The sequence below is a fragment of the Melospiza georgiana genome, chromosome 6 (assembly GCF_028018845.1).
Source record: "Melospiza georgiana isolate bMelGeo1 chromosome 6, bMelGeo1.pri, whole genome shotgun sequence".
Taxonomy (NCBI): Eukaryota; Metazoa; Chordata; class Aves; order Passeriformes; family Passerellidae; genus Melospiza; species Melospiza georgiana.
In genome coordinates, this window is record NC_080435.1 from 17,459,245 (window position 1) to 17,747,602 (window position 288,358).

The window sequence follows — 288,358 nt, forward strand, 5'->3', positions numbered from 1 at the left end:
CCCTGTGTTATTCCGAGTGGGAAGAAGGTGACTGGTGTTTTGAACTGTAGAAGCTGTTGACTGACTGGGTGAAGAAACCAGTGACAGCCATTAAAAATTAATCAGGTTAAATGAACTTGGGAAAGATCTGAATCTAAGGGGAGCAGTTCTGATGGCGAAGGCATTTGAGATTTGCAAGGAAGGGGATGGAAATCTCTTTCAGTACAGTATATTTTAGTGGACATGGGGGCACATTGAAAGCTGTTGTGAAATACAGGCTATAAAAGAACTTGTTTCCTCATAAGGTCTTTTTTCCTGCTGCTTTGTTGTTACAGAAAAACATATAGCATCTGCCCTTTTTTTTCTTCTTTTTTTTGTAAGTCCATCCCATCTTGCTCAGCTCTGCTGGCCTTGGCAAAACTAGGACTATAAATTGATAAATTCTCAGAAACTGCTGATGGAGCAATATCTATCTCTTATATTGGGTATTCCACTTACACCTCAAACTCATGCTACAGATTACTCCTAACACATCACTTAGGTAGTTGTTCCTGATAACTTTCTTCAGCAGAAGATTCAGGTCTGGATTCTCTTTTGGTTTAGTATTCTGTTATTTTCAATACTGTATCTAACAAGCAATACAAGAATAATATTTTTAAATGGTATTTAGGTAGCCTCAATCAAGCTGGGATCTCAAATCCATATATGATTAATAAATAAAGCCCGTACTAATGAATAACATTTCTGTAATGTGCAAGGAGGTGACGGTTTCAGTGGTCCCAAATTCTTTGTGTGTTGGGCAATGACCTGGGAATAGTCAGTTTCTGGAGAGTGTTTAGTTTTCTGGAATTCACCAAATGTGAGTGTTGCAAATGTGATGCTGCAGAAACACCCTTTCACTGATTTCCAGCTCTTATGTAGTAGTTTTAACCCATAAATTCAGTGGTTTGTGTGAAAACAGAGTAGACATCCCCCTCTTTGCAGGGTGGCAGAGGCACAAAGCAGTGAAAGGGCTTGCTTGGGGCAGCAGGAGAGCTTGGCACCAGCTCTGAGGTCCTGGGTCCCAGCCTGGTGTCCTGCCAGTGATAGCTGCACTTTAACCAGAGCTGGGTGTTTATATGTAAATGGCCTGTGAGGGCAGTGGTGCAGAGCAGAGCACGGAGGCAACTCACAGAGGCTTTTGGGACACAGACCATGGCTCTAACTCCTGGCACAGGATCCCAGAGTGTGGCTCTGGGTGGGCAGCAGTGGGCAGTTACAATAATCCCTCTTTGCACTGATGGATGTACAAGGCTTAGAGTGGAGGGAACCATTCCCCAACCTCTTCCTGCCCAGGGTGGGGAGTGGGCTGGACCTTCCTCCCTTAAAGGAGCACCAGGGAAATGGAGCCAGCTTTGTCTCTGAGATTTGTCTACCTGATTGTGCTCTTGGGCACATAACTCAATTCTTCTGTCAGCTCAAAGCAGATGGCGATCTGTTCTCCTGTTGTTAGTTTGCGTTTCTGTGTCTGGAAAATTTGGATGTAGGGAAGCAGGACGTAAAAAGCAGGAAAATTAAGGAGCTTGGCCCTGTTGCACAGTTGAGACACTGTCACTTCTCAGATTTGAAACTTCTTCACTTATGAGTTCTGTGGTAAATTCCTGCGCAATATTCACCTCAATTAGGCTGCCAAATATACAGGATTTTCCTTACAGTACAGGTAAATTCTATGTTTCAGTGATCTCTGGAAACTCTGTCTCCTCTTCTTAACAAAGATCAGTCCCTTCGGCAGCTGTTTAATAAAACTCAGAGAGCTGCAAATCAGCCAAGTAAAAAATTCTGTTTCATGGAATGATTCCCGTCAGCCTTGTTTCTGATTCAGAGATCCAACTAATAGGGTTAAATCGGAGCAGTTTAATGGAACAATGTTATTTAAGCAAAGCAATCATGTCCTGCTGCAGCATTGTTTGATATTAAACAGCAATTAGATTTGTCTGCCCAACAGAATTGCAAAGCTCCTGTGAAAGCAGCTGTAATCGGAAATGTCACACTGCAGATACCAGTGATAGATATGGTCTAACAAAACACAGGCTTTGGCTGCAGCTCCTCACATTGATGGGTAATCCCATGGCATGCAGCAGTTTAGGACTGTTTATGTAGCTTGCAGTTTGGGTTGGGATTATTCCTTCCACTGTGCTCTCCAAGCTTGTGTTTTTCTCTCCAGTGTGCCACCGACAGCCAGGTTAAACTGGAGGGTTCTGCCCCCTCACTTGCTCTGTAGTGAAGGTCAAGTGAAATGGCATTTGGGATGGGGAACCTGAGGTTTACCCAGCAGTGCTGGATATAACAGCACATGCACTGGACTCCACTCTGATGTCTTTGCTCACTGTGGAAGCACAAGGAACTGAGCAGCAGTTTTGGAAAGCAGCAGAGGTGGGTCATGCAAGAGCCAGCACCGACAGGAAAACAGATGTGCTGATTTAGAGGGGTGTTCCACAGACACTTCACTGGATTTGGTTCAGCAGCCTGCATGGGAACTTCCACAAGGGACTCTTTGTGGATTGCACAAATCTCCATCTGTGCAATGCCAATCTGTGAGAATTTTTGCTTAGAAACACCCCTAGAACAGGTTGAATGTGTGTCAGCCAGTGTTAAAAAGCAGAACTTTTACTAGGCACAATACCCTAAGTAATAATCCTTCCTCTAAGCATCCTGACTTTTAATCCTTAAACATTTGTGTTAGAATGTGTCAGAAGTGAAAGAAAGCTGTTTTAGCATCAGACTACAGAGTAGGTACAAGCACATGATGTGGGTAAAAGAGCTGGTCATGGGTGTATTTTTAGTCTTTGTATTTGCTCTCCTGTGAGCTGAGATAGTAGGAAATTGCCTCTTGCTCTGTGTTTTCCTGGGAAGAAACAGATGCTGTGAATGTTAAGGTGTGGTTGTCCTGGAGGTCTGCAGCAGTGGCATTGCTACGTGTTTTTATGGCCACAAAAACCAGCAATAGACCATGCATTAGATTGTGCTGGGTATTTATTTCAAACAGTGAGGTTTTTTTCTGCTCCCTAATCCCTGTGTACTCCTGCACTTATCAAAGCACTAAAACTCATCAGGGAGTGTGTTCAAATGCCTGGAGCCCTGATGTGTGTTATTTGTAACTTTCTCTGATCAGTGACATTTAGATGTAGCTGGGGTTGTCTGAATGCTGTCTCTTCTATCACTTCCACTCCAAAATGGTGTATCCTGGTGATCTGCTAGAGATTCCCCACTTCCATGGCAGGAAAAGTGCCAAGCCTCATTTGTGTTCATTCAGGCTTCAACTTGCTTTAGGGATGAGGATCTCAGGCAGAACAATGACTCTGTATCTGTGGAAATATTCCCTGTTCATCAGGTGTGTGGCTGTTTCCTGTTATCTGATTCTCTTTCCCTCTCCTGCCACAGGCACTTTTGCCATCACTGTTTGCCACCACCCAGCGAAGGGGACCCAGAAGTTCTCTCAGTGGCAGTGGAGGGTGCAGTTCACCCTTGCAGAAATGTTGGTGTAGCAGCCTGCTGCTGCTGGAATTGCAATCCAGTCTGGAGCTGCAGGTGCAGCTCGGTGTGCAGGCAGTAGATGTGACCCAAGGATGGAGGTGGAGCAGGAAGGGGAGGCAGAAGAGGATGCCAGCAGCACGTGTGTCTGTTAAACGCTGCCTGCAGCGTCAGCTCTGCCTGGCAGCTGGCTCAGGGCAGCACAGCAGTGAGTGGGTGTGTGGGTGACACAGCTCACACCGTGCTGGGGGAGGCTTGGCACTTGAGCAGCTTGGTGCCACCAACCCAGCAAATCTGGGAAACTGCGTGAGAGATGGGTTGGTGTGGCCCTGGTAGCAGGAGGCTGCTGCCACCAGTGCTTTTTCTGGGAGACTCTCTTCCCCTCCCTGTTCTGTGACCCACATAGGTTTGGATAAAAAGGGGGACAGCCAAGAGAAAGAAGCTTTGGCACAGAGATATTGCCCAGCATGGATACATGGATACAGCCCAAGCAGCCAGTGAGGGGCAAGTCAAACAGAAAATTAGGATAATTAGTTTTATATGTGGCAGTGTTGTAGTTCCTCGCAGAGGGACCCCAAACTTCTTAGTAGAGTAGTTTTTTCCCTTTTAATTATTGTTCACATGTTTCTTCCCTCAGTCTTGAGTTAATCTGAGTGCTTTTCATAGGTTAATCTGCCTCTTTACCCTTGAGGGTAATTGAGCAGTCACTGGGTTTGCATTTTTTTTTCTCTTTATCTTTCAAATGTCTGTAAGCCGTTGTCTTTTTTTTAATTAATTAAACCCCCCCTATAGTTCTTTTACTGTTCAAATTTGCCACAAAAGCAAGATTCAAATTGCACCGTTCTCTGTGGAGAACGATGAATGTGTTATGTAGGGGTGCAGTTCCTGTTCTTGATGTAATAACTCTGGTAACAAAGACACCTTTCTTCAGGGTACCTTCCTTCAATTACCCTTTTATTTTTCTTTCCTTGCTAATGTTAATAATTCAGTATGTGGAAGCCAAGTCTTAAAGGGAGATCAATGCTTTGTGTCCTGACATTTTGAATTTCAGTTCCTTTGGTAAATGCAGTCCCTGGTGTCTGTTTGGGCTCTAACCCTGGAGCATTAAGCCAGGAGAGGACAGTACTGTGAGTCAAGGCCTCAGAGCAGTTTGTCTTCACCTTTTAGGATTGTTTATCCCATCCCCTGGGCAAGCCTTTTACTACTGCACTGTATTTTATCGTGCCTGCTTTTCCTGTTAAGTAAGGACTACTTAGGGAAGGCAAGGGAAGCACTGGGTTTTGCACAACAGTAATTACTTCAGGCTTCAATACCAGGGACCTTTTGACCTAATGCCACTCAGGCTGATTCTGTCATGTTTAATCCCTCATGCCCCATGTCCCTGAGAGCCTGCAGAGGTGTCCTGTTCTTTGCCCTGAGCCAAAGGGCTTCTGATACACATAAACAATGACTTAAAGGTAAAATTCATGTGCTGTTTCACTTCAAATTATGCACTGGAGCCTTCAGGAATTTCTCTCAATCTTTGAGGAGAAGCTATGCTTTTGTTGGGAGGCTGTGATGGCTGGTGGTTAAAGCCTGAGAAAGGCTGAGATTATGGATTGTTTCTCTTCTGTTCCTGCCCTGCAGATTTACCCAGAGCTGGTTGCTAATTGCTGAGCCTTTGGAATCAGTTTAACATTTTGGCTACATGTTTTTGTTTCCTCAGGGCTGGCTCTGCCCAAATAGCACAATTTAGTCATTGTTTAATTTTCAGAGTGAATGCTCCGTGCAGGTGTGGGTAGCCAGTGGCTTCTTTTCTGGTTGTTAAAATCAGGCAGTTTTGTTAGCCACTGTTTTTTGTTTCTTCATAAATTCTGGGTGTAGAAGTACAGGCACAAACAAGCAGAGTGTTAATTAAGAGTCTTTTTGGCCTTATTACTTAGTTTGTCCTTGGATTGGCCCACTCTTAATTACTACCCGGTTACTATTGCTATTATTCTTGTTTAATGAGATAATCCAAATAATCTCATTTCAGTTTCACAGATCATTAGATCCAACACACTTATTAATAAGGCATTTGTGAGCTCTTTATGTCCACTCAGCTGTTTTCAGTCCTTCTCTTATCCTCTATGATGGAAGGAAGGGATGTGCTGAACATTTTGTAGCTGGATATGTTTCCTCAAAGTATTAGCACTTGCCTCTATACTTGTTTGAACAGCTGCTTCTTTTTGTTAACTGCAGTAATAAAACCGTGGAACATCTTGGACAGAGGTGTGACTGTGCCAGCGAGGAGTGGCTCTGGCAAAGAGGGAGCTGCTGCCAGGAAGGGTCACCTTTCCCAGCCAGGCAGGAAGGGGCAGCAGGTGTGGGGCTGCTCCGCTCTGCTGGCACAGGGTGACAGCGAGCAGGGCTGGTCCGTGCCAGTTTCCCAGTGACAGCCAAAGGCCAGGAGGCACTGGGGGGATGGACCATCTAGCTCATTGCTGCCCATTCTTTCCAGCAGCACACTCACCCTGCAGCCAATTACATGTTCTTCAGGGGTCCCCAGGGTACAGTGCCAGCCACAGAAGCGTGTCCCCAGCCACAGAGGCGCATCCCCAGCCCCGCTGGCTGTTTGTGAGCCCCTCTTTTGTGACATGTGCCCCGGAGCAGGGCATGTGGGTCAGGTGTGCCTGCTGGGATGGCAGGGTAGGTGTGCCCTGGGCTGAAGCAATGGAGGTGTCCTGTTACCCTGTGCATCTCTCACTGACACTGATACCCACACTGGCCCTCTAAGGCTGTGCCTCAAATGGAGCCTTTGCTTAGGGCTCAGAGAGGGGATATCTGTGCTTGGATATCTGTTTGCTTGCCAGGACCATGGTATTTACAACAGTGACAATTCAAAAAAGAATTGAAATGAACAGGTGTGTGTGGCTGTGCTTTTGTGCCAACAAAGGAAAAACCCCCAGTTTTTGCACACATACTTGACTAAAATGCACACTTCAGTGCTTTGGGTAGAGTGAACCTCTGGCTCTGGAGAATGTGAGCTCTCCTGGTCATGTCAGTGACTTTGTCTCAGGGATTCAGAATCAGGCACACATTGCTGACTCAGAACAGTGATCCAGCAGAGAAATAGCAAAAGGAAAAGGGTTAAAATAATCAACCTTGTTTCGTTGTTGCTGTCTGAGCAGTTGAAATTCCACCTATTCTGTGAGACTCTTCTCCCCGCTGTGTCACCCACGTGTGCCTGTGCCAGAGATGGAAGGAGAGCTGCTAGAAAGGACTGGGGCTGGAGGGTGGCACAGGCCATGGCCCATGGTTCTGTAAGCCTGGAATTTGCTGTAAAGGCAAGCTCTAAAGGCTGCTGCTCTGAGCAGTTGATGATTTCTCAGTGCCCAGTGAAGCTGTTCTTTGCAGGAGGGAGGGTTCCACCTGCTCCACTCACAGTCACCGTGGGCCTGCCAACACCCCTGCACAGCTGGGAAGTCCAGCCAGGCCACTGCCTTAGCCTGTGCTCACATGCAGAAGTCTTTAGCCTGATTAAGCATTAACCCTTTGTAAGGAAATGTGCCTTGAGGCTGCAGTGGGGATAACCCAGGCTGTGGATTTCTCATGTGATCCCAGCCCTGCTTAAGCAGGATTTAGCAGTCTCCTCCTCAAAGCCCTCTTCCTACCCCTCTGTCCTTCTCTGGGTATCAGCAGGGTGCTGAGCTGGACTGAGAGACAATAGAGTTTGAGAAGGAAAAAAACCCCAAATCATAAAGCAGGTGTGTGTGGGGGGGATATTTGGTTGATTTTTAAAAATAAATTCAAAGTCTTTTCTCTGATCTGTTTTCCCATGTTGCTGCACAAACAGCTCTGCCAGGAAGCGGAGCGAAGGCAGGAGCAGCTTCTGCCTCAAAAGTGACAGGGATTGCATAAGGATTGTTTGTGTGTCTGGTGGCAGGGCCAGCCACAACGCTGAGCTAATGCCATCTGTGTGGGTGCTGCGGGGCTGTCACCAGGGCTGTGCCAGGGCCTCTGGCTGCGGGGCTGTCACTGGGGCCCTGTGAGGCTGTCACCGGGGCCGTGCCAGGGCCGCTGGCTGTGGGGCTGTCACCGGGGCCGTGCCAGGGCCGCTGGCTGTGGGGCTGTCACCGGGGCTGTGCCAGGGCCGCTGGCTGTGGGGCTGTCACCGGGGCTGTGCCAGGGCCGCTGGCTGTGGGGCTGTCACCGGGGCCGTGCCAGGGTGGCTGGTTCTGGGGCTGTCACCAGGGCCATGTGGGGCTGTCACCAGGGTTGCGCCAGGGCAGCTGGCTGTGGGGCTGTGCCAGGACCATGCCAGGGCAGCTGGCTGTGGGGGTGTCACCAGGGCCCTGTGGGGCTGTCACCAGGGCCGTGCCAGGGCCGCTGGCTGTGGGGCTGTGCCAGGGCTGTCACCAGGGCCCTGCCAGGCTGGCTGGCTGTGGGGCTGTCACCAGGGCCATGCCAAGGCTGCTGGCTGCAGGGCTGCTGCCAGGGCCCTGTGGAGCTATCACCATGGCCATGCTAGGCAGCTGGCTGCAGTGCTGTCAGCAGGGCAATGCCAGGCCGGCTGGTACAGGGCTGTCATCGGGGCTGTCTCCAGGGCTGTGCCAGGGCTGTCACCAGGGCCATGCCGGGCCGGTTGGCTGCAGGGCTGTCACCAGGGCCATGCCAGGGTCACCCAGTGCCACTGCCAGCACAACAGTGCTGTGTGCCAGCGCTGCTGAGCGCTCCGGGCCAGCCGCCTGTTCTCGCTGCAGTCTGAGCAGAGCTGCTGGCTCTCCTTACGTACCCTTGGAGAGCGGGGAATGAGCTTAGGGATGGATAATCCAGGCTAACTCTACAGTGAAAACAAGTGCCTTACCTCACATATCACCCAAGTCTCTCCTGCCTTCCCAAACCTCTGGCTCCCCGTCCTTCAGCAGCAGTCGATATTCTCCTGGCACAGACTAGAGCAGGGAAAATTAGTTGTGCTGTAATGACAACTCGCCTCTCAGAACCTGGCCTTCTGCTCAGTGTAAATGCAGGGCAATCTGTGGCCTATCAACAGACTGTTTCCTTTGGGGAAACAGCCTCACACTTCTCAGATTTTCCTTTACACTCCTGACTGTTGGCATCTTTTCCTACCTCAAGATCTGCTACATTGCTGCAAACGATTTTTTTCTCTTTAATTAATTTCTTTCAGCTCTGTCAGGATAGAGGGTAATTAAATGCTTCAGTATCTTGTCATAAAAATGCCACTTTTCAGAGGAATTGTCTTAATGAGCCTGTTTTTCAGTATAGCAGAGGCTCATCTATTAGTCCAGTGTATATTTTTAGAGCGTGGCATTAGCCAGAAAAGCCCATTAGATCATTATACAAGTGGCTGAATCAGCAAACTGTATCTGCTGCTATTCTGTCAAAGCAATAACGTTAACATTATCAAAGTGATTAAAAGCCATTCATTCATTTTGCATCTGGGTTGACAAGTTCATTCCTGCAGAGGCGCACAGTGAGAAGCTGGGAGAAAGGAAAACTAAAAGCTCATCATCTCCCTCAACCTGAAGATCTACCAGTGTGTGACAGATGCAATCAAAACATGACAATTGAGTGGAACACCGGACGCCTGTGTTCTGTCACACGGTGGGTTGTCACTGACAAAGCAAAATCAGCCTTAGCCTGGGACCCTTTTTAAGGATTTGCATCTTTCTGTGGCAAAAAAAAAAGCTCTGTGTGCAGGAACAGGGCAGGGCTTCCACCACAGAAACTCTTGTCCTTCAGCTTGGGTCATCCTCCTGGAGTTTCAGAGCAATAGGATGCTGCTGGCCGTTCCTCTGGGCTTGTTGCAGGTGTGTTGGGCTTCCCTGGATCCTCCCCCTCAGGAGCCAGGAGGGCTGGCTACTCCAGCTGCAGTTCTTGGCCTTGGCAGGGCTGTTTGTCCAGTGTTTATACAGAGAGCAGAAGCAATGGGAGGATGAACAAGTGTTGGCATCACTGTCATGACCTTTCTGCTAAAGCTGAGTAGACAGAAAGCTTTGATTCCTGGGGACTGCCTGGGGAAGCTGCTCAATTAACTTGCTTGCAAAGGGTGTAGCATATCCAAATCCTTCCCATGGAGAGGGCACAATCCAGTGGTAAAGGGCATGGGAGCTGCAAGACCAGACCCTGAGGCTGAATTGAGCTTTTGGCCTGAGAGATTTGCATGTAAAGGCCTCTGGTTTCTGCTAACAAATATAAAGCAGCTTTGAGTTCTGCAGGTCAAATGGTGCATCAAGGAAGGAAAAGGCATAGGAGAAGAAGGGTAAACTGTCACTTGGTAAAAATCCACCACCTGCTTCCATTAATGATCCCTACTCAGCTCTGGTCAGTACCTGAATGTGCTGCACTGCATTAAAAAGCAAACCAGTGAGTTATCACACTGGGGTACATACATGCTTTTTCCCACGTTGTGGATTGTCTAAATTCTGCTGATGTCAGTGTGACCCTTTATTAGGGATTCTTTGTAATGCCACAAGCCTGTTGTGGCAAAGTGTCACTAACACTGTCTGTTTGAAAAGAGTGTTTTGTGATTGCACCTGGATCACTATGAGTGTCAGACTTGTGTGCTCTGTGTGCTGTTGCATGCCTGTCCAGGGGATATTTGCCTTTTTGATGGTTGGTGTCCATGCTACACACAAATTAGTCTTTCCTACCATTGTGAAGAAAACTAACTTTTTTTTTCATTTTTTAATCTGCAAATAATAAAAAAGTAGCAAATCTCATGGTTGATGCTCACCCAGGGGAGAATTCCTCCAGTATCAGTGATATTCCTCCAGTATCAGTGATTCCCCCAGGGCATCTGTGATATTCTCAGAGCCATGAAAATGAAAAAAATCCATTAGTACTCTGGATGATTTAGGCACTTCAGTTATCAAATCGAACTGCAGTTTTGGTTTCCCTTTCCCATTTCTAGGTAACTTTGTAGTCACTTGGTCTCCTGCTCATTGAATTTCTGCCTTCATTGTACTCTTCAATTCAAGAAAATGAAAGTATTTAGCAGTTTGTCTGCATAGCCTGCTAAGATGAACATGCCTGGAAACAGTAACTTTTTTATAAATGGTGAATTCAAATTGTCAGGTAACTGTGAGAGTTGATAGAGAGAAACAGTGGTGTTTCATTTTGAGGAGTGGGTTTGAACTTCTGAAAGGCATTTAAAACTGCACAGAATTGTTATTAGGTTCAGTCTGATAAAGGTACCTCAGTAGAAAAGTTCAGAAAAGAGAATTGCAGAAGCAGAGCTTTCTGTGCAATCCTGGCAATGACAGAGACATGAGGATGAACGCCTGAATACTTCATATCCAGTAAGACAAACTTAATGATCTGCTGTTGCTTTTTGTCTGTTTTATCTATCGAAAGTGTGGGCATCCATTTTTATCGGTGGATGCTTTGTAAATAGCCTTATCTCACTGGATTGTATTGGCTAAATTGTGTGTGGAGCATTCCCTTGAAGGGTCTGCCACAAGAGAGCAGTGTTGGTGTGATAAGCTGGCAGAGCGTGCCTCGGGTAGTGGAACTCTTCCATCAAAATACTGCACGCTGAAATGCTGCAAGAGAAATTCAAATGCAGCACAACAAATCTTCTGGGTGCTCAGCAGGATTAAGGGATAAAAATAATGAATGGGGCCTAATTTCTGGTATTGAGATTTGAGTTTCTTAAAGGCATCATTGATATGACTGTGGGCTCTGGAAAATTTCAAGGAGTTGAAAATTTCATCATACTGCTGATAATCTAAATATGTTTTTTCCTTTTTTTTCCCCTCCAGTGCGACTCCATTGAAAACAGTTCTGTTTAGTTGGTCTCTCTGAGAGATTAATCTGGTCATGTGTGTGTATTTGGGTAGGGTGGCCTACAGGAAAGATGGAGAGGGACTATTTACAAGGGCGTCCAGTGACAGGACAGCAGGGAATGGCTTCAAACTGAAAGAGTAGGTTTAAATTATATGTTAAGAAAAAAATCTTTACTGTGAGGGTGGTGAGGCAGTGGCACAGGTTGCCCAGAGCAGCTATGGATGGCCCATCCCTGGTAGTGTCCAAGGCCAGGTTGGATGGGGCTCTGACCATCCTGGGATAGTGGGAGGTGTCCCTGCCCTTGTCAGGGGGCTGGAACGGGATAATCTTTAAGGTCCCTTCCAACCCAGGTCATTCTATGATTTCCAGAGCTGACTCCAAGCTCTGTGGAGCCACAGATTGGGAATTCTGTGTGGATAATGAATGCTGGGTAAGGCTCCATAGCACCCAGATTCATTTTTAAACACATAACCAAGTCTGCTGAGCTCTGTGCTTCTTGGGGAATCTACTGCTCTGCTGCAGATGCCAAAATCCCAGTCATATGAAACAATTATTAGATTCACTGCACCTATACTTTCCTGGTTGGAGACCAGAGCTGCAGCAGTACTTGAAACATGAGACTGCCAATTTCTCCTCAAAAAAAGAAAAAAAAATTAAAGGTTTTTGTTGAGAAGCTGGTATGGATTAGTCTGGAAATAATTAACCTTAATTTGTGTGCAGCTTGGTTATGAAAATCTGTCTCAATATTATAAATTATAACTGCTTTTAGCCTTGATCAAATTACTGATCTTCACTGAAATGTATTAAAAACATTTTTCTGTCAATAAAAGCCAATACTAAGGTTTTTAAAGTATGTGCCTGATAGCTCTTGACTTGAAAGCCTGGACTCTGATCTTAAAACTGCCACTTCACTCTGTGGCTGTCAATGATCTGCTTCCATGTGATGGAGAGCTTGCTATCTAAAAATGACATGGCAAGTATGTGTCAAATTGAGATCCTACAGAAGCCAGGTTCAGGCTTAAGAAAGCAGGATGGATTACTCTGAGGACAAGATGTGTTTAAAGGAGAGAAGGATGTAAATGGGGAGAAGCTGCTAGGGGGTTTTAAAAAGAGGTGAAAAATGATCCAGTCATGGAGCAACATTTTAAGCCTGAAGTAAGTGGAAGAGTGATAGTGGACTGCACTGTCTTTTGGTGCAATAAAATGCTGAACTTAGCAGAAATGGATCAGCAGATAATTTGTTCCATTTGGAGGAGACCAACAACATCAGTTGGGTGAGAGGAGAGCATGGCTGTACTACATCAGTGTAGTTGTCTAGACAGGTTGCTGGCCTTTCTCCAAGTGTCTGCCACTGGATGCTTAGGAAGGGGTAGCAGAAATGCATGTGACAAGTTTATGATTACTTTTCTCCTGCTTTACCCATTATTTTTTAAAAGACAAATAGAGAGAAGGGGTCACAGTGTGCATGCAGTACCTTTGAGGTGAGAATGAGAGCTGGGATAAAGTCTATCTGAACTGATTAGCCAAATTAGTGCACTTGCTAAAGTAGCCAAAACTGAGCTTCATTTTGACTAAAAATAGTTCTCTTATCTAAATATGTCATGTACCCACTATGCCTTCCACTTCCGAAATGCTATCGCAGCTGCAGTGTCCTGCATCCTAAATTTAGAACCATTCATGCCACTGAATTTTCCAGTAGATGGATGCAGCAGCTTTTTAGAAACTGAAAAATAAGAAAGGTTAAGAATAACATAATGCAGAGCCAACATAGTGAAATATCTGTGCTTCGTCTTTGGTAGCCATTAGTGTCTTCAGTTCTTTAAGTAATGATGTTACAAAATGCATGGGGATTTTAGTGCCTGAATTATCAGAGATGGTTCTGTTTTTTTCTAGAATGCTGATGAGTGTCCTTGACACCCCTTTTGTGAAACAGTGTATTTGACTACAATCTGTGAGTCACACAGGGCATGAACTGTACTGGCTGCTTACTGCTGTAAGTCAAATCTGAATGTGAAATATATCCCTAATATGCAGCAAGATGAGACAAAGGACTGCAGAGCTTTATGGATCTATAGCTTTTCATGAGCCCTCACAAATAGAGGTTGTTTGGGATTTGTTTGGTTTTTGTTGTTGGGGTTTTTTTCACAGGTACATGCAGAAACAAGGTCACAAAACCTTTTTTTTCTCCTGCTCATATACAGTTGTCAGCACAATAGCCCACATTATATCTGATAGCCAGTGTATTTTCATACTTTAGGACTTTCCAGAATACCTTTCACTAAATCCAGGTTTGAATGAAAAGTGTATGCTATTTAATAGTTTCTGTTATTAAATGGTTGGAAACTCTTTCTTTATGTTTTGTCTAATCAAAATTTCTTTGGGAGATACAAAACCCCCCTTTGTTGACAGAGTAGGTGGGTGAGCTTTTATGTTTAGATTAAGCCTTTGTGTTTAGATTAGTTATAAGGTTGCTCATCAGCTGACAAACTGAGCAGAGTTCTTGAAACAGCCTGAATTGATGTTAGATCTAGTAAAATGCATATGCAATATTGTGTTTGTTTGTTTCTGTTTTGCCAGTTCTTGCCAGTTACCACCTTAAAAATTTGGCAGTGTTATGCTTGAGTGTAAATTATGACTTGACAAAAGAAAGTTGCTTTTTTGTGTCTGGCCAAAGATGCAGAAATCTTGAGAGACTAGTAGATTAACAGTAAATCTCCTGATTTCCTGTAATCCTTACAGCTCTCTCCCTTTTGGAAACTCTATAAATTCTAGATACTGAGAATCAAGTTCTTAAGATGGATTCCTAAAGTGACTTAGAACATAAAAATACAATGAATGGTAGAGGAGGGGGTGAGAAAAAAGGTGTTTTCTGACAGTGTGAACACCAAAATGCAGCTCCTCATGGTGGCCAGGCCAGAGCAGTCTTTAGACTCGACTCTGTGAGCAGTGCTCAAAGTGGATTTCATGCTCACACGTCCTCCTTTGTGTTGGTGAAAAGAGAGGCTCCTGCCCAATGCGGGCCGGCGGGGCTGGGATGCCATTCCCAAAGTGGGCTGGCTGCGAGTCTGCTGCTGTCCCTGCACTGCCTGCTCTCTGAGACAGACAATTTTGTTGTCATCTGCAATTCCAGTGCTTTTCAGAGAGCTGCAATTCCCTCGTAGGGAAGTTGTTGCCATAAAAGTAATCCTTACAGGGAGTGAGAGTAAGAGCTTGCAGGTGGGTTGGTGTTTCAGTCACCTGGGATTGTGTGGGGCTCCTGGAACAGCTGGATTGTTTGAGGGCTTTTTAAAAATTCAGACTTCTCTTTTTTTTTTACTATCTCTTCTAATTCTTCGCTTAAGAAGGGAGAGCTGGAGTGAGCATCCTTAAGAAGTAATGAATTTTGCATCTTAAGCCAAGTTGCTCTTTTCAGAATTGGACTTCATGACAATTTGCTTTTGGAGGGACCAGATGGGTTTGATGCCTGTCTGAACTCTGTCATTATCTTCTAAATCTCCAGGTGTAACCTCTGACCCTTCTCTGAGGCATCTCTTTGCTGACAAACCTGAAATCCCAGTTGTTAGCTACCTCACCCGGCTTGTTTTCAATTCTAATTCCTCAACTTTTGGGTGAGCCAGTAAAACCTAGGTCCCTTTGGCTGCTTTCTGTTGAGGAGGGCACACTGCCATTTTCCAGCAAGTTGGCATTCCCAGCAAGTTCTGTTTTGTAATCACCCAGGCTAGCACTCTGGAAAACAGATTTGACCATTTCTTTCTTAGCAAACAACTCAATTTCTCACCACAATTACCTCAAACAGTTCTGTGGCAGTTTCACAGCTATGGCAATCATTAGGAATGTTCATTATTGCCTTCTTTATTGTGCCTGCCTTTAGTCACACATTAAATACACGTTGCTCTCTGAAACTCTGCAGCTCTCTTTGTGCATTGTGTGACCCCATACCTGGACCTTTAATCAGGCTGTGGGAGTGCTCCTGTATCACACTTCCTGAGGTGAAGAATAGGGCTCTGTAAGAGAAAGTGACTCAGGATCAAAGATTAATAATCACCCTTTCATTGTTGCTTTTGCCATTTTTCCATTTCAGAATAAAAGGCATTAAATTTGAGGGGAGGGAAAGTAGAATTTTAGGCAGCGTGATTTATGTCACACTGTATTTTTAGATTCTTTAAGTATTTTAGTCAAAAAGCTAAAGGTTGCTAGAGTATGAACTGTGGGATATCTGCTCACAATTGGCTCAGAGGCTGTTTACAGCAGAATGTTCCTGCTCCTAAAGGCAGATCCAGAGCTGAACTTTTTGCAAAGGTTTGAGGTGGGATTTGGTTCAGAATATGATTTGCTGTTAGAGCAGCTACAGGCCCCTGCTGAAATCAGAGCTTCCTTTTGCTAAGTGGCTCATGTCAATTAAGAGGCAGATTCACAATATGAAGAAAAAGGACAGAACAAGAGTGCAGGAAAGGAAACATTATTTTCCTTTGTATATTTGTAAGATGACAACTGAGTCTGAAACTTTATGAAATATTTGGGAACTGAACTCAGATGTTCCAGGCCAGTGTTCAATCACAAGATATCCTTCCTCTGGTTTGTTGCATGGCTGGGATGAGAGCAGAGTGAAATAAATCCTGGAGCTTATGTTTGGCAGCTCTTCCATGAGCTTCTGTCTGTATGTGCTTCCCTTTGCCCTTGCTTCCCATTCCCATGCACTGAAATTTCACTGCTGCAAAATTTCGGTCCTTCAGTAACAAAGATGTTCCAAAAAAAGGTCAAGTGACAGTTTAAGTAAAGGTCTCTGCCTGGCCTTTCACCCTGCCAGAAAGTTTGCAAGTAAAATGCAAACCTAAGAGATTTTATTAAGCTTTGCTTTCTGCTGTGTTAGAATAGTTCTTAGAAATAGAATAATTTTGGCTGCTACCTTTGTAGTATTCAATTCTGAGTTGGATATTGGTAGCTTTCATGCTTTATTATGTATTTAATACTCTTCTCCTTGACCCCACCCCCTTTTTCTTTCAGCAGCCTTGAGTCATGGGATTAGGCCAGGCTGCCAGATTCAGATTTTGTCTGAAAATGAAATGCCTACAGTTCTCCTGAGGGTGATTAGGGTCTCAGGAGTGTGAACCTAAGGCTGTAAAACACCAAGGATCAGAAAACAAAGACTTTTTAAAAATCTAAATATTTCTAAGCTGCTACTGTTAGTTGTAGGGACTGACCCAGGTCTGAAGATGCAGGTTGGTAATACTGTATTGTATGTTCCATCTCAAAACAATGCCCAAAATGCAGGGATGTGTGCTGGGCTGTGACTCCTTTTATTCATAACACCAGAGGCTTGAAGCAGGCATTGGGCTTTGCTGGCAAATGCCTTCAGCACAGAGCTCTCTGTGCTGAGCCTGCCCTGGCTGCTTGTCCTTTGTGCAGCAGCTCCTGCAGGGTGGGAGGAGGAGCAGGAGAGGTGCAAGGAGCAGCCTGGGTGTGGTGTCTTTGCTTTCCTATGCACAGCTGATAAAGCCAAATTGCAAATTGTGTCAGCCACAAGGGGAGAGACTTTGGCTAGATCAGCCCCTGGTGTTTGTATAAAAATGAGCGTGTTCAGGGAGCAAATGCAGGCTGTGCCTCGTGCCAAAGCAGTGGAAATACCTTTTTCCTAGATATCTTTTTCCTGGATATCTTTTTAGTTGAGTAATAAAGGCAACCTCAGATGAATGGTTTCTGTGTCCATTCATCTAACATACATATTTGAAGATTTACTCTTGTGGGAAGTTTTACCTGCTTTAATAATGTCCCTTTTGTTGTTGTCTTCTGTCATTTGTCCCTGAGAGCAGTGTGCCAGGATAATGGGAATTGGGGCTTGGGTTGTATTGTAGATATCAGTGGGAATTATGAGCGTGCATCAGAGGGAAAACTTCAAAATGTTGGAAACAAAGGTATTCTTGATCTCCAGTGCATAAAAATTGCATTGTGTTTAATTTAGGCAGTCATCTCACACTGTCCTCACATCGTCACTGTATCAGTGAGGGACAAACTTTTCTTTCAAATTTCCCAGCCTAAACCCACGGTAGCCGTGCTGGAAGTGTGTGAAACTTGACCTAGAATCTCTGCTAGTGTTGCATCTCCATTAGCACAGTATGTGCTGTATATGACAGGAGCTATAGGGTAACAACCTTGCTACAGGGGAGCTTTGCTTAGAAAGGTTTTAGAAGGTATTAGTCTTATCTCCTGCTGCTGATTTTCCCAGAGACTAGTGTCATGGATTGTTGAGGAATACCCTGAATGCATTTCATAAAGGTCAGCAGGTAAACTAACTTAATTTCAATAAATTAGCTTAGATAAGCAAGAACAGAAGGCAGTATTCTTTGCTGACCTTGGGGCTGATTAGTATGGAAACTATGTATTCATTGTAACCCAGAATGAATTACCACCATCACCATTAAGGAAAAGTAAGATCTTGGAAAGACATTTTGGGGTAGTCAGAGATAGGCATAGTGATAGACACGGTTGCCCATGTCAGGTGTCCCTATAGATTTATATACACACCCCAAAACCAGGCTTTGTGTTACATGTCCCCTTGAGTTGGTGACAGCCTCTTCACTTTGAGAGCATGACAAGCACATCTTCTCCCCAGGACCCCTCAGTAAGTAACCCCTGTTCCTTTTGCCAGGGGTTCCAAGGAGATGCAAGGAGTGAAGGTGTTGGTAGGACACTCAGCACTGCATGGGTTTCCTCATAGCAGAGGGGCAGCTGGGGGCTTTGAGCCTTAGGACAGCTACACCAGGGCAGTCTCCTCCCAAACCCAGGTGCCAGGACTCTTGACTTCTACGGGAAGCAGACAAATCAGAGGTTTGCAATGAGATTTGATGGTGTTCTCATGTTCTGCTGAGAAGAGGGTGAACTCCAGACTCCTGAAGCCGTGGTAGAGACCCACACGTGAAACAGGTGCCATAGGTGCCATGGCTGTTATCCTGTCAGCCTGTCTCACCAAGAGGGAGGGTGTTTTCCTGATGGCTCAATGAGCCCTGTTTTGCCAGTCAATCTGCATATCCACTAGAAGTGTTTTGCTGTGGCAGTTTCCTGGAAGAGTGAAGTGCTTCTGTTGCACAGAAATCCTTGAACCTCCTTGTCTCACAGCATGCAGTACTTTATTTTTCCAGGAACTTCTTTACGAGTGTGTCTGCACTGCAGCTATCAATCAGCTGCTTGGCTCTGATCTCACCTCTCCCTCCCTCACTCAGGGCGGGTGCTTGGAGTTTAAAATTTGCTTCACAAAGGCAAAATCACTGCTGGCCATGGCAAGGAGTTTGCAGACTGAAAACATTGTTGAGATTTTCACTGTGCCCAGCTCCTGCATAGCTGCTCAGAGCCCATGGTAAAGAGCTGTTTGCCAGTGTTGGTCCATGTGAGTGAGACTGGACCATGAGCTGCAGCTCCATGGAATACTGCTGCTTTATTCTCTCTCTGTAAGGCCTGGTGGTGTGATCAAACCACATTCCTTAGTCATCAGATTTGCATGCCAAATTTTTTCACATTAAGGCTGTTTTCTGTTGGCTCATTAGAAGCTGTGCTTCAGAACCTACTTGTTTTAGGAAAAGAGGATATAAAAATTAAAACTAGTAGCAAATCAGGCTTCCTGGGCTCTTCTCTATAAGGGTCAGTGTGTTCCTTTGAAAACAGACATTGTGAACTTTGGGCATAGGAAACTGGGAAAGATGCCAGTACAGGATAGAATGAAGATTAATGCAGGCAGCTCCGAGGCAAGTTTCCATATTTCCTTTCCAGGATGTCAATATACTAAGATTATTTATGAATTTATATAGGATATTGTTATAAAGGCTGCCAACAAAGACTCTGCCTCCTAACCTAAACTGTAGCAGTTCTAATGTTTCAGTGTGAGGCTTCTCCTGCACAGAGCTGCTACTGTGCTGAGCAGTGTTCCTGTGAAGAGAATACATTTCTGAAGGGATTACGCTGAAATTGCCCAACTTGTTTCCCTTTAGGCTTAAGTGAGATTTAAATTTTGGCTTGTGGATGTGAAAAACAAACACATTGATTCGCTGAATTTCTTCCTGTTCCCAGGAAGCACTTTCAAATAAAGATAAAATTCTTTTAAGGCTCTTTTGCTCACACACCTCAGTGCATAGGGGTGAGCTCCTATGAACTGAGACAAAGCTGCCAAATTAGGATAAATATTAGCACCTCACACGTACCATGGCCCAGTTTTCTACAGATGCTCCAGTTTTTGCCATTGTAGCCAATTATGTTTGAAACTAGCAGTTTGTCCCAGTTTCACTAAAATAACACCTGACGTTTATGAAGTGCCTATTATCACGAGTTTCCCCAGCATTTTACAAATGACAAAAATATCCCTTAATACCTGGGCAAGCCAGTGGGGGAGGGAGGTGGCAATTGGAAATGAAATTACAGAGCCAATAATAGCGATAAGAAAAGACAAAGTGTGGCACTTTGCATTGCTAGAATTAATAAGTTTGAATCTGCTTGCATTTTACTCTGCCTGAGATCAAATATTGAGTCAAAATCTAGAAAAGCAGAAAATGTAAAGATTTGTTCTTTTTTCTGTCAGAAATACCTTTGATTTCAGGAGAAAAAACCCAGTGAGCATTGCCAGGATTCCCTGTGGATTACTATTACATCTCCTAGTAAAAACACATTGTTCCAATGCCTTTTGACTAGGGGATTTCTTCACTTTTGGTCGATTTTATCAGCTTAATAAGAAAGCTACTGTTCTGTCTTTATTTGGCAGACTGTGTCTGCCAAATGAAAGTTCCTCACAAATTAATTAAAGATTATTTCCTGCTTTGCCTGGCATTCCTCAGTAATAATGCCATTTTTTTCAGAATTCATGCATGACCTTCTCTGTGAAGCTCTGTAGTACACAAAAAACATGGAAAGCTTGTCATAAGTGTATCTTAGTGCTATTCAACACTACACAGTCCCATTTCTTATTTTCTTTATCCGTTGGTGAGACAGGATAATTTTCTTTATTCATTGGTGGGACAGGATAATGCTTAATCCTATCAACAGCCTCATATTTGTGATGTGCTGGCATCTTTTCTAGGTATTGTGCTCTGTCAATTATTACAGAGGCTATTAGAGAGATGTGTATGGGACATTTCAAACTGTTGAGCTGGCAAATGTTTACTCCAAGTGGCTTTTGATTCCTAAAGAAATCCCAAGGGGATTTGAATTGGTCTTTTGCTCTTTGCCTTGCATGTTAATTTTCTGTTGTGTTTTTTTTGGCAGGGGTATACTAAACACTTATGCCAATAATATTCTTTAAAAATGCCACCAAATGTAAATCAGACTGTTTTGCAAAGCAATGTTAGTAAAGAACAAACAAACTTCACAAATAATCCACAGTGTATTTATTCTTTTACAGCTAAATTTCTCTCCTACACACAGGGGAATTGTGTTACCCCACTTCAGAGATACTAGCAATTGTAGGTGGTCTTAATTCAGCTATAAAAGTTGCATATCATTCTTTTCAGCCTGAGATTTGAAATATCATTCAGTGGAAATGTTAAGCAGGTTGCAGAAGGCCATCAAGCAGGTGAGTTCCATTTCCAGGAGAAACAGCAGAGATATTGCTTCTTTCAAAGCAAGAAGCTCCTCCCCACTTCACAGAATTTCCCAAATCTGCAAGCAGGTTTTTAGGATGTGGAAGACTGTTACTTAGAATGAATCCATTTTTCTCTTCCCTTTCCCACCAGCAGGCCTGTGAAATCCTTTGCTGTGCAACTCCTGGCTGGGGATATGTGAGCCCACCCTTCCTAGAAAGGCTGGTTGATGTTACACCCTGTGCAGAATGAGCCATGCGTTGCTCCTTGGCTCAGAGGCTCTGTGTTGTTCTGTATCTACCCCTAGGTCCTGAGACCCACCAAAACCTGCTGAAGTGGGCTGCCTCTGGACAGTTTTTGTTTGAAGAGCTAGAGGTGAAAGGCAGTGAAGCCAGACAGAAAGGTTCCCAGGCAGGAAGGACAGGGCATTGGCCTTAGGCACACTCAGGAGGCTGCTTTTGCTCTGAATGTTGACTCACCCTTTGGACAAGTTACTATCTCTTTCCTTGCTTTTTGTCTCTCCTGTCTTTTTATACTCTTCCAAATAGGACTGATCTCCCAGCACGTGTTTTCATGGCACACTGCCAGTAGCACCTTGGGTGCAATTCAGGTCTCTGTGGTCACTCTAGCCTGCTCAGTTTGCCTGCTGCTAGGAATTGTGGATGCACTGCCAACCCTGAAAATATTTTTCTCCCTCTTTCTCAGAGATTTCTGGGTGTCTGGGAAACAGAGTGGGGATGGAGAAAGGCTGCTTTTAAACATCATTTTTCCTTTCTTGCTTTGTAATATTTTTTTATTCTGTGTGGCAAAGGAGCTCTGACGTGTCAGTGGCCGCCGCAGCCCTGCTGGCTCATGCTCTCCTCAGGCATGGAAGCCACACAGGATCACATGTGCTGGCTAATGTGTAACTACTTTTGTTCTGCTGTTGTTCTTTTTGAGGCTTGCCTCTTTTTTTTCTAGGACTTCAGTTGGTTGGGTTTTTTTACTTTGAAATGTGGGGCCTGTTGGATCATTGCATCCAGCCTCCTGCTGTCGCAGGTGCAATGGCGTTCAGTCTCACCCCCAAATCTGACAAGTTCTGTCCTAAAACTGCTTACAATGACTCCCACTGGAATGCTGTTATGAAACCTGCACATCTCACACTTGGAAGTATTATTGGTTTGCCTGGTGCTGGTGCACCAGGATAGCAGAGGGGCCATATGGAAAGTACAGCATGTCACACAGGGAAGTTTTTCAAGTGCGCTTATTTCCCTGCTTCCCTGAAAGCCACCAAGTAAGGCAACAAAATATTCTGTCATTTTGCCAATGTAGCCACGTAAGATATGGATTTCTTTTCACATTCTTATCTGGCAAACTATGTTATCAAAGCTTTAGAGAATAGACTGCAGATAGCAATTGTACACTTTGCAACTGCATTGTTTTTGGAAGATGCTTCAAAGTATGGGTCAGGTCTGGAGCCGGGGTTTACTTATGTCAGGTTAGGGGAGGAAGGAAGGGGATAGAAGGTGGGAAGAGAGAAATGTTTGAGTGCTTCATGTTACCTGCAAGGACTGAGAAAAGCCAAACTAGAGGCTTGGGGAAAGAACAGCAACTTTTTTTTTTTTTGCTTGCAGATAAAGAGGAGATGCTGTTTAGCTCCTCAAATCTTTTCACTGTTGCTGTGCTGCTGGCAAGGGCACTTTGGCCATGTGGGACTGGTAACAAGCTGGAGCTGTGCCCTCAGCTTGCCTCAGCTGCAGATTGCACAGCTCCTCCTCAGTCCTGTGCCCTTGCTGCTGGTAAAAACATCACATCTGGGTTTTCAGACTGTCTGAATAAACTGACATGCTCTCACAGCAAGAGTACAGCCCTTCACCAAGCAAGTTGCTAAATGAATTTAGTTACATTGAGATTTCTCTATGTGAACAAAACCTTAGTAGATGCTCAAGCTTCAAATTTTCTAGAAAACATTGCCGGTGACTGTTGGTATGCAACAGTTTTCCTTGTTCCTTGAAGAAGCCTTTCAGAACTCATTTATTAAGGGAACAGGAATGCAGGAAGTTGTTCAACAAGTTTTCTGACACTGATCTGCTGCTTCTTCAGATGACAGCTACTCTCTCTGAGAGACTTTCCTGCAGGAGTCAAAAGCAGGTACTGGAAATTATGTTCTTGCTTAGGCAAATGTCAAAACAAGAGAATTTTTACATTGTAGAACAAATTCAGGACATGTAAAACTGGCAAAATCCAAAGAATGCTGGAGATCTGTCCTGATCCTTATTTGTTATGGAGGAGCTGCATTTCTCCTGGTCTCCCTTACCTGTCTGAAAGCCCTTTCCTCAGTTTTCACACTGTACCTGCTCTTTGATCATCAGGCACCCCAGGTGAGACATGATTACAGGTATTTGCACTTCTTGTGCCAATATATTTCATTAATCACCAGGGACAGCTGAGCTTGTGTTTGAAGACGAGGAGGCTGCATCTTTAAAAGCACCCACAAGAATGAACTGTGGACACAGAACCACAGCATGTGTCAGATCCACAAGATGCTTTCAATTACCATATTCAATCATGGGCTCACATTGCCCAAAATTCAGAGGAATTGAACTGAGTAATCTTCAGGGTGTGCAGAATAGGTGTGAAGTTCCAAAATTCCTGCCCCATTTTCCACAGCACTGACCACTCGTGTTTAATAGGTTAACTGACCTCTGTAAACTCAGGTCAGTAATGTGATTAATTAACACTACTTAGAAGGGTTTGAGACTTATATTACTTAGAAGGGTGGAATGTGCTGTGTGTTGTGTGCTAGTGCTCCTAGTGATGTTAGACACTGGTGTATTCTGAACAGATTCAGGACAAACCAAACTGCCTTTTATTGGAGCAGACAAATATGTCGCATTTCTTTGTGCCTCTGCCTGCCCATCTAACCACTCTGATGTTCTTTCTAGAGTTTCTGCATGCTTACAAAATGCTTTAAAAGACGTGATTTCAATACACCCTTTTGACAGTGGTCAAGGTGTTCCCACTCCCCAAGGCATTGAAGTGAAGGAAGTGGTTATTGTTTAATTGATATCTCATTCATCAGGAGAACTTTGCATACATGATTTTCTGTAATATGTCATGAATACTTTAATTGACAGTGTAATCCAACATTACACATATTCACAAGGAATTGTATATTTGTGCCAGCTGTAAAGCACAATTGCAATTGTGCATTGAATGCAGTGATAATGCAATTGAGAACAGTATTGGTCTGTTACAGAAATTTATCCTGGGTATTTGGAATGCTGGAGTATCCTGGTTATCTGAACACATGGCTTTTATTCTGGACTGATGCAAAATTAATTACAATTCCTGATGTTGTATGTGCAGCTGTTTTCCCTCAAGAAGAAGAAAATCCCACTGGGGCAAAAACTTAAAAAGAACACCAAAAGGTAAGGGAATTGGCACTTGTATTGGCAAGAATCTGAGTAATTTCACAAGTAGAACAAGAATCAAAATCTTTAATGGTCTGATTGCTAAAACCAGTAACTCCAAGAGGAAATCATTAGACATGACCTTCTTGCAAACAGGAATTAATAAAATGTAATCTTGGGCTACAACACATTTTAATTAACGTAATGCCTATTTCTGAGAGATGCTGGTTTCTATAAATACTATCTGCATATACAGTACTGCTAAGGAAATTGGTATTAATCTGGGATTTCAGTCATGTTTCTTCTGGACAATTTTTTTTGATTTTAATTTTTTTCATTCAGTCCCCCCACTGACCCCTTATTAGATTATATTTCAGCCAAACTAGTCACTATGCCTGGCTAATGAGGAAAACTGACATTAAACTTCCAAGCTGGCTAATTTAATAAAAAGAATGTAACAATAATGTGGGTTCTTCTCTGTCCAGGAGGCTGCCATGAACCATTGACAGCTTGATTTTTTGTTTGTACATTGGCATTGAAGTATATAAACATAAAATATCCTCTCCCGTGTCCTAAGATGCAGTAGAGGCTGTGTATGAGGAAAGTAAGAAGGTAGAAATGACCACCACTAACCAGGTGGATGAGAGATGAACTAGTGGGCAGAAAGGTGTGACATACTAAAAGCCAAGGTTTTGCCTTTCCTGACTTCTCATTTATTGTGCACAGCAGGATGTAGAATTAAAGTGTCTGGGCAACAGTTAGTTAATGTGGAAAGAAGGATTACTTAATCCCAGGATCTTTATTTTGCCTGATCTTTCTCTTTTCCTACTAAGATCTGGTTTTATGAAGTCTTGGATTTCCTTTAGAATTACTGGGACTACTCTTTATCATCATTAGAGCTCCATGAGATTTAACTAATAGTGATAAAGCAACTATCACAGTGTACAAAGAAGAAAAAAATACAGTTTAAGAAAATTAACATTTGAATTTTTTTTATAGACATTTATCTAGTTTAAAGAGGATACAGCATCTGTAACAGGTGGAATGGCACTGCAACAATGGGCAAGAGAATCACATCAACCAGCAGACAGCACATGAAAGCATGAGGTCATCCTGTTTGCTATGTGTGCTCATAGAATCTGCTGTGCCAGAGACTGTCAGAAACCTCTGAGAAATTCCTGAATTTCTGATTCAGAATGCTTATCTTCCAGGAAGAAACAGGACCGCACAAGGAACTAGAGGTGACTTCAGCTCTTCCCAGTGAGGGTGGTGAGGCACTGGAACAGGGAAGCTGTGGGTGTCCCATCCCTGGAAGCGTTCAAGGTCAGGTTGGATGGGACTTGCAGCTATCTGGTCTAGTGGGAGGTGTCCCTGCACATGGTGGGAGGGTTACAATGAGATCTTTAAGGTCCCTTCCAACCCAGACCATTCAATTGCTACTTCATCTTGTTTATTCTCCAAGTAGCTCTTTGAGATGGGATGTGAGATTGCCTCATATGGGGAAAAAATGGGTGACATGGGGTGAAACAGGAGAAGAGAGAAAGTTCCTCAACTTTTCCTTTGTCCCTGGCCATCAGAATGGATTCAGTGGGCAGGAAGCACACTTAGCCTTTCAACTGCACAGGACTGTGAACAGGGGCCTGGTGAAGTAAAACACCCTTTAAATGCACATGTTGATGAGCTGCAGTGGCTTTTCTGAACCAGTAATCTACACTACTTCATTCTTTGTAAATGGTCTAATGTTTTGCATTTTGAGAGTGCATTTCAGTCAGAGCTTTACAAATACTCATTAAGCCCTGAAACACTGCTCTGGAATAGATGAATAAATTATATGGGGAAAGTAATCATTAGAAACCTTGTTGTTTTGTTGAATGGTGTACAGTTTTCATGTAACCCAGGACTTAAGTGCAGCAAGTCCTTGACACCTATTTTCACTTTCCTATATGAATATTCATTTGGCTTAAGTTAGCATTTCATCCCCACATTTTATCAGAATTAAAATTCATCCTCTTCTAATGAAAACTGTGTTGTTTCCCTGCCACAGACAATAGTTGGCATCAAATAAAATTGTTCTTTGTTCCCAAACTATGGTTAGAATTCAGTGGTTAATCAGATGCTGATAGCAAACACTCCGGGTTTCCTTTACATCCATGTGACAATACAAAAGACAATTGATATGTGGCTAGTGTAAGATTCGCTCTGGACATTCCAGGCACACAGGGCTTTGTTAATACTCCAATTTACAACTTGACAATATGTGTTGCCTTAGTCATGTTTCTTTCCCCTAGTGTAAAAACTGTTCTATTCTTTGAATTGTATCATAGATTTGTCTTAAATACACGTATCTATGGATTTTACATTTTGTTAGTGCTACATTTTGTTCTTAAAATCCATTTAGAGTGTTAAAATGAAAAGAAATTATGCTCCCAGGGACATATGGTGGGTTATTAAATGGTTCCTTCTAAAAATCCAGCCTGAATCTGGTCCACTTTGTTAATCCCCAGATGTTTCCCATTGCATTAGTATCAACTTAAATGAAACAAGTTTAGTCGGGGTGCTCATAATAGGAAAAAAAAATAACCATAATGGTATCATTTTTGCTACTTTTCTCAGTGAAGCTGATATTTGAAAGGCTGGAGTCGTATGTGCACTTGATCCTGCCATCAGGTCTTATTACATCAGAGCTTAGATGTTCACAGAGCCAAGGGTAAGACCTGCAATATCCTAATTCAAATTGTAACTGCTTTGTGAAGTGTCTGTGCAATATCTATTCTTCTTGGTTCACAAGCTGTAAAATAATCTTAGAAAAGTAAATATTCTCAAAACAGTTAAAACTGAAAATTGCAAAGCTGATTTCCCATGCACCAAAATAACCATGTACCAGAGTTTATATGACAAAATCATCAATACCACCAGCTGTTTTTTCAACACTCCAGACAGATGTAATTCTGATAAAATGTGGAATTTTAGCGTGATTTTTTCTGGTTTGCCTTAACCCCAAAGGCAGGGTTAAGTGGAATCATGCCCTTGGCTGAGGTGCTCCTTGTGAAATTCACCGAGGGTGGAGAGAATGGCCCGAAGTGCAAATGCAGGCTTGCTGTCAGTCTGGAAATGCCTCGGGCCACTCCTGCCGCTGCTACAGCAGAGCTGCCACTCGGGAATTAGCACATTCCCTACAGATCTGCATATAATAGGAGTAGTTGTGATAGTTTCTCAAAAAAGTCTTTGTTTTCACCGTGCCTCGGCCAAACCTGAGCCAGAAATGTGTCATCAAAGCAGTCATTTATGTGTTTAAAAACCGAGCGCTGTTTTCACGCTGTTGCCATGGGACAGCTACGGCAGGAAATGAGCAGAACACCCACATAATTATTGTTGACAGAATACAGCTTCAATTTTATCAACTGTAGCCCCTATGTGATATGTTGTTAAGGCAGCCTTCAACATCTCAGTGAGTGAGATGCTGATTTGAGGAGTCTGCAGTGCCCAAAAGAAACGTACAATTGTTATGCTTGAAAACCAGAACATGTTAAAGACGTCTGCCTCACTGATATGATATGGGAGTAATTACTGCAAAGTCCCCGAGGAGCAATTAGAGTTGTTTTTTATTAAATTTTTCATGTCTTGATTGACATTGAAGCTGATTGAATCAATATGTAAATCCAGATTACAGTGATCTAATAAGATATTGAGAAAGATGATACTTTATAAAACATTCTGTGGCAAAACTCTACAACACTGAGAGAAAAACCTCATAAATTTATCATTTTGCAAACTGCCTCGCTGTTGTTCTTGCCTTTGAATTTAATCTGCTTAGCTACTATTTAAATTAGATTTCAGAGGATGCTGTAATTAAGAAGGGGGATATAATTCATCATTTGTAGAGATCACATCCATTATGTATCTAAATAATATAAGTTATTTATAACAGTGTTGTATAACAACCTTAGAGAGCTTTAACCATTAATCAATAACAATGGAGAGATGTCAATGTGTAAAATTGAATGAGGTATAATAATATTCCAGTTTGACAAGTATCAGGCTATTCCTTATTGAAATACATAATTGTCTGTCTTGATTTGCTTGGCTGCTTACTTCACTGATTAAAAGGAAATATATTTTAGGTGGGTTTTATTGAGAAGAGCAACACATTTGTATGTATTTAAAGGATATATGGAATAGTCCTACTCCTTCATGGAAAGAAATAAAAATAAGAAAGAATAACTTTTTGGAAGATAATGCTGCACTAAATGAAGATAGTTTACTTTCTTTTAATCTATATAAAATAATGAAGTTTTTTTCAGTATGAATTAACTCTGTATTGTTTATCTATTTTGACATGCACATTCTAACACAGGAATGAAAAGGTGTGACACAGGTGTAAGTGTGTTGAATTACTGACCAATGTTTTGCTGACCTTGCTGACCTTTTGAGTGGTCAAGTGAGCTGAGGCCCTGACTCTCTTTTGGTCTTTTCTGTGGAAGTTCACCTACACAAGTTCTAGGGAATGAAAAATATATGACATTTAGGAGAAAAAAAAGCATTTTCTTTATTACCTTGACTCAGCCCAGTTAGATTCAAGAGCTCTGCTCAAGAACCTGCACAAAGTTCTTTTCCTTGTACATACCTGTGCTGTTCTGCACTGTCAGAAATGGATCTCCAGCTCTGTGTGACTGCAAGATGGGTCACAGGTGTCAATAGGGTCTTACTGCTGGGATAGTGACAATTCTGCCTGTCTTGGGTTTGCAATTTAAACTCCAAACTCCAAAACTCTGTATTTTTTTTCTTTTTCTTTCAGGGAAAGAGACAACCTTTTCCTAGTTTTGTTGTGGGTGATTATTTATTTATTTTTCCTCCTTAAGCCAAGCAAAATAAAGTTTTATTTTTATCTCACTGTGTTTTGGGCTAGGTGGAGATACAATCAGGCAAAGGAACACAGGAGGACATTTATGGAACTGTGCAATATTTGGGGATAGAGGAACAGTTAAGTGATATCCCTCAGATTTTTTCTTTTTTCTCAGTTTTGTTTAAAGCCTTCCTGTTACTATAGCTACTGTTTTTGTCATGCTCACATATAGATGGATTGTCACATTGCCTTTGGAAACTGATTGCTGCTGTAAATCATTGAAGCAAGAAGTGGAAGGGGTACAGGTGTGTAGCAGGAGACTATTCAATGAAAACCACTGAAGGACCTGAGCCCAAGCATAGAAAGAAACAAAAATAGATGTGGAGGATTGTCAAAAAGGATTGTAAGAAAAAGCAGGACGAAACTGGAGAGAAGTGGGATATTGGAAAGCTGTGATGAGGTATGTACACTCCATGTTGCCAGAAAAATGAAGGAGAATGTTTAACCCTCAGCTACCTCCTTCTGGAGCCAAGCAGATAATCAATATCTTAGATCCTTTTGCAAAGGTGTCTTTGAAAAAGGATTTGGGAGACCAAGGATTTTGGGAGATTGTTCTAGCTGGCAAAAGCTTATTCAGGAAGAGGACTGAGACCTTGGCAAGTTCCAAGCCTGCTGAGAAATTACCATCTCTGGAAAGGTAGGGCAGAAGATGCTAAAATGGAATCTTGTCTGGAGTCTTGTGTGGGGATTGCTGCTAGCATGCAGAGAGGTTTGGTAACTGATCTACAGAGTAGCAGCAAGCTATTCATGGGTGTATTAAGGAAAATGAGGTGAAAATCTGTTTTATCTTTGACATACTCAAATTTGAAAACATCCTGTCGAACAGGTTAGTTCTATTACTACTGTTGGGGACTCCAAGGTGAAGTTTTGGGTCTTCCAAAGCAAATGGAGAGCAAACTTAGGGAGAAGCCAGGAAAGTGAATTCAGAGGTCTTAAATTTCATTAGAAAAAATGTCCTAGTGAATAGTCCTAGTGGGAATGTGTGACACTCTCCTTGCCCTAACTATGATATGTAGTTGCAAAAAATGGCAGTTGCCAAAAGGGCTGGAAAAAGGGTAATAGCAGTCATGTAATGGTGGACTCAAAACTGGGGAAAAAAAGCTTTGATGGGAATAAAGTGAGGTATCTCATACTGGGGAAAGAAATCAAATGCGCAATTCCTGAAGAAACATTAGAAAATTGAAAAGTTTGATTTAAAATTTTGAAGATTTCAATCTTAAGGATCAGTGATGTTTATCTTTGCATTTGTCCCTTTTCTTAGAAAAGGATCTCTTCATATTCAGATGTCATGGGATGACAGCAAGTCTGTGTTCATAAATATGGAATTGATTCCAAGTGTTCACTGTAAAACAAACCAAATGTTGATAGTCACAGGTACATCAGTATTGAAGAAGTGAGGGCTTCTCAGTGCTGCCAGGCTTACAGTGTCCTTTGCCAAGGAAAAAAAAAATAAAAAAGAAAAATACCCTCAAGCGTTCATTATACAATGTAAGTTAAATTTCTGGAAATGATCCCATGACTTTGGCACATAATTGTTCTTTTGTACTTCTCCCTTCTACAGATAACTTGAGCACTGTCCAGACATTTAACTATTGCCACCACTGTATAGAATGATAAGACTTGTCATGACAAAATTATGAGTATTTGTTATTTAGTTTAATTTTTGATTACCAAATCAAAATCCTAGTGTGTGGATTCTAGGTGCTGGGTATGTAAATCATTGAGACTTTGTGAAATGCAAAAGAGAGAAAATGAAGAGATGGGACTATGTTAAATATAGTAATCATAAAGCTTGTGTGACAGGAAATTGTAAATTGACAGTAATTAGGGAAAGCATTCATTCATTTTTGCTTTTGTGTGCATTTTTGTGCATTTCAGGGGACGTGCATAACTTGATTCTATGAATATACTTCTTTTGGGCAAATGGATATTCAGGTGAGAGAGATGTAATTAGATAGACTCAGATGTTTGCATCTAGAAGGTAAATCAGTAGGATGTCTTTAAACACGAAGGACATTTGTAAGGAAAACAGAATTATTTTGAAGATACCTTCTGGATTTCACAAAGGGTACTTTCAGTGTGAACATATTTTTGAAAACTGACGGTGGTTTGGAAAAGAAAACCTTTTAACCAAAGATAATTGCCCTTTTTTAACTCGTAGCAGAGTTCAGCATGTTTAGGAAGGAGAAGTTTGGATTTGTTATGCAGCACCAGTGTTGCCTTCTCAATGTCATTTTCCCATCTGTCTTGCTCAGCAGTGTCACGGTCTGGGCTGGTGCCTGTGTGCAGTCTCCAGTCAGATCCTGCTGCACAGGGACACAGCGAGCCTCCAAACTATTCTTGTACAATGTCATGCTCCACATCTTCCTCAAAGGAACTGTGGATACAATTTGAACTTGTTTATATTCTTTCCAGTGGCCAGGAAAATGAATAATTCCTTTTCCCGTATTTGGAGTTCCTTCAACAATAGATTTACCATTATTTAATCTTTCTTATTTTATCAGCTATATTTATCTTTTGGTGCTCTTAGAATTCTGTTGCCTGACACAAGTCTCATGGAAATTTAGGGAAACTTAAGTCCATTGCAAGGAAAATAGGCTCCAAAAATCTTACTTTGTCTAAAATTTGCCATCACTTTCTCCACAGCACAAACTGCCCTGTATTTAAAGTGTAAAAGATGTTTCATTTAATGTCAGCACTTATAAAAAGGTAAAACACAATCTATTGGCAACAATACCTTTTCTGTTCTGCTCAAGAGTTATTTGGCATTGTACTAAGATATATATTAATTGTGTCCTGGAAAGTGCTTAGGCTGGAAATGGGTGATGCTTTGCAGATGGTGTGCCAAATTTTTGTACATTTCTTGTGCCTCTTCCTTCTGTTTAGCTCTCCTGGCTTCTGTAGGTTGTGTGGTTCAACAGAAAACACTCCAGATCAGGAACAAGTATGTGCTCTATATTTAGTCATGTCACCAGTAGTACCATTGTGCAAGTTGCTTATCTTCCTTAACTGTATCAGGGATTGTCCTTCCTCTCCTTGTAAATGACAGAACTCTTTAAATTCAAGAGGTTGCCATGAATTCTTCCTGTCAACTAGATGGGCACTCAATAAAGGTGCTCTTTGGTACCTATCAGCTGATGACAATTTTTGATGTCCATCTAATTCTAAAAATTATTTCTAAAATTTTGAACTAGCATTTCTTTTCATAGAAATATAGACTAAAATGGATCCTGTGAGATCATCCTTTCATAGCTCCTGACCTGAGACAAAATAAGTATACTTCGAATTTCCCTGACCGAAGTTTTGTCTGAGCCAGCCTTTAGAAATTGGTGATAAGGGAAATACCATGATATTCCTACTTAGGCTGTTTTACTGCTCATTACATTTGGGAAAATTTCTATGTATCATCTATCTTTAAATTTCTTGGCATAAAACAAGCTGTTTTCTACTCACTCTGACATGGATGAACAAGAAATAAAATTGATTGGTATGTATTAAATCTCATCAACTACATTTTAGTTTCAAAATAATACAATAGTGATCTTTTTGTTATCTTGTTTGCTTTCCCTACCCACTAAGGTAATGTTTGGTCTTGGATTTGAATCTTTTTAATTTGTCCTCTTCATGTTTTAAACAATCTTAAGAATTCAGACTGGGAAAAATCTTTCTGCATGTTCAATCTATTTCATTAAGTGCTCCTTCATCCTACAGCCTGATGCTGGGTCTAACTGTATGTTGTCATTTTTTTCAAACTGATGAGTTCTGTTGTTACTGTTCTCCTGAGATGGCATTTCCCCATGGTGTCTGAGAATCCAGCAGCTGAAGTTGTTTTCTAATTTGAACAAATATACCACAGTGATTCCTTAGTGTAGTTCTTCCATAACCTGAAAAAGTGTTGCAGTTTTAGAGTAACAGCACTGGAAATTTTCCAGAAATGTGGATTTGCCTAAAGTCTCCAAGATCTCTTCCCTATTTCCTCTACTGTGTGATTAATGCATTCTTCTACCTCTAAGAATCAATGTATTAATTTCTGGTGTCTTGAGCACTTACCACTGCTAAAAGGGAATCACACTGCACAATCCTGAAGAACAATGTGGTTGCACAACCTATATTTCAGTATAATCAGACAATGAACTGCTCTGAAATTGTCTTGCAAATTAATCCGTCTCACCATGAAACCTTTCATGATTTTAATTCTCAGCTGTTCTAAGTAGAGCTGGAAAATCATGCTAAAAGGCATAATACATGTTTTGCAGCTAAAGGGCTGAATACATGGTTTGCATTATGGCTTATAAACTTTCTTAACCAGGATTTAATAATTCAGATTCATTACTCTTCAAATGATTTGCCTCTGTCTGGCCTCACACCTTTTATAAGTTGTGCTTATGCTTTATAAAATATACAGGTCAGGATGAAAAAGTCATAACTAGCAGGCTTTTCTATGCATTGTAGCTCATTTAAGCTTCCTGAAATAGCAGCAGCTTTTGCCCTCTACGATCATCAAATTCAATTGTATTGAATTCTCTGAAAAATAAGAAATAGATCATTAGAGTACACACCATGCTGAAATCCAGCTGTGATTCTCTAACCTTTTAGACACTGGATCTAATTGTGACTGAAGGAAATGATACCTTTTTTTTTGTGGTCCTCATATAGTGTCTCCAGCATTATTTGCAGGTTCCTACTCCATGTTTTGTTGAAAAGTTATAGCTTATGAAAGGTTGAAAAAGTGCAGGGAAACGTGCAGACCTAAATGGTGCAAGGAGTGGGGGTGTGTGTAATGGAAGTGGAAAAAAGAGGAAATGAGAGTATTGGGATATTGCCACTGCCAGGGTGAAGCTGGGTTGTCAGGGCAAGGGCTGAAAAGAAAGGGATGAGGTAGAAAAGATGTTCATATTAATGGAGTTTATTCTGGAAACAGCAAGGGCATGGAGTGGTAGGAAAAGGGTAATAGTTTTATACTGAAAGAGAACAGGTCTGGAATATATATTAGGATTAAATTCTTTACTGTGAGGGTGGTGAGGCAGTGGCACAGGGTGCCCAGGGAAGCTGTGGATGCCACATCCCTGGCAGTGTTCAAGGCCAGGTTGGATGAGGCCCTGAGTAACCTGGGATAGTGAAAGGTGTCCCTGTCCCCCAGGGGGACTGGAATGAGGTGATCTTTAAGATCCCTTCCACCCCAAACCATTCTGTGATTCTCTGTTTCAATGAAAGTGCAGATTTTGGCATACTTTAATGAAGTCATCAAAAAAAGTGTTCCCAGAGGATGCAGACAGAGCAAGGAACATTAGTGACACATTCCTACAAAGCTGTCAAAAGTGAGTTCAAACTTGCAGTGTTCATGACGTCTCCCTGAATTACCCAGTTATCAACAAAGGGAGCCTCAAATATCCTAGCTTTTATTAGACCCTTGTTGAAGACCATATTTCACTTCCTTTAGCTGAGTTCCTGATATTGTGGCCTTAAAGTCCTAATTTTACCCCAAATAGCTTCTTCCAGACAGTGCCTCTAGAGTGCAATGAATGATGGGTAATAGAAAAATGTCTGGTATCAGCCAGGGAGGACTAGAACCAGAGCCTGAAAAAAAAAAAAAGAACAGAAAAACCAGAAGAATCTGGTAATCTTATTAATGAATGATGCCTGGAGGCATTCTTCCTCCAGGGCTCGAAATCACAAACCCACCTCCTGATGAGGCAACACAAATCAGCTTGTGAACTTTTATGAATCTAGACTAAGTTTTCATCTTGATCTTAATTTTGGAATAGAGCTCTGCAAGTCACAGTAAGAAAATGTGCTTTTTCAGTAATGCATTTCTCTGTAATTTGCAGGAGTGTGTGATAATGTGCTAATGCCTCAGGCACCATGATGCATCAGCTCAAGATCTGGTCATATGACAACGGTGACAAATTGAAACAGGGAGTTCCTAACCCGATATAATGGAAGTATTTTCACCACAGGCATATGGGAACTAGTTGCTAAGAGAGGCTGTTGCATTTCTGTCCTTGGAGTATTTTCACATCCTTACCTGGACAAAGGCCTGGGCCACTGGTCTAAAATCAATGCTGGCACTGCAGGAGGCTGCACTGGTGACCCCAGTGTCTTTCATTGCAAGAACTGAAGGAAATAATGAAATGGGATCTGGGTTCACAACAAACAAAAGAAAGTGATTCTTCAGACACAGCTCAGGTAAGAGGAGCATTAGGAGCACTTTGCTGCTGCTGGGTGATAGAAGCTATGTGGGCTCTAGTCTGGACAGGTTCAGAGAAAAGATCCATGAGGAGTTCGAGATGGAAACAGCACCTTGAGCAAGAGCTTTCTGAGCCTCCAGGTTCTGCGGGCAAGCACTGGATGCAGGTGCTGGAGCTAAGGAAAAAGCTGGGGAGCTACCCATGACTGCCTGGCTCCTGAGCTCTTTCCTGGCACCTGCTCCTGTAGGGACATGAGACAGAATATCAGGCTAAACAGACATTTCGTTTTACCCAGCACAGACACTTTTAGGAGCCACAGTCCTAAATAATGTTTATTCAATGAAGTTACTATTCATTTGAGGTGGGTAAGCCTGTTTTGTCATGGTGGAGTTAGAAGCTAAATGCAATGAGTTCTTGCAGCTGATGGAGCATGGAAGACTTGGTCCAGAGCATCATGGCAGTGAGTGACTCCAGAGTAAGAGCTGGGCTTAATCTCTTCTCACTGACCTAAACATGCAACAACACTAAGTAACTTGTATTTGATTGACTTTGGAATTGCACTGGGACTGACTTTATTGCAAGTTCTGTGATAACTCACACCCGACCAGAATGACTCAGAATTATTAGGGCTTCTGTGGTGGGTTGACACCGGCTGGACATCAGGTGCCCACCAAAGCTGCTCTGTGATTCCCTCTCATCAAATGGTCAGGGGAGAGAAAATATAATGACAGGCTTGTGAGAGAGATCCCTCACCAGTTCCTGTCATTCTCTGGTCCCAATCCCTCCTTTGTGCTAACTTTTCTCCCTTTTAAAATCCCTTATCCAACACATTGGCCAGCATTGAGTCCATCGTGGATGGCATTGCCTCTGTTGGATGTAAGGGAAGCTTCTGGCAGCTTCTGATAGAAGCCACTCCTGCAGCCCCAACTTTGCCATGGAAACCCAGTAAGGTTAAGAAAAAAAAAGAAAAAAGGCAGCACGGGAGTTTTGGTATTAGAAGTTTTAACCAAAATTCTGACTTGGGATAAAGGGCTACAAGATACTCTCTACTGCTTTATAACGGGATAAACTGTAATTCAGTGGATTGTTAATGACCATTCCTGGCTGTTAGATGACTCTAGTGTAGTGTGTATATATATATATAGTATATACTGTGTATATATACAGTATCTTCTCCAAAAGAGGTCAAAAAAGCTATCAAACCTATCCTGATGCACCAGACCTGCAATGTTGCCTGAAACTGACAGTGAAATAAAGCAAAGTCCTCTCTCTACTGTCTGATGCTGCTTTTCTTGCCTCGTGCTTTCTGATGATTTATTTTGGTTATTTAGAAGGAAAAGCAAACGTTGTCATTTTCCCTGTACTGCAGCACTCTGCCCTCTTACACTCTCCTACTGCATGCTGGCGTTCTCCCTGTCCCCCACAGCCCTGTCCTCAGTTGGTCTCCTCTGTTTTTCTTCACTAACCCGACCCCAGTCAGACCCACCTACCCTTTCCCACTTCTCTTTACAGCCTGTCTTTCCCGTTTAACACTCTCCTTTCATGCCAAGCCTGCCGATGTCCCATTTCCTGCCTTTAGGATCCCTCTGTCTTCCCCAGGATCAGAACGGCACGAACCCCACAGAGCCGTGCCTGGCTCCGCCGCTGCTGCCCTCATGGAAAGAGGAATTTCTGCACCCTGAGCCCCTGAATTGGCTCTGCCAATCCTGCTGCAACTCGCACTGGGGCCAAGCCAAGGCGCTGGCCAGGACTGCTCACCTGGCAGCCATCCCTGCTCTGCTGGCTGGCGCTAGGATGAGAGTGAGAAACCTACGGGCTCTGCTGCAGGGCACACCGCTCCTTGCTCGTCCCATCCACTCTGTCCCAAAACCACATTCTGAGTGACTGGAGCACTTCAGCCGGAGCATCCCCACACAGCACAGCAGCACCAGGAAGGGTTTTGGGTTTTGTTCTGACGGACAGCCGGCCCAGCCCCACTGAAGGGCACGGAGCGGGCTCCCTCACGTTACCCTCCTGCCTGCCCTAGGTCATGGATGAGCACAGGGGCTGGCACAGCTCCCTCCCGGTGCCGGGGACAGCTCTGCTTTGTCGGCCGGCTGCTGCTGCTGCGTGTGTGCCATGTTTTCACCTCGGTACCCCCGTGCCCTGTGCCCGAGGTTCAAAGTCCCCGCGGCCTGTCCGTCCCTCCTCACCTGGCGCCGCGGGGAGCGCGTCCCCGGGGCACGGCGGCAGCCAGGTGCGCTCACACCTGTACATCCCCCGGGCTCCGGGAGCGGGCCGGGACAATCCCGGTCCCTCCGCCGGGCGGAGAGCGCCTGCGGGGATGGATGTGCGGCTCCCGGGTGCCGGCCGGCGGGGGTGCCCGCGGGGGCCGCAGCGCCGCGCCGGGGCCGGCAGCCCAGGCGGGGCCGGGGGGCGGGCGCGGGGCAGCGGCGGACAAAGCCGGGCGGCAGCACCGCGGGCTCCCGCTCCCGCCGCCGTGGCCTCCCGAGGGGCGGGAGGTGTCGCCCCCCGCCCGCGCCGCGGTGGCGCTGCCGAGCAGGGCCGGGCGCCGGGCGCCGAGCAGCGCCGGCCGCCCGCCCGCCCGCACCCCCGCCCCGGCCGGCGGCGCGCACGGCGAACATGGCGGCGGCGGTGGGGCGGGACACTCTACCTGAGCACTGGTCCTACGGCGTCTGCAGGGACGGGCGCGTCTTCTTCATCGAGTAAGGGGCAGCCGCGGGAGGGGCGCGGGGGCAGTGCGGCCCCGCCGCCGCCGCCCTGCTCGCTAACAGGTGCATGTTTTCCGCTTCTCCCTCGCAGCGACCTGACCCGCCGCACCACTTGGCTGCATCCGCGCACCGGCGAGCCCGTCAACTCCGGCCACATGATCCGCTCAGGTGGGTGCCCGCGGCCGGCGCCCCCTCCTCCGGGGCCGGGAGGCTCCGCGGGCGAAGTTCTCACCCCTCCTTCCCGCTCTCTCTCTCTCTGTTTCCCCGTCCCCCGTGCCTTGCAGACCTGCCCCGCGGATGGGAGGAGGGGTTCTCGGAGGAGGGCGCCAGCTACTTCATCGAGTGAGTACCGGCTCCCGGCCCCGCGCCGACCGCCCAGGGCCGGGGGGCGCTGCCGGCGCGGCCCCGGCCCGGCTCGGCTCAGCCCGGCCGCCCCCGCAGCGAGCCCGCACGTCCGCCGCGCTCATCGGTGACCCGCACCGGGATGCGCCCTGCCAGCGGGAAAGTTGGCTCCGGGCGCGGCGGGATGCGCGATCCCCCCAGCCGCGCTCCGGCGGTGGTCAGCAACAGGTTTCCTTGGAGGCGGCACTTGAGTTTTCCCTGTTTGTTTGGGGTTTTTGTGTGTGCGTTTGTTTGCGAGCCGGCTGCTCCCCCCCTCGCCGCTATTGACGGTGAGGTTTGCGGCAGGTGGAGCGTTGCCGGGCTGAGCGCCGGCCGAGGTGGAAGGTGAATGGTGGTTTTGTTATTTTAAATGGCTCGTGGCTGTGGACGCAGCCCCGGGAAGTTTTGCAAGTGAAAGGATTCCAGTGTCTCTTCCCGGAGACGGGGCTGAGCGGATGAAGTTGCCTTGCCAGGGCTGATGGTGGCTGTCGGGATCTTTCATGTGGCGTTTCTTGTTCGGAGAGCAATTACCGGCAGGGATGTGCTGCTTATTGAGGTGCTTTTATTCTATGAGATGCAAGCGTGTTGCAGTAAAGTAGGATGACTGAGAGAGCTTCTTTCAAACATCGCAGATATAAGGTTTTTACAAAGACAAACACCGATGTAAAAGTAGAGATTTAATCAAATGAGTAAAACTCTGGTACATCTTGGATCTAGAGTCACGTGTCACGTGTGATGCCTTTGCGTTTTCCCTTGCAAATCGGCATGCCTGACAAATTTAATGGAACCACCAGAAAAGGACTGGAAAATGCTCAGACTATCTCGTTGCTCCAGTGCAGAACTCCCAGGTTGTTGAGTACTGCCCCAATAACTGCTGACAGCAGTGTCACAGTTGTCCCGTATTGAAATGCCTGCAGTCTACCCCAAAATCTTTGGGTAACTTGAGGTTTTAGTGAATATCAAACTTCCAAACCATACTGGGCTGGGTGAAGGAGCAATTGACTGAAAGTATAACAAATGTCTCACATGTAGGATGTTTGTTAAATAAAATTCCAGATGATCCTAAAATGTCTCTTTTTCACCTAAAGTGGAGGAAAAAAGGGCATTCAATCTTCATTTGTCTGAGCCAGAGAATTCCTAACAGTGCTGGGCTGAGCAGATAGTTTTGCCCTTGACTCTTGAGGAGGCAGTAGCAAAGCATTGGAGAGCAGCTCAATAACACCTAGAGCTGCCACCCTTTATCTGTGGCCAGTGTGTTGAAAGGAAGGAATAAAAGTTCTGCTGGTTGCACAGGCCAGAGATGGAACTCTAAAATGTCCAGTCTGTTAAAGGTACTGCAAACAGATCCTTTACATGGGTACATAAACTTTTAAGTGTAGGAATACATCTGTTTGTTTTGCTGTCTTTTCCAGAAAGTTACTAGTGCAACTTTGCAACAGCTTAAATTCCTCTTCCCAACTGCTCTGTTTGGAAGACCACCTCTTATCTTCTTTGTCAGGCAGCTGCAAAACTTTTGATTTCTGATCCATTGAATTAGAGTTCTGTGCAGTGCATTTTCATAACTTGTGCTAATAGTGCTCTTTACCTTGGGCTGGAACAGCTGCAGGAAATGAAATGAGGAATGGAGTGTGCTCATTTTACTGAGCAGTTTAATAAACTCAGTCATCTTTAGCCAAGCAAGGTTTTGTGAGGAGACAAAGCAACGTTTTAACATAAATCTGTTCAGTTGAACTGCTTGAGAGCAAAGATCCTCCTGATATGGAATACAATATTTAACTCCTCAGCAGCGATACTTCCCCCAGCACTGCTCTAACCTCTCTGATTTCAGCTCAGAGGCTCCCTGAGCCTAGTGGAATTTCTCAGTTTTTCTTCCATGAGCATACTGAGCTCTTGTTGGGCTCGTGTAAACATCCGTATCCTTAGATGATGATTTCCATACCTCACTGCTCTGTTCATTCCTCCTGTGTTGCTTCCATGTGATGAGCTCTCTCAGCTTACAGAAAAGGTTACTGGTCCCTAAACGCATGATTTCACATGATGTACTCTTAAATTGCATTTTCTGGCATTCCATCTCTCAAAAGCCATGAACCTTCCTGGATAACTACCCAGTTATCTCTGTACTGGTGACAGTCCCAGTATGGTGTTGTCTACAGAAATTTCTCAAACACATTGTTACTCCTTGGATGCTAATTTACTGAAGGGTGTCAGGAGGAACATTCCAAGTAATCCCTCTCCCTTGTGGTAATTTCCACAATTAATACAACCTATTGTAGTTTAACCACATGGGCCATTTAATGGATCTTGTAAATCTTATTTCTCTAATGAAATTAAAAGTATTACGAAGTATTACTGCTGTTTTAAATAACTTCAATCAAGCATTTTATTTAAACATATACAGGCTAACTCCACTTACATAACTGATTTCTGGTACAGACATCATGAAAATATTAGATAAAATATTGGATGTGCATTGTCTTTGACGTAAAAAACTTATGAAACCTTATATCCATTTACTTCCATTTATTGCTTCTTTCGATACTGTGGACAAACTTGAGACATCATATAGTAAAACAAAGGTTTGAAACCTTAAAGTCATCATGAAGTCATCACATTTCACTCATCATAAAGTGAAACAAAGGTGGTCAAGCTTCATATCAAAACCAGGTAAGTTTTTCTCCCCTTTCCACCTAACAGGAGTTTAGAAATTTCCTAAACTCCACTTCTGTTGGGTAGAAGCTTTCCAAATGAACGTGTTGTGGTTTAGAATGTTTGTTGGAATGTTTTGGTTTAGAATGTTCTGTGGTTGGGCAGCTGTCCTGTAGTGGAAGGGGTGCTGTTTTCCCTTTGGTTATTTACATGAGGTGCTTGTCTGAAATCACATTCACTCTTTGCCTTGTTTTGCTTGACTAAGCAAGCCAAGTTCTTTGTGCATCCCTTTAAGAAGGGCTCTCCATCTGTTTGGTTCTCCTGTGGTTCTCTGCACCTCTTGCAGTATGAAGTCATCTTTGTTGCATGTGAGTGAACAGAGTCCTCTGCTTTTGTGAGGCTCTCAAACAACAAAAGTGCTTTCTTGGCTTCAAAAATTTCTCAGTTTTCTGCACTTTAGGTTGTTTACCTGTTTAGGGAAGACACCCACACTGACAGCACATGTGAATGCTGCCAATTGGCTGAAACATGCAGGTCTTTCTTTTTCTTTACTGTTTTAAATTTAAAAACTGTAATTTAAGTTAGGAGACTATGTTCCACTTCTTCCCATTTATGCTCATACATATCTTTGCAAATGATTTTCTCTGTTCTAAATGTTCCTCAGGTTTTCTTGATAGTGGCAAACCCTGTTAGGGCAGTGCTGTCTCTTATCCTAAAATCAGTAAATAAAACATTAAATAAGTGATGTATAAACTGATTCTTCCGGATCTCCATGTAGTAGTCTTTGAAAGTATCATGGTTGCCACATTTTTCGAGTGCTGAACACAGCTTGCACTACACTTTTCCATCTCTGTTTTTGTTTGTTTACTGATGTTTTTCAAATACTTTGTGTTTGTGGGGCAAGTGCTTTATGGGAGAGTCCCTGCAGAAAGCTTGTTGCTGAGCATACGTGGAGCTGAATGAGCACTGGACAGCACTGGCTCTGGTTTGTTTCTGGTGCTTGGGTTGCTGATGTGAAATGGTAATTGTGGTTGGCAAACTCTTTGTGGGGAAGGAGATGGGACATGCAGGGAGGGCAGTGATGATGGTAAAGCAGTGCATGTGTGCATTACAGTGCAGGTTTTCCTTTCCATTTGCTTCTCTTTTCCGGGTCGTCCAAAAGACTTGGGGAAGTTGGAAAGCTTGAGAAGTGTAGAATGCTTTTTTACTACCCTCTTACAAAGATTGAGGTGGCTGTTGGTGTGAGAGGATCTGTTCTTGCAGGGTTAGATACCTAATTGGCTTGTATTTAAATATGTTAAAATGTGTACTGCTGCTACAGAGGTTCTTTTTGAAAGCTGTAATGGTATTGCACATCTGAAAGGTAATCATGCATTCAAATTGTAGCCTAAAATTAGGAACAAAAAAGTAGAAATCAGCACTTAAATATCTCAAGTTAACATTTTATTTGTTTCTGAAGTCAGTTTCCAGTTCGACTTGGCCTCTTCTTTGAGTAACAAAGTTGATGTGCAAGAAACAAACCCATGAAATTGGCATAGCAATAGTCAGTAACTGTTTTTAACTGTTATTCTTTAATTCTTGCATTTAGCCTGTACTGTGTGTAGGAAATATGCATGGTATGTGTTTCAAGTGTTTGGAAATAGCAAGAGAGCAAAGCACACTAAACAAAGTCTGCCTTTTTAACTTTGGTTCTGCTGTGCCAGGCATGTACATTCACTGAAAACCATACAGGAGCTCAGATTCACCCACGGTGGGCTACAGGTGATACCCAATGATTGTTTAATCACAGAGCCCAAAGGGGAAGAGACCATCTGGATTATTGAGTTCAGTCCTTTTGATTACCTCAGAAGATTGTTTATAATCTCATTAATAAATTTAATCAACAGGTTTCTTCTGCCCTGCAGAAATTCCTGTCTTTTCCACTCTTAGTAAGATGTTGAAAACAGAATCATTTTTTGTGGCTGTTTAGGTGGGCTAAAACACTGTGTACTGTAGGTGTTCCTTGACCTGCTGTAAACAAATTATTTCTTGCTCTGTTCTCCATGATGGTTATTCCTGCAGAAGTAAAAGATACTGGAGCACTTAGCTGCTGTAAGGAATAGTGATGACCCTCATGATGAGGTCCTCATCTGTGTAGATGATGTTCCTTGTGTGGTTCATGACCCTGTGTTTAGATAAAAGGTAATGTATAAGCAAGTACATGAACTGACATGAAACCCACCTGTGAGGTTGGGTTCACCTCACTGTGTCACTGCTGTGCATGGCCAGTTTGAGTTCCTGGAGTGGAATAAAAATTGGGTAGCTGGAACGACGTGTGAACTTCACCAAAAGTGATATGTTCACACCATCTCTAGAAAATGTGAGGATAGTCTCTGGTGAAATGAATGGGTTTTGTGTGAATGGGTTTTGTGCGGGTTTTGTGGAGTTTTTGTGGGTTTTGTCGGGGGGTAACTTTTAGGGAAAGAAGCCTGGAGTGGTTCCTGAGCAAGGGGCAGCGGATCTAGTTTGGTTAAGCCTGGGAGCACCAAGTGCAGCAATGTGCATTCTGGCCACCAGCGGTAGCCCACGGGGAGGAGTTGTCCTTGAGTGGGATTGAGTGGGACTGGACTTCCCGGAGGTAATCTGTACGGATGGAAAAGCGGGTGTTGAATGGAGAAGTGGAAGAAAAATGCCAGAAGTGGCTGATGGGGTGAGAGGCGAGGGTCGGGAAGTTGCTGTCCTGTCCCGCAGTTCTGCGGGAGCGATCCATGGTCTTCAGCGGCCTCTGCTGGCTCCTGGCAGCAGGAGGAAAGCTGGGGAAAAACCCTGCTGTTCTTCCTCTTCTCATCTCAAATTTTCGTGGCAGAAAGTTTGAGCTGTGAGAAAGCAGAACTATACACAGTGAAAGTAACTCTCGCTGCTTCTACGGATTTCTCTCTGTCTCTCTTTCTTGTCCTTCGTTCTCCCGCGTTAGGTTTGCTCAGACAGCCTGTTTATTACATTTTGTTGTCCTGGATTGTGAGCAGAATTGAGCTGGGAATATAGGATCTGCTGGTTGGGTGCAGTAGCTGCGTTTCATTCCAGCTAGTGGAAACAATTCCGTGTCCTTTTTGATGGCGGTAAAAATGGGAGATCACTCATTAATGAGTGGAATAAATGCTGATGGATTTGTGCTAGTGCAGGGATGGCCAGCAATTGCAGAGAGCAAAGGAAGGGCTTTGTAGTCCAGCTCCCAGAATGTGGGAAAAGGATACTTTGTGCATGGTGCCTGAATTTCAGAGTGCCCTCTAGAAGGGCAGGCTTGGAACCGTGCCTAAGGAAAATGCCGTGTGTGGTTTGGTTCAGCAAGGTATGTGAATGAAGAGGGATATGGTGTGCATTCCTTAGGGGAGGGAGGAGCGCCTAAGGGAAGGTGCTGGAGTTTGTTTGTTTTTAAAGCAAGACTGCGCCACAAAGTACTTAGCTTGGTTCATTAATCTGTGTTTGCCTTTATTCCAAGATACACACGTGTTAGAAAACTAAATTTGGACTTCTTGAAGAGGCCAGCAAGGATAACACACACTTAGAGTGAGATGCTTTTTTAGGTGTTGAATGCTTCTGGAAATCCAAGTTTTCTGGGAGATGGAGCAACATTCTTTTGTTCTGATTGGGATTATGTGGCTTCCTTGTGTTGTAGCTCAGAAACAAAGGCATCAACTGGTTATTCAAAGCTGCCAGCCTCCACATTTTGTTTACTACACATTCCAGCTTTTTGAACATTAATGTGTAAGAAAAGCTTCATTCATTCAGCCTCTTTCCTAAAGCACTGTCCAGTTCTGCATTCCTTGGATCTGTGCAGGAGAATGTCTGTGCCTTTTTAAAGAAGGTATATATGGCAGTGAGGGTTTCAATATTTCTGAAAGTCTGTCTAAAGATTAAGCATAAATACAGTCATACAGCTGTGCTGGGCAGGTGTTGCTGAAGTCTTAAAAGTAGTTTTCATAACCTTGAGTTACATTTCAGACTCCTGTTACACCTGTGCAATATGCCTGTCACATCAGATGAGAAAACAATTTATTCAACACTTTTAATTTTATTTTATTAATTACCCATTATCTGCCAGAAAAGAGAGAATCTCAAATATTTGGGACAGCAGAATCTTGATATTAATGCTTCGTGTTTTGTTTGAAGAAGGTTGCTTCTTCATTCTATCAGTAGTAAACTAGCTACTGGACCTAGTTAGAAGGACTGCCTGTCTGCAGGCAAATACATTGTGCAGGATGTTCTTGTGTTTTATAATGGAGGAAACACAAAGGTACCTTTTCTCAGGAGGTCTGGCAATCCTGAGCAATCTTAGCAAGTGCTTCAGAGAAAAGAGAAGCCTTATGTAGCTGTGAAATACATGGGTTCTATACCCTGCATTTTCCCATCATTCCACTTGCTGCAGATGGATTATACTAAAATGAGTTTTAACCTCACTGCTGATCCAAGTTTGCTGTCATCTCAAATATTTACATTTCTTTGCTACAGATTAAATGTACTGCTCCAGTACTGCAGTGCTGGATCTCTGCAAAGACTGGCTTGAATAAGTGTGGGATCGCATTTATTTAATATCACATCCAATTCTAGTCAGTATGACTGTAGACTCTGGTTTGCTGCTAAATCTAATTTGTTTCATCTTTGCCTTCTAGATGTGCTTTTTAAACTTCTAAATTTTTTTATTATGGCCTTGGTTTGGATAACAGTGATAGATGGGGCATTTTATTTATAGCTTAATTGTCTTTTCCTACAGCATTATTAGACTGTTTTACAAGGTCTGCTCTATGTCCTTAGAAGCAGAACTTTTAATTTAAAAGCAGATTTGTAATTAAAGATGTTAAAATCCAAGAAGAATCTGATTAAGCACCCAACCCTTCTCTTTTTGATTGCCTGCCACGGAGTACTTGGCAAGAATGTCACTGACTTGTCTAGACAGGTAAAAAAATCTTGTTACCAATACATAGTAGGTATGTGCTTTTCTGCCAGAAGTTTTGTGTTTAAACCCTTGTTTTCCTTATTGCTTATCTGTACCTTTAAAGATTTTATCTTTAGTTTAATAAAAAGTACAACCGAAACCACCAAAACTTTTAAAATGAGATTGGGATGCACTGCTGAAATGAAGTGTTTGAGTAATACTGGATTTTATTTGCAGTTCTTTGTCAAGTGAGGACTTTTATTATATTTTTATTTACTTACCAGAGACCAAATATCCTGAATTAAAAGCTGACTGAAGCATTTGAAAATACACGTTAATTCTGCAACATGCAGGCGACTTTTTTGAGGAGCTCTGTATAGACTCTGTAAAATATGAGTGAGCAGGAAAGCTGTTGTTAATTTTCTGTTTTATTTATTCTAAAAATATGTAGTTATTGCCTTTTGCAAGTTGCATATTTGTTTCAAAATGTCGTAGTTTCACATTCATCTTCAAAGTGGCAAAGTGCTTGAGCAGCAATTTTCACTCAACTTTCACATTTATTGTTCTTTGCTTTTTGCAGTTACTTTTTTGTTCTTTTTCTAGGGAGAAGGAAGATTTGCTTTGATTAGCTTAGGAAATTGATACCAGTGTAAAGGAGAGCAATGAGAAGATAAAGGCAGTGTTTGTCTATCAAGCAGCATAAATCAGAGGCCAAAAGCTAAAGTAATTATTTTTTAAAATGTGTGTCTTTTTAAGCAAATTTTTGGATGTTTTAAATGTGTGCTCTGCCTGTTAACCTCTGAGTGCTTGAGTCAATGCCTGCTTTGAATCAAAGAAAATAACTTGGCCTTATCCTAATACCTGCAATAATAGATCTGTTTGATCTTTTGCAGCAAAATCTTTAAACACATCTGGAGACAGAACTGTGCTAATGGGTGTGATTCATTTTATATAATTTTCACTGGCTGGTAAAGCAGTCACATTTTCTGTACCTTTTGCTGAAGATCGGGAGTTATAACATTAGCTGTCTGCAGGGTGAGATAACACTGACAAAATCTGGGTGTAGGCAGTTGTTCCACAGAGGACATGGTGAATCTCCTGGACAAAATTAAAATTAAATTAATAAAAATTAGCTGCAAGATGTTGAAATCAATTTTTCTTAGATGACAGTTATCAAACACTTGATATTTATTGTTGCCATCTCAGAATATTAGCCTTATTTTTAAATTATTTTACTGGAAGAGTGAACATGCATTATTTTACTGGAATTCATGAACATGCAATTTTTTAAATGTAAAGTCTTTGCTGGCTTTCCAATTAAGGCAATTATATTGTCAAGTGGCTTTTGAGCAGATGTTTTAATTTCTGTCCTTGGAAATCATGGATTAATGCTGTTGTTTAAATGCTACTTTTGTGCTTTACTTTTTCAGCACATAAATACTTGACTGCCTAAAACTATTTCACTTAGTGATCAAATTTATTCCTTCAACACTGCATTTTATTATTCCCAGTATTCAATTTTAAATAGCCTAACCACTTTACTTTTGCTCTTCCAGTTGGCTTTGTAGTGAGGTGCAGTTTGAACTCATAAAAAAAAAAAAAAAGTCAATGACTTATTTCTCATGTGAAATCATTACATGAAATTCTTCAAATGAAGAGATTACAGGTAAAAGTTGGGCTTTGATATACTCATTTCACAGGATATTTAGTCCTTTCAGTTGAAATGTGGAATGATAAATCTTGACTTCAGTGGAGGGTATCAGTGTAATAGATATTTTCCAGTGTCTGGTTTTTCTCCCCTTATTGCTAACTTGCCTAAGAAGGTGGCCAGTTAAATCTCTGGATCAGGAGTCCTTCTTGAGAGTTGCATTTCCCTGCCTTCCCTGTAGAATACTGACTTGTCAATTCAATTGTCACTTTCAGTATTCCCTGGAGAATATTGAATTGTTTCTGGAAATACTGAGACACCAGAATGGTGGAAGGGAAATTGAAATTATTGAGGTCTGTCTATGACAGCATCCTCTGGGAAAGAAGTAAAACAGCATTCACTTTTATGACTTTAGGTATGTTTCCTTGGTGTGGCATGTGATTGTTGGGCATGAAATTCGGGTTTTGCTTCTGCATTCTCCTTGGAGTTGAAGGATTAAAAACTATTTCAGGTAGAAGCAGAAGTCACAATTAACATTACTAACCCAGAGCATCTGGTGTCAAGGTTAAACACAAGTTATTAAAATACCTGATTAAGGCATTTAAATATAATACCCAGTATTTGCTGAGCAGGAGCTGCTGTACTGATGCAGAGTAGTTCTTGCTGAGAGATTTACAAATAATATGAATTTTTAAAGTCTGGTGGTTTCTCTTTCACTGGGCAGTTTGAAGTGTTGCAACGATATTGCTGATTTTCCAGGTGATCCAGAGGTTTTTAGGAGAATTGTCTTCAAATTTTACATGAGGTTGAAATTTTAAATAACTCTTGTGCTGGGTGGACTTCTGCACAAGGAAAACATCTGAAAACTCTATTACCAGCAAAGGATCTTTTTTTGAAGTGTCCCATTGAAATATGGGACTGTACAATTGCATGTTTTCTCCTAGCTCTGCAAGAAAAGAGTAGTGACATTGCACAATGGTGTGTTTGTCTTTGCTGGAGAGCTTCAACAACAATTCTGCACTAAAGGAAACATCTGCTCCTTTTAGTGACTACAGCAAGGAATCATTTAGATTGGAAACAAAACTTCAGATCATCAAATCCATCCATTAACCTGGCCCATCATTAAATCATGTCCCAAGTGCCAATGAATTTAAATATGCCCAGGAATGGTGACTCAACTGCTTCCCTGGGCAGCCTGTTCCAATGCTGGATGACCCTTTTGGTGAAGTAGTTTTTTCTAATATCCAATCTAAATCTCCCCTAATTCATCTTGAGGCCATTTCCTCTTGTCCTGTTGCCTGTTTCTAGGAGAAGAGGCTGACCCTCACCTGGCTACAGCCTCCTCTCAGGTGGTTAAAGAGAGCACTAAGGTGTCCCATAAGCCTCTTTTTTTCCAGGCTAAACACCCTCAGCTACTTCTCATAAGACTTGTGCTGCAGACCCTTCCCCAGCTGTGTTGCATTTCTTTAAATGGGGAAGGTGGGATGGATCTCAGCTGTGACTTTCCTGTGGGGTGGCTGCAGAGTCAGAGGGCAGCAGAGCAGCAGTGCCTGAGCTGATGGTTCAGTGTTTTAACTAATAATGGTAGTTAAATGTCCCGAGTATTGCAAGTTTGTGCAAATGCTATTTAAACTGATTTTGTGTAAAGGAGAGAACCAAAGTTAGCAAAAGAGGAGGAAGGATGTGAAATACTTCTGGAAATGTAGGTGAGCAGTGAACTGAATGCCTTTCAGTGTGGACTTCTGGATGTGTTGTGTGTTCAGAAATTAAAAAAGAGATGCAGCATTTTGGACAGCAAGCAGTGTGGGCTTGGAAAGGCCAGAAACAGCATTCATGTTGGATAATATGGATGGTTTCAAATGCAGTTTCTGCCCCCCTCTCCCCATCTATGTTCTCTTTCTGCACCATTTGCTGTGTCAGCATTGCCTATAAGGAGGGTCCCAGGGTTTTATTTTTTCCATTCATCAGATGCAGCAGTCAGCAAATAAGCTGTTTAATGGTATTGATAAATAACATGGGCTAAAAACAGAAACCCAGGAGGAAAATCAAAGTTCCTGTGTATGGATGATGTGACTTTCCCCTCACCAGAAAAGCAGCAGTCAGAGAGAAGGGAGCTGTAGGAGTCCAGTTTTTTATAGAGCTCATCTTCCTCAATAGGTGCAGTAGAGGAATTACAGTCAGCGATTTGGGGAGTGCCTCTGGTTGCCAGCCTGCTGCTCTGGTGTCACTGAGCTGGGCAGACAGCAGGAGCTCGAGGAAACTGCGGTTTGTGGAAATCAGATTGAGTGTTGCCTGAAATCTTGAAAGGAAGTAGTTGTAAACTGTGTTTTTAAGCAATGTGAGTAGTCTTTGAATTATTGATGAGCAGAAGAGCCTTGTTTGTGTGTGGGAATGAAAACACTTGTAAATTTGTGTTTAGACTGTTACACAGCTGTTTCCTGAGTAGTTCCCATCACTTAGGATGAGGTAGATTGTAAACAGCCCAGTTGCTTTTTCTTTGTGGGCAGGGGGAGTATAGAAAAAAACCTTAATTTTTATATATAATGGACTGCTAGTGAATAATATATCTATTTTCTTTAGAAAGAAAATTCCAGATTGTTTTTTCCTCATGTTTTTTTAGGATTTCTGTGATTAGTTTCAGAATAAGAGATTCTGTTAATGCACTGGATAAACTGTGATAATTCCAAATGAGCTAATGCAAATGGAATCAGTTTAAAAGTACCATTCAGCATCAAGAATTTTGTTTTTCCCAGAATGTTAATGATATATTAACTTTCTGTTCTTTTCAGCTAATTTTTCAGGAACTCCATGAATGATAATGAACGTGGTTTACTTGTTTTTGGGTCTGTGTAACAGTTTTGGGTGAAACTGAGTGAGAGGAATGCACTGGAAGTGCTGTTCCCTGTGAATTTTGGTGTTTGTAAATGTTGTAGGTGAAAATACAAATTAAGCATGATTATATGTTTGATTGATTTAATAGAGTTCTTAAGCATTCTGTCACAGGGTTTCTTGGTTCTGCAGTAATACAGAAATTGAGAGATTGCTGACTTCTGCAAATATATTAAAAATTCTAGTGCATTATTTATTTTTGTGCTTAATTTGACTCAGCAGCTCTTCCATGCCAATTAACTTGACATTCCATTTATTTTGGCTACTGATGTTTGCAGTGGAAATGTTAAATTGCCAGTGTAAGAATTCTCTGCCAGGGAGGTGAGTAGAAATATGGAGAAGGTATGAATTGGTGTGCTGTGGTTTGGGAGGATTGCCCACACATGAAGAATTGGAGTGTCCTGCTGATCTAAGGAGAGTGTGCTTCCCTCGCAGCTGACTGTGGTTTTCTTTCTTAGGTTGAGCTTTAGTTAAGAAGTTTAGGGTACAGCTGAACCTGCCACTTAGGAATGGATTATTTTAAGAAAACCCAACCTTCTGGAAGCTTTTAACTGTTTGTGAGGTAGACAAAATAACTTCTCTGTAACAATCAGAAATTACAGTTGTCAGCAGTTGAACAGCTGTCTTCATGAACAAGAATTACTTCTGATTATCAACTGTACCCTGCTTAACCATTTAAACACTTTTGTTTACTTGTAGGTTTTTTGTAATGTTCTGAGCTGTTCTGAATTTGATATATGAAATCTTTCAGTGGATATTTCATAATGCACCATGTGTTTCCAGAAATGAATGTTTGGTGATCTGGGGTGGAAGTGACAAAACAATTTAAATGGTGATAGTTAATACATGGGTCCCACTGGAATTTCACTTCTGATATGAGCTAAAATAAAATCTCCTAATTGTCTGTGATACAAATGGATTTTTAAAATCTTAAAGTACTTTTTTCTTGAGTGCTTCAGATAATTTTGATTAGTAAATTGTGATTTCCTTTTCTGTTTTTCAAGCTGGTTTTAATCTAAAGCCATGTAAATTTGTTCTCCCATTCCTAGTGGGTCATAAATTGTAAAAAGAAAAAGTGGTTTAAGTGTGTTCCTGGTAGTTTTTCTTCACTTCTGACATACTTGTTAAGTGAATTCACTGAATGAGAGAAGGAAATATTTTTGTTATACTTGCCCATAAGCTAAAACATTAAACAAAATTTTTGAAAGTAGTTAAGAAGTACATTAATTACTTTACCACCTTATGTTATGGGCAAATTAAATTAACAAGGATGATGTTAAAGTGCAAAGTTTCCAAAAATATCATGGGAAAGGCCTTTGTAGTATTGTGTTGAAATAATTATGTGTGCATGCATTTCGAAAAGCTCCTGAGATGATTTGGCATCAAGGTCTTAAAGCAAGCCTTTAGACTTCACCTACTGGGAAAAACCAAACATACTCCTCTGGACTTGGGAATACTGTATGTAAAAAAAAAAACAACAAAAAACAAAAATAATTTTTTTCTGTGTGTCATTCCCTCTAAAGTAACAATTGATTTTGTCGTGGCTTCCATTCTTTAAGGAAGCTGTAGAACTCTAATCTTGGAAGATTTTGACAGTGAAGTTATTCCCTCTTCCTAATCAGTTTGTGTCAAAACGTGTTTATGTTAAAATACATTTGTAATTACATAGCTAGCAGCTTCTCCCCTCCCCCTGCAGTGAGTATTCCTGAAGCTCAAGCAGGTCAAAGTCTCTCTAGTGGAAGCTCTTTGGTATCTGATGCTGGATAAATAAATCTGAGAGGTGAGCATTGCCATCTTCATAAAAACATGATAAATACTGTACTTACTGATACAAATTCCTTTGGGGAAATATTTCTGTATTGGGTAATTTTTTTTAAGCTAGGGAAAAATAGTTGCATCTCTTTCAAAAGCTTTATAAAATGGTAAGAGCTATTCTGTCCGAAGTCTTTTCTGGAGTTCATGCTGCTTCAGTTGGGTCAGTCAAAAATTTGCAGTAAATTTTATAGATGTTTTTATGTTCATTTTCCTTCAGTTTCAATATGTGGATCTTTACCATTGTTTGGCATAAAGGCTCCTTTCACTAAATCAGTTTTCAAGTAGACCATGGTAACTCTAACTGTCAAGTTTTTAATGTTTTTTTGTTATTATTTTTAAAAGTGGTTAATCATGAGGAGAGCTACTTGCTTGTCAACAGGTCTGACAAGTAGAGGAAGGAGTTTGTACTTAGTCTGAAATGCAGGAGGGGAGGAATGCCCTTCAAAGCTTTCCAGCTCTTGGGTTGATATCCCCCTCCCCCACCAGTGCTGAAAACAGTTTCTGCAGGGCATGAAAAACAGGTTTTTATTTACATAATGTTTCTCTGAAAATAAACTTTAAAAATACTGAAAGAATGACAGATTTTAGAGATTATTAGTTTTGAAAAGCAGTAATTTGAATGCTTGGAGGAAAGGCACACCAGCCCACTGAAATGGGCTGCTGCTTAGTATGTTCTTAATAATAATAATGTGGGTTGGTTTTTTATATAGGCTTCTTAGATTGCCTGCTAAAGAAGCTTATCTTAAATGTCACAACTGCCTTTTCAAAGTTGCCTGGTATAAGGATATCCTGTATCATTTGTTACCTTAACTACTTGGAGTGGCTGTAAACTGAGGGACCCACAATTGTCACCTGAATTCTTGCCTTGGAGCTGATGGAGAAGTGCTCCTTGTTTGAAGGAAAGTGAAATACCTGTGACCTGTGCAATCGATAGCATTTGTTGAAACATGCATCACTAAGTGATGTTGTAAATGACAGACCTTCCTTGCTGCTCAGGGATTATGGGGAGTTATTTCCTGCAGGGATTGGGAAATTGTGCTCTCTGCCTGAATGGGTAGGCTGGTGCTCTGGAGAGGAGACCTGCTGAGTCGAGATGGGTGGTACAGAGACTGAGAATTTCCTTCCAGAATCAGGAGAGAGGGACTAAGAGAGCTGCAGACGTCCTGGAACAGCACTCAGGTGAGTGATCTGGGATGGATTATGGACTTTTTTGTTATGATATGCCTGAGGAAGGCTGGTTGAGTGGGAAGTCTGCTACTGATTGGAGACTTAATCTCTTCCAGTCTTAGGTGTGGCCTAACAACCATTCTGAGGTAATAAGGACACTTGTGATTGCTTTTTCTCTCCTTCCCCAACCCATCTTACTCCTTTTATGTGGGTGTGCACACACATACATCTATTACTTATATTCTGTAAGCACTGCAGGAGAACTACATACAGCTGTGTGAAAATGGCAGCTTTTATTAGGTTGGGATCTTGACCAGGTAAGTGGTTTGTAGATCTTCCTATGGCTTGGTTTTATTCAGTGGCTGATAGTAAACCTTAGCAAGACCAGGGTGTAGAAAGTAGAAACAAGAAAGGATAACTCTGGAAGGAAAAATTGATTTATTGGTTTCAGAAGTGATGAAAAGCTCAGTTGTATTTAAGAAGAAAAGGGCTGTTGAACTGTTCCACCTGGAAGAATGCAGCCTAATGACTTTTGATTTGAGAATCATTACTGCAAGTGATGGGTGAGCAAAATGTTGAAAAATATCTCAATCCTGCTGGTTCTCCCTGTTGTCATGTTGGTTGCTTATCTCTGTCACCATAATCTTGCCTGGTTTCTGAACTGCCTGAGTGATTTTGCAGCATGGCTGGCAGGGCTTTGTCCAGGGGAATCTGTTCTGGTGTTCATTGCCAGCCATGGGTGTGTTTCCATGACCATTTTATTTGCGTTCTGTTGTCTGGGGGGCCCAGACCACTACAAATACAGTGTGTGCATCCTGCTCTTCATGGGGAGACTCCCATCTCAGCTACAGACAAGCCAAGTATTGAGAAAAAGCTCACGAGCTTGTGTCAAAAAAGATTTAACTCTTTTGTGTTTGCATCTGTGCCCTTAGAGATTAAGTAACCTAGTGATTTCACTGAGTATTAAACAGTAACTTAATTTTAAAATGCTTTAGTTTTATAAAAAGTATTTTTAAAAAGTTCTCAGAGCTTCAACTGAAAATTTCTAAAATGCCTTTGTAAAAACCAAACATGGATAGCTTTTGTCTGAAAAGATAAAGTGTGAGATGGTCAAATAGTTAAATACCTTGTGTTCTAAAGTCGTCTTAATATCTTAACTAAAATTTTGTGCTTGACTGAGGGTTTGTAGTAGAGTGGGTAATTGTAAATATGGTTTTGGAATAGATTGTAAAATGGTTTTGTGGTGGGTTTTTTCCTTGTTTTCTTTTTAATTATTGCACTGAGGCAGAAGACCAAAATGCATTTTTTTTTCTGTCTCAGACATAACACTTCCAAACCTGCCTGTTCTCTGTGCTGCGGGTGCTGCTGCCAGCTCCATCTGAGCACTTGGAAGGAGCTCACCTTGGTGAGTGTGACCTTGCTGCAGGTGAGCTGGCAGCTGCAATAAGATATCCCCGTGCCTCCACAGAACTCCTTCCCACCTGAGCTGTGCTTTGGGAAAAACAGAGCAGCTCCTCTCGCTGCAGACTGCTCAGAGAGGAGCAGCAAGGGGGACCCAAGCTGGTGGGGATTGTCTCAGGAATAAAAGGAATAATTTGGGAGGCTGCCAGAACTGCCATTGGTTGAGCAGATGCAGCCAAGAGAGGGATGTGTTAAAGAATGTGCTCTGTGCTCTATTGTAGGATCAGGAGAGGCCCCTCCTCATCTCTGAGCATCAGGGATTCAGTGCTTGTGGAGGATTGACTGCAGTTTAAAGGGTTTCTTAATAGCTTTTTTCCTTTTTTTTTGTTTGCTTTTAATATCATTTTGTCAGGCTGAGAGCTAGAGAAGCTGCAAAAATAATACCTGTGTGAAAGATGCTGCTTCCAAGTAAGGGAATGGAAGCTGTTGCAGCCACATTTCTATTAACAGAAAAATGTGTACTTTGCTAGCTCTGCTCCATGAGAGAAAAATCTGTTCATTGCAGTGGTCTGTCAGTTGTTCCCCTCACAGTCAGGGCTACATCTGAGAATTAATGGTGGGGGAAAGTGAGGCAGTCTTGGAAATTGTTGCCTATTGTTGAAGGCGTTGAAATTGTTGTTACACATATTCCTTAATAAAGAGTTTCAAGCAGCACAAAACCTCCCCTTTTGGGAATCTGCTAAAGTGACAGTGCAGAGAGCAGCTTTCCCCAGGAATTGGATTATGCTCGGGTTTATAGGAGGGCCAGATGTACTCACTGCTCAGATTAACACTGAGAAAAAAAAATAAATAAAGAGCCACAAAGAGAAACTGGGCTCAAGCATTCATTCAAGCTCTGAATGATACCTGCAATTTTAGTTTACTTTATTACCTGTTTTCCTTATCTCATTTGAGTTTCGAAACAAGCCCTGAGTCACACATTCTTGTGCTAAAAGCTAAGTTGGAAGACCCGGGGGCAGGCTCTGCAGGGTTCTGCTGTGCCACAAGAGGGCATTTTTTGTGCCAACTTTTTGCAACTGTTAAAGAATAAATCTGCTTTTTAAATGTCTCACTTCGGATTACTCAGTCTTGGAAAGCAGTTGAAATGATGCATCTTTTTTTCTAAGCTCCTTAGTTTCATAACTAAGAGCAGCTTTAGATCCTTGTTTTCCTAGATAATGTGGGATTTTTGTATGATTCCTGTAATTACATAAAGAATGAGAATACAGAGTACAATTGTGCTACATTTAGAGTTTTGTGTCTGGTGAAGTTTATTTGAATGATCTGTCTAGTATTGATTGCAAGAAATTAAGTTGGACATTGAAGAAAATAACGATGCCAGAACTGTTTTTAGGACCAGTAACTTAAAATAATGTGGTTTGGTGTGGGAGATTGTGATAATAGCAGTGTATCCTTTTCTTCTTATATCGAATGTGAGACCAATATAAACAGGGGCAGTGCACTATGAACACAACAACCTCCAGTACTTTGAATATTGCAAGGTGTCATTATGCAAACATTTCACAGAGTTTGCATTTAATCACCAGAGATCAGCACTATTGTAAGGGCAGAAAAAACCTTCAGTTGCCTGTGCATTATTAATTGCAAAGATAATATCTGATCTCTGTCTATAACAGCTGAAGTTAGGGAAAGACCTTTAGCTTTATTTACTTCAGTCACTTGGTATTTGTTTCTCCAGTTCATAAATCAAATTTTTACTGAAATTGTGCCTTTAAAGGTTAGTGAGTGCTGTGCTCTGCCTCAGGATAACAGACAGCTGTGCCTTTGTCATTTGGTTCTGCAGCATTTCTGCATGATTATTTGGGTGATGTCTGAAGCCTTCTGAGTACTTCATGTGGAGGGCACCAGTTGGCACCAGTGATCAGTTAAATAACTTACTTGTAATAATGCTATCCACTTAGATCTGACATGGTTGATTATGAAAACTAGGAATTATTCTACTGATGTAGTTTTCTATGGGGGATTTTTTAAATTGTCCTGCATGTTTTTTCCTGCTTTTGTATGTGATGTTCCTGGTTTTGTGGCTTGCTTGCTAATAATTGGATTACTCCATTGCTTGGTCTGCCTTTATTTGTTTTGGGGCTTTTTTCTTCTTTAAAAGAAAATGTACTTTATTTGCTTTAAAAAAGAAGTTTGTGAAAACTTTTTTGTAATGTGCTTTGAAAGAGTAGGTGGCAAACTAAATATGTGCTGACAGAAAGGATAATCTTAATATTGCATTTTAAAAACCCCAAGCAGCTCGGTTCTATGGTGCTCCTGTGTCTTCTAACAACTTCCTTTTGAGGCTGTTACAGAATTTGAATATTTTTGCAATGAGAAGGTGCATGTGTTGGTAACTCCTATTGTTTACTGCTAAGGAATAGTGTTTCAGTCATTTAAAAGAGTTTATTAGGACTAGAATGGCAATTAAAAACCTCTAATGTATGTCTCTTTAAAAGTCTTTTTTAGTGTTTCTGTATAGAAATGCAAAAATAACAAGTTCCAAACTAAAGACCTATTCTTTTCACAGTGCTGAGGGTTACAATAAAAAATCCAGACAGCTGCTGGAGATTTGGGTTTATAGATGCTTTTAGAGAGATTCTGTTGAATGAATAAAGGCTAATAAAGTGTTTGCAGTCTTTGGCTAGCCCTGCTTGGATTCTTAAAGCCTGCTCATATAAGAAGTGCTGGCATAATTGACACCAAGTAATTATTGTTTTGAAAGTCTTAATTGGGCTTGGCATGGATTGCTCATGGAATCTTTGTTGTTTTCCTCTATAAATTCTGCTATAAATTGGTGTTGGACTGCAGGGGAAGCTGATGGAAGTCCAAAGGTAGACCCCTATGCAACAAATGTGCTTGTCTGCAGATACATACATGACTTGAATCCCATACACACAGCCAATAAAACACCTTTCTAAAACCTTTTTCTTATCATCCAGAGTCTGGGAAGTATGACAAGTTATGCTAGCTGTATTTAAAAACAATCATACCCTCCCTCTTCCCACACATGCACGTGTGGAAATGACAGGACTTTACATTTGCATCAGCACACAACTGTAGAACTGGTGGTCAAGCAGAAGTGAGGTAAAAATCAGACTGGATTTGTGGAAAATAAGCATTAAATGTCTTGTCAGAGGGCATGCTTTGGATGGGAAGTTTTGCAGAGATGCTGCTAGTATGGTAAATATTCTAGTGGAGAATTATCCAGAAAAGCAAGGAGGACATTCCAGGCAAGTTCCAGTAAAACCTTATTGTTACTTTAAATTGTCAAAGTTCTTGGATTTTATGATAAAGAGTCTGTTGTAGTGTAATGTATTTGTAGTCAGCCTTATTCAAACACAACAACAATTGCTTTTGTTCATACATGTGATGTAAATGGCAGTTTTCAAATTTTTTATGACTTCTGGTGCCTTCAAAATGGCTTTGGTAAATAAGTATCTTCAGTTAAGATGATTGGTTATTGAATAGGCTGGATTCTTTTGTAATAGTTTTCTATTTATACCACTAGAATAATGAATGCTTGTTTGAAATATCTTATACTGTGAATGCTTTGTTTGTTTTTGAACAAACAAAACAAACATTAGAACAGTGGAGGTCATGTTTATGGTCTGCCCAAAAATTTTTTGCTTTTTGCTGTTTATAACAGGAGAGGCAAAGAGTTATTGGAGGGATGTGTACAGAATGTGAGCAGCTGTGTATATATATATATATATATAAAAATAATGTTTGGGCATGAGCTTTTCCAAGGATGGTTAGGAGATTGCTCAGTTGTATACTGGTCAGCAAATGAGGAAACTCAGTCCCTACTTCTGTGATTGCTGAATTACTTGGTGTGGAAAAAATACAGTAGTTACCAAAACAAACAGTGTATCATTACGGGATATAACTAGAGCATGTCTGCTTGGTGGTTTAAAGCCAGGGCCAGATCCTGGGAATGTTAATTTGGCCAAGATGCACATGTGCATACTTGCAGTGCTGTTCAGTATGTCACGTGCTGCCATTCTGTTGCAGACAAAATTGTTTGGTGTGGAGAATACAGTACCCCAGCACAGGCATCTGTACTTTTGTAAAATCCTCTGTGTGTGACATTCCAGGAATTTGAAAAGGACAAAGGAAGGGGGAGAACACTTTTAGTGTAGCAGGAGAGAATATGTGTTTGACTGGAACTATCTGTGGATGTATTCCTGTAAATGTATGAATGGTTTGCAATTTCTGTGCATAAAGTACTAGAACAAAACCAGAACAATAGCACCACACATACCAAAGGTTTGCTTGTTTATAAAGTCTCTCCTGCAACTATTTAATAAGTAGGAGAATAATGAAGTTATTAAAACAAATAGGAGTTGTTTTTCCTATCACTCAGCACATGTAATTGGTTGTTTTCTACTTCATCTCTGCATCACTTTTTATAATTGGTATGAAATCAGGTGTCTGTTCTGTCTCTGTGCTGGTTATATTCACTGTTATAGGTGTGGGCAGATGCATTTAATGCTTGTTACACTCATGGTTTTTATGGGAGGGGGAATCCTGAAATATAACAGATGTCTGACTTGATTAATGAATGTAAAGGTTATTTAGTGATGATGCAGCTGGTGGCCTTGAAGATTGTCTTTTTAGAAAATGAAATTTCTTCAGCAGTTAATGTTCAAACTTGTCATCCATTTTAAGGCATTTGTTGAGGGTTTTTGTTTTTAAGCTACATGATGAAATTAAATGATAGATTATGTTCACGGTTTTGAATCTTACTAGAGCCGGTCTTCTGTCAGTACTTAAAAAGATCAAAATTATGTAGCTAAAGTACCCAAAGTAAGAAAATAGTTGTTGCTGTTTATTTCTAAACAATCTAATAACCATATATGTTTCTTAGGTGGTTAAATTCTAGCCTAAAACTTTGTAGGTATGCATGCATTTAATTTTGTGAGGAAGATTTAGGTAAACCATCCTGCTGTGGTTTGGGTTAGTGCACCTGGGCATGTTTGTCCTGTCTTACCTCTCCTGAAGTCAGTGCAGTGCACTTGTTGCCTTGAGCACGGGGATTTGCTAGGTCTGTGTGATTGTCAGAGTGGCTGAGGTTTTGTGTGACCATAAATTCAGTTGCATCATGTGAACATAATTAACTCTCATTATGTGTGCCTCATAAGTTCCATTCAGTTATCTGAGTTGTCATCAGCTGAAGAAGTGGTGGAGGTCCTGTGCTCCCCAGCCAGGCAGAAGAAATGCAGGAATGTGTAAACAGTGCTGGGCAGGGCTGGAGCTCGGGGGCCAGCCTGGAGTGGCACTTCAGGACAAGGGAGCCGAGAGCCCAGCAAGGACACAGCGAGGATCAGCAAGGCAGAGCAGCGTGGGCTGAAACTGCACTCAGGATGAGGGACACGAGAAATGTCGTGGTGTAAAGGAGTAGGATGGTGTAGGGCAGTTTTTCCTCAGCTGTGGATGTGCCCCTTGCTCTCCCAAAATGATTGGTGTGCTCCTGTTTAACTAGAAGGTCAAGCTGGCACTTTGAGAGCCTCACGTCTTGCTTGTAGCCGAGCTCCCGAATTTGGAACTGCACTCCTGAGATGCCATGACCCTCCCCTCCAGCGAGTCCTCCTTGCTTGTGGTGTTCTGCCAGAATGTGCATCATCCTTACTGATGGGTTTTCTACCAAAGCAGCTATTAATAGTGAGTATTAGCAAATATATGAAAAGACAGGAGACAAAAATTGTGTGTGAAATAGAGGATAAAGTTGAGGGATGAGTGGTACTTGCACACTATTAAGTTAGCTTACTTAGATTTGCTGGTTGATAATAATAAAAGGCTTGATTCTGTCAGCTTTAAATCTCATGCCTTGACTTCTTCCAGAAACTTTCGGTTCTCTGAGGTAAATTCACTGTATCTGTCTTTATTGTTTCCTTTTATATGAGCTTTTAACAATAGCCTTTCAAGTAAGCTGAGTGTGCTGACAGGTGTGAGAAGTACTCATAAGTGAAATTTAATGGATGGAAAATGAGGAATGTTAAATAATGGGTCACTCAAATAAGTTTAAGGAAAATCTAAATGTCTTGAAAATTAATGTAGTTACAATCTCATAAACCTCAGTCTTGTCACAGATCATTTTTGCATGCTGTTAACATTCCTGACGTGCATTTCTCCTGTCCTGCAGTTTAACTTTTTCTGAAGTATGCTAGGGAATGTATTAAAAGTGAGGAAACTGTCAGAGTTCTGCATTTTAAAACAGGTACTTTGATTCAAGAAGCAGGATTACTGTCTATATAGAAAATATTGTACTTTGACATAGCCGACATTTTGATAAAGAGTTAAGTTTTCAGGCTGTGTAGAAATTATAGCAAAGGCTGTGGTTACTGGTATAGTTCTGGAAGTGGAAAAAGGGACAGAAAGGTCAAAAAGGAGAAGTGTCTTAAAAGCAATGTTTTCCTGTTTTTAACTGAGCTTTGGGCAGTTTTCATTCTTTTATTCCTGTGTTTATATGGATCTTTTATTTGAAAAATAAAGTGGAAGTGGGAGGTATACAGGATAAGATTTATTTATCCTGTAGAACATTTGTTACTCTCTAATTTGTTTCTAATTTGTTTCTTGTTTGGTTTTTTTCCCCCTGCCCTGTTGTTCTGTTTCTGCTTGGCTTATTCCCCATCTCGCTACCTTCAGATTCCTTGTCTGCTTCTCACCCAGATTTTTTGATTAATGGTGTTTTAAACAATGTCATTCCAAACTGGTTACATTTCTTCATCTTTTCTTTCAGTGTGATGACTAAATTTTGTGAGTTGGGGTGTTTTTGTTGTAGTTTTTTTGTCTGAACTTTAAAGTTTAAATTAACTCCTCTAAGTACTCTGGGCGACTTTGTTATAGTCAGAATCAAATGTCCAAATTATAATTCTGTGTGCTCTCCCCATGTGTGTTTGGAAGTTGCACAGTGTGCAGTGCCTTCCTTTTAAAAATAATTTCCAAATTGGAGTCCTGCTGCACATGATTCCTGTGCTCCCTGTTGATCCAGGACAAGCTGCAGTCTTGCCTTAGAAAATGGATAAAGGCTCCTTGGCTAGACTTTCTTGTGATACCAATTCAGCCATGAATTTAAATGTGCTTTCAGCTTTGGCATGGATTGCTTCTAATGGTGTTCAACTCCTTTATGTTCTTGGCTATTCCTAATGTAATCTGATCCTGAAGGCTCCAATCTAAAAGTTACTCTTTTCAGCATCTCTGTATTCCTATTTCTACAAACTTCTTTCGTGGCACAACTGTGCTTGCAAAGAATGTTGTGATAGCACTTGCTGAACAGCATTTAAAAAATATATATATATTTATTTCAATAAATAAATAAATATATTTTTTTATTTCAATAAATATATTTCATTTTAATTTTTTGTATTATATATGCGAGTTTTATGAGAGAGAAACTTCCAGGTATTCCGTAAAAGTTGCACAATTCTATGTGTATCTCAATAAATACTGTGTGACTTGAGGGTATTCAGCAGTATGCTGCTCTTGGCTGAAGAACAATAGCTATTCATTTAATAAATTACTTTGGTAGTTAATATTTTAGCTTATAAATCTTTTCAGTACAGTCTTAGAATAAACAGAAGTATTGGCAGAATACTCTATATCAAAATATATAATATGTATATAAACACAAGTATATGTGTGTACTTGTATATAAAGCCATATGGTGCAGTTATATTTAAAAATGTAATCTATACAAAATTATTTTCTGTCCTGTCCATTAAAAAGTTTTACATTTAGAAACATTTTTACAGTAGCGTTCATAAATACAGGTGCAAATAATTTAAATATTTTTTAATTGCCCTGTAGTTTATTTAATGTCAAGAAGCAAAGTATTCATAAAAATTAAGTGGGATTAGTTTTAAGTGTGCTTTTACACTGTTGACTGTTCCTTCAGTAGAAGTGTTGTTTTGGTTCTGCCTTTTACCAGCTGTCATTCCTTGTGCTATTTTTTTCACTAATATTATGTTTAAAGACATTTTTATGTGGGTTATTTTCTAGAATCGTCTTTACTAAGAATGCTGAAATCACGTTTTTAGTAGAATTATGGGTTTTCGTACCCCATGAGAGGGATGGCACTGGGGGTGTCTGGGAGCCTTGTGTCCTGATATGACTGTGTGATGTCAGCTGCCAAAGGATAAGTGTGCAAAACAAAGTGTTCTAAAATCTGTGCCATTGTCAAACCTCAGTCTTGTGGGCACTCAGTTATTTTGTGGTTGCCCAGCTGTCAAGTGTGATGCTCACCCATGGCTCTTGTTTGAGGCCATCAGCTAGAAATCACACACAGATTTATTTACTTCTTGTCTAGCTGTGGAGATGGCACATGGAGATGGCACCTGAGAAAGTCACTTTTGGGTTCAGATGCCATTTCCAGGGCTACTTCACTGATCTTGACACCTAAAATAGATCAGGTGTCTTCTTCCCCCAAATTTCCTTCTTTTCCACTGTGAAATGCAGGGACTGCAATGCAGTGACTGGCTCAGCAATTGATGCCTAGAGATACAAGAGAGTGTCTTCTTTGGAAGCTTAATGTGCAGCTGCTTTCTACCAATTCACTGTGCAGCTGGTTGATGCTGGGTCTTTGGGAGCAGGGCTAGAAAAGTCACTTACTTGGGTAAGGAACTTTCCTTAAATGCTTTCAATAAAGATCCTGAAGTTAATACCTATGTGTTAATTGCTGTCCTTGTTGATTTGGGTCCAGAGAGGAGAGCTCTCTCCTTGCTATGCAGTATTTTCAGCTTTCTACTAGCTCTGGGACTGATGAAATAGCAAGTATTTATAAAAGAAAACAGTAATGCTGTCTTTCTTGAAACTCATTATTTCAGAATGGATACTTGCTTCTGTGGTGTAACATTTCATGGGTTTTTCTTATTTAGCCTAGATGCTCTGGGATTAAACAAAGGTTTGATTTTAAATAGAGTCTGAACACAGACTCAGATATCTTGCTATTTTTCTGTGTTCAGTTTGGCCCTCAAATGTTTTCTGCCTGCCTGTAATTAAGCTGTTCAACAAAAGATGTAGTTTTGCTTCTCATTTGTTACAATAGCTGTTGTGAGCTTTCAGATTTCTAACAGCTAACAAAATACTGTCAGCAGGAGTATCTAAATGAAAGACAAAGGACTGGAGTTGTCTAAGTCAGGAAATCCATGAATAAATCATTAAGGGTACTGCAGCACCTATTTTGAAGGTTATACTATTTTAAAAAGTATTCATTTTTCCCCTTCATTTCATTAGATGTTCACCTTTTTTAGGTTATAGAATGTGTGGGGAGAAGAGCCAAGACTTTTTTAAAAAAAAAACTAGTGACTTTGGGTAGTTTAGTACTTTTGTTTTCTGTATGGCACCGTTTCTCAAATCCCCTCACTCCATCATATGCCTTGTGTATTCTGAGAGGCTTTAAATGGTGCCCTGGAAGGTTTGTTGTTGCTTCCTGGGACTTGGAATTTCTTTCTTGGGTTGCTGTTTTGGTTAGGGGGCTGTTGTGTGCTTGGTTGAAGTAGCTTTTGCCACCAGACAGAGGCTGCTTACAGCTGTTGTGTGGGAGAGGCAAAGGAATTAACATGTGCCTGTTTCTGAGCATTTCTGGGAAACAAAGGACAAGGAAAGCAAATTGTGTCCTTTCACCACTCTAGGTCATTAAAGGTCTAATCTGAAGCTTGCTGATTTCAGTGAGCTTTGGATTACTGCATGGCTGAGTTAGAGGCAAATTAATTCAACAGCTTCCATTTCATTAGAAGGGAAAGGTGTGGAGTCCTTTCCTCACAGCTGTGGATGAGCACACCACAAACTGGCTGGCTAATAAATTTCAGTGGGGCTTAAATTAATCCAAGAGTGAGCTGTCAATGAAAGGGATGCTGACATTTCCACGATATCTTTCCTTTGCAGTCCTCTCCTGACCAGTCCTGGAACACTAGTTTGGCAGCCTGATGCTCCAGCTCACTTCTTTGCTCCAGCTGTAAACACATCCCATGGGAAACTGCTTTCAGCTGAATCCCTGGCCCTCTGCTCTGCTGCTGGGCTGCACAGGCACCAGCACCAGTGCAGGGGAAGCACTGGGAAGGCAGGACGTGGGACTGCTCCTTTCAGCAGTAGTGGGATCTTTGTTGGACATTTTAGCTTTTTGGAAAATGATACGTTCAGTGGAGCTGCATGGCAGATGAGAATTAAGTAGAGCACATCTTAGAGATTTTCATCTCTCAGGAGAGCAGACATTTCTTGAGATTTGGCAGGTGTCCTTGAAGTTTGGTTTATATGCTTGCTATCTGCAGTAATTTTATCTTACTTTTTATTACATTAATCTTTTTAGATCCCTCTTTGCTTTTTATGTCTGTCAGTTCCCTGAGCAGAACTAAAATCGCTCCAGTTAAATAAAAACAATGGATAACTAAAATTAAGTAGTTTTACCTATGAAAGCTTACCTTGGATTTCATGTGAGCTTTAAAATGAAGTTACTATGCCAAAAATCCTTTGACAGAGAAAGGAAAAAGTAGCAATTTGCTAACAATGCCTTTGTTAAAGTTTTATTGGAAGAGCATTCAACTTTTGTTTTAAAAAATGGGCAATTTACCAATGCTTATAGACAATGAATGTCTTGTGAAGTTTAGAATACAGATACGAATTCTTTTAACATAGTTTAGGCTTTAGTGTGCTATTTGTGGGAACTGAATATAAGGATATGCAGACACCCAGGTCAGATCACTGATATATTCTGATATGTTCTTTAGGTTTGTAGAATTTCCTGGGGATGGGGCACTTTGTTTTGCTTTATTGAGATGGACAAACATAACTTTTTCAAGAGCTTTGGAAAAGCTATTGTTTTGGTACATGGAGAGTTACTACTGTAAAAAACTTGATATTTTTGTCCTTTTTTTAAACAAGGAATACAAAGAATCATTCAAGTCTACAGCAGTGGTGGGAGGATGTGCTTTCTGCGGGGACACCCTGGTACATTCCATCTCATGGAATGCACTTGGTGTGGCATTTAGCAAAATGTGCTTCTTGACAGCTTCAGGAAAGGGCAGCTAAATGGTAAAGATGAGTGCAATGAGAGCCTTTCCTGTAAGATGGCATGCCTTCCTTACACTCCTGCAGGAGGCATTTTTGGCCATGTAGGGAATGGGACTCTGCTGCTGGACAGCGTTCTTGAAGCATTTGTGGATTAAACCAAATTACAGGCGGCACACTTCTGTGTGTCCCAGGAAGCAGAAGGATTACCTGTCCATATATAGTTCCTGGTGAGCAAATGGAAGTGATTCATTTGAGTAAATAGGATAAATTGTTTATTGTTCTTCAGATGTTTATGTAGTCATGTTGGAAACTGCAGCTAATCTGCAATCTTCGGCTGTCTGCTTTTTATGCTAATATGGAGTTATTTTGCAAGGGTTTGGGAAGGAAATCCATTATAGGGTTTATTGATCTTTGTGGTATTGACTGCCTGCAAAATAGTTTCCACAGATGGCAAAACAAAATCATATTTTTAACTTGAGGTGGTGAAATTGAATGTTGTCCTACGTCTGTTTCATAATGAAATCCAACAAAGAGCGTAGGAATTGTGAGTTGGGTTTTCGTGTTTTCTTTCGTTGCTTTGTTTTTTAACAAAGCTTACTAGAATATTTCTTAAGCCCTAAGAGTTTTATTAGAGCAAGTGTGGCTATTTCTGTGCTTTTCAGTGGGGGAGAGTTGGGAACAGCAACTTTTTATCTACAGAATGAAATTATATTGGTAGAATATAGTGGTGATTATGGCAAAATATCAGTGAGAAATAATTCCAAAATTAAGCTCCTGTGTGTCAGTTGTGAGAATTTCTAAATTCTCTAATTAGAATTGTCTAATTCTAAAACAGAATCCTATTAAATGTAAAAAGAAAAAAGAATTGTAGGAATGAGGCATTTTCTATAAAATGGGCTTGTTACACATTTGCTTCTCTACATTTCTTCTTCACAGGAAATACCAGATTGCAGTTAATGCAAGATGGCAATTATTTTAGGTGTCTCTGTTTTGATGAGGGACTAGAGTTTTCAGAATTATAAATATAGTTCAGAAAGAATTCCGCGAGATTGCAGAAGGAAACCAACTGGTCAGATTTAGACAAAATCTTCCTTCTGAGTTGGCAGGTAGGAAGAGTATGAAATTTTATGTTTAAATGTGCACTTTAAAGAAGAGAGGTTTAAGCCAAGAAATTTGATTTAAAGAAGACAGATTTAAGCCAAAAATACAATGGTGTATGGTTATATCTTCATATCTGAGTATTCCTGAGACAGTCGGAAAAAAGAAATACTGGAATAAAATGTAATTTGAAAACATTCTTATCAAACCCTGTTTTATGAGAATGTCATATATTTTAAAAATAGAAATAAGTTGTACTCTTCTTTCAAAAATCTCAGTGTTTGTATCTCTCTCAGATAGACAATGAGCATCCATGGTGTAGTTTTCCATTTCTATCTTTGTTAAAGCTTCATCTTTATTCAGAGTGGGAACACTGAGATAGATGAAAATAATGGAAGTGTTCTAGTCTTCTGGAGAGTGCACCCAGAGGACCAAAGGAGCTCTGTGTGTGAGGAGGGTCTTTTTGAATTTTGTTGAAACTGATTTTTGTCAGATCTGTTTCCAGGTGATGGGGACAAGGAACTTGCAGTTGGCAAAGTATGTCGAGGCTTCCATAATTCTTTTTGTCAGCCTGTACTGTTCTGCAGGAGCCCGTCAGTCCTCATTAGAGAGCCAGCTTACTGTGATGTGCTGGTTCTTGGGCTTGAGACAAGGACTATCTGTTCCTGACCCTGCCTTCCTGCTACTGCTTGTTCTGGGAAACCTGCAGGTGTGTAATACTCTCTTGGTATGGAGTCTTTTGTTGTTTGTTTTCTGCATTTATCTGCTCTAACATAGTGAAGAGGACAAGATGTGGAAGGAAAATAGTGTCATAAATAAATAAATCGCATTCAACTTCTTCACAAAGACCCAGAGGAGCCCTTAGTAAAAAGCTGTTTTGTAGCCAGTTGGTCTCCAGCCTTTGCTGTATGGGCTTATTCCATCCCACGAGCCTACATTTGTCTTTCTTGGATGTCATGAAGTTTCTGTCAGCATTTCTTCACCCTCCAAATGGCAGCTCTGCATAGCCTCTAGTTTAGTGTTGTTTCAAACTGTCTTAGTAAGTTTAAAAGGTTCATTAAGCTTGGCTTTTGGTTGAATTTTGCGTTGGTTTCCTTTTCAGCTCTATGCTGTGAAAAGTGGCTGTATATGGCAAAACACCTTTAAGGCAAGCCTGAGTTTTAGCATCTTGTTTTAGCATCTTATGAGCACACAAAGTGCTTATCTATTCTGGTTCAGTTTGCTTAAATAACATAATACAGCCATGAAACTTCATAAATCTGGCAAACCCAGAGGAGGAGTGCCTGTTGTATTGGATTTTTTTTTTTCAAAGAATGATAGAGAGCTCTGTAAGAGAAATGTTTGTTCAAATCTTCTTTGTTTATTGGGATTTTCAGTGTATGAGCTAAAATATTTGCGAGTAAATATTTGTTTTTAAAAGCCTTTTTTTGTTTTCAGTCAAACCACTGCTACTGAAGAACTCCATTACTGTCAGTGACGCTACAGCAAAACCTCAAGCTAGTTACAGTCAACTTAAAAAAAATGTCAGTGCAGGCATCTGTGATTGTCTTGCCCTAATTCTTCTGTAAGACTTTGCTGTGCTTGGCTCAAATGGTTCCGTTTCCATCTGTGTAACTTGGATCTTCATTGTGAGGGACTACAACAGCTTTATCAGAAAATGACCAAATTGCCTTTGCTTCTTTGTGGAATTTACTTGAATGGAACTTTTTAAAGGGTATGTAGAAATGAGGGATAGATGGGGCAGCTGAGAAATAGTAAAGCTGAAGAATTATACTTGGTTTTGCTTTATTTAAATTCATTTCGAGCTGCTATCTCTATGGGGTCAAATAATGATTTTTTTTTTTTTTTTTTTTTTTTTTTTTTTTTTTTGTTGTTGTTGTTGTTGTAGGGGAAAGGGAAAAGAACATACAAGAGAAATTGTTAGGGTTTAGAAGTTAGGAGCAACTTCGGAGTAAATTGAAAAAAACCCAGCATAATTGTGCCCCTTATTATAATGTATCTGTGGAGTTCAATAGAATGTCTGGAATCTGTACTTCTTTAGGATTGCTTAACATTTTCTAGATTTATTGACCTTTTACTCCTTACTTATACCCACATATTTATCTCCCTTTTTTTTTCTGAGCCTATTCAGGGTCTATTTTTTTCCTCTTAAAATGTGAATATTAGGATCATGCTTAAAAGATGATAGCATGCATTCTCAAGTCATTACATGATTCCAGGAGCTGGGTTCTGAGCAAAGATGCCAAACACCACCTCTGTTTGCAAATGGCAGCTCTTAGCTGCCTGCCAGAAGCTTTTTGTTGGCTTGAAGGCCAGGCTGGCTCAGAGTATTGGAAATGTGTATTTCCCTGACTAATGCCACTCTGCGTGACTCTTCTTGCTGAAGCACTAATGAGCAAGTGCCTCTCAGCCAAATTTATTCCAGTGTGGTTGTTCTTGTCAGCTGTTCCATGGCCAAGTCTAGTACTTAAGGTGCATTGATTAAAAATGTTTCATTTAACATAATATTTATTTCTAGCATAAGAGTTTAGCAAATCCATCCTCTTTTCCCCCTCTCCCCCCACGCTTTTGAAAAAAGCACACCTAAGAAAAGCTGTGTGACAAGGATTAGGCTTACATTCTTTGGGGCTTGAAGAGGCTGTGAAAGCACTCCACTCTTCCATCAAGTACAGCATTCCAAACCTTCACTGTCATCCCTGATCAGTCAGGAAAGGTGATTCTTCATTTTGGGAAGAGTTAAATATTGCAGTAGGTTGATGAGAGGAGGAGTGGAATTTCCCTTGCTGGAAGCAGTCAGGATTCAGTTTGGATGACTCTGGATCATCTGAAGTCTCATTTTCAGCAAAAGATTGGACAGGATGATTGCCTAAATCCTCTTCTTGTCCAAGCTTTTCTGTTTCCCTGTGATTCTTCACTGGGAAAGGGTGAGGCTTCCCCAGATTAATCTGGGGCAAGATTTTGGGTATTGCTGTTTCTCCTTTAGGGATGAAGCAGGAATATCTTTTCTCTAGATTTAGTTAGATCATTTGATGCTTTTAACATCTGTGCTTTGGTAGATTGGACATCCTGGCTGCACAGGTTGAACAGCAACAAAGTGGGTTTATCATTCTGGGACAATCTAATTAATCTAGAGCAGGCTGGCATTCCTGATATGATGGACCTAGGATCATATCAGAAGAAGGTGAATTCCTAATGAAATTTTGTATGATAATTCAGCTCCTACTTTGCCAGCAAGAAGAAAATGCCCTTGTCATTCATTTGGTTGGTGGGAGAGTAAGGAAGAGATTCCAGTCCTGTTTAAGGACACAAGAAAAGAAGAGTTAAATCTACTTTGCACAGTAGCTTAGCAAGGTAAACTCATAACAGGTTATCTTCTAATATGTTACAGATAAAAGACTTCTATTGAGAATTCTTGGTTTTGAAGTTTGAAACAAGTAGATGTTTGCACAATTGGAGAAGTTTTGTGGTTTTAGAGGTGTAGCAGAATCCAAACTATTTATTGATATTTACAAACAGCAACAAGTTCTTAGCATGAGCAGTGTTATGAAATACTGGTGAATTGCCTTTTGTTTCTCATGTCTGCAAGCAGGTATTGTCTCAGTTGTATCTTCTGTTTTTCACCACGTTGTTATGTCATGGACTGATAAATTGCATCTGGGGTTTTTTTTTGTTTGTTTGAAGGCTTTTTTCTTTCTTTTTCCTGTATGTACCAGATTGTGCTAGAAATAAATGTAGGGAACTCAAGGTTCTGACTTGCATTAACTAGTGGCAGTCTGGTATCTGCTGGTCTCCTGCCATTCCTGTTTTTAGTGAAGGTACTTGTTTTCTCTGGTATTGGTATTCCTGGTTGGTTGGTTTGTTTTTAAGCAGAGCAGTCCTACACCCCACAGAACAGAGGGCTATCAGATGTCACAGTGTCTCATCTTCTGTTGTTCTGCCTCAAACACCAGCTTGGCTTTGCTTCAGCTCATGTGTTCCCTGCTTGTGCTGTGTTCTACCAAACCCATGAGCTTGTTCAAATGTCAGTGCTTGGTGTGTCCTGATCTCTTCCCCAGGTACACAAAGCCCTTTTTGCACCCAACTATTTGATGGTTTCTAAGTGTGGATCACCTAGAATGTAGCATGATATTCTTGATAAAGACTTACTGAAGCACAGTTAAAGGCTGCTTAAACTATTTCCTTGTCTCTTCTGGAAATAGCTGTCATGGTGAATGCTGGCATTGAATTTTGTCTTTTTCACTGCCATGTTACAGAGGTCACTTATGCTGGGTGCCTCCTGCTTGCTGCTCAGTTTACTGCTGGGCATTCATTATGCATTATCTCTGCATTTCTCTGCTTTCAGCTGTTAGGTCATGCTTTGGATCTAGTTTTGAATGTTCTGTTTCTCTTGCCTTTTAAACTTTCAGGCTTTTTCTTCCTTAAATTTGTCTTCAACTAATTATCTTGTATATATGAAAACTTTCATCCCATAATTGAAAAAAAAATTGTTCATGCAGTACTTATCACATTACATCCGTGTAAAAATTAGTGTTTTCTGATAGTCTTGTCTCTCATTGTTAGAAACTAAAGTAAAACAAAATTGGGAGGGAAAGCTTGTCTTGCCAAATACACATTTTCATTATTTTTTTTCTTTTTTTATTGACAGGCTGTTGTGCAATTCCTCTTGCTTCTTTTAAGCTGGTTGTAGGCTCTCATGTCACAATATGGCCATGAATATTTCATTGTATTTTTGAAGTGCCTTGCTGAAACTGGTAGAAGTGGTGGTTTCTAATTGCATCTAGGTAGCTCCTTCACATAACTCAATTGCCATAATGTTTCTCAAACTAAACTAATGTTTCATAAAGGAACAAAAAGCTGTAAATTCATATAGGACTGCTATTGTGATGTTGTTTTTATATAGTAATGCACACAGATGTACATACCAGCAACAGAATCTTGATTTTAGGCTGTGATTTTTAAGCCTAGTAACTGTCCTTTCAGATGGAGAACTTGGCTTTTTGCTCTGCTTCATCTATTCTGCTTCTTGCTGCTGATAATGAGGCAATCCTCCTCTGAAGCTCCAGCTGCTCCCAGGCTTTGCTGCTCATTTGAAAAATCCTGTTAAGCAGAGGAAATGTGATAAAACCCTGCTGCTGTCTTGGCCAAAATAGCTGTACTGTAAAGGTGTATGGAGAAGAAAATGGGAGGTTTCTGGAGGAATGATAATTCTCTTAGAAACCATAAATGTTTGGAAGATGGGGTGTAATGACAACTGCTTTTTCTCTGATGTGGTACTTGCTTGCTGCTCAGTGTGTGTAGTGCTTAAAAACAAGGATGCTGCTGGTTTGTTTAAATCTTCTTATGGTAAACCCTCAAATTAAGATATGGCCAGTCTTTTCAATCAGTGTAATCTGAGTCAGATTTGAGAAAATTAGTGCTAACCACCCTTCTTACCATAGTGCAGATAAAACTGCCAAACAGGAAAAGAGATAGGGAAAGCTTCACTACAGCCAAAAAGCCTTTGCTGCTGCTTTTGGGTGTTACAGCAATGTTTGCTCTGTCCAGGAATGCCAAGCCAAAACATCTATCCTGTATTTCATGGGTTAAAAACATGTTTTATTTGTGACTTTCCTATCCTCTGTTCTATCTATACCAGACTCGCAATTTTTGCATTTTTCCATTCCTTACGGATTCTTTCAGTGTTTGTTAACACTTAGAAGTAGGGTGAGTGGCAGTTTATCTTCATTTTGATTGAGTCTCCAGATTGCTTCCTTTAAGCAGTTGGAAAGTAATCAGAGAGAGTGCAAACCTGCAAATTGGTAAGGTTTTTAGGTATATTTAAGCAGAAGTAGTCAGTAACATGAAGATGAAATAGAGACACATTTCTGGTCTTTAAACTGTGTAGGCATTCTAAGAAATGAGTGAGGGCTTAGTGTGCTTTTAAAGGCTTTAGACAGATATGAAACTTGTAATTGAGCAGGAGACTGGGGACATCACTCATTCTTACTGGTCAGTCTTTTCCCCTTCATGAGCTTACTGTGCCCTTGGATCAGCTAAACAAAACTTTATGTTGTCTGTCCATCAGCTGCTGTCTGAGGGATCTGGGTTCCTTTATACTCCACTGTAAGGTTTGAAAAAGTCAGATTATTTTGATAGAACTTGGTTGAAGAACAACTTGTGGGGACTGATCTGAGGGGAGCATTGGCTGACCTTTTCAATGGGAAGCAATGAGATTTTGGAAGTTGGAGCCTCAGCAAACACATGCTTCCAGCACAGTCTGAAATGAGTGATTTGCACTAGTAATAGCTTTTAAACAAAGTCTTTCCAAGCATGGTGATGATCTTTTTAATCTCAAACCTATTCTTAATCAACACAGACTTAATTGTTGTAATTTGTTCATAAGCTGTGCAGATTTTGAACTCAGTGAATTTCATGCCTTATAAAAGCATACAGCTGCCTGTAAATCTTAGTGATTTGTACACTGGGGAGGGTCAGTAAGACAAAGTGCCAGATTTTCAGAATCCTTCTGGCAATGGGATCTTGCAAGTCATGGTCTTGTCCTTTTTGTAGTGCAGAAACACTAAAAGCAAACAGAACTGCATGGAAGGTCATTCTTCAGAAGAACTTCATAGATCTTGATTGAAGCATTAACTTAGTAATTCACACAGATGTGCAGACTGTGCAGTTGTCAGAGACTTGCCAAAGTAGAATATACAAATGAGACCAAATCCAGTGGAATGTATGGGGAAGCTGCATGAAACTATCCCTTGTCAAAATACTCTGTACGGTAGCACCTTATCTTTCTTCATAAATTGCAGGTGTGAAGTAGAATGGTACTCCTGTGGAATTCTAAAGACTCTGAAGTAGTGTAGAAATGGCATTGTGAAGAGGAGGGAAAAGGTAGTGAACACAATTTCTGGAGCAGCTGGGGTCTCACTTTTGTGTGAGTAGGAATGTGCATTGTCGTTTAGCACTTCATCAGAATGGTTAATGCTGCCATCATGAGGAAATTTTATTACGAGTAGCTGTTCCTGCAGTGTGGTACTTGTTCTTCATATAAAAATTCTCAGTTAAGATTATTGAAGCACCTTTGAAATGTTTTCCAGCATGCTTACAGAATTAATAGCATACTTTAGGTAATTAAATTGGTTTAAAAAATATTTAGCAATCTTTTGAGCTTGAGCATTTGGAAATAAGATGAGGTTTAAAAGTGAATCTGGAGAGGTCTGGTGTTTCTATGCTTTTGATAATTAATTTTTAAAAAAGAAATCTGGTGAAGCCTGCAGTGTACTTCTCACATTTTGAATTAAAACCCATAGAACGTCTTCTGTAGTCTTCTAGATCATTATTATGCTGTTTTTAGCCTGCAATGCAGAAGGAAAAGTCTTCTATAATAACACATCACTTATAATGTGAGGCTTGTGGTGTGTCTTTAGGCTGAACAAACACTTGAAAGCTTCTGTAGTAGAATTGCAGTGCTTTTCTCTGTCTTAAATGGCAAAACTAATCTGTTGGAGCACAAGGAACATGGGAATGGCTTTGACATTTTGGGATGTTAGATGGAAATAAATCAGAATTTGAAGTATCTAAAGTCTAGAGGGTAATAGTTTCAGAGTCTCTGGTATTCCAGCTCCAATTTCTTTATAGTACCAAACATGTCATGCTTGAGGGGATATGTTTTCTTGGTTTAGAGAAATCCATTGAAGAGATTTTTTTTTTTTTTTTGTAGAGCCATAATGATTTTAATTAGAGCTTCTTACAGAATTATGTTTTCTATGCCAAAAGCTTAGACCTAATGAAAACTGTTCAGACACCTTTACAGCGCTTCAGAGTGTTTCTCTGTGCAGAAAAGCTGTTTAGCATGTTGATGCATCCTGTGTCCATTCTGTTTTAGATGATGTCCCAGAGCTGGAAGACAGGTCCACAAATCATCAGGCATCTTATGTGCAATCCTGTTCTCTTCTCTTCAAAGGCCAGCAGTAACACAGATCCCTTAGTTCAATTTCCCATCTGTTAACTTAGTATAGTGATCCTTTGGAAGTACAAATATTGTCTCTTTTTATGCTTAATACTTCCTTTTTCATCATTAAGACTAATCTGTCTCCCATCCCTGTTTTTTGAGTGAGAAAACTTAGATGTGCTCAAGTAACCATGAAGTAAGGTTGTGATCTTCAGCTTTTTTAATCTAAATGATGTGGGGAAAGAGGTGGTCTTGCTTCATTTTTTAAATGAATGGGGTATCAATTTTAAAAAAAATTATATTCATCAACTATTCCCTTTTAGAATTTAAAATTAGCAAGTAAAAAGTTGTGTACTTCTTGGTAATGAGACAGTTCTGATTTTCGAGGGGTGGTGAAAATATGAAACAGTTTTTTCCCCAAAGCCAAAATAAAACCAAAAACAGGCTAAGAAGTAATAGTTCCAGAATATCCTAGTCTTCTATGAAAAAAAAAATCTGGCTTGCAGATGCCTGGATATGACCACAAGGTTTTCTACTACAAACAGTTCCTAAATTCAGAAGGTGTTAGGGACAAGGGATGCAACAGGAGTCTTGGAAAATGGAGGAGAAAAAGAGTGAGTCATCAACAGGGTGAAGACTGGAGGAATCTGAGGAGGGGTTGGATAGTAACCAAAATAATTGGATAGAACAGTCTAATCAACTCAACTGCTAAGCAATGCTTTTTAAACATCCCTACAAGCAAAAACCCCCTTTCAGCCAGGGGTTGTATTGATTTTACTGGTGGCTCAGTGTGGAAAAGGCATTTTTGGCTGGTCCTGAGAAGGATGGGAGGCACATTGGGGTTTCAGCAATTCTGCATTAATCCCCTTCTGCCCCGTGTAGTCTGTGGGAATGAACAATGTGGGAACTGGTGCCAGGCTAAGTGAGTAATTACTGCTACATTTGTATAAAGCTGAAGAGTGAAAGTTTGTCAGCTCAGCTGAGAGGCAACAGCTTCTTCCTGATGTTGCTTTTTTTCTGGTCTAATGCACCCCTAGGAAAAGCTGTCTGGGACCTGTTTGCTGCTGCACCATTATGTAAATATTATTTCAAAGCAAAAGTAACCTACTGTCTAAGTGGCTGTCTAATATTATGGTTCCAGATTAAAATGTTCTGCAGGGAGAAGAGATCAATATTATCTTTTTCAAATTTTGTGAGCACCTGCAATTAAATGTAAATTAATTGAAAACAAATGTTGAGTTTGGATAGATTGATACTTACTTGCTAGATCTCACCTCTTGGTATATTCTAATGGAGGTACTTGTATAACATTTACTCCTAGAACCACTTCTTTGCATGTATTTTCATATCTCATTTATAAGGTAAGTAAGGAGTAATTGGATTATTTCCAAACTTTTGAAGTTTTTGATCCTGTGGTGATGAGGAAAATATAGGCTGAGGTAAAGATTTAATTTCTCACACATATATTTGGTGAACAGAGAAGGAAACAAGGCTTGCAGTTCCACAGATTTTTTTATTTATTTTATCAGATTTTTAGAATTCTATCCCTTAGTAAAACGGGTTTGGTAGTTTTGCCTTTTACTGTTTGTGTTGCATTCAGCAATGAGAGTAAAGTCACAGCAACTTGGTGATAAATGACACCCTCCCCTCAGCCCCTTCTGCTCCCAAATGCAGGAAGAATTTCTGTCATGCATTTGTAACTGATGGTGTTTTGACAAAGGCGTCTCTGTGTATTTGCAGCAAAACAAAACTCATATAAAATACAAATGCTTTGATGTAAGTGGCATTGGGTTGCCTAATATTTAATTTCAAATTAACAACTTTTTAAGAGAAATTAAGGCAAGCACGTCTTTTGCAACTAGATTTATTAGGGAGAGCTTTAAGGCAGATCTAATTGAAACAATGTGACCTACTTATATTAGCATAATATACTGGGTAATTGTTTTAACACAGTGTATTGTTGAGACAAAATTTAGTTACCAAGAGCACTAACAGTGAGTTTTCTGATTGGTTTGCATGGAAGTTGGTAACAGGAAATTTTTAAACTTACTGAAGCTCTTAGACCAGAAGAAATTTTGTATTTTGAAGGCAATTTTAAAATAGAACATAATGATTCCTGATAATTTAGTTGCTCTGAAGTAGTAGTCATGGAACGTGTCAATGCTCCTCTAATAAATTTCATATCTCACCAAAGTGCAGAGATTTTTAATTCATACATCTGAGGAGAAATTTACCCATCCATAAAGTGCTCCAATTTTACAAGAATTTTCATTAAAATCATGTGTGCCATAACTGTTTGTGCTTTGCTTCAAATAAGCAATCAGAGTAGAGATAATTACCTGAAAGAATATATTTGGCTTTACAGATCATCTATGTTAACTTTTTCTAGATGGAAACCCAGAAGGTTGTTGTCTGTCCACTTAACTCTGCAAAGCTGCTGTGATCTCCACCACAGAAGTTGCGTGGCCAGGGAGAAATGCTGAGAGCCAATTAAAATGATGCATCATTTAAACACCTGTTTTCTGGTGTTAGGAATTACCTGGGATATAATATCATAATTGTGGTTTCTTGATAGGTCTTGATGTAAATTTATTGCCTTTATCTCAAAACGCGTGAGAGAATGATGGCACTGAGTGAATGTGGTTGTGGTAGGGCCACATGTAACTCACATGAGCTAGATAAATCAAGTTAATTCTGGTTTGTTTCTCTTAAGCCAGTCTGAAGCCTGTACGGGGACCAGTTTTGGTCCTTTTCCCTGTGAGGCTGACCTGTTGGAGGAAATGATGGCAGTGTGGGCGGCGTTCTGCTCCAGTCTTCCCTCCCCTTTCTTTCTTCCCCTGGGCAGAGAGAGAGCAGTGGAGGCATTAATGAATTTTTTCCCAGCTAATAGGGAGAGCACAAGCATGGTCCTTTTCCATGGCTGTGCTTCACTTTTGAGTGCTTATGAATGCTTCAGGCTGAATGACGAGAACTCTTGAAGGCTGGCTGGAGCTGACTGGGTCTGCAAACAGTGTTATGAAAAGGTAAAAAGGTTCTGTCTTAGGTATGGAGCAGTGCTCAGTCTTTGCCAAAGGAAAAGGGGAAAAAAGCTTGTAATGTTGCATTTGAAACTGTATTTTTTCCTGTGTGCTAAATGCCTGAGGTAATATGAGGATTTTGTACTGTTGGCTTGCTAACCTTGTTGAGTTTTCCATCCTGGAACTCTAAGTGTGCACTGTTTACTTAATGACGTGCTTTGCACAGTTTGCTTTGTGATTAGAATACCTGTCTGAAAGTTGAGTGCTGTTATCTTCCATCATTAGGGCGGTGAATGTCAGATATTGCTGCCTTTCTCTCAGTATTTACATTCCAGATTTTTGAAAAATCCTGGTTGCTTCTTGGTCTCCCTAGACTTAGCCTTCAAACTGATGATTAATTCTTACCAACGAAAATAAGTATTTGAATGGTTTCCAAAGCATTTAAACAGATTTTATTATAAAGGAGAAAGAATGGAAGTATTTCTAATATCTTCTGAAGTAATGAAGTTGCTGTAGCAACCCAGAGCTTAGTTGCAAATCAAATCGTGCCTTACCTTGGCTTTTTCTTACAATGCTGAGTCATAGGTTTCATTGTCCAAGTTTGAGTCTGTACCCTTCACTTTGTTATCCTTGTTGTTCTTTGGGGGAGGAAAAGAGAAAATCCCTTCTCTTTTGACAAAGCACCTGATATTAGGTGGTCAGATGTTGTAAACATGAATAATTTCATAGGCTTCAGATTATGAAGATTAATTCAAATATAATTAGTGATTTCTGTGTGAGTCAGTGTACATTGTAAGGGATGCCCTGTTTGTCAGCTCTGTTTTGCATAGAGATGCATCCTCTGCCCTTGAAAGCACATGGCCCCTGCTACCTTGTGTGTTGCCATTCCTGGTACTTTTAGGTATTTCTTTTTTTTGTTTGTTTGTTTTTTGCAAATATATAAGTTCTTTTGGAATTCTCTGCAGTCTGTTCAGTTCTCAACAGTGTGACTGTGGGTCAGATGTGCATTGTATAATGTCATGGTTAAGTTTAATTTCTTCCACTTCATGATTGGGTATAATATGGCAATAATAAGCATGTAGCAGATTCCTGTGTAAGGGATGTGAAGAATTCTTGATAATTTTTTTTCTGAAATCAATGTAGATTAATATAGAAGAAAATACCAAAATTAATTCAAGTTTGCACACAAACACAGAATGAAGAGTTTCAGGGTTCACTGCTTAAAAATACTTGTATGAAATATTTACATTTCAGAGAATAGATTTAACAATACTTTAGTTTGTAGTCCTGGATTGTCATTTAGTGGCACGTGAATTGACCTAGAAAATAAAAATTTTGCTATGCAAATTAAATTTATTAAGTGCAAATACAAGTATAATAAAAAGTGCCATCTGTCTAATTAAGCAAATTAAGTATTTCTTCAGGGAGGCAGGGAAGACATAAAATTCATTAAAACTATGTATGCAATAGTTTTAATCAATTTCTGTCTTGTAGCAAAAGAAAACTCACCCTTTTGAGTAGTCCAGGTGTGCCTGTGGGGACGAATAAGTAAAATCCTGTAGATGTAATCCAAGAATGGATGGACATGTTGTTTCTTTTTTTGAATGCACAGATTCTAATACATGAAGTTGATAACTATAAAAAAAAAAATTAACTGATTCAAGTAGGGAGTTTTCACAACACTACTGTGTAGTTTTAGGAATGAATTTGATATTTTCCTGAGTGTGAACTTTTATTTGTTTCATCCTTATGACCTTCAACTGGTTTTAATACACTGGTGTTGATGCTAAAAATATTTTATCAAGAATATTTCAGATTGCTTGTAACAGTGGTAATAACTGAATGCAAGCCAGCTCTGGTTTAGAAGCCTTAATTAGGAAAGCTTATTTGGGAAGTGGTTTCATTTATCACCATGACCCAGGAGTTTGTACACCCAACAGTTTGTTTTTACCTTTGTTCTTTGGAGGCACATTGAGTTACACAAAATGCCAGCTTAGAAGTGAGGTGACAGAGCTACACTTGCCCCTGCTTGTAACACTTTTCTGTCACCTGACAGGTGATTTGCACCATTTGCAAGGCGTTGTGGTTGCAGCTTATTTGCTAGTTTGAATTTTGAATAAGTTATTATTAGAGACAAGGATTTGTCATGGCTGGTAACCCAAAATATGTCTTGATTAAAAAAGCACACTCACTGTGTGGTGGCCCTCTTGTGCAGAAGACTTTGAGTTATCCTGAACCTCAGTAACAGACTCCTGTCTGGATTTGCAATCCTACAAGACGTGTATTACTTACTCTGGGACTTCATCAAGGGACAGCAAGCTGAGTGCCATTAAATAGGCATCTCTTTAGTTTGTATTAATAAACTCTGGCTGTGGAGAGAAAAATTTGCTACGTTCTGGTAGCTCACACAAGTCAATATTTGTGTCATGACAGTAAGTAACCTTGCTTTCTAAATTCAAAGTAATTTTAAAAATTGCTTATAATAGCAGCGTTCTGACTTCTGCATTTGTTTGAGGTGTCTCTTCCAATTAAGTCACTTCAGTCCAATTTACTTGCATGCATGCTCAGTAATTGTGCAATACTAGATTTCCTGTTTGTTTTTAGCAAAAGGTAGTTCCTTTAAAGTTTACGTGGCTGTCTCAGGGTTTTGGTGTGTGGTATTTGGTAATTTTTTTCCTTTTTTTTTTTTTTTTTCGAACTCAATAATTTTAGTTAGCTTTCTGTTCAATATTTTCATATCACTTGACAGGAAGTATTTGTCTCCATCCTGTATAACTCATTTTTAAGTAGGATAAAGTAGCTTAATCCCATTTCTGGCTCTGCATATTTATTTTTTTTCTCTCTGTATATAGTAATGTAAGGTACATGAATGCTATTTTTCTGGTTTTTATAGAAGTCATTTCAGATTTAAGAATATGTAGTTATTTCATACAGTGAGAGACTGTAATTTGAATCTCACATTATCTTTGAGCTGAAATGTGTAATACCTGCCGATTCTACAGTGCATGAGATTTATACTCTTGTGTTTACACATGCAGTGAGCAGAAAATAGAACTGTCACTCTGAAATGGCCTCTGTGGAAGGTACAGTCCCTAAAAAACCTTTGCTCTGTGAAATGAACCTCCTGCTTTCCTGGAAGAGCAGTTTCCCCCTTGCTGGTAATGCCTGTGTGCCCAGGTGCTGTTTGCTCTGTTTCCTGGGTAAAGGTTGTGGGGATGTTAAAGAGTGAATGTGGTGGTTGAGGTAACATTTCCTTCTTGTGTTAAAGGTGAAATCATCCCCTAAATTCACCTAGATTAGAATTTAGGGATGTGCGGTGCAGGCTGTTCCATGAGCACAGGTGCAGAATAACTGGTGTCTGTGGGCCTCAGACTGTCCCCAGCGATCAGGAGAATCCTGTGAGTTAATTTCCAGTTGCAGGTTCTTGGGGCTAATTGTTTCAGCTGGAATTGGAGCTGGAGAGGAGGGCAAGGCTGTAAGCAGGGTCCCTCACCCTTCTTGTCTCGGTCATGGCCAATGCCTTTATGTCTGTGTTGTTTCACGACTTGCAGGAGGTTAATTTACAGCTCAGGTGTTCCTCCCTGCCCCAGAAGACACCCTGATGTTTTACTGCTGACAGGAATGTTTCTTGTTCCTCCTGCAGAATGTTCCAGGCTGGTTCAGACAGCTGCAGGGCGGAATGGCCTGGCTGGGAGCACAGCACTGGTTACGCAGCAGCCTCCCTGTGCCTGTGGGTGTGCAGGCAGGAGGATTCACTGCTCCAGTTCAACAGGACAGGGTTATCTCTGCCAGGCACGGTGCCAGCCCTGCTCAGTTACTCATGAATCCATTGGGAACCTTTGGCCACAATGAACAGTTGTTTAGCTTCTACCTGAGCACTTGCTGAACAGCAAAGAAACATGCACTGGCTATCTGACATCTAGATGCAGATTGCAGTGTATTAATCTCAGTTCCAGTGCATGATTTTTACCCATGTTTGATATCACACAACATGTGTGAGAGCCATTGAGAATTTTGAGAATTCATGGCTGGCTGCTGAAACATCTGATGGTAAAAGTTACCTGAGCTGCGGAGTAGCTGAAGTCAGTGATGATGGCTGTGTTAATGTGCAAAGCCTGAAGAAGGGTGCAGTCTCTTGAGCAGCCAGAGGAGAGTGAAAGGGATGGAACCTTCAGCTACCTGTAAATGTGGAGTGCCAACTTGCAGGAAGAGTGAAAAAGGAAAGGGAGGGAGGTGTGTCACCTCTGGTTTGGGCACAAAGGCTGGGATGGTGTGCTTTGAGTATTCATGGCAATGTTTGAACAGTGCTTGAACAGTGATTTTGACTTTTTGATGTGTTACTGGAATGTGCCAGGTCAGTGGAGGCTGTGCAGGCTGTCCTGTAACTCCTGGTACCTTTTGGGTAATGCTGGTTAGGTGGCCTTGCAAGTCAGGGTGATGGTGTTGCACTCTGAACACCTTTACAGCCTTTCTAGTAAAGTAGCTAAGAGCAGTTTTATGTTTCAGCTAAAAATAAATCTTGTTTAGATAAGACTTTAATAACTCCTTCTCTCCTTTTCCAGACTGGAAAAAAAAAATGACCAAAAAACATTACAAATATGACTTCTTAATCCAATAAGAATGTCTGGAAGGACTAAGGTAGCAAGTAGACATGTAAGTCTAGTAACTCCACTATGAGTTCTCAAATATTTAGATTAAATTTTAGAGTCTTTTCTCAGATATAGGAATTACTGGTCTCTACAGCTTCCTCAAAGGAGGCTGTAGCCAGGTGGGGATTGGTCTCTTCTCCCAGGGACAGAACAAGAGGGAATGGCCTCAAGCTGCACTGGAGGAGGTTCAGGTGGGACTTCAGGGAGAATTTTTTCACTGAAAGGATTGTCAGGCATTGAAACAGTGCCCAGGGAAGTGAGTACTCTTAAATCCCTGGGGGTATTTAAGAAACAACTGGAGGTGGCACTGAGTGTCGTGGTTTAGTTGACAAGGTGATGTTTGGTCACAGGTTGGGCTTGCTGACCTTGGAGGCCTTCTCCAACCTTAATGGTTCTGTGATTCTGCAACCTTAATGGTTGTGTGACCTTAAGATAAAGCTTCTGGATGCAGAAATGTGTCTGTACCTAAAATATAACCTACTGCTGTCTTCCCATAGCTTTTACTTCCCTATTCCTTGAAGGACAAATCCTTAATGGAAATAAATTCCTTAAATTTCAGGTACTTTATACTTCAAGGCTCGTACTATTTCTGCTTTATGGAGTTCCATCAGTCTTGTCAGCCCATGTGATTGCAGGGAGGCGTGAGTTGGCATTTCACTTTGCAAGGGATGTCTTCATCTCTTCCTTTCCTCTCTTCACTGTGAGGACAGTGAGGCGCTGGCACAGGGTGCCCAAAGAAACTGTGAATTCCCCATCCCTGGAAGTGCTCAAGACCAGGCTGGATGGGGCTGTGGGAAACCTGATCTAGTAGTGGAAGGTGTCCCTGTCCGTGGCAGGAGGTTGATCTTTAAGGTCCCTTCCAATCTGAGACATTCCATGTGAAGTGTCCTTTTGGAGGAGTTTTACATTTCCAGTTGGGCCCCGTGATAGCCAGTGAAAGGCTGGGTAGGTCAGATGAAAAAGTACTGGGGAAATTTAAAAAAAAGAAAGGAAAGAAGAAGAGATCCACTTTTTCCTTGGTATCCTCATGTGAGATTAGAACTGTACTGGTTATTAACACTTATTAGCAAAAGAAACAATGTTTAGTGAACCCACTAGTCTGTCTCAGGGAAAAGTAAGAGAGACATCCATCAGCAGTGAGGTTAGATGGCTTTCTCACATATTTTATTTTTCTCCAAAGTACTCATGTTGTTTTTAAGTCCTCTTTCCTTCCAGCCACCACTTCTGGGTTGTTTGGGTTTTGGGAATTTCGTTTGTTTATTTGTGTTTCCCTGTATAAATATCTAGTTAGTCTTTAACTCTAGGTGAATTTTGAATTTCTAGTGATGGTGTCCTCCTTCATTTGCAAATTTGCCATTATTTTTAGTATTGTTGAATATTTATTTTTGTGTTTTGTACAGGAAGGAGGGAAAGACTTTCCATTAGGTCATCTAAGTACTACTCATTATATTGAATATCTTTGCAATATTTTCTTTGTGAATACTGCTATTTTCCAACTGCATCTAATTTTATTTTACATGTCTTGTTTTTGTTCTAATTCACTGTCTAATTTATTAGACACTAATACAGCAGGCAGCAAAAATATCAAATATAACACTTTAGATGGGAGTAAATTACTGATTTATGGTATTGATGTTACAATAACTTTTGTGTGACAATTCTATTTTTATGAATACTGAACATTTTATGTTCAGTTATGTTATGTGATTGTATATCAAAATGCATATAATTGTCTACAGAATGCTCTCAGTTCCAGACTTGATGGAATTGATTGCTAGTTATGAGGTTAGTTTCTATTTCTTCTTCAGCCTGACTTGGCTTTAAACAAATTTTCCATTAGTTTACCAAGGATGCTACTTGTTTGAAATAGCTGAAAATGAATTTGTTCTTTTCCAGTCTTTCAGCCTGTTATTGCTTTTTGAACTGCAGCTAGATCTCAGTTAAGTATTTCATACCTGTTCCAGCAGCAGCATTAAATGCTCTAACAGGTCACTTCCTTCAGTACTGAGGTCACTGTGAATTCTGGAGCACACAGTATTTCTGTTTCAAACTTATTTTCTTGGTTTAATTTTGTTCCAGCAGAGAAATAAGTGTTACATGGCACGCTGTGCCAAACAATACTAACGTGGTTATTTTTAAGTGAGCTTGTTGGCTCGGAAACACAGAAGTAAATTTCCAAAAGATGTGACTGCAGTTGGAATGAAACCCACTTGTCTCTTTCAGTGGAGGGGATGTTTGGCAGGTTAGGTCTGGATCCCAAAAGTAGTCGTGTTCTGCAATCCAGCCTGCTTGTGGAACTAATTAATTAAAAGGGGCGCTTGTTAAATGCTGGGTTTCATTGTGGGGAGGCTTTCTCTTTGGTCCTGACCAGATTCTCTTTCCCTTTTCTCTGTCTTAAGCCACACTTTTCCTTTTAGTTTCCAAATGACTGATGCCTACCAATGAAGGGCTCTGCTTCTGTAAAGATCATCCTAAATACAGTTTTTGTCTGCCTATTGTCATCTCACTTATCCCTGTCTTTAAATGCTGTGGAATGCTGCCCACCCATTTAAGAACTGCACTTTCCACCATATTTTAAAATTTAAATGGCTTTTATATTTAAATTGAAATTTCAGAGCAATAATGCTTCTGTTGTGTAAGAGCTACGAGCAGGAGACAAAAAAAAAAAAAAAAAAAAGCTCTATTCTGAATATTCCCACACATCTTTTCCCTCAAATGCTACAGCTGTTTTATCCCTTCATAAATCTTTCATCAGAGGATTTCAATACTTAATTACAAAAAAAAAATTAACCTCACATCATTGCTTTGCTGTCAGGCAGTATTTTCCTTATTATGTGGATAAGCTAGGCATTAAGGGACTGTGTGATTTTTGCAAAATGTCATGGCAAGCCACTGGCAACCTCTAAGGCTCCTAATTTATAAGCCTGTAATCTGCTGACTTGACACTGACATTCTTTTTCAGCTGGCAAATCCAATGGAAACATCCTAAATCCTGGTTGGGACTAGGGGGAGTCATTCTGAGATGGGAATTACTGCAAAATGTGCTAATGCTGCCATTATCAGTGTTGAGAAGACACCAAATAGAAGATGAGTAAATACACAGAATAAAAGTGCAAGTGTTCCAGGGCTGTGCACACAAGGGAACTCCTCAGGGCCAGCGCCAGCAGGGCAGAGCAATCACTGGCACCTCCCTCAGCAGCTGTGGCCACGGGGAAGCTCCCAGTATTTATCCCAATGTCCCTGATTAGGACTTGGACACCTTTAGTAGAGTTTTCTCTTCCTCTCACATGCGCACAGCTTTTTTGTTGGCATTCCCCAAGTAGTTTTTGAGAGTCATGAGTTTTTGTACTGGGTGCTCAACACTAAAAGTGAGAGAGATGATGCCTTTTCAAGTCTGTTTGTAAAATTTCAGCTGATGCCACCATGTTATTTGTGCTTGAATTGCCTTTTCAAGCTTGCTCTTTACAGCCAGGAGAGAGGTAAAAATTTATGCAAAATGATGTACCCAGAAGCTTCTTTGTTTTTCCAGACATCAGTTGGGCAAATAAAAAAACCCAAAACGTTTTTGGGCAGACTGTGCTCTCAGTGTTCCTGGCACTTTTATAAGATTTAAGGAATTGCAGCCCTATGCAGTGACTTACTGTCTTTTAAATCAGACTTTAAAAGGTACCTAGGATAGTGACAAAGTTTTGTACCATTTCTCTTATGATGGAAATGTTGATTATAAACTTGGGATAAACCAGGTGAAACTGATAATTCTTTTTCCAACACTGAGGCAAAATAATATGAAAGTAAATAGTATGTCATCGGGCAGAGGTATTAAACCCATCGTTTTAATGTTTTCCAGTGCAGCTAGCATAGGTAATGAAATAATTTAAAAATCTCTTTTATTTAAAATTTTGCTTAAATTAAGGAAATCCATGTGTGAGGGCACTGTACACCTTCTTTAAGAGTAGTGTAGGTAGATAATCATTTAAGTCTATTTGACATTAGTCATGCCACTGGGCAATGCTGTGACTACTCACGTCTTCCTTTTTCTCTCTTGAGGATGGCATGCCCAAATAACTTTAATGTAACTTACCATTGTGCTGTATATCAAAAGAAACGCTGCTTTTGATATTTCTTTGATTTAAGCAGTAGTAAAATGCTGCAGGGAGGCATGTACATAATTTTATATCTCTATTCAGCAGCTTAAATACCGTGGTTTAAGATTCCATCTCCCGGCTTTTCCCATAGTTGGGGGTGTAGCACTGGAAGGGAAGCAGGGGAAGCTCGGTGTGATTTTTTTTTTTTTTTTTTTTTTTTTTTTTGTGCTGCCGTGGCTTGCAGTGCAGTCTGCTTGCCTGTAACACAACAGTGTGCAGTGTCACGTTTGGATGGCGTTGTTGTCCCCACGTCCAAGGTCGCGGATGGGTGCGCTGGGCAGGCGATTCCTGCGGGGGGCTCTGAGGATGCTCCACCCGCGGCGCGGCTCCGGCTGCCCACGGCGTCGGGGATTTGCGGCACTGGCAATGGGTTGTGCTGGCTGCTGGCTGCCTGCCCGAGCGGGGCCGCGCTCCTTGGGCAGCGGGTCCCGGCTGGAAGGCAGCGGGAATGCGGCTCCGGAGCCGCGCAGGGCTGCCCTTGCCTCGCTCCGGCAGCCGGCTGCGTGTTTATCGTTCGGTAGTATGTGATGTCATGAGGGTGTGGGCTTTGAGGAATTTCACTACTGAGGAAGCACTTTGAAATGCAGGCAGAAGCCTCGAGACCTTCGAGTGTGCGCTGGGTTTCTTTTTAGGTAGCTCTGAACGGACAAACAGATGGATACGTACGAACGTATTTTTATAATGTAAGGAATTAACATATGGAATGTAGAAGAGGTTTAAGTGGATACAATACCTGAAGGCGATGTCGAGCCAGTCTGGATTTTCAAACTCCCTTCCTCTGCCAGGATATCCGTTCTACCAGGTGTCATGCAGGTATATCGTGTTTTAAGTTTTACCTTTAATGCAGTTGCATATAGAACTGTAGCGTGATGTTAACTGATTTTTTTCCCCCCATTTCTTTGTTCTCAGAAAAAAAATATGAAATTGGAGAGTTAAATACTATTAAATACCTGAAAGCCATAAATACTATTTTAGAATGCTATGTGGCTGACCTTATAGTTAAGTTCACTTTTGTTTAAAGCAAATATTTCTATTTCTAAACATGCTAAATATTTTCAGAGTTTTTCTAACTGGAAAAATGAAGTTGTAACCTTGGAGATTTTTTTAAAGTGAGTTACGTATTCAGATATGTCTGTCATTTATTGGGAGCCAGATATCTGTGGTGTTGTGAAATATAGATTTCTAAAACGTGAATGATTTTAAGTCTTTTCATGTATAATTACATAAGGTAAATAAACAGAAGTGCTTTCTGACGTTTTGCTTTTAAGACAGTTCACACAAAATGTGCACATGTGAAAAGGTTATAAATACCAGTGTTGTGGTAAAGCTGAATTGTAAAAGCTTCTTATTTTATCTTTTTGACTCAACAGTCCTGTTTTATTAATAATCCTCGCTTCTGAAGGTGCTGTATAACAGTTTCCTAGTGAATGGGCTGGATCCTAACCATGAAATTACTCTTCTTGCTGTAGAAGACTGTAATATTGCATAATAATTAGAGGTAATGTGTTACAGTACTTCTGTGGCTGAAAGAGCTCAGGTTTCTGGCACACCTTAATACAGGAATGTAATCTCTCTTTATTGTGTCTAAATCTGAAGTCCTTGCAACAATAACAGAGGGAGGGGAAAATGGGAGTTAGGACAGGAGTTTTGTGCTATTACTCATCTTTCAGTAAGACATATGAAGAGGTGGATAAGAGAATAAGTCAATTATTAACATACTCAGATCTAGAGAATGAATGTGGCAATCTCCATAAACTGCAGCATAGACAGTGGTTAGTTTGGTAAGGCTGCAGTGATGGTCACTTGTGAGTAGAAACAAGAGTGATTCTGCATAGAGTTGATTTACACACTTTTTAATGCGTTTATTGAAATAAATTCACATGTTTGTACCTCTGTAGCACTACTGGGGCTGTCTGCTCAAGGGTACCAGATTTAGCCCTTGAGAGGTCAGTCACAGTGACTGCTCATAGTTGGCTGTCCTTTGGCCTGACTTGAGTGGATGCTGAAGGCTAGTAACATTTCTGGTTTTTGTCTGGACATTTTTTTTGTGATAAAAAGCATGAATAATCTGGAAGTTAGACAAGAGAAATTCAGTAAATGGCAGCTGATGTGAAAACCTTGTCTTCCCACCCATGTGTTAGGTGCTCAGTCAAAGTCACAGCTTTTCACTCCTGCTCCTTAAGATCAGAATGTCCAGAGCCACAACCCAACTCCCAAGTTTCCACAGTGACCTTCTGGACAAGAATGAAGGTCTCATGAGTGGATTCCAAGTCCTCTGTTGTGAAAAGAGAGAGATTAAAGTTCCTGAACTTTTGGATCCCTGTTGCTTATCTGCATTTTGGTTTTAATTCTCTCTTTCTCTTTTTTACATGGGTTTAAATAGTTATTCAGCATTTCAATGAAGTCTGTGTTTCATACTTCTCAGATAAGATAATTAGTTTCTGTTATATGCAAGTGAGCTTATTAAGATCCTGGTTTATGTATGTAAAATTGGGTGGACTTATTTCCTTTAATGACTAAGTCATTCTGACTTTGCAGCTCTGTTTCAGTACCTAAGAAGAGAAATTCTTTACATTGTCTGCAACCACTGGTAACTGTAGAATATGAAATTAGTAATCCTGCAGTCCTTTTAGAGCTCATCCTCAGTGCAGAATTTTTCTCTCAGAATAGTAACACATATCCATTTTTGCTTGTAATGTTGTTTATAGTTCTGGGCAGTAATGTACTTTACAGAGACAGGGCTGAATTAGTCTCCACTCCAGTTGTCATATTCTGGTGAGTGAGCTTTTCCCAGTAAAACAAATAGGCAGTGGGTCTACTGTTTATCATAATTGGTTTGTGATCATGATTGGTTTGTGATCTCTAGTGGAAAGGTTAGTGTACATTATGCTAGACTTTGACTATGCTATATTGACATTGTGCTAGGCTTGACTGTGCTGTATTGACAGAGGCATTCAGTGCACTGTGGCTGCAGCTGAGATGGCATAAAAGTCCTGAAGAGAGTTCTGGAAAAGCTCTCTCTTCAGGAAGCTTTTGCCATTTTTTTGTAGACAAAACTAATTTTCCACGGATCAGAGTTGTCATTGGGATTTGTTAGTGTTCAGAACGGATTGTGCTTTCTGTTACCCACAAAGAAGAATAGTTTTGGAATAATGTTTTTGTAGAAATGTGGATGGAGTATTGCTGGTAGCTGGTTCTGGAGGAATGCACAGTCAGTGTTTGTGGTTTTCTAAGATTGCTCAGGGCATTGTTTATCTTGGAGATGACCAAGATGCTGTCTCCAAAACTGGGTCACAGAGGGGTAGCGTGGTGTCCTGGTTGGCTATGGATTGTGGCATTGCATAAGTCAGGAGTTCAGCTTGGGGACTGTGTTTTTTGAGCCATATTGTAAATCATTTTCAGTATCCATGTAATGCAGAATTGGTGTTTCTTGCTTTTCTGTATTTGAAGAAAATTTAGAGATTAATATAATTTAGTGATAAAAAAATACCTCATTTTTCTTTTATAAGGGTACAATAAAAGAGATCTGATCTAGGTATTAGTTGCAGAAAAGGTTCTATGTGATTGAAAAACACTTGAAGTAATTTATCATCTTTGTTCTATTACTGATTTGGTATTTGATAGAAAAATTTGAAGAAAATATGGCCAACTATAATTTGTCTTCTTCAAGATAGGTAGCAGCAAATGTAGAATTTGTTGTTAAAATTTAAATGGTAAATTTAGCCAAAGTAAGCCTGCAAGTAAACCTGTCATTACTCTGGCTAGTATGGCATCAGCCACAGAGCTTGCATTTTTTCACCTGCTTCATCATGTAATGTTGGGTTTTCTTTGTATATCATATGGTGTAGAAGGAAGTCTGTTCAAAAGCCTTTCAAAACAGTCTTACCATGTTTGATTTTCATAAACTTAGTCAGTAGAGATTAAGAACAAAGGCTGCACTCATGTCTTCCCCCAGTTGCCCTGGCATGGCAAGAGCTGTTCATTGTAAGAACATTTGCTATCTCTCATTGCTTTAGGCTGCCAGACAAGAAGAGTGGAGTCTTGTGAGTATTTCTTTGGCAAAGAGAAGACATCTGGTATATCCTAGACATGTTTCATGGGGGAAGCCAGAGCTGTCAGCTCCACTGGGCTATCAGCAGATTGTAGCCATTTTAGAAAACAGTTGTTGGTTTTGTTTGCCTCACAGATACTCGTTCAGGTGCAGTTTTGAATAGGAGTTAGATCTCCTTCCTCACATGGGGATGTGAGCCGATACAAAACCCAGCTGTGTCTCAGCTATGGAGCAGCTACTGCTGTTTTTGTGATGTATTTAGAGTTTTGCTGGTGGACTGTGATGCCCTTCATAAGGAGATTCCCCTTTGTCCTAACCAAACTCAGAACCTTCTGCATGCCTGTGTAACACTGGAATTCCTGCTTCCAGCAAGGCCAGTGGAAACCACACTTGTAACAAAAGTCTCAGAATCACACATGCTGTTGTACCTCTTCTGCCTGCTAATAAAGAAAAGGGGGAAAACACAGCTATCCAGCTGTTGATAGTGAAAACTTGTAGTCTTGTGAATTCAAGATGAGTCAATTGCACCTGTGCAGTTGTTTCTGAATGCAGTTAATGCAAATTCCATCCAGTCACAGCAGTAGCCTAAGTTACTATGACTGAAAATAAGTAGTGAACGTGCAGGAAAAGGGAAGAGATTTTGCAGCATTAAGCCACTGCTTTTCTTTTAAAGAAGGAGCCACTGCCCACTTCAAATGTTACCTTTTGTTAGAATCCATTTTTAAATTAAAAAAAAAAAAGAAAGCTGCTGTATTTTAGACAGAGGAATAAATCTGGATTGCTTGCATGTTGTGCAGTGTTAGAAGAACAGTGAATGCTTGTAAAGAAACAAATTTACTCAGTTTTCTTTGTAGCATAATTTGATAAGTTTACCTAAATTAAAATCTCTTGAGAGCCCAGGCAAATAGTAATCAAGAATAACAAAAATTATATTACAACATTTGTTTGTTAGTGTTAAGGCAAGTCCTGGAGACCTGGGTAGCTGTTTAATATTGCTGTTGTGAATATTCAGCAGCAGGCATGTGTATTACAGGGATTTACAGTTGCATTTTTCTTGGAATAACTAAATCAGTTGAGCAAAACTTCCTGTATTTTATGTTCTTTGCTAGTTCAGAGCTGTTGCCTTTCCTCTGTAGGGAGGAGAAAGAGGAGGGCAGAGTTTTTGACTAAATGGACAAAATATATGCAAGAACATGGTGTGCTAAATTCACGCTGGCCTTAGAAGCTGCTTCCCCATAGAATTTGGTTCTTATATATGGCTACAGCAAAATGTAGCTTTCGTGTTACAAGACAGAGATTGATCTCTGGTTTTTAGAAAGATAATTCCTTCTTCAGGGCTTGGGAAGAACTACTAAAGAAAGCTGGTGCTGTAGGAGTGCATTAAGTTCAGATTTAGGTAAGAGAGGGAATGATTAAAATCTGAAGAGGACAGTTTTATGTATTTTATACTCTGCAATATTTAAAATGTGGGCAGGCTATTTTTATATTAAAATGATTTAAACATGATATATATATATATAATTGCTTTATAGGCAAATGAAAAGATTGCTTTTAAGCAAAAGACTTTTTTTTTTTTTTTTTTTTTTTTTTTGTAAGGGGCCTCATGATTAGAATGTCAGCAGTTATTTGGGCTTGACAGAACAAACAACGCATAAAAAAGCTTCCCATCATAAAAAGTAACTCGTTAAGCAAGATTGGACTTGAAAAAAGAGTTCAGCTTGCAAGGAATAAATCTTAAGCACAAGGTGCTCATTGAGAAGACAAACTGATAGGAAAACTGTTAAAGGTGAGGCAGGTTGCAAGGTCATCTCTAACTTGTGTCCAGAAGTCAGAAGCATGAGGTGGTGAAGATGTAGATTAAGGTGTGTTTAACATACGTGGTGGTGATGTGATTAAGAGCGCTTTTGCGGCTCCTCGTGGCGCTGCACGGCTTCCCTCCGTTCTCCCTTGGAAAGCTGGAGCTGGTAGGAATGCAGCTCTTACAGAATGCCTCTGATATAGCAAACCTCTTTGCTCCTCCTCGCCTCTTACCTCTTGCTTTCCTGCTGGTCCCCTTTTTTTCCTCGCTCTCCTTTTATCCGTGTTTCCTTCTCTCCCCTATTTTGTCTCGTCTTAATTGGAAATGCAAAGCCCCCGTGAGCAGGAGATGGACCCAATCCTGCCCCTGGCTCCCTGGTGACCTGCAGGACCAGCTGTGGAGCTGTGTGTGCTGCTGCTGTCCCGGGTGAAGCTGCTGGCAGGGGTGCAGTGCTTGTGCCACCTCTGTTGATCTCCACCGGGCATTGCCTTCTTCAGGCGTCTCTCTCACCTGGGGCTCCTCAGGTCTCTCTGTGCACACTCCCAGTGTGGCTCGGCTTACACTTGCTGGGAAGGGTGTAATCAGATGAACGGGTGCCCGATTGCAACAATTCATTGTAAATCATTCTGCCGGGAAAGAGGAAACTCTGAGGAAAAATGTGAGCATTATGATAATGGTGTCTATTAAGTGTCCTTAAAAGGAGGCAAAAAGAATAAACTGCATGTGGTGCAAAGCAGTAGCTCTGATGTGGACTGCTTACTTTTCTAATTAATTCTGACTGGAAGTTTGAATATTTCGTCTTGTTTACTTTGTGCTTTCAGGTATTTCAGGCTCTTATTCACAGAAATGTAATTGCAGTTCTTCTAATGACATTGATATTTGGGTGGCAGAACCAGTTAAAGCAAGTTCTGCATGGCTTTTTACTTAACTGCTGTTTTCTAACACAGTATTCATTATGAAGAAAGGAAAAAGTCTAGTGCAACTAGAGATTCAGATGTAAAATGTTTTGTACTTGCATTATTCTGAGGACTTCAGCATGAAGTGGCAGTTTGTTCCCTTATTTTTGGAACATTATGCATTGTTTCTGTTGATTTAGGGGAATTTGACTGTGTGTTCTGAAACAAAATTTTGTCTGTGTTGGTGTAAATGTAGGCTGACTTGGTTTTGTCAATGATGATGGTTCTGAATTCTCTTTGGTTCTTTCTGTTACCACTTCTGCCTCAACAGACTAATCTACTTGCATCATTAAGTTAATGAATTATCAAGGCTCTTAGTTTAGAAGTGTGCTTCCCAAAATTTCTGCTCTGATTGATTCTCTTGTAGCTGAGGGTGCCTGGGTACCTCTTGATTGCCGTTTTAAAATCCTTACAGGGATGTGTGGGGAGGTTTTCTGAGATTTACTTGGAGTATTGTGAGAGTCCAGGTTAAGCAGTAAAACATGGGTCACAAAATCACCCTGTAACACTCTGAGTTTATGCTCTTAATAGAATGGTTTTGAAATTAAATATGGAAACTAAGTTTGAGTCTTAGAAATTGAGCCTATAGAGAAATACTGTTCTTTCCAGTATACATGAAGGAAATTTTGGCTTGTGTGAAATCCTGCAGTTTAAATAATGGTCCTAGAAGTGGTCCTGGTTTGTGAAGCATTTCATTGATAAACTGAGAAATGTAAACTAGGAATTTGTTACAATTTGGATTGGAGGAAGAAAATTGGAGTACTGGCAGAAAATTTGTGAAGCATAAATTTGCAAGTTTCTTCTTTATGCAAATTCAAAACTTATTAAATCATAAACGAGGGCATTGCAAAAGCTTAAAAGTTGTTTTTAAAACAATTAACTATAGGAAAATTAAAACTAATGCTGTGATTTATGTTGATATTTGAATAAGTGTCTGCTAATATTTGAGTTATAACAAATTGTTAAATATAGATTGTATCTATTCAAATCAGATGTGGGTTATATTTAGTCTCACTTTTCATGCTGTTATTTTGGCAGGTGTGTGATTTATGACATTGCTAATCCAGTTTCATGAGTCCTGCAATTCATTTGAAGGACATCTTCCTGCAGAAGAGGAGAATAAATTTGAGCACTTAGTAAATGGATGCTTATATATTCCATTTTTAGACCTTTAGCAGAAAACCAGACTACTTTTTTCTCACATGCTGAGTGAGGAGAGCCATCTTAAATAAGACTCTGACTTAAGCAGACTGTTGGTCCTGTTGACGTGGAAATGCCTCTGTGCTGCTGAGATGACTGCAATGCAGATAATGCTGATGGTGCTTGCCTTTTCAAAATTTACATCAGGTTTTCAGCTCCTGCAAGAGGTTTCATTCACTCATGGCTTTGGGTGAGGAATAATCATCTGCTGAAACAGACAATTACAGCGGAGAGGGCTGTAATGGCTGAGATTATGAGCTCATGTGGGGAGGGTGCCAGGGCACTATGCTGGTGTTTCTGTCTGGGCTATGACCTGCCCCAGTGAAAAATCTGATCCCATTGAGCTCTTCCTCAGAAACTGAGCCCTGTGTTGTTTTCAGACATTGTTGCATGTTATTCTCTTTCCTTGGAAGCTCTTGGGTATTGTGCCCTTAAACTTTGCTTGCTGTGGCACTGCTGGCTCAGTTCTCTGTGGCTCCTGCCTTCTCCTGCAGTGGGACAGCATCTCTGCTCTGTTCTTGCACTTTTCACATTTCAGCTCTGCCTGCACGTTGCTGCCCCTCTCCCTAAGGTGTTGCAGACTTGCCCATTTTCCCTTTGGCTTTGTAGAGCCTCCTGTGAGAGGCCTTGTCTCTCTGCAGGGCTGCTGCAATATTCTTGGAGCTCTGTAGCCCTTCCCCTCCTCTTCCCTGTTCCTACCTAAATAATCCACATTTTACCTGCTGCTTTAACTACATCATCCATTTGAAAAATCCGTTTCTTGGCTCTCCTGTTAAACTGCATCAAGTTCAAGCTTGTCTTTCTTGCTCTAAGACATGTCATTAGCTCTGTCCCCACTCTGGTTTTTTACAGGTTACTCCCTCTGCTTAAGCCTATTCAGAAGTGGATGTAATAAAAATTACTTGCTTTATGCTTGTGTGCTGTTTACCAGGTAAGGTTTCTGGATTTGAAATACATCCTGGTTTATAGAATTCATAACTGTCGGTTATTCATTTATTACTGTTCTGAAAAATGTAATTGTCTGGTCTTTCCCAGCTTCTTTTGGCCTTTACTGTTTTCCATTCCTTCTTCCTGTCCCCTTTCAGGTAAAAGCTAGAGTGTTGCCCTTCATTTTCCTACAGCTGCTCTGTCCTTTCCATTGCTCTTAAAAAACAAAAAAGATTGCCTGAAGGGAATAAGGGAAGTAAAAGAAAAACTTAAGAGTATTACCTATAATTGTGGAGTCTTTTAATTGTGCCTTTGTCTTCTGTTGGAGAGAGTGAGTTTTGAGGTGATTTAATAGGTCCAGAAATACTGTTCACAAGAGTTTCTCTGCTGTGACTTGTTCCCACTAATAAGTCAGCATGTGTGTATTGATTGGAAATATGTATTTGTATTGTAAATCAACTGGATTTTATTTAGAATGATTTTCGTGTGTCCACCAGCTATTTCTGGTGTTTTAACTCCAGCTTTTCTGAGCTGTTCTGTATCCCTGAAGAACAGTAGGAAGTGTTGGTATAGCTTTTAGATGGGGAAAGATGCAGTAAATTTTTCATTCTGATTTTGGCTTTTCATGTGGAAACCTTCAAGGCAGGTTTGTTTTCTCCCTGCACTGTACTACCATAGATGGATAAAATGCAGAATGTGGCCTGTGTCAACTTGTTATACTAAAATCTCAGTTCACAATTCAGAATTAAAGAAAAGCAGCATGGATCTATTAGTGCCTACTAAGAGTCTTTCATGTTCCCTGGCAGAAGTGTTTTTCTTTTATGGATTTATTGCTGCTGTCTGCTGGGCTTACTTTATTTCCATGTGCTGAAAACATTAGGCAAATGTGCAGTGGATTTGGTAATGTAAACTTTTCTATTGCTTTGCACCATGGGTCTTGATTTCACTCCATTGTACTTGCTCTCTGTATTCTTTTCTGCCCACTCTCACCCTGCTGGGTCATGATGTGCTGCATTACAGATGCTAAAAGCTCCTGAAGATAAGCCCCTTATTTTAAAGTACAAGCTGTTCTGTAAACCTCAATTGCTTAAATGTCACAATTTTGCATGTTTTAAAACCTAAATTTTCTCAACAATCAAGGCATTGAATGTTTGTACTTTCAAAGTCTGCATAGTCTACTTACTGCAGTGATTTGAAAGAAACTTCCTGTATACTTTATCAGTATTAATGTATATTAAAACAGTATTCTAAAATGTTCTCTACTCTTTCTGGTTTCAGTTTAAACTAGAGTAAAGTGTGGTTTGTAAAAGTCCACAAACATACTCCCATGATCTTTGTTTTTTGTATTATGAGTGAATTTTTGGAAGTTGAAAGTATTACAGATAGAGAGTCACTGGCAGCATTTATTCTTTTCTGCTTGAGTGGAGGATGTGTCAGGAGTTTGACTGCAACGGGAGTTTGGGCTGAAGTTCTTTGAAACAATGCTGGTGCCTAATTAGTTCTGTTAAGCAGTTGTGTCCCAATACGTGAATCTACTCTGTGCTGTTATTTTTAAACTCTTGCCTATTCCTTGGTTGCTTTTCCAGTTGTGAATGTCCTCATGCTGCACATTTGTCTTGACAATTTATTCAGCTTCTCCTTGCATCACATATAACATAGTAAACCCTGCTTGAGTGCCAGCCAGAACTTTCTTGGTAGAGTGATCGTTGTTAATCTGCTGATCACGGTGAAGTGCACTGATTTGGAAGTGGAGATGTGTAAGTGTTGGGACATGTGTCTTGGATCAAAGCTGTGCATTGTGTTTACTTCACAGAGCTCTGATGAAATACTGGCAGCCCTGACTGGAGCCCAGCCGGAGGCGCCTTGTGTTGTGCAAGCCATCGTGGTTCAGGTTTAGAAGTGTAGCTCAGATGGTTGAATTGGTTCTTTCAAAGAAAGAAACCCTTTTTGGACAGTGGAAAGAAAAACTGCTGTAGACCAGGACTGATAAACTCAAATGGCATGAATTGCCCTGTGAATCTGCAGGAACTGGTTGGAATGCAAGAGTTGCTTTGACTAGGCTTCTATGCTGCCGTCAGCTTCCTTATCCATGACAATATTTATTTACCTTTAAAGCCTCAAAGTCAGAGCCATGCCAGCCACCATGATACTCAGTACTAAGACCATCTTTTTGAGCTCAAAACATCATTGGTTTCCAAGTAGCATCTCTGGCTTTCTTTCAGCTGCTGATTTATTCTGGATTCAAAGTTGTCATGGCAGGGCTTGGGTTATGATGTGCTCATTTGCTCATGTTGCTGTGCTCTGTGGGAAGTACTCACACAGAAACTGAGAAAGTTTTCTTTGGTGTTTGCCAGCACAGAAAGCAGAAGTGGGAGGTAGCCATAGGACAGAGGTGACTTCTCAGTATTCCTATCAGACAACAGGAAAGCAGCTGCGTGCACATCAGTTAATGTTTTCACAAAACCCCCTATAGTTCTGCTACTTGGCCAGATGTGATTGGTAATTTGGTGGTTGCCTAAGCAGATGTTTTGCATTCTTCTGGAAAAATGTTGCCAAAGAAATGAGATCAGCAGCAGTCACGCAAATGGTGCTTCAAGAGGTGAAGATTGTTTCCCTGTGTCCTGACTATATCTACCACCTAACTTGGTCTTCTGCTGCCCTTCTTTGATTTATTCTGTTTGTTTTGATGGGTGCTTGTTTGTTTGTTTTGAGATGAAAATGGTAATAATTTAGCCTTATGTTTGTAATGTACAACACTCTTGTGTTTTGAAAAGTGCCAATGGCCTGCAGTGTGTTTCAAAAAATGTGTTGTTTGTTTGCTGCCTGTTTGGATCACTGTGTTTTGGTGCTTGCATGAAATTACACGGGAATCTAATCTGATGGATGCATGGTGATTGAATAATCACTAGGAATGCTCTTGAAAGAGTATCTCTGGATTAATTCTTTGAGGATTTCTTTTGTTGTTTGATTAGGCAGGAGCAAAAGATTTTTAACTCTGGTTGTAGTGCCAAAGGACACTTACTTGAGAGGGACAGCTGGTATGGACTGGTATGGACAACTGGGTACAGTTTTGAGGCAAATAATTTTGTGGTGTAAGCAAAGGAGAACTTTTTCTCTAAATATTAAAATTTCTAAGTATACAGCAGAGTATAAAATGTGCATTTTTTTTCTATTTCCTACTTTGGAAGTGGTGGTTGTAGTTTTAACTTAGAACTTGCTTTCCCTAAAGTTAAACTGCATGCTGAAACTTTGCATCCTTAAAAATATGATGTTCATAATTGCTCCTAAAATGTTACTTGCCTTTTATAACATGTACCCGGATATTTGTGATTTTGGAAGTTCTTGAAGATCCTTCAGGAAAACGAGCTAATGGTTGAAATAATTCCAGTAGCTTGATTAATATGATTAATGCTATAGATGTCTGGAATCTGTTGCTTCTCCTTTCTGCTAGTAAAACTAGTGCTTTTCATTCTGATCAACAGAAATTAAATGCTTCTGTGCACAGAACAAACTAAAGCATTCATAGTACTTGAGAAATTGCCAGATATGAGAGCTTTATAATCCAACAGATAAAATTGGGATTGGCTTATTGGCTCCTCTTGTTTTAGTTTAATGGGTTCATGTTGGTAGTTGATACTGGCTTCCATCACTTCATAATTTTATCTATACATTTTAAAATATAAGGAAACCAACATAAAAGTGTTGTAGAGCACAAATGTAATTAGTTATTGCTAATAGATGAAGTCTCTTTCCCAGAACAGAGGAAAGCCAAAGACTGCAGAAACAGAATTGTTCTTCTTTTCCCTTTTATGTATTATGTTGATGGGATATGATGGAGGTGCAAGTCAGAGTGCTAAAGATAGCCAGGAAAATGTTTGGAGTGATTTAAGATAATAACTGGGTAGTTGGCAGAATGCAAGTTTATTCCTTTATTTTAGGTTTGACTTTCAGGGATGCTTCATCTTCAGTTAAGGCTATAGTAAATTACTAAGGAGCTAAGATCATTCATTTCTCACCCCACTTGTGATACTGGTTAAGCTTTAACATAGAATCAAATTTTACTGTGTGAAGGAAAGTACAAAATGAGTGTGTGTGTATAAAACTTGTTATTTTTATTGTTGTTTTAGTGAAGATTTCTAAAGGTATTACTCTAAAACCACTGTCACACTGTGGATTGTTCATCTTGAATTCTGATCTTTTTTTTCTTTGCTGCACTAGAAAATCTTATCCATTGTTCAAGTGAAATCCCCTGCATCTTAGCAGATGAAATATATTGTAGCACAAATAACTTGCACATCTCCGTTTCTTCGTAATAAGCACAGCTATGAGTGATCAGCTCTAAGACAAATAGCTGGGTCTGACACATCCTAAAAAGGCTTGAATTTTTCAATTGATACTGGCAGTTCCTATCAATTGAGGCTTTTGTGAAAAGGATTGAATACCTTAATATTTCATAAAAACCTCTATTCAGGCGCTATGTTAGTGGTTTGCTGTCTTGATCCAACCCAGTCTGGATTCAAGGTATTGATGTAAATAATTCCAGGAGTCCCCCTGAGTTGTTTGGTTCCTGTAGGAAATTTGACTGAAATCAGTGTTGGTTATAAAGCCTCTGCTGGTTTTAATGATTAACTTCTATAGCGTGATAGCTTAAACAAAGTAAATACAGGTTATTAAGGATATGGATTTTTATTTAGTTGATTTTTCTAATCAGTACACATGCCAGAATTTTTTTTTTTTGGTGCTGATTTAGAACATTCTGCCTCTAGAACTTGCTGGGTTGTGTCAATAAGCCTGCTGTTGTTAAATGGTGCATTTTAGAGAGGCAGTCATCACTGTTGCTTGATCATGGTTTGGGCAAATATACAGAAATAAAGGGCTTTGACTCCCTACCACTTCTTGCCCTTGGAATAATAAGCAATTCAACACTAACTCTTCATAGAAGGCCACTTCTTTTTGGTAGAAAAATATCTACATGTTTTTGAAGAATAGCTGACTTTTTGTGCTTTTCTGCTTCATTTAGTGTCTTGATGAGTTCTGGATGACAATAAAAATGATGCCCTTGACTTGGAAAAAGTAATGAACCAAATCATTGAACTAGATAAGAAGTTAAATAGTAAGATGAGAAATTTTTTATGCACTGCATCTAACAGCCATGTACTTTTGAACATGTACTGTTCCTTTTTTGCCATCTGTGTTCTTTTTAATGACTTCATGGTTTAAATCACTTCCTGTGAAAAAGTTATTTCTAGACATTTTGGAGGCTTCTGCAATGTTTGTGAAGTACTTGGCTACAGTTCCGTGCTGTCGGTACTATTTGTGGTATTAGTGAAGCTGTTTGCTTCAGACATGAATTCTTCAAATATTCTATTTTATGCATCCTCCCAAGATTTCCAGTTTCCTGCAATGTCGTTTACTTTCAAGAGATCAGTAGTGAAATCATGGTTCTCCATGTAACACTGCCTTCTTGGTCATGTCAGGATCTTGCTGATCAATAGAAAGTCACTCATTCTCACTTTATCAAACATGTTTTTGTTCTCCCCATTGAACCTGAAACTTGTATGAATTTATGCTTTCCAAGTGTCCTTCTTGAATATTTGTTTTGGGAATCTTTCATGGGAAGGTTTTTCCTGGGCTGAATCCATAGTTCATAAGGACATGCTGTAGTATCAGAATATTTGCTTTGTTCCTGTGTGCTTCTGTTGTTTTTTTTTTTGTTCTTCATATTGCATTTGGGGGTTTTTAGCCTGGGGAAAGGGAGGCTCAGAGGGATTTTTGTCACTCACTCACTACAGCTGCCTGAAAGGAGGCTCTAGCCAGATCTCTCCTCCCGGGCAAGCAGCGATGAGAGGACACAGACTTAAGGGGTGTCAGGGGAGGTTCAGGCTGGACATCAGGAGGAATTTCTTCACAGAAAGGATGATTGGGAATTGGAATGGGCTGCCCAGGGAGGTGCTGGAGTCACTGTCCTTGGAGCTGTTTAAGGAAAGACTGGATGTGGCACTCAGTGCCGTGGGCTGGTGGACATCGTGGGGCTCGTGGGTTGGACTTGATGATCTCAGAGGTCTGTTTGAATTTCTAATTGCATCTGTGATTCTGAATCTGTCTGCATAATCAAAATGGAATGCTTAGTGGTCCAGTTTCGTTGTTTTTCCCCTTGGGATGTGAACAAAGGTCCTTAACATCAAAAGAAAATGGGATTTTTTCTTTTGTGTGCAAACTATCTACATTCCCCATTCATTGACATTCTCTGAAACATATACTAGTTTCCCCATCATTTTGCGTCTTTTTCTTAATTTATATATTCTTGTATCATAGGATTTTTTCTTTATGTTTCCTGAGAGGATATGTCATGGTAGACAAGAAGTCAAGTTTTTTCTTTGTTGTGTGATCTAACCTGATCCTCAGTAATCCAACACTGAGTCTTCACACAAGGATGCTCTTCTTATAGAAAAATATGTTATCTCCTGAGAATAGTCAACTCCACTTCTTGTCCTTTGCTACTTGATTGATGTTCAGAATTTGCTTCAAATATTATTGTCTGATGGTAAGCTATAGGACAGCTGCAAATAACAGCAAATTATGAGATTACCAATGTGTACCCATTTGTGAGCTTGCTGGAGAAAAACATGGCTATGTGGTTGTGTAAATAACTGCTGGAGTTTGTACCTTGTAGTAGCTTGGAGAAGAATTAACACCAAATGTTCTGTTTTTCATCCCCTTGTGTATTTTTAACAGGGAACTGAAAATTTTTTTTAATATCCAGAATTGTTTATGCATGCTGTGAGCAATGAATAGCCCTGTCAAGGTGGAGAATTATGTTTAAGAATCTGCAGCATTCAGAGTGTGATGACTTTTAATTAATTTTTTTAAACAGTATCTAACTCATTATATTTTTAAAAGCTCACAGCTGCATTTATAATTGTCTTTTTTTTTTTTCCCTTCCACAAGACTAGAAAAGACAAGATATCTTGCTTTCAGCTTTACCTGCACTCCTTTGCAGGTAACCAACCAATCTGTGGGGATATTGGCTTGGGCAATCAGTCCCTCATAAATATTTGAGATTTCCTACTGAGGTGAATTTAAAAACTCAGTCTGCATTGACATGAAAAATATTCTGCCAGCATCCTAAAAATCATATTTACCAAAGTATTTGATAAATACCAAGTGTGAAATCTGAATGTGAGGAAATAAACACAAAGAGCAGAATATCCAAGAGGGGGAAAAATCATATAATTCTTGCCATTTTAAATTGGTAGTTCAATTTTTTATTTTTGAAAGTAGAATTTAGTTTCACTCAAACTGTCAACAGAATGAATTTCAGTAATTAAAACTCCTATTGTCTTCTCCAGGCATGGAAAGGTTTTTGTTGTTGTCATGGTGACAGTTGAGTGGCAAGTTGAAAGTAAGTGCTACTGAGAGCACCATTATGAACATTTGCAGTATTTCAGAAAGGATTTCAGGAAAAAGTAGGATTTCTTTACCAGGTTTTCAAAAGACGTATGGGGGACATACACTCAGTAGGGGAAATTCTGCATTCTTGATTTTACAGTCTCCACAGTGTTTTACCCCTGTAAATTCCATGATGATTTTAAAGATGATGAGGGAAGTGAGATTTACAAGGTGCAATTATGTTTGTAAGTTGTGATTACATCAGGTGGTGCAGCACTGAAGTTTTGTGTTTGTCTCAAAACTCTGCATTCAACAATAATCCAGTCACGCACATCCTCCTTGCCACACATATTTTCTTCAAATATGAGATACTTTCTTTAAGTTCTGAGAGTTGTTTTGGGAGAAATATTTTAATTCCCAGAGGTCATTGTTATTCATCTGGCTGCCCGAGTTCATATTTTTCTTGCTGTTGGTAAACAAGAATTAATTTATAGTAGCTTCCTGATCTATCAGCTTCCTGATACTCAGCTGAATTGAAGGTTTCTCTTGGATTTCAACTGGCGCAATTTAACACCTTTAATACCTTTATTACATGGAGGACATTTAATCAAAACCTACATGCCTCTACTACATGTGTAAAAGATCAACTTTGTGCATTTTGAGAACTTCAATCTTTAGGAAATCTGTGTGACTTCAGAAACATCTGGAGTCTCAAGGTGAAAACCTCAAGTATGCACGTGTGTTCATACGTGTGCATATCTTAAATGGATGTTTCTTTTTGCCTATGTGTCTACAAAAGTACAAGAAAATGTACCTGTAAACATATTTGGGAGTGGGGGGGAATGTTAATTTTTGAGTTGGGAAGTTCAGGAAGACTTGTTTTGTGCAGACTGCCGCTGAAATAGTTGATGAACTGAAGGACTGCTGTGTTTGTGGAGGAAAATTCCATTGGAACAACAAGTATGCAATGAAATCTTCTCCATAATTGTGCATTTGGTCAAATTGGTCAAATTTTTCTCAGAGGTGCTGAAATATCTTAGATCTGACCTGTCATTCTGTGCTTGTAAACCCTGGCAGGATTTGGTTTCATTTGCTGAGGAATAAGAGAACTGAGGATGTTCAAAGCCTTTTTTCTGTTTGTTTCTGATTCATGACTTTATGAGCTCAGTGATTCAGAACATGTTCTTACATGAAAAGCAGTGTTTAAACATGAGGTTAAATACATTACATTAAGAGCACTCAAGTGTATTTTTTACTGCATGCAAGCTTTAGGTATCATTGTTTTCTATATTTTCTCTCAGTAGACTTACACTTTACAAGATTGCCACTCTCTCTGTTTTAGCTCTTCCTGGAGGTAGTGATTTTTAAACCTTTTTGCAAAACATGGCACATAAGAATTGTTCACAGACGGGCACAAGGTGTCCAGCTTGGTGTCCATTGATCTTAATTCTGCAAACAGTGAGAAATGTGAGTTGTCCCATTTGAAGTGTTTGAACTGAGCATGTCTTAACATTGTTGTAAGTAAATCACAGATTCCAACTGTAGTCAGTTTTTCTGTAGTAGTAGGTAAATGCCATCTCAGTTTTTTCAGGTTTCATTTTATGGATTTATTTTGGTCCATGAAGTAATTCAGATATTACCAAGGCAGTAATTTAGACTTATAGGTGATATCATTAATATGTCTCAACTATGCAAAGGGTATTATTATTATTCACTATTGTAAAAGTTCTTCCTGTTCTTTGGAAATTGTGGCTTCTGTCACTGCAGAAATTTTCCCCTTCCTAATGAAGATAATACATTTTCTGGTTAATTATCTAAACAGTATTTATTTTGTTTGTCTTAAACTGCTTTGTGTTTTAAACTGTAGTGTGCTTTTTTTTCTTAATAGTAAAAATACTTCTGATACTACAGTCATATTGACCATTATAAATCCTTTCCATTAAGGGAATTTTTAGTGTGATGAGTAATTTCTAGGCATTTTCATTCAAATAACAGAGAGAGTACTGGTTCAGAAACTACAATAGCTGATTCTGTTCCTGTACACGAGGGAAAAATGCACACAGAAGTTTGTCATTTAAAGAAAAATGAACGGAAGAATTTGAAAATAGTTTTTTTAAACATGATGAATATAGGCAATATGAAGCAAAACTCTTTTGTGATCCAGTGAGCGAAAAATGTGGTCTCTGCCTTTTGTGTAAAATAACCATCTTTCACACTGGAAAATAATAAATAAGGGCCTATAACTCATGCTTCATTCCTTAGTCCTCTGCAGGAACTCTGCTTCTTGCCAGTTAAAATAATGTGATTAGACTTCTAACTACAAAAATATTTGATGGACAAAAGCATGTGCAAGCCACAAAAATTTGGCATTTTACAAGTTTTATCTTAATCTGTATTTTGTTACCTGCTTTGTAGTAATGCTTAGTTTATGATTAGGAAGTGTTGCCTGCTATGGTTCAGGGTTATGTGGATGTTTAACTAAATGATATGGTTTTAGTAGCAGTAAGTGTTATTCATGTTTTTTAGAAGTCTTAGCTGTTAAAATTTGTTCTTAGAAACTCCACAATGGAAATACAGAGATGCTGCACTGTAGTTTTCTCTCTTTGGTCATTCTAACTTTTCAGTAACAAGAAAGTGATTGATTGTGAATGAAAACATCTCAATAAATGGTATTGCTGAGAAAGGTGAAGAAAATACAGTAAGGAGGAGAAAAAGTGTGCCAGAGCAACGTTATTTTGCAACTCAAAGGCTTAGATTCTAATTTTCTCTTATGTTTTGGTGCCAGCTTGTTGCAGCTGCTGATCGTTCTCCATGAATGAAGAGTGTAAAAAGTTAATGGGAAATATTCTTGAGAAAGGTTGAGATGGGTGTGTCTGGAACTTTTGCTGGCTTTTGGAAGTTAAAATGTATCCCTGCTGCCTGTGCTCCTAGTTCAGGATTTCTGTAGTGACCACAGTGTTATGACAGGCTGTTTGGATTGCAAGTAGTGCATAGGGGAAATCCTGCTGGAGGGTGAATAGTTTAGAGAGATTGGGGGTGGAGGAGCCTGAAGCAATACATTCACTGTGTTGCTGTGATATTTAGACGTAGGAATGTCTGAAACATATTTACAAAATAATACTGTAAATACAGGCCCTGAGAAGATTAAAAATGAAAAGTTTTCCAAGGCTCTATTGTATTATGGAGGTTGCAGTTAAAGTGGTGTTGTGAAGACTGAATTGAGAATCCCATTTTAATTATTTCCTGAGATTTCCTGAGAAATCTGCTAATTGATACCATTGAGATTTAATTCCTAGATACAACTGCTGCCTGCTAATGTCCCACATTCTGCATTCTAAATTTTCTGCATTTTAAAAAGTCTGCTTAATTTGGAATCTCATAGGTCAGTTAACACTTTGGTTTTGATTCGTGAATTTATGAATACATAGTGATCTTGATTGTAAATGTTGTTTAATTATACATTAGTATAACCTATATGTTTATAATTTGATTATAATATTGTTACACATTAATTGCTGTGTGAGGAAGAGGACAGGGTAATTCTGTGAAGAACTGGAACTACCTGTACTTGGAGCCCCAGGGAACAGTTGGGAGTTCAAGGAACAGAAGAGAACATCTCAGTTGTGGAGCATTAGGAAGCAAGGAAAATCCCTGCAGTGTTTCTGTGACTTTCTTTGGCTGCTGGAAATTTGTTTGCCTAAGGGAAAGTCCTGTGACCTGAGCTGTGTGTGTGCAATGCCATGTGCCTAATGAAGGACATAGGGGTTTTTTGCTGGTCCGGCCACTCGTGGTTTTAGGTGGCAGGAGTTGGTTCCTGATGGTTTTCCAGTCAGGTGGGTCCAGCGGGAGGCTGTGAAGATGATCAGAGGGCTGGAGCCCCTCCTGCATGAGGAAAGGCTGAGAGAGTTGGGGGCGTTCAGCCTGGAGAAGACTCCAGGGAGACCTTATTGAGGCTTTTGGGTATTTAGAGGGAGCTTATAGGTGGGGATCGTTTCATTATTGGAGTTAGGTGATAGGATGTGGGGCACTGGCTTTCAACTGAAAGTGGGCAGGTTTAGATTAAACACCAGGAAGAAATTCTTTTCTGTGTGGGTAGTGAGACACTGCAGTGTTTCCCAGAGCAGTGTTGGATGCCTCATCCCTGGAAGTGTTCAAGAACAGACTGGATGGGCTCTGACCCACCTGTTCTAGTGGGAGCTGTTCTGCCCATGGCAGGGGGCTGGAACTAAATGATCTGTAGGGTTCCTTGCAGTATAACCCCTTCTGATTCTGTGATAACTGCACTGGAGTGACATTGCTTCCTAGAAAAGCATCCCATTGCCTCAACTGAATGCTATTTTAATAGGATCCAGCTGAAAAGTACCCTAGCTTTTTAACATTTATGTAAGGTAACAATAGAGCTAATACCTACTTCTAGTATCTTAAATGACCTCTTTGCCTATTCTACCGAATACACAGACAGAACAATTCTACAAGCATATAATGGAGGTCAGGTTGTACAAACTATTAATGCAACTTACAGGACAGTCCTTGAAAGAGTTCAGTTAGTCCCTTCTATTTGTTGCTTGGCTTATTAATGATTTTTTTATTCTTCTGTTGGGAAGCAGTTAGAAATGTGGCATGTTGCGTGTGTCTTTGGTATGTGGTACTTGGCATTAGATGAAGGTTCCTTGCTTCCAAAAATAGTTGGTGTTACATGTCATGGATATGGATTATTTCTCTTCTCTTAAGAATTTGCTCTTAGCTATAGCAGAAAATGCCTTCAGAATTGAACCACCATCCTTGCATTTGGGATTTTATGGGTAGGGCAAGATCACTTAATAAAAAGAGTACATCTGTCCTTTTTCTCCCTTCAGGTAAACTTCTAGAGAGCACTGTTAGGAAACAACATGGCTCTTGGTCCTGCTGTCAAGGTCCTTCTTTTCTTCCAGCAGGTTTTTGATACAAGATGCAGGGAGATGGGCTCACACACAATTCAGAGCAAAGTACTGGCTGATTTATTTCTTTTGTTGTGCTTCCCTACAGTTCTCACTAGTCACAAACATCTCTGTTGGAGCTTCAATCTGTTACATTGTTTATTTTCTTTAGATCCTGTTAGTTAAAACAAAACTCTGTCTATTTCAAAAGTACTATTTCCAAATAGAACTTTAGTGGGTTTTTTCCCTTCCCAGTAACTCTCACTTGTAAATTTCTAAGACATCAACAAAATAGTTTTTGTGTCTGTTTTGTAGTTCTCATGCTTACATTTATGTCAATAGAAGTATTTGAGAATGAAAAAAAGTATGTAAGGAATCTAGAACCAAACATTTTGAGGTGCCAAAATGTTCAAGCTGCTCTTTCTTTATGTCTTTAGAATACAGTGTCTTATTCTGCAAACCTTTCCACATCCAAGGAATGTAGAATGTACATGTGGTCTTTGCAGGATTTTTGAGCTCTCTGATGGTATTTAAATTCAGGAGCTTTAAAGCTTGACATTGTAGCATATAACATGAGGTCTCCCGAATATTGGATAGAAAACAAAGTTTGTGTTATGCAAGTTAAGAATAATGAATTTATTTTTAATTTTTCCTAAAGAATGCCTTTGTATTCAGAACTGGAACATTTTCCCTCTTTTCACTTTGATTTGACAGCAACTTGCGTTACAATGTGGCTGTGTCTTTCTAGTGTTGTACTTTGAGATGATTGAATATTGCCACTCATCACTTCTGGAGTTTAATCTGTTGTATTGACACCACTGGCTTAGATTTGGATTTTTAGATGGTTGCCAAAAAACAGTAATAAAATGACAACTTATGATACTACAGAAGCAAACATTTTTTGGGTGATGTTAGGCTGAACTTGATGTTTCAGGGCAGTTATTTATAAGTTGTACCTGGGTGAATTAAGTTTAGAAAGTAACTGGGTAGGAAGATTTTAAGTAGCGTAGGAAAGTTCATCTCTGAGTGAGCTTAGTTTTGGAGACTTATATTTGGAGATCCAGGTTTTCGGGTGGCATTAATTGACTCAGGTTTATAGAAGTGCACTGGCAATTTAATCTTGCCAAATAATTTTGCTGAACTTGCTTTGTGGGTGTTGCAATGCTTTAGGATTCATTATGCTTGTACAGTCGTACCCTGTTTTACAGTGTGTTACCTCACAGCTCTGGAAGAGTACAGCAGGAAGAAAGGCAACCACCTTCTTCCCACATCCATACAAATCGTTCCTGAAGTGAAAAGAGCACTGGTGTTGCCAAAATGTTATTTGGCAAAATCAAGATGATTTTATGTTGGATGAAAATACTTTAAAGAACAAAGTTCTAGGCAGTGGGAGAGATTTTCTGTAAATCCATAAGCAATTAATCTGGAATGCTGCAGTGTGGCTTGTTCATCTAGATTTAGGAATTTCGACCTGTCCTTGCTTCCCAGGTTTGCTGGAATTCTTTGGAAAGGTTGAATTAATCCTTTCTGCTGTTGAAAAACAATGAATGTTTTTGCTTGTATGTACTGCAGTCGCATTGTGAAAGCTGCAAATGAAGTTGAGTGTCTAAATTGGTAGGCACCTTTTCTCTCTTTTGAAGGTATTAAATGTTAATAAAACAATGATTTCATAAAAAAAAAAAGGAGGACTGCACAAGAAACATGCTTCAGAGCTGGAATCTAAATCTTGATCTCCCAAATCCCAATGTAGTAGTGCCAAAACCATTAACTTTAATCTGTTAATGATGCAGAAGAACTTCAGGTATTGCAAATCTAGACACTTCTTTCACTTTTCTTGTGGGAGAGCTTAATTTCTCTGTAAAGACACATTTCCTGCTCCCAGCTCAGTTTCCAAAATAATTGAAATTCATCACTCCATGAATTCAGTTTTTTTCATCTTTATAATGCAAAACTGATGAATATAACTTCACAGCAGAATCACTTTGTAAGTGAAGACTTATTCAGCAGAAATCAATCATCTCTTTTCTTTATTCAGTGCTGCTTTCAAATTTGTTTTAAAGTAGACTCTGCAATTCTAGGTTACTAAGCTTTATTTCAGGAACAGCACATGTTCGGGGAAATTATTTGTGACATTTCTATAGTTTGTAAATTAAAATACAGGGATCAACTGAAAGCATGGAAGGTATTGTGTTGCTTTTAATCCTCTTGATTAAATATTAATGCATATGATACTTGTCACGGTGCATTTGGAGTGTTTGCATTTTAAAAATTAACATTGAGTAAAACCCTTTTTACTGTATGTTGCTCTGAATTTACCAAGAATGTCTAGCTCTTAGTCTGGCTCTGCTCAGTCATATGCTTTGGAGAATGTAATTTCTGCTCTTGCTGCATCTAAAAGGGAAAAAAATTAACTCCCTGAATGGTAAAGGACTATTTAACATCTGTATTTTCAAGAGATTATAAAGTTTTCCATAAGCTAAAAGATCCACATTTTTCAAAGGCATTCTGTCATTGTATTTTCTGTTAAATAATTACCTAAAGAGCAAATATTATTTCATGTGAAGTTACTTCACCCCCTTAGCTGCCAAGTTTCAGTCACATGCTTGATAGAGGCTTTCTTGGCATTGAAAGGACTAAATGCAGGCTCTGAAGAAGTTGTTTGGAATTTCTTTGAGTCTCTAATCCCGTTCTCACCCCAGGCCTTGTCAGCAGTGTGAGAGCTCTCCTGCCGGCTGCTTCTCTTGCTCCAGCCCAGCAGAGAGGCGCAGAGCCCGTGCTCTGCCCTGGCCGAGCAAACAGGGGCATGCCTTGGGCTCAGGAGGTGACCCCACACGGGGCTGTGCTCACAGCCTGGGGACACGTGGCAGATGCCAAGGTGAGACAGGGGTGGGTGCTGCTGCAGGGGCTGAGCTCTGCTGTAGGGGCGCTTGTCCCTGGTGCTGAGCTGTGTGCTGGAGCTGTGCATCCCCTGGGATGAAGCAGCAGCAGTGCTGTTGTACCCCTGGAGGTGTCTTCTGCCCCAGGTTCACCCCAGTGACAAGGGAAGCTCTGCTGGCGCCTCGGTGCCGTGCAGATACAGGACAGGAGCCAGGCCAAGAGGCCAGGACACCCTGCACAAGTGGCCCAGCAGGAATGCAGCTGATAGCTCCCCTATATATAGTGGTATGGTGCTAAGAGCTGCCTTTTGGCTGGGCTGGGCTGCCGTGTTGCTCCCTGGAGCTAAGGAGCCTGATTTTGTCTGTGTTGGCTGTGGGTGTTTTGGCCATCCTGTGTGGCTGTTCACTTTCAGTCACATTGTGAAAGGTGATGGTTGCTTCATCTTTCCAGTTACTTTAAAAAAAAATAGCGGCCTCCAAGCTTAAGGAAGGGATTTTAATCTTCTCCGATGGAATAATGTGGCTTCATGCAGTGTCATTCAGAACTGATTTTGAAGCCTCATGCAGTCCCCAGAAGACTGTGTCCTATCTAATAATGCATATTGATGTTTGCTAATCTAAATGAGACCTCTGAACCACTTCACAGAAAGCCAACAACGTTGTTTTACAACTGTGTTTGCTAGCTTAAGCCCAGGAAGAGTGAAAGTGTGCTTCTTGATAGATTACTTGTGCTATTTTCCTTAGCCACTAAATCTACAGATTGTCATCAGTTGTGTGTACTCTGGACTTTTTCTGAAGTGGTTGTTTGGGCATTGTTAATGTGTCTTCTTAGTGACATTAAAAAAATGCAAATATTTCTTCTGTGGCTGGGTTGTTTTCAGTGCCACTCTTGTTATTATATTTTATTATATTATTCTCAAATTTTCATCTTTTGACAGTGCAGCGTGTTGACCCAAGAAATGTAGCAAAGAATGTTATTATATGAGAGTTTTCTTCAGTTTCATTTATGTTTGGTTCACATACTTAGGCATTCAGTACACTAAACTCAGCATAACTTTTGCCAGTAATGTAAATTGTTATTTACCAAGTGCTGTGGGTTATATTGTGACCTGCATGGTTTGATTACATAGTGGGGAGTTGGAGATTGTGGTGGTGACCCTGGATGACTGAAAATAGTGGTGCTTCTGAAGAATTAGTTAATTGGTGTGTGTTTAGCAAAGAAAATGCTAAACACACACTAAAGTAGTTAATTTCCAAAAGTTTGTTTGGCTTTCTGCATTGAGTAAGGTAATGAGAGTTAAACCAGAAATGTTTTAGAGGTTGGAATTATTTAGTACAGTGTTGAAATGGTTAATGTGTTAATGATTGTATTTCTTCATCTTTATATAAATGTTGTCTAGTAGTGTTGTGTATATTTTAATACTTTAACACTACAGCAATATTTCTGTGAGTGTTTGGAAATGTCTGAGGAGTTTCTGTGCTTGTCTGACTTGGGGCCACTGAGTATTTCTACATCTCTGTAAGGACAAGTTGGCTCTAGGTTATTTCTTTGGGCAAATTATACTCAAATAGTCAGCTTTAGGTAGCTTTATATCTTTATAGTTGCACAGGTATAAATTCCCCTTTCTTTCTGATGTTGAGCTTTTTGTTAAATTACAAAGGTATTTCTGCATACTTTATAAACTGTGCATAATCTAAAAAGAGACTCTTCCATATCTGTTTGACAGTTCCAATCCTAAAGCATTAATTTTGGCTCTGTGTGTGATTTGCAGTAGCTTTCTGTGAGCAGATGCTGATGCCATGGCTTTAGAGCATGTCAGTATTTCAGTGCTGTAGGTGCTGGGCTTCTTTGGAAAGCGAAGGAACAACGAGGTGAATAATTCACAGCCCTGAAGAGTCAGCCCGAAAAGCTCCATTAATTCCTACCTGTTGCTCTAGGCAAGATGATCTTGCATTGCTGATCTTCTCTCAGCAAAAACTTGGTATTATGTGCCTCTCAGGAGTACTGTAGAGTCCATTTAATACTTAAGATTTGATAAGAAAAAGCATTTTACAAATGCACTTCACTTTGGAGGAGATGCATTGCGTTTTCTCCAACACAGTGAATTGAGTGAAACAGGGGAAGGAGGAGCTCCTTTAAAACAGTCAAGAATCACACAAGCCAAAAGAAATAATTTTGTTGCTGTGGTATTTTCCTTTTATTTCCCTAAGCTGCAGATTAATAGAGTTTGAAGTGTTTCAGAATTAACCACAGGGCTTCCATAGGCTGGAATAGTTTGTTGCAAATGAAGGAACTTTTATTAATATGTATGCTAGTAAACATTATCAGCCAACCCACAAGACAGGGTGTGCTCTGTGGGAATTGTGGTTTCTTCATACTAAACTGTATTAATTCAGTTAATACAGTGCTGATATCCTTGTTTATTCTTTAGCTTGCTGTCTGAAGGGCCTGAGGTTTGTAGGATTATGGTCAGTACCTCAGCAGCACTGTGAAGCTGTGGAGGACATGGGGAGGGCTACAGAGGGACTGACACAGACCCATGGGTGTTCTGAATCACCTTTACTAGGAAAGACTTTGGTTGGAAGTTCTGTCCTAGCGGATAAAAAGCACAGGAACCCAGCCCACATAAACTCTCTGCTTTAATGGAATATTTATTAGCGGAATGTAAACGGACTTCGGATTTATTTAGTTGCTGAAGGAGTTAATTAATGGTGTTATTCAAGACTGAAGGAAGAAACCATGTTTTCATGCTCTTTGGAGCTTTTCTTCCTAAATGATGTGGAGTTTTTACATTTTTCTCTTGGCGGAATCTATTACGTAAATCTTGCTTGTTTGTTTTGGGTTTTGTTTGCCTTCTGTGATAGAAATAGGAGTTGTACCTAGAAATAGGAGTTGTACTTAGAAACAGTAGTTGTTCCTAGCCTTGTGATAATTGGGCAACTTGGATCGGGCGAGGCCTCAGGTCTTCTATGCTCAGCCCTTTGGTCAGTGGTGAGCTCAGACTGAGTTTCTCAGTTCTTCTTCCACTCTAATGTTGAAAACCCTCAAGGATGGGGACAGCCCAACCTCTCTGGGCAGCCTTTTCTAATGCTTGCCATCCCTGCTGTACACAGTGGTGTCCTGGAGGCGAAAAAGCTTCTCCTCCAAGCAGTCTGATGGTTTCTTGTTTCATGTCGTGCTGCTCCCATGAGGTGCCCCAGGGAAGAGCCTTGTTGGTTGGTCCTGGCATGGCACTCTGAAGCTGGGCAAGCCCCCAGCCCTGGCTCTCCTCACCACAGGTGCTCAGGACAATTTTAGTGCCCCTCTGCTGAAATCACTTCAGGTTGTTGATGCCTTTCCTGTATGAGGAAGTCCAAAATTGGATTCAGTGTTCTAGACTGTAGCCCTGGGACACTGTTATGGATACCAGCTATAATTCCTTCATTCCATCCTGGACTCTTGTGATTTTGTGTTTGATTAAAATGCCATTCCTGTGGTATAGGTGGTAGATACAACATTTCCATTTCATGGGGAGGTGAAAAGGGCAGTGTGTTTCCACATTGTCTGAGGACACACACAGCAAGGTCTCAGTCTGCAGTATTGTCCTTTAATAATCACTTATTTTGTATTATGGATTAAATTAAATAAATAATAAATCAGAAGTGCATTTCTCTGAAGTTAAAATCTATCTTTGCCATTAAAAAGTCAATGAAGATAAAATGTTTGGAGGTTATATACCTTATGTAGCAGCAGAACAAGTTTTCAAAATCTGTTTTATTCACTTCTTATTGCTGTTGTGTTAAATTGTTTCAGCTTTCTACACTGTAGGGTTTGCTACATAGATGAAAACTGGATGCTTGAAGACTTGTATTTGCTTTGATATTTAGAACAAAGTGGATTTTGTTGTCTCTTATCACATGTGTGATGTTTTTGCATCAAAGTTTAGTAGGTTCAAATGGCACTAGAGAGGGTTTTCAGTCTCCTTTGGTAAATTTAGATGCTATGCATGTGAACACCTATTTTGTTTTAACCACTTTTGTTACGGATTAAAACCTGAGATCTGTGACATTTTTGTGTAAAGCTTCCCTTGAATACTTTTTCTGAAATAGTATCTTTATGTGGCACTGCTTGTTGGGCAGCTTCATCGCTAAACTCTTTACATTGTGGTTGATACTGGAATATAAGAGTAGGCTGCGTTACCCAGGGTTTTTTAATCATATTTCTTAAAGATATCACTACTTTCTTTTTTATTAGAGAATGAATTAATCATTTAGTTGTGTATCTGTGTTATCAGAGAGACTTTTAATTTAATTTTTAATTTTGAAGGCAGGGACTACAGTTCTTTTAAAACTGCAAAAGTAATGAAATAGAAATAAATTCCTCTTTTCTGAAGATTCTATTCTTAAGATTTCTTTTGTCAATATTTCCTTGTCTGGAAGACTAACATGCTTTTCCCCTTTAGTTTCAAGTTCCCTGAATGAATTTTGTTTTTGTGAGTTAATAAAACCCTGATGGTTTCTCATGATATGCATCAAAAAGGATTTGTGAATCAGCAGATGACTTCAGCCTGTATTACTCATGGAAATCTGTGTTGATCCTGTGATGATAGTGTATTCATCCTCTTATCTGTGCTTTTAATGACTGAAAATACTTGTAGTGATTCTGTGGCATTTTCCATATTAGCTTACTGTTGGTTTATTAGCTCTGTTTTTAAAAGCGTGTTCATTAACAAAACCCTTCCTGCTGACACTACTACTGGATGGTATAAATTGTCTCTGGTAGTTCATTAAGGCAGGATAAAAGAATTTTTTCATTTCCAAGGAAACAAGCAGTTGCCATTTAACCTCCTCATCAGTGAGCTGGGTAGAAGGGTGACACTACACAAGGGCATGACTGTCAGTTCACTGTTCACTTCAAACTCTTCTTATCTTCAAGCTTCCACCAGAAGTGAAAATACAATAAAATCTGATGCCAGGCCATCTTGTCCCCCTTTCATCTGTCTTTGTAAGCCCAGACTCTTGTGTTGAGTGCTGCTAGTCGCAGACACAGCAGCTCAGGATAGTTGCAGAATTGTGTTTGGGCTGAACAGCTAAACACTTCTGAATTCTCATCTGAGTAGGATGTAAGATTTGAGAGAATCAATTTTTCTTATGCAGTAGTTTCTAGGTTAAGATACTAATTAAACTCAGTCAGGGGTGAAATGTTGACCTTATGAAAGTCTCCTGGACACTGATTACAGCAGGGCAAGGATTTTACTGCTGCTCTGATGAGACACTTCTATTTAAAGTAGTGGATCATGTTCACTGTCTTGAAAAGATGGAGTTTTGTGTATGTGCAGCTTGTAGTAGGCGCTTTTCCTTGATTAATAGAATTAGTTGGTATTGTTCCTAATCCTTCCAATTTATATCTGTATTACACTGCATTTTTCTTCCAACTTGTAGAACTTTGAGGGCACTGTTTTTCTTGGACTATTTGTTGGTACTTTTTCTAACCGATTCTTAAAGCTAATATCCAAAAAAATACTCAGAAATCTGAAACTATTTTGAAGCCATTGATGTATTTCAGAAATATGTTATGAAATAAAGCAAACTATTCCTGGCTGTTTGCCTGATTAGATACAAGCACTTCCTCCTGTTTGGAGTAACAGCTCACTGGCTGAACAATTCTTCACTGCACAAGTTCTTCTGTCAGCTGCACCCACACCAAAATCACCCATGGAAGTGTGGGTGGGTGCCCACACAACTGTCATCACCATTCAGGGTATTCAACATAAAGGTGGTTATGCTTATCTAGTCTTATAGGTAAGTGTAAAGGAGTCAGCCTGCCTGGAAATAAGTGCTGTAGAAATGGCTTGTAATAATTTACAGGGCATCTGTCCAATGACAATGTGAATTTTTCTCACAACTTATAAATTTGCTGTTAATGTGATATAGACTTCATCAATAGTCGATTCACACATTTCAAGTTTCAGCTGCCTGTGCATTAAAATTACACCAGAGACAATCTATACACTTGCTTGACTTCAAATGAAAGGTCATCAGCATCAGTCGTGTCCAAAAATTAATAATTAGGACTTGGCTTTGACTCAAATACAAAATTAATTGAAGTCATATTAATTATGAATTCTGCAAAAGGATCCATACAAGCAAAAGTGCCTGCCTGGCTCCATTATTCTATAGGGATAGGGCCTGGTTTGCATCTGTCTTAAGACAGTCGGTGACTCAGTTCTTTTGTTGGTAAAAGTTGTGTTTACATGCTGTGAAATCATGGAGTTTGTGGTGAGGTATCTAGTTACAAAGAAATGGGTTTTGAACTGTGATTCTTTTATGAAGAGTCTGAGTCTTAAGTATTATTATCCTTGGGAAGTGGTGTTCTGTAACTTTGAAATTCAGAATAATTTCTAACAGTCTCTAGTGTAATTTAATAAAGCTAGTAGTGGTAGATAGTAATCAATGTAATTTTTTGTGGATTTTTTATGGTTTTATACTTGCTTTGCTTTCATGACACTGATTACCAGTATCTGTAAAAAAATCAGAATAATATAAAACTATCAAAATTAAAAGATGGTTGCAAGGAAAAAATGCCACAATTGATCACACAGAAAATTCATAATGTTGCTAGAAAACTTAGCTTGGCATTTCAAATGTGTGATATTGTACTAATGCAAGCTCCAAGGCATTCAGAATTCACATGGTGAAGCATCATAAGCCTTTCCCAGTTTTGTTGAAGCTATAACATGTTTCTCTAATGAAAAAAAAAGAATAAAGGGGCATGGAGAGTAGAACAGCTTACCATGTCCTTTTATTAGGATGCATTTTTTGTTCCTCTTTTATGTGGTAGATTTCTGGACAACAGGAACATGTTCAGTAGTTGCCATTTGGAGGAAATACAGGTGGATTAACTAATTCTTGGGTAGCTGATGTGTCCAGACAACAGCTGTGCCAGGTCTTTTCTTGGTCTGTGCTTGGAAAGGAAGGAAAACTTGCACTGCAATAAGTTTAGAGCACTCTGACTGGTGATGTTATTGTTATCAGTGTTGTGTAAAGAGATATCACAGTTAAGAAAACATTTAAAAGACATGAAAACAACAACAAATAATTGTCATCTAAAAATCTAGCTGTTCAATTTCTCTCATCCTGATAAAAACAAGCTGCTGTTAATCGTCTTGGAATAAATCCATTTAAATACTGGGAAAGCTTCAAAGAAGCTTTATTATAAGAATTAAATTGTATTTGCAGAGAAAGGATAGAGGGAGCAGCAGAGAATGACAGAACAGAATATATTGGAAGGAAGCTCTGTTCCCCATCACATCCAGCCAGGCCAGCTTCAAAGTTGGAACCAGCTTATAAAGTTTGATATTTGGCTTGGAGCCTTATCTGGCCACATTTTGGATGTTTCCAAGGAAGGAGATTCCACAGCCTTGCTAGGCAACCTCTTCCAATGTTTGACTGCTCTCATTGTGAAGGGAAATCTCCCTGCTATCTAATTCCTTGTTGCAAGGCATTAGCCATCTGTTGTATAGGTTGTTTTGAATAGTATCGCTTAGTCTTAATGAGTCCTGTGAGGCAAAACACTTAAACTCTCACTTTTCAAATTCAAATAAACCACTGTGTTCTGCAAAACTAATTGTTAGTGGCAGGGGTTTCATTTTTTTCTTCCCAGTGAAGTCCTACTGTTGAAGCTGCAGAAGTTTTGGGTTTATGTGCCCTCTCCTTGTCTGTGAAATTACCCATCTGCATTTCAGGCAGCAGCATAGCCATCCTTCTGTTTCTCTGCTCATAGTGTTTGCTTGATATGCAAAACTTGTCCCAAAATGCATTGCTCAGATATTTTAAAAAGTGTTTACTTTCCAGCTGAAATCTTTATTATTAGTAAGTAATATTTAGTCTTGTTAGTAATGCACTTGCTCTTTATTTGCAACTAAGAGGACTAATTCCTCTTCTGGTGAATTTATTTCCTGAGATAGAATAAAGCATTTGTGTACATGCTTGTATGGTATTATGGGAAACTTCCCTTCCTAATAACCCTAGAGCACTTCTGGAATAGAGTTCTTTTTCTTAGTCTTAATTGAAGAGTGAGTTATTAATGATTGACAGCCTGCAGATGAGAGCTTGTTGGCAGCTCCTCTGCCCCTGGAGAATATAGCTGGCAAGGTCCTTTCATTTTTTTTAAGCTAACAGGGTATCTGCACTTTTTTTGATAGCGGTCCTAACCTAAGCACTAAGGTTAAGCAGACTGCATCAGGCCTGCTTTGAAAGGAAAGGCTTTAAAATTAACACTGGGCTGTGTGACAAACATAGTGTTTAATTATTAGGGTTATAAGTAATTTATTTATGATTTTCTTTGAAAACATCTCAAGTTCGTATCCCATTATTTGGATGTAGACACAAAATTAAATCTCACCTAGAAATGCTTTTTTAGGAAACAGTACTCCTCAGTGGTTTTGTGAGGAAATAGATCCTGGTTGCTTTGTAGATGTTATTGTGAGCTTACTGAAGATACTTCTCTGGATCTCTGATTTCATGGAAAAACTGAACAGATAGAAACTTTATTAACCTTTATTAACCCTCAGCTGTAGGACAGGTTAGTTCTCAGCAGAGTAGGGAGCAAGGGCCATCCCTGGTGCAGTGGAGTAATTGATAGCCCATATCTTGTTCACAGTTTCCAATGGCTCTAGGGTGAGGATTTTTATAATAGGTGAGGCTGGAAAAAGGCCTTCTGGTGTTGCATAAGCTGTTGCAGCTTTCGGCTTGTAATTGGAAATGTTCCTGATATGGGTGCCTTCTATCTGACTTGCTCAGGTATAAGGAACCCAACCCAGTAGCAAGGTGTGTTAGAAAAGAGTGAGAAGTTTATAACACACCAAACACTCTCTGTGTTTATGGCCTGAATGGGACTTAGCATGAGCAGTTGGTGGTTTTTTTGTTGTTTTTAGGGGTTGGTTGGTTTTGCTTTCCTTGGTTTTGGTTTGTTTTTTAAATCAAGACATGTCCTGAGCTATTTACATTGGCATGTTATGGCTGTGTGAGCAGTTTGATTGTTAGCTGTCCTTAGTCAGCAGAGTGTTATCTCTTAGGAACTCATTGCTCTGAAATCTAAAAGTGTTTCTTTATGCCTTATTCTGCGCTGGGGGCATCCTGGTATGCTGGACAGAAAGGTCAAATCTGTAATGCTTGAAACCAAACAGGCTTTACAAGAGGAAAAACTCCAGCTCCTTAAACAAGAAAACACATCAAGTTTTCATTTTTGCCTGTTTGAGGTATAATTCTTTGAATGGCTTTGTTATTTTTACTTTCTGAATACACTCAGATTGTGTTACTATTTTGTTACATTTGATGTGAGTTCTGATTTTGGATGTTGTTTACCTGAGAATTGTTAACTAAACCCAGAAAAATTTAGAGTCCTAAATAAATGAGCTCTTGGGTTCACAGATAGGTAAGATACCTATCTTTAATGAAATGTTTATTAGAGGATAGCAAAATGTCTAGATAGTGCTCTGAGGGGAAAGTTTATAGGAACCTTGATTTTAATTCAGTTCTGATGAAATACTAAATAATGTTATTTTATATAGACCATGCAGCCACACTGCTAAGGCTGTATGTTATACCTCTGCATGAAGGTGTAAAGAGAAATCATTGGAGAAATACCACATTAGAGGAAAAAGAAACATGCAAGGAAATGCCTTCCACATAATTTCTCTCTGATGTCATTAAATAATAAAAATTGTGGAAAATGTTGTATTTCAAATTACTGGTTCTATTCTGTGAAATTTATGGAAACACAAATCAGAAATGTATGTTATGTAATTTCCATGCTATATCTAAATAATCTGGTAACTGCCAGGTATAAATAATCATAAATTCAAGTGTGTCTCACCAACTAAAGATTGCAACTAGTTTACTTTTAAAACATTAACTTGCTTAATAATTAAATGCCACAGTGTGCCATTGGCAAAGTCGACAAGAACATAGCAAGGAGCTGAAAACATTTCAGACTTGAAATGTACCTCAGAAATATGTTTAATTTCTGGACTAGAGCAGCAAGACATCAATATAAAAAGTTCTGCCTTTTAGAGATCATATATTACTGAGTATAGCAATATTAATTTTCTTTTTCCTTTTTTCTTTTTTTTTTTCCTTTCAGCCATAATCAGCAGACCACGTCATTTAGACATCCTGTGACAGGACAGGTTTCTCCAGAAAATATTGAATTTATTTTGCGAGAAGAGTAAGTAGTTTTATACTCATGTCAAGAGATCTAAAACAGTAACACATTTAGCTACAGCAGATTAGTACCTTAATTTATTGATAGTTCTTACAATATTGTGGAAAAATTTAATTCAGGTTTGTGCTTAAAATTTTGCTTCTGATTGTGATAGTGACTACTTTCAAGTCCTAGCTTGGAATCAAAAACTATCATAACGATAGTTTTTGATTCCAAGCTAGGACTTGAGGGAAAATCTTTATCAAATCTTCAAAAAAAAAACTCAGGCAAAGCTAAAAGTAAACAAAAAAATTACAAAATATGCATAAACAATAATGCTTTAGTCTTATATAAATATAAGGTAAACAGAACATAAATGTAAAGTGCCTATTGGAAGGTTTGTACTGAAATTGAAATACACATAATGCTACTAGTTTCAATTTTATTTCCTTGGTTTTCTTATGTTTAAGATGTTCTTCATTGATCAGCTGTTTTTCTCTGTTCTAAAGAAATGGTGTAGAAAATATTTGTGTCCAGCATATTTTATGTTGATTGTTGTCTGATCAAAAAAAACAAAAGTAAGAAATGTATGTGAGTTTGGTGAGTTTGGTCACCTTAGGGTTGGTGTTGGATTGGATCATGCCCCATTTCTCTGTAGGCTTCAGCTCCTCCCTGTCACCCTGTCTGTCTGGCATAGATGTCTGTCTGCCATCCTTCTCTAGTGGAATGACTGGGTATCTTCCCTAGACAGAAAACAGAGTCCTGGACAAAACTCTACATCGTTTCTAAAGCCAAAGGGCAAGAAGAATGGCACAACAAACACCAGATAGTTTTTCCAGGCCAGTTTTCCAGCACTGTTCAAGCAGTCTCTGTCACAGAGCCTGGGCATCCTGCTGTGGTGCCCTGGATGTGGGGTTTGTGTGGCTGCCTGCACGATTCTGAGCTCTTTACATTTCAAATTGTGTGAAATTGAATTTGCTCTACACTTTGATAGAACTGCTATCAAAAGCAGTTACAGCATTAAGAAAAATGAGGCCTAGAGGAAGGCTATTCAGCACTCCCAAGAGACTGAACTTTTCCATGTTTTCTCTTGTGATTTGGAGAAGTAAACATGGCTGTAGAGCTCTGAGATTCTGCTACAGCCCTGAGGAGAACGTCTCAAATAGTTTAAAAGCCAAACCAACCAACCAAAACCAACAATAGCAGCAAAACTCCAAAAAAAAAAAAAAAAACCAAACAAACAACAAAAACCACTGGCTAAACAGTTGCTCTCCCCCAAGGCAAAGCCAAGGCAAATCCTACGTCAAGATGCCTGATGAGAACTAACCTGAAATATAACATTGTAGGAGAGGGCTGTGATTGGGTGTGAGGGCTGTGGGGTGGCTGCTGAGCTGGAGGTCACCCCAGCATTGCCATGGCAAGCAGGTGCTTTGCTCATTTTCAGGTATGAACCAAGCTGCTCCACCTCACTCTCCTAGTGAGGAGAACAGCTATTGTTGCAAATCAGCAAGTCTTACAGAGAGTATGGACAGCAATCATGTGTTCCAGCTTCCATCCATTAATTGGTTTTTAATTTATCTGTTGTAAAGGTTCAGTCAAATTTAATATGAATTTAAACACAGGCACTGGAAAGTAGGTGTCTGGATAACCTCTTGGAGTGCCTGCCTGGATTAGTCACACTTGCCTAGGCTGTTTTTTGTTTTGTAGTCATAGCAGCTGATAAATTATTAAAAAAGGAATTGAAAGAAGTACTTGTTGGTGGCACATAGATTTAGTAATCTTTATGTTAGAAACTTTCTTGGAGGAGAAATGGAAGTGCTTATTTGGAGGGCAGTCTGATGAACATGTAGACTTTAGTTACTCAGACTGAGATGGTATCAAAACCAACAAAAATCTCACATTGTAGTGGAATTAGAGGTGTTTTTAATTCTAAAAGAAGAGGGAATGGTTGGAGGGATAGAGAGAAGAGTAAATGTTTCTAGTGACTGCTCAGAAAACTGTATTTGCAAGAATGTTTCTCTAAGCTTTGTTATTGGCCTGAAGAACATAGTGTTTTTAAAATCAGATGTTTTTAATCTGGCAGTTGAAATGGCTTTAAAAATGTCTTTCAAGTGTGTGGGATGCTCTGGTTTCCTTAGTTTTGTACCAGTTCTGTGCAGCAGTGGGGGTTTGCACAGAGGCTCTTCACCATGGTCCTGTGAAGACCTGAACTCCTCACTTGAGTTCGTGCCAGGTGATGATGTTGGCATCTGTGGATGTGTCTGGTGAAATCAGAGGAGCTGTTGGCACCTCCCTGTCCTAAGGCCTGTGAAGGAACTGTGATGGAGCTGTGCTGTGTTTCCAGTCCTTTTCCCTCAGGCATCAGGGATTTCTTGGAATCTCTGGTGTTGGTGGTGTGTCAGTTTGGAGTCAGTGTTGTAGATTCCTGTCCTATGATGAAAGGATTCCCACCAGAAGGACTCAAGTCAGAGAGGCAGTCTCTGGGTTGGCATGGTCTGTGGACCCTTTCCATTGTGGCATCCTTTGACCAAGACTCCTTTTTCCTGTAGCTGGAGAACCCTGTCTGAAGCAGTAGCACTCTTAAGGGTTTCATAAAACGAGATTTGTTCTTTAGTGCTGTTGTGACGTGATTTATTACTGGCTGGTTGATTTTAATTTAAGATTAGGGCCAGGGGGTTGTCAGCAGATGTTGACTGGGAGCTAGTGGGGAAAAGTGAGCACAGACTTGCTCAGGCTGCAGCAGACATATCTGTTTAAAAGGACACATTTTACATCAGAAAAGTAATTTACAGTTGTGTAGAAATGATGAATGTTGGGACTGCTCTGGCCATTCCTCATCCTGGAGGCAGTGTTCTGGCAAGAAGATTTGGAAACAAATTTTGGAAAATGACACCAAGGAGTGATGTAATCCTATCTTGGTTATGACTTTGTGAACCAAATGCCCTTGATTCACTTGATCAAATGAGAACTGGGCACTTTCAGTAGAAGGCTGGGACTGTATTTCACTAGTCTTTCCCCAAGGCCTTTAAACAATATCACATCAATTTTGCTTTTCAAGCTGAAATCTGGTTTTCTCAACTCCATTGTAGCTGGAACCTGTGACTTTTGAATTACATTATCTTTTGATCCTTACACTATTCCTTCTTTCTAAGGGTTTCTTAGATTTTTAGATTTCTTTTTTTTTTTTTTTTTTTATATAGTGAATTAGTAATTCCTTGTTTCCTAAAACATTCTTATCTGGGACCACTATCAAATCCCTACCTTGTGCTCTTTTTCCAAGCTTAGCAGCTTTGGTCACTTGGTGTGTGGGGTGTGTGTTCTGTATCCTTCACTACTCTGCTTGAGAGCCAGCTTTTCTGCCTGTCACTTTTAGGTTTCTTTTTTTCTCATGGAATGGTTGGTCATAGGTGACTGCAAGATTCAGCCTATGAGCTCATTGTTTGTTATAATAATTTAATTGTACTTTTCCTTCTCTATTCCTTTACTAATAATTCTTAATGTTCTTTGGCTGCTGTTACTCATTGAGCTGATATTTAAAAATAACCTTTCCTTGGCAATGTTGTTTTGAGTGATAAAAGCTGCAGAGGTGGTTTTTATTTCTTCCTCTTTTGAATTACTTTCCTGTTATTGGCAGTGAATTCACTTTGGCATCATGGTTGTTTGTATTTTAAGTTTATTTTTCTATCTCTTTTTGCCAGCACCTCGGTTTTTGTCTAGAATAATTTTTATTGTATTTTGACTTGTTCACCTCACAGTTTTAGGATCACATTGAAGTAGTGGGAGCTTCTTGCTGTATGGAAGCCCCTCCATTTCACAGCTGCCTCTTGATCTTTGTGCTTTGCTTTAATGTTTTTAATGAGCACTTAATCCACAAAGGGACCTTTCTTAAACAGCTGATGGAGAAGTGAGAATTAATGATAAGTCTGCTAGACAGGTGTTTGGTTTTTAGTTAAATACATTGTTACAGGTGCATTTCTCTGTGAACAATCTATGATAGAATTACTGAGGATAGCTGTATATCATGTTTAGATTTCTCCTCTCATATTTTTGTTTAAATAAGTTTTTTAAGTAATTGCGGACAGAAAGGAAGAGTCAGGCACATACAGCCATGTGACTAATGTTAAACATTACTAGTTGTTTATTAGGAGCTGTATAATATTTGTCATAGGAGTGTGTTTGCAAATGAGGAGATAGTACTTTAAAAATACAAGAACATAAATGTATACATACGGGGGAAAATATAGTGTACTTAATGCAATGAGTGCTATCCTCTTTCTTGCGTATTTTGTGTGCCTGATAAAACCTGTGTATCACCTCTGGGGAGAGAGCCATCTTATTTTATCTATTGCATTTGGTTACTATAGCAGCAAAAATATCAGGTGGAGAGTAAAGAGGAGACCCAAACAACCCTAAAATAAATGTCTACCTTCTTTACATGTATAGAAACACTAGGAGGGCTGGGGTTTTTTAAAATCTAGCTAATTAGGCAATTTATTAGTAATAAAACTGCATTGACACAATGTTATTGCATCATGTCTGATTCCAACAAATACACTTTTTAAGTTGCTGGTATGGATGTGGATCTTCCAAGTCGACTGATCTTTATGGTCCCTCGTGAGTATTGCATTTTCAATATGGGCTGCTGGTGTAGTCATTGTTTTTTATTGTTCTTCTTCAGTGTTAGGGTTTTTTAATATCCCAAATGTTGGCTATGTAATTTTTTCAGCTGGTAAATATGGTTTCTGGAGACATACTAGCAATGTTTAAGTAGAGCAGGGAGTTGCTTGACCGGAGATATTATATAGGGTGTTATTTTCAAGTACTTAAAAATATTTACACAGTATTGGAGTTCCAAATGGACACACTGCAATTCTGTGTGTGCATTCACACACTTGTGGGAGGCAGTAAAAAACTAGCCTGAAAACAGTAAAACAGCATCACTACGAAGATGGAATGGGGTACCTTGGATAACAGGTATTATTATCAAACATCTTTGGTAATAGAGACTTTGAACTAATGTTTCTGAATGCACAGAGTCAGTGCTGTAGTCAATTATTTTTGAAGTTGAATCTGTAAGTATTATTAGGACAGTGCTAATTCCCTTAACAGGCCAGGATGTTTCAGGTAATTCTGCATATTCTGCCTGTTTTTATTTGCTTTTAAAAACACTGAGAATATTCAATAGCTGTTAAAAGACTTGAATACCTGAGTTTTGTATTCTGATTTCATGCAAAAATCCTATTGTAGCCTTGAAATACTATATACAAATACTGAAATTAATTTGCAGTATTGTTTTGTGTTTTCTGTTAAATGTTGGGTACAGCAAGTTTGCATTACCAGGTTTGCTGCTGAAGACTTGTTATAGGAGAATAATGAGAATAATAATCTATTTTCTCTTTCAATGGACTTAATGTCTCGTTTGCTTGCTATTTGAATTCTTCCATGGCAACTACCTCACATTTTTAAAGAGCATTTTTCTTGTGAATTTGAAGTTCGTCATTAATTTCATACTACTAGAAAGGGAAAGCCTGGTTTCTTGGCAGTGATCGCTTGTAGTGGCAAGTGGAAGGGCAATCACAGTATGATCACATAATAAATGCTTAGAAACTACATTTTTATCATTCTGTATTGTATTATGATTTTCTTATGATGGTCTTGTTAAACAGAAAGCTTATTTTGCTCTGTAATTCTTCTATTTTTTTAAAGTGCAGTATGTTTAACCTGCTGTGAAACAGCATTTTTGGGAATAGAGAAAATCTGTTAAATCAGAGTAGAAATATTAAGTTAAAACCATTCCTCTGGGGTTATTTCTTCTTCATTAATTTTTTATTGGAAAAATTAATTCCAATTTGTCAAAATTTAAATAGTATTTTTCATTTTCATCAACAGGAATAGCTTAGTCAGGCAGTGTCATATGTGGGAAGTTTCTTAATCTGCGTTTTGCAGAGTCTGGAATAAAAGGTGATTAAATTCTGAACCAGGGTAGCTGGTTCATTAGAGGTGAGGTAAATGGACTCAAACTGACACGTTTAAGTTCCCTTGCTTTAAAGGATGGTCAGGAATTTTAGGGGCCTGCTGTAGGTTGTTCTTATATCTTGGACCTGAGGTTATATATAAAATCTAGAAAGAAGGAATTTATGTCAGATGTGCAAGATATAAATAAAATGGGACCTAACTTGTATTAATTACTTGCAAGCTTCATTGAAACCCTGGTCACAAATGGAAAAATAAGGAAAAAACACCTATCCCAGTTTTTGAACAGATAATTGTTCATGTTGTAACTGAGGAAGAGCAGTGGTGGCAAATATTTTGTCCTCTGTTAAACCTTGTGTTGAGCTACTGAAATCACAGACTCTTCTCTGTTCTCATGATAACTCAGAATTATTTATAATTCTGTGGTAACTCAGAGTTATTCTTTTCTCTGTTGGGTTCAGATCTGGATTTCAGTGGTAGCAGCAACCATATTTGGTGTAGCTTTTATACCATTTTTGGTTTTTCTAATAAATGGCTTTGGTGACTGGGAAAAGGAAAATCAGATGTTGTTAATTGTTTGTTTTGTTGTGTGTTCTTTTCTGATGTGACTCTATTGCTACTTGTTATTTGCTAAATTATGTTGTTAATGATTTTTGAAAATGCCACCTGTGGTTTTAATTTCATTCAATGCTGGTGTCGACTTTGGCTGCTGAAGCTTCTCTTCACAGAGATTTTATTTTGCCCTTCTATCTATCCTCTCAATTCTTCATCTGGGTGGCTGTACTGAATTCTTACTTGTTGAACAGGTTCTTCTGGTAGGATTGACCTCACTCATGCTTTAAATGGATATCTGAGCTAGTTATCAGGATTTCTGGAATCTTAGGATGACTCAGAAATTACACATTTCTAACGACTATCTGCCTTGAATTGCACCATTTTGCTTAAAAAGGTATTTTAATAATTCATACTGTGCTATGAATCATATTTTGGGCAGATTCAAAGATACAGCATTAAGTTAGTGAAAGATCTAACAGCAGTCAAGGCTCAATTTGATTTTAAATAAAAAGCCTGTTATTGCCAAGTGCTGATTCCCGTCCTTTTCTCCCCAGTACTGGCTCTTTCACAGGTTTGGCCAATTCTCTAAATTGGGCAGCTTGGTTTCACTGCATAGGCCTTATCTTCTCTCTTCCTACACTCCTTGTTAGGTCTTGATTCTCTCTTTGGTTTGCAGACAGTTTGGCAGGTTTCTCCCTACTGATGCATAGACAAATACCAATCATCAGATGTCACTGCTTGAGAAAGACCTGAAATCTAAATGACAGGAGTGGTGCAAAGGAGCTTGCAGACACACAGCAAATGTTTTACTAACTTGTCGTTCATTTGCACACTGTGAATTTTAAACATAAAAAGGCCACACTCAATGTTGGAAACAATGTGCTTTAGATTATCTGGTTTTGTTTGCTTTCTAGACAGAATTCATCTATGTCCAACCAACAAATAAACCAAAGGCCTTCAAGCATGGTCAGTGAAACGTCCACTGCAGTAACTACGTCTGCTGTTGATGCAAAACCTGCCTCTAAGGTAAAGGAAAATATTTTCTTTTCATCTTGTTGATCATAACTTCACTGATCTTAAATCCAGTATTCTTATGCTGATTTCAGTAGGGCTGTGGATTTAGCTAGAAGTCTAGTCGGACCTGAGAGAAGAGGTAATATCTTCTACCCAGACACAAACCTTTTGACAGCACTGTATGCAGCAGTAACAGCACTGTTACAGCTCTTTTAGAAGCACTGCATGCCCACATGACAGCATTGAATGGTGACTTCTTACATTGTGATTATTGGGACATAGAAAGTTTGTGTGTTACAAGTGGAAGTAAATATATGAAATATTAGTATTGCAGCAAATGTTTTAGTAGTTCAGTATATATAGCCAGATATGATGCATGATACCAGGAATTTGCAGTTCTTAATTTTTCATGAAATCTTACTGCCTTTCCTCCTCCTAGTAACAATTAAATCCTTTCTGCCCTCACTGCATTGCACAAGCAGTGCAGGCATCAAGTTCACACACATAATGTTTAATAATAGAAAAGTCCATTCCTTGTCATTGACAAAGGACCTGTGTCCATTATTGAACAAAGTATAATAAAGTGCTGTACTTGAAGTGTCACCATCTATTTTAATACTTCTTTGACCTTACAGTAAATTACAGAACAGTGAGAATGGTAGTGGGTGGATAAAAAGGGATAGAGCAATATTGAAAGAATTAGCAGAGGTAATTTTCTTAACTTTGACTGCAGTTCTTAAGCTTCTCAGTTGGTTTTCTTTTAAATGCAAAAGTGAGCAGCCTTTTATGTAATTGAGTTTAAGAAAGGGCTTCACTGAATTGGTTGCAAAGATGTTTTGTTTAGTTGGAATACTTAAAATCTTTTACTACGCATCTAATTTTTTGATGTGCTTGAGTATAGGAAATTATAGAATTTCATGAGAAGCTGAAAATTAATTTTTTTAAAAATTATTTTTTAAAACCTACAATGTAGAAGTTATTGAACCAACACAAAGATTGTAATGTACCATGTCTCAAGAATGCATTTATCTTTAAAGTGCTAGATGAAGTTATCATTGTAAACAGTAAGCTTAGCAGGTTGCTTGAATTAGTTGAAACACTTTTTTTTGATGTTTGAAGAGTTGAATTTACCAAAGTATGTTGGCATTTGTTTTTACTGTATTTATCCTCCTTACTCTGAGTTTTTGAATCCTGTATTAGAGGCAGAAAGCTCATTTTTTTCCCTCTTTAAACCAGCAAAAACTTACTGGGGACCTGGTAGGGTGCTTTGAGCTGGGGAGTTCTCCAGTGGCGCAGCTGGCTTTAACTTGGCCAGGATCACACTTCTGCCAGAAAGCGTGCATCCTCTGAGCCCTGCTGCTGCTGCTTCCCTCTGTCACCTGCTTGCACTGATCCAGCAGAGACCAAAAATGGGGACTGGATTCCACTCCCAGGCCACCCACATGCTGGGGGCTCATTCCCTGGCCATGTCAGAACCACACAGCTGAGCAGGAGGGTGATGCTCTTTCCATCACAGCTCAGAGAATGTCCAGAACCATCTCCCAAGGCTTTGGTTGGTCTGGTTTTGGTCTCTCTTTCTATTCTGGGTGCAGTCCACTGTAAGGGTGGCTGTGCATGCTTCTGGAAGGCTCCCAGGTGTGGAATTTTTAACTTGAGCCTTAGAATAAAGCTCTCACAGAGGCTTTGTCAGCACTTTGCTTCTTCACCAAGTTTGTTGCTATAAGATCCATTCTACTTTGAGTCTTTAATTAAGATGAAACAACATCTTTCCTACATATTCCTACAATGTGTCATCATTGCATGTGTTAACAGACTTGAAATCATTTCCCTTGTTTTGTAAAGTCAGATCTGTTGAATTCCTTCACAGTCTAACACAAAAATTATTTCAAGTGAACTAGCTGTGAGAAAAAAGGCTGTAAAATAACCTGTGTCCTCCACTTTGAGATTGACTTCTAGGAGGTTGAGAATAGATTTTCAAGTCCTTCCATCTATTTCCAAATGTTTTTTTCCCTGAATTCCATAATCATTCTTTCAAAGAGTGAGTTCTCAGATGCAGACATGAAGCACAATCACGTTCATGTTCTCTACTTAGAACAAAATTAACCATGGCTAATTTTTGGTTTTTTATTAAATGCTTCTATAATTTGGTCTTGCAAATGCCATCAGAGAATGGTGTATGCATTGTGTTGGAATCCTAGCCAAGTTCAAACATTTTTCTATAGAGCTGTGCACATTTGGGGCCAGTATTTTGATGCAGGAATTGTCTGAGTAAGAAATCTAAAGACTTGAGAGCAATGCAGTCTATCCTACTCTTTGACATTTGAGGGGTATGGGCTTGAGGGAATGAAAAGCAAAAGGGCATTTTGATAAACTGCAGTTATTCTCTGTCCCAAAGATCTGCTTGTTCATAGCCAATTCAATTACATGATTGACCATATTAAAAGCCATTTATATTGATGGATAATTAAGGTTATGGAAGAATAAGGGTCTTCTTCAGTTTTACAGCAAGGTACATTTGGAATTTAGTCTGTTGAAACATGTGGTGGTGTGAATGGAAGTCTGTAAATGTTACTGTGCCACACAGGACTTTGGCCAAGTCAAAAATGAAAGGACTGTAGGGAATGTATTTACTATCTGCACTTTGAGAGAATGTTTTGGATGGGTTCTGCATAACACAAGTCATTGAATTGTTGGTGACACTGGTAGCTGCTGGTATTTCCCTGAGGTAAACTGGTGAGGAATCCAAGTGAAGAATGTGTCTAGCAGCTGGAGCAAGCAGTGGTGACAGGAATGTGATGTGCCAGCTCTGGGGCTGTCTGGAGCTGGAGTGCAGCACTGGGTCTAGCTACAGCCACTGCATGTGAATGCTCAAAATTTGGTGATTTTTGCAGAGTTTCAGTTTTTTCTATCTGAAAAATAAGGATTATGTCTCATTTTCTTAGAGATACTGAAAGGATCCATAAGTTTCTAACTGAAACACTGAGATTTTTTGACTTAAAGAGTTTATGACTTAAACAGGTGGCTTTTTATGGGTCGACTTTAAAAATTCCTTCTAGATTGCAAGTTCCATGTTTTATTATGTGTATGTATTTGCATGTTTTGACCAAAATACAGTCTTCCTGTTTACTATTTTAAAAAGTCTGTCTGTACTTTTTTTGTTAGTCCTGTTTAAAAGAAAGAAAAAAATTCCATAACGAGTTAGCAACTTTCCTCCTCAGCTACAAGCTGCTGTAAGCAAGAAGATGAGGCAGTGATGGAAAGGGATTTGAAAATTTTGGCTTTTGACATTTTTGAGTTTTGTTGCAAAAACTCAGCAGTCATTCACAAGCAAGTCAGCATAACAAATGTACTGAAGTCAGAAGTGACTTTGGTGTCTTCAGTGATACAGACAGCTGTGCTGACCTGCATTTTTAAACTCCTGACAGTGATATCAGAAGAACTCAAGTTAGGAACACACTACTGCAGTGCAGAGAAATAGTTTAAAAATACACCTTTTCTTTTAAACCAATTTCTTAGTCTAGCCAGTGGGAACAAGGTGTGATTAAGTATCTGTTATGCTTTGCAGTATCTGTTATGCTTTGCAGTATCTGTTATGCTTTGTTTTATTCCAGAGCAGAATGAGATAATCAATACTGAAGATTATAGGAGAATTTTAATTACATAAAGCACCATAAAAAGATAATTTTGTTTCCATTATGGGTATCGGATTGACATGTAATACACAGCCTTTGGACAAATTTTCCTACTCCTGTGCCTTAGAAATTATTTGGTCCTTTGACCAAGTCCAAGGATGATTTTTCTACATTGTGGTCTGCATTTTTAAATTATTAATATCAGAGAAAGTGCTTGATTAAGATATCTGATTTTAAAAAAACCCCAAATTTAAATGCTGCTGTAAGGCTAGATCAGCTGCACTTTAACTGCTCCTCATTTCCTTCACCCTTCCAAAGATATACATGAGAGAAAGATTAGAAAACTAAATTCTGTACATTTTGTAAATTGATTTATGTTCAGCTGCAAAGTATAAATAAAGTAAAAACAAAATAAAAATAGAATTTTGACTTTCAGAGCTTTAACAAATTTTGGCCTCATTACTTTTCATCACCCTTTTAATGTTGCTGTTGCATCTTAACACTGGGCAGCAATTTTTAAAAACTCAACTGTCTTGTTTACTTCTAATTTTTCTTAACCAAAGCCCTTACATGGCTGTGTTTGCACAAAGCCAGTGCTCTGCAGCCTGTTGGCTGAGTGCCTTAGCACAGGTCTGGCAGAGACACAGCCTGGGAGATTTGGTGATGCCATCCTGACTGACTTCTGCTGTGAACTGGCTTTTGCCAGTTCCTCAGAAACCCTTGTGCCAGCAGCCCTGGACAGGTGCACAAGTGTGGGTTTTTCCTGTGGTGCCCTGGGTGCTGCTGGGTCATGTGCAGGCTCTCACTGAGCTGTCTGGGGAGGTGGCACTGCTGGGGAAATCCTGCTCCTCACTCCTGTTAAATCTGCCTCACTGCTTCATATGCTGTAGCACCAAAAAAGAAATGCATTTTTTCATACTGGTTTTACCTAACCCTTCATTAACACAGGAAATTTAGTGCTGATTGGTAAAGTCTGGCCTTCACCAATCAATCAACAGAATCCATTTAAAGTTACAATATTGTGCTAGAATTATTTACATTTTAGACAGCAGTCTTCTAGTCCAGATGTTGCCTGCCTGGCAGGAGCAGTACACTGAGATATTCTTCTGATATTATCCCTTGTGTGTGATGAATATACTTGTTTCCAGAGCTGCTGTTTGCCTGCAGAGCATCTGTACCCTGACAAGCTCAGAGTTTAAAAAGAGAGACACTGTAGGAAAGAATTTGGACAGCTCTTTTCTTGGAGAGGTTGGCAGCAGCTGTAAGGGTAGTCTGTCCTGAAGCACTTGGAGAGCAAACTGGGCTGAGGCTGGAAAAGAACAGGCAAATTACTCACTGAGTGCTTTTTCACACGTGGATGGGCCTTGCTTGTTTGTTTTTGAAATAGTTTTGTCCATGTGGGTCAAAACTGAGGTTTCAGTAAGACACAGACCATTACCTAGGCCTTGTGATTTCCACTGGCTGCTGTGTGGGTCTCTTCCCTGGTAGTGTCACTGTCTTCTCCTTTTGTTTGCAGGGCCAGAGTCCAAGCATTTTATTAAGCTATCAATGTTGCTTGACTTTAAACAGGAAGGAAAAATTAAAATCCACCAAAAAACTCCATCAAACCCCCCCCAAAAAGCCAAACAAAGAGCAAGATTTATCTACTCAAAGTCCTGTGTGTGTAAGAGACTTGTGCAATATTTTCCACAGACTTGCATGCAGCTCTCAAATATTCTTTCCAAGCACACTAAAATTTCCACAGTTCCGCCTTCTGACTTGACACAGCAGTGCTGCTGCTTTTCAGCAGGAGCTGGCACACCATCCTGATGAAGGTAGAGGATTGACTTTGCTCTGTTGTAAATATCATTGCCTGTTTACTTGCCCTTGAAAATGCCATGAGTACTTTGTTGCTGTGTAATGAAGTATAAGTTATTGCAGTGAGAGTATTTGTAATATGAAATGAGTCTCAGGATGGTTTAAAAACCACTGCTCCATTATCCTTTCCAGGTTGTGAAGACTGGAAGCAAAGTTCACAGCTTTGGAAAGAGGGAACAAGCCATCAGGAGGAATCCCAATGTCCCTGTGATAGTAAGAGGCTGGCTGCACAAGCAGGTATGCATCTGATCACCTGGTTCTGTTCATATATTCAGTGCAAGCATCAAGGAGGAGCCAGTGCTTCTAAGGACCTGAGAAAGCAGAAGCTCCAGTGTTGGTGGCACAGGGCAGTGCTGGGTGCTTCCACAGACTTCCATAATCAAGAATTTGTGCTTGGCAAGTGTGAAACCCAAGGTTTACAAATGGCTTTCATTCAGAAGAGGAAACTGATAAATGGAAGTCACCATCTCAGCTCAGTGTTGAGGCTGTAACTTTGTTATCTAAATGTGGTTATTTTCCCTGGTTTGTCCTGCTGGCTCAGTGTCAGGCTGATCTTTGACTCCCTCAGAACACAGTCAGCCTGAGGCTGGCTGTGAAGGCCTTATTCTATCTTCTTGGTTATGCCCTTCTACCCTGATCAAAGGCTGAATTCCAGTCCCTATGCCTTTTTGTTCTCCAGAAGCAGGAGGGAGAAAATGATGGGAAATGGGGACATGTAACCAGCTCACAGTAGCCAGCAAAGACTGGATTACAGAATTTCATTCAATGAACAGAATTCTACAGCTGCTGTGTCTTGAACTCTTAAGCTGACAGAAACACATCTTTGGGTGTAATAAGTAAATAAAGCTGTTGTTATATGAGAATAATTCCCCTGCCTCTCATTGGGCAGCATGTGCCTTCCAGATTATCACCAGAGATCCAGCAGCTAGATTTAGGGATGGGCAGGAGAAGGCTGAAATCTGAGGCTTACAATTATGGTTTTACATGAAAGTGAAATAGCTGACAGCTGTCTGCTCCCTCCTGGGTGGAGAGCTGTAATTCTGCTGTGCTCCGCTCTCAGCTCCGGTGACATCCACTACCCAAGTCCATTAGTTCTCAGGACAGAATGAGAACTCGGACGCAGTATGTGTTGCCAGCCTTGTGGCATGAAAATGGGAAGGGAAGAAAGTCCTTCCATAGATAATTTGATTGCAGAAAGGAGGAGGGAAATAGCTAGGGCAATGTTGTATATCCTATTTCCTTCTGTCCCCTAACCTTGCTTGTAAACCCTTAAAATCTGAAGGTGCTTTTTATCCTGCTGGTCCCATCGAAGCCTACCCGAGCTGAACAAGTTGTACTTGCCTAGGTTATAGTCTGGCAATTTTAAAAGCTTCAGAAATTAATTTCAATGCAAATAATCCTCATTCTGACAAGGTTATATATATATCTATATCTATATATATCTCCACAGGCATATTATATTATAATTCCTTAAAATTTGCACATTATGCATCCTGTTTTATTTCCTAAGGAATATTAGATTAAATTACATTTTAGGCATGGGTAACATATGGTAATTGAATTATAGGATATCATTGCCTGAAATGTGAGGTCATACTTCACAGCTGTGTAGTGATTTTCATTTGGTCTGCAGGCAATCTTTGTTGGACTTTTTGCCATCCAGAAACACACTTGGTTTCCTTATTGCAGATAAATCTCAGCAGATAAAATAAGCACTGGTTGTGTACAAGGTTAATCTGAATGCTGTTAGGGATGAGGGTTTAATTACTTAATGAAAATTAGCACTTTGACTATTCTGCCCTCATTACTTTTTAGGTGGATGTTTTGCCTCTTATCTTAGTACACAACGTTTTGCTGAGATAGAAACCATTTGTTTTGCACTTAGCAATCATGTTTAGGTAAGCTTCTGGTAAACTACTCACTGGATCAACACTGTGCCTGTTAGCTTTCCTTAAATGAAAAGTGTACCACATTTCTTGCATTTCAGGATAGCTCTGGAATGCGGTTATGGAAGAGACGATGGTTTGTGCTTGCTGATTTTTGTTTGTTTTACTACAAAGGTGAGTAAATATTAGCTGGTTTGGGTTAGTCTGAATAGTTCACCTGTACAAATCATGGTGAATGCATGAACTAACTGAGCTCTTCAGTTAAAGTTAGTTGTTCTGAGATGAACAGTGAAACAATTGCTTGGCCAGACATCTTAAATGCACAGCAAATTCTAGGCCAGAGTAGGGGAAGCAAAGGATGCTGTATGATATTTTTTCACATCATTTATGTTTGGTGAGTGACGCAGTTTACTTTGCAGAACATCTGACTGGAGTAAACAAGATTCATTCCATCTCTGGTCTGTGTTCTGGGAACTACTTGCTTGCACTTGGACATCTGAGTTTTTTAAGAATGTGCTATGGCCAGATCATGGCATTGGTTCAGTTTTTATCTAAGGGACAAAGTAAGACTGAGAACTTCTGAATCCAGCAATTCTGCCAAAAAAAGAGAAAGGTTAGATGTGATCTTAGACCAAACTAGGTATTAGGTAAGGTTCTTTTCAAGTTTTCATGTACTACAAATTTTGAAAAGCATTACAGAATATCAGACTTGAAATTAATATTTCTAGATGCTGCATTTCTGCTGTCGATCCCTTGGAGCCAGCAGTAAGAGAGGTTTCCTAATTATAGCCATTAGCCTGGATGTACAGTGCTAAATGGAAAGTCCATCATGTTTTTCAGCCTGTCACTGTTCATTTGGCACAATAAGCTTTATACTTGAAGTATATTCTTCTGGCTGAAGCTAAAAAGCAGCATCCAACCCTCACCTCCCCCCTAAGAAAAAAAGAAAAATAACTCAATAAAAACTCAACCTCATTAGGAAAACAAACTCCAAACTTTTTTTCTTTAAAACTAAAGCATTTTTCTGCATGCATTATTGGTGTTGAATCATAAGTGAATTTGTGTCAGAAGGGACTTGAGGAAGTGTCCCATCCCAGTGCCTGGTGAAAGCAGGGTCAGGAAAGGAGTCAGCCCAGGTTGCTCAGGGTTTAATCAAGTCAGGCACTGAAAAGCTCCAAGGATGGAGATGGCACAGCTTCTCCCTTGGCCTGTGCCCCTGCTGCTCTGTCCTTGGGAAAATGCTTTTCCTTATGTTCAGTCTGAGCCACTGTTGTTTCTGCGTAATGCCTGTTTTCTCTGTGTCCATAAAGGAGAATATATTGTTAGCCCATTAAACAGGGCAGGAAATTAAATTCTATTTCTTTATTCCACAGACAGCAGAGAGGAGTCTGTTCTGGGGAGCATCCCATTGCCCAGTTATGTCATATCTCCAGTTGGACCTGAAGATCGTATCAATCGCAAATTTTCTTTTAAGGTACATTTGCAAAGCTTATCCACTAATCACAGTTTATTTGCATTAGAAAAGCTGCTGTTGTAAACAAGAACACCATCTGTTTTCCTATTTTGCTTGTTACTAGCTTTTAAAAGCAGACAGGTTTATTGACTGCCTGTTGAAATGTGACATAGCATTTTTTTTTGCTTATGAATTGACATTCACGTCTGTTACTTTGTAAGTGTCCTTAGAGCTTAATGAAGTGTCCCTGAGTAAAGAGCCTGTTTCTAAAATCAGAAATTAGTATTGAAAAGTTGTTCCAGTACTGTGTACAAATGGAAAGAAAAGTCTTATTTACTTTATAATAGAGTACTTGATCTCATAATGGACTGATGTCTGTTTGGTTTTGTTGTGGTTTTTTTAAAAAGAAAAAAATCGACTCAGATCTCACAGGTAGACCATGACAGCACTTGGTCATCCTAAGTGATACAGACTTCTTAAACGGAACAAGTACTCTTGTTTGATATAGCTTATGGGTGGTTTTGTGGTTTTTCTTTTTCTAAAAATAAATATAAGTCTATAATTTGCAGTTCTAGTCTTCATTATAAAAGCCCACAGATATGAAATAAAACATATTTCTTGACAGTGCCAAACCTGACTCCAAGTGATTGTCCAAACTACAGCACTTAGGCAAAGTTGAGAAACTTCCATGCCTGTGGCAGATTTAAAGTCAGAGCAGAACTTGTTTTTCTATCAAGCAAATCAGCTATGCACTTTAAATTAATTTACAAATCAGGTTCTGATCAGACATACTTTAGGAGATCTGGAAGGAGTCTCTGTTTACATATTTTCTGTGCTGAAATTATGAAGAACATGTGACTTTCTATTGCATTTTGGTTTTTTTTGAGGTGTTTTAAAGTTGAGACTGCCTTTTTTACTTTCAGTTCTGTTTTCAAGTGGATAGTGGTTTGAAATTTATTAAGCAAATATTAACTTGGGAAATGTGTTTAAAAAAGACCTGGTGCACTTTGTGGAAATGTTTATTGTACTTTTCAAATGCATTGAGCATGAGTTATCAGGATAAAACTACAAAGAAATCTTTGTTTAAGAAAAACATTCCACCTCCAGTATTTACTGAGTGTGATTCATAAAGCCCTCCTTTTCTAGAGCCTTTTCCTAGGAGGAAGCATGTACTGAAAGAGGGGAACTCAATGTGCTTTTCTAGGGTTCCCTGCTTTTTATTTTATTTAAATGGTGTTTACACACTCTCTTAAGTCACCACTGGCCAAGGAGAGTGGAATCCATGGTTTGGTCGTGGTTAAACCTTTCCAGAAGTAAATGCAGACTTCTCCTGTTCCTTTTAGGATATCATACCTGTATGAGCTCTACCAGGTATTTAATCTGAGTCTTTTTCTGGAAATACATGAGACTTTCCACACAGGGTCTATCTATATCTATTGATATTGATAGAAATAGGGTGTTGATAGCAAAAGAAAGTTTATGCTAGCAAACTCTGTAAAAAAAAATCAACATTTCATGCATCAGTTTGTCAGGCCAGTTGTAACTCTGCTTTAGGTGTTTGATGATGGACTGCAGGCTGGATGCTGCAGTGTGATTTTATTCAGACCCAGCTCCAAGGGCAGCAGGAGGATTTTGTGCGGTTCCTGTGGCACAGACCCTGTCCAGCACTGATGTTCAGTGGTCACAGAACTGGCTGTGGCCTCCCCACAGCAGGAGCACCCCGTGCTGGCATCCATCACTCAGCAGCCATTGCCTTTATCTCCTCTCTTCAGAACACCTCCAGACCCAGAGCCCAGCTGGACATTGTGTCTCGCAGCGTAGCACAGCCAGAAATAGAACACACGAGCAGATTAAGCCCAAAATAAAGATAAGACTTTTTTTGCATTAAAGACCTGAATGAGTGGAGTATGTGCTGTGGCATTTCTTACATTTAGCCTTCTCTTTACTGAGGTTGTTGTAAATCTTCTGTTACAACAGGATTGTCTCCCATTTGAAGTAGGAGTGAGTTTGGAAGCTAGGGAAACAGCAAAACTGGAAAAAATTCAACTCTTTTGTTTGCAAAACTAGAGGAAGGAAATTTGCTAAGCAAAATACATGGGTGCTTTTTGCATATGATTTGGTTAGAAGGAGGCTTGTGAAGCACATGCAGGGTTCAACACAGACCCTACTGAGCAAAGTGTTAAAACGTGTGCTGTAGGTGTTCTCAAAATCCTTTTCCTTTCATCACCCTCTGAGGTCCAGCTTAAGTTTTTGTCTCTTTGGCTGTTTAACAATTACAGGCCTGCAGAACAGCCTGTAGGCTTTTGAAATCAATCAAACCCCTACTTTGAAATATATCAGTATGTGCATTTAATTTCTTTGGTTTAGAAACTGTGCTTTTAGGTTTCTATTTTGATACAATTTTTGAGTCTTGACTCTTTTTTGAGTCCTCTCTACATGTGCCAAGCAAAGTGCTGTGACTAGCTCTAAGCCACTGTCACTAAGCTGTGTGTGAGCCTGGAACTCAGGGTCCTTACTGCATTTTTAGTTCAGCAGCTCGCATCCTAAAGATATTTAGTTAGTCTAATAGCTGCATTTTAAAAGAATAGTTTTTCATTGGTACCAACCAATATGAGTGAGCACAAATTCAGTGTTTAGATTTTAATGTGAAAAGGCTTGCAGAGCATTACATATATAGCTGGAAATACTGTGATTAACAGAGAAGTGACTATACTTTGCAGTAATACAATAATTTTGGACAGGAATAGTATCAGTTTATGGAGGTTCTTGTCCTCACAGTCTCTTTAGAAGCCTTGTTGTCCTCAAATAAGGAAAATTATTTTTAATTGGTCTTACTAATGGAAGTATTTGTTCATTGCTTAGACCACTGAGACCAGGACGTACTTCCTATCTGTTTCTTTGATCTTGGTGGTTTTCCTAAAAAAAAAAAAAAAAAAAAAAAAAAGCCGTATTTTGTTCCTTTATGTTCTCTGAGTCAGTGTTGCTCCCTTAGGGGACTCCCTTATTATTCTGGGTCTGGGGAGTCAGGAGAAGAAGTGCCAAGGGTTGTAAATTTGAGAGATGCTGTTTGGGAATTTGGAAGAGGGGAGGGTTCAAGCTTCTAGAAATCCTCAAAAAGCTCAATATTATTTAAGGATGAAAGATGAGTTAGGGTGTAGTGGGCTCTTGTTGAGTTTGTAGCAAAGGCTTAGAGTATTATTTCAGTTTTGCTCAGAAAATGTTGTAAATATCAAAATTCAGGGGAAGAATTTTCTGTCCATTATAGGTCATTGACAGAACTAACTTGGCAAGATTACAATTATTAGAAAACTGTTCCTTTAGTTATCCCTTTGTTCTGTGAATGGTGGCTTTTCTCTCTTAGGTGTTTTGAACAAGTGGAGGTGAACACAACAGCTGTAGCGCATTAGTTACTTTTAGTACAGTCTGTTATTAAGTTTTTTTTTGTTTGTTTGGGTTTGTTTTTTTTTTAAACATGAATTTTTAAATGATTTTAACTTGTTTAATTTTTTTGTCCTTGTCTTGTTCTGTTGATATGCTCTTGGGGTTTACTGTCCATTTCTCCTACTGTGCACTATGGGAGAGAGACTACTTTTCTTCTCAGTCTATCCACATTAAGGCCTCTGAATGCATGAATAGGTACCAATATTATTTTTTCCCTGTTGTGTGTATGGCGTACATGTGAGCATGTGCTGTGTTCTAGGCTCTTTAGTATGCTCTAGCCATCATAATAGCTTTGGCTTTAAAAAAATCCCAAACCCAAAAAGCCTGCTAGCTTCTGTCTGCCAGCAGGGACAGCTACAGGATGTTGGCACAAAGTGGCTTTCTTGCATTTAAAACACACTACTAATAAATAACTGAAATAAATCTGAATTTTCCCTTAACCAGTGTTATATATTGTGAAATACAGGATATTGTGTTTGTTAGTAATGACACACCGTCTCCACTGTCCTTTCTGAAGCTGGGAATGTTTGTGGCTGTGAGAGCTTCAGTCTCTCAGGAGTGAGTGGTGCAGCACAGTTTGCATTTTGATACTGTTTTCACCTGCAGCCTCTTAGCCAGTGCTTGCAGCTGTGTTCACAGAGAAACCTAAAACACAAGTGGGTTATGTTGATCAGGGCATACAGGTCAATTAAGACGTCTGTTAAATCCATTTCTTGGTGTGCTATTCAGTCTCCGCAGATAGTTCACCAAAATTCTGGGTTTTTTAAGCAAGTATAAAACCAGTTAATAGTTGTGTCATCTGCAGTGGGACATGCATAATCTGCTTTGCTGCAGGAATTGATTCACTTCTGAATTTTAACACCTTCTGTGGGATCAACCTGCTCTGTGGAGAAGCTCTGTAGTCATGAGGTCTCACAATAAAGTCACCCTTTTCCTTTATATCTGGAGCTGCCAGTTTTTGGTCTCTTCATACACTGGATGGTAACTGTAAATTAAAATGAATTAATGCTCCAAATCATATTTGCTTTGAGCATTCTTGTGTTGTGAAAATGGAGATAAAAAGACAACCCCCCAATAACACCAGAGAACCAGGGAAACATGAATAAAGTCCTTTGATTTCTAAATATGTGGTTGATCAGAGCTGTTGTTTAGTATGTGTAAGTCCTGTTTTCCTGTGTTCAGGGGAGCAGCTAATGGTGGGAATTGAGAAGAAACCTCCTTGTATTCCCTTTTTGGCCAATGTTGTTGGGAAGTGCAGACTCTTCTGAGCAGGAGAGAGTCTTGACTTCTTTATGTAACCTCTTCCTTCTCCTCCTCCTCCTCCTTTTTCTAGCTGGCTGTTCTACTTCAGTCTCCAGTTTTCAAAACAAGCTCAGCCTTCCTTGCTTGAGGCACAGAAGGGAAAGGCCACGTTTCACACATTCAGGGGAACAGCCTGCCAGGGGAAGGGAGGAAATTCTGCACAGAACTTTCTTAAAAGCACTGTAATAGCAAGCACATATTTTGCTCTTTGGAGTTGTTGATACAAGTCTGTAAGGTCATGGTAATTTGGGAAATTCTTGGTAAACAACTGAAATTATAATGTTTAGGAAGGGCTACACTGCATTAAATAGCCTGGGTTTTGTCAAGGCTATTGTATTTCTGAAGCCATCTATGATTGTCTCTACAATAATTTTTTTAAAATTTGATTTAGAATGAAAAGGGGGAGAGGATATGATCAGTATAAAAAGACCAATTATTTAGGCAGGATTTACAGAGCACGTTTACCCTTTAGAAACAGATGTAGCCATATTAAAAGTTTGATATAATTATTTTTCTTCTTAAAAAACCCCATCTCAGCAGTATTTAATGCTATTAGTTTTTGTGTGTGATAGCAGGCTTAGTTTTATAAAAATAAGTTTTAATTACTGATTTCATTTTAATATCATTACAAGAGCTTTCAAGCAGAGTATACTACCTTTAGTTTTTTGGGCAAGTAAAGAGATGAGTATCTCCCTGCTAATCTGAAGTATTGCAGGGCTTACATGTTTTTCTAATCTTTATACTATTGCTAATACAAATATGGATGAGATTTTATTAAATTCAACTAGCCTAGAGTTACAAAGGTATTCCATATTGAATCCATTTGAATATTTAATATATTTATAGAGAAATTGCCTGGTACCTCTGGTTTGCAGTGGAATTTCATGGAGAATTTTAGTGTGCAGAGATAATTGCCAGTATTTTATGTGCTGTGATAATTCCATCAGTATTACTAACTTTTATCAGTAAGTCTTGTGACTTTGCAGCTAATCCATGTTCAAGTGCACGCTTTAACCAAAAGATTCTAACATGCCTTGTAATCAATTCTTAAATTAGCAGTTTAATTGCTTAAAAGATAAGATTTTTGTCTATGTTTTGTCTGAATAAATTTCTTTATTAAATGACTTGGGAAAATTGACTTGCTGATGCACATCTCATTGAGAATTTCTTAAATTTGTTCAGTATAGGGATTTCTTCAATTTGTTTAGTATAGTATTTGTGGCAAATGAAATATATCAATTAAAAGAAAAAGAAAAGCTGAAATTTCCCACTGTAAAAATCAGGAACACTGGATTTTCAGCTTAATAATGCCAGAAAGAGGCAGAAGAATTTCAGTAATACTCAGAGTGCCTTTTGAGTTTGCTGCCCTTATAGCCCGTTGTGGCAGTGTGATAATTCACCCCAAATTCAAGAAGCAGTCCAGGAAAAGTTGTTTTTAAGTTAATTTTTGGGGGGGAGAAAGGTTAAAGAGCTGTCTGACTTTTACTTCTTTTTTGCTTCCAGGCTGTTCACACAGGTATGAGGGCATATATTTATAACAAGAATTCTGTCATTGGCTCTCAGGCAGAGCACACAGGGATGAGGACGTACTACTTCAGTGCAGACACCCAGGAGGACATGAACGCCTGGATCCGGGCTATGAACCAGGCTGCTCTCATGCAGACACGCTCCTCACTGAAGAGGCAAGTTCCACTCAGAAGCTTTAAAAGAAAAATTAATATTTGACATAAAAAAAACCTTACAATCTTACAAAAATTTCATATCTTCCATAAGTTGCACCTGTGGTGGTATCTGACACTGCTGTTTGTAGATATGTACATAAAACTCTTCCATTTTTAAAATAATTATTTTTAATGCTCTTTATTTCTCTTTATTTTAAATTTAATTTCTCTTTAATTATTGTTAATTTATTCTGTTGCCAAATAGCTAACTGGTATTAATTCAGGAAACCTGGTGTTCAGTATCTGTGTATGCATGCAAGTTGTGTGGCCACATTTAGTGACCAGGATTAATTTCTCTCTATAGATGTAATATTTTAGGGAATTTCAGGTAAAAAGTTCCAGTTTCTGTGGGCAAATTCATACACCTGCCACAGCCAATTAGCTGCCTTTGGGTGGAGAGAAGTAAAAGAGAAAGAAAAGAAATTTTATGAGTTGTTTCAAATGAGTGTTTAGAATTAGGATTGAAGTGCTGTTAAGGGGAAAGAGAGTGCTAAAGACAAATAAATTATAAGTGCATAGAGTTAATGGATATCAACTAATTTATGCAGGTATGAACTGATAATGAACAAATTCAGCTGTGCCAAAATGTGCTTCCAGATTTTTTCCTTTTCTTTAAATTGATGTAGCCTTCTTGATGTTTTGGCTTTGGAATGTGATTGTTTCCCTGCTCCTCCATGCGAAGGAGCACTGCTGTGTGAGAGAGCCCTGCTTTAGCCACTGTGGGCTGTGAGGGTTGAAAGGTTATGGTGCATTTCTCTGAGTATCTCACACTGCTTCCTTCTGGGCAGTCAAATATAATGAAGGGATCAGTGTCTCTTCCAGAGCTTTGCATTCAATATGGTATTGTGTTAAGACTTTTTAGATTTAATTTAAATTTCAAGAAACAATTTGGTAACTCTATCTTTATCTTCTTTGTAAGGACAGGAATAATTGAAAGAAAAATTGGGGAAGTCTGGCACATTAGAAGTATTGATCCAATGTCATTACTCCTAAGCAGACTATTCTTTTCTAATTAGACTGAAGTGAAAAAAATATTTTCATGACACTTACTCAGAATTTACTTTCCATAATCCTTTTAAGAAGCTGAACTTAGTTTCAGAGATGGGGTGCCACCCTGAGATCAGTGAGAACCCATTGCATTTTGTGAGAACAAAAGTTGCTGAGAAGGTTATTGTTATAGGGAGATGAAGAAAATTGCAAATGAAGTATGTTATATGTCAAAAGCGACTTGAAACTTTCAGAATCCTCAGACATTTTATAGTGTGTTCAAGTTGAATATCAAGATTTCTGATATTATTTCGGCTATAAGGTAGTAAAGTCATGTGTAGTGTGCACTGCAGCATGGAGCAATTTTTTCTTCAGGAGTAGCTCCCCACTAGAAATTCCCTGGGCAATAGTAGTGACTTAAATGTGGGTATTGCCCTGTCCTCTTGGCCAGAAGTGACTAGTCCCTGAGGCATCTACAAAAATATGAAAGATTTTTTTTATATTTTGCCACGAGTAGCTGGCAGCTTAATTTCAGTTTTATGGCTTTGAGTATTTCTTAGGACAGGGAGATTTTTTTATTTACAGCTTTTTTGTACATAATATTATGTTGAACGTACATTCAACTTCTATATAATACTAGTATTTTCAGTCATTTTTAGAGATGTATATAAGTAATTTCTGCTACCTTGACAGCACAATAAAGGTGACTTTTTTCTAACTGGGATAGCAATTGAGTTTTGCTGAGCATATTTATTGTAACATGTCAAGTTTATCACAGTCTGCAGACAGTGATTTTGTAGGTATCCTTTGTAAAAGAGACCACACCAACTTTTCTCAATTAAACAGTGTTTGTTACTGACACCTGTTTTCTTTTCAGGGAAACTGAAAAAGTGGATCAGCAAGCTGTTCCCCAGGTCAATCATGTGGATGCCTGCAAAGAGTGTGTGAGGGCAGAGATGACAGACACAAAAGGAAGTTATCAAAAATCAGCTGAAATGCTGGGATACGATAAGCGGGAGGAGATAAGAAGAGAGAAGGAGGAGGAGGAGGAGCGTTACATCCGCAGAAAAGAAACTCTGGAAACCAAAAAGGGAAAGGCTAAGCATGCAGTGACTGAAGCTGATTCATTATTTCCAGACTTGAGGAATGCATCATGGTCCCAAGTAGCTCAGCCAGCTGAGAAGAATGGAACTCTCCCTAGTTCACTGAGTGTGGGTGCTGGCCTGGTGGAGCAGAATGGTACTGGCTCATATAAAAGAGGGTTTGTTCCCAGAACAAATCCAGATAAGCAGTTTCAAAGGAAAAGTAACATGGCTCAAGTGGAGCACTGGGTAAAAGTCCAGAAAGGAGATACAAAAAGGTTAGTAACAGTCTTTAACTTTATGGCCAAGTGGCATTTTCTTAAATTAAAGGAAAATGTGTGTTAGTAATACCTGTGGTGCAAATCTGAACAATATTTTACAGAGACAATATGTAAGAAGACTTAGTTTTTCCTTCAGTCCAGAAAGGTATTTTTCAGGCATTTATCTCCTGGGAAAGCCAATATGGGATTTGCTAATCAAATCTCTTTAATACTGTCACAGTTTTGCAAATAGAATAAGTGAGATTAGCATGCTATTTTATTTTCCTTCTTTTAATCACTGTGGATGCTTAAAACTTGTTAAAATTTGCTTAAATTTTGAAGAGCCAGAACGTGAAGTGCAACCCTCAGTTACCTCTTACTCATGAACAGTTACACAATGTAAGTTGCAGGTAATTGTTTTCCACTTCAAGACATAAAGATGATGTCCTTTTGAAGCATTATGCTCATTACTTTCCTTCTTTCTTCTATTCCTGTTCCAAAGACACATTCACTGCTCTATGTCAAATCACTGCACTCAGAGTCACAGTGTCTGTATCACATATTGAAAGTCTCCATATATTCATGTAGTTAATGAAGACATCCTAGGATGGTCTCTGAGATTCTCTTTTCCATTTTCAGTCCCTGAAAATTGCATTAATAGTACCAATAGGCGAAATGCACACTGGAATGCTTTTGTAGTTTGAAAATCTCATAATTGTTTTGCTTTCAAAGTCAGATTAAGTACCAGTTGGAGAAATGAAGTGATGAATATGTCTGTCTGCTCAGAATGTCACATTGTGTCAAGTGGCAGGAAAAACAGTTGGGCTCGATGCTGCTTGTGAGGATTTGTCAAATATGCTTATTCTACTGAATTAGTGTTTTATAAATCTGCTCAAATCTAATTATAGTATAAACAAACAGGAGATATTGGCATGTGGTTTTTAGGATGGAGAAAACATTTTGGGAATTTAAAAAATTCTTTTTTAAGCTAATGTTTGTCAATTCAGAGACGTTCCAGTTTGTCAATTCCAGTAAGACGTTTAAGGCTTCCTAATTTTCTGTCAAAGTCCATTCTTCTACTCTTTTATTTTTGAAATTACCCTTGAAGAAGCTTTCTTACTTTTTTATATTATTTAATATTCTTTTGAACTGCTAGAGTCAATTAACTTCCATATTTTTTTACTTGGATGTCAATCAGGACTTCCCAAAAGAATGAGAGTTTAATGAAAAAATGTACTTGGTGAGTTAGTTCCTTATTACACACGTTGATTTCCCTGAAATAATACAGAAACCAACTGAACTAATGAGCTAATGCTTAAAAAGCTTCTGTTGATGTTTTTTACATCAGAAGTCCTGGCAGTGGCAGGATTGACTAATGACTAAATAAGTATGATTTTCTTCCAAATCACTCTTTCCAGTAAGTTGACTTTAGGGGTGTATTTTAGGTGCGGTGTTAAGATAGTGCTGTTGCAGGTGCCAGGCTTTGTTCTAGAAGAAACCAACTGGAGCTGCTAAGTATTCAGTGAAAATAAAGATAGATGTATGTATGTATGTCTGTGTGTATCTATTTCTAGATACAGCTCTATATCTGCATATACATATCTCTAAAAATGGCTAAGTTGACCTTGTTTTCCTTGCCTTTTCCTGACAAATGCCATTATATTCTCTGCATTTAGGATAAATTGCATGTTACCTTCCCAAAGATTAACAGAGTCATCTTTTAAATGGCACCTTCTCTTAGCCTGCTGAATTTCTGCAGTGTTGTTAAATGATGGATAGAAGTGGAATATTAGTTGTCAAATATCTTCCTGATTGCATGGTGTAGAAATTTAAGCTAGAGATGATAATTTGATTGGCCTTTTGTTTTGATTTTAGAAGGTAGTAGTAGAGCACTTAATTTTTTACAGCTCCACGTTGATTGATATTCCAGCTGAAATGTTACAAATAGAGAACCTCTGAGGATTCAGAGGGCTGGATAGTTCTTGAACACAGCATGAGTACAGTTTTTTATTTGTTTCCTGGCTCAGGTGTGTACAGAGGCAGTGCTTGCCAGCAAGTTGCTTATGACAAGAAAGAAACCTTTCAGCTAAAGGGTTCACACAAATACTGAGGTTGTTCATGTTACTGCTTGTGGGAATGGCACCTTTTATATAGCTCTTCAGACCTTTCAAATAGATGTTTTACTTCCCTTTTTAATGCAGCACTCCCTTTGAGTTGTAGATGTTAGCTCTCACTTTGGGGACCCACCTCTCTTAGTGACCCCTCAGCTGCACTCCGGTGACATCCAGTGTAGCCATCCAATCCCACTCTGCTCTCAGCAGATGGGAATACCTGCTTTGGTAAGATTCCTAACAGCCTTTCAGAGAGATCTCAAGAACTGGAAGAAGGTTTGAAAGGAGGCTTTCAGGAGGTTTTGGCTTTTAGTAATTAAAGGTCAAGGTCAGGACCATCAAATGGCAGCTGTTCAGAAATTGTTAAGTTTTGATCTGGTTCTAGTGCCCATATAAACTTAGTGCATAATTTTAAACAATTTGCTATTTCTAAGAGTTTAGTTGCATTTTAGAAATATATAAATCCAATTAAGCTTAATATTTCCTCACTAGATGCAGTCATGTTGAGATAGTTCCTTCCTTGGAAATGGTGTTAAAACCTTTCTTGTTATGCAGAACTTTCTGTTCCTTCCTGGTTTGCTTAAGGAAGAAACATTACTTGTCTTTGTTAACTTCTGTGCATTCCCATGAATGGGCACAGTGTTTCTAATAATAGTACTTGTTGACTTTTGAAGATCTTTCTTCTCTTTTTACAATATCTTCTATGTGATTGCTTCCCATTAAAGTCCCTGAAAGTTTGCATGGCCAATGGTCATATAATACGACATCAGGCCATTTATGCACTCTTTAATGTCTGCTTTCCTTTTTATGTTCTCTATACCTCATCATTCAAATGAGGGAGATTCTCAAAAACAGCTGCTTTTGCTCACTTTTAATCTCCAAGAAAGCAATAGTCCATTGTTGACTAATTTGAGTCATTTGGGACATGGTTCTTTACCTAGAAGTTCGTGTGTCGTCTCAGCCTATTTTTATATGATGCAAATGATCTCTCAAGCATCTCAAACCTTGTGTGGTAGAGATGCCACCAGCTTAAAGCCTGTCATCTCAGCTTGAGGTTTCTCCCTGCTTCAGATACTGAGAAAACACAATGTGCCTGTATGTAGGCAGTTGCCTCCAAAGTTCAGCTCTGAATGTGACTTTCCTGCGCAATGTTATCCACATTCAACTTTGTTCTCTTTTTATAGCAGGCTGAAGTATTGCATGAAACTGGCTCATATCAGCTGCTCCACGTACTGCTTTCAAAATAACAGGTTTTAGTTCTTCTCAAAAAACCTCATCTTTTTCTAGAAGGAAGACATGGCTCCCCTTGCCCCAACAAAACTCATGTTGTCTTTGTTTTCAGGTTGGTTTTGCTTCTAAAGCTGCCAGCCCTGGTGGCTTCATTGACTGCCACCAATTCCAGCTGATCTCAGTATTCTGCCTTTTAATGTCCAGTTAGAAAATAATCACACACAGGTGGTTTGCAACATCTGATAGTTTGCTTAGGCCTTCATGAGGTCTTCACTAAATTGGGGTATAGGAGTGGTCAAGTCCCCCTTCCCTGTTTTTCCACTGAGAAATCCACCAAAGCAATCTGTCTTAGTTTCATGCCTGCCTCAGATGTCCTTTTGAAGCATTATCTGCTCCAAGCATTCTTGATTCTTATTGCTATCTAGAGGAAATACATTTCTGCCAACTTTCTACCACATGTTTTCATGTGGAAAAAATTGGCAGTAAAGTACAGGACATTCCAAGTGCACATAATGCAATGAATTGGAGAATTAAAAGAGGTTCCATGACCACTGTATGCTGATCTTTGAATTGCCTGTGTTCATACTACCTGCCTGCTTTAACCTTCACTCTGAAATTCAAGGTACAACATCAAGATTTTGTGGTATGAGAGAGCAGAGCCTTCAGAGATTTGTAAGCCTCCAGGCAGTGCAGCAATTATTCTACTTGCTGGCCGGAGGAATTTTGTATCCTCTTGAGATTATCCATATTTCGGGGTAGTCCAACAGTGTCAAATCCTGCAAGTAAGAAGGGGTGGTGGCAACTACTGAGCTGGTAGCTGGTAGCAATTCATTCCTCCTTGGTTCAGTTATTCTTGGATGCTGAACAAAGATGTTCTTTTCCATCCTGGCCTTTTTTCCATGTGGAATTCCTGCAATTTCCAAACCATGAGGTCTCCCTCTCACACAGAGTGGAACTTACTGAGTGAAGTGATGAAAAGATGCTTGGAGTTTTTCTTTGTGTGGTTTTGTGCTGGGTTCATTTTTTAAATTTTGTCTTTTTTTGGTGTTGATGCTTTGTAGCAAGCCTAGCCAGAATTGTTTTCTCTTTGGAGATTCTGAATCAATGGGAAAATGAATCCAAGTACAAACCCCCAGATATTTGATGGAAGAATCAGAAATTAGACAGGCAGGCTACAGAAGGATTTTGTCTTCAAAGGAGGAGAGGGAGCTAACTAGACTTTGTCAAAACTTTTGCCAATTCTGTCTTAACACTACGTGCTAAAATATCTAGTTTGTAGAGCTTAAGTGTTTTATGGGTCCAGTACTAAAGCCAGGATGTAATACTTCTTTTTATATTCTAATTTGTCAATGACCTTTGTTGTAAAAAGTCTCTTGTTGCTCAAATCAGTAGAACCAGTAGCAGTTTCACTACTTTTTGGTGAAAATAATCATACAGACCTGCAGACTTCAAGCAGTTTCTTATAATTCGCTTTCTTTTTACTTCATTCACCTGAACAAAAACTATCTGAGATATTCTGGGATTGGAGAGATTTCTTCTTGCTTTTAAAGATATTTATATTGGACATGCCTTTGTTTTCGTAAACTGCACCACCTAGTGGTGAGCACACTTTCTGTGAAGAGGAATATTTTAGTTTACAGACTCACTAGATAAACATGAAAATAATTCCATTCTTCATGTTCTTGACTTTCTTTTTAATTCAAGTACAAAATGCTGCCATTCCTTAAGTTTGTTTCAAGTAGTTCATCCTAGGCTAAACACTAAATTAAAATCCTGTGTTTCTGCACTGTAGTGTTTGTGTGCAGGATAGATGACATTAATATTGCTTTGTTAATATTTCTGTAAATTCTGTTAAAATGCCTGTTATATGTCTTGTAGCTCCAATGGTTATGTCATTAGAGGTGTTTTATCAGTCACTCCCACTCATCAGTGTGTGCTAAAATTTACCATTTTCTTCTCTCATTTTTTTTTTCCCCAGCATCACTTCAGATCAGACTCTTACACGTCAGGGTCCCAATCCTCCTTTTCCTGAGAACTATCACACTTTGCCAAAGAATACCAGGCAGCCTTCAGGGAGCTCACCACCACCAAACCGCAATCTGCCGAGTGACTACAAATATGCACAGGATCGCGTCAGCCACTTGAAGATGTCCCAGGAGGAGAGGAAAGCAAACAAGGATGGAACTGTTTGGCAGCTGTATGAGTGGCAGCAGAGGCAGCAGTTCAAACACGGCAGCCCCACGGCCCCACTTTATGCGGGTTCCTCAGACTTCATGGATCGTGCTAAGTCAAAAAGCTCGTTAGATGTTCCACGGTCAATCTCTGTTCCGCCCTCTCCGTCTGACATTCCTCCACCTGGACCTCCAAAAAACTTTCTCCCACGGAGGCCACATACTCCTGCAGAAAGGCTCACGGTTAAACCATCTGATGAGAGACAGACTGTGGATGTTCCTCTAGCTGGATCCCCCAGGAAGATTCGGAATCGTGCTGTAAAGGTTGGTATCCGTTTAAGTGATTCCAAACCGGTCTACACGTGGTGTCACACATGGGGGGTTTATTTAGTTGTGGTTCATTGCATCCTTCCTTGTGTGTGAAAGATCATGGAGTTGTAAAAGCTAATACAAGGCATAATTTTCTCCTCAAGCTCTTGGCATTCTGATCAGATTTAATAACTTTTGTTGGTTAGGAAAGGAAAATTGTTGCCACATCACATAGGTATGGAATAATTTTAATAAAAACAGGAAGGGATATCTTACATGTATAAAGTATACAGATGGTAGTATTTCAATGTAGAGAGTATGAAGGCAAGAATATGAAACTCAGCGGGATGGAATCTTTCTTGATTATTTATTTTTGCTTGTAGCTTTGTGTTTGCTGTGCCTGCTTTCTCTACATGTTTTGCTATTGAAGTTAGTCTTACAGTTGATTCTGGTTTTAGTTATGGTAAAATTCATATTATTAGTATTACATATAATAATATTTTAGGTCTATTGCAGAGTCTTTATCAGTGGGCTAACCAAATTCAAATAGTGTTGGTCTGAAGCTTCACCTTTCTGAGTAGTTTCAGTATGAGGGTTTTTTCTAGAGACTTTTGTACCCTCTTTCCTATGGGTTTCCCTGTTCAGTACACTAAATGCGCTCCTTGCGTAAGGAATTTGGGGAAATTTGTGTTGAATCAATGAAGGATTGATTTGTCTTGGTAGACTTGGAATAATTGGTGTTGAAATCCTCTGTTTTCACTTAAATCTCCAACCTCAGCGATGGGCTCTGATAAAGGAAGGTATTTGCAAAGGGAGAGACTTGTAAATCCAGATACCCGGTGTGGGTTTAGGACTGTGACTTTAGGCTGCAGCTTCATGCACAGTTTAGATTTTTTTCAGTGTATATGTGGTGTAGCTGTTGGGTGTCTTTCAGCATTTATAGATTTATAATATTCTGTCAGAGGGTGAAATAGTCTAGTCATTTGCAGAACTGGACATTAATATTTTTAATTCCTGATTATATTATACCACACATTGGTTTCTCCACGTGTAAGCTGAAGGAGCATTACATCCTTACAAAGGCATGTACAGCAGTCTTTTCCTTTCCTGTGCAATGGAACTGCAGAAATTTTAAACTCTTTTCATGGCATCTTGGCTTTACCAGTATAGGGAAACACGGTTTCTCATCGTGAAAACTTCTCTGTGGAACTTCTGAGAAAGTTTGTAGAGAAAAATGTTCATGTTTTTCTATGCATCATTCTACATTTAAATGTGTCTGCATTAATCCGTGATACTGCACGCTCCCTGTACTGCTTTATTAAATTCCACCCAGTTGCACTTAAAAAAAAACCCAACAAGGCAGATGAGGCAAATTCAGTGAAATTCAGAGATGGGAATAAAAATAACTGGGACATTAGTTTTGCCTTTAAGAGCCCATAGAACTTTGGCTTTAAGAGAAAGATGACAGAATGAGTGTGCAGTAGGCTTTCTTATTGTAAGCAGAAAGGGGCAGATCAAAGATGATTATTAAAAAAAACCCCTTGATATTGATGGAAGCCATTGCCACAAGGTGTCAGTCATGTCAGTAGCTTCATGTTCCCTGGCTAAAAGAGAGCATTCACAGTTGTTACTTTGTGCAGTACAAGCCTGCTGTGGGAAGACATCATCCAACCAAACCTTTTTCTGGGAGACATTGTGTTGGGGGGGAACTTGATGAACTTGGTAAAGGTTTTCTGAAAGCTGCATTGCATGTTCTCCTGAAGCATCTCATGCTGCCACAATCCACTGCTCTGCCCAGCATCACAGGTGCTGAATTTGTATTTGTTCATTTATAAGTTTTTAATCATCAAAGGATCGGGCTGGCCAGTGTGCGTTACCCTGTTCTAAGCATGCCACGAATTCAAATAGAAAACCTGTGGCAGAGCTGCAGAGTGAATTTGCCACAGCTGGCACTTGGCACAACCCTTACGTTGTGGCTGTGGATCCTTGCAGAGCTCCACCCACCTGGATCGGCGCTCCATGCCTGCCATGGGCTACATGACCCACACGGTGAGCGCGCCCAGCCTGCACGGCAAGTCGGTAAGTGCAGAGCACGGCTCCTCTCCTGCCCTCCCACTACTGCAGACAGGTTTTGAAATCCATAGTCTTTAATCTTAACTTCAGCAGTTAAAGCATACATAACTCGAGTGAGAACTTAATCTTAACCCAGTAAAGCCTATAGGATTTTTGCCTTTATCTGCAACGCGAGCAGGGGCGAGCTTTCTGTTATTACAGGATTCAAGTTTTATTATGTTTGTTTGACCAAATGCAGAGTTAATTAAATAATTGCTTAATCATGTCAAGTAACTGCTTTCTGGGCACTGAGGTGAAAAATGTAATTATAGTTCCTCTCCCTGAAGACTGCTAATTTCCTCTTTACAATGTGTCTAAATACCTGCAGCCTGAAGAGCTAACATTGCTTCTCATTCGATTAAGGAGACATCAGGCTAAGTTGGCTAGTATAAGAAATTACACAATCGCTCAGTTACTGCAGCACTTGCCAACTAATTCCACCTATCAGGTCAGCTGCTGCGTGGCTCATCTGTGACATTTTGTGACTCTGCAAATGCTTCATTAGTGGCATGCTTGAGTCTGTGCTTCCTTGCCCATTCTTTGGTATTCTACAGTGCCCAGGTCGTTTGCGGTTTTATTTTGCTTACTGTATTTGCTATAAGAGATGAGCATTTTTAAGTTACAGGTCGCCAGTGCATCTGTTTCAAAGTGTCTACTTCCTTTTTATACTGTGTTCTTATACTATTTCTGAAAATGCTGCATCTTCAGAAATGTGGGTTGAAATACTATGTATAAGTTCATTCTAAAGCAAAACCATTTCTTTGTGCTGCTGTCATGGTGGGGTTGGCTCCCTGTGCCACGTGCTGCATCACCTGCAAATTGAAATGCATCAGCCAGTCTGTACATTCATATGAGCTTGTAACTGTGTCAGTTCTGCAGGTGAACATTGGCTCATAAAAGCTCAGGAGCGTCTTGGACCATCTGCGGTGCTCTTGATTGCACTGGTGTTGTGAAATGTGTAAATGTGAACTCAAACAGAGATGTACTCACAGAGCTCTCCAGTTCCTGTTAGAGCCTCAAAAATGGAGCCACCTGGGAATAAAATCTGGTGACTCTTCTTGGAATTGGTGAAGGCTTTGGCCCAAAACTAAAGTGATTTTTTGGAACTAAAGAAGTTTCATTTCCTGATTACCTCACCTACAGAACAATTGCACTAAATGGGTGGTAATAACAGGGATTTCTCCTAAAATGGGCAGACTTTCTAGTCAAGTCCTCAGCCAGTCTTACAAGCTGATCTGACAAGAATTGTAAGTGAACACCTCTAAAGAAATGCAAGTGTGATGTATTGATTTTATGGCATAAAGGGTTTTTCTTTTCTTTTTCTAACTATACAATCTCATTGGCTCAAAACTTGAGAAAAGGTATAGTTGTGTTTTTCTTTTATTCTGAAGTTAATTGCACCCAGGATATGAAATGCTGACAAAATAGCATTTCCTAAAATTCTAGGAAGTTTTGGGCATTTTGGCTAACTACAAGTAGCACATTTGCAACAGTTAAACTTTATTTTGTATTGCAAATATCCTCTCTCAACAGAGGAGAAATAACTTTGTTATGACTTCTGTGCATGTTTTCCTTGAAGGGACTGTAATAAAGATGTTGCTAGATGAGTGTAACTATAAGATTAAGCTGATAGCAGTCACAGGTGAGGCAATGAAAAATAAGGATCAACTTTACTGCTGTTACTTGAAAGACAAAATGGATTGTTTAATCATATAAATGAGATATTTTTCAGAATTTTATTCCCAAAACTTATTTCATACTTTCCCTGAATAAAGGAATTAATATCCTAAAATGCATGTAAATTGTGATCAAAAGTATTCTAGTGATATATGATGTCTGTCATTCAGTCACACCACTGTAACTTTTTCAGTGAAGGGCTAGTCAGTGCAAATTCATCTTGAAAGCTTTTGAAGATGATTGTTTCAGGTAGTTCTGTATCCTATTAGAGGTGGAAACAAAAATCTAGGTGTTTGGAGGGCGGTAATGAGGCAGTAATACTCTTGGGAAATACTTGGCCCATTTTTTAGCTGTAAGTAGCAATATGCTGGTGGAGCAAATGTGCTTTTTTTATGTGCTCCTAGTCTGTTATTTTGTTCTCTCTTCCATGTTTTCTTGTATATAGCAATTCCAACTATTCTGAAATGGTTCCAAACATTCAAATATATTGCACTGTTTTTTCCCTATGTACTTGCCTGAAGGCGGATGACACTTACATCCAGTTGAAAAAGGATCTGGAGTATTTGGATCTAAAGGTAAGATTTTTAGATGAGTCTACTTAATTTTTTATCTTTTTTTCAACCCAGTTGTCTTTTTTGCATTGTGTTTGTACCTGCAGATTTTAAAGCAACTTTCTAGTCTGAGATGGAAACTGTCTTTTGTTTGTGCTTAGAGTATTGAGTGTGTTTTTAGTAGTGACTATACAATTAAAGTGAAAACTCAGAAAAAGTGGTTGCTTTAAGAACAATTTTTGTTCCTGGTACTGAGATGGATGATATGTGGATTTAGGGAAATCGGAGAAAAAACAGATTGAAAGTGTTTCCCTGCTGTAGCATTAGTACCAGTATGAAGTCAACACCTCTAAGTTAAAACTCGTGTTCTTTTAATCCAGCTTTTCCCCTTTAAATCTCCTTAGACTGACTTTTCCATTATTTGTATAATGTACCATATGTTCTTGTGAAAATGTGATTAATTATCACTGTCATTGTTTTCATGTTATTACAGCTAAAAGATTTCAAATGCATCCATTCATCCATCCATCCATAGAGAGAATCTGATCAAGTAATGTTAGGAGGTATTTCTTTTTGAAAAAGAATTCACTATTATACTGAGGGTCCTATCATCTGTCTGAATGACTTCTGTGTCTGGTACACTTGATGGTTGGCAATTTGAAAGCAAATCTAGAATTCTTAATATCAGGTTTTGAAGGGAAAAAAAAAAAACAGCAAAAAAAAAGATATAATTGTTTTGCTTAACAAAATAGTTTGCCACTTTCTGTGGGATGTAGGATGTCTTGCCATATATAAATCACGTGGTGTTTTCCTGAAAATGAAGGTGAAGGGATATTTGACACCTTGTTGCCTGTCTGGTTTGCATGTACAGAGCTCACTAATGCCATGGGGTGTTGCCTGTGAGCTGATTGCACCTATGAGGATGTGTATTTCAATCTTGTCTGATGTTTAAATTCCTGAATATATAACCAAATATATACATGGAAAATATTACTATAGAACCATATATGTATTTAGCATATAGTATAGGTGGTGTATATGTAGTCTAAATGATCAAATATGTGAACTGTTAGAGTCATTAATATACAAATTTAAAATTGGTTGGACACATTTCGTTTTAAGCCTTGTCCTTGGTTTGTCCATGGCTTTGACAAATGTAACTGCAGCCCAAGCCATCAGATGAATTTTATGACAAATTACAATTTTATAAGTCCTACAAGGTGAGAAATTATTAATAATCACAGTCTTTTTTCCATTATAAAACACAAAATTTTTCATAGTTGAAGTGACCACAAGTCAAGCTTCTGAAAATGTGATGTGCTTAGCAAAATTCTAGGGGGATGGTTCTTAACTTTTTGGTGGATTCTGTCCAGATTAATTTCTTGCAGTCTGGAGCACGAGGAGATATTTGGACTCTTAGAGCTCCCTTGTGCCTTCCTACTGCTTGTAGCACCTAACAAAAGCAGCCAGAAAGAAAAATTAGAAGGGGGCACCTGATACTTCTGTGCAAAGAAACTTTCAATGCCAGCTGGTTTCCTTCTGAAAATCGTGACACTCAAAATGTCAAATGTATTTCCAAATGAGTAATGTAAATTTTCAAAATGGGCATTTCTTAATAACCTTCTTTCAGTCGTGGTCCAAAAATGTAAAATTTCAGGTCAGGCTGCTGAGAGATTAAAGAGCCCATGTGAGACTGGAGAAGGTGTCCCGGTATTGGTTACATTTATGCTTTGCCACTAAATGTAGCAATGCTTTGATTTGTGATACAAGGGAAAAACAGTGCTCTGCATGAAAGGAAGCAAAGGATACAGATTTTAGTAACAGCAAATTCCCAGGTCATGTATGTAATATCTTGCATTTAAGACACTGGAAATTTAGATAGAAAGCCAATTAGTTCAGGTATCTCTTTTGACTACATTGGGCTTTGAGTTAGACCCACCCTGGTTAAACATTTCAATTAGGACTGAACATTTTGGAACTGGAGTTAAACTTTTTTTTTTTTTTACTAAATCCATTATTTCTGGAGATCTTTCTTAGAGGTTTTGAAATGGAACTTTTCAGTGTGGAATTGTGGTTGAGCAATTAACTGCAGAGTGCTTAGGTGTGACCCGGGAGTGTGTGATCACTGCTGCTCGTGGAATTTTGAGGTTTGGGGGTTTAAATCTTGCCGTCTGTAACAAGCTATGACTAAACTTTTATTTGAAACAGATAGAAAATAATGGACCTCTGATCAACATGATATACAAAGTGCTAAAGAACTCAGCACAAGGGTTACTATCCAGTATACATGTAAGACTGCTTGCATTGAAATGTGCTCATCCCATCGCTTTTTCAAGTAGCAGTCAGTGTTCTGGCTTTTACAGGTGTCTTTTGGTGCACAGTAGTGCTTTCTGTAAGATTTTATTTTTACTTCTTTATTTTTCCCCCTCTTTTGGAGTCTGTATGCGAAATTATGGCTGACCTCAGTGTTTGGTTTCATTTTATCATGTTTTGGAAATGAATGTGTCAAGTAGTGACTCCTTTGTGGAATTTGGAAAATGTGAAAGCATGCTTAATCCTCATTATGTTGTCATGTTCTCTGCTTGATAGTTAACAAATTCCTTACAGTTCTGATTAAGTAATTTAAAGTATCCCCAGATTCTGTTGATGTGTATTTATGTTAATTCTGTTGCTTTGAAAAAGGCTTTTGCATTGCCTTAGCTTGCAGGTAATTAAATATGCAGAATCATTACTTTTGATATGCTGGTATTTTGTGTTTATATTTAATTAATTGTTACAATTATCTATATGATTTAGCATTTAAATAATTTCATTAATAATTTTGAAAGACAGTTTTTTCTTCTATATACCATGTAATTGTTGAAAAGAAATAAAATTGAAAGCTTCTAGAGGCAATAAATACTATTGATTTTGGTGGTGCAGAAGTAATATTTTACCGCTCAAAAGTAAATGAGAAGTCTTTAAATGGAGTCTGCCACTGGAGGAGAGAAGATGAGATTTACCTCACTTAGGGTAAAATTTAATTGCTTTTAAAAAGCTAACATGGTCCTGTAGATGATGCTTAGGTTAATAAGTAAAATATGTACCTTCAAGTCTAGAGATTGCCAATTGGTAAAAAAGCAAACTGCCTCTTTATACCCCTCTTACTTCACTAAAAAAAGCCAACAAAGTCAACTTTTGTATCAAAATCTCTCCTCTTATATTACTGAAGACAATGTTGAGGTGAATTTTTCTTCTTAAACTTTTGCCTGTATATGAATAAGAATATGCTGTATATGAATACTACTAATCACCAACTGGTCCTGTGCTAAGACAGTATTTGCTCTAATGAATCTTTAAAAGTGTTCCAAAGAGGTGATATTAAATAATTAGATTTTAAGGCTTTTTAAAAATGTGGTATTTATGAACTTTATTATATTGCTCTTTTCTTAACCTCATCTATTCACAAAGAGGGTCCTGTGTAGGCAGTGGAAATAATAAACATTTCTACAGACACAGACATGCCTTAATTTTTAAGGTTGATGTGAAGGTCGGAAGTACAATTGAGTATTGTTTTGGTACTGATTCTAAAACTGTTTTGTGAGAAGATAGTCTCACCAGAAATGGAATATGAAACCAGTGATTTATGGAATGAGAGGTTTGGTACATGACAGCCATGTCAAAATAGATTAATTACATTTAATTCCACTATAGCATTTCTGTAGCAGTCTGTCTTTAGTAAAATCCACCCTGTGCTGAGGAAGATACTGTCCTTTGTAGAATGAAACACTTGCCAAAAGTTGTATTTTTAGTCATTAATGAATGCTGCTATTGTTGCAACCATGCATTTAAATGAACGATTCCATTCCTTTGGCTTCAAGGCAGCTATTAGAGCAACTGCTAAAACTACTAGATCTTGCAGGAAAAGGACTTTTGTAACCAGAGACAGGTGGGACTATGTTGTTTTGTGCAGAATTCCAAGCTGCTAGAAGAATTACTAAATAGCTTAATGTAACTAGTAAACCCTTTTGTTAACACTTCTCAAAAACTAAAGCCAGATTTCAAAATACTTGTATATCCTTTTTATTCTTTCTTAATAAAAGTGAATATTTAACAAAAGCTTTCTTTTCACTGCTGAGGCATCATTAGGTTTTAGTTTGCTACAAATTTCTTACATTTTGAAAATCTGTTCCTCTTAGGTGACAGGACGTGACACATTGAAAGAAAGAAGTGCAAAACCTGTCAAGGTTGCAGAAAGTGATATTGATGTAAGTATCAAACACTACTTCAGCACCTCTTGCACTGATTTGTCTATTGCTTTTGTACAGTTACATGATCATTATTATGCATCTTGGGGTGAAATATTACAAGGGGACACTTTTCTGCTTGGTTTTTAAAATCTAACCATATGTGTGTGTATGATTTCATTTCCAGGTGAAACTGAGTGTTTTGTGTGAGCAGGACAGAATTCTGCAGGACTTGGAGGACAAAATAAGAGCCCTTAAGGAAAATAAAGTAAGTAGTTTAAAAAGGGCTTAGTAAAACAAAACAGAAACTTGATCCAATCATGAAGTATACAATACGAAATTATAAACAATAAATTGAATTAATGGCTGATGATTGCACAGTATCGTGTGTATACTTCTATGATAGCAAGAACTAGGTTTCATTTCAGGATTGAGTACCCATTCTGAGAGAAAGTGAATGTTTTAAACCCATCTGCTTCACTTCCTGTGAGCTATAGCTGTCAATAAACTGAGGTGGTTATAAAAAAAAATAATAAAAAATACATATATCCTGAAATGAAAGTGCTGTTCCGGCAGATCCTGTGGAAGAGCTACTGTGCAAAACTAATTCCATTATTTACTCCTGACTAAATGAATTGGGCCTCTTGCATGTTTTGCACAATATTTTAAATCCTCACATGCCTGTTTCACCCACAGCAGTGAAGGAGAACCTGTCCTTAAACAAACAGCTCATGCTGGGCTGTGGTAGGGCTGTCATAGTTCTGTACTGCTTAAGGGAATTCTTCTGAAACTGTAAATTACACTTTTGTACTGAGGGTAAACAGAAGAATTCCCCTCTCACTGCTTTGTGTTTGCAACGGTTTTGGCTGCTTAATAGGAAGATTTAATAGAAAATATCAGATAATTTAGGATACAATAGGTAATTAAGGCCCTTGCAGTTTTTGTTTTCGTGTGAGTCTCCAAAACAGGAGGCCAATCTTAACCTCTCTTGGTTTGTAGGGAAGACTTGGGGCATGGAAAACACCTTTCATATTCCTGCAAGTGGGTGCATAAATTTCCATGTAAATGTTGTGAACTTACTGCTGTCTTCTTTGTTAGGATCAGCTGGAGTCTGTTTTGGAGGTTTTGCACAGGCAGATGGATCAGTACAAAGATCAACCACAACATGCAGAAAAAATATCTTACCAGCAGAGACTTTTGCAAGAGGACCTTATACATATTCGGGCTGAAATATCCAAAGTTTCAACGGTACGTGTGTTTAGTTGCTTCAAGAAAAAACAGAATTAAAATCCCAGTTAGACTAAAACTGTGTTTGTCACTGGATAGGGGAGTTAAGACCTGTTCTGAACAGCTTTGGTTAAGGTACAGGATACTAAACCATACAAAATTAAACAATCTCTGCAGCTTTGCTTTTCAATGCCTGCCTGTCATGCCCCCAAACCAAACAAAAACCCCTAAGCTTTTCAATGTATTTATGTGTTAAGTGTGGGTTTAAATTGCAAATCTTTCAGCTAGTCCTTTGAAAATATAAATGTGATTCCAGGGTGTTTTTCATGGTAAAAGGAGTTGGGAAAATCTGTTGATATTTCAGTAAAAATTTACCATTCATATTATAACTTAGTAAAATTCAAATGTAATTTAATGTTTTTTCACTGTATTATTGCTGCCTCTTCATGAATGAGGCTAGCTCTTTGTAAGACAGTTTCTAAAATTGCATGAGCACCTTCCCTGTAGTAAGGTCTGATCACTAAAATGACAGTATTATTTAAATGTATCTAGTCAGTTTGTGTCTGTAGAAAATGTATGACTTCCACAGTCAGCATGTAAAATGTATTTGTGGGAATAAATAGGAAGTCACTGGAAAAAGGGCTGTACTGGTGCAGGGATTCTGTTACATGCCAGTTTGGCTTTGTGTCAGGAAGCTGGCCAGAGGTTTTTAACTATAGGCTCTTGACTTGATCCTGCAGGCTATGAAGGGTTTTCAGGTGTATCATCAAGTCTCAGCAACAATGTAGACTGAAATGGATTCTTTACTTCTTTTTGTGATAGAACAACAGTAACTTCAAAACTCTTTGGGGCTCAATTAGAGGATGGAAAAAGTAGTTTTGAAGTTAGCACTGTATTCGAGTATTCCTTCTGTTAACAGGAGATGGAAAATGCCTGGAATGAGTATCTGAAATTAGAGAAGGATGTGAGCCAGCTGAAAAAAGCCTTACAGGAGCAGATGAGCAGTTCATTGGTATCTCAGGTGAGTCCGGTTCCAGCACTGTAAACACTTGGAGGATGGTTTAGTCTGAACTTCAAGTTACCATTTCATAAGAGAAATATTCTCTGCCAGTTTTGCAGTGTGTTCAGCTGTCATGTAATTTGGTTTGCAGAGTTCAGGCACTGTGGGATGTGAGTGTGCAATGAGAAAACCACTGCATTGTCTTGCAGCACATGCAGTACTGCCATAGTTTCTCATAAGTTGTCTATGCAAATTTGTCATTATTTTATTACGTTTTTATTACATGCTGACATCTTGACATTGATAACCTATTCAATTTATAAGACTGTGCAGGACTTCTTAGCCTTCCATTTATTTGATCTGACATTGTTGGCTTCTTTATCCATTTTTAAGAGCATCAGTCACTGGTTGTTATTGTCATTACTTGTTCTTTGTCATGTTCTTCTATTTATGGAAGATTTATCTCTGCAGATTGTTTTGTGAAGTGGAATAAGTGTTTAGCAGCCATCAGTAATTGAAAGGCATCTCAGTTTTAAATCAATTATTCAGTTTCAAATTTTAAAAAGAAGATTTGTTTGAAGCTCAGTTGTTTTCTTTGCTGAAATGGATGTGGAATACCAGATTACTTCTACATACCTGCTTACAGCTGATGACTTTATTCTCAGGGAATACTGGATAATTTCTCCTTTGTGTGAGCTGAACACAAGGAACCCAGTTAATATATACATTTTCCTCAAATCTTAGTCTACTTTTCCAAATATCCTGGACCAAAAGAGCTCACTAGTTAAATTTTTAGCTTGTTTGCATTACGTGTCTGATCAGATATAATTTGAAGCCTGTTTATTTTCACTATTAGTGAATAAATGTTAGTATCAAAGCAAGAGTTGTAAAACCTTTTTTGATTGCATCAATCATCAAAGTACATTTTCATCTACTTTTCATTTTGGGGTGTGGGAAGTGATTCAGTTTCTGGAGTCAGAATATGTAATTGAGATCAGCTGTAGAGTATCTTTTAAAGAAAAAATCCTGGGGGAATATCAGAATAAAATGGTCCTTGTATGAAATTACTCAGTTTAACAAAGGCAAATTACGCCTTTAAACAAAATACGCCTTTTTAGACTACTTTGAGATAAAATTTCCAGTTAGGTGTTAAACAAGCTTAAAATACTGCATGTGTGGCATGGGATTCACCAATACATATGGAAGGGAGTGTGGTTTGCACAGAAAAAAATGTTAATTCAGTTTGATTATCACCTCATATCACATAAGTGATTCATTATAAATACACGCACAGCCATAAGGACATTATCAGTTATATGTGTGTGTACTTTTATACATCTATACATATAAGTATGCACAGATATGTTTGGCTAAGTTTTAAAAAAATGTTTCTGAATACCTATTTTGGAGATTCTAAGGGGAACTGATTTTTTCAGAAAGTATTGAATATTCTAAAAAAAATATATGCCTTCAAAGAAGTCTCACTTGAAGTACCCATAATAGTTAGAATTTTTTGATCTCTGCCCAAGGGCATGTAGACTCAAGATTATTTATCTAGCATTTTCCAATAGCACTAAATTAATACACACTGTATTTTAAAAAAATGCAGTCTTCGTGGAATATTATTAAAAATTCAGTAAATTTGCAGGCTCAAGTTGCTGTAGGAGACCACTGATGTTGCTTCTATGTAGCATTAATTAAGAGGTTAAAACCTAAATGTTTAAGCAGCTTGGTCAGAGTGAATCTTGCTTTTTAGAATGTAGAATTGTCTTTTGCTGAAGGGTTGGGGAGGATCTGGGCATGCTGAATTTAACTGAGATGGGTTATTCTATCAGTGATAACTTCTTAGTTGGTAAGTGTTTCACCTCTGGCTTTGTGTCATTCTAAATTATGTTTCTGTTTGAAAGAAGTTAGAGAAATAAAATTTTCTCTCCAAGTTACCTTTTCCTGCTTGCCAATAAAGTGTATTTATACCCCTCTGTAAACAGCAATCTTGGCTTTCATAATTTTAAAAATTAATTCATCTGCTCATCGTTTGGCCCAGGTCCATTTTAGATTTAAAATATTCTCTTCACATCAATATTTAAGTAATGGGAAGAAATAATATTAAAAGATCTGGCTTTTCTACATTGCTAATCAAACATTTTCTGAGTGGTTTCAGAAGCAGGATTTTCAGTGCTTTTTTCACCAGTTCTGAGGCTTGATTATTGTAAATCCATCATTTGGTTCCTTGTAGTATGATTAATCTCAGAAAAATGAAATGAAATGTGCAAATTTATAGTTTGTGTCCTGACAATCTTTCAAAATATGTCCTATCTATCGAGTGAGTTTACTACAGGCAAATAACATTCTCCATCATTTAAATGTTTGTGTTCTTGGCACCCTGTTTGCTGATCTGTAACCTGGCTGAACATATTTCCTGATTTAAGACAGAAAGTGGAAAGCAATTTATATGCCTTCCTTAGCTCTATGAGGTGTAACAGCTTTTACTGAAGTTTTTTTTCCACCCTCAGCCTTATAGGATTAATTAGTAACTATTTTGCAGCTCATGGCAAGTGATGAATTTCTGGAGTTCTTGAGCAGTTTGTGAGCAATTCTTAAGTGTTTCACTGCCTTCACTTTCTTTAATGGTATTGGTTTCACCAAGGTAATCCTTGATGCAAATTTTTGAAATCTGTGTTACCAGGCTTTAATGAATTAGATGACAGCAGCTGTTTAAGATGATTGGAATGACTGAAATGGTGGCTTCAGGAGCCAGGCTGTGATGCAGCTCAGTCTGTAGACAAAGCTTCCCTCTCTTTCTTTCCTTCTGGAAAAAAGCCTTGATAAAGCAAATAGGATGCAAGATGAGACCAAGTCCTGGAGCAGCAGCAATATATTGTTTTAACTTGTAATACATCCTGGCCAATAGGCCTAACAACTCAAATACAAGCAGAAATTAAAATTGTCAGCATTTCTGAGTTTGTTTTTTTGCTTTTTTAATACTGAATATTTCCCCTAAAAGTATTGAGATGTTTTTTAAGGTTGCTTTAGCAGTCTTAAGTTTGATAGGTATAGGATTTAAGAACAAAGTTAAAATTAAAAGGTTCTGGAAACTCATTTTATGTAGAACATTGAACTATGTTTTTGTAGTCCGAACAATATTGTAGAAAAATACAGATTTGTCTTTTCCCCTGTCTTCTATAGAAAGTCTTCCAAGGGTCAGAAAATGCTTTAGTATATTTATGGACAAGATATGTTTGTTGGTGGTTTGTATTTATTAGTTTTTATTTTAAAATAATTATTTAACTAATTTCTAAATCCTAGGTTTTCATGTAAGTTCTGTAATTGTAGTTTGGTGGTATCAAAAGAAGGAAAGGCCCATAATAAATTAAAACTGAGGTATAATTGATTTTTTTTTTCTTTTACTACAAACAACAGGAGAAAACACAAATACAAAAAGACTTGTGGAGAATTGAAGATGTTACAGCTGGCTTGAGTGCAAACAAAGCAAACTACAAAACCATAGTAGACTCTATAAAGAATCCAGGTAAGGAGAACATGATGAAAAAAATAAACAATATACCAATGCAGCTGAGTCTTTGGGTCTGTGCAAATAATCTGGAAATTCGTTCTGCTGCAGAAAATCCAGTTAATTCTGCTACTGGATGTGTCAGAAATCTCTGTTGATTGAGTGCATTAACTTGGTGTTTCTTTGCCTGAGGTGACAGGTTTTTTTCTTGTTTGTTTTCACGTACCAATGGTTCTAAAATTTAACAGGCCATAAAAAAAGGGAACAACAATAACAGTAATGGGCTACATTTTTCAAGTTGCAGAAGGGGTTCCTGTCAGGTGCCAGGCCCTTACCAGTGTGGTATCTGTTCTGCATCCTATCCAGGAGCTTTTCTCTGTGTTTTTCTCTGGGTTTATTGGGTTTTTTCCCCTTGGATGCAGCCCAGCTGCTCTTGCTGCAGTTGCCTTTCCCCTCCCTGTTCAGGCAGGTGTTTGGTGGGCAGAGCAGCATCAGCTCTGGAAGGGAGGAAGGCAGAGTGTGTGTGGTCTGCACTGCAATGGCTTTATTCCGTTTCAAAGACAGGACCTGATGTGTTGGGGTAGCGAGAGAGTGTTCACGCCTCCTGCAAAACTCACCTTTCACATACAGAGATAAAATAGTTCTGAGATGGTCTAGATCTGCAGGAATCTGTGGCAAGGGGCCAGATGCAGCTGATGGACTGATTCCATATGACTCCCAGGCTTTTCCTTCCTTTGTTCCCACTGCCCTCCACCGGGACTTTTATGGGATGATACCAAACCATGTGGTTTCGTTTTTGGCCTGAAGGACTCACTAGATCCTCATCAAGACATGTTTCTGTCTATTTCTGCCCTAGAGAGAAAAACAGTGCCTTCACTTTCTCAGTCTTCAGTGCCTTCCCTACCAGCTTCCCTTGCTGCTGTGGAGAGCAAGCTGTCGGTCGGGCAGAGCCCTCCGCGCAGCCCGCTGAAATCCCCCCTGGAGGTCAGGCTGTACCCGCAGCCCTACTTCCAGACCAGGACACAGCACCAAGCACAGCAGCTGAAAAAAATCGAGCCACCTCTTCAGTCACCAGTCAAGCTCAAGCCAAAGGTTGTAAGTGCTGCTCTTGTGAGGTTCCTTCAGCAGTGTTGGCATTTCCCCTCTGTCGGGAGCAGTGGGAGTGTCGCGGGTGGGCAGTGCACACACTGGAGCCACAGCAATGAGTGTTTGTGTTGGAGTTGAGCACTTGCAGCACAATACATGTGGAGCCTATTGTACAGTGGCCATAGACTGGTTTAGAATGTGTTAATATTCAGAGCTTTCCTTGGAAATGCTTTGTGGTTGATTTCTTGGGTCTTGCTTGGTCTTTAAAGCCTCAAGCTTCTGTAGTGGACAGAGGAGAGCACGCTGAAGCAGTCACAAATGCTTCCCGTAATGCACTGGCCTTTATTTTGCAGTTTATGCCAGACTGTTTTCATGCTCTTTGCCAAATCCCTGCGTTCTCCTTTTCCCAGGAAGATGAAGCACCGCCCAGACCTCCTCTCCCTCAGCTGTACAGCCCTGAGGATCAGCCACCAGCTGTCCCACCCCTGCCCAGAGAAGCCACTGTCATCAGGCACACCTCGGTGCGGGGCCTGAAGCGTCAGTCGGACGAGAGAAAGAGAGACAGAGAGCTCGGCCAGTATGTAAATGGAGATTACAGGGTGAGCACTCACACTCCTGTACCCCTGCACCTCAAAGACATGAGAACCTCAAATAAAATATGTTGTTGTTATCTGTAAAATATATGGGCCTTTAATAAAGCAATCATGATATAGAATGGCAGAGAGATAACAATGACATCATAATAATAATGATCCATGCCATATAATAATAATGGCAGAGAGAGATGTAGCAACCCAGAAACAAAGCTTTAGGATGTGTTTTAGGATTATTAAAACTTGCTGTCTGTGATTTCACTTGAGCTGATGAGTGTTTTTCTGTATAGGTGGAGCTGCGTTCGTACATGAGTGAGCCAGAGCTGGCAATGTTGGGGGGTGACCTCAGCCACCCTTCCAGTGCTTTAATAAGCCCTGACAGTGGATACCAGACATTACCTACCCGTGGTAAGCCAGGAATTTATGGAATTGATCCCTAACAGTACTGTCTGCATAGGAGCTTTTCTCTTGTAGGGCTTCCTGGAGATGATCTTTATCACCAGATCACTGTTTTTAAATTAACGATTCAGTGGAAGTTTAGAAATTTTGTGCATTTTAATTGTGCTGTTACAGATAATGACCCTTTAGCAAAGCAAGTTAATATAGAAGGCTTAAAAAAACCCATAGCAAAACATGGAATTGGCTGTTGGAATGTCTCTTATATTCAAAATTATATTTCATCATAAGTTCTGTGCTATCATTTGCAAAGTCCAAGTCTTTTAAAAATACCTATATTGCCATTAAAATGTAAGTGATAAGGTAGATTAATATAGTGCTCCAAACATTATATCTGACTTGACATTCCATCCCCACTGTGCTGTTGTCTTGCAACTGGTTTTGAGGATAGAGATGATATTTGGGCCAAAAGCAAATGATTGCTTAGTCATTTGCTTCTTACTTCTTCATTTCTAACTGTGAATGTTAAGGTTTTATTTTCTTATTATTTGTACCATCCATCTATTCTTGTACAGCTGAGTCCAACCTCTCCCTGCTTTTATATAATCTTCTAAATTATTATATATTTTTCTGACTTTCAATCAGTAGCAACCTGAAGCTACTGTGTCTGGCTGAAATGAAATTTCATGTCTCTTTTGATCATCTGAGTTGCAAAATGTGTGCTCAAATAGTGACCAGAATGCCACAGAAACAGTATAATAAAATTTAAAAACCTAGACTGATACTTGTCTTATGCTGTCTGTCATTTGATTTTAAGGCATTCTCTTTTTCCTCATAAAGGTTTGTCTGGATCAACTTCCAGATTGCACCAGTCATCTACCATTTCATCGTTTGCAACACTTCGAAGGGATAGGTCCAAGGTAAGTTTTAAATAAATTTCTGAAGCCAAATGTCTGAACTGCTTGGAATAGTTAGGCCCAGAGTACATTTTATGTAGCAAGAAGTAGGATTGCAGTAGCCTGGGAGAGGAGCAAGAGCTGTGATCTAAGGAAGTCTCCAGTTCTTCACTTTCTTAAATGAACTGGAAAACAGACAAACAACTTACTGCATTTCAAATAGATCTATAAAACAAGGTTTAGAACCAAAAATCAGCACTACTAATAGGAAATACAGAGTTGAGAGAGTATATACAAAGAAATGCAAAGTTAATAGAATAAAATTTAGTAATGAGATAGGAGAAGGAGTCAGGGTTTTTTTTTTGTGTACTTCTTATAAAGTATTAATTACAACTTGTGTTTTGTGTGCCTTGTGACTTGTGCAGGAGAGACCAAAGAGTGCCTTGGAACGTTTATACTCTGGAGACCACCAAAGAGGCAAGATGAGTGCAGAGGAGCAGCTAGAAAGAATGAAGAGACATCAGAAGGCATTAGTTCGGGAACGCAAGAGGACTCTTAGCCAAGGCGAAAGGCAGCCTGTTTCATCTCGCCCTTTCATCAGGCCCGTGTCTGCAGACGTAGGCTCAGTATGTTAGATATGCCTTAAAAGGACTAAACTAAAAATACCTTTGGATTTATTTTTTTTTTGGTTTGGTTTTTTTTGGTTTTTTTTTTTTTTGTTTTCCCCTGGCAAGCACTTTCACTTGAGTGTGCGTGATGCTTCTAGTCCAATTAAATTAGTGTTCTGTGGTATCAAATGAGTTCAGAGTGTGAGGAGCAGGTGATATTTTTTACTTGTAGTTATGGTAAATGTAGCAGGTTCAGCAGGTAAGTTGGTCAGAGGTTAGTGATGAGTGGAGATGCCAGTATTTTGGGGTGGTTTCAGAGCCATTTTTTTTTATCTCCTTGGAATTGTATTTAGAAAGTGACAGAAGCTTGTACAGTTTTAAAACTGCTTCATAATGGAATGGGCCTTTTAGAATATTATTTCTCACCATGGGTGTTTTTCATTTTAATTCATAAATTAGCCTGCAAGATATTTGGTGATAATATCAGACCAAGGTGGTATTTGTTTGTTCTTTTTAAAAAAGATGATAAATGGATAATCAGTTTTAAAATCTAATCATGCTGATTAGGAATTTATGTGAGAGCTAATGTATTCTAATTGATACAAATTCTTTAAATCTCAAAATGCAGAATATTCTAATAAGGCTCAAATTTAGGCTGCTAAAGAAAAGTATTTTTGTTGCTTTCTGAGAGTAAATGCTGTGCAGATGAGAAGTTTATAATGATACATTTTGGATACTAACCAAAGCAATTCTGATTGGTGAAGTTACCCAGTTGCTCACTTGGTGCTAAACGAGGATTGTACTGTAATTGCACTTATGCTGTGCTCTTTTAATTTATTTTTTTATTTGGTCCACTAGAGCTTTAGAATGATCACATTGTTTTACCTAATTCATTGCACAAGATCTCTTGCTTTTAAATTTGTCACTCATCATACCTAATGCCTCTTTTTTTTTGTTTGCTTGCTTTTAATTTGCAGAACTTTGTAGCTACTTTAAAATTTCTAACTGGACTACTCAATTTTTACCAGGCTTAATTGCATTTAGTACATGTGTGTCAATTGCTGGCATTGAAAAAACCTTATAATCAGCTTTTCATTCCCACTGTTCTGTAGCACTAATTTGCAGCCAGTTATTTGTATTTACTTTCCCAGTAAATACAACTGCACTGCTTGGAGACATTCATCTGTTTTGTCTTCTGTTTTGCAATCACAAATCTTTTAAAGACAGTGCATAATGTTTGGGAATTGTAGTGTTATAGTACCACTGTTACTTTCATACTTTAATTGGAAGAAATAAATCTGAGCTTCTCAAGTTTTCGGACTCACATAACATACACGAGTTGAATTGACAAGCTTTCATAACACTCGTTATTAACATTTGTGACAAACACTTTATTTATAAATTTGGGTGCCATCTTGGTCTTTTTCTTGCTGTAAAGAATTAAAATAGAGTTTTTCAGCCCTAGTAGTGTTTTGTAGAGGTCATCTCTTGTACCTATGGGGCTTTGATATGCAAAAGCATGTTTGATAGCACAATTACATACAGCATTACAATTATTTAGCAGCCACAATGGCAAACAGTTAAATGTATAATTGAAGTGCTGCTCAGTGTGTAACATTTGCTTTAAACATACATCGTATGTGTAATTCTAAATTTTAATTGGTCAGCTCTCAAGTATAGGATGACATTTTAAGTATTGATCACAGTACATGAATTCATTTGTTATATACAATGCCTTTTTAATGTAAAAGTTGCAACATCAAAGCCAATAAAAGAACTGCTTCATAAGAATGGTTTGATGTTTTTCTTACCTATTATATAGCAACAACTTGAAAATGATCCTGTGTATTTAAAATATACTATCTCAATCAGGCCTGGTTCGAATATGAGTAGAAGGATGAGTTTGGAGTATACTCATATGAGAAAAATCTTATTTTCTCTGTTGAATTCTGTAATGTAATAATTTTTGAGATATAATTGCCTCTTACCTACTTAACTTTTTAATATACATGGAAGATACTTATCTTCTGAGTGAATACTGAGAGCTTGTGCATGAATAGGTTTCAATTAGATTTATTAATGCAAGTGACATAATGAAGTCTAAGGACTTCATGTGGAGTTGAAACTTCATCCAAAACAAGCCAAAGATTTGTACCAGAAATACTGGAGATATTTTTAAGAAACATAAAAGTGGCACATTCTCGTTGATTCCCTCAAAACCTTGAGGGGATAATTTCGTTGTTGTTTTTGTCCCTTCTTTTTCCTACTGCTTTTAATATCATGTGTGGTAAAGTTGCTCAGATCTACTGGATGGAATGATGCTACAACTGAACTTAATTTTTTGAACAAAAAGGTATTGGTAGTGTCCTTTAGTGTGAATTTATATGTAACTGTATTGTGTGTAGTTGTGTAGGGACTACTGTGCAGTGCTTTTGAGTACTCCACATTATGCAGCTTAAATATGCTAAATGTAAATATCAATACATATTAAATAATTCTCATTTATATTGCTAAATATTTACATTTTAAAGACTGTGTGGAAGACTTTTGCAGGTAGCTAGACTCTGCTTTTAGTAAAGTCTGAAGAGCTTAAAAGTATTTTTTTTTTAATTCGAGACAAGTTAATGCTAATACATGAAGTAGTATCAACTTTAAACAGTAGGTATGATTCTTAAAAAGATATATAAAATTTTCACCTTGTGATTCTCAACCAGCACTGTAAATAGCCTTCCTGGGTAGTGATTCAGAACCACACAGCACTGCCTCTTTACCATGCCAAGGACTACTCTGCCAGCCTGTAGGCTCACTGGTAGTGATTCCAAAGGTGGTGTCCTGTGTGTGGCTGGTCCCATGTTCATCAGCAAATGTAAAATTGGGATTCGTAAATCTCTTAGAATCTAATACTGCTGAACACGTAAAATTAAACGATACTCTGAATTCCTCACAGCACAGCTAGAGATCAATACTCTCACCCTTATGTACCAAGACATGCAGTTTTATTTTCTTTCTGTTGTCACTTCAGGGGTTTGCCCTGCTGGTTCTTTCAGCAGTGGAGGTTTTGCTGCAGTAATGATGTGCATTGCTGTATGGTGAGTTTGGCAGTATGGTTGAATGCTGTTAATTGTTTTGTATCTATTACCAGTGGAAACGAGAGCAAGAATTTGATTTGCAGTTACTTGAGAGGGCAATTCGTGGAGAAGACAAGGATGAAAATGAGTGGTTAAAAGTTCAGCCAGTAGCAGTGACAGAGACAGACCTGGAGCCTCAAGACTATGATTTAGATATCAGCAGAGAGGTAACATTCGCAATCTTTTGCCTCCTATCTTCTGTCCCAAAAACATTAACCTTTCTAAGTTTTAGGCGGTGAATTCTCATCTTTTCTTTCAAAAGTTGCTGGAAGTTTGAACTAAAAGGGGTCTTTTAGGTACTGAAAATTTATGACCTGGCACCTTTGTAAGGTTTTGGTTCATACTGTTTTAGTAGAAAGAAGAAATTGAAAAGTTGGCTCTACTCTTTTAAATATATATCTCAGGATTTAAACGGAAAAGTGATTAAGTCAGGGAAAGTTGTGTAAATTGGGAAAAAAAAGATGAGAAGACAACATAATGAGTATTTAAAAATGAGAAACAGGAAAGAAGGACAAGTTAGTTCCCCAGAGCTACCTCACTACTTTTCATGTTGACTGGCAAATGATGATAGAGGAGAGGATGCTCTGCTTTATTTGGGCTTGAACAGAAAATGTATTTGTCAGCTTTTGGAATGGCTTGGTCGGTGTGCTGGGCACAGGAGAGGTCCTTGCTCGGCTGCAGTAAGGGAGGAAATGTCAGTTTGAGATGCGATTGAGCCATCTGCTGGGAAGGAGAGAGCACAGCAAGGGGAGAGGCTGCAGGGGGTTTATCTGTTGAACTCTATGAATGGATTTATCTTTCAGTTAATCTCTGTACAATTTTTACAGAAAATACAGTGCTTCTGTAAACTTCAGAAACAGAAAATAACTTCTGTTCTTCTGCCTTTCCTTGTTGCACTCTGCTATTAATTTTACTTTTCCAGAAGGCCTTTGGGGTTATGGAAATCACTTTGTACTCCCTTTAAGCCTTGAATAGGAGACATTTTTGCTCACAGATATTTCTATCCTGCTTCAGAGTAACTGAAATAGGTCTGAAGCTCTGAGTGTAATGCTTCTTTCCCAGTTTACCCAGGTTAAAATCATACACTTGTGTTGGAAGGGAACTTAAAGATGATCTAATTCCAGCCCCCTGCCATGGGCAGGGACACCTTCCACTGAACCAGAGCTCCATCCACCCTGGCCTTGCTGTCCTTTTCCATTTCATGTGGCCATTCTCTTCACCTGGCAGGCACTTCTGTGTTTGAGGTGCCTCTGTGCCTCAGAAGGAAACATACTCAGTTCTGTCTTTAAGGAAATTCATCTACTCTTGCAATGATTAATGGATTTGTTATTCTGAAAGTGACAGGATGAGCTAATGTAGGTTAGATACAGATAGAGATACATATTAAAAAAAATGTCTATGTATCTCTATATCTAGACCCCCAGAGAGGATTTGGATTCAAAAGTAGGGAAGTGTAGTGGAAAAATGAGGATTTTTCTGGAAGCATTGGCTTTGGGTTTCCTGAGAGGGAAGTCTAAAAAACTTGAGGCTGTGATTTTATTATTGTTGAGTGTGCCAGTGTGTGTTCTTGGCATGAGATTCCCTGTGAATTACCTCAAAGAGCCTAACTCACTGGGGGTTAGGTCAGGCCACTTTACATAATCCATTGAATTACCATGAACCAAGGTCAGTGGGGAAAAAATTTAGGATTATTTTCATTGAAAACTTTAAATTTTGAAGATTCATTGCCTCATGAGTGTTTTAACAAAATTCCAATAATAATAAGAAAAAAATAGTCCTCCTCTACTTGATTTCTGTTTATTCACACATCCTCTATTTTTGTTTTCAAAAGCAGTCTGTTCTGTATTATAAGAATTGATTTTCAAAGTTTGTAAACTGTATTTTCATTGGGAGGACTGAAAAGTTCCTAAAGGCTAATTTATCCTAGTAAAAAAATTGTTTCTAGCTTTCGTGCAGTCATATTAAAATTTTCAGTCTACACAATTAATTTATGCAATGGGTTGTTACAATCACACAGTGGAGTGTATTTCTGTTTGCCTTTTTTTCCCCTTTGCTGCTCACAGAAGATTGTCCAGTCCCAAAAGAATGACACTCTTAGGTTAAAGCTTTCATTAATATTTTCCTTTCAGATGTAGGAAGTTCTGGCTGGCATGACACAAATATCATGACATTGATATCTCAGGGTGTCCAGTCAGTCTCAGAGTCATTGCTTCTTTCTGCTGTAAGAATTTTAGGCAGTGTCCTGTTTTGGGCTGTAAGCCTGAAGAAAGGTTTTCTGTTGATTCTGACTTCTTCTGTAATCCCTTTAAATATTTGTTCAGTCTATCTTCTGAAGTGGAAGGAATCAGAGGGAACACTGTTGAAAGGGCATCAGCTAGATATCCAGAAGAAGTGTTAAGCGTCAGGTACATGTACTGACTGTGAAAATCCATGCTTTATTCTTTTCACTCTGTTCTCCCATTGAGCAGGATTTATCTCAATTTCTTTTAAGTCTTTGTTATTGATGCTTGCTTTCTTTCTGCAGTTGTCAAAACCTGAGAAGGTTGTAATTCCAGAGCGTTACGTTGAGCTGGAGCCTGAGGAGCCTCTTTCTACAGAAGAACTGGCGGCAAGGCAGCGTAAAGCAGAAAAGATAAAGAATATTCTTACTAAATCAAGGTTAGGCTGTAGGGTTTTTTCCAAATCTTACACAGGGGCTCATGTTAAACATTGAGAACTAACATCATACGACAGTCTTTATTTCTGTTACCTGAACGCAGCTTGTAGCTTTGAGAAAATGCACTCAGAATTTATGTGGCATACTCAGAGCTGCTTTTTAAAACAAGGTAGAAGACACACTGATTAATTTTTTGTATGTCCATTTTCTTGTTTAGAGAGTCCTAAAACAGTAGTAAGTCCTTACCAAACAAACCTCATATGAGAGTGAGGAGGAAGGAAAGACACAAAGCTGGCCAAAAGCAGAAGAAAAGTCATCATGAGAGCAAGTTTGTTGTGGCCAGAGAGCTGGAGTTGTGAAACAACACTTTTGGCTACTTACAGCTAACACAGTCAGCTGAAACATTCCATTTCCAGAATTTGATATGTCAGGTACCTGCTCTCTCTTTGGAAGGGGTACAGCCTGAGGACCACCAGGTTTTCCTTTTCCTCTGAGCACTAAGCAAGGAATTTTACTAACGACTTCAAATAAATAGCACTTTTGTAGTGCTTTCATTTAAGCACATTAAGGATGTTTTTAAAAAAGGACTTTCAGATGTTCTTAAGGCTATGCAGAAATTGTGATTGAACGTGTGGTGACTGTCATTTTTCCTTGTGTGCTGTAGGCATTTGCATACAACATCAACCCTGTTTTAAAGAACCGCAATAAAACACGGAGCTTGATAGATGAGATCTGAAAACTGCTCTCTGAATCCAAGCTCGTTCTTATCTGCATGGTGGATTCTTTATGTTTGCAAATGTTAATGTTGTTTTTCACTTTCCCCCCAGTATGCACAATCTGCAGCCTACTGTTGCCCAGGACAAACACAGCTCGATTGATTTAGATTCACAGCTGCAGGAGCAGGAGCGCATCATTACCATTTCATATGCTCTGGCTTCTGAAGCCTCTCAGAGGAGCAAGGAGGTAGCAGGTAATGCTTAGTTATTTACAAAATAACAGCTATTCCTTACCACCTTGTCAAGTTGTGTGGGGTTGTTGCTGATCTCCTGGCATGAGAGAAAGTTTTTAGTCATTCATATTCAAAAAAGTGAAAAGTGTGTGTTGGTAACAAATGAGAGGGGCTAATGATTTACATTGAGTGTTTGACCTCCAGTGGACAGGATAAAGAAAGCAAAATACTGTGATCAATAAGTTCAGAACTTGGAAACTTGCTCTGACTAATAGTGCTAAAAAAATTAGCATTTTAATTCTCTGTAATTACATTAAATCAAATATTTCTGTGTTCATTTTTTGAAGGTAAATGGATGTGACTTCAAAAAACAATCAAGGAAAGAGGATTTAAAATACTTTTTTAAAGAGAAAAATTCCCTGGTCCAGTGATGGAGATGAGGCTAGAATCATCTGCAGCTTGAGCTATGTGCAACAGGCTGAAAATAAGCTTGTAGAATGGGTTTTGGCATGTCTGGTCACCAGGATGAGAGGTCCGAGCAAGACAGCTGTGCAGGAATTCTGCTTGATGCCTGGAAATTAATAGCTCCTTTGCAATATGTTGCTAAAAGTGATAATTTCACTCTTGATTGCTTTATAGTTGAAATAAGTAAGAAATGTCAAGAGATTTGTATCACACAGTAATCCGTGCAGCAGCGATTTCCCCAAGAGTCTGACTGGCCATTTATAACTGGCACCATTCACTGTTCCAGTGGAGAATGGAAATAATGGAAACTTCAACTATGATGGAGAAAAAATATGCACATTTCTCATCCAAAGTTGTCAGTTTAAACTTATGGCTGTTGCCACAGCAGCCCTTAAGACCTTCCCATCCAAGACAGATGATTCCAGTATCGGGATGCGTGACGTGCGTCTGCAGTAGCAGTGTTGATGGAGTGTGCCTGTACACTCAGGGGTGCACTGCCAGCTGAACCTGAGGGGGAATGCCATTTTGAGGGGATGGAATACATTTCCAAGACAGGAATCTTGAGACTTGAGACAGTTTCTGTGGGTAATTTAACTGACTGGCAGGGAGAAAATGATTCGCCGAGGAGGCCAGACGTTATAAAGCTAAACCAAACAAACAGAAAAAAAAAAAAATTGTAAATCATGGCAGCAGTTCAGGAATAACCTTGTGGCCCTTCAGGCCATGGGTGTATCAACAGGGCTTTTCCACAGATGCTTTGGTCCCAGTTCTAGTGACCAGAACCTTTTAACAGGTACTCCAATCCTTTGGTTATGGAATGGCAATTTTTGTTTCATGAGGTATGAGGCAGTGGAACATTTTGCCACTCAAGTTCCAGCTTCTGCTGGGGAAAGGTCACACATCTGGGCTAAGATCAGCCCAGATGAACACAGCCAGTACCTGAAATCATTCCTCTATGTCAGAGCAGAGTGCCTGCCCTACTCAAAGGTCTTCTTGGGGCCACTTTAGTTACTTCTGGGTGTGCCTAAACTTGTAGCAACTCTACAGTACTGAAATAAGTTTGATTTTTTAAAATATTGTGTAGTGAATTTAGTATACATTTCATTCCTATAGGTTTTTTTATTTATATATTTTAATTTTTATGTTTAATTATGTCAAAAGTGTGATTTGTCAATTTTTTAGATATATGTAACCACAAAAATCTTCTTAATTTTTAGTTTCCTCAAAGAGGGAATTAAAATGTGTATTGGCATTGAAATGTTGAAATGCTGCTCCAGAAAATTTGCAGTCAGTTGAGAGATAAGTTTTAGTTTCATTTTCTTTGTGTAGCATAGCAGCTGCCTCTTTTGTCTTTCAGACACTGAAAGAAACCCTGACACAGTAGCCAAAGACTAAGGTTTTTAAGGAATTCTAAACTTTTATATTTGTGCACAGCTTTTGTTGCCACTCTTTTATCTCAAAAACTCACTCTTGAAACATGTCTTGCTTTGATTTCAGTTATTTCTTACTCCTTTAAAAGCAAACTTCAGTTTTAAACTTCAGTTAAGTGCTGGTATTCTTAAAAAAAAAAAAAAAAAAAAAGCCAGAATGATTTGGTTTTAATAGAAAATCTACAAACCAGAAAAGAGTTCAATTTTTTTAGTTATGGCCTATTTTCTGATGAACTGATGTGGTTAAAAAGGAAAGTATTTGACACTTTGCACAGCTGATTTTACATTCTCATTTAGTCTCATATTACAGATTCCTTCCCATTTTTATTTTTGTAGTTTGATTTTTGAAGTATGGGTTATCCTTTGCTCCTTGGTGATGAAGCTTAACTTTGCTTTTTTTTCAGGGGTGAGCACTTATGTTAGGATATTATGCTAATATAAATCTTTTAAGATAAGCTGTAAATATATCTAATCTTAGCATTTTAGGGTTTCCTCTGTTCCTAATAAGAAATCAGTCTTTTGAGTGGAAATCATGCCAAGAATCTGGAAGATTAAAGTCAAATGCAAGTGTACTAAGAAGTCATTTCCTATGTAGTGTGCTTTGGTCCTCCAAAACATAAAAGCAGAATTTTAGATCAAGCTTCAATTTCTTCAATTTTTTCTTCAATTAAATGATTATTGTCTTCCAATACTATACCATTATTCAGGTTTATAAACAAGAATAGTTTTAATCATTGTCGTCTTTATCCTGTATTTTCAAGCTGAGATATGGAAATGTATTTACTGTATCATGCATTGCACTAAGCAAAATGTTATACATATATTAAATTTTGTAAACATTATTTTTCTATATATTATTTTGGTTTCTGCTCACTGGCATATAACGAAGGAAATGTTGAAAACCTGCACTGTCTCAGTGAAGTCTGGAAATCGAATTGGCAAATATAGGTGCTGGTCCAGAGCTTTAAAAGCAGGGCTGAGGAGAGTATGTCAGTGTTGTGTGCCTTCATAATGTTCCCCTGAAATTTCATCTTAAGATTGGTTGTCCATATTCTCATGCAAATAGGAATCTTTATTTGTTTGATTGGTGCAAGGAGTAGAAAAAAGCAGCAGGTAGAAATGTTGTTTACCCTGTGTTCCATGTGACATACAATAGTGTCATAGCACCTCATTCATTGCTCATCAGGGGGTGGAAAATTAAGGTGACTCCGTTTATGATGTGAATGTTTGATTGTGCAGCCTAATTCCTGTGTGTGATCCCTTCTAGCTCAGCAGTTGACCTACCCACCCAAAGCACCCTCACCTTCTGTACCACAGCCACCTCACTCCCCCTTAAGCAATGGATTTCACTACACATTTGTTTAAACACCTTCCAAGTAAGAACTAACTGCTCTTGGCATGTCAGATCTGCCATCGTGCCTGTGCTGTGGCTTGCTAAATTTTAACTCCTTTACTGAACCAAGATTCTGTCCGAATGAAAGCATGCAGCTACTTTTTCAGGAGCCTTTTGTCCTTGTAAATATTGCTTCTAATGAGCTAACACGTGGGCTGCTGCAGTCTCCAGTTAAGTGCTGTTGCTCTGCTGGTGAGGTGCTTCCTCAGTCCTGCTGCGGTGAAGGGTGGAGACCTCTGTGCCCTGGGTAACAGGGGGCCAGGTTTTCAGCAGCCTTCTGTACTCTGGTGGCTGCTCAGGGTGTACAAAGAGAGAATCCAAAAGTGCACCCCTGTACAAGCAGGGGCTTCCTCTGTGGGCTGGTATATCCTACACATGAGCTGGCATCAGAGTCTCAGCTGAGGTGAGCTGAAAATTTGGCCCTTTGTAACTAATTCTGCAATGTTGTGTTTGACTTTGATCATGCCTTTCATTGGATCATGTTAACAGAAGATTGGGTTTGTCTCTGGTTAGGTTGTTTTGCCACTTCAGGTATTAAAATCATGACAATTTTTTTGTCCTTACAAAGAAACATCTGTATTTCTGTCTCTTCTCAGTAGGATTTGCAGAGATTTCCCTGTTTGAAATTGGAAGTAGGAAAAGGTGTAAATATTGTATGCAACTGTTGAGTGTGCCCCTAGTTAAGACACTTGCTATGCATCCATATTTATTATGGATGCATATTATTCTTACCCTTCTGATTTTCTTTGGCTTAATTTTATTGCCTGAAATTGAACAAGAAAATAAAGCAGAGATGAAGTAGTAAAGGGGGTTGCTTGAGTAACTCAAATAATTGTACAGTGCCAGAGACTCGAGCAGGGAGCTGGGGCTGACCTTCAGGGATCCCTTCCTACCCAAACCATTCTGTGATTGCAGACTGACTTAAAAACATGTCTAGCACATGTCTATACAAATATATACTCATAGATATACAGTTACAGATGTATATTTATATAAAGTTATGTTTTCTTCAGAAAAAGAAAGTAGTTGTGATGCACTGGGGACACAGGAGCTTGAGCATCAGTGGCATCGTGAGACAATTGTTGGCTTAACCTGTCTGTATGAATTGTTCCTGCTGTCAAACTGCAAAAGGCTTAAAACAAAAAAAGTTCCCAGCAATTTCTTACTGCTTGGCATTGGTATTGGCTGACTCCCTTCAGTATTTAACCATGTTTTATTTTCCTTCACACCAGCCAAAGCAGTAAGTGAGCACTGACGCAAGACTGGAGGCAAATCCCGCTTTGTGACGCCGCGCGGAGGACAGAGGAGATTCTTCTCCAGGTTTCTGTGGAGATACTCATTGGCTGGTGACCCCTTCTTCTGGAAAGACATTCAGAGAATGATAGGGGGATTTTCTATGAAAATGAAGAGAACTGCAGATAATTTTTTATTTACTTCAGTTTAGTTCACACTTTTTATACGAATAAACGGCACTTTTAATAAACTCTGTAAAATACTGACAATGTATTTTTAGAACGGTGTATTTTAGGTTTTTTTTTAATCAAGGGCTGAATTCATTTTAAAAGACACTTCTTGCATAGATACTAAAAGATGCTGTTACTTCCCCCTCAGGCTCAGATGCACATCATAAAGTTTTATGAGAAAAACCCTGCAAATTTGAACAAACCTAGAAGCACATTGTTAGGGTATGGATAGAGCTAACACAGGTGGCACGTCTGGTGAAAGGGTGTTTCAGATGGAATATTTTTGTAGAGTTGATCACCCACCCTTTTGCCCATTAAATAATCCATTGCAAAAAGTGTTAGCTTGAATTTCTAAATATTAGTAACCACTGTATAGCTGAAATTTCCCAAGAAAGCCATAACAGAAGCCAGTTTTAAGTCCCTTTTTTTATGATCCCAGATGATTAACTTAGTGGTATCAATCCACAGTTTGTTAGGTTGCCCTTGAAAGTAGTGCTGCCCCCTCTATAACAAACAGCTAACAAAATTTTTTTTGGAAGTTGAAATGTGAAAGAAGATGATTTTTAATTAAAATATGTGAAGTAAGCAATAAACAATTACAATGTGTCATTTGGCTAGTAAATATATATTTTCTTCTGATATTTTTTCAATAGACATTACAATATGATGTACTGACTAGTATTTATCCTAGAAACATAGCATAACTAATGGAATGTGGCACCTGCTAATTTCCTGTGTATGTTCACCTGGTGCTTATCTTTGCCAAACTTTGAAATTCTGTGCTGTACTTACACATAGGGCAAAGGGTGAGTGGGTTGAAATAAAGAGAAAATAAGACTAAATGTATTGCTGCAACTATACTTTAAAAAAACCTGTGTATGCATTGAATGCAAGACATGCAAAAACTTCCCAATGTTATGTAATTAGTAGCTGAGTTCAGCTCTGGATGAGAAATAACTGAGAAATACTTCTGCAGTATTTTGTGAAACCACTAACTTGTCTATTCCCTGTATTCAACTAGTAGCTAAAAACCCCTTGGAGTTGACCTTTGTGTTTCAGACCTAAAGACAAATCATCATATATTAACACTATACTCAGAAATATTCTTGAAAGTATATATTTAGCTAATGCAATCTATTTTACCTCAATACTGCCAGTATCAACTTCAAAACCTTTTGCCAAAATAATGATTTATTTTTGCCTTTATAAAAAATTTTGAAAGCATAAATGAGTATTTTGCAAGAAAACATTAATTTAAATAAAATGTAACTGTTTGGAAAATGGTATATGTACAGATTAAAATATTAACATAACTGCCTCCTATTGCCTCTGTCTTGTCTGCTCTCTTATCAGTTTCCAGCTAGTTGGAAATGCAGAGTCATTTGTGCTTTTATCACATTTTGCTCTTCTTTGGTTCAAATCCCATTGAAGTTCCTCAATTTTGCAGTTATTTTACTGGTATTTGAATCAGACTCTTTCTACACCAATTCTGCATTTTGATGATGATTATTATTAGTTTTTTTGTTTTGTTTTTAGAAATGTTTTCTAAGCAATTGATGAAATCTGTCTTTATTCTTGAATAGCAAGTGGGATGTTGGCTGAGGGGAAGGTGGTGGGCACTGGCAAAGCTGCAGCTCACTGGCAGTGTTGGACTTTGCAGCAATTCCCTCAAAAGACACCCAAGTTGATGGAGAGCACTGGACATGTTGAATTCTTCTGAAAAAAACTATTAAAAGTGTTTCTGTGGCTTAGTGTTGACTGCACAAACTCAAGGGTGCGTGTTTGAGGCTGTGAGTCCTTGGCTTTTGGATGTGAGTGGCAGAAATTGGGAGCTGAGCTGCTGTAGGATGTGCTCATCCTGTTTTTCTGGGACACAAGAAGGCAATGAAGGGAAAGCAGCAGAGGCAGTGCTGCTCTGCAGGATGGGACAGGTGCTCATTCTTTTTTCTTTGATCACACACAGAGAATCTGCTCATTCAAGTTTGTGTGGAAGAGAAGGATTTTGCCCTAAACAGTTACATCATTAACATTTTCAACAAAACCAGTCTTGATTGAAAGATTTTGGTCATGTCCCTAGTTAATATCATATTTGGGAAAAAATTTATAAGGTAATTTTTCTTCCAAAACTTTTTGTTGAATATGTGAAATGCTGCTCTTAATGACCATCTTTTGTAAGGATGGGTGTAGTTTTTAAATAGAAATAACTAGTTTTCCTATGCATAGAGTATTTAGTTTGGGTCAATTTCCTTTCTCAGTTCTGTTTCTTTTCATCTACATGCTCTTTTCAGGGTGTTACAAGCACTTTCTAATATTAAAACTAAAAAAAAAAAATTATGTGAACTTGCAGATCAATATAATTTTGGTCAGAAAGTGGACTTTTTTCCCCTCTGCCCATTGAACAGTAAAGTGTTTGGGACTAATTGAACTCACTCATTAGAAAACAGTGTCAGTTCTTTTGATTGTGCTGGTTTTTAATTAGTGTTTAGTAATGTTATACCAAGCAAAAATTTTGCAGGCTGAATTCTCTTCCCATATACATCTGTTTCCAATTTCTTCAGCTGAAGTTATTAAATGTTTACTGCCCAACTGCATTTATAAAAGTACAGCCTGATAGCTGTAAGTGGCACCTCTTTCACCTTTCTGGACGTGCACAATAGCCTCCAGCCCTGGTTTTCACTATTGTTTTTAAGTTTGTGTGGTTGCTGGGCTGCAAGGACTCCTGCTGAGCTGTAGCATTGTTTGTCTTTGTGCACCTGTATTATGCTGTTTGTTTTAAAGGACTGGGCAGGTAAGCAGTACTTAGAGACATCCAGGCTGTTGTGCAACACTTGGGAAGGAAAAAACCACACCACCACCAACAACAAGCCCCCACAAACAAGCCCCACCAGAAGTAGATACAAAGGATTTTCAGTAACCTACTGAGACATTCTCTTCTGGAAAGTATCTTAGGTGTGGAAGGAAAAGCTGCTGAAGGATTCTACTAAAGTTGTGTGCTGCTACTTCAAAAAGCTCTTAAAGCCCATCAGGGTAGTTGGTTTGGATACCCCACAGCCTTTGGAGGGAGGGGTTGGTGTTCTGAGAAGGCAGAGCACTCCCAACCCATTCTGGTACTTCACACCATTATTTTTCCCCCTGCACCATTTACTCCTCTGACTTCCAGATCTTCAAATATATATATATATATATATATGTATGTATATATATATATGTTTTTATATCAGCATCTGCTCCCCTCTAGAAAACCACTTATTTCCCAGATGTCTTAGCAATTAACTTCTGGATGTTCTATGAAGGAAAGACCAGATTTACCTAGTGTCAAAACTTAGAAGATGCAGAAGGCAGGGTGTGATGTTACCCGTTTGATTTATGTCTGTCTGTGGGTATTTTAAAGTATTTGCTTTGTGCTATGTGTGTCTGTGTGCCCATGTACTGTGTGATTATAAAAAGAACAAAGCCATGCACAAGAAAAACATGAAAAAATCGCTGTATTTTCCACACCTGGTTAAGATTCCCATTGGTTATTTGGCTGTATTCAAAAGGCTAAGATTTTTATTGCTCTACCAGCAAAAGCAACCTTTCTTCATAGTGGAGCAGTACAAAGAAAGAGCACAAAAAATCCCCACATCACAGTGCCTGAAATTCTGTTTGAACAACTGTATTGATTGGGTCTGACCCCTTTACATTTTTTTCCCATTATTTGAAAAGGTGCATGTAACTGCAGCTGAATTGAACCAACCGCAATGAACTTTCCATGAAAACTTCTTGAGATATTTCTTTAGTTCAAAGCTCTGGAATTTTAAAGAGCATTTTTAATACAAGTCTGTTGAGGTATCCTGTGCAACAACCACACTTGGAATGTTAAACTACAGGTAAATGTAAGAAGGAGGTAAGATTATAAAAGCTGCCGTGAAATTGCTGGGAGGTGGTGGAATAACTTCAAGTGCTAATTATAAAGTAAATAAAACCAGAAAGTATTGAATATGTGTAAAAAGTGCACATAGAAAGTATATGCACATTTGAGCACTGTTGACTTGTTATTTATATGCCAGTGCTCCTGGTTGCCTTACAGAGAAGGGAAAACAGCCTCCAAAGAAAACAGAACTGGCATTTTTGGAGCAGCTGTTGGTGAAACTGTGTTACCAGATGTAAGCATGAAGGACAATCATGTTTTCCTGAATCCTCTTACCAGGAGCTGTTAGCATAAGGAAGCACTAAAAGAAAGAAGAGATTAAGAAATCAAAGGTGAGTGAGATTGTAGAAAATCATGGCAGAGATGTATCTGCAAGCAAGGTGTAAGAGGCTGAAGGTGAGGGTGGAGAGCAGGCTGGTGGTGGGAAATGAGAGGTAGTAAAAAGATGCAAAGAGCTCAAATGCATAGACTTGGACAGCAGCAAAATGCTTCTGTGAAAGGACTTGGCCTAAATTGCAGTGGAGAAGGTTGGAAGGAATGGCTGGAAATGAGAATGTTTCATAACACCTTGTGAAAGAATTAAACAAGGGAGTGGGATGTTACTGGTAGTAGTGGATGAAGTAGAATCAATGATGACATCAGGGCAGTGTTTTGGTAGCATGACATTGTCTTTCCTATTGCCAGTTGCTGTGCTTTTTTCTTAAACAGCATCTAAAGTTCTTTTCAGTCTTGTCTTTTAATTTTTCTTCACTGGATCTTCATATGGACACCATAAATTGTACTGGGTTTGGATAGATAATAGCACAAATTGTGTGAGCTCCTTCTGCACCTGCACATCAAAACTAACTCAAATGGGTTAAATCACCAAGTATTGTGTTTCTTTAATGCTGTGCAATAACTAAGGAAACTCACTTCCCATCACAGTGTTGTACACCTCTTGCACCAAGATATTTTTCAGAGTAAAAGTGCAGAGGTAACAGGCTTAAAAGCAAACAAAACCAGCTTTTGCTCTGTCCCTTCAGTTGAGGGTGCCTTGACACATGGTCCCTTCTCTTAATCCCCTGACAGCTTCCAAGAGACTGATGCAAAGAACTGTGCCAGGCTTTGATTATGAGATATTGCACTGCCACTTATTCTCTTTGTCTCCTGCAGTTTACAGAGGCAGCTTCAGTGCATAATTTAATCCCTGTACTGGGGACTGTAGCAAATCCACAGAGATTTCTACCAAGCGTCCTCTCTGGCATCAGAACAACATGTGCACATCGTCTTTGATGTGAATTCCCCAACCAGAGCCTTAGAGGGACCTATAGCTTTGAAGCTGGCCTATAAATTGTGCTTTCAGGAATCAAGTTGTCAGCCTCCTCTTCAGGAAGAAAGGGAGAGTAAACTGCAAAGCAGTTGCAAGAAACTACAGGGCAACTTACAGATCTGGTTTCCTTGGCCTCGGAGAATTCCTGTAGGATGCTGGGAATCCCTTTTTACCTGGCTTAGAAGCACCCTCTGTGGAGACTGCCAGACCCATGGGCACTGGGGCTGTGATGGAGCTCACTGGAGGGTTCCTGATTCCAAGGAAGGGGAACAGGCACACCAGTGCATTTGACCTTGTTCAGGTGCTTTCAATCTTCCAAAGCCAAGTGCTGAGAATGCACCTGAATTGCTCTTTGTGTGTGCAAATTTTCAGTGTGGTTTAGAAACAGATGAAAACTTAGCAGATGTGATGGCTGTTCTGTGACAAATCTCTGTGGCCTAACTTCAATCCTTCTCTGAGGTGTAGGAGAACAGGCAGACTTCTGCCTTTCTATTGAGATGGAAAACTAGTCTTTGAGTTGAGGAGTTTCAGTGGACAAGTCTTGTTTTAACAGACAAATGCAGTTGCCCTTCTTGTTAGTCAGTGTCTGCTTATGACATGTTCTGCTGTTATCTCTGGTAGCTCCTTCCATACCAACTTGAAAAAGCAAAGGGCTGGCTGGAGTCAACCAAGACATGGACTTTGATTTTTCCTGTGTTCCTTGTCTCCATTGCGCTGAAACCATCCTGCTCCTACCCATGCCACTGCTGCTGATACTGTTGGAGCAAATGTTGCTAAAACTGACTCCAGAACTGAAACATTCACTGAGCTAAATCAGCCTTTCATGGTACACAGAGAGAAGCTTATGCTGCTTCATTGATCAGTCTGCAAGTTCTTAGAATGTTTATAAATGTTAGGCAGAAACAGACAAGACTGTGTAGAATAACTCTTCCTACTTTGAGCAGGTGAGTCTTAGGTCAGCATAACAGATGTTACCCCAAATCTCATCAGATGTTCATATTTGGTGTTCTGCTTTTGGTGATGAAAGTTCTGCAGATTTTTTTCTTTTTTTTCCCCAGTCAGAGCTGCATCTAGAATAGTTTAATTTCAGTTTATTTTTTTATCTTTGTGTGTTCTGTTTATTTATAACTGAAACTGATGGCCTAATCAGGGAGGCAAGAGGCTGAATGGAAGAGCCCCTCATTTTGTCTGTCAGTAGAGAGCTGTGCAGGGCTGGCCAGCTGGATCTGCTTTTCCTGGGTCTTTCCAGATCCCACCACGAATATCTGCATGGCTGCATGCTGGTGGGAGAGCTCAGAGAGCAGCACTGCTGGGACAGAGAAGGCAGAGAGGTGAGTGGCAGCCACGGCTAAAGAATTTCAACAGTGAAATGCTGGGGTTTGAGTTTAGCTTGAGCGTCTAACCAGGAAAACCTGGAATTGGTCTATTAGGAAAGTGATCAGCTGATCTCTTGGGGAGGCATCTCACTTTCTTTCCTAGAGATAGAGCACCTTTCCTAAGTCATGGTGAGGTTTTCTCTTTTCACAATGCACAAGCTACTTAAATTTTTTCCCAGTGTATTAGAAGCTTGCAGTATGGGGAAAACAGAAAAATCTACATAAATCAAGTACAAATGATTGACCTTTAGTGGCTGCTGGAACATGGTTCTTGAAATGGAATGAGTGGAAGAGCCTGTATTAAATGCAGATGTAGTCAAACACAGTAATCAAAATCTACACTCGGTTTCTATTTACAATATTACTTTTATTTTTTCCATACTTATTCCAAGTCCTCCCCCAATAGCTGATGCTGCAATGTTTACATTCAACTAGGCAATGATAGTTCAAACTGCTGCTTTCCTTCAGCCCACTGGCTTGGAAATGTTGTCTGCACATCAGGAATTGCAGCACCTGGAGTGTCCCCTGGAACACGGCTGTGGGGGTACCAGAGGTACAGGGCAGATGTCCTGCTCTCCCAGCCAGGAGAGGCAGGTGATCTGTCTGACATACTAAGAGGAAAAAAAAGTCTAAAAAGCTCTGGTATTTTATTCATTACATGAATGCAATTACTTTGCAGAGGAATGGATGTGTTTAACTCTTGCTGGGAGGAGTTGCTGAACTCCTGGCTTTCTAGGCATATCAGCTGGGCTTGACAGCTACAGCCTTGTGCTAATTGACTCAGAGCTCCAAGTGATGCATGTGCAGGGAGAAAAGGAAGAAGGGCTCGCATACTTAACTCTTTATTCTATATTTTAAAAAAGCTAAAATGATTTGTATATCCTTTTCATTATCAAAGTATACTTTCTCTTTCAAAGTAAACTGGTTTCTCTGGGAGGTGTTATTTTTAATAACAGCTCAGTGCTCTAGCCAGGAACCAGTAATTCAAAAAAATCACTCTTTTCTACTGAAAGGTAGAAACAACTACAGCTCCTCCCCCTCGTTAGAAAGCCAAAGAAGCAATTAGAGCCTTCTGCTGTATTACTCTTTTCTAAAACATATTCTCTATGCAACTGCTGTAGGACTTCAGATGGGTACAGTGATCAATGCTGTCACAAAAGTGAGCAATTTCTCCTCCGCCCTGCCAACACTAGCATCTATAGACAAAATCATTGTTTAAAGCTCTAGTACATCACAGAATAATGCTGATATTGGTATTTTACAACTAATGCAACATCACGTAATTCACATGTAATCTTAATAGTCAAAAATTCAAGACTGGGGCACTAACTGAATAAACCACTAACATGAAGCTTCCTTATCTGGCATGGAATAAGGGAAGGGATAGTTCAGATAACATTGTAAAGATTGGGCAGGAACAAAACAAATTTATTTCTACATCCAGGATTTTATAGACTTTACAAAAACCAGTAATATCACTGCGCCCATAAAAATGTTATCCATGGCAACAGAAAGCAAATACTACTTTTTGTCATCTAACAGGGTCTTTTTAAAATCAAAATACAAAGATCTGTGCTGTAGCAGTCCTCCACTTTGCACTGTAACAATAAGGCTTACTGTACTTTAAATACAAAGCTGTTACATCTGCAGTTATGAACCACTGGCTTTCACAAACATCATTTTATAGTTGCTTTTTGATTCTTTTTTGTTTTCTGGAACCTCAGCTTCCTCATGTTTTTCAGTAGCTTGTAGCTCCTCTGCAGACTCCTCTTGCTCTGAATCAGAGCCACTTTCAGAATCATCTGAACTCTCATCAGAGGAGTGTCCAGCTGCCTCCTCTTCTGGTTCATCTCCCTGAAACTGTAAGTTCAGATTATGAGAGAGATAAAATATTATTTCCTGGCAACTCCACTGCAGCCTTTAAAATTTCCCAGTGAGATTGTTTCACTTAATGGCCTCTTTCATTTTGGTACTAAAATGGGTCATGTTGCTAAACAGAGGCCCGTAAGACACAAACTATTAGACAGAAAGCAGCTCCCTGAAGTGGTTAATCATGCCAGCTGTGACATGAATTCATCAGCCACTGGTTTATTTAGTTACAGCAGAAATCCTAAAGACACCATTCAGTGAGTCTGAAGTTGCAGATCACATCAGTTCAGTAATTCCAGTATTGACACTGGAATATTTGTCACAGAGTGACACAATGTAACTAAAGGCTAGGCCATCCAGAATTCACATTTGTGACTGATCTCTGAAAGGACACTTAGCAAACTGCAGCATGAGGAATACTGAAGTAATCCAATGATACTGCTAACAACAATGCAGATGGTTATCCTGCCTGCTTATGTATTCCTCAGCAACACCCTGATTTAATATATTAAAACTATTACTCTGTGCCCTAATCAGACTGCTCTGGAGCAGAGGTCTTCACTTCTCAGAACAATGAGAAACAATGAGAAGCAGCTCTCATTGATAAGCACCTAAATGACCACCACAGTGTACACAAACAGCAGCCACGTGGCTGCAGTAAGTTTGTCCTTTAACCCAAACCATGGAAGTCTGCATGGATTTTTAAAGCCAGAACCCCCCTGTGTCAGTGAAGTGAAAGGCAAATCCCTGAAATGAACTGAGTACCTCGCTGAAGCCCAGCCCGCAGTGGCGCCGGTTCCGCCCCGACATGGTGCTGTCCATGCTCTGCTGGTACTGGGACTCCAACTCCTCGTTCATCTTCTTGTCTTCTTCCCCTGCATGGTCCAGGGTACTTTGGTTATGGTTATTCAAATTAACAGAGACACCAAATTACAGGAAGTCACATTTTCAAAGGCAAGAAGTTTAAATGCAACCATTCTAAACTAGGACCCAGTATTCCTGCATACAAACCATCAGACTTTAAAGCAACAGTACCAAGGGTGCAAGCAGGATGGCTTGGATACAAAGAGGGCTGGGAAGTTCCTGAGACCTGATGCATTCCACAGTTGCACTATGCAGTGTTATGTTCTACAGAACAAGGTAAATGTAATCAGTGTGAGTTCTCTGTGCTTCCAGCCAATACTGCAACATGCCCCAGCAAGGAGAAACTTTGTGACCTTCACTACATAACATGGGATTACTGTGATGAAATCATCCCTCAGATATAGCATCATGCCTTGGGACAATAGCACCACTCTTGTTTATGTATCTGAAACTGTTTCATGCATCCCAAATTACAAGGAGCAGTTACTACAGCTCTGCACTTTTCCATCCTTAGCAATTAGCAGAAAAATTTAATTTTCATGAGCTATTTCTATAACCCCTTTATTTACTTGAGTAAGTGGTCTAAAATAGTGAAGGATCCTATGTACTTGGAAAAGGTAAGAATCTCTAATTCTCCCCTACAACACTAGCTTTTAATTTGTATCTCTGTGAAGCTGAAGGGTTCTATTGCAAATCCACACTTCCTGATTTGGAAATTAGAGCTGTATGTTATTGTAAAAGGACAAGAACTGTATGTTAGAGAAAGAAGTGTTAAACCCCCCGGCATTTTAACTTCTTGCTATTAACAAATGAGTACTGATTCTGTATGACTTCAAGGAGAAGCATCACTTTCTTTCTAGAAATTCAGGTATGAAGGAGTGATTCTCAGTCTCTGTAAGCTAAGAGCAGCAGCACCTGGAACCAATCCTCAGGCTTATTTTGGCCCATAGATAATTCTTCATCACATGACAAATGATCAGTGGAAGGCATCAGGGAAAGTTTTCTGGAATATGAGGGAAAGTTTTCTGGAGTGCTGACAGCTGCTATTCCACAAGGCTTTATCAAGGCTTCTCTCAGGCAGTGCAGTCCAACCCAGCTTGGTGCCATGTACCTTGACTTCCCAAGAAAGCATGATAAGGAGTTACCATGGTCCTACAAGACATCCAATTATTGCTGATTGCCTTGATCTTGCAGATGACCTTGCACCTTTTATGTCTTTGCTTTACAGCTTTTCCCTCATTGCTTTAGGGCAGAGATCTTTCTATTCAATAGGTAACCAGGTCAGGGACAAATCAACCCCTGTTCTTTTCTATGCACATAGTTTGGATCTCCTGGCACACACTGGACTTTAAAAGGCAAGTGAGTGCAGTCACAGAAACCATTTGTCAGTAATCTGACAGAAATAAGGAACTTCTACAACTCCACAGCCTGACCCATCTGCAGCTGCAGCCACGAATCTTGAAATCCTTCCCTGCCATATCTACCAAGCTCAGAGCACTGGAATGTTCCTAAATAAGGGTTAGATTTCCAGCTTTGTATCAGCTGTTGGATAAACTGACCTGTCCTGAAGTGAGAGGTTGATCTGTGGTCTCCGATAACAAGGCGGCCAGTATGTTCTTTCTAAAAGAAAAGGCAGTTTGTTTTGGAGCTTTAGGGTGCACTGACAGCTCTGCCAACATCCTGGACATCTTGAATGGAAAAGGTTCCCTGTCAAACCCTGCCACCCAACTGCAGGACTGGAAGCTCTCCTTGCTAAGAGCTGCTGCCTCTAGGTAAGCTTGTTTCATCTTTCTTTTGCTGAATTTCCTGAAAAAGAAACCCCAGCCACTACACACTCTTTGCTCTTCCCAGACCCCAGAGATGGTTCTATTTCACCCTGTTTCTTGCCACTGATACAAAAATTATACTACATGATGCTAGACAGATGTGTATTCAAGTTCTGATCATTTACCCTTTCTCTGACACTCTGCAACAGTTCAGGCCGTGCATCTTACGATGATCCCACTTTCAGACTGCTCACAGTGTCAGGTAAGCCCTTCACAGTAATGATTAATTTATTGGCTCAGTAGTTGCTCATTAGCAAATGTGTCCCAGTAGGCAGGAACTGGCATTACACAGCAAGCAGCATTGAGTACCCAAGCAGACATTCAGATTAGTGGTAGTGGGATGCTTTAATGGGGCACTGTATCCCCATCCACTACAGTCCTAACTTTCACCTCTTTAACACAGTTAGCTATTTTAGCTTACAAAATTACTGTATTCAAGCAAAATAAGTTACTACAGGTAAAAATGGGTTTTTCTGAAAGTAAATAAAAGTGCAATAATAAACCACCATTTTATACATGAAAAAATCATTATTGCATTTAACCAGTTTTGCAGCAAGTGTAATAGAAATTTAGTTTTAGCGTATTTTCTCTTTTAAAATATTCCCTAGGTTTACTACTTTAGTGGTCTAGTCTTTAAACTACCACTCTTTTAAAAGTTTTTCCAGTGACAGAGAAATTTACAGACCTAGCAGGTAAGTTTGTTAATTTGTAACAAGGCCTGTCTCTCGGAAGCGTCACCAAGTAATTTCACGAGCCGGTCTGAAAGCATTTAAGGCGCGGGGTGGGGATGAAGCTGCGGCGCAGGACTCGACAACTTCCGAGCGCGGTTTTGTGTAACACGGCTGCCGCCACAACAGCGGTGAAACCCAAATGCTCCTAGAGGAGACCCCCAAAGCCCGGCAGCTCTGGGTTCTTGTCGCTTTGCTCAGATCGCCCCGCAGAGCCCCGCTCCCCGTGCCCGCCCTCATGGGCGGCGCGGCGGCCTCACCTTCGCGGCGCCCATCAGCCGCAGGAACTTCTGCTTCCGCTCCTCGTTGCCCAGGTCCGCCGCCTCCCAGCTGCTGGAGCCCTGCGGGAGCACACGCTCACTGCGCCCGCCCGCCCCGAGCGGCCCCTCCGCCCCGCCGCAGCCCGCCCGGCCGGCCGCGGCCTGCCCGCGTCCTGCCGGGGGCTCCGCCGCCGAGCCGCGGCCCTACCGCCGCCCCCCGCGCCGCCAACCCCCACCCGCCGCGCCGCCGCCCCGCGCCCGGTTACATCGGGGGAGGCCGCTCGCTTGAGGCCGTGGTGGCTCTGGGACTCCCTGGCGGAGCTCATGGCCGGGCTGCCTGACCGGGCCGCGCTGCCGCCTTCCTGCCGGGGCCGCTCCCGCGGGGGCGGGCGCGGGGCGCGCCGGGGCCGGTAGTTCCGGGCCGGCGGGCGGCGGCGCGGAGCGGGCGGGCGCGGACTACGTGTCCCAGAGGCCTCCGCGGCCGTGACGGCCGGGCCGGGCCCCGCCTCGGAGCGGTGCTACCGGGAGACGGGTGCCGGCGCTTCCCGGCGCTTCCCGCTTCTCTCGGCGCTCGGGAGCGGGGATGGCGGAGAGTGGGGACGCTGCCCGCTGCACGGCCGGCTTCAGTGCCCGCCGGTCCCTGCTCGTGTGGCCCGCCCGGAGCGCTGTGTGCGCAGCTCCCGGTGTTGCCGTGATCCCCTCAGGGCCTCTGGCTGTTTGCCGCCGCTGCTGTTCATCACCCCCACGCGTGTGCCGAACACACATTGAGGCACTGTCCCCACATTTATCACATCTCAAAGCGGGTGCCGAGAAGGGGATGCCAGACTCTTCACGGTGGTGCAGGACGAGGAGCAATGGCCATAAACAAAAAGTTCCTCTTCAACATGAGCAGAAATTTCCTTACGCTGAGGCTGGCAGAGCACTGGAACAGGCTGCCCAGGGAATCTCCCATCTCTGGAGACATTTAAAACAAAGCTGTGCTGCTTTTTTTTTTTTTTTTTGACGAAGAGTTAAAGTTTGTGTCTTAATCTCTTTTTGAGCAGATTAGATCCATTGCAACCCAAACTATGATTATCATATATATGGTATGAAATATGATATGTAGAATATAATAATTTTCACTGGCTGTTTATACAGAATTGCACTAGGATATTGATGTTTTATTTCGTGTTTGTGTTACTGCTCTGCTTCAGTGTGCAAAACCAATCAGAAAGGCACGGTTGATATATTTGCTTTCTACAGCTTCTGTGGTTCTTGTTTATGTTCTTGTTTAACAATGTTCTTGTTTAACAGTGATAAATGAGCAGAAACAGTAACTAATTTAAGAAAATAATGTATTTGCATCTTTAACCTCATTTCATGTATTTAAATGTACAGACTATTATATGGAGACTGTAGTAATGGATTAATGTGAACTTTAGCATTTAAAAATTGTTTCTAACAAGAGGAGTAAAATTACAAAAAAACCCTGAAAATGATATTACTTTGTTAATTAAAAACTCCCTTTTTAGTAGTATCTAGCAGTCTTTTTAGTCTGTTTAACTTAATTAGGTGTGTGGTAATCTAATACCAGTGAAACTGTAGTTTTCTATTTTTTTTAAAGTTTAGTTGTTATTAGTGTTTCTTTACTATTTTGCTTAAAGTTCTGTATCTCAATAAAAAAACAAGGGTGAAATTTGAACTTCATGGCTATATTTCCCTTGTGGGACAAACAGAGGTGGTTTGTCCTTGGGGAAAAAGGTGTAAAAATAAGACTGGTCAAATCAGTTATTATAAACATATCTTAGTTGTGGCTTATTGTTAAGTTCGAGTCTTTTTTGGGACAACTGAAACGAACTGATATTTATGTGTCTGACCAATGGTTCGTTAATTTTGGGTGTTTTTTGTTTATATTTTAAATAATGATTTTGATGTTGATATTTTAGTGAGAGGCTTTTACTTTTTTTTTTCTCCCTTGGGTTATTGCTCCCTTGTTTAAAATGCTCTGTTTTTGCAGGGAAGAGGTACCTTACCAAAGACATCCTAAACATTATATGGCAGCCATCTACCTATGGTGGGATCACTTAAAAATGGAGTCCTCTGAATGCTAAAAAAATGTGGATTCTAGTATCAGAATGGTTATGTAAAGGTTTTGCTTATCTTCCTGCAGATATTACAGATATATCTGAGGATGTGTGACTCATGAGCTTTATATAATTACAGTAACAGTAATAAATGATAAGAAAGGAGTTCTGAAAACCCTGTCATGCTGGGATTCAGTGTTATATTTGCTGCATTCTTTTGTGCAACAGAGAAATGTCATTATTCTCAGAAGAAGGGACACTGAATTTCTAAGGAGAAACACGTCTTGTCCAATCTCTGGGGCTGTTCTGGAATACAAACAAAATAATAGGTAAGGAATCTGGGCAATATTTGGGAGAGTTTTGCCATAGTCTCTCTGAAGACACTGTCCTGAAGTTAACATTCAATTCACAGGGGGCAAGGTTTTGTCCTGAAGCACAGACTGGCTGTGATGCAGAAACAGAACCTCAAGCAAATGTGTAGAGGGAGGAACAATGAGGTTTCCTGTTGGTCACTGGCAGAGGCAATGAGGTAAGAGTGAGATGAGCTGAAATGACAAGTAAGGTAACAGAATTATTTGCTGTCACATACAATTGTCCCCTTGGACTTTTCAATATGTTGCTGCTGCTGCTGTGGTGAGCTGCAGTGTGTGGATGGGAACCATCCATGTGGGTGCAGGGTGGGTACACACCAGCTCTGTTACAGGACATGCCAGAAGAATCACTTGAATGAGGAGCTTCCAAGTTTTGAAGCTCAGCAGTCTGCATTATAAAAACTTTCAGGCAGACAAAACCTCGTCAAGGGAAAAAAAAAAGATAGTTCTGGAATTAAGTGAAAACAATTAGATGGAATGGTATGAGGTGAAGTGCAGTGAAATAAACTGAAACCTGCTGAAATGATACTGAAATAATGAGCTCTCATTTCCTTTCATGGAAAGGGATGGATGTGGGAAAGTTGAGGACTAACAAGATCTTGTGGAAGCAGTTGCACGAGTGAAGATGCTGATATACATTCTGCACAATTTTTTTTATTTAATTGGCTTTTAGCTTTTTCTGTAGAGGTAGGGTAGATTAAAGTAGAACCAGATCTGACAACCAAAATCATTTCTGATAGTATAATGTGGTAAGGATGTCTTTGCCATGCAGAGACTGAGCTGGAATAATACAACTATCACATAGTGACCAAGATAGTGGTCAGCCCTGGCTTGGAATCCATGGATACAGGGTCGAATCTTCTCCTGGTTAGTCCTGACTCCACTCAAGACTAAGTGGCTTTTGGCAAATTATCTCGCTTTTCTGATTTATCTGTGAAATTAGGATAATATATCTGCATGCCAGCATTAAGAATTAATTATCAGTTGCAGAGTGTGTGTTCAAAGCAAAGTATAAGTGCTAAATATTAGCTGTAGAGTAATTGGACTACTGTAATTTATAATATGCTCACTGACACTGGCTTATAAAACAGGATCAACCTCTTCTCAAGTGCTGTAGAATGTTTAATTGTTACTAATGAACTTCTGATACTCAAAGTAGCTATCACCACGAGGCAGGGAATGCTGCCAGTACCTGTCTGTGAGAAAGCTTAACAAGGAAATGAATGCCTTTTTTTTAGCTTGGAAAAAACCCAAATATGTACACATACACCCACTTTAAGTGCACAGTTTAAATTATATTCTTTTTAGACAAAAAGCTTTATTTTATATCAAATAGAAGCATGACATTACCCTAACTTTTCATCTCTTTCAACCTATTTAAGCTGAAAATGCTTCCCATTTTCTGAGCAGCTTTGCTTACTACAATATATGGAGGGTGCCACCGGGAAGAGGGGAAAATATTCTGAAAGTGTAGGAAAGAAAGTGTATATCACTGAAAGTGAGGAAAGAAACTCTTTTACTGAAATCTGACTTGCCCAGCAAACTTACTCAATGTGTTTTAGTGGCTCTATGCCTGCCAAAAGTTCAGTTCCAACCTCTTGTTTTCTTTTAAGGGGTTGGGAAGGAGGAGAGACAAGCTGAGAGCAAACAAAGAGATGTCAACAGAAGGAGTGCTGACACGGGAGCATCAGTTGAGCGAGGGCAGTCGTAGCTGCTAACATTTAAAAAGCCCTTTCAAGAAGTAACAAAATAAAGGATAGAGAGGTCCTCATCCTGAAATGGCTTTTATATTTCTGAACCTGTTGTAAAAGCTTTTTTAGAACACTTCCCATCTAAAACCAAAGTAGTTTCTATCATAAACAAGACAGCACATCAATACAAGGACTATCTTCACTCACTTTTATTTCTGGACTAGCAGAAAAGGCCATTATTTAATACCACAGAAAAAAGCATGGTTGCCCCTGTTCAACAAAGGAAGAAAATAAAGATTGGAGAGATTATGCCCCTGAACCTGGTCTTGTGCAGGCTTCTAGTAACCTTGCATGTATTAGGCTTCCACAAAGATTGTTTTTTAATTCCCATTTTTAACACCATAAAAGGTATGTTAAGAAGCTTTGATTTGGTACAGTCCTAGTGCAGACAGTTCCCAGGTAGTTTTTATATCAGTGTAGCCAGACAAGGCCAACAATATATTCCTCCTTGGAGTTGATATGAACCAGCTACCCCAAAATAAGGAAATAGAGTGGTTTGCTTTCTTAAGATTTTACATTGTATTAAACTGATCAGGCCTCTTCATTTACCTCTGTACAGGGTACAGCACTAAAATAATGTAGCTGAGTAAAAATAATTTTTATTGCAATGAAGATACAGGTTGATATATCTCACTTCTTTCCTCCTTTTTCTTTTGTGCTTGCTAGCACATAAAAGCCCCAGCAAAGACAGAGCATGTCACAGAAAGTATCTGCCAAGTTCAATTATTCTACTGTGAGCCTGAATGAGGAGAAATTCTTCAGTAAAATAAAAATTAATTGTGTTTGTTTAGAGTGGAAACTCTGTAGATCCTACCTTGGATGCATCTTCTGTTTCCTTTGGTATACTGTTTCATCCATCTGTAGTAAATCAGAATACTTTAGGGAAAAGAGAATCTTAACATTTTTATCTTTTTTATCTTAATGAATTTATCTTGAGAGTAATTTGAAGATGGTGTGAACAAACCACTGCTTAACATACTCTAGGTGAGTAACACTGCTGGAAAGGTTGAACAAAATTAACAGTGTCCTTTTTTGAGTCTCTCAGTGCTGTGTAAGCCAAAGTCTTTGAAGTCTGCTGAAAAAAGGCTGTAAACAGAGTTTGTCTCTTCATATAACTGTTTCTGTTCCTAACAGCTTTGAATCTTTTATTGGATGAACAAAGAGAAATTAGAAGGAAATGTAAGTGGTATGGAAAAAGTGTGGCTGTTCTCCTTCCTAACCCTGTATAATTGTAGTAGTTTCTGCTCCCTAGGGACTTCAGTAACATTTGTGGAAATGGTCAGTGGAAAGGAGTAAGAAATAGCACCAGGTATCTTTATCCTGCTGCTTTCACTTGATCCTTAGAGAAATATTTTAGAGGTGTGAAAAAAACAGGTGTGCTAAAGCTCTGATGTGTCTGCACAGCTCCCAAGTCAGGGTCCTTTTTGAAAAGAAATGTTTCTCCTCAACTTTCATCATCAGTAGAGCACACAGACTTTTCATATGTACCCAGTGTCCAAATAACCTCTGAAGACTGCAGAAGATGATTTTTCCTGTCAATATCTTCACCTCCCTGGTAGAGCTACATCACAATACTGTCCCCTGCCACTGCACCAGGATTTTTCCTGGTGCAAAAACGGTTTTATTAATGTGTGTCCTGGCAGTATCTGGTTAAAATGTGTATCACTCATTACCCCTGTTATTTAGCCAGTTTGGATGTGTTCTGTGACTTGTGTGCCTGTTGAAACACAGGCAGTGTCACCTTGTCAGTGCTGATTTTTGCTCCTCTTAGCTGCTGGAAGATCTTTATTCTACAAAGGACATACAAATACATATTTGCTTTATCCCTCTACTGTGCTCATGGGTTATTAATTGTGTTTCAGTCACAGCCTATTGGCTTTGAGTGACTGCAAGAAGCACAAAAATAAAAGAGAAATTCATTACTCTCTTTTACCTGTTTAATACCGACATCTTATTTCTTACATCAAGCCTTTAAAATTAATGTAGTGATCTTTTCAAGATCTACACTCTATTAATAAACTATAAACTATATGGCAGCACTGCCAAGAACTACTGTGCACTCTGCCTGTACTAAAGTAGACTTTACCATTTTGATATTCATACTCTTAATAATAAATGACAGTAAGTTGCAGGTGCAATACTGTAGCAATTTGTACATTTTGACTTTGAGCATGGAAATTTGCAGCTCAAGCATCAGGATATTTTTATTAATCTGAAATAATAAATTTTAAATCAATTAACCTAAGCATGAAAGAGTATGTCCACTTAATATGGTGGTATTTATGACAGGCCTGAGACTGTCATGGAATTGTGGGCAGGACAAAATCCTTTACATTAGGATAGTGCTAGTGACGTACAGGCACAGTGTGACAGGAAGAAAAATGTGCTGTTCCACTGACTTAATGCCACCTTCTCTGTTTTGCTGGGGGCAAAACAGAAGCCTGTTTCCATGTAAAGTAATGCATCATTTCTAAAGCATTTGGGATCCAAAGTGGGAAGGCATAGTATAAATGCCATGTCTAATGCTGTTAATTTACTAGAATTAAGTTCTGTACAAAAGACTGAAGACTTTGTTTGAAGGAAAAGACAAGAAAAGCAAATGTAAGGCTGGCTGCTGGCCCTGAATAGCTTAGTGATTGCCTGGAGTGTGATACTCTGAAATGCTCCTGTATGTTGTTAAAACTGGGATGTGTATCATACAAAATGCTAGCACATATTTCACAGAAATATGTAGATAAGAAAGCACCACCTGGGGGCCATCCAGTCCTACCTCTTGCTCAGTGCAGGTCCAATTAGAGCAGGTTACACAGGGCCATCTCCAGTCAAGCTGGACTGTGTCCAAGGATGCTGATGCCACAGTGTTTCTTGGCAACTTAGCCCAGTGTTTGACCACCCTCAAGGTAATATTTTCTTCCTTATATTGAATTGGAATAGTTCAGCTTGTGTCCCTTGCCTCTTGTCATGTCCCTGTGCACCTCTGCAAGGAGCCTTGTTCCATCTTCCCTACACCCTCTTCTTAGGCTGCTGCAGGCAGCAATAAGCTCTCACCTTGCTCTTCCCCAGGCTGTGCAAGCTCACAGCTTCCTGTCTATCTGGTATATCACACTGCAGTCTCCCAGTTGTCTTGCTTCACTGTTTCAGTATCTGTCTTGTCCTGGGAAGACCAGAGCTGGACATTGCTCCTGATGCAGTCTCTCGAATGCCAGGAAGAGGGAAATTACCAGCTCCCTCAACCTGCCGGCAGCACTTCTCTTAAAACAGCCTGGGATGCTGTTGGCTGCCTTGGCTGCCAGGGCACACTGCTGGCTCATGCTCACTTTGTCCACAGGGACCTCCAGGTTTTTTCCCTGCAAATAGGCTTTCTAGCCAGTTGGCCCCCAGCCTGTACTGTTGCATGGGGTTATTCCATCTCAGAGGCAGGACTTTGCATCTTAGTGTATTGAATTGTAATTGCAGAATTCCATGTATTGAGTTATATTTTTGTGCTTGTAAGAATTAATAGCTCTGAGTTTGTCCTTTGGGAATAGCAGTGGTGTGCCTTCTGAATAGCCTAAATAATGCAGAATTATGCATAACATGACTCATTTTTGGATAGCCAGTTTAACAAAACCCCCTAAAGCTGATGATATATCAGGTACATCCTGGAATAAATAAATTACCAAATTTATACCAAAGATACCAAAGAAATCATAATAAATTACCAAAGAAAGGATAGCAAATTGTTTCCTGAAAGCTGTTAATTTTTTCAGACTAGCAATGCTTCATTTTTCTTTTGTACATTTATAAATGAAGTAGGCTGTGCTAATTTGGAGGCAAAACCAACACTACTTTGTGGCTATTCTGTTTATTGATCAACAGAATATATAATTTTTCTTGTTAGACTAATATAGTGGGGAATATTCTTATTAATGAAAGGGTTCAAACTGTACTTCATTCTAAGGATATTGAAATACCATTTAATGTTATCCAGTGTTGTCATTGCATGTTGAATGATTTTTGTGTAATGGCTTTTCATGACTTTCACGTGTACATAAATTCTCAAACTAGAAACTAATGACTTTTTTATATTGTATGTCAGTCTTTATAAAAATATTTTATAGATGTTAAGAATTTTAGAATTACAGGAGCAATTTGGTTGAAAATAGTTTTAGTTTGGTTTTTTTTGGACCATCATAATGAAGATGGTTTTCTTTGTGGTGCTAGAAACCCTCTTAGAGGAAACACTAATCTTTATTTATGCTTTCCCCCCCACTGTTAATTCATGTGCCTTTTTTAAGAATCTTGAAATTTGTCAGAAGTGAGTCTGGGAGGATGAATTCAACAGATCTCTGTCCACGGTCTGCTGCATTTTGCTCTAAAGGGCTGTATGGCTGCAATGTTAGGAAAATTTGGTGTATTGTAAATTAAACCTCGGTGCTGCAGGCTCTCAGCTAGATGTTATCCAGAAAGCCAGCATTTCTGGTTCTGCCTGTGATTTTCAGCTGATGACCCCCTTTGCTAATGAAGCATGCAATCCTAATTTGGCATGGGCCACAGGTAGGTTGGTCCTCTCGCAGGTGAAATGTCATTTGCCACATTTTGCAGAGTATTAGCTGAACCTATATTTGGTTGGCACCTGTGCTCCTGAACTGGCATCCCACCTTGTGAGAAGGCAGCATGCCACTCTGACAGATGGGGAGGAATGTGAGCATGCCAGCAAACCAGTGTATGCATCAAGGGGTCACATTTCTCTCCAGGAATGTTGAAATACCGGTACACGCAGAGCTTCTGTATCTGAGGCACACGTGTTTCTTGGCAACGACCAAAGTTCCTGCTGAATATCTTGGCACGGGACGTAAGGAAGCTTAGTGAATTTTCATGGCTTTCATAGGGTTTCTACACCATGGGAGCCTACATATAATTTCTGCTAAGAATGGCCCTGTGAATGTAAACAGAAGAGGGAATCTATTTTGCAAATTATTCTTTCTTATTAATAGATTAAGAACTGTTAAAATGCCATCATAGCTTTCATGGATAATGATTCTTTTGATTAGTTAATGGTTGGTTTATCCTGGTCTGAGAGCAATAGAACGTGTGGTTTGGCAATCAACCCAAAATGAGAATGTCACAGCTTAAACTTCTACCATTTCTTTCTTGTACTTTGTTTTATTTTAACTTAGAAGTAAATTCTGGAATCCCATCACACTTTTGTGCTTCATCAAGAAATTGGCTTTTTTCTGTGTTCCCCCTAATGATATAATGTATTAAAATTAACTCTGGGATGTTCCTTTCTTTTCCTGAAGGTAATTCTGAATGGTTTATTTCAGTGTTTTTACTTTTTTCCTCCAGAATTACTGTAAAGCTTTTCTATTTCATCCATTACAGCACAGTGTTTTTCACATTTGAATAGCTGCATCAACATGAATCCTTTATAAGGACCTTAAAAACAAACTTTGCCAAGTCCCAGAATACAGAAGCTGATTCACATCCCAATACTCAGCTGCCTCATGAATAAAGGAGAGTCTGTGCCTGACACTTTGAAGCTGTAGCTGTTAAACCATACAGACTATTTACCTCAATAAATCATTATAAGAAACTAAGGTACAATTATACCCACAGAGAAATAGAATTCAAAACACTGATTTATGTGGTTCAGTCCTGTTCCTTTTTCCATCATGTTTTGAATTTTATGCATGTTTGTCATCTTTGGCTGCTTCCATGTATCTTTAAACTAATAGGTCTTGCTTTTTTAACATTCCTCATTAGGTTTGTTATTTCAGTTTGACATACAGACATGATTTGCACGCTGTACAAAGTTTTGCATTTAAAATTAACTATCTAATTTCTTATGCTATAGACCAAAAATGGAAAATGTGTGTAATTTGTTTAAACTAACATACACCCTTCTCTGGTTAATTTGTGACCATCTAAGCTGAAATCCCATATTAGCTGAGAATTTTTTTGTTGCTTATTTGTGAGATCTGCAGAGAAATCATGATACAAAGGAATCCATCATTGTGCTTTTCAGAATGTGTCTGCTAATCACAAGGAGATGGAAGTGTAGGAAATTACATTTGGAATAATTTCCTCAATTTCTTTACCCCTTGAAGAGGCAAAATGAATCTAAAAGATAAAAATTCAGTGAGATGAAAGTGCAGCCTCAGAGGAAGGAATGGCAGTGAAACCAACAAATAATTCCATATGAAATGGTAGGAGTAAGGTAAATATATCTAGGAAGGGAAGTCCGAGAGCAGCCACAGACTGTTGGGCCACCCAAGCCTTCAAGAGAGTCCAGTGTTGCTCTCTAGAGCAACTGGCTGGGGAGTGATTTAATAACCAACAAATGTTCCTCAATAAAACTTCAGAAAGTCACCAAATATTGAAACCAACATTTCAGATACAAACAATAGTAAATATGCTGCAGTTCCAAATGCTTTATGCCTGGCTAATAACTTTCAGTGCTTGGGTGGATCCAAAGGGTCTGGAGTGAGGGTGTGTCAGGCCACCTGCCTGATCCCAGGGGTTTGGATCAGAGTAGTGCTTGTCTGCACTATTGAGAGGGAGCTATAAATCCATCATTATTTCTGGAGTGATTTATAACATGAAGGTTTTTGGGCTGTGTGCATCTTTCATCTATCCAGCTAAAAAAGCTGTGTCTGTTGTAGACAGGTTTGGCCATTTCAAACTATTTTTGCTTTACATAGCAGTAATTTAAGTGAAAAGTCTAAACACTCCATCTGTATTTTCATTATCTTACATTGAATTTCATAAGATATTAAATTCATAAGAGAATATGCATCTATATTCTTTATATAATACATGAGTAAAAGCACATAGTCTTTTTCATGCAGTCTGTGATTTGCATATATACATACATGTATATAAAACTCTTTTTGTCTCTATGAATCTGCAGGAATGGTGTGAGGAAAGAATATTATACCTAGATTTTCCACATGCAAACGATGTTATTTATTGAGCACTGAAAACTCATATAGGGTGTTCCATAACCTTGTTCCCAGTAATCCAAGAGGCTATGACATACTGCTTTTACAGTCTTCTAGCATTTAAAATGTTTCTATCATCATATCCATGGACTTAATAATGTTTTTATGCTATTGAAGTGGAGGATTGCTTTGCAGCACAAGTCACATGGTTGCCACACTATGAACATTTCCACTGCTTACAGAACAATCTGTTTATTAAAACCTATCTGTTGAAATTCCATTATTAAAGCTACATATTCAGGGCCTTGTAATATTTTAATGTTATTTTTCCTCTGTTCCTAGTGCCCTAGAATAGAGATACCTGCTCAATTATAAAAATAGCAATGTCATCAATGAGTAAGATTCTTATTAGGTATTTCCATTAATAAAATTTAAGATTATTGATTTTTCACATTGTTTTATAGTTCAGCACTACCATGTAATAAAGAGCTATTTCATTTTGCAATCTACTGAAAAGAATCTCACCCTAAGTTGAAAAAAATTCTGAAATATTTCCAGCACTTCTTAAAATTTCAAATATTTACTAGGTTATGTCAACTCAGGTGACTTTGCAACTTCAGTTTTGCAGTTTACTAAGCAATAAATAGAAATGCATCTTGAATGCTATTTAAAGTTAGGGATTGTACATAGTGAAAACTGCAACACTTTCTCAACTATTGGGATGCCACAGAAGCTCAGGAAGTTGGTTCTGCCAGAACTCAGACCAGAAACTGGCTATTACATGTGAAACTGTGCATCAGTACTCAAATAATACACATCAAAAAAGAGAGAGTATTTTAATTCCTGGTAAAATCTCTTACCAAGATTTCTAAGGGCCATGTACTCTCAGATGTGTCTCAGGTTTGAAACACAGGTTCTAGAGCAGTATAAATACTTTGTGCACATTATGTTTTATTTAAGTAATTGTGCAGGTGTAGCCAGCACGTGGATGCCACTTTAGTAGTGTAGAAGGGTCGTGTCCATCTTTCCCAATGAGGAACTTCACATGTAGAAAGCAACCTTATGATCTCATCACAGTACAGGGCTTGAGCTGATTAAATTAAATCAGTGTAATTAAGCATAACTTTTGTATGTAGACAAATCTTCAGCATTGCATGAACACAGACCAAGAATAAACTTGCTCAGTTTACAAAACAGACTGTTAGCTGCAGCCTATCACACAAATAGGGAGATGGGTTTTAAATAAACTTAATGAGTTAATGATGCAACACTGGATGTGTTAAGGAGGGCAAGATATGTCCCAGGAAAACACTGTGAATATTAACCTTAGGCACCTGAACCAACTTGTTCAGGCTGGATGCTGTTTTTGTGGCTAGTTTGCAGAACTAGTATCAGGAAGGAAATACAGTTTTCTGCTGGTTTTTTTCCAAGCTTGTCTTCTATTAGCAGATGCCTTTCACTCACCAAAACTTTAAGTCCAAACAAAGGTTCTTTAATTCTAGCAATGATTCTTCAGAATATCCAGGGATTACATATAATAGATTGTGAGTATAGCGTGAGCAAACAAGGCATCAATAATAACCTTCTAGCATGGTTTTATCTGGATGTACTGAATTACAAGGAAAACAGTTTTGGATTTTTTCCTAAGTCTGGTGGATCACAGATTGCATGTTTAAAAGTGGAAAGGGAGTAGCCAGACAAAGGAAAAGAAACAACATAAAAAGCCTTAAGTTTGCATGAGTTTCATTATGCTGAAATCCTGACCTCAAATCAATAAGAAATCCTTTATCTGACACATATTGAGGGATTATAGACTCAACATTTTGGAGGATGTGTTTGAACAGCATTGACATCAAAACCTTCTGAAAACTGCAGGTGGATTATGAGCTGTGTATGTTTATATCTGCAAGAACAAGCAAGGAACTGAAGAATTATTTCAGTCTATCTATGCTGTAGTTTTGCAACTATGGTACATTTATTTCTTAGGAAATAATTACTGAGGAGTGTGTGTGGGTGTCTGTGTTGGTCAAGTGGTTAAGGCATAGGGAGTTGAGAGGTCAGAGTTTTCCTTGCAGTTATGAGACAGGTGGTTTTTGTGTGTGGGGTAAATCAAGTCCTTGTTTTGTATCTCTGTTTCTCTGTAGGTACAGCACGTGTAGACACAGCTATGGTTTATTGGCAGCCTCAGTGGGCTCTTACAACACCTGTTTTAATATTTTTGAAAGGTGCATGTAGTGAGCTTTCAAGGTACAATATGGCTCCACTAAGTGTTGGGATTTGAAAAACCTTTCATAATGGGCAATGCTGCTCTTCCAAAAAAGTGATGTCTTCCAGGAATCTCTGCTTAGTGAGACTGGAAACCACCGTGAAGACATGCTGCTTAAGCAGTTGTGTTTGAAACGGACCAATACAGGCTGCTCTCTGCATTTTCAACTCTTCAAACAACTTTGGTTTGCTGTGGACCGTGTTAAGGGTGCTGAATGCTTCAATGCAATACCCATTTATTTGTGTGCTTTGTGAGCTGTATAACTTATTCTGGGACATTTAAACAGTGTTTATTGGATAATCTCTTACTATAAAGCATTTCTTGGACAGCCCTTAACATATATTCTCTGCTAAAAGAAAGATAATAGTCACAAATATGTACCAAAAAGAAAAGAGGAACTTGAAAACAGAAGAGAAGGGAAGATACTGTAATGAGCAAATCATTGGTCTATATAATGCATATTATAAACTCAGAGAAATGCTGTAATATTTGATTTAGGAGACATCCATTCCAGAAAGCCTTTGGGAGTCTGCACAGTGTCTTGTCAGTTATTTTAACAATTTCAGCCCTTTATTCCCTATTGATGGCCAGCTGTCCTAAAACTGAGAATTATGGGGGAGCTATACTTTTCAACAGGAACTTAGATAATGAATGTCTGTTTTCTCCTTGGTATTCAGGAGAAAAAGGTTTTGCATATTGAATAAAAACCTGTGATATACTTCTAGAAGGATGTTTATAATATTTCTAAAATTAGTCTTCTGTTAATTTTCATGTCAAATGCAAAGAGACCAGTGGCAGCAGTCTTGTTAATGCAAATCAGGAGAATTGTGGACTACTGCAAGTAAAAAAGGAACAGCCTTTTTTATACTCTGCTATTATAATATTCCTTCTGTTTGACAAGTCTATGCATTATATTTCATGTATATATTTCATATATACTTTCTGTTTTAAATGAGCATTCAGAGTGTTTTCCTTGACTGCTGCTTTGAAATACAATTAGTTCTGTGTTTAAGTGATGTGTCTTTTAGTTTGTTTGGGTTTTTTTAATAAAGTTTTAAATTTGTATTTCCTCATGTTTCTGCCAGGATAAATCAAAACTGTCTGTTTTAAGGACTGACAAAATTTGAACACAATACATATGTGATCAGACTTTAACAGGTAAGTTTTTAGCACATCCAAGACTGTGTAAGGGGAATTTATTTGGAGATGTTTATTATTTCTGACTGGTGTCCTTGGACAACAATAGGAATGACAAAATCTCTGCTGGACAAAACAACAAATCATATCATTTGATGACAGTTAAAGTAAAATGGTAGGCAAGTGTGCTTGCAGAAATATATCAGGAAAAAAGGATAGGTTACACCTAAAACAAAATCTTACCTTTTGTTGGAAGATTGTTCTGAATTTAAGCAGGTGCAGGATTCTTTCAGGGTTTTCATGGCACTAGCACATCTCTGTGGAGCAGAGCAGAATGCATCATGTATCTTGTTTGGCATCTCTGCCAAAGAGTGTTGCCTTTATTCCAAACTATCACTTTGTGGCCTCAGCAGCAGCTTGGTGGCTGTGGTGGTGATACCTGTGTGTGTTTGAAGTGGGACAGAAATGTTGCTCAAAGATTGCAACACCAAGGCAAGCAGGGGGCTTTGAAGTCATGTTGAAGGGTGGTGCTGGAGCTTGGAGTGGGCTTTGATTTCCCTGTTTCCATGAGTGTTTTGACCTTGTCTGAGCATACATCTTGTACTGCTGAGCAGTTTTGCTTTGACTGCCACAAAACTCATGTCTTCTGTCATGGAGGCAAGGATTAGGATTAGAGAAACAGCCAATGAAAGAGAGCACTGCACAGTCTGGTGTAGGAAGAGATGAGTCAGAAAGACCATGAAGAAACAGAATTTTTTTGTTATTGTGCTGATTCCTATTAGCTTCTCTTATAATAGGAACTATTTTCACTTCTGTTAGAAACCTGTAAATTGTTTTTGCTATCTGATTATAAATGTTAAGACACTTATACAAAAAGATATATCTATTATTCAGATCAAACAAAGATACTTAGTTTGTATGATTAGAAATCTGCTGGACAAAGGTTTTCCTTGGGGAAAAAAGTCTACAGTAAAATTTATGACCATGAATTTTGCTAATTCTTAATTAGCAGCTCATTAAACAGATAAAGAGTATGGACAAGCAAGGTGGTTTTCTGTTTTTCAAAATGTTTGGATTTCTTCAGGAAGTAAAATCATCAATGTGTATCTTCTGTGTATGTATTTGTCTTCCCATGTCTTCATGCATATAAATAGATATCTATATCATATCTCTATCTATAAATATATATATCTGTAAGAATGCAAATGTATGTGTGTGTAATATAATGGCTGTGACCTTATAGCCATTTTCTTACCTTTTCTTTTTCCCACATTCCACACCTTTATTTAGGCATTACATTCTTTCCTCACACCTTCTGTTTCTCTTGTCTGTTTAACTTTGGATTTTACAATCTGCCTTTTACTGTCTATCTTCTGTCTATGAGTAGTGCCTGGTAGGATGGAATGCAGTAAGTAAGTTGTAAGTTGGGTTTTCTATTCTTTGGTCATTTTGTATCACTTTTGTATCAGCTAAAAGTGACTGAATTTTTTTTTTTTTTTTGTTGGGCTGATAAAAATGAATTCTGACTGTTGAGCAGTTGAGCAATTGAAGAGAGATAACAATCTTTTACATATGTAATGAAATTAAAATGCAGACAATGGCTATTTTAATCTTTGATTGAGGCTTTGTTGTTTTTGGATAACAATATAATTAATTTTTGATCAATGAATTAGTATTTATCATATTAAAATAACAATTCTTTTTAAAGTCTTGGTGGTGGTGGTAGTGAAAAAAAAAAGAAGGGATTCTAAGGTTACTTATTTGGAAGTGTGTGATAACATGCTGAAGTAAATTAAAACTGCAACACGAAAGGCAAATATTGTTGCACAATTTTTATTTTTTTGCAATCTGCTGTAATGAAGTCTCTGTGTGCAACAGAGACTTGGAAGCAAGGGAGAAAGTCATTGATAGTGAAATTGTTTACTTGGCCTATAGAGCCACCTTTCCAGCTTTAGTTCATAAACTTCTGGTCAAAAGAAATTGCTTGAAAATGTTTTTCTTGGTAAAGGCTAAAATAATAAATTACAGTGCCTACTGGAGTTATGTATATCTGTTATTTTTGTATGTTATGAGTAGCAGATTGGAACCATAACTGTTTCCATTTTAAAGTATGACTTTTCAAGGTGTAAATAAGTACTTTATATTTAAAATTGTAAGAAAGACACCAAAATACAGTATGTAACTATTTATAATTTAATTAAGAATTCTTAATTTCAAATGTTCGTATCTAATTCCTGAGAAACATGCAGAGTATATGTACACTTGCAGGTTTTTTTAATCATTGTGCAAGAAAACAGGTTCTAGTCCAGACATTGTGGATAAAAAAAACCCCTTCAGTGTAGAGCAGATTTAAATTTGCACACTGTCCTATAAGCAGCCCAGTTCATATACTTGCACTGTAATTAGTTGATTTGTAATCCTGGTCATAATTTAGGATGGAGGAATTTCTTTGGATTTCTCTTTGCTCTCTAAGGATTTAACCTTTTATCTGTCTTCCCACTGGAGAGCTAAGATTTTGGGTGAGTTGAGATGGCTTCAGTCTGTTTAAAAATAAAATTTAAAAAAGAAAAAAAAAACAGCCTTAGTTTCTAGGGTGCTGGGATGTTGGTTAACTACTTTAAAGCTTTTATAATACCAAAATAAGGCAATTAAAAAAAAAATAAGGCAATTTATATTTGCTGTACTGATATGCATGTGCAGATCTGAAATTCAGTGTTTTGGAGTGGTTTTATTATTTCCTTTTTATGATACCAAAACATCTAATCAGGCAAGGACATATTTCTTAAGGTATTATGGGAAATGAGTGACAATCTAGCAGATTTTAAAAGATCACTGATCGCCCATGAATTTTCCCAGTGACCAACATTTAATAAAGAGGATGTTTGATATCACGAACCCATTACAAAAGGAGACCAGTGACTCCTGTCCACTTGTAATAACCTTTTAATGTAAGAAATGAGTTACTGCTTTGGAATACTCTATGTGCTCTAGTAAATTAAGGTGGTTAGTTCATAATTGTATTAATGTAAAGTTCCCTGATTCTATCATAATTTGTTGTGATGGCAGGGCTGTGAGGAAGCATGCTGGATTGAACAGCCCTGTGGCACACAGCATGGGATAATTGCCCACCACTGCCTGCATCATCTGCTCTGACGACAGCAGTTCCAGGCTGCCCCAAAGGTACACAGTTGTACATTGACACATACTGAATAAAGAGAATATTGGTCAAAATCTGGGCACTCCACTCTCTGGAGACTGGCTTAGACAAGAGTTGTAGTTTCTAGATTAAACTAATGCACATGGGAAAGATACTCTGTTGTCTTCATATTCTTATTCACGTGTCTACTATTTAGAAGAAACTTCTGCTTCATTATATTTTGATTTGGATTTTTGGGGGGTTTTGTTTGTTTGTTTTGATAACAGTTTAAAAATGCCTTATTTCTGACAAATTACCTAAACAAATATGTTGAATCTAATGATCTAATTAGGTCCATCCACTAAGGGTGGTTGAATCCTTGAGCTGTGCTCCTACAGGCAGTTTGAGCTCCACTGACTTGATCTACTTGACTAACAAAAACTCAGTTTTGAGGGCTGCTACCAAATGTGTATAAACAAAGCTGAGCAGAAAGACATGGCGTTTACAGGTGTTTTTGCAGCTGTATCATAAAAGCCCATGTTATATTTTCCCAACCTCAGGGATGCCATCCTGTTCTTCCCATGCCACGCATTTCTCCCTTCCCAGGTTTCTTCCTTCTTGCCCAAGGACACAGAAAGTACAGCAGAGCAATGCTGCTAACAACAACAAACCAATACACATCCAAATTGGATTAACCAAACTTTGCTTTTATTATCTCAGCCAGGGCAGGCCAGTAAACAAAACTTTGAAATCAAGTTCCTTACCTTCCTTCTCCTCAATAGCTGTACATATGACCAGAGGACATCACACATGAAACTTTTGTTTCTGAGGAACCTTTATTTCTAGAAATCTGTAATCCAATAATTCTCCAAATCTGAAAATGTGTTGCTTACATGAGTATTACTTTTGCCTGCTTTTCTCTTCTTTGAATTTCTCTGATTTGCAGCATTTTCCCCTTGAAGTATGCTTTACACTCTTTCCATACTGCTCTCCACTGCTGTCCTCCAGAATGTGTTTGTGTTAACCTTTAACATACCTTGACTACACTACTTTACTTTTGGATATCTCTTTTTATGTCTGCAAATAATTTACATTAATTGCCTAAATTATCAGCAGAAGACAGGAAGTGGGAGCACAAAAGTATGTGTAAATTGATTTATCCTAGTTACATTCACAGACCTGCCTGCTAAGCAATGTATATCTGGGAACAGTTCATGTGTCACCTTGTTGTCTGCTAGAATTCTTCCTTCTGGGCCTTTTTGGCAAGTATATGGTCAATATAAACTTTCCTAAATTTTTTAAGGTGTTTTCCCCAAAATCAGTGACAGATTTTATCTTTCTTCCAACTAGTGCAATCTTCAATGGGAAAGCTAAACCTACTAATTAATATCTGTTTATTTATATGTTTCCTAATAGCCTATTCTCTTTTAGGAATTAACACACCAATACTTTGGAGCTTCCCTGCAGCTTTTGTCTGCAATTTCCAAATCGATATTTTACAGAGACTTTTTTTCTTGCTGCTGTTACTGTCTGTAGTCAATATATTAGAGTTTTTGCTTTATTTACAGTCTGCGTGTAATATTAGAAATTTTTTGTTCTGGACTTCTTGTCTCCTAAGTATTTTACTCCTTTCTTATAGATTCAGTTTTCCAGCACTTCACCATGTATATGTAGTTGCCCTTACAAATGTTAGCCAGATAAATCTGCTTGTTCTAAAAACTGATATATCCTCAAGTAAGAAAATATTCATGTTTTAAGGGTGTGGGATGGTGGAATTTAGATATTTGCACAGAGAAAAAACGTGCTGTCTTCCACACTATTAATTTTCCAAATGCCAGCTCCTACTCTTGTTGGTTTCAGTCTTTTTCAATCCTTCTCAAAGTCTCTACCTTATCTTCTCATCTACACAATGAAGGCTTAGAAAGGAGAAATTTACTCACAAGTGTGATCTGTGTAGCTCATGAAGGATTTTTCCTGGCCTGTTACACCCTATGGAAACTCTGCTAGATATCTTTAAGACCATGAGGGCTTTTTCTTGCTTCTTGACCTGTTCAGTGTTTAAGTAAAAATCCTGATTTTATTTCTCTGGTATTGTGGTAATTTAAACTCTGTATACTTATTCTATCTCAGTGTTTTTAGAGAAAGTGCAGAGGTTTTAGGAAGCTTCTAAGTGGTCAGGCTGGCTCCAGCTCTGGGTCCATCACAGCTGGGGTTGATCTAAGTTTGGGCTGCCTTGTCCTCTCCTCTATTGGCTCTGGCTCTGTGTTTCCACCTTCTGTGCTGTGCTGGCGCTGCCTCTTGTCTGATCCTTCTGTGAATTGCTCCTTGGAGCAGATCTGGCTGGAAAGTTTTTTTGTTTCTTTGTTCTTTTTTTTTTTTTCCTTCTCTTTGGTGGGGTTAGCTTGCAGACGAGCAGCCTCCCTGGGCTGGCTCCTGCACACGTGGGTGGGTGTTAGTGCTGAGGCAAGGGAAGGAATGGAAAGCCTTGGTCGGCAGAGGAGGCTCTGATCACCCGAATTCTTTGTAGGTTTGAGCTGCCATCGGATCCCACCCGCAGGCTGCAGTTCCACCTCTTCTCTGAGCTGATCTCCACTCCCTGCCCCTGTTCCCTCTGGGGCCAGCACTACTTTTTATGTAGTCATACTTCTCCAAATCACAACAGGAATCCTCTCCTTGCCCTCCAAAACCACAGAAGTTCCTTCAGCTGACAGAGCATGGAGCCATGTAGTGCTGGCAGTCAGGGTGGAGCAAGGAAAGTAAATATTTTTTTTTAAAAAGTAAAAAAAAAAGTACATGCCAGTCATTAAGGCATGTAAAGTAACTGTGGAATTGCAACTTGTGAAGCACATGGGTATATATTTATTACATTTAACCAATGAACCAGCCTGTTTAGCCTTGACATGACTTTTAAAGAAACTGTTCTTGAATGGAAGATTGTTCTCCCCCACCTGTCACTCACAACTCCCAGTTTAAGTCTCTTGGTAGCCACCTGTAAGCCCCTGTCAATATAAAGTCCAGGTCTGGCATCTTTAATATTCCAGAAATCCATGATGTGTTTTTACACATATATACATGTAATTCCATTTGCATTTACAGAGAAAATCAATGAAGCAATAGGGTTATGAAAAAAAGTAACAGATTTAATGGATTTGCCTTGAAAAATAATTTCATATGGTGTCCAGAAGTGGGCAACTAAATTCATGGGGAAGGAATAGGCTGATGCTATTGGCCCAAATGATGACTGTTCCTTTAGCCTTTGCACAGATGATGATCTGCTCCAAGATACCCATTCTGGAGTAGCACAAAGCAGGGAATGACTGGAGGTAAACAGTAGGCCTAGACAAGAGTTACAATTACTGTGCAAATTGAAATTCATCTCACTTGGCTTAGTCTCTACAACACTGGTATCTAGCCTAAATTAATTGTTTCTAGGTCTTTTTTAAGGTGGGAGAAAGGGACAGACTTCTCCAGTGCTAGTTTCTCTTCTACTTCAAACCAGGGCAATATTGACATGTGCTATGGTGGTACCTCTCTCTATTTATGCATGTATGTATTTGATTATAAAGAAATTCTGCACAGTTAACTTATACACTAGACAGCTACTTTTAATTTCCTGAACTTTTATGAGCTATAAACTTAAGATTGAAGCTCAATTATCATATGCACAAATTTTTAATCCCTTTAAGTGTGGAAAACCTTTATATGACTGTCAGCTTTTTTGTATTAGCTAACTGCAAATATTTCATCAACTTATTAGTTACTCTTTACACAGAGCTACATCCATTTTAAAGAAGTTCTGAATTTCTAAGAAATGTAGTGATTTGAACAAGAAAGAAATTTTAAGCAAACATCAGAGAAAATATATAATCTTTGGGTTTTACATTAAAAAAAATATCTAAAGTAAAATAATGCTGGAAACATTACTGTGTTTTGGCAATAGCTTGCTTATTGAACATAGAGCTATTTATTTAATCCACTGAGTATGTTCATGAAACCTTAGTAAATTTTTGAAGTAAAATTTGCAAGCAGCATAAAAATCTAGCTGGCTAATAACAGGATATTCTCTGCATAAGTGTGGTTAAAAATAAGAATTTAAAAAAATAAATCCAGATTTTAAGGAGTAGTATCTCTGCATCGAAAGGGCAAGAGTCTAAATCTAAATGTAAGTGTAAAAGCTGGAAAAGATTGAACATATGTTATTTCCCACCAGCACAATATTAAATGCAATTATTTTCTTTCTGCTAAAATCTTGAATATATCTTGCAACACAACCTTCAAAGAGTCCCCTGCTGCTGTTGATTATAGTGAATCCCACTTCCTGCCACCCAGTAAGTCTTTGCAATTTTCTCTTTTTCGCCACCCTGTGGAGATAAATAATGTATATTAATGTGGAAATATCAACAGTAAAATCTCTTAATATTCTCCACAAAATAAAGCTTCTCTCTAAATCAAAGGATTTGTATCATTCATTAATTTTTTGAGCAAAAAGAAGCAAGTTCCTTATGCAAAGGCTTTGAAAAGTTTGAATCTCACTCTTGGAAAACAAGTGTGCCAAATGCTGTATAGGAGAGAGATGAGTTTTTTCAAATTGAAAAAAGATTTGGTATAGTGTACTACATTTAGACCACAGATTTTAGTGTTTTCATTTCTCAGACTCATTAAATAGACCTTGACAAATCCCTGTTTCTCTTCCTTTGACCCAGAACCTTAGGAAGTGTGTCAGAGAATTTAGTGCTGTTTTTCAGGAATTGCTCCCTGTGCTGAACACGACTGTGGAGGATGTTCTATAAAAGGTTTGTCACATGTGGCTGTGATAAAAGTGTGCATTCAAATCCAATACATTGCTAATTCCACACTCAGCTCTCCCCCTTTTGTACATTAAAAAAAAGGAACATGACAAATGTCCTTTGGAACTCTAGGTTTTAGAAAGGACAAGAAAAGCAAAGGCAGAAGCCATGGTGCCCTGAATACTGCTTTGCCATCGAGTTTGAGGTTTCAGTGCTTAAGTGGAAAATTGCCATACTAAAGAAATTATTGCTTGCTGACTGTACGAGTTGGGGATCTGGGGTGTGTGTGACCATATTGATTCTAAAGTGCTCTTTTTTTCCTAACATGTTTTTCCTTTTAATTCTAACTTCCAGGAACATGGACTCCTTTGATAAACACCATAAACATTTCCTAAGTTAATTTAAGAGAAACCCCAACCCTATAATGCTAACCTTTCTATTGCTTAAATCAGAAAGCTAATTGAAAGAAATGTTAAAACCAGAAAATAAGAAAATTTTAAAATAAAAAATAAAAAAAAAGAAAGAACCTTCTCAGAACAAAACCCTTAGTCACCAACATTTCAGATGGCAGTCTGAGGAGTCTAACCATTCTGTATTATTAAAATACCATCAAATTAAAATAACGGCAAAATCCTGAGACAGAGGCAAATTGTGTTCTCTCCTCTGTGGTTGTGGCAGGCCAGCAGTCAAGGACCCAGCCAGGAGTGTAATTTCTGTGGGAAGGAGGGGAGGGAGAAGGGAGGATACCTTTTGTGTTTCAGGGCTGGGGAATGTGGTACTAGAAACAGTGGGCAGTTGTGAGCTGCATTGTGTTAGCTGGTTTGGTACTTGGCAATAGTGCAGCTCCAGTGCAGGCTGTTACTGACTCGGGGAGAAGCTGTTTCCTTCTTTTGTCCCCTTCTGCCCTACCAATAACAGCTGCTGGGAAGGTATTTTCCCCATGGTGTTTTGTTGAAAGGTAGACAAAATATTTTCAATTATCCCTTGCTGTTAGATTTCTGTGTAAATAATTTGTGTTATGGTAAAAATCCATCTAAGGCAGGAAGACTGTTTACTTCTTTCAGCCTAAATTCTGTAAACATTTCTATGCATGTTTAGTTTTCACCATGTGAGCAGTATCCATTTGGGTGAAGTAAAGGATGGCTGTAGCTGCACGTTGGAAATTTGACCTACTTTGCATATCATTATGCATGTAGCACAGTTTTAGTCCAAGAGAGTGTCCCGGAGATGGGAAGTCTGAGATGCGGAAGAGTCCGTCGAGGAAATGAAATCTAGCCAACTAATATGAATTAAATATTTTTGAACTTTAGTGTAATACGTTCATTCACAACTGGAGAAGTAGTAGGAATAACATAAGCATTAACAAAAATTATAATTTATTCAGTGGCTGAGGCAGTAACCAAAAGCAGCTTGGATGGTGGCGACGCACAGGTGATTTATGAGCGCCTTTTATGATCGGAACTGCAGATTTTGAAATTAGTTTACACTTTGCAAAGAGAGTTTTGTTTATTTTGAAAATGTAGATATGCCAAGATTTCAAAAAACTTTAATGTCAAGTCACCTATGCATTGTCTTACTTGTACCAGGACACTGTAATAGCAATACTTAAAAATCCTCCTATCGAATGTGATGCAGGATTTTAAGTGTGAAGACTGAATCTCATTACTAACTATGAGTATTTCTACACATTATCTATTCCATTAACTTAGTTCCTGATACTGCAGAAGTTTGGATGCCCAGAATTATAGAGAGTGAATAATTCTATTAGAGTAAATGGGACTCCTACAAATGTGTGAAGTGAAATGTGAGCGTGAAACAAGCGGGGCTAGGGCTTTTAATGGGAATCTTGTTATGCATAAATATAATTGGTATGTGAGGAGTCTTTAATGAATTAAGTCCCCAGCAGGCTCCCTCCAGGTTGAGAAATAGGATAAGATGCAAAGTCCAAGAAGGGTAGGCCCCAGGTTTTTAGAGACTTATGTCCACATTCACACGAATCGCATCGAAGAAGATAGAAGGAGATATGGATCTGTCTAAATTGAGGCAGGCATTCTTAGCATTTTTCTACTCAAGTGACTTGGTGTAAGTGACTTGTTCAGAAACACTCTGTAGGTTTGTAGCACAGCCAGGAATAGAACCCACATCTCCTGACTCACAGTTATAGACCAGACTTCTGCTCAAATTTGTGTGAAAACTTAATTGGGCATGTTTCTCTGTGAGGGGGAATTTATTAATATTGCTGCTACCTTAGAGTGTTTTCCAATTTTTTTTATATGGTCCCATTCAATAAAGGTGTAGAGCTGAACGTGAGCTTTCTCTGAGTAGATGCAGAGCATCTGGTTTATACAAATGTTTTCCCACCAAAAAGGAAAACTTGGAACTGTAGATTTTTAATGCACAGATCTTGTGCTGTTGCAATGTTAAGAAGTCCTTGTTGTTATGAATGTGCATTATGAGTATATTGTACACAGTCCTGGTATGCAAATGTGTAGCATTCAGAGAAGTGAAATAATTCTGTGTTATTATTATCTTTGTAAATTGCATCTTAAGAGTTTGTTGAGGACTTTACGACGGCAGTTTTCTATAGTCACAGCTATACAGCACAAAGTGTTTCTTTCATTATTAACAATAACTGAGCCAATGAAAATGCTTTTAAATATACACCAGACAAGCAGTTATCCAGCTCTTCCTTCTTACCATCCACAAACCATCTTTTAGCATCTTATAAACGAGCATGTAAAATAGCTTTGTAAACATCTGCTTTTCATTGTTAATTGTCAGGGAAAACTAGAGATTTAAATGCTTCTTTTGTAGCATTCCTTAATCCTATCAGAAAGGAGAGCTCTAGATGCTTCTCCTTTCTCACTGCAGATAGCTTCCATAGGCTGGGGGCTTTCTTCTATTTTCCTTTTAATTTCTTTTTCTTTTTCTTTTTTTTGTACTATCAATAGTTCTTATTTACTTACAAACAGCTTGTTTCACATCTCAGTTTGAAAGGTCTTGCACATTCTAGTCTGTATGGCAACTCAGTAAATTTAAGCAAAATATACTATGGAATTATTGATTGCTGTATAAAATGTGTTGAAAATCTACATTTTTCTCTCATTACGATATGCCCAGTTTTTTCTTTCATATATAAACTATCAGGTCAGGTATTGTATCATACATATGCAATAAGAAAACAGGAGTATGTGTTCAAACATAACATCAAAAATAATAAATAAAAAACTCACCCTGCTACAATACAATTATTATTTTTTTAGAAACACTGCCTTTATTTTGGTTAGCTTTTCTGTTCTAATAATCAAGTCATTAATGTCAGTTGAGTGTGTCTGGCAGTGATTTACTTAAGGTAGCATTCATAACACACAGTAGCTGCATTATACAGGAAAAATAAATCCATTCATGTTACATTTCCTACCTTTAAAGCTTTTTTAAAAATCTTATATTATGGTACTGGATTTGTAACATTTGACTTTTTCCTTCTTGCATACACAAAAGGAACATTGATGATTCAAAACTATTTCATGTTTTATACTTTGTGGACAGGAAATAAATCTTTTTTTATGTTCTTCTTTTTTTTTTCCAAATCTGCTTAATTTGAAAAAGATACTTTTTTCACTTAGAGTTTGAACATTTCTGTATCTTTCGTCTTTTAATTTTGGTGTTTTGAAGTCAAAGTCTGCTTAACTAATTCCTCCAGCACAGTCATTATTTTAGAATAATTTGGATTTCTCTCTGTTTTGTTAATTAAATAATAATTTAAGGGTACCATTACCTATTAATGTTTTTATTCCTGCTATTCAAGATTTACTTCTAGAACTTCCTAAAAGAATTGTTACACGGAGACCTCAGCATCACTGCATGTAAAATTAATTGAAATGACATATTGTTGCAGTTTCTATGACAACCATATCATGATGCTGATGCTCTCAAAAATTTATAAACTACTATTTCAACTATGTTAATAGCACTGAGTAGAGCTAACATTTATTTACTTAATATTCTTATTAGAATCAAGCTTTTCATACTTCGTGTTAAAAAAATCAGAAAAAGGTGTATGTCGGTATTTTTCATTTGTCTGATGTTGCTTTTTTTTGTGAAGGAATTCTGGCTTTCTGTGAGAACCTTTTTAAAATCTAACTGTGCTATGTTATGTTGACAAAGGGCTTATTCACTCAAAACAAAGAGAATGTATATCATCACTCACAAACTTTTAAACACGACATTCCAAAAGAACTCTTACAGTGCAATCCACAGCAAAGAGCAGTCTTGTTTTGCTAGTGGAATATTTAAAGCCAGTTTATTCCTATTTCTATTGTCCTAGATGCTAAACCTCAAATGCTTGTGACATGCGAGTACTGATTCACTGGCATGACTTACATAAATAAAATCATAAGCTGAAGTGTCTTCATGATCAGGCACAGAGTTATAAACTCCCTAAAAATATTTACTTATTACTGCCTTGTTTTATTGTAAATGGGAAACTTGAAAAGGCTTTTCCTGGTAACTTGAATTTTTTTTTTCCATATTAAATACATACCTTTAGTATAATCACGTTATTCCATCAATCTTTTAGGCTTTTAGAAGTTAGCTGATTTTTACAGTTTGACAGGGAACTCTATTACTCAGGCAACACTCACATTGGAATCAATGAGTGTTTTACTTGAGGAAAAAATTTAGGACCAATGTAAGATGCCTTATTCAAGTTACTTCATAATTATATAGATTGCAATGACTTAAAAAATAGTGAGCTTTGCTCTCCAAACATAGTAATTTTATTCAGTCTAACTTGCACTTATTAAAAAAGTGTTTTTCTATTCAAAATGTGTGATTCTCATATAGAAGACCTATTGATCATTGATCCAAATAGGAAATAAAACACCTTGATCTTTCAGTCATTTGTCTCAGGAAGATTCCAAAACAGTCCAATCACATTTACTTCACTTCAGTCTTAAATCTGATATTACCCTGGAAAAACGTTTCATATAATTGAATGTTCGAATACGTTGAGATCATGTCGCATTTCAGTTTTACCAGTATGAGTGCTTTCAGCAGTTTCTGCCCAACATTCCCGGTCTACTAAGCTATATTTAAACATGTTTTGAAAGATTTATACAGTGATTTGCTTCTTAGTCAACTTTGTTGCAAGAAGTTACTACTGCATATTTGGGTAAGAAAATGTGAAGTGCCCAAAGAGGAGAGGAGGGAGGACGTGGTGTGGGATATGCCATGCTATTTACAAGCTCCAAATAAAATTGGACAGCTTGAAACAACTCCCTACCCCAAAATATCTTTGTAGACATTTTAACCTCTTGTCTTGGTATTTTCTAAACTGTTAATCCTTTCCAGCATCATCATTTTGAGTCTCTTCACACAAAGCATGCACTTCACATGCACAGGACTTGAGTTTCTGGATGAAACAACTGGCAGTGACATGAGCCTACAAGATTGGGCCATATTGTCACAAATCCAAAAGAACACCTTGAAACCAATGCAATTTATAAGTGCACAGTGGTAGTAATATAAAATACAAAATCATTGCCCTATCTTGAGGATTCCTTTTATTTCTGTTCATGTGGCATGTATATGTGGCTAAGTGGTAATACATTTATTTGCAGTGTGTGCCAGTCTCCAGGTCAAAGACAGCTTTGTTTATTTATTCTAACCTTCAGGGTTGTTTTTTGATATTTTTGTTTGGTTTTATTTGGGTCTTTTTTGTTTGTTTGGATTTTTTTTTTTTTTTTTTACTCCATATATGTTTGTAGCACAATAGTTCAGTCATGGACTTTAAAAATTGTGCTTTGCTGGTGGGGTTATTTTTTATTTGAGGGGTGGGTATATGAAACAGAAATAAACTGATGGAATAATTTCAGTGTTACAATAGAAAGCCTATACATGCTCTGTTGAATTCCAGCATGTACTGTCAGAATGGGACACTGCCAGTGAGAAAATAAAAGCACCGTGGTGTACTGATAGGGGTTAGCAGTCGCCATGCTTCAGCAAGGGCTTTTGTGTCACTGAGATTCTAGGGGAAGATCCTCAGCAGCTTTCATGTTTACACCACTGACCTAGAGTTTACTCTGGGCTGGAATACAAAATAGAGCTGCTGTGGGCTGAAAGGGGATCCTGTAGCACGAGTCCCCTCTCAGCCCCTCTAATGTGTGTGCTGGTACAGCTCTACCTGACACACATCTTGCTGTCCCCCCTCATACCCGAGACAAGCTCTGCTATTCCCAGCTGAAGCTGGGAAAATTGGTATAATATGTGAGGCTACACAGGTGCATGCCTCAGTATGAGTGTGATGATTGCTCTAAATATCTCTGGCTCTGAGTTGCTTCTGGAAAAGTGCATTTAAAATTACTGTTAATCTTGATCTGCGTTTTTGTATGTTAGCGGTGGTTTATGGTCACCCTGTTGTACAGAGATGGGAGGTGAAAAATGATTAAGATGACAAAAAGGCAAATCCAGCTGTTAGGTGAAATTCCCAGATTCAGAGGAGCAGATGCATTTCAGTGGAAATATTTGCACCTTCCACAGTCACGCTACTGTTTTTCTGCTTTAACTCTGTGCATGAAAAGCATCAGGTGATTCCAATCTTAAGGTGATTCCTAATCACAGCTGAATGTAATTGCCATCTTTTGGAGCTCGTTAGTAGCGTTCATATGATTCAGGTGTGGAGGTTACTCTGCCAGTGCAACTACCAGGTGGGAGTTAAGGGACTTAAACCTGGCCGGTGCAGTCAGTGCTTTTCTGGGTGGCAGGATGCCCTGACGTGATGGATGCTTTCCAGTAGCTGGGATGCTTTCCACCAGCTGCTAAAAGCCTCCTGAGAGGAACCCCCTTCTGGGTTAAAGCTTTCCATGAGAGGTAAGTGATGTGTTGTGCCCCTGTATAAGTGGATCTGCCTCCTGCACCAGATCCGTTTCCATAGCTTTCATGTGCCTGGAGCATGCCTTAGAAACTCATCGTGCTGAGCCTTTGCCACAACTTTTAGCAGTGTCACCCCACGTAATGTCCATGGGTGGTGACAGCCTAGTCTTTCTTATTTTCTTTTTTCCCATTCCCCTTCTATTAATATAAATATAACCAAAACCCCAGCCTCAAGCTTGAAATTGCCTAAAAGGCTTGAGAAGGGAAATCTTCCAGGAGAGCCCGTGCAGTGCAACTGGCCTGACTTTGGCCGGGGAAGGAGGCAGCAAGAGGATGGGCAGAGGAGCCAGCAGTGCTCCCTGGCTCTCGCTCCGAGGGACGCTGCCTTCCAGCAGGGGGTCGGAGGGGATTTACAGGGAGCGGTGCCGGCGGGAGGAGCGGGCCGGGATGCGCTCTGCCCTACTCACCCCAATCCTCCGAGGAGCGCCCAGCCACGGCGAGACAGGCGAAGCAGGGAGAAAGTCTCGGGGCAGGGGGGTTAAGGAAAACACCGGTGCGGTGCTTTCGCTTTGTGTATTCCCATCTCCTCAATTCTCCTTAAATTCTCCCCGGTTTTCTCCGGCCCCCGAGAGCGGGCGGGAGGCGGCGGCCTGCGCTGTCGCGGAGCCCCGGGCGCTGAGGGCTGCCCGCGGCGGAGCCCCGACGGCCCCGTCCGCCCTGCGCGGGGTCCCCGCGGCCACGGCGCGTTCGGCGGCCCCGGCAGCGCTCGGTGCGGGGCCCGCGGCCGCCTCACGGTGGCGCGGTAAGCACATGGACAGGCCCGGGCGGCCGGGAGCGCGCTCCGCTCTGCCTTCCCGGGAATAACAGTCCCGGTAATGCCTCGGATAGATCAAACCGCTGGTGCAGCGGCGCAGGGACGGGGGGTGCGCGATGCTCCGCGCCGGCGGAAGGTGTTGGAGCCTCCCCGGGCTGGGCAGGGCCCGGCGGCACCGGAGCGAGGGTCTGCGGCATCTCAAGAGCGCGGTCTCACCTGGGCTTAGTTTCCCCCTCCCCCTCTCCGTCTCACTCCTCCCCCAGCCCCTCAGGAGAAGTTTGCAAAGAATGTGATGGAGAGTGCAAAGCGGCAGATGCCGACGTTCGGCTCCGGCTCGGTTCGGGCCCGAGGAGCTGAGCCACAGCCCCGAGCCGCCGCCCTGGTTAGCGCAGCAGCGCGCCCCTGGCACCCGGGGTACCCGCGGAGGGGGGGACAAACACACACAATGTAGAGTCCGCTTACCTCCGAGCCGAGGGACAGCCCGCTCCGGGCAGCGGGGGCAGCGCGGCTCCTGCCGCCCGCCCCGGCCGGTCCGCACCGCGCTCCGCTCCGGCAGCGCCCGCCCCGCCGCGCTCCGCGCCCGCCGGGCTCCCCCCGCCCCCGGGCAGCCCCCGCCTCAGCCCCGCGCACATCCGCGGCTCGGGGGCACCGTTCCCAGGCGATCCTTGCCCGTGCAAATCCCCCGAGGCTTCTCTCCGCCAGAGCGTGGAACAAAATTGCCGGTTCCCCTGAGTTTTTGTCAGGCTGTGCTGGCGCTCGGGAGCAGGTAAGGAGGCTGCTGGCTGCCAGCGATCCCCGCTGCACTTGCAGCGAGCAGCAGGAGCCGGTGGAAGTGGGAGTGTGGTCTGCTCTTCATTAGGGAGGGGGGAACGGACCCTGGAGGTGATGCAGTGAAACACTTCTACTCCCTTGCATTGTGTTTGTCACAGACCACGGGCGCTCTCCCTTTATAACATTCACTTCAAGCGTTCTCAAACCCAACCGGAATAAGTTCTGATCCTCCCCTTTAGTTTACATTGGGGTTGTCAAAGGATTAAATAAATGAAACTTTATTTGACCGTGGAGTTTACAGACCCTGGGATCCCTGCGCGCTCTGGCCTTATTCTAATTCTATAGCGGTAATTACCCTTCGTTTCTTTAAGTGCAATAGATTTATTGCCTTAGAGACTATGCACAGTTTGATTGAATTATTCATTTTTTTTCTTTGGTGTAGACTGCATCTGGGGACTGATGTGACGTGTAGATTTTTTTTTCAGGAACAAAGGGAATGTGGAAATGAAAGAGAGAGGGAGAGAGAGGCTGGCAGATGTGATGAGATGCGGTGAAGGTGTATCCAGCTTGGCACTCCCACTCCTCTCTTCTCCTCTCATTGCAGCCCTGGGTGACTCTCAGGCTAACACAAACAGCTTTTCTTCCGCAGCCTGCCCTCTGTCACTGTAAGTACAACAGCCTTCTCTTATCAGCATGCAAATTCCAGCCACTCACTACCTTAGCCTGGTGTTTGCACTTTAGATTTACAGAAGGGACCTTTAAAATGAACTTTCCGAGACAGGAAGGGGTTTTCATGTCGAACTTGCTTTTATTTTCTTTGTAAAAGTTTATGTGGTTTTTCCAGTTCTCTCTTCCCCCCCCCTTCCTTTTTTTTTTTTTTTTTTTTTTTTTTTTGAACGGCGGGGGCGTGGAGCGGGGAGATTGTTGCTGCGGCTTTTTCCTTAGCTATCAAGATGATGCACAGTTTAAAATGAAATTAAAATCTCCTTGATCCTTTTTCTGCCAAGACAATACATTTTGTTGGCAGATGACGCTGTAAGGAATTCAGAGTTTTTGTTTTCAGGCAGATGTTGAGCTTTGAGTGTTACAAGATGCAAGCGTCCCCTAAATTTGGAGGGGTTCGCCAGAGGTTCTTGTTCTGGGGGAACTCGTATCAGCTGATGGGTTTGCTTTTGAAGAAACGTGCAGTAATTTACTTCTATCTAGTCTAACAAAACTTTTCCCCAATCGGATTATCAGGCTTTAACTTCTTTTCCTTTAGCTTTCTCTCAGATGCTGTTGATTATTTCGCAAAAGTTTCTCTGAACATCTTTAGCAAGCCTGTAACAAGCCTTCATTGTCGGACAGTGTCCGCAGAGGGAATTTATAAACATGCCTCTTAATTGTCCGGCATTAACTGGGGTGAGAGGGCAGTTTAGAAGTGGGTGAATGACTTTTAAAGTGAAATTTCTTGCCCTTTGAATCCAAAACTTCTGAGACTGTTCCGCCAACTCCGCAGGAGTTGCAGGTTTGCTGCTCAGGTTAAAGATGCGGTACGTACGAGTTAGCACACAGACAGGTTGCCTCGCTTGTCGAACGTTGCTTTACTTTGAGGCATTTGGGGAGACACACGGCGCAAAATGCCATGACAGCTGCGCCCAGGTAAGTGCCCCGAGCTGATGGGAGCGCCTGCGGTCCCTTCCCTGTGCAGGCACCCCCAGCAGGTCAGCATCCCTCCTCAGCATCTGCCTGCCTTTAGCCTTCCTGGAGCCAAAGCGAGGGCAGTCATCCCAAACGCGGCTTCTAAAAGTGGGGTAACGCTCCAAGTGAAAGCGTGTTCTTGTTTCTCGGCACGTGTGTGCGGATCCGCACGGCGGGTGTTCACTTATGCAAACAAAGAGGGCATCCCAATTACCCCCGTGCAGCGCGCACACACACACGCTCCCATTTGCATACAATGCCCAAGGAATCCTCTTTTCCTGCCGCCGAGAAGTTGCCGCTCTCCGGCGCTGTGAGTTACATCTGTAACTTAATTGATCACACAGGGGAAGGAAGCAACAAGCTGGGGAGCGTTGCTGGCGCTCCGCAGGGCAGCGCGGCCGCATCCCTGCCGCGTCCTGCCCCAAACCAGTGTCATTCCCTGCGCTGGAATTTCGGGAGTGCAGCGGGAGGCTCCCCGCTTTGGAGCTAGGTGGGCGGTTAGATTCATCTGATGCCTTAATTATCTCTTGTCCCATTCCCGCTTCGTGTTCAATAAGGCGCTACATTTGAGGAGGGCTTTTTTCCTTTCTGTTTCTTAGAAGAAAAAAACTTCCAGCAACAAATTACTAGAGTTGCAGACTGAGGCAGACTATTCGTCCTTGTATTCTGATTTATATCTCTTTTCTCACATAGCTCATTTAAATTTTTTAAAAATCTTTTTGCGTGCCAAAGCTACACTAGTTGTGCAAAAAGTCAAGGTGTTTCCTTTACTTGCAGCAGGTTTAAATGTGTTACAAGGAAGGCGTTAGCGGTTAATCACGGGAATTCTTATAATTAAAGATTAAAAATGACAGAGTAATATCTCGAAAGGCAGCTATTTACTGTTGTTAAATCCATACACCGGGTAACTGCAGCAAGGTGAATACTTTGAATTAGCCGAGCGCAGGTGAATACAAACTCAGTATTTACAATCATACAATTTCCCTTTATCTCTGAATGTCACTTTTAAAGTGTCTTTTATTAAAATTGAAAGAATGCATGGGAAGTAGCTACTATGCCCTCATCAGCTAATTTGATGGTAAAGCTTTACTAGATAATTATAAAGTTCTATTTCAAGGTGTTTGCTACTTGCCGACTAGGACTTGGTTACTCCTTTTATTGTAGTGGAATTGCCAAAAATGTTGTATAAAACAGGTCCGCTATTCCAAGAGGTTCTGACTTACAACTCCTGTTCCCTGAGCTCGGCTCGAGAGGGGCGATAGCACCTCGGATAGCAGAGGATGCACCGTGCATGCCTCCAGCAGTGTGTCGAGTTTTACAGCTTGTTAACAAAATGAATCAGAGCCAGGTCATATCTGTCCTGTGCCATCGCGTTAATGTTCAATTTTCATCACGTCCTGCCGAAGCCAGGTTCATTCGCAGTGGGGCTGAGTGAGCTTCTGGGTCTAACCTAGCCTGCGAATTTCTACTTGAGAGAGAAGGAAAGTGAAATCAGGCTCTCTCCTCGTCTTTTTGGCCTCTATAAGTTATGAAGCTATTTTAAAATTAAAAAGTTTGTCTGTTACTAACTGTTCCAGGCGCCTTCTGGAAAATGGGGAGAAAGTGCCAAAAATACAGAGATGAATCAACAACTTCTCTCTCTCATTTTGTGGGCTTGAGGTTGCTTTCCGCACTCCCGTCTTAACAACAGTTTAGCCTAGGTGTGAATAATATCAAAAGAGGGAGACTTCGCTCTGCAGCGCTGTTTGCCCACCTGATCTGCGGGCCCCTGACAGTTTGAAAGACTCTTTTATGTTTACCTTTGGAATGCAAAAATACAGCAGGGAGACTTTCTTGGGTTTGCAGTACTCTGCCACTGGTTGATTTTCTCCTCAGCTCCTTATAGTTTTTCCCTTCTTTCTCCCAGATCTTCCAAGCCCCCCCCCCCCCATCCCCAATTAGCACTTCCAAGAGAGCGTGAGTTCCTAAATTGGTATTCAAGCTGATATTCCAGTCCTTATCTGTTGCCTTTTGGTAGGCAGAGAGAGGGATATTTATATATTGCCGCTGCTAAAATTTCTCGTCGTCGCCACGAGAATCCCAACTTCAGCTCGAGTCCGTCCTAAATCAGTTTTTTCTCTCCGGCCGTACCTGTCTTTCCCTTTTCACTGCACTCACTTTTCACCTTTCTGCTGAATCCATCACTAAATAGTTTGTGGACTCTGAGTGCCTTCTCTCCCCCGGGTCTCTGTGGCTGGACTCCCATCTCTGGTGTAATTTATACTTTCCATTTCATCTCTCCCCCCACCCCTCTTCAAAAATTTTTTTGTATTTTTTTTTGTAATTTTTTTCCCCTCCCGGGCGTGCTGTGGGCTCGGGCTCTTCAGAGACCCATTTATCAGCTGTCACTGAGCGCTCGCTGAGTGCTTCCCTCTCGCCGTCCCCGCTCCCTCCCCACGCCGCCAGCCCTTCCCTCCTCCTGCACATCCTCTTTTCTCCAGATTTTTTTTTTTTATTTTTTTTTTTTCCCTTCCCTGTGATTTTATTTTCCCGGTGCCTCCCGCGGGCCGGCGGGGCTCTCCCGGCGGTGTGTGTCCCCCGGCGGAGGGCGGGCGGAGGGCGGGCCGGCCCCGAGTGACACGGCCGCCCCCCCGCGCCGCCCCGGCTCCCCCGGGACCCCCCCGCTGCCCCTCCTCCCTTTCCGGCCCCCGCCCCGCCCTCGCACCCCCTCCCCGGTAACTTTCTAGTACCTTTCCTCACCACTCCGGGCAATCAGTGGTCATTAGCGGGAGCGGAGCGGTGTAAGGTTTCATGTGTCTAATGGCCCTGTGAGTGGTGATAGCTGCGCGGGGATGCGGCTGGCAGCCCGCGCCGATTTCACTTTCTGTTTTGTGCTCACTTTCTCCGCAGTTGTTGCTCTCCCCGCTCGCTCCCAGCCTCTCTCTCTCTCTCTCTCTCTCTCTGTGTGTGTGTGTCTCTCCCTCCCTTCCCCTCTCCCTCCTCTCTCTCCCTGTGTTGTCTCATCTTGCCTGTGCTGTCTGGGCGGGGGAGCCCTGCCTCCTTTTGCCTTCCTCAGATCAATGCCCTGGCCACTCACTTTCTGATGTTGCACGACGGGAAATGCTTTGAATACTTACGACATGGCCGCTCACATTGATTGCCAAGATTGACAGCAGTAACCATCGCCTTCACTTGTTTCAGGAGGAAAAAAAAAAAAATGAACCTGATTGTAACCAAATCTCCAGGCAACCCATCCGCAAACTTCTAACGATCGGGATCCTGCACATCCATGGCCCGGAGAAACACCAGCAGACTCTAGTTCATTTATTTTATTTTATTTTACCGAATTACTACCCATTTATTCCTCCCCCCTCCCTCCCCCCCTTCACCTCCTTCCCTCTTTTTTTTATTTTTAAAATTTTTTTCTTTTTAATGAAAATTACCGAAGCGCGTTGCAAAAAAAAAAAAAAGGAGGCTCTCCCAGTGCTTTGTGCCACACTGGATCCCGAGGAGGTAACCAGGAAAACCAGCCCTATTGTGTTGTATACCTGTTGTTTGCTGTGGTGTGTAGTGCTGCGTGGCTTGGTGGCGGTGGCGGTGGTTTAATGGGTTTTCGCTGGATTTATGTCGCTTTGCAGGAGAGAATTCAGTTCCCCCTGCGCTGTCTTTAATGGGTTATTAGTTGCAATTGAGTGAAGCAGCAGCGTCCGGAGATAGATCTGTTGTTTAGCTTTTAACATTGCTGAATTCACCCCTTCCCCCGCCTCCCCCTGCACGATTATTTACTTTGATATCACGAGGGTGTTGTGTTTCTTTTTTCTTCCTTTTTTTTTTTTTCTTTTTTTTTTTTTTCTTTTTTCTTCCCTCTCTTCTCTTTAGGGAAAAGTAGTTATAGTCTCGTCCCCGTGCGAGTTTCCGGGGCTGTTTGAATCCCGAGGTTTCCGAGACGTTAAGGGACCCCAGTACCTTGAAATCACAACACTTTCTCATCCTTCCCGAGTAGAGTTTATTTTAAAATGTAGTGACAGATCAGCGTTGTATTTTAAGATCACCCACGGCAGGCGAACACATGGTGCGGGAAGATATTGTACGTAAGGAACTAACACGAGAGGGAGAAAGAGAGAAAGAGAGGAAAAATAAAATCCGAAATAAATCTTTGAGAGCGGAGCGCTGCTGTCATTGCTCCCAAGTGCTCGCGTGGGTTTCTCCTGGCGGATAACCCCGAGAGACGCGGGATGGAGAAAGGCGAGGGGACTTTAGCGGTGCTTGTGGGTTCTGCGCGAAGTTTGAGGTGGGTGAGCGCTTTGAAGTTGGCCGGGCTCGGCTGCGGGGAGCACACAAAGCTGCGGGAGCGGCGGCCGCCGTGCCGCGCTCGGCCACGGCGCGGCGCTGTCCCGAGGAGCGCCAACGCCGCCGCCTTATCTCTGCCGGCAGAGCCCGGGATAAAGTTATAGCGAAAACTTTAAAATCGATATCGCGCCCTAATTCGTGATACACGGGGAGGGGGGAAGAAGGCAGTCCATCATCAGAGAGCTCTGTTTACACCCGGGGAAGGGGAGATGCGTGCCGCTTTGTGGCAACAGTCGACCTGGGATTTCTTGCCGCCTTAGCTCTTTGCCGGAGGTCATGCAAATCGACCTTAAAAGAATGCATAAGCCATAAATTAAAATAAACCCTTAGCCAGAGGCTGATCCATAAGTAGACAATACCTAACCTGGACAAAACGGCTTCCTTTGCGAGCTGAAAAAAAGAATAGTGCCTAAACTAAATGCAAAGTAAGTTTTCAGGAAGTATTTCACTTACTATTATTACTGTTATTCTTCTTTTAAAATAAAATAGTGGCAGTTGCAACAAGCTAGCGCAGCTGTTTGCAGGCGGTGCTGCCGGATACGAGTGAGGCAAGGTGTGTCTTGTGGAGAGCTTGTTCTTTTCCTGGGTTTCACTACCTTGGAAGCTGTTTATTTCTTTGGATTGGGGATAAGAAGCCTCTTTTACCGTACAAGCAATTTGATGTTTTATCTCGGATAACGCCGAAGAGTTTATGGCCAAATCTGGGTTGCCTGCAACTGTCACATGCGCGCACACAAGCTGCGTCTGTATATAATAGTCTCGGGGCTTGTTTTTTTTCCCGCAGTTTTTGACAATTGTTCCATTCATGATCCTGAAAGGAATCATCAGTGGGAGCTAATGAGCGCGCCTCTGCGGCTTGCCCTGCTCCGGGGAGCAGCGGGCACCGGCGCTGCCCGCTCGTGTAATGCATGCACGCGTGTACCGGCGCGGGGTCGCGGCCGCGTGTAGCCAGGGGACGGAGAGGGAGAGCGGGCAGGCGCGATGCGAGCAGGTACTTGCAGGCGTGCCGAGCCCCCGGAGCGCGTTCCCGGGCCGGCAGCGGCGGGCGCGGCCCGAGCCGAGCGGCGGGGCCCGGAGGTCACGGCGGGCACCGCTCCTGTCCGGCCGGGCGCTGCCTGCGGGCCGCCCCGCCGAGGGCTTCGCTGCGGTTCTGTTGTTTGGGAAAGCACGGGAAGGAGTGAAAGTGGCACCGGGAAAGGACAATTAGTGTCGCGTCTGAGTGGCCGGCGTGGGGGGGAAGGGGGGCCGCAGGGAAAGGCGGCCCGGTGGGAGCCTGGGGACGGCAGATTAGTGCTGTCCTAGGGGTGTTTCCCAAAAACAGAGAGGTGAAACTTTCTGTGATAAAGTCATATATCTTCGCCTGCTGTTCGTAGATAAGGTATATGTTTATTAAGCAAATTTAAATAGCCTTCGGCACACGAGCGGCACTTTGTTCCTGCTGCTTTCTTTTACCCTCACTTTAACATTTTTTTGCCAGTTCCATCTTCAGTGCTGATCGTGAGGACAGGAGAACAGTTCTACCCAGTCCTCAAACAGAGTTTGAAGTCCAAAAATTAACGAATTTCCCTTTCTGTATTCGTGTAATGGAGCAATTTTGAAACCTGTTTTGAGACTTCGACTTGACTTGACTTGTTTTATTGACGTGCTTGTGCCCACTCATTTAATTAAGCCATTATAATACCATAAAGTAAATAATAAGAATGAATGTGAGATATGTGCATGCAGCCTGCCATTAAATACGAACAGTTGCCTGGAAAGGACCCTTTAAAAAACTTTTTTTCAGCACCCCATGATTCTTTGGCAAGATCTTATTGCAGGTTTTTGTTTTGAGCCAGGATATTTCGTGGGTTTTTGTGCTCATGACGTTACATGCACACTACGCTTGGAATATAAACAGCAAGCGTACCTAGCAGCTCATTCTAGTAAAACTAAGGAATAATTATTTATAGTGAGTACATTTAAAAGAAAATAATGAGGTCATTTAGAGTATGCTGCAGTTTGAAGTAGCTCGACACCTGGCAGAAACTACATACGCGTTTTCTTCAGACTGCACTATCCATAACTTTTCCTTATAATACATTCTTGTGTTAAGTGAGAAAGGCTGTTTGTAAAACAATCCCCTGGCTGGTTCCAGTGTTGGGTGAAGCTGATCCTGTAATGGCATTTTGTTTTGAACAGTTGCTGTAGTTGAAGTTCCCTCATAAGGTAAGGTGGCACTGGGTCTGAAAGGAGGTCCAAATGCCACATTTATAATTAGACTGCCAATTCAGCACATTGTATCTATTGCTATACAGGGATATACTGCTGTGTCTGGTCTCTCAATAGACTGTATTCAGAATTAGCCAATTCAACTGCTTAAACTTTGGAGTCAAATTTAGAATAGGCAATGAGAGAAGGAAAGAAAGAAAACAATAATGCTTTCTTTTTTTCCCTCAGCTAGCTATTAAAAGCCAAAGAATATACGGAAACCAACCCAGGCACTGCTCTTGGAAGCCCTGCACCGAGCGCAGCCTGGCCAGCCTCGCCTGCAAAACCATTTTGAAGCGCGCTTCTCCGGGGGGAGGGGAAGGTGAGCCCTGGGCATCGCTCCCAGCGCCGCTCTCCATCCAGGCCGTGCCCGGGCCGCGCCGCCCGCCCGCAGCCGGCGAGGGGAGCGGGGCCGGGCCCGGCGGGTCGGGTTAGCCCGGCTCGGCTCGGCTCATCCCAGCCCGGCCCGGCTCTGGGCTGCAGCGACCCCCGGGGCGGGCCGGCCCCCGAGCCCCCGGTGCCGCTCAGGGCGGGAGCGGCGCGCCGGGGACCCCGCACGAGTGCCCGCCGTGTGCCCGGGGCCGGCGGCTCCCGGCCCCTTCCCCGCTGCCACGCTGCTCCGGCCCCGCTTCCCCGGCCTCCTCAACGGGAACTTTAATTCATTCAGCGACGAGCGCCTAGGAGGCCCTTTGGTCGGCAGTCTCGCATCCTCTGCTAAACGCATTATTCCCTCCCTCCCTCGCTCCCTCCTCCCTGCAGCGCAGTGCTCCGTCTCGGTTCTGCTGGGAGCCTGAACTGGGCTGCCTCAGCGCTCCCTCGGCTTCCCTCTCTGCTAGATGGCAGGGTGCAAGCCAGTGCCATGTGTATAACACAGCATAAAGGGAGCGAGACAGATGGCTGTCTCTCCCTGCACGTTCCCGACTCTCCGCTCAACTTATGTAACTGCTGCTTTTCTTCCTTTTTTTTGCCTTTACGCACCGGGGAAACGACAAGAGAAACAAAGTGGAGCCCATCAGTTTCACTGGTAAGGCCACAAGTGCCTTAGCAGCAGAAAAGACTCGTAGGAAATAATAGCTGATGTCCAAAGTTAGTTGCCTTCACTTGTCAGCTTGGTTTTGTTCACAAGTGGGAACTGCCAGTGCTTGTTCCCTCGCCAGTGGTTTTTAATATGTGGCCAACAACTGTTCGTGGTCATTTCCCGCCGAACTACTTCTGCTCAACAGGAAAAAAAAAAAATCTCTTTTGGACATGTTTTTTGCATCTTTGATCGTATTTTTAGTCCAAAGTATCCACATATCCTTGCAGTTCTTGGAGGCCTTAAAATAGCTTGTGGCAATAAAGGCCAGAGCTTTGCATGATGATAGCAATAACAAATACATTTTTTTTTCCTCAGTTGGCATTAGAAAGTTTCTTTAGTCCTCTTTTATCTGCTAAACACTGTGATCACCTTGGGAGATGACACTTCAGGAAGCATATCTATCAATCTTTTACACTTGGGTAGATTTCTGCCTTGGAAGTGTATAGATCACACTCCAAAGGCTTCAGTCGATCAATTTATTTATTTATTTACTTCCCAGAAGAAAAAATTACTTCGGAAAGAGATGCCAGGATGCACTTGGCTTTCCACCCCATACAATGGGATGTTGTATATTTCCTTTTTTCCACAGTGTCACTTTAGAGATCAGTGGGCTCGTTTGGCAGACCTTGCGTGTAATGGCTAAAGTTTTCCAAAGTTATGTAAATAGGAGTGTTTGTGTATATGTGAACTGTGTCAGCTGCAGTCATACACCAACATATTTTTAAAACTTTTTAGTTGGTACAGTGAATCACAGAGGCAGAGCCTTGAGACGTTTCTGCATGGTGTCAGAACCCGGGAGAGAAGTGCTGCTGTGTGAAGTGCTACTCGTCAAGTAGCAGCAAAACACACAGAGGTGCATGTTTCAGGTTTGCACTGTAGCAAGCTGGTTTCTCTTAATCCCTTTCAGTGGCTTTTTGTGTAATTTTTATTTACACAACTTTCTGATTTTCCTTAGGTAGAATAGCAAGAATGGGAACTTTTAGGCGATTTATTACCAAACCACAGAAACTGAATTTTCTTCTCTTTTGTATGAGCCATGTGGAGTTTTTTAGACACGTTCTCCCACGGTGTGTATCTGTACGTGTGTCGTTGTAGGCCTTTGCATCACATTATAAAACAACAAAATAGCATAAAATCCTATCACTAGTAAGGCTGAGTACTGGACTGGTGTGATGTCTGTCTGAAATACGTGCCTATTTATTTAGATGTAGCTCTGCAGAGAAGACAGAGATCTGATAGATGTATTTGCTGGAAAGCAGCCGATTTCTGCAGTGATAAAGCCGGATAATTACATGTTCCCAGAGCCTTTTCAGCACAGAAGTAGGTGTGCTTTTAAAACAGTATTCTGTGGCAACAACAAATATTTGTGACATCATTGTAAGAGATTTCCTGCCAATTTTTAGTTTACTGTCTTTCAGAAAGTCTAGAGTTCTGTGGAACTCGTGAAACTGCTACAGATACCCATCGTATATTCAAGTATTCAGTGAAGTTTTAAATAATTCTCTTTCAATTAGTACAACAGGAGCCTGAAAAATGGATTTTCTCTTAAAGAAACAAGAATCAGTACAGACATTTCTCTCCTCCTCTTGTATATTTTAAAATACTCATATCAGTTTTATGTTTACTGTTTTGTCTTCTTAAATTAAGAAGAAAAAAAGCAGCGTCCCAAGTCTGAAAATCATTGCTTGGAAATTAGTTCAATCAAATATTTCTTGAATCTTGTGAATTGGAAAGAGTAAGATAAAATTAGGTATATTGTTAAACTAGGTTAATCAGAGTAATTCCTTTATAGTGCAGAATGGATCAATGGATGTTTTTTTGAAGTCAGGCAAAACATTCCATCAAGTTAATGTGTTTAAGTGTATCATATCAGGGACAGACAGGTACTAGCAGTGATAAAAAACAGATAACCTGCAACAAAATGATTTACAGATGGGCCATTATCATCTATAGAGAGCTTACACAGATCATATTCTTTAGAAAAAGAGAATGTAATCCTATAGAGTTGGGAGAATTACCTAAATAGGTCTGAATATTTAATGTTTTTTCTGAGTGACTAGTAGAATTTGTCAAAACAAAATTTTTTAGCTTTCTTATGGCCAGCATGTAAATATAAGATACAGGAAAGTACTGGGTTTGTATTTCAAGTATTTTTATGTTTATTTTACCTGTTTGTTGAAGTAAAGTTTGGGAAATGTTTTGCTTCTTCTTGTGCAAACTTTGTAGTGCACACCTTTAAAATATGTTCAAGAATGTAGCATCCGAATTTAGAAAAAAAAAAGGTGAAAAGTTTGATGTTAGTGATTTATTAGATTTCAGAACCCGTTCCATGTAGCAAGTGGCTGAGTTGCAGCTCTTCCATCGGTGGCAAGACAGGATGTCATTTAAATATTTTTTCTTTCTTCTTGAGCTATACAGAAATGTGTAGTCAATTGTGTCTCCAGTCACTGGTAGACTGACATAAGGCAATAGGAAACTCTAAAACCTCAGAGGTGCAGTATTGATTTGATTCCTAACTGCAAATCCTTCATATCATTGCTCCAAATATCTAACTTTACACCAATATTACCCATTCTTTTTATAGTGACACCATGCTTAGTAAAAAACTTCTAAGCACTGAGGTCAGGTGTTGAGATTGGATTCTAGTTTATTTTTTATGAATCAGATAAAGATTTCTGTGCATGAGACTGTATGTGAAGATGAGAGAACAAGAACATTTCCATATCAAAGGCAATATATCTGAGGCTGCATAGTAATTAAAATGCAGTGGTTTGGACTCTGTGCACTAGCACTTACGCAGAGCGTTGTTGGGACCTTGTGCAGCATGCAGGCGGTTGTCTCTCGCATACTTCTAGAAATATACTTATAATTTTGTACAAACATTTATGCCAGTCCACACTTTTCTGTGGATAATTTGTATTTCATCCAAACCATTCAAAGTAGAAGTTATTTTTTGAGCAACCCCCTCATTATGGCTTTTGTGCATCAACTATTTTTATTCTGGTTGTTTGTATTTCCTCTTACCAGAATGATGGCTTGTTTATAGTCATATTTTTTTGTGTATTTCGCTAAGACCCCTTCCATATACCACTGAAATTTTACGACTTGCATAAAATATCTTGTATTAGAAACAAAAATGCTAATATCTTTTTGGTTTTATTGCAAATGGTGTGATTTCTTACATACCATACTTTATGGCAAATTAAATGCATGTGCTGGAACATAATATTTTTAATGAAACAATATGTGTTTACTAATTCCAACTAACTGTTATACAGCATAAGGAGAATTTATATATTACTCCAAGGACCTGCCATTGTGGGAAAATTGACATAAAATATTGCAGGGCGCTCCCTATCTGGAAACTCTTTTCTGGAATAAATGTGACTAATTCCTGAGTGCATCACCCTGAGCTGTTCCGGAAGGGCTGCTGTTGAATTGTTTACTCCATAAACCCTGTTGGTCAGTGTCCCAGTGCGGAGGAGGCAGAGAGTTCTGCGAGTGTCCTCATCGCTCAGAGATGCTCGTTCCACAGAGGCTCTGTCCATTAAATGCTCCAGAACTGCTGGAGGTGAAGCTTTTAGGAAGTCTTTGTGCTTTAAACGGATGTTTGCACCCTGATTGTATGGCAGCAATCTTTCAGCCTTGCTTAGTTCTGTCCAGTTTTAGGTGATGATTGATGGATGCGTCCATGGGTACTTGGAGCTGGAATCCCACCATTCCAGAGACTGTTCTGCTGCCTCTGACATCTGGGAGATTGCTGTGGATGGGCTCGTTCCACCGAGCTCCTGACCATTTGTGGTTAGTGAGAACCCATGATATTTTTGCACTTGTGGGGGGGTTAACCTCAGTGTCATGGCCTAATTCCAGCTAAGATAGGATGGGGTTGCCCATCTACATTCTGTCAGTTTTAACTGGCTCAGGGAATCCTCTTCCTTTCCTCAGTGTAGTAGCTGTGCTAAGGGCACTCACAGCATTTTACCTCAGAAGGGCCAAACCCACCTGTTGAATTAATAGGTGGAACTAGATGAGGACTCAGATTTTGGGGGCTTCTGGAGGAGAGCAGTGTCATATAAGCCAGTCTGACTGGCTTATTGTTATTAGAATGAATGTTTTGAAGGATTTGATATAGATGGAATTTGAATGTTGAACTATTTCAGAGGAATATTTTGATATAAGTTGGTATTTGACAGATTCTCAGCTGGTATAAGCCAGTGTAAGTCTTTACTTAAGCAGGAGGGTGCCTTTTTACTCTAGCCACAATCACATTCCTTAGGCCAGGATGCAGCTCCTTCTGGGTTCAATGGAAAGAACTTTTTGTGACTGTGTGGGGATGGGGCTTGTGTGTCAAGGCCCTGTTTGCATTGGATTAACTGTAGAGAATAATTTTGTGTCAATCAGGGTGGAATCACGTTTGCTTACATGGTGTTTTTTATGGCTTTAGGGTGATATTAACAGGAATTCACCTCATATAAACTACAGGTTAGACCAACTGACCTGCATATCTATCTTCCAGCAGGTCTTTTGGTGCAGTATATTATGCAGCATGTGGAGATTCTGACTGCTGGCTTGCTAGCTTCCTGTAATTGTGGGGACTGTGTCTGTGTGTTTTTCTTTTTTGTGTTTTTCTTTCATTCATACCTGATCTGCTGAGGGCAGATTATCTTCTTGCAGGTCCTTTCATATTTTTCTTCTGCTAAGGGATTCATGTAGGTCACTGCAGTGGGAATATACTTTATTCAACCTTTAGTGCAAATATATGTAGATATGCACATGGCATTTTTTTAATACCCCTAAGTAGTTGTGTTTCAATATATATTTAGTAGTGATTTTGTTATGGTAATCCCTGTGAGTGAAATTGAGTATTCACCTCTCATTTATGTGCATGCATTCTTACATTCTGCTGTCTGTATCTACTCTCATTGCTTAACCAAAAAGTATAAGATGAATTTTAGGAAAATCCTTTCATGCTTTCTGGTTGCCTTCTGTAAGCCCTAGTTCCCTTTATGCTACCTGTTCTTTGCATATGGAAATTATGGTGGCCATGGTGTTTCTCTTTGGAAATAACAATGGAATATTCATTTATTTCAAAGCAAGTTAGATATGACTGTCTTTTCACCTTGATTTTATGAGTGAGAAGACAGTAGATTGGTGTTGGGATGGGATGATGGCTACACAGACTGAGAGGAGTCAGTTTGGAGAAGAGTACTAAGATGGAAAAATATGAAACTGAAGAGACCAAGAAAGAAAGGTATAGCCACATGATGCTCTAGAAAAATAAGTAAGACAAAGCATATTCTCATGTGTGTCTGTGCTTACCCTCAACACTCACCCTGGGCTTTAAGGAGCCAAGTCTGCTGTGTATTCAAGCAGTTCAGTGGGCCCTTGTTCCCTGCTTCAAAGATCTTCCCTCAACCTCTGGTCAAAGCCAAAGGCTTTTCTTTCCGTGCTAGTCTACACAGTTTTTCCTCCTGGTTTGTGTTTATCGTCAGTCAGTGAAAAGTCTCATTATTTTTAACTTCTCTACCCCCTCTAGACAAGACAGGTTCAATCTGTGATGTTTAAGAATGTAACAAAAGCTCTGATTAGCAGTGGCAGTGAAGCCACACCAGTGTGTATTTTACTGCAGCCACCCTGCCATGTGTTTTAGGGCTGCATGGGTGTGCCCACTAAAAGTTGATTTGAAAACACCTTGCAAAACTCTCTGTGATGGAATGGGATCAAATTACAAACACAAACTCATCACAATGGTGTAAAAGTGAAAGACTTTGAATGCTGCGAGCGTTGTATAGTCTTTTCAGGGAGAGAGAAAATGTGTAAGGGAGAGTAAGATGTACCTAAAGAGTTAGTACTGAGAATTAGCTGGAGTTTCTAATTTGTGAAGTCTTCCCTTGGACAGGTTGAATCATTTTTTCACAATGTGAGTGTAACATAACCAAAAGGAGCAGGAGGAAACTGTTTTGCTGAATTTTTTTGTATGGGTGATTTCCATTAGAAGTGCAAACATCAAGGTTTAAGCTGTTGCTGTTTTTACTTCTGATGAATCCTTCCCTCCACCCAGTCAAAGTGGCACAGAAATTCTAGGATAACCAACAAACCAGTAAGAGTCAAATCCATCCCCAAACTGGTTTTGATTGCCCTGTTCCTGCTGTGGAAGACTTTCCTATTTCAGTAATTCTGCTTGGGATGATTAGATAAAGAAGGTGAAGGCTCGTTTCCCCTCACCCTGATGAAGCGTGGCTCCCACATGATACTTCCTGTCTTTCACATATTGTCCCTTTAGTATCAATAGCAACTGGATGCAAATCAGGGTGGCATCTGCTGGTTTGTTTTCAGCTGACCGGGCTAAACAGCACATACGGAATTTACCGCCAGGAGGCTGTGACCTCACCCCAGACAAGTGACATTCCCACAAGTAGGTAATGAAGCACCCCTACTGAGTGCAGCTGAAGTCCAAATCCTCAGCAGAGTTATTACATATTCAGTTTAAACAGCTCTCCCAAACTTTAAAGCTGTCCCTTGATTTTTTTTTTAATCCACTCGCTGTTGTAGCTGGAATGGCAGCTGTCACTGGTCTCTGCTGATGCCACACTGTGCTGAATTGGGCCTTCTTGAAAGTGTGTGGGAGAAAAGAAGGGATGAAAAAACAAAGGGAGAGGAAGAGGAGGGGAAGGGCTATGAAAGGACAAAGATGGGAGAGAAGAGTGAGTGAATGCATATATAATTGAACTGAATAGTAACTGTAATGCTTGTATTGCTGTTGAACATGCGTAGAGATTTTCTGCAGTCACATTGTGTTTGGATATATCTTGATCTATGCAGATTTTAAAAACTCTGTATAGGTGGTGCAATGCTATCTTCTGAAGAAGTTAACATGCAATTGTTGAAGAAGTCCCTTTAGTGCTTACAGTATTAAAGAGTGAATTCTGTATTCATTTTCTGTTGCTCATCAAGTAATTCACATCCAGTTCTCTGGGACACAAGTTATCTGTCCTTGCTGTCTGAGAAAATGCAGGTTTCTGGGAAAAGTTTGAGAGGATCAGTTTGGTCATATAAGAATTTTTTAGAAGTGTACATAAATATTTATAGTGATCAGTCTGTGAATGGTTAGCATGAATCGTAAACATTTTTGTGTTTTACAGATCATTCTGACAGCTGGTTGATTGCAAATATTTTTGAAAGGATTAATAGATTCTAGATGATCAGTGTAAATTAGTAATCCCAGTATGCTTGCACACCAGTTTGTGGTCTGAGTGTTGGATGTGAAATGAGATTTTATTTTATGTCCTTTTGATCTTGCTCATGATGAAGTTTTGAGATTAGCTAAAAGCAAAGCAGAAATTAAATAGATACTTTAGAATCTGAAGTAGTTTCTAGGGATGGAAAGGGAAGGAGAATACTTGAATTAGAGGAAACAAAAGGAAGAAAGGGGATAGGATGAGAAGCAGACAGACAGGAAAAACCCTAGGATGTGTGGGGGCAAAGAAGCATTAGTGGTTGCAGCCTTTCAAGGCACACTTAATTACTTTATTCTCCTTCTTCGCTTAGGCTCTTCCAAAACTTTCCAAGAACTGAGGATGAGATACCAAAAATCAGCACTTTTGTCACTCACAATCAAATGGAATATTAATTGAGGTTAGAGGGGGAGTAATGATTGAACAGCTGTTGATAGCTCAGATGTAACAACCTCCAGAGCTGTGAATATTGTGTTATGTAAAAGGGAAAGAGTTTTTCTATATTCTCGGCTTTCTGGAAAATAGTGCAGTTCTTGTGCTTTCAGCAGTAAGTTTTTTGGGACTTCCTGTGGCAGACAGTTCTTTTAGAAGAGCTGGACCATGGCCTGCAGCCTTCCAGCTGTGTGTGGTAGGCTGGGCTGGGCCCATGTTTCAATAACTGAGATGCAGAGGTAACAAACAGGGGGCCCCTCCAAAACCACAAGAAATGTGATGCTTTATCTAAAAGACACTGAGCCACTGGAACTTCCAGAGCAGGATCCGTGTATCCTCAATGTTTCTTCTCAGGGTGCCCAGGGTTAGCAGGATCATTCATTACTGTGGCTTCGTTGGAATTCTTAAGCACGTAAAAAATTGCCACGGAGAATATATTAATGCTTTTTATTGCTGAGTGCTGGGGACCAGCAAATGGATCCCCACAGCAATGTTCCATCTAGTTAAGGCTGCTAGATCGTGGCAGCCGACTGTCTGATTATTTTAGGATCACTCTATGAGTGGTTATGCATGTTCACTATTTCATTTCTATGCCACAGTGTAATACAGTTGTCCAAATGAGGCACAGCAGCCACTGCACAAAATAGCTATCCACAGTTTGTTTCAAATTTTGTTTCTGACATAAAGGTGCATGTGGTTCATTCTATTCCCTCTAAGTTGCTTTATGCAAGTACTCACTTGATTAATGTGTCAGGATCTTACAAAGCTTCTTTAAAGTTCAGATTCTAATAAAATGACTTTACTTGTGTTTAAAAATATTTCATTTCAGAGCCGTTTTATTTTTCTGTTGCAATGAATAGGGCCCTGAAATAAAAAAAAAAAGGCAGAACATTAAACAAACAACCCCTTTTGCATGCAGATAAAAGGCTGTTTAATATTAGCCATGATTTGTTTGATGTGCAAAATTAATTTATTTGCATTTTGCTCTTCTGGTATTTTGCTTGTCCAAAAGCAGACTCAGTGTCACACTTGGGCCTCCCTCTCCTCGTGGTGAATTCCAGAGTTGTGGTGAAGGCAATTGCTGGGTAAAGAGATTCTCATTTGCCAGAAGCCATTGACAGCCACAGGCTGCCTGTTGTCTGGTGCTGGAGACATAATGACTACGATCAAAAGTGTGAAGAGCAGTTTGCCTCTTCTCACCATTTTTGTATTAAAATAAATAGCAATGATGAATTAGAGAGCTGGCATTTATTCCCAGAATTGATTCTTACAACTGAACTGAGCAGAACATGTGTTTTCTCAGACAGAGGAGTTGATGGGTTTTGGTTCTTTGTCTAGACCTAGGGGAAAGTATGTATGTATGGATGTATTTCTTTATTTTGGGGTGTCAAAATTTGAACTCGCAGTTTCTGTGTGATGCACATCTTTAGAGTGAAATTCAGTGTCATTGACTAAGACAGGTAGAAATTTCATATGCTTGATGTCTTCAGGTCCAGCTCCTAACACTCAAGGGTTCAAGTACTCGAAGATACCAAGTGCTCTGGTCCTAGTTCAAAAAATTATAAAAGCACATAGTGAGCTTTAAAGCCCAGGAATAATCTCAGTGGGAATGAGACTATGTATGTGCTTAAAATTCAGCATGTAGTTAAGTCCTTCACTGGATTGGGGCCAATGTGCTTAGCACTTTGGAGGGCTGAATCCTTATTCACTAGTGGTGGTTTATATATTTTTTTGGCTTATGAATTTCCTCGCTGACCTGCTCCTTTGTTTAATGGTCAGCCCGCTACATGGTCAGGATTAAAAACTTCTGGGGCTTGTTTTGTCTAGAAGCCTATGGATAATCTCCAGAGGGAATGGCTCATTTTACATAATTACTGATGCTAAATAAATATGTTCTTTATAATCAACTTATGTTTAATGTGAAATTGCTAAGATTTTTGATCAGGAGACCAACATTTGACCCAGATTTTATTTCTTCTTTTTTTGAACTATGTTGTTTATCCGCAGAAATTAATAATGCCTGTCTACTGTTAGTATATAAAATTCTGAAAATAAATTGTATTTGTTTATGTTGACTTTTCCGTTTCCAAGGTCTCTCTGCTTCCAACCACCATTTTTTAAACTTGTTCCAAATGAACAATCTTCAGATAATTATTAGTAGTGAGCTTTATCTGAGCTGAGATCTCTAGGCAGTACTGTCAGATATTTGGTCTTGACTCAAAATGTCTTGGCCATGTAAGGTGATTGTTCAAATTGTTTTCCTCCTCCTCCTCCTCTCACCTGTTCTGTTAAGAAGCATAATCTTGGCCCTACCTCAGCAGTGGTACAGAAGCCAGAAAATCTTTTTCTGTAATTGTATGGTTGCTATTGCTCTCAGTTATATATGAATTTTAAACAAATATTTGTCCATTATTCCCAAATTCCTCACCAAGCATCACAAAGGCTCAATTGAACAAATTGAATTACAAAAAAAAGGAAAAAAGGAAGTTGGGGGAAAATCCTAGATGTCTCCAGCAAAGGTAATAGATGCCATTTCTCCTCAGCAGGAACAAACCTTGATCTTTTCAAACCTCTGAGGGAAAAGACTTCCATTGTCTGTGAAAGAGTTTTTGCTTGCTCCCACCAGGATGGAATAGGGGTACGGTTAAGTGCTAGCTTAAATCTTGACTATTTGTCTTTCCTTTTACGCTCTGTCTTTAAAATAGCTGAGGAAAAGTATTTATATAGCCTAGATTAGAGTGTAGACAGGCATGTTGTTGCACGTCTAGCTGGAGGGACAGAAGAAATCATACGTTTGGCTGCTCTTTCCTGCCTCTCAGCTGAGGTGCAGTAAATGGCTGTGGGATCGCTCCAAAGGCGATGGCACAGGGCGGCCAAGGGAGCTGCTGGAACCACGGCTCAGCCCATGCAGTGGCTCAGTGAGGGACAGCCAGTCCTGGCAGGGACAGCAGTTCTGGTTGCACTCCTGGGAAAGGAGCAGCACACACCTCTGAGGCAGCCTGGGAGGAGAATTTGGCATTATCGATTGTTTTGATGCCGCCTGCCACAAACCGTGATTACTGACGTGTTACCTTACTCACAGAGCCCTTCTCTCCTCTTGTGCAATCTGCTGCCACTGCAAGGTATAAAGAATGTCTCCAGCTCAGTGTCTGTGCCGTGGTTAGTGTGTTTAAGTGTGCTCTGGGAGCAAATGCTAAGAGCTGCAAATGTATGAGCAGATAAATGTAATGCTGCTGTATGGACATGTGCTCTGAATCCACCAGAAGAATGTAATTTCCTATGCAGTGCCAGTAAGGTCCTTCGTGCTTAAACCCCTGTGACTTTTTTTATCACCTTATGACTTTCAAAACCAAATAGCCCAAGAATGCTTTAAAGAAATTTAAATGGTAAAAGTGTTCCCAGTTCTATGAGTAGTGCCAAATGTGCCAAAAATTGTGCCGCTGACATTTTTATCTCAATCTGAGTTCAATTTTCTGTTAGTGATGACTATTTTTTTAATATTTTTACTATTATTCTAGAGGTTTATTCAGCTTGACAGTTGTAGGATTAAGACTTACAAACAAAAGGATAATATATCCTATGTTTACAAGTTAGCCAGAGGCCAGGTTTTATAAACTTTAAAAATACTGCTATCGCCAGTTTATAAAACAGGCTAGTCAGCTTTCCAAGAGAGAAAATAAATCCAGCAATGGAGCTGATTTCCATGGCAGCCTGGTACTCTCATATATAGTAATACATTTTGACCTAAAGCAATGTTACACGTGAATCTTAAAAATGTTTTGAAAGAGGTAAAAATACGGAGCACAAAGCACGCACATATGGGACTTGATTGTGTGAGTATCTCATCCCCCCTCTGGGACCCTTTATCTCCCTGGAAAGGGGCACTGAGCAAGAGACATTCAGTGCCATTCACAACAGGGGACACTCAAGATTTTGGAATCTGATCTTTCCAGTGCTTTCTGACAATAGGAGCAGTGGTTTTCATTAGTCAAAAATCTGATAATAAGTTCATAGGTGGACCTGTAAGCACCTACGTTAGCAACAAAGGAAAGTATCTTATGTTTTCTTCAGAAGGCCAACTAAGGGATACTTTTAGTCTTAAAATTTCAATTCAAAACCTAAAGGGATCTAATGATCATAGCAAGAAAACAATAAATTCTGGAAAAGAATTTAAAATGCGTAGGGCAGCACAAGGATCTTTATTTACAAGCATGAAATGTAAAGAAATTCCACATAAAACCAGATTCCAGTTTTATAATTTGCAGCATGGAAATAATTCATCTTCACATCAGCTGTATTTGCAAGAGGTGAACGTCTATGGCTGCGGTGCTGGACGTTTTTATTTAGTGTGGTTTTTTTGTTTGTTTGTTATTCAGTAATGTTGCTCTGTGGGATTTGCCAGTGACTCTGGCGCACAGGTCTCCTGTAGCACCGAGGAGGTGCTGCCCTGTTAGTTCTCAATCTTGTCACTTCTGGGGAACAGCAGTGAAACTGTTTGTTCCTGACAGCAGACAGCCCCACTGCAGGGCCCTGGTTTCATGTTACATTAAGTATTAGCGCTGTTCTTTCAGGAGCTATTATGCTGTGACATCAAAGATTTTCTGACAGGGCAGTTGTAGGTTAGCACTGAAGTTGTCTACTGAAATTTTTAAGAATGGAATTAAATATATATGATCAGATTTAATATGAGAGATCGGAAACTGCATATAAAATGGAGTTAGTGGTTAAAGAAAGCTGCAAGAATAATTATTTGGTTTGGCCTATTTGTCCTTTCTTGTCCAAAGCAATTTTTATTGCCTTTAATTTCTACAGCAGTTCCAAAAATACTGCCATATGTTAACATTTTTGTGCAACTGCTTATTTTCTGAAAAATGTTGTGTGAAACAGGAGGAAAAGGTCTTTTATAAAGTAAGTGTTCAGTATAGCCCCTGCAGTGCTTATATAAATTAACCCTTGAACAATAATTGTAATAGCCCAAATTATTTCTTTTTACTGATTGCCTAATTACTTAAAAGGATTGAGATACACATTTTAAATGGTAAGAAAGCAATGAAAATGGTGAGCAAATGCTTAATAGTGATCACTTAAACTTCCATCTTTTTATAAGAGAGGAGCTGTAACTGTGCATAGATTGCAATCTCAACTGCTGCCCTTTGGAAATTCTGAATCCAGTTTCTGTGTGACTTACTGGGAAGATGATAGGAATTTGAAACTTACTGTCTGTGTAGCTGTTCAGGCCAAAAAAATATCTTGAACATGCGCAACTTCAAATGTTCCTGTAGATTCTTATGTGGTGAAATCAGCGCTGCTACAACTATAAAATTACTATTATGCTCTGATGAGGCAAGTTCAGTGACAGGAAATATCAAAATTAATTTTGGAAACACATGCCTGCATATTTTTGATTACGTTACTAAGGCATTTCTTCCATTTAGTATCAAGCAAGTGAATCATCCATTAAAAATGAAAGTGTGTACAATAGAGTAGTACTTTCCCAGTGGGGAAAAAAAAAAAACAACCAACAAACCACCACAACTAAGAAGTAGAACAATGCTGTGTAGTCATAAGAGAGAAGACACCAGTGCAATTTTTGCTCTATGTGTAATACTTTCAGGCATGAGAAAAATTACATAAAGAATGTACCTCTTTCTTTGTAGTGGGGTCTTTCTCTCTTTCTGTTTTTCTCTCATTTTTGTGTATGATTACAAAGTTCTTTCTCAGGTAATTTATTTTTTTTGGGATTGTTCTGTTCACTGAAAGCTTGCAGGGTGAATTCTGAAGTTTATCTTACTATTTGTGCTATGCTGATTGACCAAAACTGGCTGTATGGTAGCTTTGATCAGGCATAATGATTTTAGTTTATTTAGATAACATTGCTTGACTTCTCCTTTGGTTTTGCTGCATTGCAACACTCTTATCAGCAAATCAAAATCTTTATGGCTGAACATTCAGAACCAGATAGTTCAGAATGAAAGCTCAGCCCTTTATATGGATGTGTGAAGCTCTGGGAATAGTGGCACTACCCTTAGGAAATACTCGCTGACAGGTGGCAACAGTGGAATACAAAATTTTCCTTTAGCTCTCTAATCTCAAATCACAACATTTAAAGTGTATAGATATATTAAAAGAAAATGTGGATAGGAGAGCTGGGTCTTTCAGGGAATTTTTAAAGTGATTATAAAGATACACGACAAAATCTGATTAGCTACTGTGGCTAAAGTATTTGTTGAGTAGTTCTAATGCCCTCAAGAGCATAAGATTGTAGGTAAATTTCTCTATGATGTAAAGCTGTGTTTTAAAACAGATTTTTAATGAACAGGATGTGCTATCAGGAATCCATTTGACTTTTATGATTTTGGATAGAGTATCCTTTCACTTTGGCTGTAATTGCAGAGCCTAAGGACTGTTACCCTGGCAAGCATCATTATGTGAATGTGTCTGCACTGTGTCTGCCCTGACTACATTTTTCTTCTTCCAGCTTTGTTATGTGGTTTTTTTTTTTTTTTCCCTTGGCTATTAGAGATGTTACTGTACTTCAGAATAGGAAACTGTTTAGGGAAGGCTTGTCAAAAATTCCCTCCATATAACAATGTCTAGAGTCCTCTCAATTTCCTGCCCAGAGTGCCTGGAGTTTGTTGAACAGCTAATATTTCAATTTCTACTTAAATAAACAGCAGCAGAACTGACTTGATAAGTGTGCCACTAAATAGATCATGTTACCACTTAACTTAGAGCTAATGCTTAACAGTCTGTTTTGCTCCATTTTGGTGGCAATAGTCATGTAATTCCAGGCAGTTCTAGGAAAGAAACAAACAGTAGTGTTATATTGCAGTACAGCAGTAATTATATTTGGTTATCTGTGAGTGAAAAGTTGAAAAAATATCTAGTGTGTGAATGGACATTAAGCAATTTTTTAATTATCTAGAGGAAACAAAGGCTAATTCTGTTCTACATCTAAAAGATGTTTTAAAATCTGTTCTGTTGTACAAAACACATAAAACAAACCCTAGGAAACCTGACCTCCTGATAGGTCAGTCTAGCAGTAGCTTTTTTTTTGTTATAGAATGAAAGAGAATTGCCAAGTCATTAAAGGTATAGGATGTACACACATAGACAGTAAGACAGTATCCCTTGGCAGCTTCAGATTGATAGCTCTAGATTTCCCTGGCTTTTGTTAGGCTCCAGAGCACTTAAAACACTCGTGAGAAGTTGTCTTTGTCTCTCCTTGCATGTTTAAAATGTATAAATACAACCAGGGGAATATCAGTAGAAGGTGATAAAGTTTCTCCTCTCAGCCATTCAGTTTTGCTTTGGTAAATAGATAATGAATCAGGATGTTAAACTTGTATTATATTTTCAGCGGTCACTTGGGCTTTGAGTGTAAACAGAATAAAATTCCTTGAGCCTGATTCTGTAGCTGCAAGGTGTTTGAATGTCTCTTGTGCATGAGCTGGACTCGTGTGCTCGGACTGTTCGTAAGGTGGCTTTTGGATGACAAACAAACCTCATGAGTTACAATTAAGATACCACTGGGGAGGTATATTCATCATTCAAATGAAGGACAACAAGGGTCCTTTTCCCCCCTTTTCCCCCTTTTTTTAATACAATGGTCATTTAGATGCAACAGAAGTCTTAAATGTCTTAGCTTCTCATTATTTTGAGCATCTTATCTGCGTTCACAAAGTCAGGACTCACTTCCCTTCTCACAGCACTGTTTCAGAGCTGTTTGCCAGAAATAGAAAGTCAGTGGAAAATGGCCCAGTTTTGGAGATGCCAGCAGTGCTGGAGATACTCTAGGCAGGTTCTGGAAGGAAGCTGTGAATGCCTGTGTACAGCATCCTTCATTACTGAGGCTGGGCAGAACCTTTCTCTGTGTCATGGTGTGGGAGAAGCTGTGGGTGATTCAGGCCTTAGACTTCGAATGCCTGCTGAGTAACCTGAATAGTTCAGCCCTGATGGGATCATGATAGGTCAAAAGTTGCTATCTGATAATATATAATTTTTATAACTGAACAGAACTTTGCCTCTTCCAGCTGATTTTAAAGTCCAAAGAATTGGGAAAGCACTACTTAGAATATGTGTTAGGCAAGAAGGCACCACTATCACCTTTGGGCCAGCATAGCTTGCCCTGCAATCTGTAAGAACAAAATGCAGATGTTAAAACCCTGGCTTATGTCATTCTGTTGGGAGAGAAAAGAAACTGTTTCACTCTCCCTTGGTATCCCGTTCTAGGTTACTTGTCATTTGCTGGCTTTGGTGAGAGAAACCTAAGGGTTTCCGATGACAGGCATTTTTCTCCAGGTTTAGAAGAAGGTTAATGCTTTTATAGGAGTAAGACTCAAAGGAAAGTAAATATGGACCTTGGAGGAGCTTTACTTTTGATTCTGTATGTCTTTTCCATGCAGTTTTCTTTCAGTCTCTCTTTTTCTCTGAACAGCCTAAATAACCGATGTAACCATGATTAAGCTCTCTTGCATGTTAGAAAGTATGTAAGAGAGAAGATGAACAATTGCAATTTGTCTTTTACATTTGTTCAGAGGTGATAAGGGGTGTTGCAGCTTCCAAATAGACAAGATACCAGTACCCTCTGTTTAATTATTCCTCCACTCTTGAGAGAGAAATACTGTAGGCAAGTATGTTTATTCTCACTTTTCCAGTTGGGAAACTGAAGCAGGAAGGTTTCAAGATGGTTTGGGTCCTAGCCAGAATTTGAACTTGGAAGATATGGCTCATTTCCAGGCCTATGCTTAAATGGCAGACCATCTCTCTTTCGTATGCAATATTTTTTAATAAGGATAAGACTTTATGTACCCTTACATATGTGGTTAGAAATGGTTCTTTAATGTGGTTGGAGATGCCTTTTCTCCATGGCTTCTGATGGACCACGAGTCTGCTTGATCCACGCTCTAGGGAGGATGCAGCGTTCATGACAAATCTGCCATTTATTCTTGTTTTCTTCCTGCTTGAAGGAGTCTGTTCCCTTATGCAGTGGACCATTCAGCTTTAGGGCCTCAGTAGTTCTGTCACAGTGAACTCAAGATTGCAGCAGGCTCTGGCAGGCCGTGGAGTTCACTCATCTTGCTCTTAGCTAAGTAGCCACGAGCTCCCACCCTGTGTGTGACTGAACATCTGCGTCTCTCCTGTTTGTGGCTGTGCAAGCAGGGCCTGAGCTACAAACCCACTCCTTCAGAGCATGGCAGAGAATGAAGCTCAGTTAAATCTCCAGCAACTTTCCTCCAATTAATCCCGTCCTTGCATTCTTTTCCTGCGTGCGTTTCATCCCGTCTCTCTGTTTTACTACTCAGCAATATATTCTGTCTTGAAAACAGCATTAAGTGTAGTTACATGCACACACACTGAGAGGAGAATATCCCCCCACAGTGTTTACAGCAACACCTCTAGGTGACGGCAGGCAGTAAGCTTTCTTTTTATAGAGCTCCAGACTACAGATCATTAGCTTGATATGGAAGCTCAGTGGTGCAAAGTCATTTGAATATTTATTACCCTTCTTAAGACTTTCGCTTTTCAAGTGGGAAATAAATGTGATAAGACCCCCTTTCTGTCCTCTTGCCTGACACGCTAAGGCTCAAATATGTGAAATGGATTTTAATTGTATTTCCTTGAACTTCCGTATTATAGACCAGCAACTTGGATGCTTTTGAGCAAAAACATGTGTCGAACAACTGCAAAGTTTGTTAGGCCTTTTTACAACCTTCCCTCAAAGTTAGATAGAAGTTCAGCTCCAAAAACAAGTTGAATTTTCAAACTTTAATATATAAATATTCATGTGTAATATACAAAAAGGCAGCTTTATAAACTTATGTTTGAATGGGGCACTGTTTCTTAAGTGAAGTACAAATTTAAAGGCCCCTTAAAACTGGACTTTGCCAACAGTCATAGATTTTTGAGAAATTGTAACAAACCAAACATTGTGTAAATGAGGGCTTGTAGGGGGAAAAAAGCCAAGCCTATTACAATACGATCAGCAAGACATGAAAGCCAGCAGCAGGCAACAGAAAGGCAGAGACAGGCTCCTGAATATATTTTAAAGGTAGAATGTTGTCAGTGTGTTTTCATTTAGCTATTTTAAGGTGTCTATGTTTCACTTGCTACAGTCACAAATCCTAACTGTGAATAATAGGAATCATTATATGGGTGTAAATGGTATATTGACTACATTTTTCAGGCTCAAACACACCTTCCTTGTTGGCAGTGGAAGGCAATGAATGAGGCATTTTATTAAAACTGGTGCTTGTGGTTCTAATCAAAGGTCACTGGTTAGCTCTCACTTTTCAGTCTCAGATTTGTCTAGATGTTTGATCAGGGGGCTGCAATGAAATTATTATGACAAAGACTTTGTACTAGGCGGTATCTGTCTGCTGAAACTTGAAAGTCTTTGCCACAGTGATGCTGACAGCATGTGAATGCTGAAAGAATGTGCAAGAAATGTTATGTCTTAAAGAAACCTTTACCAAGTATCATCTTCCCTTTGTGTTACGTTTGAAATCATTTCAGTTGCTATTAAGGTACGAATGAAAAGGTGTTTCATTGATTAAAGGTGGCGTGTTTTTTTTTTAAAGTGTACTGTGTGCTTTAAGACAGTCTTCCCATTACTTACTCTGTTCAGTCCCTGCTGCACACAGCAAGTTCATTAACATGCAGATATGCAGTGATTGAAGTTGGTTTGCCTTTTACATTGGAGTTGTCTTGATATAATGAGTTTCTCTTTAATGTTCAAAAAACTGTTGTTGTTACTTTCTAAAAGGGGTTTGTTTGTGAATTTCATTAAATTTAATTCTGTCTTCAAACCATTTCAGTATTGTTCATTTTACCACAATTAACACGCTTGCTGATATTAAAAACTAATTTTTTTTTTTTAAGAGATGCGTTTTAACTTTCAGGCTATGTGTGGTGTGGGGCTGTCATTGATGTTGAATGAGAGACCTCCTGTTTAACTCACAGATTCAATATTTTAATTGGTGCCCATGTACAAAAGTAGTAGAGAAAAGTAGGTTAGGGTTACTCCAACTGCTTTTTCTCTGGGACTGGCATAGACAGCATTTAGTCAAGGAGAGTGAAAAACCACTCACTCTGCTAACTTTTTTTTTCTTTGTTAGAATAGGCTGGCCAAATGGAGAAGGAAACTTGTCTGTCAGATAACCTGTGTTTGGTAAAGAGAGCAGAATCCGGGACGTGAACAAGAAAAGGATTATTTTAATTTTCTGCTCGATGTTTCTAACACAAAACTGCTTGTTCACCTGGGAAGCTTGAGGTAGATCCTTCCTTGCTGTGAGGTCAGCAGACAGTGAACACCCAGCTGCTGAGATGCTGAGTCCGAGTGCTCAGCGTTTTTTCACAGCTCCTTCAATGCCAGGGAGTCTTGGAAACTCCCTGGAAAAGAAAATGAGGTGTAGCATTTAGGAAGTGGTTGCCTTGGTCTGAAAGAATAAATGAAGGTGATATCAGACCAAAGGTGGGCTAGGAAGAAAAACTGTGCTGGAAATACTTTTGCCTTTCAATAAATGCAAGTCCAGAACTGTAAGATGCACTATTACTGCCCTGGAGGTCTCTCATAGATTAGAAATATTGTGATATTATGTATTTTCAGGAGAGATTATGGTAGGAAACAGAAGCAAACTCTTTAATTTGAACAAACACAGAGGGGAAATAGGGAATAAGTTTACATCTTGCCATATTCAGATTTTTTTATATAAATGGTATAATTTCTGAAGCTGTGAGTCTGAAACAGTTCTGTGTGAATGGCGCCCACTTATAAAGGTGGTGGCATTGACAATTGGCCTTGATACGAAGGTAATATTACAGTCTTAATTTTAATTTTCATGTCTACATAAAGATGGATTATTTACAGATATACCAGATTGATGTGGGGTGGTTTTGTGGTCTTGAGAAGAATGCAGAGATACAGAAGTGTCAAATGGAAGTTCCAGTGCTCCTTTCAGGGCTACTAGATCTGAAATTTTAGATTCATTTCCAGACACAGCTGGCAGAAACTCTGGTACAGATTACAAATATTTTCCCCATTTGTACTACCATAACAAATGGAAGTTAATAAAACACTCTGCAGCTAATAATACAAATATTTTTTCATTATTGTAATCCCTATATATATATATATATATATATATATATTTAAATCACCTTTAGTGTATTATTAAATGATCCACAGACTTCTTAGACTTTTACTGCTATGTCTGGGAAAACATTCCTTGTGTTGATGGTTTTATTATCAGAATCCGTTTAATCAGTATTGAATTAATTTCCTTTACCGAACTTTTTTCTCCAGTGATGAATCTTCAGTATTAATCAGAACATCCTGTGATGAAAATCTGCATTTAAAAACTTACTGAAACTGCCAAGTCTAACTTCTTTCAAAGTGTTTTTCCTAGACACTTCCTGAACTCTGTTCATGGGCTGGATTTTCTTCTTGTAAAAATATTCCATTCATTTAACCTATCTTTTTTTTTTTTTTTTTTTTTTTTTTCCTGGAGAGACTTTGCTGTCTTCCAAATGAAAATGTTCTCTGTGTAGTATGGAGAGTTTATCTAACTTCAAACCCTTTTATGCAGAGTAAAGAAGGGAACCTCTTATTCATGTTGCTTTTATGATTCTGGGAATGTTGGTGACTATATGGAAAGCCTCAGCTCCTCTTTTAGGCATTTGCACAAGATATCTGACATGGTGTGAATATCCCTGATAAGAACTATAATTTTATCTGATTTATCAGTTTCTTGGTAATAATATAGTGTGAGAGTAGCTTTGTTTTTGCTGCCAATGAAGTTAGTGAAAATTACCACGCAAATAAGAGTAGCAAACTGGGCATCTTAGTTGTAGAAATTTAATTTCAGAAGACATCTGTTGAAAATGAAGGGTTCAGTCCTAATGAATGTCCTACTTATACTTACAGTCTCTTAGGCACACGATGGAGTCCCATTAATGTCACATAAGACTTTTTTTGGGGCTTCAATTGTAGTGTAGCTCCAGTTGTAAAATCAGATTGGTAATTGATCTTACCTCCAGGGATTTCTAGTTTTCTGTCTTTATTTTCTTCCCCCTCCCTCTTTTTCTTTCTTTTTTTTCTATTTGCATCCTTTGAAAACAGTTAATACATTCCTCAGATCAGTTTTCTTTTGCCTTTCTGGATTATCAACTTACTAAATATTCTTTTTTTTTTTTAAGTAATAAAAATGCTTATATGCTTGCATATGAAAATTAGTAGAAATAAACTAGAGACTCCAAGTAGACTGATAGCAGCAAGGATATACAGTGCCTGCCTGAAATGACTTTAGAGTTTGTTAAAATCAAATGACATTCAGTACGGATACTATGAAGAGAAAAATCAAAATAGACACCTAATTATAATTACTTTTTTTCCTGTCATTATATCCGTACGTGCAGAACAACTGATTTGAAATCACAACAGCTCAATTCGGTAGGTACAAAGGTTTTTCCTTCCTTTTTTTCATCATCCACAGGATGTAACATAATTTCTTATACTGACCAAAGTCTGAAATTTCCTCAAGTTGATGGAAATGCTACCTGAATTAGGGAAATTAATTAATAGCATATGACTGCTATCAAGGTTGTAGACACTACATTTTAATCAAACAAGAAAATTAAAAGGTTAAGCTGCTGATTTGGTTCTCATAGATGGCTTTTCCAGCTGGACAAAGTTGTTGTGTTAGCATACACTTTCACTGCTTTTGAAGAAACATATTGGAGACCTAAGAACAACACTTAAGTGAGAGGGAGGAGGATATATTTGTTGTAAGGGCTTTGCAATTTTGGAGGGTGGAATGCATTGGCTTTCTTCCAGACTTTCATGACCTTTTGGAAATTTTAGTCTAAACTGCCAGTTCCCTTTGTTAGATGAAAAATAATGTTTATTTCTGAAACTAACCATTCATGCCTGTAGCTTTCAGTGTGATGTGGGCAAATAGGAGCAGTAGAGAAGCACTTCAGTCTGTATCTTATATGCTACAGAAGGACTGAATGCAACAGGTGCCTGTCATCTGTTTTCATATATTTTTGGAGGGAGCTTGCCTTTCTCGCTACAAAGGGGTATATATACATCAGAAATATCTGCATGGGTGCATGCACATTTGTCTGATCCTGAAGGAGGGAAGGAAGGAAGTGCTATGCTTGTTGTTAGACGATAGCTTGATTCGAAACCAAGCCTAAAAAGCCAATTAGTGTCAGATCAGAAACATGCTAAATACAAGAATGTGTAAACTCCTGTATGAAATTAGGGGATGTGGGGATGGTGGCAGAAATGTATTTCTGGATGGTGCCATGATATGTATTGTTCAGGGAAGGTCTCAGAGGGGAAAAAACCATCATATGCTGCAAATTCTCGTTAGGGAAGTCTTACTGAAATCATGGAATCAGTAAGGTCAGAAAAAACCTGCAAGCTCAAGCCCAACTTTGACCAAATACATGATTCTGTGGACACTGGGATTATGTTTTCAGTAGGAATGTCTAAAGTTAGATTTTTGGTTCATTCCAACACTTCAAAGTGTAGGTGTGATAGACTTCTGAAAGTTGCCTGCTGCTGGAGTCAGAGATGTTTGCCAAGAGCCTCCAAAATCTGGCCACCTTTGACTCAGTGGCTACAATATGAATTTAGGGTTGGGAACCTTGCTGTAGGTGCTCCTGTTTCAGCTGCCTTAACAGTTACATTTTAGAAATGGCTCCCATGGGTGTCAGTCTTACCGTAGCAGAATCTTTAGTTTGCTATGCACTTGTGACAAAGCTGGTCACTCATGGATTCCCAGAGGAATGCTCCATGTCCATGTGGAACCATCCCTGATTATAAACTGGTCCCCATTTTATCTATAACACATGTATTGCTTTGATATGAGCCCTGATTAAGTTAAATGTTCAATTTAGTGTGCCAATGCTATGAAAGGTGTAGGAATAGCTGAATTGTATATATTGTAAATCTTTCAAAAGAAAGAAACTGTTCAGAAATTACTGGCTTTTTGTAAATCATATAAAACAGGTTATTGACATTGACAATTTTCCTCCAATATTTTTATTTTTTGCAGTAAGATTTTGTTAAATAAAGTCTGCTACATAGCAAGTTTTAGATTAGTTTCCTTTAGCTTCACAATTTCCTAGGATATGGGAAGTCGAAACTCTTTTTATCACTTAATCAGTTTTGGCTTTAGATGATCTGTCAAAAAGTACTTATTTTTTCTAAAATTCAGAGATAAAATCAGAGGAGTTTTTTTTTATATTTTGAATTATATTTCTTTTTGAAAACTGCTTTCAGTACATTGCCCACAGAAATGCAGGCAAAAAATGAAATACAGATTTGGCTATCTAAATTGATTGGAATAATTCCAATAACTCCTTGGAATTTTCAGCTTAAACAGAAAGATAATAAAACACGTTCTGTTTGGACAAACTATGCTTTCAAGATGCACTTTTTTCACGTCTAAATTATTTACCTGCCACTACTTTTAAAAGATAAAGATTTTGGCATAGCCTGTAAGCTGGAGAATACCACACAGTGTGTGTCTGTATCGGTTAGACGGTAACTGAGGAGACTTTTTCCCCTGACCTAAAATGCTTGAGATGCTCGGCACCCTTGCCTCACCCGACATGGAAATATCCTTACTGATTTATGTTCTAGGATTTTTAATATTAGCACATCAAGCTGCGATGGGGGAGGAGGAAAGGCGTGAAATAGCGTGAAGTCGCGGCTCCGTATTTTCGAATCGTGAGAAAGATTTTTTGAAAACCTCTTAAGGAAGCACGTGACGGAATAGTTGGTCAGAAGTGGCAGCAGGTGTGGCTCTGAAAAGAAAGGCATTGTTCTCCCACTGGTGGGACTGGGGGGCTGCGGGCAGGGAGGCCCCGCGCCGCCGGAATGCCGCGCGCTCCGCAGACACAACATGCCCCAGGATGAGCTTTGTGCAGTTGGGTGGCAGACTGATAAGCAGCTCGGTTTTTTGGAAGCAGACTCTAAAGTCATTCTCCCAGGGGCGTTTTGCGTGTGCAGATATCCATACATTGTTCCATACATTTGCTATTTCCAATGACACGTGTTGCTCTCTGATAACGAGTGGCTGCTTTCGGGGGCAGGCTGTCTCTTTGTTGCTGCAGTGTCAGCGGGGAGGCACTGGACTGTTAACACTGATGCCTATATCCCATGTTATTTTGGGAAGTAATGTTTTAGGCAAATACAAATTATTTGGTATTTTTTGGTTTCAATTCTATGTAATGTCCAGTTACATTCATCATGAGGTGGGGATGCACAGCAGCAAAAGAAGGCATCAGAGAATAGTCAAATTAGGGAAAAGCAGGAGAAAAAAGCCAGTGTACTGATTTTGTTCAGCCTAGAGATATTTAGGCATCATTTAAAAAGAAATAAAAGTGAAATTTAAGTTGAAAAAAATGTATAAACAGAAAATGTAAACCATTTTCTCTGATACAGATGCTAAATGTGACTAAGTGATGTTTTAAATGCAGGCCTTCTAGAATTTGTACTGAAATATATTTAAGATGGATGACATCCATGTGAGATACCTAAATGACAAAAATACAGTAGGCTTTCAGTAGATGCAGCAATATGTTAGCTTGCCTTTGAGCTGTAAACCTTTGCTGTCCATGCTTGTTCACTGATGTGTTTGTTCTTCAACGTGTGCCATGAGCAGAGCTGGTCAATCCATTTGTCCTGAAGACTCTTGTGAAAAGATCTAACATGCTCTGACTTTTTTACACCATGCCTGAGTTATGACTCTACTATAACTTACCATCAGGATTTAAACAAAGTGCCTGACTGCTTCTAGAAACCATGATTTGCTATTACACTAATGACAGGAATTACTAAAAATCTTTGCTGCCTTATTGACCACTTAGAGTACTTAATATTTCTAAGCAAGCTCATGCTTTTGAGGAGTTTTGTCCAGAAAAACATTTCAAAAAGCAATTCAAAAGAACAGTGTGGAAATTTTGAAGTCAAACTATGATTTATAATGTTATTTTTCTAAGTAGCAACCACAAAAATAATCATGCTGCTGGAGCCAACAGCAGTATTTTGAAATGGTAGGATTTAATGTATGAGGTTATTGCATATGAATGGAGAGATATGTTATAGCAATGATATATTTTATTACTTGCTTCTGTTTTTATTAAGGATAATGAAAACCTTCTGTTTGGCCCTGTGAACAAAACTAATGTGACCTTTCATGTGACCCACCTGTTGTGCTTTCACAATTGATAATAGTTACCTCATGTTAGGGTGATCTGGAAAATAGCAGTGTGCCAGCACCACAGAAAACAACATTTGTGTTTCTGTACTTTGAATTTGTATTTGCCTCGGAACTGAAATTAAGAAAAATATAGGTTATCTAAGAAACTGCTTTAAAGGCAAAATATTATTGTAAGAGCATTGTCCGTGTTACTAGCAGATATGTTTTCAAAGCCATTCAGCTGCTGAATTATAGCTGTAAATCTGCAGAATTGGCTTAAAATCTCTGATTTTTAATAGTATCAAAGATTGTGGGAAAGTCCAATTAGTTCTTTTGAAAGTTACAAGAGTACATAAATTTAAAAAGTCAGTATATATAGTGCAATTTTCCCACTCTTTAATCTAAAAAATACTTTTTTCCCTGTTTCATGTAGTCCATAGCATTTATTTACTTTGAGTGGAAAACCTTGAAGGGCTGATTTATTCCAGACATTATTTTTCTGATTGTATTTTGGTCTTGATTCTGGATACAAACATTTAACCTGAGTAGTGCAGTGTTCTTTTTCTAGAGGTGCATGATAAATGTATCAGGGCTTCATTGGGATGACTTCTAGGTAATGGGATAAGGATTTGCAGGATCAGGACCCTAATTTCTAAGAGGTTTTCACATGTGGGTTTGAAGTACGTGCGCTACTGCTGAATTTGCTCGACAGACCAGAAAGGCTCTTTCCCTTTGGAGCCCTTATGGTTTATCTGGTCAATGACTTGCAAGCTAAGAAGGATTTACACATTGGATCAATGATCCATGAAATAAGGGGGATTTCCACAACGTCTGTCAGTGACAAGTTACAGTGTGGCCACACAGTATGCATTTTCAAAATTAATGTGTATGTAGAAATATGGGACTGTATAAATGATTATTATGTGATACTGCCTAATGGTCAGGGAAGGATGTAAATGATGTATTATGTGTATTAGTGGGAACTTGGTGATTCCTCTGTTTCTTTTGTTTGGATTAAGAAATGTGTGTGTACATTCTGTGGCAATATTCTTGTGGCTGTACATACATCAAGAAAAATTAGACCCAGTGAGCACAGGAGGCCTATCAGTGCTACTTTCCCTCAAGTCAATGATTTTTTTTTCTCTTCTTACCCAGTAAATGTCCCAGGTACTGAAGATCAGCAATTTACTGAAGTTACAGAAGGGGGTCAAATGTCTTCAAATGCAAGTGTCCTCTCAGCAGCACCTTTGTGTTGCACCACGAGCCTGTCAGTCTGAGTCTCTCCTGTTGACCAGTGCTAAGTTATGACATAGGGAGAGAGGTATCCTCTAAGTAGGCAGGGCTTGATCAAAAGCCCCTTTGAAGTCAATAGAAAGATTCCTATTCACTTAAACAGGCTTTGGAGCAAGTCCTTGATTATGAGGGCATGTAATAATCTTCTTATTGCCTCATTATGCACAATGGTGACTTTAGACCTGTGACCCTTCTGGAGATTGGACTCCTTATCTTCCAAAATCTCCACATCCCAAAGTGACCCACTAGCAAGAGCAACACTCCAAGTCCTTTTCCTCAGTTCCTTCTCTTGTCTTAAGGGTGTAAGCCTAAGGTGCAGCTCAGCTCTCCTGCTCTGAGTCTGCCAGCAGACTCATATCTTGCATTCCCCATTATCCTACTGCAGTGAAGAAGGCAGGGACCACGCTGTACATTATACCTCAGATCTTGTCCAAACCTGGCAAAGTTCTTGGGATTAGCAGCAGACTGAGCACGGCCATGCAGAAACCATATGTGTCTGGATCTGATCTCTGTCAGTGTGCCTCCAGTAGCAGGAACACTTGGTTTCTGTGAGACTTCTTCATGACAGGGGCAGCTAAAAGTGCAGATGGTGCAGTCTGGAGTTGGCTTTTGTAAAGAGTCTCCATGGATACATCCTCCAGGGAGGTGAAATGAGCCTCTCTTGGTCTTCTCCTTGAGTCCATTTGTTGACTGCTTGGTGTGTACAAGAAGCCTCCAGAAGGTGCATTTCTACAGAAGGCAAATGTCCTTAAGGAAGATAAATTATTCTTGCAGTTGGCATTTGACAACTAGAGCTTTACTACAGCTCACCTTGAGCAATGTGTAAAGGATCACTGGGCATTCCTTGGAAATAAAAGTGCTAGCAGCAGGGTGATCAAGTTATATGGGTTGAAAAGACCGATTATAGGGTGTCTCACACAGCTTTTAAGTCACTTGGATTTCAGTATTCCTGGTTATTCTTTTGAGATTTCTCTTATAAAAACATTTGCTGTTGAGATAACTAAAGTCATGAACTGGCAAGCCTGTCACATACTACAAAATCTCCTCTAATATGTGGTAGAATGTCTTGCATCTATGTTTCAGTAATGCTGTAGTTTTGTGACCTCATATTAGAATTTTCCATGTCTGCTGGAAGTACTGTTCTTGATCACACTGTTAAACAAGTATGAGTGTAGAGACAGCCTGGAAGAGAGGAATATATGAAACAATTCTTTCCACAAGTTTTTTTGGGTACCTGTTTGGTTCTGTGCTGTCTGTCTGTAAGGTTTGAGGTTTGGGTCAGAATAAGCAGAGAATGCCATATATTGTGTTTTTAACATATTTCTTTGCTTTTTGTCACTACTTGTCATATCAAAATCTGAATTGCATAAATTCCAAGCAATCTGTAGCAGGACTTATGTCTTAGATTGTTAACAAACAAACCATTTTCACTCTGCCCTGTGTCTGGTTACTTTAGGTCAAGACACCCAAAAAGGCTTCATTTTTACATGGTAAATGGGCAGGGTTTTCTGACACTGGCATCTGGAAGGTATTTTTGTACCACTGGTGGGATTTTTTGAATGCTGAAAAGACCTACATGTTTAATTTTTCTTTCATATGCTCACTACAATTTGAAGATCATTCAAGAGAAGAGTGCAAATTGGAATTTTTATTTAGGACAGATAAGCAGGATTAGTTTTTCTGCTTTGAAAAAATAATACTGTTATTTGGTTAAAAAAACACCAGTGGTTTTTATATACTAGAAATATTTCTGTCAGCCATTCATCTAACACGTGTTATTCTCTTCCCAGATCTTTTCCCTGTTGTGTCCTTAATGCAATCATCAAAACCATTTGAAGAGTTTAATTTAGACTGAAATGATTCTCCATAGAATAAACAGAATATCTCACCTGTGAAGGATGATTACATTTTCTAAATTTGTTTAAAAAGGAAGGACCTTCATAATTCACAAGTGTTCTATTTGCAGTTTTTATGTGGCAATATTCACAAGTTCTACTTGCAAGAGAAGTCTTGCATACTTTAAGTCTGAAAATAAAGCACTTCTGTGTTTGACTACTATCAGCAATTGTATCTTTCCTTTTTTTTGGCACTGAAAGAATAAGCCATCAGTGTTTTGATTTCAGACATCACCTGGCTTGATAGTAGTGGTCTTTTACTGTGAAAATACATTTTTTCCTTGTTATTTGAGTAGTCATGATATGCTGCGTGAATTAAGGAGGTTTCAGATGTCTTTCAAATTAGGCATTAAAAGACAGTTGTGGCACAGCTTTAGGTGATGCTAGACAGAGCCAGAGGTGCCTTGTGGAAGTATTAATTTGGAGTTCTGGAGCATCTTCCACATGTGTGGGTAACTCTCATCTGTTGCATAGAGGGGAGGTGACTGACTTGCTGTCTAAGCTTGGTTTGGTGAGCAATTCATTCAGGCACCTCACTGGCACAAGTCGCAGTCGAGTGCAATTTAGGATGGAAAGTCAAATTCTTCACCTGCACATAATTCCATCTCTTCCCAGCAGCAAGGCTGCTACAGATTTGCTTTGCAAATAAGAGTAGGCTTGCCAGGAGCTGTACAAATGCATTTCCATGGCATTCCTGGCAAGAACAGGACCAAAGGATGGCCTGTGGTGTGTCTCAATGTCTCTTGCAGCCTGTGCAGGAGCTCTATGGCTTTGCAGCCACCAAAGCTGCAGGTCCTCAGCGATGGGCTCTCATCAGGGCTGTGGCCCCACCAGCCCTGTTACTCTGCCAGACCATCCCCAACGTGCAGCATACACAAACAGCTAATCCATTTATGCAGCAGCATCTGGCTACTCCAGATTTCCAGCAAGAACAGGGTCTTTCAAGAAGATTTCGATCTCTCCGATTTGTTAAGTACCCTTTGCTCCCTCCTCCATAATTAAACAGATATTTAGATACTGTATTCCCTATATCTGCATCTTTGAAAAGATATATAGAATAGATGCTATCTCTGCCTGAATGTGTGAATTTCCATTCATTTTTTAGAGGATGAAAACTTTTGCTGTGGGCCTAAAGCAGGCCAAATGTGCTACTATTTCTTAAGCTTATTACATAACCCAGTTTATTTTTAGTGTCTGTTATATGGGTTTTTTCCCCCTCCTTTTATAAGAGAATTTTACATTTTTCTCTCTTTAAAGCTCTGTTAAAGTTGCTGGAATTCATTTGATAGTGGTTGATTGTTCCTTATACCTCTTACCTAGCTTTAAAGTTCAGGGAATTTGTTAAGGATATTTCCAGCAGCTCACAAACTATGAAATGTCAACATTTTCAATGCAAAAGCGGCTGCGTGTGCTTTTGTTTTCAGAGTTGAACTTGAGACTCTGTTGAACCAGTTTTTGGCACCATCTTTAGAAAAATCAGGGTCATCTTAAGATGGAGTCTTACAAAATTAGTAACTCCTTTAAGAGCAGATTCATTTTAAGTACCCTTAAATAGCTGCTGCAGTTTGGTTAAGTTATGTATAATTTGATTTCAGCTTTCTATTCCTTGAAAGACTTGGATATCTTTTCCTTTTGCATATTCAGGATTCCCCATGTCCCTGTTTTCTCTACATTGTCTTCCAGTGTTTCACAGGAGCAGACTTCTTTTCATCCTGTCATATTTGTTCTGTATTAGAAACAGTATCTGAAAGCCAAAGGGGAATTTTGCATGCAGCAGTCTGGCCAAAAACGTATCAGTATGGCAGAATTTCTGTTAATAAAAAGGAGGGGAAAAACAAAAGGAAAGGGACAATCCCCCTTTTGACACCTCCACCCTCACCCCCAAATTTGTATATTCTTGTAGGATTTTAAAAGTTGAAAAAAGGTAAACAGTTATGTTCTCATTTTTCTTGAATATCTCTCAATTCACGAGTATTTTGTGTGCATCTGGCTGGCTGTGAATGTAAATATATGTGTATAAACATGTTTTATAATTTGAAGTTACACTGTCTGTTAACTAAAATAATAGCCCCAAAAGCAGTTGGCCTGTCATAGATGATATAGTTCAGCTTTTATATCTGCTGTTCATCAAAAGAACCAATGAAAATTTCATTCTAACTGGCAGCCAAGTAGCTAGAAAAATAAAGTAAAGGCTGCTGATGCCAGAATATGAGCAAGACAATAATTTGCTAAGACTAATATGTCTGGCTGTAACCTGATCATATATGGATCAATTGACGATATTTTAAATTAATTTGTCATGTGACTGACTTGCACTTCTAAATTCCAGGAAAATATCACCACTGAGTTCAGTGAAAAATAGCATTGTTTGTTCAGTACAGACGTTTTTCAGCCAGACAGTGATGAAAGTGCTTGCTAATAAGTATGCAGGAAATTGAGAAACACAGAATAGAATAAATATATTTTTTTACTTGCAAACTTCTGCTTTTTTTTTTTTTTTTTAAGGTTTAGTGAAGGTGTAATTTTGTCCCACATAATTTTGTATTCTAATTAATTATCAGGAGGAACAAGGACAGAGAGGAACTTGCTTTCAGAATTAAACAGTATGGAATAATTTTTGACCAGACCCTGGAAAAAAATTATTCTTGCAGGTTATACTGTAAAGGATTTATTTCCTTGTCCTTCATTTCTTTTTTCCTCTTTCCCTGTTCCTTGCCATTAAACGGCAGGATTTTTTTAATTGTTTAAAGGAGAGGGGATTGTGTACTCTGCTGGAGTGTCAGCTTCTCCACCTAAGCCTTGCTGGCTTACTGAGCTTTTCCAGTTCACTGGTGCAAGTGCAAGCATCAAATGGTTCATATCCAGCTCTAATTCAAACTTACTTGGCACTTATTTCTTGAATGGCACAATTTTACATGTGATTAGTTTTTAATTCTTAAATCATGACATAAACTGTGTGTATTATATTGCTGTGAAAGTCTGTTAATACGTAGGAGATGATTAGCTGGAAGTGCAAGTTCTGTTTTTCCTGGTACATCAGTGTGCAACCACTGTGGCTTCTGTGGGGACTCCTGGTCTGCAGCTGAAGGCAGAATTCATCCCAAAGTGGAAAAAAAAAAGTGATGCAGATTTTTAGGATGTGACAAGAATAACATTACAAGATAGATAACTATAGCAAGGCATAACAAGAAAACTGTGTTTCTGTGAAAAGCAGACTGCAGTTATTTCTGGTCTGATCCCGGTTTCTGATTCACAGTTTTGAAGGCCAAAACATATAGAAATGAATATATTTGTGCATGGGAAGGACTTGGGAAATCTCTGCTGGTCTTGTTCCTATTTGGGTAGGCAAGAATAGGGCCAGATGAAATATCTTGCTCAGTTTATATCCACCAGCTTCTCAGTTGCATTAGAACATAATTGTAGGAACAACCATGCACTGGGCTCATGATGAGCTCATCTGCTTAGCAAAAAATGTCCATTTTTTACAGCTGGAAACTCAGCCTTGATATGTTCAAGGAAATTAAGTCTACTACTATTTCATGTCATTGCTTTTACAGAATTTGCATCAAAAATATGCCAGAATATGTCATTTTTATGAATGGTAAACTGCTAGTTTTATTAGAATAGGTAAAGTAAGGGCCTATTGTGTGTATATATATAAATATTACTTTCAAAGTGAGATGGATTATTAGGTTGTCTCTTTTTTTAATGCAGACTCTAATTATTGTGTATTGATGAAAATGAGGCCCCACTGTTTCTGAGAAATAATAAAACTGAAGTAGCACATTGGTGAATCTGCTTTAATGGGTTTGGCCTTTTCTAGATGCTGTGAAATTTAAACCAAAATATTAGTTCCACTAGCCTTCTTTCCCCTGCAGTTTTTTCTGCTGCTGTAGCAGTTGCTCAAGATTCTGAGCTGTAAGTTGAATGATTTCTCTCTTAATTGTAGTGCATTTTGGTTGGATTGATCCTTTTGGGGTGGGTGTATTATTATCACCACATTGTGGCTGCTACACGTCGCTGTGGTGAAATAGTTGGAATAACAGGGACACCCCCTAACGCTTTTGTAAGGCGGCAGTAATCTGATTAGTCTTCCTGAAAGTAAATACTTTTGATCTTTTCACTTTTTGGTAGAGGCTTCAGAAAGTCATGCTGGCACTCAAAAAATACAGGTCTATGACTTGATGGCAATTTACTACTTGTTACAATATTGTTGGCTGTGATAAAATTAAAGGGGAAAAAAAATCTGTGGGAAATAAATAAGCTGTATTTGTTTTTTTAAATCTCTGATGTTAGGAAATCTGCTCTGAGATCCTGTATAAAAATAAGGATGTAATGTGCAGTTTGTTTTTGCCAAGAGGGAGATATAGACTCTTTGGAGTGTCACCAACGAGGGTGACACTCTGTGTAGTCAAATGTTTATTTTCTTGCTCATACATTACATTTTGTCTGTCTGATGGCTTGTCTAATAAGGATGAATGTGGTTGTGATGCCTCAGATTGCCTTGTGCACCCATAGATCTCTTCACCAAATTGACTGTTTCTAATTTCTCGCTTACACTCTTGTGCAGATATATTTTTGTGTTACTACATATTTTATGCATCTCTTTTTTTTTGCATTTGGCTATTTTAGTTTCATGGAAATTGTTTCTTCAGGATGTTGTTTTGTTGAGGGACTATCCTCTTAATGTTACTTGCAATAACAGCCTCTTTAACTTCAATCCAAATTTCTTATGTAATTTTCTTACTACTATTTTTCATAAATTTTTGCTCAGTTCTCTGTGTGTAAAATAATTCAATCTTTTATACTTTTACCTGTAAATTATTCACCTTTTAGCTGTCATTTCTATTTCTTTAGCTTCCCAATTTATATGTGTGAATACTTTGATGGGTGCAAATCCATGTTCTGGTATGAGCATTGGATTTGAAATCCTGTATTTTATAGTACATATATTTTTGTGATTTCTATGCCATATGTAGTGCAACACTTATTTGTTTGATTTGGAACTTGTAGTTGGCATTTGGGATGTATTTCTATGCTGTACTATTTAAAAATATATATTTAGTTGGTTTTTTAAATATGTTTTCACTAATGGGGGAGCAGTTGATCATTTTGATACCAACCAGGTTAATAATTTGTATATTCAATAAACAGAAGTCTTTGAGACAAGCATTATTTCCACCAGGGATAATAGATAAAGTAAATTCCTTAGAATATATGTTGCAATAGGTTTGCATAATTTTGTGTTCTTGCTTATGGGATGCTTGTAGGTGAGGGACATTAAATGTAGACCTATCCTCAGAATTTCTAAAAGTAACTGAAATTATTAGATTTGATAATCACTTCAGTATTGAGTTCTCTAGTTTTTGTTTTTTTCATGCTATGGGTCCTGTCCAGAGAAAGCTGAGAAAAGCATCATTATTGCAGAGAAATTTTCAACTTCTGATTTTTCTGGCGGAGATGACTAAAAGAAGTGAATTAAAGACAATCTGCAAAAGACTCTTATTAATGTTTTGGAAGTATGTTCCATGTCCTCATCATGTTTTCTTTTTTGTAGAAAATCTTGGAAACTAAGAGCCAAAAAAGAAGTCTAGTATCATTCAAGATTAGTCCATGTTCCATGGTTCTCCCATTGTCTTTCAGACTTTCCTACATTTAGAGCTGTGCTCATACTATTGCAGTTTGTGCAGATTGAAAAAAAAATTGATGGGAGAGTCTAATGTGAAATATTCTTGCTAGTGTTCTTCAGAGTATCATTGTCAAGTGCCTTTGGTTCTTTTTGCTTCCTATAATTTGATTTCTGGTCAATCATTACCTTGATTTCAGAGCCAAGAATCTTCAAAAAAAAGTGATTTCCAAACTAGAGGCACTTCACTTTCCCCCTCACAGCCTAGAGAATGCTTTGAATAATCAACATAGAGAGGTAACACAGAGAAATGAGTTTGGTAGGAGGTATCTTGTACATGAAGGTGAGGACATGAGTCTGAGGTGAAGACATTCCTTCTTTCTACCCTGGTAGAACTTCCTCGGATAGAAGTCAGATTCTGGTGTGTTGAAATTTCCTTTTGAGGCCGTGCTTTGGCAAGATGCTGCCTTGTTGCTTATAAAATGACTAAAGTGTCTACCAAATGCAAGTGCCAAGTCAAAATATGTTCTGTGTTTTGGTAATTGTGCAGAAAGAGCACCAGATGGTTCTGATGATGAAGCGCTTTGGGTGGGATCATCAAGTTTTAATGGATGGCAAACTCCAAAAGCTTAATTATCAACCTCTCTAGCAGCATCCTTTTTATTGGAGTGGACAAGTTATTTTCAGAGACAGAAAAGAAATAACTCTATATTTCTTTGCATGTAGCTGAATAAAACCCACTTAGCTTCTTTGTAGGAGTATCTGAAGCTCAGAATACTTGGGCCTAATAGAGAGGGTGCCAAGTTATGTTCCAAAGTGGAAAAACTATGTTATGAATAATACTGTTTTTGTTTGAATGGTTTGATATTTTCCCAGCATGCCCAGTTTTCATGGTGTGCTGCTAATGTGTAACTCCCCTACAATATCAATACCCTACATTTTGGGTTCAGGTGTATAGCAGTGTTGTTTATTTTCCACATTTAGTCTGAAATGGCTCAAGAGTGGTCTGTTCTTCGAGAAAATGTTCCTATTGGAGGAATTTGGACAGGCCACATTTAGAGCAAGGAAACGAAAAGATTAAATAGCAGATCTCATAGCACACTTTTAAACTCCTGCAATGTTGCTTGATTTCATAAAGTGAGTCCATTCAAGCTGGAAGTGTTGATTGATTTGTTTCTGTAGTGGTACAATTTGGCTTTTAATTTTAATACCTTCCATTCAAGGCTGGTAGCAGCATAGCAGTAACTTGTGTGCTATAATCACAGAGGGCTTTGTATGTATTTGAATAAAATGTTCTGCATGTTAATTTTTTTTTTCTTTTTCCATTTGTATATGTTTGCTAAATCCTAGTGATGGTAGCATTTGCCTCCAGTTTTTACACAGGAATACTGTTACCTTTGCCTGAAACTCTGGTTGTTATTGTCACTTAAATAATGGAAAATTTCACCATTGATTACAGGATCAGTTTGTTGAAATACATCTCAGATAAGGAATATTTGAGCTAATGACACCAAGTACAGCCACCACTCACACCATGCAAGTACTTCTGTAGGACAGGACTTCAAAATGCTGTAAAATTTCAGTTTTCTGGGATTTGAGAATCCTACAACTTATTCTGCCACATAACAGCAAGTAAAACCAGAAGGGCCTAACTGGTTATGTTTTCAGACCATCTTATTTTGTCTGCAGGAATCAGGTTTTAAAAATTGTTGGGACTTGCTACAGAGCACAGCTGCTTCTCCATGTAGGGAGAGATATCAGGACTATCATGTATGATTGATGGGAGACTGTCTTGTTGGCATTGAGCCACCTTGCAAATTTTTTATATAATTGTCTGTTAATTTTTGTACGTGCACTTCAGCAACTTGTGATGAGTTAATCTCGGAATCAGAGTCAGCATGGTTACACAGAGGATTGATCTGACTTTGGAGAGTAAGGTAATTTTTTAAACTTAAAACTTTTAAAATATTTTAATAGTATTTTTACTGAGTTTTGCAGCTCTACATGGCTTAGACTGGGATTCTGTTGTTTCTCATCTCATTAAGTAGAATCTTATTCTCTGATTTTCAAGGAGCTGACTTGTTATTTCACCAACTATTGGGAATCAGAATTAGAAATGTGTTCCTAGGTCTTCAAATTATGGCTTGAAAGTTCCACAAACTTTATGTTGGCACTCTCTGCAGAGGAAAATGTCATCCAACTCTAGTATTTTCAAATATTTATCTTGTAAGGTACTTTAAAATTTCTTTAGGAAGTGTTATAAAGGTGCAAAATATATTCTTGTGGTGAATTACCATAGTAATTTCTGACTTTGCAGTGAATTGCCAGGTAATTATAATTCAGTCAGGTTTTAGAAATTTCTAAGAGGTTAATTACCTCTTTGGGATGAAAGAATAAAGGGCAAAATCCCAGATCCATTAAAATATTTATTGTTCTGTGATAAAACAAGTAAAGGAGGGTTTTAACCCTGTGTCCCCAAAATAGGCACACTTCCCTGTGAATTTGGAGGAATTCCTAAGGTTTGCTATATTTCTTTGAGGGGCCATATTTATTCACACTGCACAGTGTGTCTGCTGATATTTTGAAAGTCCCTGTCCTTTGACAACTGCAGGCTTTTCAGTTTCTCTGTGGCAATTTACACAGCAATGAGAACAATGGGATCTTGGACATAACCGTGACCTGCAGCATCACCCTCATGCCCTTAGTTGGAAAAAAAAAAAGTGGATTAAGTTATTTGGAATCAAGGAATAGTCAGCAATAAAGTAACTGAAAGTGTAAATGTGACCATTGGAACACCAACTGGTACTTTACAGTTTCTTTAATGAAGAAAAAGGAGAATAAGGAAGAGAAGAATAAGGATTTAAAAAGTCAAAGATCTTCTAAGAACATGATCTTGGTTCTTGAAAGTGGAATTTCTACATTTTCTCTTTTCTTGATATCCCAGAAATTTTTCTTTTAAGTTTACCTATGTATAAGTAGTTAACTTTGCAGTGCATTCCAGTGGGTTCAACTGCCAGAAAAAGAAGACAGGATCACCTGGAAAAAGAAATTTCTAGCTCAAAGAAGCAAAATGTGTTGAGTTAAAATAAAATAGAGAACTAGAAAATTTTACAATAATAATAAAGAATAAAAAAGAAGACAACCTGCATACTTTATGGCTGCCAGGGATTAGTTATAACTTGTGCTCTAATGATTTCTGGTGGATGTTGCTCCGATGTTCACTCTGGTGTTCATTAAAAAGAAAATGGATAAAACACCACCCTAAAATTCTACAGCAGCTTCATATAGCACAAGTACTTCCTACAGAACTTTCTTTTTAGAGAAATATAAGTTATTCTCTGTGTATTTTTCTTTTCTTCCTTCCTTTCTTTTGTTTAGTTAAGGCGGTGATAAGATCTTGTAATGAGACATGTCAGGCTGATGAGTTAATTTGGTGAAACTTTTAGGTTTGCCAACTTCTTGATTGCGAATTCTTTTTTTTTGTTTCCTTTTTTTTTTTTTTTAAGTAAGATCAGTATTCCACTTACATTTTTGAAATATCACATGCAAAACACCTACTAACCACCCCTCTAGCCATCAGCTTTTCATTGCTGCCTGTCAGTATCTTGCTGAGGGCAGGTGCACATAGCCTGGGGCTCAGAGGTGTCAAGCAGTGCTGGTAAATGCCTGGAGATATGGTTCTATATGACTACCTAAAGAGGCTATGACTATCTAAATAATTTTCAGCACATGAGAAACTCAACCTTGCCCCCAAACCTGCCTTTAAATTTGTGGCTTGGGACGTTCTGTCCTAAAGCGCAGGATAACTCTGAGTTTACTAATATGTGACTCCTATAAACAGTACAAAAACCAGGCAACGAACAAAAAACTCATCTTTTTGGACTGATAGAAAATAGAGTTTTAGCATTTTAACCTCTTTGACTTCAATACCCAGGACTGGGCTTGAATTGGAGTAAGGGGTCATCATTTAATTTTTTTGATGGGCAGTGTTGCCTGCAAGAATTTTTATTTGTGGTGAACATAGTTCTGGTTTAAAAATATCTTGCAGAGGTGAATTTTGCTGAAAAAAATAGGAAGTCCAATTCTTTAGATGATAGGCAACAAGTATTTGTCAAAAATTTCAATTCAGATTTTGACAGAGATGTCATAAGGGAAAAATCCAAGGAAACTAGGGCTACACCTGGTAAAGTCTACAAAAGATGAAATATTGCCAAACTGATAGTTTTACCATTGAAGGCAAATTTCTGTTTCAAAGTGTACTCTTTCCTTAATTAGCACAATTTTTTCTTGCTTTTTAAACTAATGAAGTAGTCATCCTTTAGGAGACACTGAAAGGAGGCCAAAAGGTTTTTATTTTGAGGGCTTGATGAGATAATGTGATTTATATTTTTTTTTTTTTTCGGTGTGATCTATTTGTCCAGCAGGCAAGAGTTAATTATCTTCAGGGCTGATAATTGTAGATAATCACAAATAGAAGAGTCCTTTGGGCAGAATACAAAGCAATATCCTTGCTGGGGCACATACTTGGGAACAGTTTTCCCACAGAGGATGCACCTGTAAGGTGGGATCCTAACTGAATGGATCCTGGAAGAAAGAAATGTTACTAACTTATTTTTCTAAAGTACAATGAAAATTAGAGCACCTGGTTTTCCTTTTCTCTGATTATAGTGTCAGGATAAATGAATTTCAAAAATGGGAGCTGAGAGGGGAAGTTAGAGTACGACTAACTAAAAAAACAGATTTTAGCTATAATTATTATGCTTTGGGGTTTCAGGGAAGAAAACTCTGAGATATGTAGTAAGGAGGTTTTGTCCCTCAGGGAATCCAGGGAAGTAGACCTGAAGGCAGACATTCTTAAGGCCTTTTAATTGATTTTTATGTCCTACTTAACTAGCTTTGAAAACTCTTCGCTTCAGTTACATGGGACTCTCCAACAGAGAACCCCAATATTTTGTCTGGATTAATATTAATTTCAATGGGAACAAATGGCACAACTATATTGTAATATTACAAAATAGATGTGTCAGAAAAATTGTTAGTTTGTGTGCAGCTGACATCTTCTTTTCCCTTTTCCCTTTTTCTAGTCTGTTTTCCTCCTTTTTTTAAAAATTTAATTGAAACCAGCAATCTCTTCAATCTCTTTTTTTGGTGTTTGTTTTTTGTTTGTTTTGTTTTGTTGTTGTTTTTGTTTAAGTACACCACAGTCAGGGCAGGTTGAACCTCCAATTGTCAGTGAGACATCAAATCCATGTGCTATATGGGATAATTATGCTGGAATTTTAAATATGGGGATGTGTTCCCATGCACTAGTATTATGGTTGATATCTCTAAAATATCAGCTCAACATTTCAACTATCTTACAATTTTTAACTCTTATAAAATGGTAAAACTGGGCTTTCAGAATTACCGCTCCCCCTCCCCCCCTCATATATATAGATATATATAATATATCTTTGCTCAAGGGCTTTAGTTTCCTGTTACTATTCCAAGCCTTGTCTATGCATATGTAGGTGTTACACTATAAAAAAAAATTGTACCAAGGAGTTTGCATCTGGTAAATGTAGCTCAAGCACAGTTGAGTAGATGGTTAAGTCAAAGTGCAGTGAAAGAATCTGATGAAGATTTATCCTAAAGTCTTTGTGTGGCCTGAGTGAGACAGCATCAGGCACTGAGGGATGCTAAGTAACTCAAAGCCTCCCAAGTTATCTAAGTTTCAACTCTACATGTTCTCAACTCTACATAATTCTTGATGCTTCGTCGAGCAAGGAAAATGCAGTCACGGAATTTGTTTTTATTTTCCTTTCCAGAAAGACCTTTTCTTTTTGCTCAGAAGAGGTCACCAGTTATATATAAAATATAAAAATATGTATAGGTAATAGATGCAAAAAATGGAGGATAAATAGATAGCTGTAAATATAGACAGTTGATTTGCATCACAAATCAATGCAATTCCATTCTGTTGTGTTACTGAATTTCAGTTTGGTCCAATCCAGAGCTCATGAAGCTAATTAAAGAGAATTAAGTGCATGGTGAATTACAGTTTGAATAATATTTTATACTCTTTATAAAATGAAAAGTGTGACTGTTGTTTTCAGTCATATGACTGAGCTGAAAGAGTATACCCTCTTTTAAACATAGTAAGTCAATTTTTCAGCAAAATAATTTTAAACATTGGTCTGCATGTGAAAGGGAAGGGAACCTGATACATTATGTATTCAAAAGATAACTGGAGCCAAAAACTCCTGAAAGTATTGTTAATTTTAGTACAATTTGGCAAGAAAAATTACATCCAAGTAGTAAGCTAACAGTTCCTGGTATGTGTATTGTTGCATAAAGATAGTATTATATAAAGAACCAAAATGTTATTTTGTGTTAAAGCTGCATCCAGAGAACCCTTATGAGATTGGATTACAGTCAAGCCAGGAGACCCTGCTGTTGTTGCAAGTCCCTGTACACCCATAGGAAGAGATTAAAAAGATATCATTCCACCTGATGGGAGGATAGTTGAGGCCCAGGAGGAGAGAGAGAAAGGGAGAGAGAAGAGAGAAAAAAAAAGGCCAAATATTATAATGCAGGTCAATGCCAACACCATCCTTTTGGTCTTTGTGCGATTTCCACAGGGGTGTGACAAAAGTGACTCCCTGCACAGTGACCCTTGTGTCACTTCCAGGCCAGGTCCTCTGCAGCCCATGGCTTCTGCAGGTGTAGAGGGTAACTCTGGAAGTGCAGTTTGGATCAGCTGCAAAGCTCTCTCTGTACTTGTTCATCCTTCCAACAGCACCATCCTTCTAACAGCAAGGGTTTCTTGTGTTCGGAATCCCGCTCAGACTTCTTGTAATGCTGTAACTTTTCAGTCAGGGCTTAACTGACCTGGCAGTGCCTTCAGCACATGGATGGGCACATGGAGATGCTGCAGAAACAGGCCTGTTGTGAAAGCTCCCTCTGTTTCCTTGCACTCAGTGCCATGGATCAGGAACGCCCGGGCCTGTGGCTGCGAAAGCGCCGTGCAGCTCGCCGGCCGTTCAGAGGTGCTTTTTGTGTCCCAGCACACCGTGTGAGTGGCAGTGGGCTGCTGCAGGAACTCCAGGGAAATCTGAGTCCCTTGATGTGGGAGCAGGCAGCCAGCAGCGTTTGCCACCTTTCCCCGGGCAACAGAGGAGGCTTGTGCTGTCTGCAGCCGATGAGTTATAACTGGAGTTCCTCCTCTCCCCTCGGCCTTCCAAGCAGCGTGGTGTATGTCTTGTGGTTCTTATCTGCTCGAAAGTATGCACACAGGGCTTATCAGATCTGGAATGCTAGCACCCTGCCTTTTATATGAAGCAATAAATGCATATTTAGGTATTGCTTTCATCTGCACGGTGAATTAGATGTTTTTGGTGTTTTCAAGTGTAATTTTAGTGGTAGATGTAATAATACATTTAAATTAGTTGCTGGAGATATGAAATACCTTTTTTCGTGAAAATCCCTTTTAGGCTTCACAATGTGGCTGATGCTACTTTATGAAGTGATACTACATATATTTTGTATTCTATACTTATATCCTGTAGTGATTGGGTGCTTTACAGATCTGCAAGCAGACAGCAGATAAACCTTCCTGAACTGCCTGTTGAAGACATTTACACAATAACACAATTATTTGTTAAAGAAGAGATGATAAGGAGATTTTATAGCCAATTATATAATGTAACACTGCCAGGTAATGTGCCACTACTGAGTGACACCCTTTTGGGAAAGACACAGAACCACTGTCTGTGCAGTTTGGCAAAAGTGGTGATGTTTGTGGGGTTCCTTTTTTAAAGAGGTAGTTTACAGAAACTGTAAAGCCATCACTGTATGTGTTTGTTGACATGTTTTTTGTAGACAGATGTGAGGTTGCTCTAAACTGGAAGTCATGTAGTTTACGTAAGTGCTAACCAGAGCTAAACTGGATTAGAGTGGGTTTGTGGCCAGTCATGTCCAAGTGTGGGCAGAGTGAGCTCATATCTCCCTGCAAAGCTGTGGAGATGCAGCCTATTTTAGGTACTTCTTTAGAGGCTCATTTCTGTAATAATGACATCACAGCTTCTGGGGTGTGGAATTGTAAAGCACAACTGCTACAGAGAGAAGAAATACTGGCTCCCTTTTGTATATTAGGAACTGGGGAGCACAAGGCAACTTCTGATGAAGGCTGAGCAGGAAACCTGTAACAAAAGCAGCAGCTGAGTACAGAGTTTTGGAGAGCGATTTTCACACTGTATGTGCTGTGGTGTGGCTCTTACCTCCCTGTGATGCAATGTGTGTTTTAAAATGACCACTTGTGGAACAGGTGGTGTGCTCTGATTCCTTCTTTCATGGATCACTGCAATCTCTGTTAGGGAGTACAAAAATCCAAATGAAAATCACCACAGAGGGACTACTTTAAAATGCAAAGTGATAGGGAAACAATGTTGTAGTTACTTCGGTTTGGTTGGGTTTTTTGGTTTTTTGTTTGCTTATTGGTTTGGGTTTCTCTTTTTTTTTTTTTTTTTTTTTTTTTTTTTTTTTTTTTGACTAGGCAAAGAATGAAGAAGAGCAAAGATTTTGAGAAAGAAGCCAGCAAAGGCAATAAAATACTATCCCTGAATGTTTGAACAGGGGTGAAACAAAGGGAAGCTAGCAGGAATATTCTGGTAGTGATTAATTACTGCATTTGCTTTCCTGTTTCAAAATGATCACATATGAAGAATGTTCTGTGTGCAAGTAAAATATTTTTCATTGAACCATCTTGAATAAATATCCTTTACCTGAATAAAGGAAGATTTTTAGAAATCCAGTTCAAAGGTTTTCATTACAATCAGCCTACTGCCCCCTTCATTTTTGTGATTGTGTCTAGACACACGTCATTAATGATGCTTTAATTGTGAAATATTGCACATTTAAGGGTGTGAAATTGCTGTGTGATTCGGGCCCTAAATGTGTAGTTTCATTTCTATATTATTCCTTTTTCTCATTTCACATTATGCTATAATTCTGAAAATAGTTTTTTAACAGTTTTAAAATGATACATATTTTAGTCCCAGCAGCCCACAATGATAGGCCACATTCTTAAATGATATAACATGATGCCATGCTTTTTGCTAAATGACTGCTTCCATTTTTTGCTTCCAGGCTTCCTTCACACTCACTGGTGACTGTGCACAGAAAATACAGGCTACCTGTAGAGGCTCTATCTTAGAAAAATTAGAATATTTTAATTAAGGATTTTTTAAAATAAGTATATTTTTTTTCTACTTTTCAAAACTGATGATTTTTTTTTTTCTGAAGACTGAGACCTATGAGAATTATTAAGGGTGAAAAGATGACTATTTTATAACTTATATTTGGCTTTTTATGGAATTTTTTTTGGTTCCTAACTCATAGGGGAAACAGGGTCCTCCTGTCATTTAGTGATGTTCGTAATCCATTTTATGTCCATTGTTGGTGTCAATATGTGCTTGCAAGACAAGCCAAGGCTTAGCTGTTTGAAAATTGAGTTATTTTGAAGGATTCTGTTAAATTGTTGGATGGCTGTGTATTATTCTTAGGTCAATAAGAAGTGGTTACCTTTACTAATTCTTTAGCAAAGGTGCCTGAAATCAGAGTGTAAGTTGCTCTTACAGTTTTATTTCCCCCCTTTCATATTGGCATTGGGATGAAAAGTCTTTAATAAGGATGGTAGCAATCTTCCAAACATGCAGAAATTGCAGGTATTCACAATGTTTTAAAACATTTCAACTGCAAAATATCTGAGAGAAATTTCTGGTGGAATTTGTATCAATTAAAACTACAGAATACTTTAAAGACAATTTTGTCTTTGTATATGTTTATACAACAGATCTTCACCCGTGTGGTCACTTGGAGTTCAACTTAAGACTTTTTAAGTGAAAATGTAAATGGTTTGAGCTAATAGAATAATTTTTTATGAATGTTGTGATGTTAGTATTTTATGGACAGAAAGTTTCCTTTTTCTTTTCTTCTTTTTTATATGGATAAGAAACTAGGGTTTATTTTCAGTTTAAGAGAAAGTATGGACATCTAAAAATAATAAAAGTGATGACAACTGTAGAATAGAGGAATACAGGTGTAAGAGAAGAAAAAGTATTTAGCAACCACTCAGCCTAATTAGGTCACATGGTTCATATTCTGTGTGTTGGCTATATCTTCTTTCTTTCGGGCAGAGAACTGTGCAAGGTAAAATGAGTAAGGAAAAGGTATTTTCTTCCATGTAAACTCTAGATACCTCATACCTGAAATGTCACTGTGAATAACTTTCTGGTAGATTAGCCTGTTTTCAGCATTTTCCTTGCACTCTGCTTGTGTTGGTAGACCATGGATATTACTGAACCCTTCCTTGACTGCACTATTTTATTAAATTTTTAAGCGGAAATGGTTGAAGGAAAAGTTGGTTTTGTACAGGCTGCTGAATGCAACAGACGCCTCATGATGTCTGTCTCATGACTCTGATGAGTCCATTTTGAACAGACCAGGCTCTTCAGGATTGGGCTTTTCCTCCCCAGCCTGCCCAGCTCCATAATGGATAAGCCTGCAGCTGATTCCCAGTTCTGGGGTGTTATCTGAGCCTCAAGCCCACATTGGCTCGGGATCACTGGGTTCAGCCAGCCCTCTTCATCCTTCTCCCTCACTTGCACTGTAAGAATTGAGGCTTCACATACCTATTGTTCTACAGGATTTTTTTACCAACCTGAACTTTCTCCCTGGTAGATTACCAGAGTGGTAAAGCTAAGTTTAAAATATTGTATGTTTAACCTTTCCCCCTAATTGCTTGCCCAGAATAAAGGTTTGGTGCTTTGTTCCTAAATTCTCAACATGAGGTGGTGTGCATTAAAGTGTATTTATACTTTCAGATTAATTAACTCTGACCTTATGAACCACTGTCCTTGTTTAATTGGTGGCTCCAAAGCACACTAATGGCATAAATCAGCTGATAATGACATTCAGACTTGCTTTTAAAATATATAATAACAACACTGCATTGATAGAGCAAATGAGATTTGTTGACTCTCTGTTGGTATTACAGGAGAGAAGACACAATTAAATGTGTACTTTCAGGATGGGGGAGGGCTTGGTTGGAATGAATAATATGCACTTCAGGGTGGGTGTATGAAATAAGGAGGATATTCTGCATCAAGATAAGTTTGGTATTCTCTCCTTGTCTCTAGGCACTGTGCAGTACTGGCTGGTGCACTTTAGGATACAGAAATGTTGTGGGAAGGTGTTTCTTAAAGATTACTGGGGGCTAAGAAAAATGACAATTTCATCTTTAAATATAGTTACATGTTTTTAAACTGAGCTTACACCCACTGTTTTATGAACTGCAAATTAATCAGATAGCTCCCAGAGAACAAAAAGGTTTTGACCTAAACTAGTTGCCCAGGCTCCATTACTATTTTCAGTTTAATGTTACCCATATCCATCCTCACATTTTGGAACGAAAACAAGGGCTGTGAAACAAAGTTTCTTTGTTTTTCCTAAGAACTAAAAATGTGCTGTATGTAGACCAAACAATAAAAATAAACTACTGAACTACCTTCTAATGCATGGGGGTTCTGGAGAGAGGAAACCATGGATATTTAGAGGCATAAAGTGAGTCATTGTGCTAGTTAAAGAATTTTATAAGGCGAGCTCTGTGGGTTTGAGTTGCATCTGTTACCTTTCCAACTAGAACTGAGGGGTATGCAGGAAAAAGAATGTTGGATTTAATCATGCCTTATAGTGACTGCATTGTACTTAGGCTAAGCTTCTAACTGGAATCTAGACCATAAGAGAACAAAATCGTTAGTCTTTCTTCTTTGTGTAAGTTTTGCCTTAGATGGGCTCCAATTAAATGACCTAAACAATAATTTTACACCAGGTAAGCTGCAAAATGCTGTTAACAAAGTACTTAAAAAAAAAAAAAAAAAAAAAAAAAGAAGTAATAAGTGTTCTGTAGCACTTGAGAACATAAAAAAAGAAAAATCTCCAAGCCAGAAACCCCCTCACAGTTATTTTCCTTATTAAAAGATAACCATGCTTGCATTTATGACAGTTCTTAGAAGCCATAATGGACTGGGTTGCTATGGTGTGAGATGCAGAACAATGAAATAATTGTTTCTCTTGGTATTGGCTTCCTGGAAACAAATTCTGTGTAAATTACTCGGCTGAAAGTGTGACAACAGTCTTGTGTTCTGTTTCATGCGGTTCATGGTTAAAAATGGTAACTATTTCATAACAATAAAAAAGCAACATTTATCAGTTCTGGACTTTCTTTTGTTTCAACTTTTTTTTTTTTCCTTTTATATTTTCAGGTCAGTTTCATGAATTCAAAAGCAACTTACCAGTGATTTCTGGGAGCTGGGGCTGATTTTCTTGTGTATTTGTAAGTATTTATTCTTTTCCTTGTTACGTGCATCTTTCTAGTACTCTTTTGATATGGGGAATGGAAGAAATTTTGAAATTTCACTGTTGTGCTGCAGTTTTAGCATGTTCATTTAACAAGAGTTTGACCTCACTACTTTTAAACTTTTGGTAGATTTCTTTTTGCTACCAGCTTATGCTTCTGCTATTCAGAGGAGCTACAAATACTGAATTAACAGTAAACATTATGATTTCAAGCTTTATTTTGATTTTTGTAATAATAACAATGATAGGACAACAGCTTACAGTAACACATCAATGGTGGCACTTGCCAACAACACCACTGCATCATGTTTTTGCAATGAAAATAATTTCTAGAAAAGAACTGGGGCTGTAACTCAAGACAGACAGGATTTTGGGGGAAATGCTGTGTGTTGTTGAAGAAGCACTAGGATGACCAGCATCTGCTGAACTAGGAATGCATTTTAATATCCCTTGGAGAAATCTGGCCTTTATGATTTCAGCAAAACTGTGGTCATTGAGCCTCAGCTCAGGAACACGCTTCAGAGTGTGCCCAAGTTCAGATACATCAAATGGGGCTACACCTAAACAGAAATGCTTTGAGAAAGGGAAAGCCAGAGAGAGGATCAGGAGGAAAATAGTTATTCATAAAACAAATAGAAAGCTTTCAGAATTGCTGTTTTGGATGGTCCTCAGCTTTAGTCAAGTATAATAAGGAAAATCTAATGGGCCCTAGACTTGACATGATATAAATTATTGCAATACCTCATATATGATGTAGTATAAATAAAACCAATCTATGCAGCTTGTTCTCTTAAGTCACAAATATAGTTTACGAATAAATATTTATTCAATCATTTGTGGAAAAAGATGTTCACAAAACTGCATTCATCAGGGAAAAAATATGGCTGGTTCTCCTCTCAATATGGAAATGTGTTCAATTTGTACTAACCCTTCCTCTTTACAAATGTTCATTTTCACATATGGTTTTGCTATTCTATTTGCACTTTCCTTCATTTACAGGTCAGCATTTTTTAATGAACATTCTCAGTCAGAGATAAAGAAAATATTATCAAATAAGATAAACAGTTTAAAACCAAGTATTACCATTGAAAAATACTTCTGAGAAGGCAATATAAAGTGATTACTGAATTGAGAGTGAGGAATTTGTTATATTCTTTCTGGCTTTGCTACTGCTTATTTTTTTTAAGCAATCAGTTTCTTTTCTTCATTTTCCTCTTTTATAAATGGAAATAGTAATATATTAATCCACACAAAGAGTAGCTCTTTATACCTCAATATAGAGCGCACTCTGCAAGGAAAAGGAATATTTCCAAAGAATAAATTCAGTGGTAGTTTCATGGTGAAATTTTTGTGTACCAAGCTAATTGGGTGGGAAGTTGTAAGTACTATTCAGTTCATGTTCAGGTAGTATTACAAACACAGAAAGGGCTTTAGTAATTATATTTTGGGCTGCTGGTCTGAGTCCTGCTCTTCTCGACTGACATCAACAAAGAGCTGCAATAAAGTGATGTAAAAAAGTACTTTGAAAACCGCTATAGTGTTTAGGTCAATCCAGTAAGTATCTAAACTTCCAGGAGAGGTATGGGCTGCTTTGATCCCACCCCTGCAGGCTGCCTGTTAGCCCAGCTGAGACACCTGGCACATCGTGGCCACGAGAGCTGGGACCTGGCTCCGCAGCCTGAGCAGCAAAGCTGAGGCGATGGCTGCATGAAAGGATGAGCCACAGCCTGGCCTGTCTCTGGTGTCCTCTGCAGCCCAGACCTGAGTCACAGTGACATGAGTGCTGGGAGAAGCCAGCACCGTGCTGACTGTTCTTCTCTGCTGAAATGACTCATTCCAGTGTTTAGCACCATATATCTAGAAACATATGCTAACCTTAAGTTCACATAAACTGAAAATAAAATGAAATGTAGGAGGTACAACTGATGGATTCAGCCCTGTGTTCCTCACATACTGAGAAAAACATTGAAGTACAGCTTCTGCAGTAATACAGGCTGAGATCTTGAATCATCTCTTATTATACCTCTCCAAACTTACAAATACTCTGTACTTGATTTAGGCAGATACAGATTCTTATTATGCAGTAACTGGACTATGCACAATGTCATAAATGAGACTGATAAAATAGGACAGGCTGTGACCTGAGGTACCTTTCCATATAAAGACTTGATTTCTGCAAATACTATAATAATAAATACTTATGTATGTGAGGTGACCATGGAAGCTGATGGACTCAGGATCAGGGCCTGATCCAGAGGCCATCCAGGCCCCAAGCAAAGGAGGAGATGAGAGCTTTGGGGGCTGGCATGGAAGGCAAGAAGTTTGCTTGTATAAGGGGTTTTGAGAATAAATTCTAAGCAGTATTTAAAAAATGCAGATGAGAAGTGTATACCTTTTTCATGTTATGCTGTAATATTTGGGCATGTTTTCATGGCGTGTCTGTTTGATCTGTACTCCAAAGGGAAGGAGTGCAGATCAGTGCTGGGAAGATTGATCTTTGAAACTCTGCAGATTTTTCATGGGAATAGAGCAAGATCAGCTAAATGCTGCTATAGGTCTATACCAAAGCTATTTCTACCAGGGGCTATAATAACTTTTTCCTCAAATTTTTGAAAGTTTTGTCATAGATGCATTCTGCTGTAACATGTAATTACTTGGATCATCCAGTTCAGGCAACTTTGGGATTTTTTGGTCATATTTGGCTAGTTTGTTCAGGGGAAAACAGGATTGATGATTCATACAAAAGTAAATTTCATGGAAAATGTGACATTTGTGCTTTTGTTTTATGCCCACAGAGTAATTGTCCTAACTAAAGGTTACCTTTTTTTCAAGAATGTGGTTTTAACGTGGTTTAATTTATTTAATTGTTCTTCTCAAGTAGGTTTGTCCAGTAGTAAACTGCAATAGTTATTTAAAGATATAAATTGCAAAATAAATATCATTTAATAACACAGCATTTAAACCCAATTTTGCTTGTACATCAGCAATTAGATACATCTTGTTACTAGCAGTTCAGTTTCTGTGTAAACATTTTATTGTGGCTTGGCTACAATGTGAAAACACAGAGTGAGAAAAATAAAACCTGAAATGAGGAGTGTTAAAGCCCATGAAACTTCAGTGTCTTGAGCTCTATAGAGAAAAACCTTTGTTGAAGGCATGGCCAAAAATATAATTTTATTTGGGAATGAAACCAAATTTCTTTGAAAATGAACAACAGGATTTTTATTTTAAGAAGGTTTGAGAACAGAACCAGAAGCACTTAGGGAACACACACGTTATGACACAACAAAACTGACATTGTGGGTAGCTAAATTTTATCTTTTCAAACACTTACTCTAATCAGCATATTAATAGAAGCATGCTTTTCTTCAAACTCAATATTTGATATTTTCCCCCAGTCTTATTTTTAAGGCAACATTTTTACTTTTTTTTGTTTAATTTGGACAGTTTCTATTTACACCATGGAGCATCTGACCAAACAGTTTTGTGCTTTGTATTTCTGCCAGCTTATTTAAAAGGAGAAAATTATTTAATTGTGACTGTTTGTATAGCAATTCAAAGAAAGCACAGCCTCTTTGGAGCACATGAAGACATATGTCTTTGGTACTATTACCTTATGGGTTTAATTGATAACATGGGATGTTCTACTGGATTACAGTTAATGTATTTGGGAAAATATTTGCTCTCTACTTTCCACAGAAACAATATACTGAACCCAAGTGTGAAAAAGCTGATCTCCATTTTTCTTTTCACAAGACAGGGTGTTAATCATCATTTTGGTCAAGGAGATGTTTGCCAGCTTATCACATACCCCTTTCTACAAAGAGCTGCTTCAAAGTTCCTATTAAGACAACAAAGTTCCTATTAAGACAGTGGTGCCTAACTGGAATCTCTATTGCTGCAGCATCCACACCTTTTTTGGCACGTGTGTGCTTCAGGTACCAGAGGCCTTTATTTTCTGCATCCTTTCCAGCTGACACTGTGACATGCCAGTGTAAAATAATCTTTTTAAACCATAATTTAACTCGACCCTCAGAAATTTGAAGCTCTTTTTCCTGGGTTTATTTTATAAATGGTGAATATAAAATCGATTTCTTGTGGAACCCTATCTTGTTGTTTTTATGTAAGGGTTGCAACACACAAAATTTCTAGTAAGAAACAAATTTCCAGGATATAACATGTGGTGTAAATAAATTAAAAAGAAGACACCCGCCTTGAAGAATTTTTTTGTGTGAGAATAATTTCCTAAATGTACATATTTTAGATGTTCTTAAGAGACAGTAAGTTGAGTAGAAAGAAAGTGGAGGTGGGAAAAGCATTTATTTATGCTCAGCTAAAACCTGGTGCCCAAACACATTTGCCAGTGAGGATCTGATAGAAGCATTGTTGCATCCATCTGGAGTTTTGTGGCTGTACCTGAGGAGAGGAAGGTGTGGGGAAGGACTCAAGGGGGGGGAAAGGTGGCTGAGCCACTCCTTTGCTGAGAACAGGACAGAGCTCAAATACCAAAAGTCCCATTTGTTTTTCAGCATCTGAGGTTCTTTCCCCAGCCTGTGCTTCCAACTGGGATGTCTGATGGACTCCCCTGCGTGATTTTATCCCAAGCTGTTTGGTTGTGGGAGGTCACCTGGGGACTTGTAGCTCTAATAGAAGGAAAGTCTGTTGCCTGATGCTGGCACAGAAACCTGCTCCTATCTGAGCTCCCCTTTACCTTCCGAGTGCAGCAGACATTATTTTGGCTGCTTCTCTGCTGACCATGCAGGCTGTTTCTTGGTAATAAGTAAACAAATAAATGGGTACACAGAATACTTGTATTGTGAAAGCATTGTATTCATTTTAGAAAGTTTTTCCTATAATAAACAAATAATGCACTTAAGCTACTTTTGGGATTTTGATATTTAGCGTAGCACAGAAATCTCCTTCAGTTCTTTATGAAGAAAGAAATGTATGGCACAAGAGAAAAGAAACAGAATAACAGTTTTAATTCACATAAACCCAAGGGGTTTCTGGCTATAAGACTCTTTAGCAGTTACTGGGATGAGGACACCAGTGTGGGCAAGAGCACCCTCCAACCAGCTCCTGACACACTGCACAAAGACAGCGGCCACACGTGTTGTCTTTGCTTACTTTCTGGTGAAAGTTGAACCACTTAGTGGAGCTGCTGCTAGAAATGCTTTTTCTTTTTCCAAGGCCTGTCATGCTCTGTATGTGAGCGGGGCTTCCTCGCTCTGCTGCTGCTCCATATGTGTGCTGGATGAGATCCGTGCAATGCACTAGATCCATCTGCTGTCTAAAAACCCCTTTGCAAAAGTGCTAAGCAAGAAAATGCAAATCCTCATCCAAACAATTCTATATGCTGCTGAAGTTGTGTGCAATGCTTGGGAGAGTGGAATAGAAAGGATTTCTGTTAAGAAGCCCAATTAGGAATGTAGAAGCAAAGTACTTGCACAAAGCCATACCTGGACAGGTTTTCAGTAAGTGATTGGCATTTACAGAGACCAAATATTTCTGGAAGAAATGGTTGTTCATCACAAACCCAAAGTTCCCAGTAATTTAATAACTACAGTGCAGCATCTCAGGAAAACTGTAAAGAGAATTTTCTCTAAGCCATGCTGTGAGTAATAAATTATATACTGTATTTCTCATTTTACGTAAATAGGACAAAGAATGTCTTATTCTACAGTAGAGATGAACAATACCAACAGTTGATGTCAGCATTAACTTTTCAAATCATATTACTTACAAGGGAGAGGGTTATAAAGTGTCCCCAGACAGCTTCATTTTCTCTCTGTCTTCCTAATGCCCATATACCAATGGCTGTTTGATTCATTTATTGACATAAAACAGAATTGCTTAGAACTAACCACTCATTCATCATAATCACAGTTACAAGAGAGAGCGGGGTAAGAGGTTAACTGCTTGCTATGTATCAAGATTTTGGTATATACCAAAGCCTGACTCGATAGGAATCTGATAATGGTCTGCTGAAGGTAAAACATAACTGTTAATAGCTAAATAAAAAAATTGATAAAGACTGTGCTGTAAAACACTCACATTTCTTAAGTTAATTAAAAAGTGCTGATCAAAGTGAAGCCTGTATTAAAAATGTTACTTTAAGATATTAAAGATAAGATCAAGTACAAAGGTCAGTTTTAAAACTAAGTGCATTAAAAAAAATTTTCCATAATTTTCTTTTCTTCTTGGTAATCCTTTAATTAATAATTAAAATACAAATAATTTGAAAATTTGAAATAATTTTTTACTTATAGGTTCATGTACAGTGATGAGGAATTGATATTTTTGTGTGTCCACATTAACAAGACATTGAGTAAAATCAATTTGAAGTAAGTGGGAGCAGCTTCAGTTCTTAATACACGCATGTGATGGATTCAGTAGTGTGCATCATAAAATATTCAAAGGCTACACTTAATTGTGTAAATATAATCCTGGCTCTGAAACTTGGTCTCAGAGATGCTCCCTGCAGGATCCAAAAAGCCCCAGGGAGTAATTAATCCAATTCTCCAAAGCTAAAACAAAGCAGGTTACATGAATTTTATCACTCACTTCAGCCTTTCCCAATGAAACAGTTCACACAGTGTAAAACTTCACTCAAAGTTGTTTTCAGGAGCTGACACACGGTCTTGCAGAAGACCTAAAGTCTTGTAAGGCAGCAGAGTGAAGAGGAAAGAGTAGCTGGCAAACTGGCTGTGTATAGGAAATTCCTACTTTAGTATATATTTTCTATTCAAATTTTTACTAGCTTGGAATATAACAATTTCTTAAAAAGAATTGATCACTGATAGGACACAACTACAGTTAGATCTCCTGAAATGATCAGAGTAAAGGTCAAGAATCTGAAGCCAAGCAAAGTAAAATGAAGTAAAAGTTCCCCCCCATTTAGAGGATGATGAGGGAAGCATAACCACACACATTCCATTATCTTTTTTGCTAAATTCCTCAAAAAAGTCGTAAGACCTTTATGCTCCTTCTCCAGATTCCAGATTTGTACATTAGATAACATGTATGTGTCCTCCTTGCAGGTCAGCTTGAATAATTATGGAAAAATAATAATTTATTTTCCTGTAACTTTTAAAACAGAATTTATACATTTTGATTGCCACCATTTGCATTATGGTTTTGTTTGATATTGTACAATATTGAGCAGTAAGTTATAACAATAATTAGTGTTATGCACCGTTTTAAACATTTAGGCAGAGTTCACACATTCAAAGAGAATTATTTTTTAAGACCTCATAGATTCTTGTACTTCACCCCAGAAACATGCTAACCTAGCCCTTTTTAAAAAATATATTTTCCTCCCTTCTCTTTTTAATTCTGGTGTTTTGTTTCTGTGTGTGAATAAACTCCTTCATTCCTCCAAAACAGCCATCCCTTCGAGATGTCTGTTGTTCATGGGTTTTTCCTCACCCACCCACCTGCCATTAACTATTTGGTTACCACTTGAAATACTTCATCATCCAGATTCAAACTCATTGTCCCATGGCCATTGTTGCTTAGCAGAACACCCATGCTTGCTTTCTACACAAACACACACACAAATTAATAACTGAGTGGAACTCCTCCTCCTCTGTGCTCCAGAAGGAGCTGCTCCAAAAAGAAGCCATTTATAGTATCAATAAGCTGCTTCTCCAAACCATGTACAGATGTGTTATTCAACCAGTTAATATTGGGGTAGTTAAAATCACCCATTATTATTTTTCTGGCAGATTTTGCCACTTCATTAATATCTTTCAACATACTGAGTTGCTTGGCTGTTCCTTCTTTTACATGGCTTATATCATATCATGCCATCACAGCATATTCTGTAGTTTCGAGTTAATTGCCCAATTAACAGTGGTATTCATGAAGTGCTAGGAAAATTCCACAACTAATGATTTGGACAATTTCAAAATAGGTTGGTATTTCATAGTTTAAAATGTCAAACATGCCAATAGCTGCAAGCTTAAGACTGTGCAGGCTTAGAACCCAATAGCTCGAAAATTCTACATCCCAAAAATCGCGATCCAGCCCTCAGAAACATGTTTCCCAGACCCAAGTATATCACTGTAGGGAAGTTCTGCACCACATTAATTTCTTCTTAGACCAGTGAGGTGGAAGCTTGAAATGGAACCTCCTTGGCTTCTCTGAATTTTGTGAGAATATGGAATAAATACCTCCTGGCAGCAGTGAATGCACCCTCACCCCCCAGCCTGGCCCCAGATGATGTTTATGGCAGCACTGGGGACACTGCTGCAAGAATGGCTGCTTATTTGCTTACCAGAGCCAGGAAAATGAAGATGTGAGTGAGTTGGAAGGTTGTAGGATTCGCTAGGGCACTCTGCGCTTTTCTTTCCCGTTGCCTGGATTAGGTAGGGATATTTACAATGCGTAGTTAGCTTTGATGGGTCATTGTTCCCAGATGCAACTGAGAGTTGCCAATAGACTCTCTAGGCAGTGATCTTTTTGTTTTGTCTCACCAGCTGCCACGCA

The 288,358-nt window shown here is 39.5% G+C and overlaps 3 protein-coding genes across 11 annotated transcripts in view; 2 read left to right on the forward strand and 1 right to left on the reverse strand.

The window, feature by feature from the left end:
- Nucleotides 1-37,918: 37,918 nt before the first annotated feature.
- PLEKHA7 (pleckstrin homology domain containing A7) lies at nucleotides 37,919-184,599 on the forward strand. 3 transcript variants are annotated; one of them, XM_058025399.1, is made up of 29 exons: nucleotides 37,919-38,001; nucleotides 38,099-38,175; nucleotides 38,292-38,349; nucleotides 120,997-121,080; nucleotides 128,499-128,610; nucleotides 134,220-134,324; nucleotides 136,075-136,147; nucleotides 137,347-137,447; nucleotides 143,673-143,851; nucleotides 145,755-146,237; nucleotides 151,539-152,055; nucleotides 154,033-154,119; nucleotides 154,481-154,600; nucleotides 156,351-156,404; nucleotides 158,589-158,669; nucleotides 160,559-160,627; nucleotides 160,794-160,874; nucleotides 161,705-161,854; nucleotides 162,753-162,854; nucleotides 166,254-166,362; nucleotides 167,201-167,439; nucleotides 167,841-168,029; nucleotides 168,314-168,431; nucleotides 169,260-169,339; nucleotides 169,741-169,941; nucleotides 173,066-173,218; nucleotides 175,576-175,709; nucleotides 176,535-176,677; nucleotides 181,177-184,599. In XM_058025399.1, exons 1-29 carry the CDS (start codon nucleotides 37,919-37,921, stop codon nucleotides 181,197-181,199), a joined length of 4,005 nt encoding a protein of 1,334 aa, XP_057881382.1. In that variant the 3' UTR covers nucleotides 181,200-184,599. The 3 variants fall into 3 exon arrangements, with proteins under 3 accessions (XP_057881382.1, XP_057881384.1, XP_057881385.1); XM_058025401.1 differs by lacking the exon at nucleotides 158,589-158,669; XM_058025402.1 differs by lacking the exons at nucleotides 37,919-38,001; nucleotides 38,099-38,175; nucleotides 38,292-38,349 and adding an exon at nucleotides 87,379-87,573.
- A 3,749-nt stretch (nucleotides 184,600-188,348) lies between these two features.
- On the reverse strand, nucleotides 188,349-193,935 carry C6H11orf58 (chromosome 6 C11orf58 homolog). The gene is made up of 5 exons (XM_058025403.1): nucleotides 193,816-193,935; nucleotides 193,550-193,630; nucleotides 192,295-192,355; nucleotides 190,637-190,746; nucleotides 188,349-189,862 (listed from the first exon to the last, which is right to left on the reverse strand). Exons 1-5 carry the CDS (start codon nucleotides 193,873-193,875, stop codon nucleotides 189,653-189,655), a joined length of 522 nt encoding a protein of 173 aa, XP_057881386.1. The 5' UTR covers nucleotides 193,876-193,935; the 3' UTR covers nucleotides 188,349-189,652.
- Nucleotides 193,936-224,980: 31,045 nt separating this feature from the next.
- Nucleotides 224,981-288,358, forward strand: part of SOX6 (SRY-box transcription factor 6) — a 369,483-nt gene continuing 306,105 nt past the window's right edge. For 6 of the 7 annotated variants that reach the window (XM_058025836.1, XM_058025840.1, XM_058025842.1 and 3 more), the window contains exons 1-2: nucleotides 224,981-225,106; nucleotides 279,775-279,845. The gene's annotated coding sequence lies outside the window, so the exon portion shown is untranslated. Of the gene's footprint in view, nucleotides 225,107-229,564; nucleotides 229,614-279,774; nucleotides 279,846-288,358 lie in introns of those variants that run through there. The other variant, XM_058025837.1, reaches the window with a different exon arrangement.

Bases quoted from the DNA above. Each gene is read 5' to 3' on its own strand.
- PLEKHA7 (XM_058025399.1), top strand. From the start codon at position 37,919: ATGGCGGCGGCGGTGGGGCGGGACACTCTACCTGAGCACTGGTCCTAC. The intron at 169,340-169,740 runs GTAAGTTTTAAA...TGACTTGTGCAG, and splicing joins TTCGAAGGGATAGGTCCAAG to GAGAGACCAAAGAGTGCCTT. The intron at 173,219-175,575 runs GTAACATTCGCA...TTCTTTCTGCAG, and splicing joins ATTTAGATATCAGCAGAGAG to TTGTCAAAACCTGAGAAGGT.
- C6H11orf58 (XM_058025403.1), bottom strand. From the start codon at position 193,875: ATGAGCTCCGCCAGGGAGTCCCAGAGCCACCACGGCCTCAAGCGAGCG. The intron at 193,631-193,815 runs GTAACCGGGCGC...GTGCTCCCGCAG, and splicing joins AGCGAGCGGCCTCCCCCGAT to GGCTCCAGCAGCTGGGAGGC. The intron at 190,747-192,294 runs GTCAGTTTATCC...TGGACCATGCAG, and splicing joins AACCTCTCACTTCAGGACAG to GGGAAGAAGACAAGAAGATG.